This window comes from Panthera onca, chromosome C2 (genome assembly GCF_046562875.1).
Source record: "Panthera onca isolate mPanOnc1 chromosome C2, mPanOnc1 haplotype 2, whole genome shotgun sequence".
NCBI lineage: Eukaryota > Metazoa > Chordata > Mammalia > Carnivora > Felidae > Panthera > Panthera onca.
Window position 1 is genome coordinate 89,435,592 of NC_138347.1, and position 288,358 is coordinate 89,723,949.

A 288,358-nucleotide genomic window follows, 5' to 3' on the forward strand; every position below is an offset into this window, starting at 1 on the left:
TGTGTGTCCCTCGACCACCAGCACCAACAGCAAACAGTGTGCCTACTGTACGAGTGCAATGAGTGTTAAAGCTGGAGAAAGAAGAAAAGCAGTGAAGTAACTCCAAACCCCCACATTGGCAGGAGAGAAAGAAAGAAAAAGGAAAAGGAGAATAGATAAATCAGGCACTTGTCTCCAGTACAGAATTTTTAGATGTTGTCCTGTAAGGTGGGTTTTCTGACACCAGAAGATCTAATTGGGGCCAGAAAAGCAGTGAAGAATGCCAGATAATTTAAGTTCCCAAAAAGTGATGGGGAGCCCTGCCCTCACATCCAAGATCAAGTGATTCACAGGGGCGCCTGGAGGAATAAGTCACTGAAGCGTCTGAGTGGTGATCTTGGCTTAGGTCATGATCTCACAGTTCATGAGACTGAGCCCCATGTCAGCATAGAGACTGCTTAGGATTCTCTCCTTCCCTCTCTCTCTGCCCCTCCCCTGCTCATGCATGTGCTCTCTCACTCTTGCTCTCTCTCTCTCTCTCTCAAAATAAATAAATGAACTTAACAACAACAACAACAAAATCAAGTTATTCACAGAGAAATTCACAGACTGCCTAGACACACGTCCTGCCCAAGCCTCAAAGAGCACTGACAATCACTAACATTTGGGAAAACAATGACCAAAATCAACTTAAGGAAAGTTGTCTTTCAAACAAATAAGAAATCTTATAAGTTAAAATATCTCCTTAGCAATGTTCCAGATATCTAATGCTACATAACAAACTACCATCCTGTGGCTAAACACAAGCATTTTACTATATTTCACCATTTTGTGAGTCAGGAAATTGGGCAAGTGTCAGTGGGGTGACTTTTCTATTCCTTGTGTCATCAGCTGGGCTCACTTGATTACATGCAGCTGACAGATAAACTGGGCTAGAGTTTCCAACACAGATTTATTCACATGCCTGCTGCGGGTGGCCAGAGGAATGGACTTAGCTGGAATTGTCCAACAGAACACCTACAAGTTGCCTCTTAACATGGCAGCTTCAGAGTAGTAAAACTTCCTATAGGATGGCTGGCTTCCCCAGAGCAAAGATTCCAAGAAACCCCAGTGAAAGAGTCTTAGGACCTAGAATTTCCTTGGAAATCCAAACACTATCATGCTGCCCACATTCTAATGGTCAAGCATAACTAAGGCCACACCAGACTCAAAGGTGGAGAATGAGGGCCCACCTCTCATTGAGAGGAATAGCAAAGAATTTGTGACCATGTTCAATCTGTCACAGGCAGATAGTTTCCACTTATGGCCAGGATGAAATATATGCAAGGTCAATATACAAAATCCACTTGCATTTCTATTAGCAACAAATAAGGAAATGAAATGTAAATAACACCATTTAAGGTAGCATCAAGACACACAAAAATACTTAATGAAGTATATGCAAGACTTATATTTTGAAAACTATGAAACTGCTAAGAGAAATTAGAGAAATCCTAAATAAATGGCCAGATACACGATGTTCATGGCTGGCAAGACTAAATACCATTATGACGTAAATTCTTCCTAAAATCATTTACAGATATAATGTAGTCTCAGTCAAAATTTTAGCAGATTTTTTTGCATAAATTGATATACTGATTCTAAACTTACATGGAAATGCAAAAGACCAAGAATAATCACAGCTATTTTGAAAAATAAAATTGGAGGACATACACCACCTGATTTCAAGACTTACTATAAAGCAAAAGTATGATATTGGCATGAAGATAGATGTAAAGATCAACAAAACAAAATTGGAAGTCCAGAAATATACTTAAACCTATATGGTCAGTTCAATTTTTACAAAGGTGCCAAAGCAATTCAATAGGGAAAGAATAGTCTTTTCAACAAATTTGCTGAAGTAATATTTCCAACTGGGAAAAAAAAAAGAACCTTGAATGATTCCTTGCATCATACACAAAAAGCACCAACCATCAAAGAAAAAAATTATAAACACTTCATGGAAGTTAAAATTTTCTATTCTTCAAAAGACAGTGCTTTTCAAAAAACACTAAAAACTAAGAAAATAAAATAGTTAAGCCACAGATAGGGAAAAGCTATCTGCAACACGTATAAAGGTCTTATAACCAGAATCTTTAGAAATCAATAAGAAGACAAATGAGTCCATTTAAAAATGGACAAAAAGGTTTGAACAGGTATCCCAAGGAAGACATATGAATGTCCACAAAGCACACAGAAAGATACATGACATCATTACACATTTAGGAAATGCATGTTTAAACCATAATGAAATACATGCCTATAGGTAAAATTTAAAAGCCTGAAAATAATAAATGTTGACAAGGATGTAGAGCAAATGTAACACTCATACATTGCTGGTATGAATGAGAAATAGTAGAGCTACTTTGGAGTACCATTTGGCAGAATCTTATAAAGTTAAACATGTATTTACCATACAACCTAGCAATTTCACCCCTTGGTATTTACCTAAGAGACATAAAAGCATATATCCACAAAAAGACTTGCAAGTGAATGTTCATAGTAGCTTCATTCATAATAACCCCAAACAGGAAACAACCCAAGCGCCCATCAAATGATAAGGTGATAAAGAAATTGTGACACATTCATGTGATGGAATACTACTCAGAAATAAAAAGGAACTAACTACTACTATATGCAACAATACGGATGAATCACACAGACATTATGAATAGCAAAAAAAAAAAAAAAAAAGCTAGAGGGATGCCTGGGTGGCTCAGTTGGTTAATCGTCCCACTCTTTGATTTTGGTTCAGGTTGTGATCTCACAGTCATGAGATCAAGTCCCACATCAGGCAGTCCCTACTTAAGATTCTTCCTCTCCCTTTTCCTCTACCCCTCCCTTGTTCACTCACTCACACACACACACACTCTCTCTCTCTCTCTCTCTTAAAAAAAAAGCTAGATATAAAAGACTACATAGTATATGATTCTACTTATGTAAAGTTCTAGAACATGAAAAATGAACATGTATTGATAAATTTCAGATAAATGGTTGCCTGGTATGAGGAGAATGGGGGAGTATTGACTGCACCAAGGAACAAGGAAACTTGGAAGTGATGGAAATGTTCTATATCTCAATTGGAGTAGTATATATCCTATACACATGAATGTATGTTTGTCAAAACCCATCTGCTTAAAATACGACTGTTTTGTTGTATGTACGTCATACCTCTATAAAGTTGAGTTTTAAAAAACAAAAACCTTTATTTTCTAAATAAGAAAAGTGTATCTTGGGGCACCTGGGTGGCTCAGTCGGTTAAGCGTCCGACTTCAGCTCAGATCACGATCTCGCGGTCCGTGAGTTCGAGCCCCGCGTCGGGCTCTGGGCTGATGGCTCGGAGCCTGGAGCCTGCTTCCAATTCTGTGTTTCCCTCTCTCTCTGCCCCTTCTCCATTCATGCTCTGTCTCTGTCTCAAAAATAAATAAACGTTAAAAAATTTAAAAAAAAAAAAAGAAAAAAGAAAAGTGTATCTCTGAAATTAAAAGTTCAATAGGGGAGATAAATATGGAATATAGACTCAATCAAAGATCAAATCAGTGAAATAAAAGATCAAAATGCTTATTAGCCCAAAAGTTCATGGAAATCTCAAATATTATAGAGTAGCAGGATATTTTGGAAAACTAAAAGTTTCCAGCAGTCATCAACAGAAGTTCTATAAAGAGAAAATAGGAATAATTTTTTTTGAAGAAAAATACCATTTCCCAGGGCTGAAGAAAGTTAAGAGGCTTCACACTATAAGTACCACTGGCTGTGGAGAAATCAGGACAAAGGAAAAAAAAATATTTTTTAATTCCAACATAAATACTGGTGAAATTTTAGGATTCTCAGGAAAACAGGTAAATTCCAAAAGCTTTTAGACACAAAACAACCTACAAAGGAACACAGATTGATGGGAATCAGATTTCACACTGGCGACACTGACTGTTAGAAGACAACAGTATTCTGGGGGAAAAAAATGATTTGTAGTCTAAAATTTCGAACTAAGTCAAACCAGCATCCACTTAGGAGGATAGACTAAAGATATTTTCAGACACACAAGAACTCAGAAAAGTCACCCTCCTGAGGCTTTTGCTGAGTATCTCAGATCTTTCCACTTATTTCCATTTCCCCTTGATTTATTGCTACCTAGTCTCTCTGCCTCTGGTCCTGGCCCATCCCATACCTTTTTCACTTTGTAGCTGAGATGATGTTTTTAAAAGGCAAATTTCATCATTTACTCCCCTAATAAAACCCTTCACTTAATTTCTTCTCCACACTCATCTCCATCCCCTCTCCTTTTTCTCCAACTACTTTTGATCTCCTGGGAGCCCTTTCTTTTCCCCAGTTCTCTCTGAGCTATAGTCCCTGAGTCTCTAGAATGTACCATGTACCTTTGATTACCTTTGCTGGGGAATGCTCTTCCCCTGCCTCATTCCTCATCTTTCTTCAGGTCTTTCGTGGTCTTGAAATTAGAAAAGGGTTCATGTGCTCCATTTTCTCAGAAAAGTGTTCCATGCACCCTCACTCCCATCTCTGCCCCTCCAGCAGATTATATATAGTGATCCTAATAGCACCTGTACTTTTACTCATGATCATATTAATTATATAATATAGCTATAACTAAATATGTATTTGTATAATTATTTAATGTCTTTTTTTCTCCCAATAGACAGTAAGCTCTACTGACGTAGTCTCATTTTCCTATAGTTCTATGGGTGAGGATGCTGTCTGTCCCTAATACTCATTCTTCCTTCACTAGGAACAGACTAGATTTTTCAGCCTCCCTTGGCTATGTGCCTACCTTCTGCCTAATGGGATATGAGCCCAGCCTGTGGGTTGTACACTTAAAGGATACAGGTTTGATCTTCACTTCCCCATTTCTCCTTTCTGCTTGCTAGTAAACCATCATAAACCTGACTAAGGTCAAAATCTTGGGGACAGATAATCAACAAGGCAGGAACAAGTATCCCTGACTCTGAGGGTCACCTTGTACCAATCCTGGAATGATAGTCCTAGACTGTTACATGAATGAAAAAATAAAAATACTTGACTAGATTGCCAGACCCCAGTCTGAAAAGTACCACTCCTTTTCCCAAACAAAAAAACTCTAGAATTGCCTCTCGTTTCACTTATGATTTCTTATACACTTTCTCCTCTCACTCATGAGTACCATAAATATTTATTATATTCAATGATCTATTTATATAATCTTTCAATTTTTTATTATCCAGTTATCTAGATGCCCTCTATAAGACCCACTGCTTCCACATTATCAATCTTAAATTATAATGGGGAAAGAGGATGTAACAGCAAAATACCTTCTTATAAGTTAGATTTGGAGTCCTAAATGTGTCCTCACCTCAATGAGAGATAGGCTAGCCATGCCAAAACAAGAAAATTTGAAGTCAGTATAGAAAGGTCTTGGGGTGCCTGGGTGGCTCAGTTGGTTAAGCGGCCGACTTCAGCTCAGGTCATGATCGCGCGGTCCGTGAGTTCGAGACCTGCATTGGGCTCTGTGATGAGAGCTCAGAGCCTGGAGCCTGCTTTGTATTCTGTATCTCCCTCTGTCTCTGCTCCTCGCCTGCTTGTGCTCTATCCCTCTCTGTTCCTCCCCTGCTTGTGCTCTATCTCTCTCTGTCCCTCAAAAATAAATAAATGTTAAAAATTTTTTAAAAATGTCTTAGCTGTATCTTGAGTTTCAAAGGACATTGGCAAGGACACACTCACACATAGATGTGGCAGTTGTTTAAGTGTAGATATCCATGGAGGATTGTACTAGTTCCTTAAGTGATCTACCTACTTCCACAATGAACACTTCATATCTGTATGCCAAAATGATCTTTCTAACTGAAAATTTGATCATGTCACTTACCCTGCTCAAAATCCTTCACTGGATTTCCATTGCTCTTGGGATAAACACCAAGACCCTCAGTGTGGTTTGCCAGTCTCTGTAGGATCGTCTCTCTGCTTCTCTGATCTTCATGCCTCCTTCTCCCTTGCTCTCTGAGTGACAGCCACATTTGCCTTCTTCAGTTCCCTCCAAAGCATCAAATCCTTCCCCCTGAAAAGCAAAAAGTTATTCCTTTTGCTTGAAATGTTTTTCTCCCTTGTGCCTCCCTCCACTGATTTAACTCCTACTTAGCTTACTTAACTCAAATGCCACATTTTTAGGAAAGCAAGCCTTGCATAAGTCTTGAGTTACTCACATTCCCCCATACTTTTCATAGAACTTATAGAATTTGGATTATCTACTCATAAGCATATTTGATTCAGGTATTTCTCCTTTATTGGCCACAAGACTCATGAATGCAAAGGCCATGTCTATTTTGCATACCATTGTATCTCATGGCTTATGAGGGGATTTAATCAATATTGGTTGAATAAACTGAACAAATATGTGATTTGTAAGGTAAGGGTAAAGGCAGTCCTGCCTATCTTTTCCATCAGCCTACTATTAGGGCCTAGAATTCTCTCCATTGTTTTAATATAATCTAACATGCATTAAGGGTTTCTGAAATTTAACTATTAAGACTGAAATACATGCTTCTAAGTCTCTGTTTCCACCTGTAACTGCCAACTAGAAATAATGTGAAAGAGCAATGCCCTTGGAAATTTTAAGCAAACCCCTACTTGCATACATAATGCTCTCGGGTGCAAACTCAAATGTGGAAAGGGGAAGGAGAGGCTTACAAGAGGAGAAGGTACCATGGGGCGATGGTTATGAGCTCAGACTCTGAAGCTAGACTCTTTGGTTTTGAATTTCTGTCCCATGGCTTATGAGCTACTAGTCGTAGGCAGTTTTCTGTCCTCATTGTGCCTCAGTTTTCTCAGTTGTAGAATGGAGCTAAATATTATGTGCCTTGTAGGCTTATGAGGATTCACTGAACTAGTATTAATAAATTTCTTGGTACAGTGTCTGACAGAGGATAAGCATTATATAAGTGTTTGTAGGCAAAGCATATTACATGAGAGATTCTGCTCTCAGAGTAAAGGTAAAGACACAGTGCTAGTTACAACAATCAGGTGCAACTTCAGAGGATATAGGTCAGGTCTACCCACTTCTCACCATCCTCAACATGTTGCTTTGGGTGAAAGAGTTGAGTCATGTAGGCATTTTTTATTATACACAGATGTCTTCCAGGAACTATAAATGGAGAACTATTTTACCACAGCCAGTCTTCTTAGCAAGGTCCAAGTACAAGGCATAGGAGGATATACTTTAATAAACAGGGGTTGGAGAGAAGTAGTTAATTTAATGCAGCAAGTATTTACTGAGAATGGCAGAGACTAGCTAGTTGTTGCCCACCACCCATGTTCTTGTTGTCCTTGGCACAGTGCTGGCCTGCATGGCCCAGGCCCATTGCAGCTAGGAAGGGAATGAAGAGTTTTCTTCAGTGGATTGTGAGCAAAGCAATGAGTGGTACTTTAAAGCCATGATGGTTAAAAGTAGGTGTCCCACTCACCTTTCCCCAAATCTGAGAATCTTCTGGAAGACTCCAATATACTGCCTGGAGTAGAGCACCTCCTCCAATTCCAATGCAATGTTTCTCTTTGTTATGTGAGTTTAAGATAGAGCCTAGGAGTTATTTCAAGACAGCTTCATTACTGAGAAGCTTGATGAATGGCTTTATATTTAAAAACTATAGCTTACACTACAGATTCATATTAGACTATTATGGGAGCAAGAGATAAATTTTTATTGTTAAACCACTGAGACTGGGGGCCATTAGTCACGGCAGTTAGTGTACTCCAATACCCAAGGAATAGGCCAGGTACTCCAATCCATTTATGTAACTTAGTTTCAACTAAGGTTTCCATGACCATTATAATCCAGACATGCTATTCAAGTCTCAAGTGTTCCCCCAAGATTTCTGGGATATCTGTGAAGGTGTAGTCTTTTTTTTTTAAGTAGGCTTCATGCCCAGTGCAGAGCCCAACATGGTGCTTGAACTCAAGATCCTGAGTTCAAGACCTGAGATGAGATCAAGAGTTGGACGCTTAACCAACGGAGCCACCCAGGCAACCCTGAGAAGGTATATTCTTATGCTCACCTCTGGCACTGATCTCTTGGTTCTGCAGATTTAGAACTTATTCTGGCCATTTCTCAAGTGCTTTCTTTATTCTCAGTAGTGTCTAACATAAAATTCAACCTCTACTTAATGTCCACCTCCCTCCCCTTGCAAATTCCACTCTCATGATACTTTCATATCCAGCTGACTTTACTGAATATGGGAGAACAGTGAGGTAGTACAGGCATTTACCTTGTACTATCCACAGAGCTTCAAACAGAACAGCAGACATTCTGTTTGACATTCTCTTGAGCTCTACTCCACCCAATGAAACTACGAGAGATAATCCTCAAACTCACTAGAACCTTTTTATTTCTTAACACTGCCTTTGACTGCCCCAATTGTGAGAACATCAATTTTTTTTCCCCTGGAGTATGTACTTCAGCAGTTTTAATTTCATGAAATTCATTTCTAAAGTCTCTCAGGCCCATCTTTGCAATGCCAAATTCATTAAGAATTCAAATTCTCACTGCAAGAAGATTCTTTGTGTTTCAAGATCCTTTGCACAGAAACACCAAAAATACATAATCACTCCCACAGGAGGTTTATGGTCTCATGGAAAAGAAAAACACAAATAATTATAAATCAGAGTATATGATTACACTTCACAACCAGGCTACTTTGTTCATACCCCACAGGATTCTGGGAGGAAGGAGCAAAGCTACCATGGCTCCTCTCCACTCTGTTCACTAACATAGATCTCTGAGCTTTGGGGGAATTAAAAATCATTTCCCTTCACAAAAGGAGAAGGACCTTTGGCCTACAGCTTTTTAACTTCATGACAGTCTTCCCTCTCCCCATGGAAAAAGAATTAAATTGTAACTCTCCACTGTGACTCCTCAAATAGTAAATTGAGGCTATAAAGACAATTCCATTCAAGGTTTCTTTTTGTAATGTGAGCTTAAATTGGAGCCCTGGAGTTATCTTAATGATACTTTCTTTGCTGAACAGTATTGTGAATGGTTTTATATTTAATACTAGCTTTGTTATTGAAGTGATAGATAAATGACTCTCAGTAATAGTAACCTTCGGTGCTTCAGTTCTGGTATCGTACATTTTAAGTAAAGTGCAATGCAGAAAACAACTCAGCACCGTAATAGTTTGATTTCAGTGTATTGTTGATTCTGGGCCAAATGGTTTAGTGCATCACATGACATAAATTAGAGTCAGAGTGCAGAAGAGAATATTGAGCACTTATAATCACCCATTATAGGGCTGATAGTTGATAAAAAGCATTAATTCATTTTCATTGTAAGTAGCCCCTGAAAATGTTATCACATCATAGGAGTATGATATAGATACTATCATAGTAATGTGATCTCTGAATGAAAGGCTCATATTTTTATTAGAATCTCATGGCTAAACATGTCTTAATTGATAAATTGAAATAATAAGGCTTTTTCCACTTAAGATGATATATTTTTAGGTCTCAAATGCCTTGTTTTCTCTTTTATCCTTTAAAATTAATAGATAAAATCTTCATTTTACTGTAGTCATAAAGAAAAGTTAAATTCTATTAGTATTTACTTTTAAAATAGAACATAGACTCTAAGTTTTCTCTCTGATTCGCTGGCTTTATTTCTTTTAAGTGGAAGATGTAAAGATTTAATACAAAACTGAGGTGAGTTAGAAATATTTTATCAGCACTAATATTTAAGGATGAAAAATGAAAATACTACATATGCTTTCTCAGCCTTCTATATTAGCCTCATTGAATTGATATTCAAAAACAGCTGAAAACAGATCTTAGATGAACTGTGTGTACTAAATTATTATTGGTTGACAGTACCTTTGAATCAGTATATTATGTTTTACTCTCCCTGAAAGAGCTGAATTCCAATAAACTTTTTATGTTAGCATATTCCCCATAGAGTTAGAGAGCTGGACCTGCCAACAGTGTGGATATTTTTCTAGCATCTATAAGACTATCTGGAATAAAATCATAGATTTTCAGAACCACAAGTGACTTTGGACTCTTCAGTTATTACTTAAACAGCCCACTTGCCATTTGCCAGATGGCATCTGTTTGGACACCAAGAAAAATTTTAATCAGGCTTTGAAAAAGAATAAAATGGAATTTTTAAGCCAACATTTTGATAAATTAAACAATAGGTAAGTCAATTAGAAGCAGCAGAAGTGAGATTATTTTATTATCTTGGTTTAAATATGCTTTTTAAAAATGATTCAAGAACCCTTGTTTTTTAACTTACTGAATTGCCCAGTTTTTCTTGTTATTACGCACAAACTGCCTAGATGCCGAAGCAACTGCATTGGGACCCCAGGGAGATAAGGAGGGGAAAAAGGATGAAGTACCTCCAGCAGAGGAGAACACTTGAAAGGTAACCTGTTTTAGTGGATTCCAGTTTGCAATGCATCGGAAATACTCAGAGAGTTTCTGAAATGCAGATTCCCAAGTCTTGCTCTGAAGATCTAGATTCAAAAGTTCCAAATCAAGACCCAAAATATATATTAAATTTCTCAGGTAACTCATGATAACTTGACTTGTTGCACCTCATCTTAGTCCAGTTCCCCATTTTCGAGTATCTGAAAATGGTTTTTATACAGTAATTAAAGTTGTAATTAAACTCTCTCTATCCCACGGATAATAATTATTCTAACTAGCAACCAGAATTGAGATTGAAATCCATATACCATGGATTCTCACATCCATGTTCCTTTGATGTTATTGTGCTTAAAGAAGAGAGGAATGAAGGTATCATGGGCTAAACACCAAGCACAGATGTCCCAGCTACATGTTTGACCCTTGGATAGTCCTAATATCTGATCTGGAGGATTTGATTCAGCCACTAGGATTAATGAAAACAGTGGCAAATTGGAAACATATTAATTAACAAACAACAGGATATTTGTCACATAAATTATAGTACAAAGTTATGGTACGAGGGAAAATATGTATCTTTAACAAAGATAATGTAGATGCATACTTGGCACATAAAAATATATTTACAAAATATATGCATACACAGAAAAAATCTGAAGGGTATACCTAAAAATATTGACAGTGATTTTCTCTGAGTGGTTTTCTCAATCAGTGGTAGTAAAATCATGGAATTTTTTCTAGAATTTGCTAATCATAGTTCACATATTTTGACAACAATCACATATTGATTGTAATCAATGTACACACAAATACAAATCCAGAGGTTTTATGGCTTTAAAGGCAACATGTCATAGTTCAGTGATTCTGTTGAATCAAAGTTCAGTCCAACAAGAATAAAGATGATGAAGAGGTTGCAGATTTTTTCCACTTTTCTGTGGGCTATTTTGTGTATGTGTCCTGTAAAAGTGAAATAAAATTATGCATAATGTATATATTTAAATTAATCGTGTATTTGTTGAGAGTCTGTGTTTATGTGAAGACTGTTTCACAGTTCCTAACATATAAATGTTAACATCACAATAAATATTAGTTTCCCTTTCCCTTAGGGATTTGCTCGGTGGTTTAGAAGGGGCTATAATGTTACAAATGTATAGCAGTTTTTTATAGGAGGAAAGGAGAGAGATTCTGTAATTGACCTAATATTAGATCTACAGTTCTACCGAAGACCTTGCCTTCTACTGTGTTTATTAATAATTTAGCTATCATGGTGTACAAAGGAAGTGGAGTGTATTTACAGAGAAAATATTGAAACCTCCGTTGAAGATAAGGTTATACAGTCTAGCAATAAAAACGTGTGCATGTGTAATATATTACTATCTTTTCCGTGTTGATTGCAGCTCTAGTAAGTCGAAGGTGGCTATTTCTTCCATAAAACAGGGTGTGATGGAAAGAGCATTTGCTGATTTCATGATTCTTGTCTCTGCTACCGACTAGTTCTGTGATCTTGGGTAACAGATAAATGTTAAGTTCAGAGTTCAAAACAAATCTAACACCCTCCATAGGAAGTGCCACATTTAAATGTATGTGTTTCTACACAGTTGCAAGTATATGTTTACGTATGCAGTATGTATCCATAAGCTAAACACACAAAGTTCTTATAACACGTTCTTTGATGTTTGTTTTATTTCAGTAACATCTACACCTAACATGGGGCTCGAACTCATGACCCTGAGACCAAGAATCGCATGCTCTTCTGATTGAGCCAGCCAGGCGCCCCTCTTTTAACATATTCTTAAACTGAGAATTTCAGAGCCCATAAACTAGACTTAGCGCTCTTTTATAGGCCATCTAAAAATAGATCATTATCTTTGGTTAAGTCAGATGCCCTGGAACATTAAAAATTAAACATTAAGACTAGAGGGATGACAGCACAAGGTGCTTTTCATAATCCCTACTTCTTATTGCTTTAGGCCTTTTCCGCTAGTTTTCTGATGGTAAGTACACCATGCTGAGGCATGAGGCAAATTGCTAGGTTGGGGCTGTGATGTAGTGGTGTGGGTTCCATATTCTGAGGGTAGAGCTTTAGATACCCCAAGGCACCTGGGTGTATTCCAGGCCCACGGTCCCAGTGGTGATACTAACTAATATTTATTGAGTGCTTATTGTTTGTCGAATCCTGTGCTAAATATTTTATATGAATTAACACATTTACTCTTAATTTTCTTGATGAGAAAATGAGGCAGTAAAAAGTTAATTAAACTGCCTAAGTTTACTCAGCTAATGAGAGGCAGAGCCAGGATTCTACCTTAGGGCACCTGAGTCTAGAACCATACCCTTAACAGTTTCCTGCACAGCCTCTTCCGTGCACTTTTTTATTTTTTAATCTTTTTTAACATTTATTTATTATTGAGAGACAGACAGAGACAGAGCATGAGCAGGGGAGGGGCCGAGAGATGGAGAGACACAGAATCTGAAGCGGGCTCCAGTCTCTGAGCTGCCAGCACAGAGCCTGATGTGGGGCTCGAACTCACAAGGAGTGAGATCATGACCTGAGCCGGAAGTCAGACGCTTAACCGACTGAGCCACCCAGGCGCCCCACTTTTTTTTTTTTTAAGTAAGCTCTAGGCCCAGTGTGGGGCTTGACCTCATGACCCTGAGATCAAGAGTTGCACATGCTACTGACTAAGCCAGCCAAGCGCCCCCCCTGCACAGTTTCTTCTGATATTACTGCCAAGCTCCAAAGGCCAGCTCTTATATTCTCATTTTATTCACAAAATCTGCTTCTGGATATGTACTCAACAAATACACCTAAATAATGAATAAATGATATCAGTGTTTCTCAAATCAGTTGCAAGGTATTTTGCAAATGATTTGTTTCAAATGATAAAGTACCAAAGTTTCAAACTGTCAAAAAATAAAATAGAGCAGAATCAAGGTTGAATGGGGAAAAAAAATGTTGTCATTCTTTACTGATTTGCCTTTTGATGTCATAATAAACAAACCCAAATGTCTTGTGGCTTAACACGTAAGAGTTTGTATCTCACAACATGTCCAATGTCTAGTTGAGCAAGTCAGCAGGGCATCTGTCCTCCATACAGGGCCTCACAACACACACCGCACAGGCTGCTTCCACACGGCCCCACCAGCCCAATGCAGGACTCAGAAGAAAAGCTGCTAGGTCAAGCAGGGCTTTACACCTCAGCCTGAAGTGACATCTAAATGATATGCCACTTCCACTCAGAAGTTATTGGCCAGAAATAGTTACACAGCCCCAACTATCTACATGAGGTCTGATAAGTACAGTCTTCTGTGTACCCAGGAGAGAACTGGATACAGGTGAGCCCAATAATGTCTTCCATAGAGAGAAAGGAAGGGGTATTGAATAGGTGCTGGGATTGCTCATAACCTTAGAAAGGCCTGTTGAAATGGGTCACACTGACCAGTGTTGCCTTAGTGGTAAGAGAGAATAAGGAGTGGGGAGACATAACTAAAAAGGCACATAATTAAAAAGGGGAGAGGATGTAATCATGTCTTCTGAGTTGGAGAATTTGTACATAATTTGTCCTACATACATACAGAATGAAGAAAATTAACCTCACTGTATACAAACAAGACATTTTCGATGGGTTAAAGAGCTAAATGTAAAAAGAAATCTATACAAGTAGTTGCAAACATACAAAAACATAGAAATGTTTCCTTAGGCTAGAAAAGCCTATCTTAAGCAAAACAGGGTACAAAACCTATAGAGGAAAAAGACTGGTTTTTAATCACATGAAAATTAAAACTTCTCTTTGACGGAAGATACTGCCAAGTTGAAAGAAAATTGATATACAGGAAGAATATATTTTTTTCAACCTGTACAACAGAAAAAAGAATTAATGATCAAATTACACAAGAAATCCTAAACACAAAAAAGACCACTAACAACACCACCATTGGAGAGGAAATGCCAAGTGCCATTAAACTTATGAAAAGATACTTTACTTTAATAATAATCAAGAAAAACAAATTAAAACAGCAGTGAGATATGTTAAACTAATCAGATTGGCAAAAATCAACATGATTAGTAAGAGTCTAGAAACATTGTACAGAATTATACCTTTCTGTATAATGTTAGTGGAATGTAGATGGCAGTACCTTTCTGAAGGCTACCACTAGTAGTCATTGAAATGTACTGTCCCGGGTGCCTGGGTGGCTCAGTCGGTTAAGCATCCAACTCTTGGTTTTGGCTCAGGTCATGATCTCATGGTTTATGGGTTCCAGCCCGGTGTGGGGCTCTGGGCTGATAGCTCAGAGCCTGGAGCCTGTTTCAGATTCTGTGTCTCTCTCTCTGTTACTCTAACCCCCTTCTCTTTCTTTCTCTTTGTCTCAAAAATAAACATTAAAAATATTTTTTTTTTTAATGTACTGTCCTTTAACCCAGAGGTTCTACCTGTAGATTTTTATCCTTTACAACTTTGCATGTACACAATGCTGCACAGGCAAAATATTCATTCAAGCATTATATATAGTAAGAAAAAAAATGAAAACAACTTAAATGTTGAGCAATATGGGAACAGGAGATATATTATAGTGCATCTCTGTCATAGACTATCACACATAGCAGTGAAAAAGAGTGAGATAAAGGCAAATAGAAACACCAAGAAAAATAAAACAGAACTCCACAAGAAAAGGTCTGACGCTAATATTTTTAAATGTGGCATGATTTTGAGCAGTTGGTAGACTAGACTAGGGAGAATTCAACTGTAATATTCTGTCACCAGTGTTGTGACATTGGAATAGTAGAGAAGGAAATACATAACATTGTTTATCTCTGCAGTGAACAATATTTACAGTCATGATAATGTAAGCCCTGTTTGTTACTTTTCATCTCTCAGAATCACCCTTTGAAGCCTTAAACACTTCATTAAGGTTTTAAGAGATTTAAAAAGTTACCAACAAAAATTGTTACTAACCATAACACTATTACATTAAAAGTAACACTGGCATAACGTGGTTGGTGGAAGTGGCTAGAAGCAAGAGGATGGCAAGTGTCAGGCAGGTAATGTCCTCTCTCTCAGAGGAGAAACACTGTCAGAAGGACTTTTGCTTGGTCTGTATTTTCAAATTTTTGTAATGTGAATGTATCATATATTCTTCTGTACTTAATAATAAAATTAAAATTTTTAATTTCAGTTTTTAAGAAAAAGAAAACAAAATGTGGGAATAATTTCTTGAAAGCCCTCAAAGACCTATTTAAATATCTAGATATATCTGCGAGTGTATTTTTTATCTAATTATTTGGAAAATTCTTTCTATTTTCCACATTAGAGTACAATCATTGTTGAAATCCAAAGCTTTTTAAATGTCTCCTAATATATACATATAAAGAATCCAAAGTATCATCTTTAATTTTCCTATTTAGATCAATGTGTATTAAGTAACACACTTGAAATTCCTATCATATTAATAGCAAATGAAAAAACTGAACAGAATCACCCTAAGATGATTTTAAAAGCATTTAAGGGGCACCTGGGTGGCTTAGTCAGTTGAGCGTCCAACTTTGGCTTGGGTCATGATCTCCTGGTTTGTGAGTTTGAGCCCCAAATTGGGTTCTGTGCTGACAGCTCAGAGCCTGGAACCTGCTTCAGATTCAGTGTCTCCCTCTCTCTCTGTCCCATCCCCGCTCATGCTCTGTCTCTCTCTCTCTCTCAAAAATGAATAAACTTTAAAAAAAAATTTTTTTACTAAATAAATAAAAGCATTTAATTATCCAATATAATTATCTTTTAAGCCCCAATTATAATATATTATATATTATTATGTAACACATTATATAATAATATGTTACATTATATATTACAATGTATTATAATATATTATTATGTAATTATGTTTATTATTTAAAAAAAATTTTTTTACATTTATTTATTTTTGAGAAACAGAGTGAGACAAAGCGTGAGCGGGAGAGGGGCAGAGAGAGAAGGAGACACAGAATCTGAAGCAGGCTCTAGGCTCTGAGCAACCGGTCAGCACAGAGCCTGATGCGGGGCTCCAACCCACGAACTGTGAGATCATTTCCTGAGACCAGGTCGGATGCTCAACCAACTAAGCCACTTAGGTGCCTCTGTTTATTATTTTTATATTTATAAATATATTTATATTACAAAGTGGTAATTATCAAGACAGTATGGTATCGGCACAAAAACAGACAATTAGACCAATAGAATAGAATAGAGAACCCAGAATTGGACCTAAAAACATATGGCCAACTAATCTTTGACATAGCAGGAAAGAATATCCAAGTCTCTTTAGCAAATGGTGCTGGGAGAACTGGATCAGCGACGCGAAGAATGAAACTAGACCACTTTCTTACACCACACACAAAAATAAACTCAAAATGGATGAAAGACCTAAATGTGATATAGGAAACCATCAAAACCCTAGAGGAGAAAACAGGCAACAACCTCTGTGACCTCAGCCACAGCAATTTCTTGCTCCACACGCCTCCAAAGGCAAGGGAATTAACAGCGAAAATGAACTATTGGGACCTCATCAAGATAAAAACCTTCTGCACTGCAAAGGAAATAATCAACAAAACTAAAAGGCAACTGACGGAATGGGAAAAGATATTTGTAAATGACATATCAGAAAAAGGGTTAGTATCCAAAATCTATAAAGAACTTACCAAACTCAATACCCAAAAACAAATAATCCAGTGAAGAGATGGGCAGAAGACATGAATAGACACTTTTCCAAAGAAGAGATCCAGATGGCCAACAGACACATGAAAATATGCTCAACATTGCTCATCATCAGGGAAATACAAATCAAAACCACAATGAGATACCACCTCACACCGGTCAGAGTGGCTAAAATTAACAATTCAGGAAACAACAGGTGCTAGAGAGAATATGGAGAAAGGGGAACCCTCTTGCACTGTTGGTGGGAATGCAAACTGGTGCAGCTGCTCTGGAAAATGATGTGGAGGTTCCTCAAAAAATTAAAAATAGAATATGTATAAATTAAAAATTGAATAGTAGAGAGAAGACTGATGCTAGCTGGACAGAGGTGGGGAGGGGCAAGGAAAGGGAGAGAAAGCCAGACCTAAATATGGAATGGGTTAAATGGATATTTACTAGAGATCTATTATGGCCCTTAACCAGAAAGTTACATCATTAAAGCAGTCCTTTAGGAGAGTGATATCACTGATGTGATAGAAAAGACTTTGCGTTAGTGTGTTATGGGAGTGGAAAGCAAAGAGGAAACTAGAGACTTGAAGTAGGGAAAACTTTTAAAAGACAATTTCAGGAAATCACCAGTAGGTTTAGAGAAGTTGTGGATTAGGATAAAAGTGGCAAGAATGGAGACAACAGGGCACATGTGAGAGATATGGCCCTTGGGTCCAGAAAGAGAATCTAGTCCCCAAGAATATTCTAGTGTTCACAGCAGCAGCACACCACCTGACTCATCTGTGCCTCTAACCGCTGTTCCCTGGTGGTGCTGCTGGCTGACGGAAGAGTCTGCCCTCAGCAACCTCACAGCCTTTCCAACCAGTCCATCAGTACATCGCCCTTTTCTAAGAAGGATCCATGTTTGCTTTTGCAATTTTTATCTCCTTTCCCAATTTCTTTGGAGTAGTTAGACTAAATATGGAAATGAAATAAGATGAGCTGAGGAGTTGCATAATGTTTCTTCTCTCTCCCATTGTCTAAAAAAGACTCCAATCTCTCTTGTCTCAAATCCAACATTCTTACAACCAACTAACTGTATTTTCTATTCCAATGTCATTGGAACACTGCTTCTGTCAGGCTGACCTTACCATTCATTCATTCACATGCTCTTCGGTCAACAAATATTTACTGAGTAGCTACTCTGGGCTAGGCCCCACTAAAAATTTAAAAGTTAAAACAACAACAACAAAATCTCTGCATCATGGATCACATAGTCTAGTAGGGAGAAGTCAACAAGTAAAGTACTGCATATGTTAAAAGGTCAGTGCAAGGAAGACAATAGAGCAATGACCACCTTCATGGAATTTTTTTTTCCCCGCCTTTCTAAATCCAGCCTACTTTCCAACATTCAAAGCAAATTTTCTTTCTACTCTGTGCCTTCCATAACCCCTTCAGCCCACAACAATCTCATCTCACTCAATGTGTCGTATTGTCTGTCTCATGTCTTTGTGTACTATTCATGCATACAACATTTCCCACTTCTGAAAAGCGCTATATAGAATAGATGTGATTACATGTAAATGCAGGAGCTTGAGAATTTTTCTTTCAAATGTTCAGTGAGATCACATAATCTCTATAGCAGGGTGATAATGTTTTATGAGAGTTTGATTGATGTGTCTGAAGTAACAAAGTAAAACTTGAAAGAAAAATACATAATGACCTGTATTGGAAATTGAGGTTAGGCAATAAAAGGGAGGGATGGGGTCAAGGCTGGACTGGGATAGGTTTATTTATTTTTATTTATTTTATTTAAGTTACTATAAATTTATTTAATAAAATGTATTTTCCTTACTTTCATTTAATCAAAATTACAAAATATGTTTTAAGAACAAGTGCCCTCCTCAATGCCCATCACCCATTTTCCCTCTCCTCCCCCATCACCCCTCAGTTTGTTCTCTGTATTTAAGAGTCTGTTATGCTTTGCCTCCCTCTCTGTTTGAAATTTTTTTCCCTTCCTTTTCCCCATGGTCTTCTGTTAAGTTTCTCAAGTTCCACATATGAGTGAAAACATATGGTATCTGTTTTTCTCTGACTGACTTATTTCACTTAGCATATACCCTCCATTTCCATCCACGTTGTTGCAAATGGAAAGATTTCATTCTTTCTCGTTGCTGAGTAGTATTCCATTGTATATATACACCACATCTTCTGTACCCAATCATCAGTTGATGGACATTTGGACTCTTTCCATAATTTGGCTATTGTTGAAAGGGCTGATATAAACATTGGGGTACATGTGCCCATATGAATAGCATTCCTGTATGCTTTGGATAAATTCCTAGTAGTGCTTTCGCGGGGTTGTAGGGTAGTTCTATTTTTAATTTTTTGAGGAACTTCCACATCATTTTCCAGAGCAGCTGCACCAGTTTGCATTCCCACCAACAGTGCAAGAGGGTTCCCCTTTCTCCATATTCTCTCCAATATCTGTTGTTTCCTGAATTGTTAATTTTAGCCACTCTGACCTGTGTGAGGTGGTATCTCAATGGGGTTTTGATTTGTATTTCCTTGATGATGAGCAATGTTGAGCATCTTTTCATGTGTCTGTTGGCCATCTGGATGTCTTCTTTGGAAAAGTGTCTATTCATGTCTTCTGCCCATCTCTTCACTGGATTATTTGTTTTTGGGTGTTGAGTTTGGTAAGTTCTTTATAGATTTTGATACTAACCCTTTATCTGGTATGTCATTTACAAAATCTTTTCCCATTCCATCAGTTGCCTTTTAATTTTGTTGATTGTTTCCTGGGATAGGTTTAAAAGAGATGAAGAGGTCCTTGCAATGAACTCATGGAGACAGAGGAAACAGGGTAAAAGGAATTTATCTAGCACAGAACATTTTGAGAAGAACATTATGAGAGGCATATGTAAAAGAAAGAATATGAGGACATATGACTCTGTTAATATAACTCTGTTCATGACAATGTCCTAAGAAGCTGAATATTTATAAGCAGAGCAAGAATAATCAGAGATATCCTTTGGATCATCAAATTTGTTTGACAAGAAAAATCTACTGGTGTACGAGTATGTGTATGTTTTAATATAAATTCCTGACTCTATCTCCAGACCAACTAAATTAGACTTCTGGGGAAAACCCAAGGAATTCTGTTTAATATATATTATAAGTGATTCTTTTGATTTGCTAAGTTTGGAAAACACAGGTTGAAAAAGCCCATGACAGTGGGTATCAGATTTTGCTATCTACAATACTTTCTGGTTGTCATTAGCTTTGAGAGGAACCATACATAATAATGGTCTAGGTCCAGGAAAATGTTGGCAAAGCTGGTATGCCAAATCTTACTACTTCACACTGGAAAGTTGCAGTAAATGCTGATGGTTGGCTAACCAAGAGTCATCCCAAGCTCCCTTGCCATTTTCACTAAATACCCACCTTCCCAAATACTCTTGGTGCTAGACATGTCCATGTGACACATGCTGCCAATTAGATCTAAATTGAGGTTTCCTGGGGTTTCTAGGAATGCTTTTGTTTTCTTGGTCTGAAAGACAGACATGACTGGTACCACCCCATGCTTTCTTCCTGGCCTGAAATCAGATATGATGCCTCTCTAACCACAGCAGCCATTGTGGGATTGAAGAGAACTAGCACAAAGGACAAGTCAAGAGAGACAATGACCCTAATATTGTGGTTCTCGATTGCTTGTTGTGAAGAAGAAGGAGGAAGAGAAGGGGGAGAGAGGGGGGGAGTTGGAACTCATTTTCTCAGGAGCCGAGAAGAAAGAAGAAGAAGGGGAAGGAGGAGAATGAGAAGAATAAAAGAAGATTTCTATTTTTAAAAGCCATTTTTAAAGTTGGTTTTCGGTTACTTGCAACTGAAATCGTTCCTAACTGAATGAAAGGAAAAGTGCAGTAAGCCCAGGCCTGCCTCAAGAAAGGAACCCCCTCATCTTTAGAAAGATGCTTGAGGGAAAGAGTAGGCTCACTTTCTCATTCGGGCTGGATGAGCACAAGAGTACAAGGATTTTGAACCCTGGAATCTGAGGGACAATTCCAGAAAGGGAATAATAGAACAGAGAAAGTTGATACTTTATGCCTGTGGTATCTCAATAACAGGATATTTGCCCAGGATAAGGCAAAATTTGCCTTGACAGAATAGATATTGTAGCTTCACATTCCTTCAACAACATGCAAATCTGGCCCAAGCAGGGTATATTGCAAGAAAGGGGGCTTCAGCTCTCAAGCCATCTTTGGGAGGGTCTCACTGCTAAAAGCAAAGCATCTGATAAATTAGCAACATGTTTTTCTGAAAATTTCACCTCTACCAGGGTAAAGGAAGCAACCAGATGAATTGCTACTTTGTATTTAATTCTAACCAAAAAAGAGATAGAGAAAAACAAGTTGTAGACTGGATGTAGAGTCAGCGAAGAAAGTGCCCAGGTCACCCTAGGTTCTGTGATTTCAACTCTCCATAATTCTTATGCTCAAGGAATTTATACTCTGTGGATGGAGGAAAACGAGGCAAGGACTCAAATGCACAGCTACCATTTATTGAACATCTACTGTGAAGAACAATATGATTAATAATTTATATATAATATTTAAAATATTTACAAATGCTCTGCAAGGTAGATATTATCCTCAGTTAACAAATAGACTAAATGTTTATAGTGGTTAAGTAAATTATTCAAAGCCACACAACTCATGAGGAAACAAGCTCCAGTCCTACTCCTCTTGCATTTACTGGATCAGCTTGATTCCAGGATCTAGTAAGGAAAAAGGAGGCTTTGCTCTTTCTGCTTTCTCCCATGTATGTTCAAGAACACCAAGAGTTCCTCTGTATGGATTTGGCCCCTAAAACTAGCAACTTTTTTAATGTTTATTTATTTATTTTGAGAGCTAGAGAGAGTGTACACATGTGTGCATGCACAACCCGGGAGGGGCAGAGAAAGAGAGAGAGAGAGAGAGAGAGAGAGAGAGAGAGAGAATCTCAAGCAGTCTTCAAGCTATCAGCACACAGCCCAATACCAGGCTCATTCTCACAAACTGTGAGATCATGACCTGAGCTAAAATCAAGAGCCGGGCATTTAACAAATTGAGCCACATGGGTGCTCCTAAAACTAGCAACTTTAAAAAAATTTTTTAATGTTAATTTTTTTTTTTTGAGAGAGAGAGAAAGAGAGAGAGAAAGAGAGACATAGCATGAGCAGGGGAGGGGTAGAAAGGGAGGGAGACACAGAATCCAAAGCAGGCTCCAGGCTCTGAGCCATCAGCACAGACCCTAATGCAGGGCTTGAACTCACAAACCACGAGATCATGACCTGAGCCAAAGTTGGACACGTAACTGACTGAGCCACCCAGGTGCCCCTGTAACTAGCAACTTTTAACAACTGACTACAGAGGAGCAAAATTAGTTCCACCTTTGAAAAAGAAATATCTGCTAAACTTCTGGTAGAACCAATTCCTTGAATGAATGACCATTATCAGTCCTTCTATGTTTTAAAAATATTTCTCCTAAATTGTCAGGAGCATTAAAATAGAACTCCTTGGTGACAGAATATGTAAACAAGCTTTATCTTAACATTCTAAGAGAACTTAACATGTTAAAAAAAAATAGATCAACTCTTTAATGTTGAAAATAATTTAGTTGTGCAATGTGTTTAAAGCCTAAAATGTTCAGTAGATAAAATTATAACTTAAGTTTTACTTTAAACATTTAATGAATTATATCATAGATTAAATGGCTGACTAAATAATGCTGAAGACTTGACCAATTATATGCTGATCAGTTCGGGCATATATATTTTTTTTCCAGTTTCAGTGAAACTAGCTGAATACCCACTTTCTTCTCTTATAGCAGTTAATCCTTGATCAAATTATTTACACTCCACATTTATTTACCTATGTAAATTCAACTTACACGTTTTAGTTACAAATAATAAAGCCAGTGAAATCATTAGATGTAAGTAGTCTAAGAAACACGTCTTGAGGTTGACGGACTTTGGTTAAGGTACCAGCAACAAGAGGTAGTTTCAACCAAAGATCCTCACTAGATTCAAAGAGACATATAACTATCCACACCCTATTTCCTGTATATTCCTAAAAGGGGAAAATGTCCAATAAACCGAATGTGGAGATTACATTACAACATTTAACGTACACGACACCAGCTCTCCTGAAAATTGAGGGAAAAGTTGTCGATGCTTTTCTTTTTAGTGGCAAAAAAGGATTATGTTCAGAAATAAATAATCATAAGATCTGAGCCATTCACATTTCTCTATATGCACAGAAATTAGAGAAAAATCACAAGGCACTTGAATCAGTTATTTGCTTTGTACAGAGACACACATATATAGAATATTTCACAATCTTCTCACTGCCTGTCAGGCTGCTGTGTTTTTGGGTAGGGCCCAGCTCAAGTAGCAGGACTGGTGGTTAACACATAGCTTGCCCCTCTGGCCACACCCTGTACCCTAGCACAGTGCTAGGTCCCAGCAGAGGATGGTGTATGCAGTTTTAATTGGTCCACCCAGAGGGAGCACAAAGGACCTGCATATGCTGGCTGGGTCCCTCAGTGACCCTGCTCTCATGAATGAGAAGGACCAAAGAGGTAGCCCAGAAAGACTTTCCTATGGGGCATGAGAATGAAGGTATAAATGTGTCTTCAATGTGGCCCTTATGGGCTCTGGGTATTCTGGACAGCACAGATCTGAAACTGCAGAGTACAGGGCCACATCCTTGGCACTTTGGTAAAGGGAGTGGGATGGACCTATGCCTGCACATAAATGTGCACTTCTCAGACAGAGGGCATTCATATGATCCTGCTGGTTCTCCTTATTTGTCTGCTGAAAATCTGACCTCAAATAGACCCGTGGCCAATATTATTTTATGGCTCTGATGGAAAATATTCAACAATTTGCTCTCTTCCTACCGCCTTATAGTTTCTTTTTTCCCCTTGACCCTAATTACTCCTTGACCTAGAATCCCAGGGTGTTAGAAAGTGAAGAATCCTTTGAGATCAAACCCAGCAGCCTCTTGCTTTCTGCATGATAGAACTGAGGCCACTTTGTGCTTTCTGCCCCACTTAATTCTTCTGATATCTGCTCACATTCTGCATCATTCACAAGCTCCTGGAAAATATGAGCTAGAAAAATATGCTCACTGCAAATCTTGTCTGCCTAGTCCCAAGCCAAAACTAAGGAGCATAAGAAGAAAAGGAAGGAAAACAAGAAACCTGCATGCTTTGAAATTTAAAGAACTGTTCACTTTCATTATATTATTTGTACCCCATATAAAGTTTTTATTTCATTAATTAAAAACTTCTTTGAGAGTAGGGGCTGTGTCTCTTAAAGTATCTTCTAATATATATGGAGTCTAGCACAGTATCATGAATGCCCAAGAGTTCAATAAGTATTGCTTGTTCCTGATGACCTGGTCTATCCCCTTAACCAACTAGCAGTGTCCCACATAATCGTCCCAGACAGGTGAGAATCCATCCTGCTTTTAAAGACCTCCAGGGAGTGAGAATCTAAACCATCTTCCATAACTTATTTCAGTGTCTAATAAGGCTTAGAGTCCACTGGAAAATTCTTCCCAAGAAGGTGGCATTTGGGAATGTTGCATAGTAAATGCTGGATTCCCCCTGAAAGGCACTGGATCAGTCACTTGAAAAGGAACTTTCCTGGGGGATCAGGTTAGGGATCCTGGGTGGTTGTTGGAGGGGAAGGTAGTCATATGAGGAGAAAAAAGGGCAGAGATTAGGTTTCTTTCCTGTTCAGAGGAAGTGGCATTGTTCATACTTGTTATTAGAACTGCCCAGTGTTAAAGGGATTTGGAATGGGTAGAAGTGAGGAAGTTGGGGATGTAGGGAGAGCTCTAAGGATGATGGTGGAAGACAAGTCTGCCTTTGGCTACCTAGCTTTTTACATCTCTCCCTAGAGCTGTCTGTGAGGATAAAATTGCCATTACAATTCCATGGACATCAGTGTTAGGTCCTGTTCATAGAAAAGAAATCTTCATAGCTGTGCTACAAATGATCTGAATATTACCTCTGCAGTATGATTGTGTGTGCGTGCACACACGCACACACGGATATAAATGGAGGGGCTTGTGGAGGCAAAGGGCTGGAGATAGAGGTGAATGAAGAAAAGGTTAATAGGAACCTAGTACCCTCTCAGCCAAAATTGGACTCAGGCAAGTGGCCCAAGTCTGGGCTGAAAATGCAAGCTGACGCTCAAACAGAGGAACTGCAAATTTGGTAAAAACCTGGAAGGGGAAAAGGGAAGGCAGAATTAGAGGGAGAATAAAGACAGAAGGGAGGCAGTGCAGATCAGAGAAAGTAGGTCTGCTGAGATACCTGCCCTGGAAGGGATGAAATAGAGCTGTGCCTCCAGGAAAATGGGTTGGCAAGATGCAGTTGAGAAATAAGTTTCAGCCTAACGGTTGGGGTACATGTCAGGGCTTCCATCCACCCTGTGCCCATGTGCTGGACTGGTGGGAGGGCAGTAGGAGTGCTGTGATCCAAAGACCTAGGCAGGAGGAAGGCAGACTGGTGGCCTGGCTTCTCTGCCCGGGGCTTGGAATGAAATGCAACCGGATGAAGAGGAAATATTCAGATCGGGAAAAATCAAGACAAATTTCAAATCCTGTTTTGCTCTGATTGTTTGAAGGGGAGAACATGGCTTGTGCCTAGCTAGAAGCTTGCTTTGAGGTGGCTGAGACCAGGCGAGGTTGGGGCACACAAGGCCAGCAGAGGGAATTGGTACATCAATGGTGACCAAGTAATTAGTCACTTAGGAGAATCTAGGTCAATTTGGGTGACAAATGGTTTGGTTCACCATGTCTTAGCCAGCCTTTCTAAGGGTCCTCACAAACAGAGAAGGTAGTTGCTTGGAGAATGGTAGGAGGCGGTGGAATTAAAAACCTGAGCTAACACAAGAAGCCCTACGTGGTATTAAGAGCATAGAGAGGAAGTGTGGGTGGAAGGGAATGAGTCACAAACAGTGGCTTAGAAGCCTTCTAAGGACTGTCAACCCCTTGGAACAGAACAAAGTCTCCGTGCACTTGTTCCATTCCTTATTTCTTATTAGCCCCCACGAGTCATTTTCCATAGCTCTGTGGGAACCTGATGTTAGTTTGTTCAAATTGTAAATGATTTATTTTATGAATGCTGAATCACAGGACCCTGGTTAAAGAGAATCATCTCCACACATAAGAAAAGAATCCCTAATCTATTCCCTAAACCCCTAAACTCTTTTCCTCCTCACTTGTGTGTGTGTCTACGTGTGTGTGTGTGTGTGTGTGTGTTGATTGGGATGTCTGTTCCAGATTTCAGCCTTGTCCTTAAAGCACAAGTTTTGAAGAGCTTTCAGGTCAAAACACTGGAATTTAGATCCAAAGCTGGCAGAGCCCTAAATACCAGTCCTGCTTTTCTTGGCATTTTCCAATTTCTCTGGCACACATCCATGAAAAATAATGAAATACCACTTATTAAATTTTTTGGTTATAGTGGGCCTTTTATACACTTTTGCTTATGTGTTATTATGTACCTGTTTTACATCAAATCAAGCCAGGCAGCTCATTTAATGTGTTTACTAAATGTAAGCCTGATCTGTCTATGATAATACTAGGATTTCTACAACAGTCTATTATAAATTGGGGAGGTATTTATATATGTAAAGCTGAAACTATGCACCTTAGAAGACAATGTTTTACCACATTCTGATTTAGGCTTAAGAAATTGTGAGGGTGTGGCATGGATCTTGCTTATTACTAATATTCCAATCTTGCATTTTAATAAGATTAGAGAAAAAGGGATCCTGTGTCCATATTTAGGATGTATTTTAGAATCCTCTCTTTTAAGCACTTGTTAACATTCCCACTATGCTACACTTAATGGTGCAACTCGTGCCCCTATAGGCTGGTCAAGGTGAGAAATGCGGGGTGGGGTTGTCTGAAGAACATGCCCTAAACGCTCTGCCCACAGTTCAAAGGTCTTTAATATCTCTTTGTCATGCTATAAAAATGCCCCCCACAGTACCCCATGAATAAATTAACCCTTCAGAACAGCATACCACGTTTATCTAATAGCTTTGTGTTTCTGTTTACTTATCAGACTGAGTACTTCAGCACCATGCTTAGGCATTGGTTAATTTGTGTGTGTGCCAATTTTGTAAGTAGTAAACTTGTAGATAGCATCCCCAAACACTCCAAACAAAATGTTGACCTACTGTTCCAGATGTATGTAATGATAGCTCACCTTGAATGCTTACTCTGTGCCTTGTACACTACTAAATAAAACAAGCCTAATCTTTGGCATCAAGAAGCTCATGGTCTAGTGGATGAGACAGACTGTAAATCAAATAATCAGACAGATACATATACAATGGCCACCGTGTTAAGCACTGTAAAGGAGAAGTCTGTTGTAAACAGATCATCTGAATAACAGGGAGATTTGATCTTGTCCAGGGGTTAGGAAAATTTTCCCAGGAAAGTGATGCTTGAACTGAGATCTGAAGGAGGAGTAAAAGTACAGAGTTCATTAAGGAGAGGGAATGAGGTATGGGGAGAAGTGAGGGGTTGGGTCCCAAAACTTTGTGGTAGGAGGGAGCATACCACATGTGATAAACTGGAAGAAGCTCAATGTGGCTGAAACCCAGGGCCCAGGGCCAGAAGGGTGCATGTAAATGGAGCTTCACAGAAGTTTGGGCAGTCACGGTTTTTCTAGTTTTGCTTTTGTTTTTGTTTTTGTTTTTCGTTTTTTGTAAGTTTACTTATTTATTTTGAGAGAGACAGAGACACTGTGAGTGGGGAGGGGCAGAGAGAGAGGGAGACAGAGAATCCCAAGCAGGCGCCACACTGTCAGCACAGAGACCTCTATGCAGGGCTCAATCCCACGAACTGAACCATGAGATAATGACCTGAGCCAAAACCAAGAGTGGGATGTTTAACCAGCTGAGCCACCCAGGTGCCCCAGGCATTCAAGGTTTTTAAGCCAGTTTGTGGGAACATTTTGGAGGAAAGCAGAAAGGAAGCAGAGAGTTAGGAGGTTATGGCAGATGAAAGATACTGCTAGTTGGCCTAGGTTTCTCTATTTATGGATTTTAAATCAATTCATAGAATTTAAAGAGACCTCTAAGATAAAATTTATATCAAAGCGTCCAAGCATTAATTTCCCCAGACCACTCCAAGGAGATAATTGTTTATAAGTTTAAACCTCCGCAGAACAAGTTCTTGAAATTTGTTGTGGGGCAATTCTAACTGTTTCTTGGTTAATACGTAGTCTAGTTGGCCTGCCTTGGTCAATGCAGGAACCCTTATCAGGGAGATCTCAATGGGCTGCGCAGGCCAAAAAGTGTTTTAGAAGTTCCCTCCCCTTTCCCTACCTTCCTGCTTTAAAACCAAGGCTTTGTTGTTAATTTAGAATAGATTTAGGGGCACTTGGGTGGCTCAGTCGGTTAAGCGGTTAAGCGTCTGACTCTTGATTTCAGCTCAGGTCATGATCTCATGGTTAGTGAGTGTGAGCCCTTCATCTGGCTCTGTGCTGGCCGCCCAGAGCCTACTTGGGTTTCTCTTTCTCTCCCTCTCTCTGCCTCTCCTCTGCACATGCAGGCTCTCTCTCCTTATCTCTCTCTCAAAATAAATAAACTTATAAAAAAAATTTACAAAAAAGAGGGGCACCTGGGTGGCTCAGTCGGTTAAACATCCAACTTTGTCTCGGGTTGTGATCTCCTGGTTCGTGGGTTTGAGCCCCGTGTCAGGCTCTATGATGACAGCTCAGAGCCTGGAGCCTGCTTCGGATTCTGTGTCTCCCTCCATCCCTCCCTCTTTCTCTCAAAAATAAACATAAAAAAATTTTTTTTAAAGTTAAAAAAAATTTAAAAAGAATATAGTTTCAGTGGCTTGCAGTTCGAGTTCAAAATAAGGAGAGAAGGCTGTTTTGTGTCAGATAGTTTTGGACAGATGGGAGGACAATGAGCTATCATTCTAATAACAAAATATATAAAGCTGCTTGTTTTATAGGTGAGCTTCCTTATTGTATAGCTAGTCTCTAAGGGATACATTATAACTGAGAGTCATGTTTATTAAAGAGTACACTTTCTTGGGGCGCCTCACTGGCTCAGTTGGTAGAGCATGTGATTCTTGATCTTGGGGTTGTGAGTTCAAGCGTCACTCTGGGTGTAGAGATTGCTTTAAAAAAAGGTCCAGTTTCTTCCTGCTGAGGGCAGGCTTTTCCCAAAGACATTGAGATATTCCATTTTGGGGTACTGAGTGGGAAAGGTTGCTACTCCATTTTCCCTGAAATAGAGTAACACTGAGGTCCATTGCTTTGCAATATTGTCTTGGGCATAAGTTCCCAAATGGAATGTGGCATGAAACAGAATTCTTGCATAGTTGCTCATGTGTGCAGCTGTGCATGGCATAAAAATCCCCAGAGCAAACCTTCAGATTGCCAAAAAGAGTTAGTCCTGAACCTCCTCAGTGGAACATACTTCAGATTTCACAAAGCAACTCTAGAATCAGAACTGCATGCCTTTTCCTCACCATAGCATCTCTCCAACTCCTTGGGGCCCTGATTCAGGGTAAATGGCCAATGCTGGAGAGGAGCACAGGGTCAGATTCAGGTAAAATGGTGAGGTTTACAGACTATTTCTTTAAAAAATTTTTTTTTAAATGTGTATTTTTGAGAGAGAGAGAGCATGAGTGGGGAGGTGCAGAGAGAGAAGGGGAGAGAAGGATATGAAGCGGGCTCTTTGCTGACAGCCTGCTATGGGGCTCGAACTCAAGAACCGTGAGATCATGACCTGAGCTGAAGTTGGAGGCTTAACTGACTGAGCCACCCAGGAGCCCCACAGATGATTTCTTTAGAGCAGGAGTTGGCAAAACTATACCTCGCAGCCAAATTCAGCCACAGCCTGGAGGTACGAATGGTAAAGACATTTTTAAAGATATGGAGGAAAAAAATGACAATGACGACAAAGAAGAATATGGTCCACAAAGCCTATAAAAATTATCTAGCCCTTTACTGGAAAAGTTTGCCTACCCAGTTTCAGAGCTCTCCCATCTCCCTTTCTCTGCCCTCCTCTTTGATGCCTAGCCCGCAGCTCCAGATTTATTTACTCAGCAATGAGAGCTGATCCTCCTACCCAAAGGCAAACCTGTTGAACTGACCGCCTTTTCCCAGCTGGAGGAAGACTTGCTCCCCAACTTCTTCCTCTCCTTTTCCCCCTTCTCATTTCCCCTGGCTTCCACCATATGCTGTGGAAGGGAGGTGCCCCTCCTCAGGCTGCGGGCACAGGTTTCTCTGCTAGCTGGCCAAAAGTAGAGCACTCCCATGAAATCCTTCATAAACCAAAGTGGCATAAAGCAAAGAAACAATCACCATCAATTCATATGGAAAAAGTTTTGAACATTTCCAGACCCTCCCCCCAAAAACACCTTTCTTAGGTTCTTTAGGGCATGTTAGGTACGTGAAGGCACATCTTACTAACGGATTCACAAAATAAATCGAGATAGAGCCCAGGTGCTCACCAACACAGTGCGACATGGCAGCTTGATGCTGAAATGCTAAGTGTAATTCCCGGGGAAGGAGCTTGGTGGGGCCGCTCTTCCTGCTCAGGATATGAACCGCCTCCACAACAACTTGCTGCAAAACAAATGGTGAACGCTGTTTCTGCTTTTTGCCTTTGTTGTAAAAACGAAAATTCTCTTTGGATTTCTTTTGGATAACCAAACATTGTTTGGTTAGTGAAGACAGGTATGAATGTAGGTGTTTTGTAAAAGCAAAGAGATGTAACATGAACTTTTGAAAAGTGAAAGATACCTCTACCCCAGTTCTTAATGCATGGAGGCAAGCATTCTTGCCAGCCAGTAGCTTCTGGAGACCGAGGGTCCTGTGTATCCTCTGGAAAAACAGTGAAGAGGTCTGCTCCTTGGGACTCCCTTGAGTTATAAAACCTGTGGTCCTAAGAGAAGCTTCCTAGGAACTCTGAGCTCAGTTTGTGACCCATAATGCTCTCTGGCGGCCAGCCTTTCAGCGCTTTGCTCCCTTGCCAGTCTCAGATCTGTTTGCTATATAGTGGTGGTTAAGAGCATGAACTCATCCACCTACATGAAAATGAAACTGATACGTACCAGCTAGGAAACCTCAGGCAAGTCACTTAATCAGCCTGTGATTCAGTTTCCTCATCTGTGGACAGGAGATAATAATGGTTCCTCTCTCATGTGTCTGTGACTAGGATTAAGAGTTAATCTGTGTAAAATTGTTTTGAACAAGGCCTAAACACATGGTAAGTACTCAATAAAGTGCTAGCTCTTACTACTATTTGGTATTTTGAGGTTAAGCTGTGTCATGGGCTGGTCTGGGCTCAGGTCTCCACTTTCTCAGGCTGTTGCTCAAAGTGCTGTCTGCTCTCAAACTTAGTTGGGCCACGCCCCGGGAGGGTATGCAAGACTGTTAAACAGGTGACACGTGTTTAAGAGTCTTCCCATCTCCCTTATTTATATCTTTATTATATAAGATAATAACAACTAAAAATACCTTGCTTTTGTATGGAGGTTATGATCTGCTTTCACAAACCTATTTAAATTAGATGCATGCAACAGCCCTGTGAAATTGCTGGCACATGGTGGGCACCTCTAAATGTTGACTGAGTGAAGGAGGTGAGCTATGAGGCTGACAGTTAGCAGAATGATCTGGCATGGCTGATGGGTCAGTGGCCATGTAGAACTGGTTGATAAGTAACTTGAATATCCACTCTGGGGCAATGGTGTCAACGTGGTCCTTACTTTATCGGCGAAGATGGGAGTTTCTGAGCTGGTTGACGTCTTGTCTAATGTTACACAGTAATGTGAGTTAGAGCTGCATCTAGAACCAGGTTCCTTGGGCCTCCAAACTAGCCCTGCAGCTGTTATACCTGTCACTAAATATGTGTAAAATCAAATTTGTCTTATTTGATTCCAATAATAACCTGGTTACTGTGTTGCACAGCCTTCCTGGTTTGTTGCTCAAAGAGGATTGCAATATCAGAAGGTTGTATAAGGGAGGGGAGCTCCCAGGCCCCAAGGGAGAGGTCTCTGCAGGGCTTTTCCCCCAAAGGACAGGTGTGGGAAGGAAGTGAGCACAAGGTACTCAGCGACTTCCTCTGTCTTTTTGGAGGGGACTTGCCACAGGACACAGTTTCTCTCAACCCTTTACCCCCTGGGTGTGCAGTAGTTTCCCCTGCAGGGAAGGGCTGCAACTGTTCAGTTCTGTCTGTGGCTGGGTTGGGCAAGTTTAGGGGAAGAAAAACATTAGGAAGCCCATTTGGTTGTATATCTGAGCTTTGATCTCCAAGAAGTAAAAAATAAAACCTCAAGAAAGAAAATAAAAACATTATACCAAATATGAATACAATTTATCAGCGTTTAATAGAATGCTAGCTTTGCCAAATTTGAAAACATACATCTTTTAAAAAGAGATTCATTGGGCTTACAAGATTTTCATGCTGCAAGGTTTATCAGTCTTTTTTTTTTTTTTTTTTTTAATTTTTTTTTTTTCAACGTTTTTTTTATTTATTTTTGGGACAGAGAGAGACAGAGCATGAACGGGGGAGGGGCAGAGAGAGAGGCAGACACAGAATCGGAAACAGGCTCCAGGCTCCGAGCCATCAGCCCAGAGCCTGACGCGGGGCTCGAACTCACAGACCGCGAGATCGTGACCTGGCTGAAGTCGGACGCTTAACCGACTGCGCCACCCAGGCGCCCCGGTTTATCAGTCTTTAATATGCTAATGGACATTGCAAATCTCTAGAAGATGGATTTAACATGTGAGATATCCCAAACTTCCTTAATATTGGAACCTTTTACTCCCCAAAGAAAAGGAAATGTGCCCATAATGAATGGAACACAGTTTAAGAAATCTTGACATAAGGAAATGATAGCAGCTATTTTTTAAAAAGAAAAAAAAAAAAAAGGCTGTACCTGTCGCAAGGCATTTGGGGCATTCTGCTTGTAAAGCCACATCTGCTCACTTTCCAATGGCTGTAATAAGGTGGTATGTGTGGGGGGCGACTGGGGGCTTGGTGAGTTAAGCATCTGACTCTTGATTTCAGCTCTGGGCAAGATTTCACAGTTTGTGAGTTCAAGCCCCACATTTGGCTCCATGCTGCTGGTACAGAGCCTGCTTGGGATTCTCTCTCTCTCTCTCTCTCTCTGCCCCTCCCCTGCTTGTGCATGCACATTCTCTCTCTCTCTCTCTCTCTCTCTCTCTCTCTCAAGGTAAGTCAACTTGAAAAAAAAAAATCTCTATGAATAAATAAATAAATAAATAAATAAAATAAATAAAGGTGTGTGTGTGTGTGTGTGTGTGTGTGTGTGTGTGTGTGTGTGTGTTTGGAACTGCAGAGCAAGGCACAGACATGAATGTGAGCACAGCTAATTTCTATAAGAATTGTAGCCCTGCCAGAAAAGAAAATGAAAACAATTCAGAATAAAATGAAGTGGTAAATTGTTTGACTCCAACTGTGTGTGTCAGCAATTTAAGAGTAGGGTTACAGATTTCAATTGTTTAGAAGAAATGAGCATAGTCAGGATCTGTGGACATGAACTATGGCAAGACCACTCATTTGAGAGCAAGAACTTGGAGTTCGCACTTAAGGAGGGTTCAGCATGTCTCTCGTAAGTTGTGAATAAGCCACTCAGCCCAGTGGAAAGACATCCCAACTCCCCTGGGCCAGAATTATTTATTTAAAGCATAACAACTTTCTTTTAGCTCCAGGAAAGCTTCAAGAGATAAAGTAAACTCATAATACTATTATTTTTATTTTATGTTTGGAAATAATTTCTGAATATTTGTGTTTGGTATTTTCAATATTTGTTATGTTTAAGATAATTTGAGAATTTAGAATGGCCAGCACGTTATTCATGTGATACCAATGCAAAACATCTACATGGGATCTGTACTTGACTTAGATTTGTGATTTCAAGTGAAAAGATATGAGAATTTCATTAAATCAGTAAACATTTTCACAATGTTCAACAGAACTTAAGATGCATCATATCTTATAATTAGTTTATCATATTTATAAGTATTACTTACTTGTGATTCTTTTGTTTCTTGAGTAACTAAAGTATTTTAAAAAGAAAATTGAATACATTAAGTCTATAAATGCAGCTTAATAATTCAAGGGAATTTAATTAATCAAATTGTAAACATTTCCTTAAAAGGAAAGTTAGACATAAAACGTGCAATTCAAAGCTTAAAGGAAAAGTCGGTTTTCAAATTCAAAATAAATGAAATTGAATTCTTGTATGTTGTCTTCCTCACCCACAAAACCTGTCTTCAAGAACATTCCAGACCCAAGTTGCCCTGTGGTGTGGGGATGCTAGGGGTGGTGATGAGAGGTAGGGAGTGAGTGGGACAAAGATCTTTCCTGTGAAATCAGTAGATACATTAATGGTATCAAAGAGTGAATCCAATTGATTACAACCACATCTACATTCAATAAACATTTTTTGAGATTCTGATCTAGGAAATGGTGCGTCATATAAATATGGTAAGACATGGTTCCTATCCTCAAGTAGTTTCTCCTTCTCACTTTGCATTTCTCTGTTCTCCTCACCTATTGAAGGATTTTTCAGCAAACACTTGCACTTTCTGGCCTTGATCTGCCTCATTTCACTTAGTGGAACAATAGACGTTGCAATCAGTGTTGAATTCAAATCTTTGTTTTGCCAATTGCAGCATGATGCAAGCTCTTTGGTCTCATTTGATTTCCTCATGTATCAAACTGAGATAATATTATTTACTGTTTCAAGTTGTTGAGAAATTTGGAGACGACAAACATTACACTGCTTGGCAACAAGCTCAATAAATGATACCAATTAATATCATCTATGGTTTCCATCAACATCCTTGCATAGATAGAATGTCACCTTACATTCACCTAAAATATTTAGGTTTCTGAACCTATTAAGAGCAGAGAAGCATTGATAATAAGAGAAAATATTTGGGACAAGAGCCAATTGAAGGCAATAGAGAACTCTTCTTTACCAATAGTCACCCTCAAGCCAATGATATCTAGGTTTATGATTTAAAATATCATTACTTTACTGACAAGTCCCAAAATTATATTTCCAGCTTTGATACTGAATACCAGATTTGTATATCTAGCTGCCTAGTCAATATTTTCACTGAGGTGTCTGATAGCCACATCAAACTCCAAAACAAAACTCTTGATTTTTCCCATGAGCTTTCTCTTCTCCCAGCCTCTTCCATCTCAATAAATGGCAATTCCATTCTTCCACTTGATTGGTCTAAAATCTTGGAATCACTGTGGACTCTTTGTTTCTCTAACATGTCACAAAATATACCCAGATTCTCTTGTTTAAAATGTACACAGAGTTTAGCTTCTTTCACCTGTTCCTGCCACCATCACCCACATTACCATCCCCCCACTAGGACTTCTGGACTGGCCCCCAACTAGGTGTCCTCTTTCCACTGTTGCACTGTTGCAGTTGATCTTCTGCACAGTAGTCTTTTTAAAACATCTAATGTGATGGCAGGAACTAGAAATGCATTCTTAGATCACTAGGTAGAAGATGTGTGTTGAGACAGCAGAGGTATCTGGGTCCTTGATACTTCATCAGCTCTGGAATGCTTACATTTGAATGGATACTGAAGAGAATAAAACGATCATCTTGGTTAAGGCATTTTTATATTATCTTTGTTATAGAAGTCAAACTATAGCCTAATACAATGTTCTTTGAGCATCTGTCTGTCTTTCCAACCCCTACCTGACTCAAGATTGGCATGTAAATTCCATTAGAGTAGGGGCTGTGTTTAGCTCACTGTAAATAGCTTCTTGAACAGTGTCTGGCACACTAAACATTCAATAAGTGTTTGTTGAATGAATGAAAATAGCAAAACCATCAACATAATGCAGGGCCTTGTTTAGTGCTGCCCTGAGGAAGCTGGTCAGTATAAGTAAGTGATGGGTACAGCAATATGCTCTGTGTGTGGTTGGTTTTCTATTCTGACTGAATCACAAAGGCAGGATACAACCTGCTATTCCCATTATCTGAGAAGCATAAATACTTGTAAGATGGCTGTGTGTTGCTTTTGTAATTTAAATGAAAACTCCCAAGTAAAGTTCATTGTTGTAATGAAATCAGGTCACAGAGTCATGGAAAACTGTGACAAGGTTCACAGTGATGAGGAAAGGTCACAAGTCTCATGCTAAGCACAGATGGAGAGAAGAAGCTTGTATGCTGAGATCTTGAGATGTGTGGCTGAGATGTGCATCAGTTCGGATGGCAAAAGCTGATAGCTGGAAGAACCACAGACAAAGAATTGCACAAACTGAGTCAAAATGAAACAGAAACGTATCACAGGGTATCGGTAAGATGCTTGGGGGTAAATGCTGCAGACAGAAAGCCACTGAGTTCCCGGGTGAGTAAGAATATAAAGAGTTATAGTTACCAGGATAATATTTTTGGTATCAAATATCTTTTTTATGCTATTGTGTTTTGATCACTTTAATTACACAGATCAACTAACGCAAAAAATATATAAACATATATAGTAATGAGATACTGTAGACCTGGGATTAAACCACCTTAATTTAGAAATGTTCTATTTCCTGAGTGATGGAAGTTGCAAAGATTAGGCTATCTTGCCATACAACACCCCCTTGGGTGTGATATTACTGAAATAAAACAAGTCAAGATTTGTTTAGTCATTTTATAATATATATGTAACTTCTGGTAATAGTTACTGGTATGAGGTTTCTCTTTGTTGAATAATTAGCTAGAGAGTTCAAGGGAACTTTCTTAATAATTTGTCTCTTTGCTTTAAAATTTCTCAGTAACCATAATTTCTCCTTTCTAGAAACATACTAACATTTATATTCAAAGCACAAGGGACAGCTTTAAGATTAGGACAAAGCACTGAAAATTAGTAACAACAGTTACTTCTCTGTCTTGTGCCTAACTATTGCTTGAATTTTGGTGAGGCCTCTGGTCATGTGTACTAGCTATGTTGGAATGACTGGAGGGTGGGGTGACAATACATGTGACCTTTTTACGGTGGCTCACTTATCTGAACATTTCATGTTGAGGCCACACTATCATTTCAGATAGGTTCCAGGATGTATTTCAAAGGGATCAGAATATGGTCTCATAAAACTCCTTCCCTAGGGGAAATCAAGGCTTTTCCCATTTAGCACTTTTTTTTTTTTTTGTCCAAAGGTACTTTAAGTAAAGACTATGGCACAGGTCCCACCTTTGGTGAATTTTATCATGTTCAAATAAAGTAATTTATGCACAGAAATAAATACCTCGTAAACTACAAAAATGTAAAGAAACATACAGATTATTGTGATAATAACTTCATTAGAAAAGGAGGCAGCTTGGTGTAGGGTATAAGAATTTCAGGCTGGGGGCCCCTGGGTGGCTCCGTTGGTCTCTTGGTTTCAGCTCAGGTTGTGATCTTGGCTCTGAGCTGAAGGGTGTGGAGTCTGTTTGGGATTCTTTTTCATTCGGCCCTCTCTCCCCCTCCCCCGTACTTGCACTATGCGCTCTCTCGCTCTCTCTCGCTCTCTTGCACACACTCTCTCTCAAAATAAATAAACAAACAAACAAAAAAAGAATTTCAGGTTGGGGTGGGTAGGGAGGCCTGGCTGGCTCAGTGGGAAGAGCCCATGACTCTTGGCCTCTGGGTTGTGAGTTCAAACGCCATGTTGGGTGTAGAGATTACTTAAAAAAATAGATAAACTTTGGGGCGCCTAAGTGGCTCAGCTGGTTAAGCGTCAGACTTCCTGCTCAGGTAGCCATCAAATGATTTGTGAGTTCAACCCTGCATCTGCAGTCAGCACGGAACCTGCCTCAAATCCTGTCCCCCTCTCTCTTTCTGCCCCTCCCCCGCTCACTCTTTCTCTCAAAAATACACATTAAAAAAATTAAAAACACAGATAAACTTAAAAAAAAAAAGAATTTCAGGCTGGAAGTCATGGACCCTATTATTACATTAAGAAGAAGGGTGGGCCCTTCCCTGGAGAGGGAAGGATAGAGGTCATTTTGAGGGAGGATAAACCGGAGGCTCCAGGTATGGAGATGAGTATTAAAAATCAGCATAGTTGGGAGGTTTCATTCCCTGGAAGAGTGGTTTGATTTTATAATAACTGCTGCCTAGAGAAGATCCATGCATGGTGGCACGAAGTGAAACTTCAAAAACAAGCTAGGACTATACATTTGTTTCATTGGGTGGCTCAGATAAAGAACCCTAATTGTACTGGGTTTACTTACTGAAGAGAGGATTATGCTTAGTGAAATACATACGTCATTAATCAAAGCTTAAAAATATTAAAATAAAAAAGGAAGATACTATACTCTCATCATTTCTGAAATAGAGTCTTTGCCAAGGTGTCAGTACTGCAGAAAATAAACCTCAGCTTAGAATCTTCCTGAAATGCAAAGCGTGCTTTCTTTGTGCTGTTTCCCTGTACACTCAACACAGTGTTTTGAAAACCTTCAGTTATCTAAATTCCCATCAGGTGACATTGTTTAATCTAACATTCCCTCTTTCGTATACGAAAACAGCTCTAAGGACAAACCGCAGAGATGCTTTGAACTCTCTCTCTTCTGGTGGTTGGGAGGGAATTTCCAATCTCACTCTCTTTCCTTTGCCTTCCCAACCCCTCCCCCTCCCCGCACCCCCTACCACAAGTAGGTGAGGAAAGGCTTCTGGCTGCTTTCCTCCAACCCACCCCCGCACTCCCTACCACAAGTAAGGGCTCACCAGGGGAAAGAACCTTTGACCTTGGTCAAGAAAAGTACCTGTCTAATCAGTGAGCTTATTAGGCCACCAGGAGTCCACATGTGTAAAAGTTAGTTGGAATGAACTTTTTTTCTTTGGTGTGAAAATTTAGGTCTCTGGTATTGGGAGGGAAAAAAAAGACTGCTTTAGAATAATACACCTATTTCAAATATTGTCATGAAAGCATAAAAACAGAACCCTTCTTAAAAAGGCTGCAGAAAATATGATTTTACTTTCAAGACAGCAATAACTGAAAAAAACGAAAAGGTTTCTTTCAGGTCAAATCTTAAAAAGGTCCTAGGCTTATACAAACGTCTAAGACCCCAACCCCTGCTTTCAGAGGGCCTTAGAAAGATTAACACATTTGTTTTAAAAGCTGGTGCCCCTCTTTTCAAAAAACAATCCGTTGCACTCCTCTCCTCATATTGTCACATTATCACTCATCTAAGTTATACTTTATAAACTGCTTTGATGTGGTATACACATGCAAAAAGTATACAAAGTGGATAAACTTCTACTGTCAATGCTGCTGTAGAGGTATATATTTAGTAAACATTTAGTTACATTATTTTATTTTTGTGAAATGAGAACTGATCAACCAAACCTTTCAAACAGACCCACCAGACGATAAATACCACCATATGTTTGATTCACAGTACATTTGGGCATAAACACTTCAATTACAGCTTTGTGTTTAGTATCAAAAACCTTTTCTTGTGTGCGTGTGTTTTCTCTACAGATCCCGTGCTCTGGATTACATTTTGAAAATCGCTTATTACAGATAAAGCCCCTTTCCAGGTACGTTTCCGAGAAACATATGTATTTATGCACACAAAGGTGTGTGCAGATCTTTTCACAAACAAATGTCCATATGATGCCTGAGCCGCGCTCCCCTGCACATGCCCACCGCGTGGTGTGCCCAGCCGGCCACCCCGCGCAGCCGGGGTGCCCACAGGGACAAGCTGCCCCCGAACACGCGGAAGCCCCGCGGGGCCTCCCCAGGAAAGTTAACCGGCGTTTTCACACCAGCTGCGGCGCGAGCCTCCCCGCCCCCACCGGGCCTCGGGCTGCCGGGCCAACACCCAGGCCTCCCCGCACCCGGCAGCGTGCGGCGGTGGGGGCGGGGCGGCCAGTGCCCCGGCGGCGCCTCGCAGCGCCTGCGGGTCTTTATTTTTAAAAGACTGCGCCGCACTCGTACAGCCCCCAGCGCCGCCAGGGCGGGCGGGAGCGAGAGGAGCGAGGCCGGCGGAGGCCCCCCCGCCGCGCCGCCGCCGCCTCCTCCCCCGCCCCCCCCCAGTCCGCGGCGCCCCTCCCCCGCCGGCCCCTCCCCCGCGCGCCCGCCCGGCGCAGGCCGCTCGGGTTTGTTTTGCTGCGCGGCCGCCGCCGCCGCGGGCCTCGCGAGCTCATTTGTGCCTGGCTGGTCCCCATTCCTCTCTCCCCAGTGTTGAGTGTCTGAGCCGTTGGCTGCTCCGAACCGTTTGGCTCTTTCCCTTAGTAACAGCTTTTACCTTCTGCCTCAATTCCTCTCCCCGCTCGCGCCCTTCCCCCGCGCGCCGCCTCCCCCCGCCGCCGGCCGCGTGCGCCCCCGCCCCTCCCCCCGCGGCGGGAGCACCTCCGCTCGCCACCTGGGGACCCGCGCCGCGCTCCCCGCCCCCGCCCGCCCGGCGCCCATCCCCCGCGCCCTCCGCTCGCCGGGGTTATAATTGCCTCTCACCCCCCGGAGGGGTTATTTTGGGGGTGGTTGGAGGCGGCGGCGGCGGCGGCGAGGAGGGGAATTTCCTTGTGCCTCCATTCCCGGGAGGGGGGAGCGGCGTCGGAGGCCACCGTTTCCAGGTAAGCGCTGGGGGCCGGACCCCGGGGTGGGGGCGGCCGCGGGCCGGGGCGGGGGGCGCGGGCGGCGCGGGCGGAGGCGGCTGGGGGGCGCTGGGCCGCGGGGGGATGGGCACAAGTGGAACATGCATTTTTCAACTTGGCCCTTTGGCGAGCTGGGGTTTTGGTGGGGGAGGGGAAGTCAGGGAAGGCATTTAGGGTGCCCCATCCCCCCTTTTTCCTCTCAGGCTTCTTTGAAATGCTCACGTGCCTGCCCACCCCCTACCCTTTCCTGATCTCGGGGATCCTCACCCTTATTATGTTGTTGTCCCCGAAAATGTGCGCCTCGGCCTTCTCCCTCGCTTCCACCCTTCGTGCATTTACACCCCCTTTGTGTGTGTGTGTGTGTGTGTGTGTGTGTGTGTGTATGTGTGTGTATGTATGTGGGGGGAGGCTTTCAGGAAAGAATTTGCAGCAAATTGAATCAAGGAGCCATCATGAGGCCGACTCTTTTATAGCCTATTTTTAGCAGAGGAGAGGGATCTTTTCGGTGCACGTTATTCTGTTGGCAATGGAAATCTGCTCCCCTCCCCAGGCGCGTCCCCGGTGCAGGCGCGGCGACCCGGGTTGGCGTGCTAGGGGCTGCGGGCGGCTGTTGGGGCCGCGCGTCCCGGGCGGGGGCGCCGGAGGGGGAGGGGCGCGCGGCCGCGGGGCCGCACTCCCGGACGTGTTTATTTGTAACTTAGTGCCTTTTATCGTCTTAAGGAGGTATTTGCTAGAGCCTCTTTGAAGTTGGGTTCAGAAGTGTAGAATTGGCAAAGTTATTGCCAGCTTCCTGGTAAGTTTTGGGTGGCACAAAGTCACATTATTTTCTGACAGTGTAAAGGCCACGTTGTGAGGGTGGTTTCTCGGTAACTTCCTCTTTGCAACCGATGTCATTTTTTTTTTTTTAAACAAGCCGACTTTTATTCAAGTGAAATTATTAATCTTAAATGGCAGCTCGAGGGAAACCATGCATGTGTTAACATGTTCAGTATTTTTGGAAGTTCCTAATTTGCCGAAAGAGGCATCACTTTGCAGTGGCAACCGAGATTAAATTTAGGTTGTGAAAATGGTGTTTCATGTAAAATTTCGGTTGAAATGGCTCTTAAAGAATGCTCCTGTTACTAAGTTACCTCATAACATTCTCTAAAATAATTTGGTGATTACAAATGACAAGTGCTGAGACCTAGTTAAAAGCTATATTTTTCTCAGTGTCTGGAGTTTACTTAGAATCTTGGACTGTGCACCAAGGTGAAGAGTTTTAGTACCTATGTCATTTACGGTTGACTTAGGGAAGTTTACTGTTGGCTTCCTTGTTTTCCATACAAGAACCTTATGCTGATCTAAATAAGCTTGTTAGTAAAATGTGGTGGGTGAAATGATGGGTGATTTCTAGTCTGAATTGCCTGACCTCCCCTCCCCCCATGTAATTAAGTAATGGTTTTTCTCCTCCATTTTTCCCAAAGACTCCTTTATCAGATTGCATAGTATAAGGCCCCTGTGGTGTTTTCATCTACTTACTAAACCAAATTATAAAAAATATAGTAATTACACATTGAAGATACAGTGAGTGACTTTTTGGCTTTCTCAGTTTAGTTCATTTTCATTTTTGTTAAATAAGACCTGTGCTACATTGGTGTTTGTTAGTAATCCTTATTTCCTGAGACTGTATGTTCTCACCATTTTAAGAAGTTTGTAGTCTAGGGAAATAGGGCAGCTTTGTCTCCATGAAAACAGTGTGTTTGTTGGGGTGTATCATGGGAGTTCATGGCAAGCAAGCTTGAGAAATCATCATTGAGGGTTCTAGAAATAGTTAGCATTTACCTGTGAAGGAAGGGTGGCAGAAAGAAAATATGCCTACGAGTGGTTAGGCGTGAGATGTGTGTTTATACTTTTTGCTCTGAAATTGTGGTTTTTCTGCCTGTTTGGAATATGTTTTTTTCCCTGTGTTGCTATAATGCATTGTGTGATCTATGTAACCACAACCATTAAATCCACAAATAACTACTCTTTTTTGCTATTTGAATAGTTAGAATGAGATCTATAGGGCAAAATGGTACACTGTATGGAGGATGAAAACCATATGTAAGTGGGAAAAGTTTCCCTTACTGTTACAGAACTTAATGGACTTGTTAATGACTTAATTGTTGCAAAGCTCACCATCAGTTTATAAAATGCTTTTCTTGCATATACCAACTTTAGTTATTAATTTGGGAGATGTGGTATATGTGGAGTGGCCCCTTGTGGAGGTTGTATTTTTGCATTGGTTGTCTCAAAGAAGTGTTAGACATTTTAATAACTTTTTGCGTGTCCATGAATTTTTTTGTTACTTGTGTTTTCAACATCTAATTAAGGTTTATCATGATTATCATGATACGTGCCTACCAGGAAAATAAGTAACTACTTCCTGAGAGCCTTTCAAGCTAATAAGCAGAAAGGGCAAAAGCTTAATATAAATATAGGGGTTACTGATAAAAAGAGATGTGACTAATGAACCTTTGTAATGACAACTTGTTGAATAAATACATGTGTTCCTACATAGCAATGATGTTTAAGTACAACCTGGTCAGCTGAGTAGCTGACACAGGAGTTCTATGATTTACTCCAACTGTATTACTACAGAGAATTTCTGACTTAATGTATTTTGATGAAGTTAGTAGAAATAATTTGTTGGGTTTACTCAATTCCTGTGTCTTTTATATAAGAATTGAGAGGAAGGGTGCCTGGGTGGCTCAGTCAGCAACCGACTTCGACTCAGGTCATGATCTCACAGTTCATGGGTTCGAGCCCTGTGTCAGGCTCTGTTGCTGAATGCTTGCTCGGAGCCTGGAGCCTGCTTCGGATTCTGTGTGTCCTTCTCTTCTACACCTCCTACACTTGTGCTCTGTCTCACTCTGTCTCTCAAAAATAAATAAATGTAAAAAGAAAATTAGAAAAAAAAAGAATTGTAAAGAATGTGAGTGACAGTAAGTCAGGGGAGAGAGATGGCAGAAATATTGGCACCGTGGGACTGTATTTTTCTAGTATATGCGAATTTGACTTATTTCACAAATAACATTTGTGGTTTGTCACTGAAATACAAAAATCAGCTAACAGAGCCATTTATACATCCCCATAGTATAGAGGGGTTAGGACCCTGGGCTGTGTAGTAGACAGTTAGTAAGAGTATGGTCCAGTTTGGAGACCATCATGGTGGTATCGCCTGTTCTATCACCAACAGAAACTTGAATTAAAAAAAAAAAAGCTGATGCTGGAGAGGTTTACTCTCCACCACCTGCAGGATTAGACTCTGTAAGAGTACAATTAATTGCCCTGTTATGAAGAGCCAGAGGAAAGAGACTTTGCTTGGGTTATGATCTAGGAAAGGTGTGAGGTGCTTTCTCTGTCATGTATACCTCAGGCTAATCTTATGAAGTGGGTAGTACTGGATCTGTGGATGATGAAACAGAGGTGCAGGGTTAATTCCCTTGTCCTAGGCCACAGAATGATCAAATGATGCATTAGGGTTCTAATGTAGGTAGGTCTAAGTCCTAGTCTGTGCTCGTTCTGGATGAGTGTAGCTGTGCCAGATTTTTCCAGCTGTTTTGTCAGATGTCCTTGGAAAAAATTAGCGTTTATAATTCTGTAGTTGGGCATCTCTATTAACTGTGTCAAGTAATTGCATGGATAAATGAAATTCATGGGAGTCCTACCTACATCATTGTCTTTAACTCTCTAGAACCATTTAATAAGATGCAATCCTCTTGCCAACTGCTCTGTTTCCTACCTTTAAGATGGACAGCAGTGAAGTAGCCTTTCCAAGTACTGCCAGTAGAAAAAAGAAAATATGGTTCCATGCCTGAAATTAAGAAGGAAAAGCAAGTAAGAGTATGTTTAACTATCCTCATCCTCAGAGTATGTATTCCTCAAAACTTGTGTAAGAATGTCACGTTAAGTCTTTTTGTGTAGCATAGTGTTCCATTGGGGGTCTTTGAGGCAAACTGCCTGGGTTCAAACTCCAGCTCCATTCCTTACTGCTTATGCAACCTTAAGGGGAGTAACTCCCTCTTTGTTTCCTCTTCTGCATGATGTGGACTGTCAGCTTCTAGAGTTGAAAAGATTGAGAGAATTGTATGTGTAAGGTGCTGAGAATAATACTTGACATACAAGTATCATGGAAATGTAAGCTGTTAAACATGATGATGTTGGGTTTGGATTTGAAGTTTGCTTCTTTGTATTACATTTTATTTGTTCTTTATTTTAGTGGGGCCGTGTTATAGAAAATATTTAGTAGTTTTATTTCCTGAGTTTCCTGGGTAAAATATTTGAAATAAACTTAATGTATTTGCTCTTGAAGTTGTGATTGAAGACTTAACCTTGAAGAATTAGATTTGATTTTAAAACTAGGAACAATATCAAGCATTGTATAGTGACAGTGCTAGTGCTGGGTCTTTTGCCTTTTTTTTTTTTTTTTTGAGAATGAGGGTATGTGCCTGAGCACCCACCCAAGTTAGGGAGGGGTAGAGAGAGGGAGGGAGAGAATCCTAAGCAGTCTCCACAGCCATTGACAAGGGGACTAGGGGCTCCATCTCATGACCCTGGTATCATGACCTGAGCTGAAATCAAGAGCTGGATGTTTGGGGTATGGAGGCGCCCCCAGTGTTGGGTCTTTTGCCTGACTTTTATTGCTGTTCTTTTGTTACTTGGACTTGGACTTTTTAAATCTCCCACCATTTGGAACATTTTCTAACTCTTTAAATAAAGGAATTTTGTTTTTCAGGGCTGGATCTGGCAAGTACCTAGGATCTCCTTTTTAGATTGGAGTGATGACTTTAAGTGGATCATTGTTTTCTGTAGCCTTGACCTTTCACCTGTGTTCTTGTTCCATATTTTCAGCTGCTGTCAAGACAGTTCTACTTGGAAGTTCTGTTGCTCTGATACATCTCTAAGCATTGTCTTATTTTCACTTCCCATTTTTACTATTAATTCAGCAGTGATGTTAACTACTAATAGAATTTATGTGTCAGGACCACACAGCTGCTTTGACAGGGACTTGGACAATCTGAGTGGCTGATACCTTGATTTTAAGAGTGAGGAAGCCAAGGCTCAGTAGTAAGGGGCGCACAGAGGGGTTTAGGCCCCGTGTGTCTGATTCTAGGCCAGTGTTCTTAGCTAGCAGTCTACTGCTTCACAGTGAATGAACGGAAGACAGAATGAATGGTTTTAGGTCTGGATTATTGCATTAATTTTCTAGTAGGTTGCTCTGAGCAGGCTTTCTTCTCCATTCTGTCTTCTGTAACTGCTTGGCAGTGTAATTTATTTAAAATACTGATTTCATCGTGTCAGTTCCTTTGCTGTGGAGAACCCATAATGGCTTCCCTTTGCCAACTGGATAGGGTTCATAAGCTTCAGTCTGGCTTTTTAAGGCTCTATTTTACCTATTCAGCTATAGTTCCCTCTCTTCTCCCAAACTGTGATTCTGGCCTGCCTATCAGATACTGCAGTTTTGACATACACGTTACTCTTCTGCTTTTCACTCATGCTTGTCCTTCCCTTTGTCTTTTTTATAGTCTAGTTTCAGTCCACCTTCCCTGAAGCTGTTTCTGGCTATCTCGACTCAGGATATTTCTTCACTGAGATACCATCGTGTTTAATGACTATCACAACCTCCATAATTATTATTTCATGGGTTTGTTTATCCTAGCCCCAACTGCATGTTACATTTCTTGAAGGAAAGGGCCTTTTTTCTTCTGGTATTAGCAGAATTTTTGATTTTTGTACCATACTGTCTTCATATTACAATGGATTGTTTCTTTCTACAAGTGCCCATGGTAAAATAAGTGGTGATGGGTCCTATACTACTGTTGATGTGGCCGAAGCTTCTGTTGGACTTAGGCCTTCAAAGTTGAGGTGTGCTGTAGCAGCACTTAACTGTTAATTTGAAAAAAATCTTGATCCTGGAATTGTAGCCATGATTTTGGTGAGGAACCTAGTCTAGTTGGGAATCCTGTCACCCTAAGTTGGCTTTATTTGGTTGTATTTGTGGCAGTTATAATGAAACTTAGGATTTTGTACTTATTTTCTTAACCTCTCTGGCTTTTTTGCTCATTATTTTCTCTGTAGTGTGCCTAAATAAGATTGTGTTTTTAGCATCTTGACCACATTGGAATCTCATTTGAGTCATTACTGTGAGGGTATTAACATTCAGTGTAGAGTGTGTCTATTTTATGGTGTAGGTGGGTTCAGTCTACCAGAAGAAAGTTATCATAACCGTCTCTTCAGTAGGTTTTTATGGTAAGGCTGGGTGCCATATTAGTTCTTCACAACCTGGGTAATTTATTCTAAAGCAACTAATTTGGTATTATATCCTGTTGAATTTTTTAATATTTAAATAGGTTCTCAGCATGATTTTATTTGCATCAAACAAAATGAGCTGCTTGTCCCCCTGCTTTCTAAGAGCTTACACTTTTTTATTTTTTTAATTTCTTGAGAGAGAGAGACAGAGCACCAGTGGGGGAGGGGCAGAGAGAGAGGGAGGCACAGAACCCGAAGCAGGCTCCAGGCCCTGAGCTGTGTCAGCACAGAGCCCCACGCGGGGTTCAAACCACAAGATCATGACCTGAGCTGAAGTTGACACTTAACTGACTGATCCATCCACGCACCCCTCTTAGAGCTTATGTTAATTTAGAATTAATACAAACTGTATAGGTCGTGTTGAAAGATCAACAATTAAATTTCAGTAAATATACAAAGAGTATCCAGATTAAAGAATGTGAGATGAATACTTTGAATGAGGAAGAATAGGTAGTGAATGTTTAAACTGAGGAGTTTGCCATCTGTTTTCCTCTTAAGCAATTGTAAGTTTTTTTCAGGTGGTAGAACAGAGGAGAACATGGAAAGCAAGGGTCAGAGATGGTGCTTCCAGTCTCTTAATAGAATAATTCTTTTTCATATAAAATTGTACTCTGGACTCTCAAACATTTTTTTTTTTTTTAATGAGACATTTAAAATTTTAAATACCTTAAAAGTAGTGAATAATTTTTACTTTTTAGGAACTAGATACCAGTGTACTTCTTGATATCTAGTTTGTCCGAGTTCAAAGGTGGTAATTAGTTCTTTTCTTTCATTTTTTTTCATTGTGTCCTTTCCAGCACATTGTGTGATAGGACATTGTAATGACATAGATAATCAGTTAAGTGGATGTTTGCTGCTTTGTTGTTACTGTTATCCACTTAAATGGTGGCTAGTATTTTAATATGGATTCAGTATTAAGCAAATAAATTTTTATCATTTTTTGCAAAGCCATAGTTACAAGGGTAAATCATTTAGTTTTTAGAAATGCAACTGAAGAGGTTCAAATGAAGTGTTATGTAAAGCTAGTTCATCCTTTCAAGGAATACTTGTATAGTCAATTCCTGTGTTAAAATTTGGAGATTCTGTCATTTATGTAATTTTTTTGAGGGAGATCTACATGGAAAATATGCTTAATGGCTAAAAATCTATAACCTTACATAGAATAATAGAAAGCATTTGACATTAGCATAAGCAAACACCTCCAGAGAATTTATAGTAATGGTATAATTTTGCTAGTTACCTTCAACTGCTAGTAGAATACAGCTTATGGGTTAGTGAGAGGTGTTTTATGCTTTCCTCTTAATTTGAACAAGCTAATTGGGTAGAATGTATACTGATTTTGTTCCATTTCTATTTTTTGGCTATCAGATGTCATTAACTCTCAGTATAAGGCAATTGGGTCATCTGCTTTGGGTTTCTGAAATAAGGTAATGGAAATAGATAATGAATGAATTTCCTTAATGTCTTTTTTTCCCTGTGTAATTGTTCTTTTATGGAATAGAATTTATCATACATGTGTGAATTTTTAGATGCTATATGTAGCTTTAGTATAGTTCTTAGGCACCTTTTATACTTAAGTTTTCTCCCACTAAAGTAATGGGTTTTCTTTAAATCACCTTTCTCTGTTTTCTTTAGTAAACAGTGTATCTTTGTGAGATCCTAGACTGAGTTTAGGATTGCAGTCTGTTAACTGTGTCAGGGAAGTAGTTTTCCTATTCTGTGAGAACTAACAGGCCCTCATGGTTGGGGGATTACTTCTTTGACCTTGGCTTTCCTTTTATCCTGCTAGCAGAGGTCACCAGTTTTAACATCTGTTGAGAGTTGTTTTGTGTGAAGTGTTCCTTTACAGATTTGTTTAGAATTAATGTTTATAACTTTCTTGTTAGTATTTATAGGTTCTCAAAGATACATTTAAGTGAAAAAACAGGCAGAGGATGTTGTAGTCTGCTGCCATTTTAGCTTGCAAAAGGGGAGAAGGGCAGTGAGGAGGACACAGACATGATGGGAGAGTGTATGAGTTGTGTGTATGTATGTTTGTTTTACGTGTTTAGGATGACTACAGAAAGATACACAAGAGACTAGTAACAGTGATTTTAGGGGGTGAGGTTGGGATGGGGAGATCATGTGGTCAGATGTGGGAGAAACTTATTCTCATGTATAACCTTTTGAACTGTTTGAATCTTGCTATGTCGGTATTACCATTTTAAAAAAAGTATTGATTGTGAAAAATCAAGGCATCCGGTTAAGAATTCTTAATATTTCTATTTCTTTAATTTGGACAGTCAGAAGAAGAGAGAAAACTTAATTTTTCCTATGCTTCTCAGACAGTTCTTGAAGAGCTGGAATTGTGTATATTTCTGCAAACACTTAATTTGTCAGATTTGTTGGGAAAATTAGAGCCACTGAGTATGATTAAAAAGTGTTGGTCTGTTCCATGATTGGGTCAGCAGACCACTTGAACTATTTAGTAATAGTGACTTGGTGATTTTCAAGTCCTATCCAAGGTCGATAATTAGAAATTCAGTGCAAATATTAGAAGGAGATACTGGTTGTACAGATGTATGTAGGTGTTGTCTGATTTCAAAGGTGTTTTGCCAAGGGTTTGGAAATCAGGTGAAAATTGTATTTCTCATAGTTTAGTAGTTGATTTTTAATAATTGTGATAGTTTTTGGTATAATGGGATTTGTGGAACTGGGTTTTGATACTACACAATCCCTGACTTGGGAATTTACATGTATGTATAAGTTGGCGTCACTTGTAATTGTTCACTGAATGTTTAGTTTATTCTAAAGGGTGTTCTAGTTGTGCTCCTCATTTTCAACTTAAGCTGGAAAGTCTCAGAGAAAGGTAGCATCTGTTTTTGTGCCTTTAATTCTGCTTCACTGTGACTTGACAGTGTGACCTGCCTCCCTGGGAGCAGTGCTTCTCTCTTTAGTGATAAGAGAGCTAGGCAGGGTAGGTGTCTGATCTTAGGCAGTTAACTCTTACTGTAGTATGTTGCTGTGGCGAAGAGCTCGGTGTCTGGAGTCGGGCATGGCTGGTTTGTCACCCCTACTTATTAGTTGTATGACTCTGGAAAATTAGGTAATTCCAGTTTCCACTCTGAAAAATGGAAATAAGGAGTAATTAATACATGCGTCATAGAACACTTGTGAGGATTCAAGTGTGAATATGTGTAAAGCAGTTACCATAGGCCTGGCACATGGGAAGTAATGCTTGCTACTACTTGGTGGCTTTGTTAAGTGCAGCAGTAACAGCTGTAGGGAGAGGCAGAAAAGTGACACTCCCCCTTGTGAACCTGTCAGGGCTTCCTGTGGCAACAGCAGAGAACTGGATGGCCAGAATTCCCAGTTCTGTATTTTGTGACTGAGCTTTTGTTGCTCACTCTTCTTTTTCTTTTTTTAATCTGGAAGCTATTTTATTTATTTAATTTTATTTTTTATTTTTTAAATTTACATCCGAATTAGTTAGCATATAGTGTGACAATGATTTCAGGAGTAGATTCCTTAGTGCCCCTTACCCATTTAGCTCATCCCCCCCTCCCACAACCCCTCCAGCAACCCTCAGTTTGTTCTCCATATTTATGAGTCTCCTCTGTTTTGTCCCCCTCCCTGTTTTTATATTATTTTTGTTTCCCTTCCTTTATGTTCATCTGTTTTGTTTCTTAAAGTCATCATATGAGTGAAGTCCTATTATTTTTGTCTTTCTTTGACTCACTAATTTCACTTAGCATAATACCCTCCAGTTCCATCCATGTAGTTGCAAATGGCAAGATTTCATTTTTTTGATTGCCAAGTAATGCTCCATTTTGTGTGTGTGTGTGTGTGTGTGTGTGTGTGTGTGTGTGTATATATATACACACCACATCTTCTTTATCCATTCATCCATCTATGGACATTTGGGCTCTTTCCATAATTTGGCTATTGTGGATAGTGCTGCTATAAACATGGGGGTGCAGGTGTCCCTTCGAAACAGCACACCTGTATCCCGTGGATAAATGCCTAGTAGTGCAATTGCTGGGTTGTAGGGTAGTTCTAGTTTTAGTTTTTTGAGGAACCTCCATACTGTTTTCCAGAGTGACTGCACCAGCTTGCATTCCCATGTTGCTCACTCTAAAATGAGAACTTGGGGGCGCCTGGCTGGCTCAGTCAGAGGAGCATGCGAATCTTGATGTGAGGGTCTTGATGTTGGGTGTAGAGATTGCTTAAATAAAAATAAAACTTAAAAAAATAAAAAGAGAATGTGTACTGTGTGCCTTTGTTATGTCTCTAGTACATATATATATATTTTAAGTTTATTTATTTGGAGAGAGAGAGCACAGTGGGGAAAGGGTAGAGAGAGAGGGAGAGAGAATACCAAGAAGCAGGCTCTGTGCTGTCAGTGCAGAGCCCAATATGGCGCTTGAACTCACAGAATTGTGAGATCATGACCTGAGCTGAAACCAAGAGTTGGACGCTCAACTGATCGAGCCACCCAGGCATCCATCCGTATATGTTGTTTTACAGTAATTTTTAAATATTTTTGGTCACCTCTTGATACTTAGAGAAAAAAAAAGTTACTGCTTTTCCTAAAAAAAAAATAGTCTTTTTACTTTCTGGAATGGACTCTCCACTCCTTTTCTGTTCTCTGGCAAATGAAACACTCCTCTCTGGCTCCCCAGTGGATGTTGCTTGTATGGATCAGTTATTTCAAATATGCATGTTGCATGTTATGCAGACTTGGACTTTCACTGAGAAGTATATAAGACATAACAGGATATGTATATGTGCAAAAATACTGAAGTTTTGCTTGAATAGCTAGTATAGGCATTTTCTATAATCTTTCATTTAAAAACATGCTTCTATAAATTTATGAATTGAAAATGATTTTATTTACCAAATTTAAAAAATACTGGTTTAAAGTAATGTAGAATTATAATTCTCTAAGTTTTATGGATTTAGAATCAGTACTAAAAATTAGAATCAAATTGTCGTTGTGAATGATAGAGCATAGGTAAGTCACATTTATTGGTGCTGATTTCTTTAGGTAGTTTTCTGAGGCTCTATTAGGATTCTGAAGTTCTAATCCCCCAAAGTGTGCACTCAAAGTAAGATACGAAGAATAAAGACATTTGATTGCTAATAAATGTGAATATAAGATTTTTGGGAGGATTAATCTGCCAGCATCTCTGGATTAAGAATCCTGACTGCTTTTCATAAAGAATAGTAACAAAATAATAACCATTATAGTAAGATTTTTCTATTTCGTTAGAGAAGAAGTTTGTATAAGATTGTCTTATAGTGTTTAAAAACTGACATACCACAACATTTTGGCTGAATGAAGTTACACCATCGGATTGAAGGTTAAGCTTCTTTCTGTGACAGTCTTAAGTTGACGTCCTGGCCTGTGACCACTAATCCTCTGCTTCTAGCACAGATCTCCCTTTGAGTTACTTGTTGAGTCCTGTCTCACTAGGCAAAAGCCTTCTTTGGGAACAGTTGTGTTTCACCCATCTTTATCCTTAGCATCTGGTAGGTACAATGCTTGACACAGTATTTCAATGATATTTTAATAAATATTTGTATTTATAAATGTTTTAAAATTCATCAACAGATTTAAAAAGTTACCAAGGTGGTGCATTTAAAAGATAGTAATTTTACTTTTCTCTGAATGTTGTTGAAACAGGCAAGGTATTATGAAATGAAAAGAACAGAGAATTTACTTTAGAAGCTTTTGTGTTTTTTACCCTTTGTCTACTCATTTGTAGGAGAGTATTTTTTAAGTAGATAACAATCTTTTGTATCCGTGGACCCTCTGCTTCTTGAATGTGGGTATGTTTTCTAATTTGGTGCTTCTCTACTTGCTTTGTTGCCTGTTTTTGGGTCCTATACTCATGAATAGCTGACTGTCTTTATTTCATCTAGTCTCGTTTGCCCTTCTTGCATTTTATTCTAGATGACTCATGTATGTTCTGTAGTAGATAATATTGGTTGGTTCATTTGGTCTGACAAATCAACATAGAGGTGATTTCCTACAAGTGAGAACTGGTAGTAACAGGAAAAGTGACTTTTTTTTTTTTTTTTGATTGTAACAGCATACTAATGACCTTTGATAAGTATGATAAGTGCATACAGTATAATTTACACAAATGCATCTGTTGTTTTATAGCATACGTGGTGGAAACATTCTTATATGCTGTTTACTTTGGCACTATGAAAGATGCTCACTAAATGTCAGTTTTCTTCCCTATACCCTATCCTGTGGGTTTTTCTTCACACTCAGGGTGAAATCCAAAAGTCCTTCCTTAGCTTGTGAGGAACCCCCCACCACATAATCTGCTCTGTGACCACCTCACAAACCTTCTCCTGTTTCACATTGCCTGTCTTCCCCTCGTTCACTGTGCCTAGCCATACCAGCTCCATTCCCACTGAACAAGCTTGTTCCTGTCTCAGTGCCTTAATTGCTTTGCTCTCTGCCTCAGGCTTTGCCCTGAGATTGTCATATGGCTAATTTTTTTATGTCATTCAGATTTCACTTCCAGTGCCACCACCTGAGAGGTCACACTGAAATAGCTGCTCACTCCTTAGCCTTTTTCAGTTGCAGGACCCTCGTATTTTCCTCATAACATTTAGTCTCTCTGAAATAGCCTTGATCATTGTTTCTTTTTGTTTGTTTGTTTTATTCACCTCTGGAATTTACACTCCATGAGAACAGGGATGGGTTCTGTCTTGTCACTCCAGGACAAAACAGGACTGGTAGGTGTTCAGTAAATATTTGAGTGAATTGTTTGCTCAGAAATGCTTTTGTAACCAGCTGATAGCTTTAACTTGTTTCCTCCTTACAGTAGAATACTGGAAATAATTCATTAAAAATCAGCATTTAGGGAAGGGTCAAAAGAGGCTTATTTATTGCATTTACTGTTTGGAATCCCAGGGATGTATATGTGAGTGCTGTATGCTTTTCTTGGAGGAACTACTACAGATGGTATTTGAATCAATCTGGAAAAAACAGGTAAATGGATAATTGATGAGCAAATTTGAATATGTGCTTCTGTTACCATAAAATGTTAGATTTTAAGAACTTAACACTTTCGTTTTAAAATACATATTTCATTCAAGTTATGTGATGAGAACTAGATATTCCTATTTATGTTTTTTACAGGTTAAAGAGATTCTTTAATTTGCTTTTAATTCCATTTACCTGTGCTATTCTGTTGCGATTAATCTAGGCTAACTTCACCAAGTTGGTATATGAATTAGAACTCGTAGGTGTACAATAGACAGTTCAAGTTAGCTTAAGCCAAAGAGAGGGATTCCTTGGCAATAGAATCCCAAAATGGATTGAACTGTGGGAAGAGCATGGGGTCTGCAAGGCTTTAGGCACAGCAAGAACTAGAGCCATTTGAATATCACCAGAAATCTCTGTTGACAGAATGTGTGTGTGTGTGTGTGTGTGTGTGTGTGTGTGTGTGTGTTCTGGTAGGTTAGTTTCATTCTTTGAGAAGATTAACTTTCTTCACACAGTGGAAAATGTCAGTGCCAGAGTTTTTATCCATTGTTTTCCCCTGCTGTAGAGGAGGGACTACCTATTTATCTCATCAGGAAAGATCTTGAAGTAGTGATGAGCTTGGTTTGGGAAGGTGCCCATCATGGCCAGAGGCCATTTAGAAACAATGGCTGCCACTTTCCAGTAGAGCAGTGGGAATGACATTTGAGTAAACCAGGGAGCCGCTGGACAGACAGCCTCTCTTCCCCTCCCCCCCACACCAAAATGTGCATCCATTTATAGTTGGGAAGGTTGTGCATTTAATCCATGATGGACTGTGCCCATAAAATTCTCTTTCAACCAGAACTGGCATATATTTTGTTGTTCTCAATGTTTTAAATATGTATTGTTTTTTAAAATGAAAAGTTGGGATTCCTCATGTGGTAGTATTTATAATTTTATGTACGCTGTCTATAACTAATATGGGTGTTCAAATGAATTTATCTTCTCAAAACGAGTTACATACTAAAAAAAATTGATGTTATTTATTTTGGTTTTGTTTTTCACATTATTTCTGCTAATTTTACAGGTAACAGAAGCCCAAATTTGAGGGCAAGCATTAGAAAATTATCAACGGGTTAATTATATATTTTTAGGGGATATTTTAAACCTTGAAGAAGATAACTACCCTTGTTTGTCCTAACCAGATACTCAAATTTAGCATATAGCAAAATTAATGAGTTGTATATTCTGAAGTCATTTTGAGCAATACTTCATCAGTTCACTTAAAATAAAAATTGTTAGCCTTGTAGACAAAGCTTTTTTGTGACCTAATAGAAATTAATTTTCGTGGACTTCAGTTGCTTCATCTTGAGAACATTGAATTGGGTCTCTGAAGTCTCTTCTGCATCTAATATTCTTTGATCATATGATTGCACATATAATTTAAAAATTAAGCTAGGGGCCTGGGTGGCTCAGTCGGTTAAGCCTCCGACGTTGGCTCAGATCATGATTTCCTGGTTTGTGAGTTCCAGCCCTGCGTTAGGTTCTCTGCTGTCAGCGCAGAGCCTGCTTCTGATCCTCTGCCTCCTTCTCTCTGCCCCTCCCCTGCTCATGTGTCCATTCTCTCTCTGTCACTCAAAAACAAACATTCAAAAATAAAAATTAAGTTAGTGTTCAGTCAAATTAAATGGGAAATGTACAGTGCTGATTTTTTCAGGTTATTTATTACCTGAATTGGCTTTTTCTGATAACATTTACATTTCTCTGATGTCTTCTCAGTTTTGAACAGATTATTCTCAGAGAAAATATTTTTTAGATATCTGAAGAAGAAACGTCTGTTTTTATCCATTAATCAGAGTTCAGGTGCATTTGTTACATCCCATTTCACTGTAGTGAAAACTAAAAGGAATAGCAACAAACATGTTTACGGCAGTTTTTTTCTTTAATGCCCTTATTTTAATTGTATGATTTCTGAATGTTCCAGTCAGTAAATTTTTTAGCAATTTAGGTTTTATCTTTGTGTGCTGTACATTTTTGAAATTGTACTAAAGATACACGTCTCTGAAGTGCAATGAGAAAATGCTGTATTTTGAGTAATTTTTTTAACTACTGAAATACGTTTCAAGTGTCGCCCATATTAACTACTAATTGAGAAGCTGTGTATGTTAAAAAAAAATTTACAGCGAGGGGCATCTGGGTGGCCTAGTCGGTTAAATGTCTGGGCTTCAGCTCAGGTCATGATCTCGCGGTTTGTGAGTTCAAGCCCTGTGTTGGGCTCTGTGCTGACAGCTCAGAGCCTGGAGCCTACTTCTGATTCTGTCTCCCTATATGCTCCTCCCCTGTTCACGCTCTGTCTGTCTGTCTCCCTCTCTCTCTCTCTCTTTCTCTCTTTCTCAAAAATAAATAAACATTAAAAAATTTAAAAAAAAACCAGCAAAAAACAGATATGTGAGTGGTATGACAGGAGGGCATTAAAGATGCCAAACAAGTTGTTTTTTTTCTGGAAAAGTTTTGTTTATGTGTAGCATATGGTTTGTAACTCGTAGAGTGGTGAGAACAAACAGGAAAGGCAAGCAGGGGTCGTATCATTAAGTGACATGTTTGCTGTGTTAAGGGGTTTGGACATTTCTTCTGTGACAGGAAACTTGTGAAGGACTTTAAGGAGAACAGCAGAATTATGTTTTAGCCTCAGATAGGGGCGCCTGGGTGGCGCAGTCGGTTAAGCGTCCGACTTCAGCCAGGTCACGATCTCACGGTCCATGAGTTCGAGCCCCGCGTCAGGCTCTGGGCTGATGGCTCAGAGCCTGGAGCCTGTTTCTGATTCTGTGTCTCCCTCTCTCTCTGCCCCTCCCCCGTTCATGCTATGTCTCTCTCTGTCCCAAAAATAAATAAAAAAAAAAACAAAAAAAAAAAAAACAAAAAAAAAAAACGTTGTTTTAGCCTCAGATGATGTAGAGCATGAAGGGTGAGATGATGGTTTGAGAGGGAAAGGGGCTGAGCTCTGGTTGGGAGAAAGTTGAGCTGATAGTATGATGGGTGAGAATGACACCACATAATTCCGAGAGTATTGAAAACTGGACTGCATTTGTGAATTCTGAAAGGAAGCATTTGGAAATTCAGGAGAGAGTCAAAAGAGCTAAGCATCCAAATATTTTTCTCTCTGGCTTGCTCCTCCTCTTGTGGAGAACCGGGGTATGAAGAATGGGGGTCTGTGGAGATGGGGAATTAATTTGACAATCCAAATAGCTAATGGACAAAAGCTTGAGGGCAACACAAGGAGGGAGAAATTGCTGCATGGGAATGGGAAATCCCCTTGTCATGATATCTTAACCAAATGGTAATTAAATTAGATGCTTATTTGAGAATAGTCACAAGAAGAATGGATTGTTATAGTGTAACTAGTTCATTGGGTGTAATTTTTATGGAGTTTTAGGTTAATCACTTTATTTCATAATCACTTTATATATAAAAACTTTCCTAAGGATTTTATGTTAATATAAAAGTCATAAGAATCTTGGTTTGATAACTTTAGAAAGCTGATCTGAAGTACTGTTTAGTTACAATTACATAAATAGTTTTTCAAAAAATTAGCTATTTTAAAATAATTTTAGATTTATGGAAGAGTTGCAAAGATAGTACAAAATTGCTATGTGTACCCTTCACTCTTAAAATCTTACATAATAAGATTACATATGGTACATTTATTAGCAAATTTAAGAAATTAACATTGGTATAATATTAAACTAAACTACAAACTTTATTTGGATATTCCCAACTTTTCCCATTAATGTTTTTTCTGTTCAGTATCCAATCCAGGATCCCATATTGCATTTAGTTGTTTCATTAATCTCCTCCGATCTATGACAGTTCATCAATCTTTCTTGTTTTTCATGACCTTGAAGAATACTGGTTTGTATATTTTTAATGATGGACTGAAGTTATGGATACTTGGCAGAATAATGCCGCACAGGTGATGTAGGTCCCTGTCTTATAGCATCCAGGGGTACATACCAATATTTACATACAATAATACTGTCAATTATTACTGGTGGTGGTAATCTTCATCACTTACTTACGTCGTGTCTGGTAGATTCCTTTACGATGAAATTACTTTTTCTATTTTCCATATTCTTTTCATTAGAAGTGAGTCAATAATTTCAACCCTTATTCAAGGGAGGGACATTAAGTTCCATCTCCTAGATGGAAATGTATCCGAGAGTTTGTGGACATATGTTAAAGTTACCACAGTAATAAGAAATTTTGGGGAGGGATGTCTGGGTGGCTCAGTCAGTTAAGCATTTGACCCTTGATTTCAACTCCGGTCATGATCTCACCACTCAGCCCCCTAAGGATTCTCTCTGTTTCCCTCTCTCTACCCCTCTCCCTGGGTGTGTGTGTGTGTGTGTGTGTGTGTGTGTGTGTGTGTGTACGCATTTGCACGTGCTCTTATGCGCACTCTCTCAAATAAATAAACTTTTAAAAAAATCGTAAAAAAATACTTTGGGGAGATACTCTGAGGCTGTGTAGGTTTCACTCAGTAATTTTAGCATTCATTAGTGGGATCTTGTTTGCAGTAGTGATCACTGTGGTGGTGGTGGTCTAATGGGGATTTTCTAGTTCCTTCATGTCTTCTACATGTATTAATTGAACTTTTTTCCATGCAGATTTGTTCCTTTCCTTCATTTAATTTTTCAATTATTTATGTTAATTGTGGACTTGTGGATTTTTATTTTGTTCTTGCTCAGGGTGTTCCACCATTGGCCACTGGGAGCTCATTCAGTGGGCCACTGGGAGCTCTTGTGTCCTTCTGACATGACCCATCCTGTGTATTTGTAATCATGTTCTTTCTGATACACAGAATGCTCCAGACTCCTCTTGCATGTTCCCTCTCCTAGCCTTGGCATAAGCCACTTCTCCAAGAAGCCCTCGCTTCCTGTTATTAAAATCACAACAACATTTTTTTTCTAGTGTGGAAAGTAACGTCTTAAGAAATTTTTTTAAATGTTTATTTGTGAGAGAGAGTGAGAGAGAGAGCGTGAGTGGGAGAAGAGCAGAGAGACAGGGAAACACAGAATCCGAATAGGCTTCAGGCTCTGAGCTGTCACCACAGAGCCTGACGTGGTGCTTGAACTCACAAACTGTGAGATAATGACTTGAGCTGAAGTCAGATGCTTAACCGACTGGGTCACCCAGGTGCCCTGGTAGTAATGTCTTCGTATTTTACAAAGTATCCATATTGGCTTGTGGTTCTGCAACAAAAATTTCTTAAGGATTCTGAACCCCATGTATTCATTTAGCAAACTTTTAAAGGTGTGTATGTGTCAGCATTGTTAGACACATAAGAAGACCTTTTGATACCAAGGAGTCTCGATAGATATAAGAAAGATTTCTCCTCACTCCCAACATACTTTATTGAGTGCTTATTATATGCCAAGTACTGTGCACAGGTCAACAGGGAATAAGAACACAATCAAGATTACACAGGTTTTTTTAAGGAACATATGGGAGGGAGTACTTAACCCACTGTTGGGCCAGGTAGAGTATAGAGTGAGTCTTGAAAAGTGACTACATCTTAGCTAGATAGGGGGTTGAGTGGGGAGGTAGAGGAAAGGTAGGAGGAAGGGAAGCCGTTCCATGAAGAGAAATAGCAGTGAAAAGACTACTGGGGTTAATAATTTATGAATTAGATCTATAGGTAAACACCTGACTATGCGGGGTGGTGGTGGAGGGGATGGGAGGAAGTGGTGGCAGGATCAATATCATGAGAGTCTTTTGGGTAAGCTAAGGCTTTGGAGAGTTGAGGGACCTTTTGAAGGAATTTGAGTTGGAAGGTAATGTAATCAAGCCATCCTGACAGCACCTTGGAGGGTATGTTGACTTCCAAGAGGCTATTGCTACGACAGAGTTGAGAAGCGAAAGTCTTAATTAAGAACTGTGACCGTGGTTCTCAGACTTTATGTGGATCACCAGGAGAGCTTATTAACATGTTTTAACATTGCTCAACTCCACCCCCAGAGCTTCTGATTCATTAGATCTGAGTTGGAGCCTGAGAATTTGCATTCCTAGTAGATTCCTAGGTGATACTGATGCTGATATTGCTGGTTTGGTGACCACACTTGGCATTCACTGCGCTGTCAGAGAGAATGAAGGGAAGTGATAGGGGGAGGGATTTGAGGAGGTGATCACTGGATACTTACACCTCCTGATCTTTCTGTTCATCGCTCATTCGCAATCTTGATCTTAGTCTCTTACATCTTTTAGAGCTGCTGGCTTTTTTGAGTAGTGAGGAAAGGGCCGGGATTAGTTTTTGGAAACATACATGCAAATACAGGTTCTGTATTTTGCCAACTGAAAAATTGTATGCTCACTCCATTACTGGAAATGTGTGTCTTTCTCTGTTGACATCCAGTTACAACAGCTCCTGGTTTTACAGTGGTGCTGGCTAGCGTATGTGCAGCGCGTAGTTTCCAAGATGTGTTAATGTGGGAGAATTGTTCTGTTACAGTTGTTTATTCAGCCTATGTGCACGACTCTTTAGGTTTGGCTCTTTAATGATATTTCTTGGAGAAATGTAACTGAAAGGTGAATTTGATTTTTTTTAATAACTTAATTTTGAACACATCAAAATAGAGTTTTTTTTTTTATTTTATTTTTTTTAATTTTTTTATTTTATTTTTTTTTTTAATTTATTTTTGGGACAGAGAGAGACAGAGCATGAACGGGGGCGGGGCAGAGAGAGAGGGAGACACAGAATCGGAAACAGGCTCCAGGCTCCGAGCCATCAGCCCAGAGCCTGACGCGGGGCTCGAACTCACGGACCGCGAGGTCGTGACCTGGCTGAAGTCGGACGCTTAACCGACTGCGCCACCCAGGCGCCCCGAGTTTTTTTTTTTTTAAAGCATGAATAGTTAAGATTTAGAGATTTAGCTATTTTTTGGTTGTAGGGTGGATGTAATTATTTTTTCTTTAGACTGATGATTATACAAGGTATAACTAGATTTAAAGTCTTTAAGGAAATTACTATCCATAAGATTCAGTCCTTACTGATGTTTGAACATACTGAAGTGGTAAATCTCCATTTTTTTCTCTATCGACTAATGATCAGTATTATCCAAGAAAATAATAAAACGTAAATACCATCACTGCATTAACAACTGAAGTGAAGTTTTCATTTTTTTAAAGGACATATATAATGTGTATATATGTAAACATGCATTTGAGTTTCAGGGATTCAAGAATACCAAAATTAATAAGGGAAAGTAAATTGTCAGGGGACAGAATGATTAAAAGCTAATTGCTTAATTTAAGATGAGTAACTGGTTATGGGGATAGTTGGGTATGTTTTTAGAGGTTTATGTCTTAACACGTATATGTCTTTTTCAGGCTTGGACAAAGTGCTGAATATTTACTGTTCAGTTGTAATCACTTCAGACTATTGATACTTTTTAAAAGTTTTTTTTTTTTTTTTTAATTTTTTAATGTTTATTATTTTTGAGAGAGAGAGAGAGAGAGAGAGAGAGAGCGAGCTCAAGTGGAGGAGGGGCAGAGAGGGGGAGACAGAATCTGAAGCACGCTCCAGGCTCTGAGCTGTCTCGGGACTCGAACACATGAGCGGTGAGATTGTGACCTGAGCTGAAGCCAGACGCTTAACTGACTGAGCCACCCACGCTCCCCAGACTGTTGATACTTTTTAAGGATTAAAAATATAACAACAAAATAACTTGAATCTAGATTTAGGTACTTTTTTGGGAGAATCTATGATCATTATACATTTTGCACTTTTATACAAGTATGTCTTTGTGTGTATAACAAGTGATTGATACATGGGAAGTGAAGCTGATAACTGCTTCAAAGATGATTTGACTAGGTAATACATTCACATTGTTAAAAAAAAAAAAGTCAAAAGTATTTTTTCTCCTTTTGTTCCCCCAGTACCCCTAACTATTCAGTTACTTTCCTGGAGTCATTCGGTGTTACTAGTTTCCTCTGTGTCTTTCCAGAGAAATACTGTATACTATGTAGAAAGCCAGTAAGTATTTATTTCATACCCTCTTCTCAATATTGTTTTAAACACAAATGGTAGGATACCAGTCACTCTGTTCTATCTTCCTTTTTTTTTCTTTTTTTTACTAGTTACTGTGTATTTTAAGTCAACACATAAAGAGCCTTCCTCCCCCCCCCCCCCCCCACTCCCACCCCTGCTTGTTTTAAAATGGTGGCAAGGTATTTTATTGTATGGATATACCATATTTTTTTAAAATCTTTTTTTAATGTTTATTTAATTTTGAGGAAGAGAGACGAGTGTGAGTGGGGGAGGGGCAGAGAGAGAGGGAGAGACAGAATCTGAAGCAGGTTCCAGGCTCTGAGCTGTCAGCACAGAGCCCGACGTGGGGCTTGAACTTATGAACTCTGAGATCATGACCTGAGCCTAAGTTGGACGCTCAACTGACTGAGCCACCCAGGCGCTCCTGTATGGATATACCATAATTGAGCTGGTTCTCCTAGTTGATGGATATTCAGGTTCTTAAGACTGTTGCTGTTACAAACAGTGTTGCAGTGAGTCACCTTGGTACATTTATCATTGTGTATGCATGCAAGGATATCTGATGATAAATCACAAGAAGTGGAACTGCTGGATCAAAGGATGTGTATGTTTGCATGTAGGATAACTACTGCCAGACGGACTTCACAGAGGCTGCCCCAGTTTATACTCCTGCTCCCAGCTCAAGTCTTTTGCCCACACTCTTGCCAACATAGTGTTGCCAAATGTTTTGATCTTCCCTAATCTGATAGTAAAGATGATATTTTAGCATCTTTCTAAAATTATTTTTTAAGTAAACTCCGTGCCTGACTTGGGGCTTAGAACTTAACAACCCTGGGGTTAGCAGTTGCATGCTGAGCCAGCATGCTCAGCCAGCTCTGACTGGCTGAGCCAGCCAGGCGCCCCTGGTTTTCTATTTTGAGTGAGATTGAGCATCTTTTATATATTTGAGTCATTTCTTCTATTGAACTATTTTTTGGATTCTTCTACCATTTTTTATTGTGGCATAAGTTACATAAGGTAAAGTACATACATTTTAAATGTATAACTCTGTAAACTTTCTTTTAGGTGAAGTATAATTTACTCTCAATAGAAAGATTTTAAGCGTACCGTTTTGGTGAATTTTGACAGCTTTATATGACGATATAATTCATCCCAGTCAAAATTTAGAGCATTTCCATCACCCAGAAAGAAGTTCCTTCAGGCCCCCCCTCCATTCAATTTTCCTTTCTCCCCACTTCAGGTAATCACTTTTCTGATTTCTCTTACCATAAATTGGTCATGTCCATGAATTTTTGTTGGAGTATACATACACACATGTACCTACCATGAAGATCAAGATACAGAACATTACCTGCCATCTGGCAGACACCTTTGTACTCTTCTTCCAGTCTCTCTCCCACCAAAAGGAACCAATCTGCTGACCTGTATTCACCGTACAGAGTTTCATAAAGCTGTGAGCCATCATCTCTGTGGTGTCAAGCAGTAGCCTCCCCCCCACCCCCCAATTGCTATCTGTATGGATATAACACTGTTATTTTTTTGTGGTGTGTGTGTGGAAGGACAGACATTTGGGTTTTTCACCTTTGAGCTGTTTTGAATAAAACTGCAGTTGATATTCCTGTGTATGTGTTTTGGAAGATTTGAGTACCTGCGTCTTTTTTGGTATATTAGAAATGGAATCGATGGGCTATAGGGTATAGGTATATGTCAAACTTTAGTAGATACTGAAAAACAGTTCCCCAAAGTGATTGTATGACTCTGTACTTCCACTAGCAGTGTTTGAGACTTGCAGTTGTTCTGTATCTTTGCTATCACTTCGTATCTGTCAGTCCTTTTAGTTTTAGCCATTCTGGCAGGAGTGTAGTGGTATGTCATTGTGGTTATAATTTGAATTTTCTTGGTGACTAAATGAAGTTGAGTGCCTTGTCATGAGTTTACTGTTGATACATATTCTTTAACTGGGTGATGGATCTTAGCATGATCTGTAGGAGCTTTTTTTCAAATGTTTATTTTGAGAGAGAGAGAGAGAGAGCCCTCGTGCACATATGAGAGCAGGTAAGGACATTGCAGGGGATGGAGAGAGAGAATCTCAACCAGGCTCTGCACCAGCAGCGTGGAGCCTGATGCAGGGCTTGAACTCAGGAACCGTGAGACCACGTCCTTAGCTGAAACCAAGATGCTGACTGGGTCACCGAGGTGTCCCAGGAACTTTTTTGTTTTTAAATATATTTTGATAACACCTATTGTGATAAGAGTTTGCAGTTTTGTTTTTTTAAGGTTTTAAGTAATCCCTATACCCAACGCAGGGCTCAAATCTGTAACCCCAAGATTAGGAGTTGCCTGCTTTACTGACTGAGCCAGCCAGGTGCCCTCCGGATGTTTATTGATTTGCTATATGTCTTTTGATGTCCTGGCAAAAATTCAAATAAACCGACGTTATTATTTTTTATGTTTGTTTACTTTGAGAGAGAACGAGCAAGCATGTGCATGCATCTGCAGGGGAGGGGCAGAAAAAGAGAGCAAGGGAGAGAGAAAATCCCAGGCAGGTTCTGAGGTGTCAGTGCAGAGCCCGATGTGGTGCTCAGTCTCACGAACTGAGATCATAACTTGAGCTGAAATCAAGATGCAGACACTTAACTGATGGTGCCACCCAGGTGCCCCCACATAAGCATACTTGAAAGGAAAATTTTTGATCAAAATTTCTGTTGTTTCCAAATTGTTTTCGAGTTTTGTGGTGTACTTTGAAAGGTCTTGCTTGTTCATTCTGAGGTTACCATATTTCAGTGAATCTAATGTGCCACCAAATGTAAGATATTCTGTTACTTTGTGTACTCCCACAAAATAGGAAAAATATTGTGAAACTGACATGAGTTTTTTTTTTTTTTTTTTTTTTTACCAGTTAGAATCTTTATCTTAAACTTACAGCTTTAGTTTTTTCTAATATATACTATACTTCCAGATAAATGGGTAGGAAAATATAGATGAAATCAAGTATTTCCCCTAAGTTTCCACATTTCGAATAGGACTCCTGGGTCACTTTTTGACTTCTTAGTGTGTTTTTCTGTTGTCTTCTTTGCCTGAAGAATGTTAGTGGGGAACATTTTTTTTAAGTTTTTATTTAAATTCCAGTTCATTAATGTACAGTGTAATATTAGTTTTAGGTATGCAATATAGTGAGTGATTTAACACATCCAAGTGGCACCTGGCACCGGTGCTCATCACAGCAAGTGCCTTTCCTTAATCCCCATCACTTGTTTTATGCATCTCCCCACCCACCTCCTTTTGGTCACCATCAGTTTGTTCTCTGTAGTTAAGAGTCTGTTTCTTGGTTTGCCTTTCTCTCTCATTTTTCTTTATTTCTTTGCTCATTTGTTCTGTTTCTTAAATTCTGCATATGAGTGAAATCATATGGTATTTGTCTTTCTCTGATTCATTTCGCTTAGCATAGTACTCTAGCTCCATCCATGTCATTGCAAGATTTCATTCTTTTTTTATGGCGAATAAGCTGAATAATACTCCATGGTGTGTGTGTGTGTCTGTGTGTGTGTGTGTGTGTGTCTGTGTGTATGTGTGTGTGTATGTGTGTGTGTGTACACCTATACACCATATCTTTATGTATTTATCAATCACTGGACACTTGGGGCTATTTACAAATTTGGCTGTTGTAAATGATTCTGCTATAAACATTGGGTGCATGTATCCCTTTGGATTAGTATTTTTGTATTATTTGGGTAAATACCCTGTAGTGTGATTGCTGATCATAGGGTAGTTCTATTTTTAACTTTTTAAGGAACCTCCATACTGTTTTTCTTAGTGGCTGTACCAATTTGCATATGGTCGGGAACATTTCTTAAAAGAATCCAGAGAAGAACTAAAAGCCATTGGTGCTATGCTCTTAAACTGACTTTGCAATTAGGTTGACCAGCTTATTTTTTTTTCTTTATAGCTTAGAGTTTAAAAGAGTGACCTTATTGTTTCAAGGTTTTTCTAAGTTGCTGGATTTGGTATATAAGGTTTAAAAGAGTGGCTAACTATTGTTTCAGGGTTTTTCTCCCAAGTGGCTGACTGCCAGTCTACAAATATTGATGCTGGTTGCATACATACAAGCTCGGACAGATCCGCCATGATGCTAGCTGGCCAACACTAATGATAAGACAAATCCTGGTTTTACACTGTGTCTTCAATCTAATGAATACAGTATGAAATCAAAGAAATGCATTTTTTCTAGGTTGATCTGTTTGCATTCTTCCCCTAATTTAAATAAATCAGCATATTTTCCCTGTTAAATAACTGTAGTGTGTGTGTGTGTGTGTGTGTGTGTGTCTGTCTACATGTATGTGTAAAATTTAGTTCCCAGAGAGGGGAACATAGAGGCACCTGGGTGGCTCAGTTGGTTAAGCATTGGACTCTTGGTTTGGCTCAGGTTATGATCTCATGGTTCTTGAGTTCCAGCTCCACATTCAGGCTCTGGGCTGATGATGTGGAGCCTGCTTGGGATTTTCTCTCTCTCTTTCCCCGTCTCCCCCTCTTTCCTCCTCTCCCTCTCTCCCTTTTTCTCCCTCTCCCTCTTTCTCCCCCTCCCCCCCTTCCCTGCTTGTGCTCACTCTCTCTCAAAACAAACAAAAAAACAACTTAAAAAGAGGGGAAAATAAACTGCTGTATATGTTGCTTGAACTGTTGACTGCCTTTTGGATATTCATGGCCTTGGCCAGTGGAGCTTGGGGGAATCAATCTGGTGTTGTCATTTTACAATAATTATCTTTTATGAATGCATATAGATGCTTACTACTGAATTCAAAGTCTTTGACTTGTATTTTATTAATTGAAAATGGAATTAACCTAACATGTTCATAAGGTACATGTGAAGTAGATGCAGGAAATAATGTTTGCCCATTGGTAGTAGAAATCTCTCTCCAGCAAGGGTTTTGGGGAAAAGAAAACCTAAAGGGCACATAGACTAGCTAAGATAACCACATGAAAAAGAAAGGCAAGAACTGGTTTTGGGTTATCGAGATAATAGGAAGACAGAACAGAAAAGCAGTAAAGCATAACTTAGAATATAGCAAATGGAAAATTATGGTGTTAAATAAACATTTATCAAATTAAAAAAAAAATCCCTAGATGGGTTTGTGTATATGTATGTATATAAGATGTATGTAAGATTGTCGTTTAACCGTCTTTATTTGGTACTTAATTATACATTTATAATTTTATTAAGGATTCTAGAATGTTGCAGACTTTAGACTTGTTTGACCTAGGACTCTTGAGTTTTAAATAAAACGCAGTACTTGAGAGGTTGATGAAAAGGAGAATTTATTGGAAAGTGTCTCATGAAACTTGGTGCAGGGTTATAGCCTGGAATTAGAGACACAGTGGGAACTAGGGACTCAGTGGAGATTATGCCAGATGTTATTTCATTCTCCTTTTCTCTCTGCAGACCAGATAATCCTCACCTAGTCCACAAATCATTAAAACAAGTCTTCCAGCAACTCTTTAATTTATGTTATTTGTGTAAGCTCCTAGAGAAAAGCACTGTTTTTGTTCCTCCCCTCTTCATATTTTTTATCTTTCTCAGATTAAGTAATGTACTCAAGGATCACATGCAAATATGGCTCTCTAGCCAGCTCTTAATCACTACTTAGTATTATTAAGTTAACTTAGATCTAAACTGTGAGGTTAGATATGTGAACCCTTGGGGTAATATCAATGACCTTGACTACTGGTAAAGAGATACACATGCTAAATTTTACTGAAACAGAATATTGAGTCCTTATGAAGATGTATAACTAGTGTCTTTGAAACTCAGCAGCATAGCCAACTGAGTTTGGGGCAGCATAGTCTGTAAAAGCTTGAAAGGTCATCATCCGTCTGTGCCAAGCCCTCTACCCCAAGGTGGCTGCAGGAGTGTTAATTGGTTAGAGAGGACTTTTTTGGTATCACAGGAGCTGGTACTTTTTCTTATATTTACCACTGATTGTAATTCTGCGTTTACAGGGGTGACTTTTTTTCTCCTTTTCCCACTAGAATGTTAAGGACTAACGTACCTTTGTGCTCGGAGTGTTATAAATGTTTACTTTAAGAAAGTAGAGAATGGATGTAAGAATTCATGCTGTTAAAATGTGATGAGAATTTTATGTCTTCGTGTTTTCAAGAAGTTATTTTGATCAGACTTGTCATTTATATGTGTGTAAATTATATATATTGACTTTATATAGTTTTTCTTCTTAATAAATCATGCAATTCTCATAACAGCATTGAATGTGCTCTATTTTAAAATAGAGGGTCCTTATTTTCATAAATTGGTGCTCTAAATTGTACTGTGAGTGGTAAATTACTTACCATTTTAGAGGGAATCTTTTTAGCATTAGAGAATTGATATAATTTCAAGAAGCTTGTTCATTCAGTTTTGGAAGTGAGCTGTTTACTTTCCTCAGTAGCAGGAATCAGGCCTAGCATTTTAAACCCATGATGGAAACGGATTTCTCTTTTTTTTTTTCCCTTTGAGAAAATCCAACTGAGTGCTGCATAAGTAAAATCATCCTTGTCACTACAGGAATTAAAAAAGAATTTTTCCTGTTTTTACATTTTAGAACAGGGGATCTAAAGCTCTAATAGGATATCTCCACATTGAGGCTTTTTGAATGTTAATGATTTTAGAGACGATTTTGTGTTTTTATAGCTCTTACAGTTTTGGAGTTAGGAAGGTAAGTCCTTTCAGTGGTCTCAGTAGTTTAAGTGTGGCCCATAGGGTGGATGTTCTGTTCATGACTTACACTGAGTTATGTGTAGAAGAATAATATTTGGTATTAAGTTACATTATTTTGGGGGTTGACATAACCTGGAGGTTGTTAGTGGTTGTCTAATTTTCTTTAAACTAGTGGTGTTCCACCAAAGTGTTTGAAGTGCTGCAGATGATTTCCTAATCACACCTGCACACAGGTTAGTTGGCTTCTTAGCCCGTTAGTTACTGCTTCTGAACTGTCTCTTAAAAGCAACACCATAGCAACACACAGGATTCTGAGTCCTCAATCTATACCAGGTAATTTAGGAATTTATCACTGCCATAGTTGTGGCCTTGTTATAAATTCCCATATTTGAAATGTAATTTGCAACAGGTTTTTCTTGAGAAATAGCATATAAAAAGTGTTTAGTTCTCTAGTGGTAAACATTGTTTCTTCCCTAGTCATATAGAGTATTTTACTGAACGTGCCATGGTGGGAACTTCAGGTATATGAGAAAGAAAGGTTGGAGAATTGAGGTTATGGGCAAACCTGTTAAAGCCTTGCGGGGGGGAGGGAGGGTGGGAACGTAATGAAAGTAAATACCTTGTATGCCATATTATTTATGGCTTTTGGAATAAACTGTGTTGAGGTATACTTTATATACAGTAGCATATACTAATTTGAAATGGTTAATTCACTGAGTTCTGATAAATATACATACCTGTACAACCACCACAATTCAAGGCAAGGCACATGTTCGTTACAGAAAAATGTTTCCTTGTTCCCAGCTGCAGTCATTTCCACTCTTCACCCTCATCCCAGGCAACCACTGATCTGCTTTTCAATGCTCCATATTAGTTGTGCTTCTTTTAAAGTTTTGTATAAATGGAATTCCATTCCATTTTATAGTAGGCAGAATAAAAGCCCCTCAAGGGTATCCATACTCTAATCCCCAGAATCTGTGAATATTTTACTTTACATGGCCAAAAGGGATTTTGCAGATATGATTAAGGGCTTTGAGATGGGGGAGATTATCCAGGTGGGTCCAGTCTAATTATTTGAGTCCTTAAAAACCATGGTCTGAGAGAGGAATGCTGAAGAATGGTCAGAGGGATGGGTTAGCAAAAAAGTAAGGCTGCCTCTGTTAGCTAGAAGGATCAAAGTAAACCTCCAAAGAGGAATAGGGTCCTGCTCTTACACGTTTTGGTCCAGTGAGACCTGTGCCACACTTCTGCAGAATTTGGCATAATACATTTGTGTTGTTTTAAGCCACTCACTTTGTGGTAATTTGTTGCAGCAGCCATAAAAAGTAATATTCTATGCTGTTTGCTTTTGTGCCTTTTGTTTTTAAAGATTCATTATGCTTTTGCCTATGTTAGTAATTAGTTTTTTATCAGTATAGTCCCTTGTATGGATATATCATACTTTTTTTTTTTTTTTTTTTAATGTATGCAACTACTGATGGAGGTTTGGATTGTTTCCAATTTTGAGCTATTAGAAATGAAGCTGCTTGTGAATATTTCTGTTTGGGTCTTTGTATGGACATGATGTTTTCACTTCTTTTTACCTTGGAGTGGGATTGCTAGGTCAAGTGGTAAGTATACATTCAGTTTTATAAGAAACTGCCAAACTGTTTTCCAGGTACCAATTTACATTCCCACCAATAGTTTCTCCACCCTAGAATTCTTAGCCTTTTATTAGTTTAGTTTTGTTTTGTGTTAGAGCATGCAAGGGGTGGGGGAGAGTTTCAGTGGGGGGAAGAGAGAGAATTTTAAGCAGGTTCCACACCCACCTGAGCCACCCAGGTGCACCCATTTAGCCTTTTTAAATCTTAGCCATTGTAATGTGTGTGTAGTATATTCCTGTATTTTAATTTTCGTTTCGTTGATGATGACATTCATGTATCTTCTGTGAATCGTTTAAATATTTAGCTCATTTATTTGGGTTGTATGTCTTTATGTAATTGTGGGGCTTTCTTTGTATATTCTGGAGACAAGTACTTTGTCAGAACTGCAGAGAATGTTTTGTTGTTGTTGTTTTTTCCCCCAGCATATAGCTTGCTTTTTCATTCCTTTCATGCTTTATTTTTTGTAGAGTAGAAGTTTTAAATTTGATCAAGTCTAGATTACACATTTTCTTCTTTCATGATCTGTGCTTTTTGTGTCCTAAGGAAATTTATCCTGTGTTGTCTTTTAGAAGTTTTGGGATTTTAGCTTTTACTTCTAGGTCTGTGAACATTAAAACACTTTGATTTAATTTTTGTGTATGGCATGAGATAAGTTCATTTCTCTTTCCATGTGAATACCCAGTTGTTTCAGTACTACTTGTTGAAGAAGAATATCCTTTCACAATTAATGACCTTATTAGCACCTTTGTCAAAAATCAGGTTTTTGGTGGTTAAGGGGTAGATTTCTTATGGTCTTCTGTGTATGTGATCATGTTACTGTGAATAAAGATGATTTATTCTTCTTTTTGATCTGTATGCCTTTCTTTCTTTCTTTTTTTAACGTTTATTCACCTTTGAGAGACAGGGACAGAACACGAGCTGGGAAGGGGTAGAGAGAGAGGGAGACACAGAATCCAAAGCAGGCTTCAGGCTCTGAGCTGTCAGCTCAGAGCCCAACATAGGGCTCAAACTCATGAACCGTGAGTTCATGACCTGAGCCAAAGTCATACGCTCAACTGACTGAGCCACCCAGGTGCCCCTGCCTTTGTTTCTTTATTTCAATTGGGTAGGGCCTCCAGGACAGTGTTGCATAGGTGTTGGTGATAATAGGACATTCATGCCTTGTTCTCAGTTTTAAGGGCAAAGCATTCTTTCACCGTCAATTATGTTAGCTGCAGGTTTTTCATAGATACTCTTTATCACATTGACGATGTTTTTCTTCTATTCCTACCTTGCTTAGAATTTTTAATGGGAATGTGTATTGGATTTTGTCAGGTTTTTGCTGCATCTTCTGATATAATCATATGTTTTTCTCTGTTTTGTTAATATAATGGATAATATTGATTTAACATTTGAAATTTTCCTTGCTTGTATTCCAGAGTCATGATGTACTATCCTTTCTTATATATGGTTAATTTGGTTTTCTAATATTTTATTATGAGGGATTGATTTGTGGTTGTGTTTCTTTGGGGTTTTTTTTTGGCTAGTTTTTGGTTTTAGCATTGGGGTAATGCTAATTTAAGGATATGAGAAATGTTTGCCTTCTGTATTTTTTCAAAGTGTTTATATAGATTTTTTTTTTTTTTCTTTAAATGTTTGATACAATTCACCAGAAAAGTCATCTGGACCTGGAGTTTTCTTTATGGGAAGGTTTTTAATAACATATCAGATTTCTTTTATAGATACAAGACAGTGTAGATTTTCTCTCTTTTCTTGGGTCTTTTTGGTAATTTGTGTATTTCAAGATTTTTTTTCATTTTAATTTCAGAGCTGATTAGCGTAATATCCTTGCTCTTTCAATGAATATGGAATCTGGTTAAGTAACCTTTCTCATTGTTCATGATTAGCAGTATGTGTCTTAATCAGTGTAGGGAGATTGATTTATTCAAACACGTGTTTCACTGGTCTTCCTCTATAGTATGTCCATTTTCTTTTACATTGATTTCCACTTTATTTCCTTCCATCTACTGAATTTAATTTGTTCTTCCTGCTTCTTAAGATTAGATCTGTGATACCAAATGCCAGCTCTTTTGTAATACAAAGTATTTAGTGCTGTAAATTTCCCTTCAAAGTGGTGTTTTAGCTGCATCCCACATTTTCATTTAATTATGAGTTCTAATTTTGTGATTTTTTTAGAGCTCTTTGACAAATACGTTTTAGTTTTTAAAAAAAAATTTTAATGTTTATTTTTGAGAGAGAGAGAGAGAGAGAGAGAGAGCGAGCATGAGCAAGGAGAGGCAGAAAGAGAGGGAGACACAGAATCCAAAGGAGGCTCCAGGCTCTGAGCTGTCAGCAGAGTCTGATGCAGGGCTAGAACTCCCAAACTGAGATCATGAACTGAGCCAAAATTGGATTCTCAACCAGCTGAGTCACCCAGGTGCCCCTCTTTGTGATTTTTTTTCTCTTTGACCCGTTAGTTATTTTATGCATATGCTTTTGTTTTCCAAATATTTGGGAACTTTGTACATGTCTTTTCTTTATGGTTAGTGAAAATACTCTGTGATTTAAGTCTTCTAGATTTGTATCTCTTTTGTAGCACTGTATGTGTCTATTTTGGTCATGTTAACTGCATTTTGTTCTGTTTCTGTTGGGTGGTGTTTTTTATAAATATCAGTTCAAGTTGGCTAGGTGTTCAGATCTTCTGTATTCTTGTGATTTTTATGTTTGTTTTTATTATTTATGGAGTGAAGAGTGTTAATCTGCAACTCCAAATGTGATTTATCTGTTTCTCCTTTAAGTTCTCTCAGCTTTCATATATTTCCAAGTTGTGTTGCTAGGTGTACCCATTTAAGATTTATATGTCCTTCTGATGGATTAACCACTTTCTCATTATGAAACATTCCTTACTCCTTTTCATTAAAGTACTTGTTTGATATTACTGTAACCACCATAGCTTCCTTATACCTAATGTTTGCATGTTATGTTTTTTCCAATTTTTTTTACCTTTAATTTGTATATTTTTATAGTTACAGTGGATTTTTTTTAAAGCAGCATGTAATTGGTCTTTTTTTTTTAAAGTATGTTGACGATTTGTCTTTGAATTGGATTTAGATCATTTACATTTAATGTAACATTTAATGTGATAGAATTTAAGTATGCTACCTTGCTATTTGTCTCTTTTTTTTTTTTTTTTTTTACTTGTTGATTTAGTAGTTTTTAATGTTTCATTTTGTTTCCATACCTCTTTGTTTACTTAGTGGTTACTCTGCAGTTTATTTTTTGCATACTTTCAGTTTGTCTTCAAGTAAAATTATAGCACTCCACATACAATGTTACAATAATCTGCTTTTCTCCATTTTTTTCACTCATACTCTACGTTTTATTTTCAGGGGTGTTATAAATTTGAGGATATATTATTTTTGCATTGAACAGTTTACATTAAAGAAAATTTTTTTTTTTTTACATTCCATGTGCAAGCGTGCTTGTGGGGGAGGGGCAGAGGGAGAGAGAATCTTAAGCAGGCTTCACACCCAGCTTGGAGCCCAAGGGCTTGATCTCATGACTGTAAGATTATGACCTGAGGGGCGCCTGGGTGGCTCAGTCGGTTGAGCAGCCAACTTCAGCTCAGGTCATGATCTCGCGGTCCGTGAGTTCGAGCCCCGCGTCGCGCTCTGTGCTGACAGCTCAGAGCCTGGAACCTGTTTCAGATTCTGTGTCTCCCTCTCTCTGACCCTCCCCCGTTCATGCTCTGTCTCTCTCTGTCTCAAAAATAAATAAACATTAAAAAAAATTAAAAAAAAGAAAAAAAAAGAAAAAAGAAAAAAAGAAAAAAAAAAGAAAAAAAAAAAAAAAGATTATGACCTGAGCTGAAATCAAGAGTTGGACACTTCACCATCTGAGCCATCCAGGTGCCCCTGAATAGTTTACATTTTAGAGGAAACTTTAAAAAAGAAAAATTCTTTATGTTTGCATGCCTATTTATCAGTTCTGGCATTTGTCATTTTTTGGGGTAGATCAAAGTGTTAACCTGTGTTCTCTCTGTTTAGGAACTTTTTCAGCATTTCTGCTGTCAGATCTGTTGGTAAGGAATTCTGTCAACTTTAGTTGTATTTCATATTCATTTTTGAAGAATATTTTCACTGAAAATAGAGTTATGTGTTGTCATCTTTTTTACTAGAGCTCTTTAAAGACATCTTTCCATTATCTTCTTCCTTGCATACTTTCTGATGAGAAGTCTTCAGTTCTTCCTGTGTATTTAAAATTTTTTTTTCTTTCTGACTGCTTTTATGGTATTTCTTTTCAACACTGATTTTCAACAATTTGATAATAGTGTGTATAGCTTTCTGTGTGTAATAATAATTGTGTAGTTTTCTCTTTATTTTGCTTGGGTTTATTTGAGCTTTTTAGATCTGTGGATTTATACTTTAATTAGAATTTCAAAAATCTTTGAGATTTTTCTTTTCCACCTTACCTCTGCAACTCCACTTACATGTGTGTTTGACTGCTTGTTATTATCACACAGATTACTATAGCTTCACCCCCCCCATTGAAAAAATATGTAACTTCTTTTCAAAATCAATTTAAATCTTGCAAAATTGTGGCTTCTGATAGATGCTTGGTATCACTGTTTTCTCCTCAAATTTAAAATATTATGTGTTGTGTTTGAGAGTTCACTCTGGCATTCTAGTGTGCTTTAGTGGTCTAATTGGGAACGATGAGCCTGTATCTGTGTTCAGAAATTTTATTTTCCTTATTTTCTTTATTTTTTTAATTATTTTTTAATTTTTTATTTAAAAAACTTTTTTTTAACGTTTATTTATTTTTGAGACAGAGAGAGAGAGAGAGAGAGAGAGCATGAACGGGGGAGGGTCAGAGAGAGAGGGAGACACAGAATCTGAAACAGGCTCCAGGCTCTGAGCAGTCAGCACAGAGCCCAACGCGGGGCTTGAACTCATGGACTGCGAGATCATGACCTGAGCCGAAGTCGGACGCTTAACCAACTGAGCCACCCAGGCGCCCCATGTGTTCAGAAATTTTATAAAGGTGTTGAGGTCTACTACTCACGTGTGTGAAGGACCTCTTATATATAAATTTTATATTATTGAAGATGCGGTTCATTATGTACCAGTGTCCTTTCTATAAGGATTTATGACAGAAATGTCCTTAAGGTTTTAGGAACAGGAAATTGATATATACTCTTCTTGTGGCTGTGAACTTTTGAACCTTTTAGTACATGTAGATTCTTCTGCTAGAAAACTTGTTTTTTGTAGTAAAATAAATGATATAAAATTTACCAATTTAACACGTTTTAAGTATACAATTCATGGCATTCGGTAAAATCACTGTGTTGTGAATTATGACCTGTATCCATCTCCAGAACTGGTTCATCACCCTAAACTGAAACTATGTATCCATTAAAGAATAATTCCTATTCTCTTTACCCCCAGCCCTAGATAACCTTTATTATACTTTCTGTCCCTAAGAATTTGCCTATTCTAGGTACTTTACATAAATGGAATCCTAATATTTTTCTTTTTGTGTCTGGCTTATTTCACTTAGTATAACATCTTCATGGTTCATCTTAAATCTTGTAGCATGTATTAGAATTTCATTGCTCTAGTTTTTTAAAAAAAAATTTCCCCCAGCTTCATTGATATGTAATTGACTTAATATTGTATTAGTATAGGATGTGCAACATAATGGATCAGTATGTATATGTAATACATATATATACATAATATAGTAAAATTATTACTACAGTAAGTTAATGTCCATCACCTCACATAGTTACAAACATTTTTTTTTTCTTGTGGTGAGAACTTTTAAGGTCTACTTTAACAGTTTTCAAATCTACAATTCAGTATTGTCATTTATAGTCATCATGTTGTATGTTTCATCCCCAGAACTTATTTATCTTACAACTGGAAGCTTATTGATCATCAATGAAAAAAGTACTTCATTTCTTCTTATGATTGAATAATTCTCCATTGTATGTGTATATACCACATTTTGTGTATCCATTCATTTGCTGATAAACACGTGTTATTTTCACCATTTGGTTATTGGGAATAATGCTTCTCTCAAAATTGGTGTGCAAATATGTTTGAGTCCCTGTTTTCAAATTTTTTTTTTTTTTGTCTTCAGTTGTTTTGAGTATATACCCGGAATTGCTGGATCAAATGAGAATTCAATATATCTATATGTTTTCCACAGTTCGTATACTGTTTTGCATTTCAGTGCACAAAGGTTCCATTTGATCCACATCTTCACCAACACTTGGTATTTTCTGTTTTTTTTTTTTTTATAACTTAAAATTATTTTTGTTACAGTAAAATGTCAAATTCACCATGTGTACTTTTTAAGTATACCTTTTAGTCATGTTAAGTAAATTTACATGGTTGTGCAATCAGTCTACAGAACTCTTTTCATCTGCAGAATTGAAACTCTATATCCATTAAATAACAATTCCTTATTTCCCTCTCCCTCTAGTCCCTGGCAACCACTCTTATAGTTTGTTTCTATGAATTTTGAGTACTCTAGATACCTCATAAGTGGCATTACATAGTCTTTTTGTGACTGGCTTCTTTCATTTAGTATGATCTTATTCAACGTTCATCTTTGTTGTAGCACGTGTCAGAATTTTTTTTTTAAGGCTGAATAGCATTCTGCTGTATGTATACAGTATGTTTTGTTTATCCATTCGTCCTTTGGTGGACACTTGGGTTACTTCCACCTTTTGGCTACTGTGAATAATGCTGTCGTGAACCTGACTGTACGGTGCCTCTTAAAGTCCCTGCTTTCAGTTCTTTCTATTGCTGGAACAAATAGTTCTATTTTAAATTTTTTGTGGAACCCATATACTGTTTTCCATAGAGACTGCACCATTTTACATACTCACCAATACTGCACAAAGGTTTCAGTTTGTCCATCTCTTTGCCAACATGTTGTTGTTGTTATTATTTGATAATAGACATCCAGATGGATGTGAAGTGATAATGTGGTTTTGACGTATAATTGCCTAATGATTAGTGATGTTGAATCTTTCTATATGCATATTTTTCATTTATCATATTTGTAGAAATATCTTCAAGTCTTTTGTCCATTTAAAAACAAGATTATTTGTGTTTTGTTGTTATTGAGTTGTAGGAGTTCTTTATTACGGATGTCGATCTCTTATCAGATATGAGTTGCAAATATTTTCTCCCATTCCCTATGTTGCCTTTTCACTCTGTTGATGGTATAATTTGATGCACAGATTTTTTTTTTTTTTTTTTTTTTTTTTTTTGTTTAATAACAGCCACCCTAACAGGTGTGAGGTGGTATTTCACTGTGGTTTTGATTTACAGTTTTCTAATGATATATATCTTTTTTGGGAAAGCTTAAGATTTGAGCAAGTGTTTGTGCACCAGCTTCATTCCTGCTTCCGTTTACTTTTCTGTTTCCATTTGTATTATTCATTAGTTTAAAATTTTTATTTATTTAATATTCTGTTCTTACATCTAAATTATTTTTGAAACCATGCTGATATAATTATTGGTAAGATGAATTCTTGGTTGATGAAGAATTACACAATATTAGATCTTGATCTTGCCATTGATCAAATATGAGGCACTGGGCAGGTCAGTGTACTTTTCTCTGGGTCCATAAAAGGCAGTAATGATACAGGTCTTGATTGCAAACCAAGTCTTCAAGCAGTGTGGTTCTGCAGGGTAGCTTCAGCTGAATAGGAATGTGAGAGTGGGAATTGTAAACAGCAAGAGTTGAACAGACTTCTAGGAAAGATGTATGGAAAACAGAGGGAGATGGAAGCAATAGTAGTTCGATTGGGGACTAATCAAGAACAATAAATGGGATGTTCAGCTCTGAGCATAAATGATGACTATAAATGATGATTACAGAGATCTATATAGGAAATATAGAAATATATAGAACCAGGGTCAACATTGCCTGAGTGGGTGAGGGAAATTAAATATGGATAAGCTTTCTAAGTTTTCTGGAAAAATTTAGAGTAGAATGGGGCTCAAATTAATTAATCATTTGGCTCTGGAGAAACCGGAGAGAGGAGGGATCGTGGCCTAGAAGTGAGAAGTAAGGTGTATTCATCCAGAGTGAGTATAGCAACTTAAGTTTTGTAGACTGGAAAAGAAGGATGACAGCTGGGAGCATCTTTGGAAGAAATTTTGCAGCACAGGCTAACTGAAGTGAGTTAACCTATAAGTAAAAATAAACTTTTATCTGCTATAATTGTATTTTTATTCCTGCAATTTCCTCATACTGTTAGCTATTTGAATCAACTTGGAACAAATTGTATTTAGCAATATTTAGGAAAAAGAAGTACTGTATTTAATGGGAAAACTCCTTTTAGGTGGTGAAAAATTATTCTGAGATTTCACCATACCTGAAACTGGGAATATATACCACAGGTGTTCTGGAGTATAGTTGGTTTCATGCTCAGCCAATTTATTACTTTATGCAAACCATTAGTTAAGAGAATATAATGCAGTTTTTTAAATACTGTTTCTGAGACCCAAAGTTAAGCTATATTGAGACATATGTACTTAAAAAATATTTCATAAGTAGAGATAGTGTAGTCTGAAAATGCATGGTTTTAAGACTCCTTGCTTTGATTTTAAATAGCTGGGCAAGTGACCTAATTTTCTCTTCACCAGACTTGCATGAGCTATAAAGTAAAGGAGTTGAGCAGCATCTTTAATCAGTGCATCTGATTCTGTGATCCTATTTTGTTTGTGTTATTATTTTTATTAATGTTGTTATTCTTCTCCTTGTCATCATTGGCTTTTCTGAGCTACCTTAGGAACAAGTACATTATGTATAACCTTATTTCTAGGACAGAATGAGTTTTAAGTTCTGCACAACCAACTCACATTCCAAATCTTCAGTGGTGGACTTATATGGTGAGGTCAAATCTGGATTTTCACAAGTTCTTTCAATTTTGTGTCCTAATTTTTAAAATCAAGGTAAAATGTGACAGCTTTGAGTGTTTCTCCTTATTTATTAATACCTTTCTCTACTCCATTGTCAGCCTACTATAACTAGGATTATCTCAAAGAATCCTTACACAATTACTTTGTTGGTTGCTTTCCTCATGGCACTTGAACAAAGACTTTTATATGGCTTACACTTTTCCACACAGAACCAGTCGTTTTCGGGGTTCTGGATATCAGAGCTGGGAATACTACCAGTAAATGGGAAAATTTTTTCCTCAAACATTGTTAAGCTGTACGACAGGGAAAGACAGTGTCTGCTGAATCTGAGTACTTCTGAGGGTCAGATGATTTTTTTTTTTCATGCTAGGTAACTATAGTTGCTGAAAAAGGAAGAAAGAATCGGGGACTGGTCAGTTTTCAATTTTAGCAACTTAGTGACTTGAACTCTGGATTTTGGTATGCAGAAAAGGCACCCTGCTATGATCATTTCTTGACAGATGCATGTTCCAGTCCTTTATCTGTGTGTTTCCTCTTCCGTTGGCTCATTTTGCCAAGTTTTAAGGAATTGAGGACTTTTTAGCCTCTGCTTAAAATGTCCTCTCCTTTGACACTACACTTTTTTCTCCTTTTCTGAATTATCTCAACCTGCTCCCCCTAAAAAGAACGCTCAATTGTTTTTTAAAAAAATCTCCCTGTTGCAGGCTCCCCCTCCCCGCCCAACTTCTAAAGGAGATGAATAGTCGGGCACATTGGCTCTTGGTTACCTGCTTGTCCTGAAAATAGCCTTTGTGAACTAACTTTAGTCTCATGTTTTCCCTTGCAATGGAAGAGGTAGGTGAGAAAAAAATGGGATTTTCCTGTTTAACTTTAATTATGGGGTAAATTGTGCAGTGCTTCATGTCTCATGTTCTCAAAGTAGGTAATCAAAGATGATAGAAGTGCATATATACCTATTTTAAGATTTGTCTACATTGGTATTTCCTCAGTTATTTAGAATAATTTTATAGCAGAAGTTGGCATGCTGTTTCTGTAAAGGATCAGCTAGTAAATATTCTGGGTAACTACTCAAGTCCACTTCTTTGCATTGCCATAGATATATATAAATGAATGGACAGTAAAATTTTACTTATGATAGACACTGAAATTTGAAGTTCATATAATTTTTCCATTCTTCTCCTTCTCCACCATTTAAAAATGTAAAAACTATTCTTAGCTTGTGGATTGTAAAAAAAGGAGGTTTGATTTGGCTCTTGGGCCATGGTTTGATAAGTCATGTTTTAGAAGAATGATGTTTGTTTCAGTTCATATCCTGTACTATTTAAATAATTGTAAAATTAGTATAGTATGAAATTAGCAAAATAAGCTTTCAAATCTAAGAAATCTGTTACCAGTGTATTACCTACTCATCTTAAGCCTTAGTTTCCATATATATAAAATGGGAATAATATGAGTGTTATAAATTACAGTTCTTATAAACAATGGCCCACCCTGGCTGTTGTTAGCAGAGTAGGGAATTACTAAAGAATATTAGGTAGCTCCCAGAGTCATTGGGGAATGCCAGAGGTACAGACTTGAGTCCAAGCTTCTGGGAATTTTTCTAAACCCGTACAGCAGAACGAGGGTTGAGAGTCACTGATGGTGAGCAGTAAATGTTAGGTACTCAACTTGATGACAGATGCTATTACTGTTGGCTCTGATGCTTTTTCAGTGACAGGAATGTTGTATGTAACCAGATGGAAATGGTTGACTTGCTGCTGCCACCATCAAAAACCAAGTGCTCACGCTTTGGTCATGAGCAAAAATGGAAGTTCTGTGCATTGCTTACTTGTAAGTCAAAGTTTTTTGGAGATTAGATATTAGAGAGAGAATAATATACTATGTCTCTTTGGGAATTTTAAATTCTAAGTACTGCATTAGAAATTGAATTAGTAAATTAGAAATTACATGAGTTCAATAGATGGTAGACCATAAAATGTAGAAATATACACAAATTAAAAATCTGTTTAAACTTTTAGTATTGATGAATATGGTGGATGTCCACAACAGTAGGTACTTCAACTGTCCCCCATTAGCATGTACATATACCTCCATTTGTACTTAAACTTCAAAAAACTGTAATAAGCTCTTTGCTAAAAACTATAATTTATGAAAGGTTTGTCTTCTAAGTTGGTGTGTGAGTTGGTTATGTAGAGCCTAAAACCTATTTTCCCTTCAAAACAAGAAGGTTCTAGATAATGGACTTGTTTCCAGTGACTATTTTCCTGAGTGTTGTCAGCTTGCTACTACTAGGTGGCTATTTGTCTGTTGTGAAATAAAGTACTCGTTGGTGTGGAGGTAAGAGGCACTGAGTTACTGCTTGTGGTAGGTTGTATTATTCCAACACATTTTCTTCTCTTTTCTTTAGTGGGCTTCTCTCTGCAGAGTTCCTACCTGACAGAAGGAGTACATCTTCACATTGACACCAGGCTTAGCCTTGGGACTTGGCTTTGGTTAATGGAAGATGAGAAGGGAGATTTGCTGTGTTTAAGTAGAAGCTTTAGGAGCCATTTTGTGTGTTGATTTTTGTTTATTTTCCTCTGCCATAAGAAAAACACATGCCAGATAAAGGTTGTTTCTTTTGCCAGGATCCCAGGATGAAAAAGATACCTGTAGCCAAACCAAAGCCAACAGAACAAAATTGAGAAACACATTTTTGTTCTAGTAAAAACAGTACTTCTCAAAGTCTATTGAACCCAAGACCTTTAAATACTAAATTTTAATAATACTAGGCATCTTTTTAACTGTGCTGACATTGCATTATGGTTAAGTGATAGTGGGGAAAACTGGTGCCTTAGGAAAGATCAATAGTTGCTTCAAACCGTACCTTTTATCTCCACATTTTTATAGTAAACAGAGTTTTACCTAATGTCTTCAATGAAGCAGTAAAAGTTATTAATAAAAAAACTTTAATCCTGAGTATGCGCTTTTTTACAAGTCTGTGTGCTTAAACAGGAAATGAACCTGAAGCACTTGTGCATGCTGAAGTATGCTGGTTGTCACAGAGAAAAGCACTTGTGCAGTTGAGTTGGGAGCCGGGATAGCCTCTGATGGAGTATCATGTACCCCTGAGACATTGCTTCACTAAGGTTATTCTAACATGAGCATTTGACAGATGTTTTCTCAGGTGAACAAAATGAACCTTTTACTTTGAGGAGGAGAACTGGCAGTCTCTGTTGCCAGTAATAAAAACTGAAATTTCACGTGAAAATTAGAATTTTGGAAAATTCTCAGATAATGTGAGCTTTAGAGCCCCCAGGTGCTTAGACTTTTTCTGATGAGCTTGGTAGTGATAGTAGTGAATATAATTTTTAAAAAAATTTGGTAATGTATAATTAAGTGCCAACATTTGAGAGATCTGCCTAACTCAGTGGACCAATATTTTATGATTGATGAATGATGTTACAAAATTATGCATGGATAAATGATCCATTCATGTTGCCAAACCAGTGGATTTTAATGTTACAATATTGAAAAATTCATTGATAGGGTTGAAGATTCCACACTTCAGTGAATTTTCGGGGCCCTATCACTTGTTGAGTTTTGGTGTAGAATCAAATAATATTCATAACTTTGATTGTACACCACAGCTCATTTGAAAAAGTTGTGAAATACTCCTTTTTCAGCTGCATATCCATGTGAGAGTGAGGTTGGATTTTCTTCATACATTTCAGTCAAAATGACATTGCTGCTGATTGGATACAGAAGCATGTGTGATAACTGGTATGTTTTCTTAAGGTAGACCTTAAAGAGATTTGTAAAAGTTAATGCTTCTCTTAGAATTTTGTTACTTCTTTTGGAAAATGTCGTTGATTTTAAATTAATGTTAACACAAATTTTAAAAGTTATTCATTTTAATTTCTGACATAGTATATGTAGCTAAATTTTTTTGAGATCTTCCATTTTTAATAGTAGAAAGAAGTTACAAGTCCAAAACATTTATGAACTAATGTTGTAAATGATTAAGATTTGTAGGGATTGTTTGGTACATCATAACCTGGTACATTGGCAGTATGGTTAGGTCGGTCTTACTGAGAAATACAAGTTGGTACAATTTGTTGACATTCTGTTTTGTTACTATGGCTGTTTTGTTTTTTTTTTTTTTTTTAATTTTGAATTGGTTTCTGATCTTTATTTTTTCCTCCTGTTTAAAAAAAATTTTTTTTAATGTTTATTCATTTTTGAGAGGGACAGCACGAGTGGGGGAGGGGCAGAGAGAGAGGGAGACACAGAATTGAAAACAGGCTCCAGCCTCTGAGCCATCCGGATGCCCCTTAAATTTTTTTTTTTTAAGTGTTTGTTTAATTTTGAGAGAGGCAGAGCTTGAGCCCAATGTGGGGCTCAAACTCCTCCTGAGCTGTGAGATCATGACCTGAGCTGAAGTCAGACACTTAACCAACTGAGCCACCCTGGCGCCCCTACTATGGCTGTTTTTTTCCTGAGACCATTGAATAGGCATTGATGTTGCTGGGGAAAAGATTTGATTGACTTCCAAAAAATGGGTTGTACTATCTTACATAATTCCACATGATTATGGAAGTCTTCTCTACAACAAGGACTTGTGGGGAGACTTCACATGGGACAGAAATATTTTCACATTTGGTCAGTCCATCCATACAGCTCTTCATTAAATTATTCTGCCTACCTGTTTCTTGTGAGGACCTGACCTGGAAATCTAGGCATGTGAAAACTCCTCATTTAATAGTTGGTATGAATCTCACTGTTTCCCTTTCTTGACAATGCAGACAATGAGATGTGTTACCCAGTGGGTGGATATCTCTTTTTAACTTTCCATAAGAACTACTTCAGATGGTTGAAAGAATCCATTTCTGAGTGATAACCAGCATATAATGCAAAGTCATGTGTAATCCAGGCTTATATATTTTTTTCTCTCAATTAGCTAGTCCTAGAGAATCTCCTGTGTAGTGGATAGACCTTGTTTGAGGAAGAAATAGCAGTGAATGAGGAGTTAGTCATACAGAATATGAACCATCTGCTCATGCTTTGCAAGCATCCTGAATCTTGTTCGGAATGTACTACAACCACTTGATGATAGAGTATTTCTGTCACATCAGCTTTGACTTTGTGGATCAGATGATGATAATTATTGATGGGTAGCTCAGGTTTCATAGTTACCTGTGGCTCGATGTTAATTCTCTACCAGTATAAAAAGTACAGGAATTATTTTCAAAAGAGAATCTTGGTTTGATGAAGAAGGTATGTTTTTGCCCTAAAAACTCCTAAGAGGTTTCCGCTCTGATTCTCTTAGAGGGGTTTGCCAATAGCTTCTTATGACATTGGTCTGTTGACACTCTGAGCACCATTGCAATCAGAGTTTCATTATGGTCAAGTGGCAGAGTTACTTGTACTTGCATCCTGGATTGGCTAGAGAATTTTTCTCTTCCTTGGGGCCATACTTAAAACTGCTGCTTTTCAGATCACTCAGTAAACAGCGGTGCACATATATTGGTATATATTGTTTCCAATGAGGCCCACCAAGCTTTCTGCTTCTTTGTTGTGGAAGTATAGGGTTTCATTTTGGAGGGAATATTTTGCCTTGCCGCACTCCATTGGCTCCTGGAACTAAATTGTGGTGGCAGGACCCTGTTTTTCCTTGGGACTTTTTTTATTGATCTTTTGGTATATGTGTTTTGTTAGGACATCTAGAGTAATGCTATGTCTACCTCACAAGGTCTTATTGACTTGATTTTATCAGTGTAGTGGACCAGCGTGATGTGTAGTGGTGTGGTGAAATAATTAAGGTCATATGAAAGCTAGAAACTTGACTTAGCTTGAGGTAATATAGTGACTGTGTATTACTGTCCCACCCAAATGATAACAAATTACTTCTGGAGTTCTTCTGTTTGTAGAAGTAGAGAAACCATTTGCCAGAACTATAGCTGCAGCTATAACAGGAACTGCAGGTACTGCGCTAAAGAGATCAAATTTGGATTACCAGCTGTATTTCTAGTCATTACATTTAAAATACACTCATTCTCTATGAATATTTGTGTGTTCTGTGTTAGCCAAACGGTTGTATTAAATGATTATCTGCTAGGGATTGCAACCCTTGCATCTTTTAATTCTTTGATAATTTGCACACCACTCCCCTCCCACCCTACCCCCCCACCCCCGGGCAATATTTTGTTTGGAGGGAGTGCTCCAGGGGTCTATATCTGAACTTTCCTGATCCAGTATAACCCCATTACTCCATTTGTCATAGCATCATTGTAGGATTTTGTTCCTTGGTAGTCCACTGGAACTACGTTTTTCAGCTACATATTCAGCACCTGGGGAAATACCTATAGGTTGGGGGATTGATCCACTCTGTATAAATGGGCTTGGCCCAAAACTTAATATATTATTTGAATGCTATAATCCTTTTTCCTGACACATACGTCATGGTTGGTGTTATGTAAGAGGTCCTCAGGGATTAGTTTAAGAGTTAGATTTTTATAGTCCCAAAAATTTGGGTCAGGGTATTTCCCTCTCCCAAGTACATAGTTGCCCTGTTAAGTGGCTGTTGTTCTTCCATGGAAAATAACAGTACTTGTGATATAATCATAGGGTCTTGTTTGAAGGATTCTTTGCTTTACCTTCATTCTAGAGGCTCTAGGTCTAGGGACTTTGAGAGGCTGTGATTTTCTATGTGGTGGCTTATGTCTCCTCTGTCAACCTCTGTGTGTCATACCTAGAGTTGTTTATTTGTGTAGGTTTAGGGATCAGCAAACTTTTTCTTTTTTCAGCCCACGTATTAAATGTTTCAGGGTTTGTGTGCTATGGTCTTCAAAAAATCCATCCAACTCAGCCATCATAGTGTTAACGCATACATAGATAATATATAAATAAATGGGCATCTCTGTGTTTCCATAAAACTTTATTTTCAAAAACACTGTGGGTCATATTTAGACTGCAGGTTGTAATATCTGTACCTCTAGTATAGATCTTATAGGATTATGGTGGGATGTCCTAATATTACGATTTTAGGGATTTTCCACAATTCTTGCAGACAAACCAATTCGATAACCACTAGGTTCCTGTTTCTTTAACCTTGTTTGGTACTACTTGATGTTATAATTAAACAGCCAGCAAAATCTAGAGTGTGCATTTTGGTCATAACAGCTCTAGAGCAGGAGTTGGAAAACCATAGCCTACAGGCCAAATGTGGCCTGCACTTGTTTTTGTTGACCCACAAGCTAAAAATGTTTTTCACGTTTTTAATTGATTGAAAAAAATAAAGGATAGTGTTCTGTAAGTGAAAATTCTATGAAATTCAAATTTTCATATCATGTATAAGGATTTACTGGAACACAGCCACATTAGCTTGTTTACATACAGTTTATGGCTGCCCTCTCTTCACAGCAAGAGTTGGGTAGTTGTGACAGAGACATTGTGGCCTTAAAATAATGTCCTATCTGGCCCTTTAGAGAAAAAAAAAACACCCCAAAACAACAACAACAACAACAACAACAACAACAACAACAACAACAAAAACATTTGCTGATCCCTGCTCTAAGATTGGAGAAAAACTGTTTTGTGTCACGATCAATAACGGACTTGTTGTTTGTCAGTGCTTTGACTCAAGAATTTACATTGTGAATATGTTGCTCTCTATATTTGAATTCTCCAGTTAGAAGCTATGTCCTACTCTACTGTCCTTGTGTATCCACCTCATGTCTTCACAGCTTCACACTACTGTCTCCGCTTGGTCCCCAGAGCCTTGTTTTAAAGCACTTTATTACAGATGACCGCAGTTGGTAATTTAATTTTGCCATAGTCTGAGTATAAACTATCAGAGACCCATCTTATGTGATTGTTGCCTTACCCCAACTAGATTGGATAACATCCTCAGCTTCCCATTACCTTGAAGGTTCTCCCAGATTCTCATCACCTCAGTGATTTCAGAATTTAATGATATAAATAATATTAGCCAATGTTTTATTCAACTTTTACTGTAGGCATGCATTGAGCTAAGCACTTTTCACACAGAAGTGCTTACTTAGTATAGTGTCTGCCACATAAGTATTCAAAAAAGGTTAGCTGACATTTACTTATTTTTTCATTTAGATATAAATATCCCTCCTCCCCATACTTCATGTGTGATTAAAAAAAAAAAAAACCTCCTGGGCCATTAAAATTTTAAAAATCACGTTAAGTTTAAATTAGAGTGAATGACGTAAATTAACATTTTTTGCCTATAATATTTTTCCGTTTTAAAAATTTATAGGTAAATACAGTAGGTTCTCATTCACAGTAGTTATGTTTATAAGGTTGTTGTGAACACTGAATTAGCACATAATGAACCATTGCTTCTGGGGGAAATGCAGGGTTAGATTCCTGTGAACCTCTGGTCACATTTTCATCAAGTGATCAATAATAACCTTGTTTTCTGTGTTTCTGTTTAAAGACCACCCCTTATTTTATATATATTGTTGATTCATTAACATTTCATTAATGGCTGACAGCATCATAACTCCCTAAATGAATTAAGCCCATCTATCACACATGTTTTCCGTAAGGCGTGTCACAGGAACACTAGACAAAACTTCAGCACTATGCTTGGTGCTATTTTAAATAGTGAAATCACCAAAAATACAAAATACAAAAATTTGGCACTAAATGTACCATACAAAGGATATTTGTTTATAGAATGAAAGTTGAAACAAGAAGGCAGAATGCTGCATTATTGGCTGGGGGTATACAACAAGCACCTCAAGTTTTTCACTGTTCTGTACAGGACTGAGGATTACAAAGGCACTACAAGTATTGATGTTGGGATTACATATAAATTTTAGCAAGTAGGCAGATTTCACAAATATGGGATCCATGAATACTGAGGATTGACACTATCTCCTCAGATGCCACAGTTTTTGATTTTAATTTTTCTTTTATATTTTAATGTTTTCACTTATTTATTTTTAAGTTGTGTTAAAATACATATAAGCTTATAGTTGAGTTGTGTTAACTATATTTACATGGTTGTGCCACCAATCTCCAGAACTCTTTATACTCGTGAAACAACTCCCCATTTCTCTCTCCCTCCATTCCCTGGCAACTACCGTTGTACTTCCTGTTTTTATGAATTTAAGTACACTAGATAAGTGGCACTATAGTATTTGTCTGTGACTGGCTTCTTTCACTTAGTATTATATCCTCAAAGTTTGTCTATGTTATAGTGTGTGTCAAGACTTTGCTTTTTAAGGCTGAATAATAATCCATTGTACGTATAGACCCCATTTTGTTCATTCATCCTTTGATGGACGCTTGGGTTGCTTCTACCATTTGGCTCTTGTAAATATTGCTGCTCTAAACACAGGTGTGCAGATATCTCTTTGAGACATTGCTTTTTTTTAACAATGGTTTATCTTTTATATGTTACACATATATATTGCAAAAATGAATGAGCTAACAACAGGTGTTTATTACAAAGCAACAGGTAAAAGTTGTCAGTTTGACTTCGCCCCATTCACCAGTGACAGCTGTTATTTACAGTTTGGTGTGTATTCTTTCATATGTACACAATTCAAGCATATATATAAAATATGTGAAGACTACTGAATATGACTTATTAACATGTATAGTATAGTAGCAGTTGGGATCATATGAGTACTGTTCTATATATTGTTGATATTTCATGTAAATATGTATATATCTTAGTCTTAAATACTATCTACTATTCTAATTTCTGTCGCATACTTTTGAAAAATCAAAATCAGGTTTTAAATTTAAAAGTAATGCATACATATGGTAGAAAACTCTAAACAGTACAGAATGGTGTGAAGAAAACTAAGAATATCTGGTCTTCCTTTATTTTTTCTTATTCCCTCCCAATCTTACTTCCTGGAGGCAGGCACTGTTTGCTATAGTAACTTTAAATAATAAATTATACCAAAGATTCTTATTTCTTGATATATTAACCATGAGCCACATCTAATATGAAGGTTTTGAGGAAATTAGTGCATTTACTCTTCTTTACACTTCCTTTTTCCAACTTTCTGAATATTATTGCAGAGTACAGAGTAGAGCTTGCAACTACTTAGTTCTATACCTCCTTTTTTGCTGTATGATGTTTTAGAAACTGAAAAAGGAGTAATTTTTATGATAATTACTATGTAATATTTATGAGAAAGAAACCTAATACTGTGTTATTAAATTTCTGTTCAACGAGAATCTCCCACTGTCAGTGATGAGTATCCTTTTTTGTTTTTGTATTTGTTATTTGTAGGTCCGTCATACTTAGCTGCCACTGTTTTTTCTATCTCACATTGTGTTTCATCGGGTTCCTTTTTTCTTTTGTTCCTCTACCTTTTCAGTTTTGCCATACAAGTAAAATTTAAAGTTTTTATTTTGACTCTTGATGGAAAATCTGACTAGTGAGAGCAGTGCTTTTATGTCATGATATGTATATAGAAAATGATACTATTTGGTGGGTGGAGCTGCCTGCAGCAGAGGCCTCTGGTAACCCATTTATTTGTAGCATACGTGCTGGGGAAACCCTGGGTTATAATAGGAATCCAGTTTCTACATATTTTTCTCCTAGAACTTGGAGGACACTGGTCTGCTGTCTTCTGTCATCCAGTATTTCTGATAAGAAGATGAATATTTCTCGATTGTCTTTGACGGCTTTCTTTGTATTCTGGAATTTTACTAGCGTGAGTCTGTCTAGTCATGGGTCTTATTTCATTTGTTGTGTTGTTTTTGTTTTGTTGAGTCTTTTCACTTTGAAGATTGAATCTTTGTCTCTTGGAAAGCTTATGATGTGTTCCCCTCAACCCATCACCTGCTTTTGAGAATTAATTTTACTTCACCTCTGTTTTCCACTTTGGGATGTTTTGTGTAAACAGATCTTGGACCCCCTAGATCTTAATTCATTTTTAATTTTTTTCTTAGAGATTCACCTTTGTGTTTTGGGGGTTTGTTTTTCTTTTTTAAAGTTTATTTATTTTGAGAGAGAGCGAGAGCGTGCACGCCTGTGTGTGCAGTGTGGGGAGAGGGGGTGCGGTCGGAGTGAGAATCTGAAGCAGGCTCCATGCTCTCAGTGTGGAGCCTGACGTGGGGCTCCATCCACGAACAGTGAGATCATGACTTGAGACGAAGTCGGACGCTTAACCAACTGAGCCACCCAGGCACCCTTAAATAATTTGGTATTTAATCATGACCGTTTTCTCCTGGATTTTGGTTTTCTCTGTTAACAGTTCTGTTTATCTTGTTCTTCTTTCATGCTGTTAGGTTTCCCCATGTGGTTAGTGGATCTTGGTTAGTATTGGCAGTTGAAGTGTGTCTGCTCTAGTATGTAGTTCTTTACTAGGGCCTCTATCTTGAATGGTAGTTTTGGTGTGGTAGGTTCTGTGAAGTTGGATTAGGTGTGGGCCAGCAGACCAGGCCTCCTTCCAGGGAGGATGTATGTGTGGGTGAAGTGGCACCATTCTAACTTAGGTTAATTGTGGTGTCTTCAAACATTGCAGGTGGGGAGCGTTTTGGTATATTTCACTTGGCTAGTATTAAGAAACTGATCCCTTTCTCCCTGTTTTTCCCTGCTCAACCCTCCCCCTTTATTTCACTCTTTGTGTTAGAAGTCTGATGTGCCCCGCCAACTTCCTGCTCTGCTTTTCTGTCAAGCCTGGCTACTCTCACAGTAAGGCTAACCTAGGCAGAAATGCCTACTTCATAGAGATCAGCTCTTTGGCTTTATCTTAAAGGCAAAAGCTGCCACCACCATTGCTCTGATTACCAGTCAGAGGAGGAGGGGTCATCTATCCAGAGTAAGGTAATGCAGCACCCTTATGAAGCACCTTAGTTGTTTCCTCCTGCTTGTAGTTGTGATTAGTTTGATTGATATTTAGAACTTCTCTAGCATGTCCTTGAAAAGATTTTGGTGCCTTAATGTGATTTCCTCTATTAATCCAGTCTTTCCTACTTTCTATCTGCCCATGTTTCTTTAAAATTTATGATTGGTCAGTGACATCTTTTCTTGTTTTGCAACAGTGCTGTCAACTCATTTTAATATAAATCTTTTCCCTGCCATTTCAGGGGGGACCTTGGGAAGGAGGGGGGAGAGAGAGACAGAGACAGAGACTGAGAGAAATTTATTTTGTCTGCTACCTTAAGCTATAATTGACTAATTTGTGACTGATAAAAGGTATATAAGTTCTCAAACACCTTTTTCTTCTTTCGTGCCTGAGAAGAATTGTTAAATCATCTTCTTTTCCCCCTAGTAACAACATTTTAATCTTCAGTCTATGCCATATAATGCTGACTGCTGTTCCTGGGCATATGGCTCTTTGTGGAAGAGAGCATGCATAACCATAGTGATGCTGCCGGTCATCCCCTTCTGGGTGGATCTTGTATGTATATGGTTACATGTGTGAGTGAAGTCACCGTTTTTAAGAAACACTATATACTGGATAATAATTTATTCAGTCACTCATGAACATGGTCAGAAGACTGATAAAATTGTGTTGTTACCTCTAGTGAAGCATAGCAAAGCAGAGAAACATTTTTGAAAATGATTTAGTAAAAGCCTGGGGGAAGAGAGTGAAAGAGCAGCTAGCTCATCTTTGTGCTTTACGATCTTCTGTGGATGTGCAGGGTAGTTTTAGCACAAACTTTGCTGGAGGGGGGGAAATATGGCACTTTTGTCCCAAATACCTTTTCACTTAACCACCTTGTAGACCTTGTTTGTTTTGTTTTTGTAATGTCCTGAGGATATTAGGTGAAGGGTTTTACTGCCTAAATGTTTTTAAACTTTAGGCCTTTGAGGAAAAATTGAGAAGAGATGTCAGTGCATACAACTGTAATAAAGACAGGTGTTTATGTACGTGGCTTTCAGACTTTTTTGGTCTGTAGTCCACAGTAAGACATGCATTTACATTGCTGCCTTGTTACATGTGTGTACATGACACCGAAATTAGAGTTCCGTGGAATAGTATTTGCCTTTCATAGGATATACTTGTATTGTCTCTATTTCATTAGAAGAAAAGGTATGATCCACTAACTTTATAATCCACTAATAGGTTGTGACCTGCTGTTTAAAAACCCCTGATTTAAATCCTGATCTGTTAGAGTACTGAGAAAAGGGAAGGGTTTGGATTCAGGAGACCTAGGTGGTTCTAGCTAGCTTTATGGCCTTGGGTAATTTCCTTCTTTGCGTTTGTTTTTACAAGTGAAAAATGGGAATAATAATGTCTTGTTAACTTGATAATGAGGATTAAAAATAAATGCAAAGTGCCTAGCAGTGCTAGGGATAATGTAGATATTTAAAAATCAGAAGGTTTTTATTATCTTCATTAGTTTTACTGTATGCCACCTGTCATGTTGAGTAGGCACTGAGATGAGATTCAAACGTTCTTACTTTTAGGGAGGCAGGTACAGAGACGTGTAGACATAACTGCCTTACTGGTGAACAGGATGTAAGTTGAGTATATAAGAGGAATAGTAACCTAATAGAGGAAGTTAGAGTTGGGCAAGTACAGGGGTGCCTTTTTTTTGTTTTAAAGTTTCAGGGAACAGGGTCCCTCAAATTACCTCTAGCTAAATGGGGTTTTACTTTAAGGCTACATAAGGGAGGTAAGGAAAAACAGCAGTTATTTAAAGCTGCAGAAATAGATGTTTCAGAGAATTGCAGTACTGTTTTGACCATAACTAATTGTTTTCATTGTCTGACTTCATGGATAATTGGCACATCTTGTGGAATATAACAGAATTCTCATGTGTTTCCTTCAGTAGCAGCAATACTAGGTACAGAATTCTGTCATCATAACTCATTTCTGTCTCTCACTAGCTCACGTTCTACTCTTCTTTGCTTTATGATTTCTGTTGGTGTGTGATTTCTGCTGACCCCTGTCACACTCTTGGTTTTTTTGACTCCTGTTATTTTGGTTGCAAGCAACAGAAGTAGATTATAGATAGCTGAAGCTACACAGAGGAAAGATGTGGTGGTTCAAAGAAAAAAAATTATCAACAGATCTAGGACATAGAAGTGAGCTGACTTGACAGTGGTTAATAACCAGTTCAAATTATTTTCCTCTATGGTTTTTCTCTTTATATTCCGATATCTAGGATGGAGTCTGATTTCCGGAGCTTGAGTTACGTTTCTGTCCTTTGGCCAGGGGTGGAGAGGACACTCGCTTAAATTCCAGCCAGAAGTCTGCAGTAGAAGCTGTGTAGAGTGTTGCTCCAGAAGGGACACTGGGTACTGGCAGCCAACAGTGTGTCCAGTTGCAGTGTGACTGTATGTTGTGTTTGTAGAGGGGGGGTGTGTGTTTTACTCAAACTGCAGAAAGCCAATATGTCTGGTCCTTAATCATTACCCTGTGTAGAGTGTGTTAGTGGACACACATCTGGTTTAAAAAGTGAAAGAACTTAGGAACAGTATGTGACTAGGGCTTAGGGCACATATTTTGAAATTATGTGATATGAGAAGAGAGAGATAATAAAGATAATGTCATCCCAGGGATTTCTGATTCATTTATTTTAAGCTGTGAAATTATATGACCATATTTATCTTTTAGAAAGTTTACTCTAGAGGCATTAAAAAGGCTGAAGTTAGGGCGAATGGCTGTGTGAGCAGATAGAGGCAGCAAGGCCAGTAGGAAAGCTGTCGAATTAGTTGAAATCCAGATTTATAAGGCCCTTTCTGATCTGTTCCCATTTACTGCTGTGATTTAATTTTCTGCCATTTGTCCCTTGCTTACCACTCCCTGGCCATACTTCTCTTTTGATCCAGTCAAACTTGTTCTCTCCTCAGAGCCTGTATACTTGATTGGAATTCTCTAATCTCTGGTTGGCAACTTGCTTGGGTTCTCCTCATATATACCTCAGTTCATAATGTCCCTTCCTTCTTTCCTGGCTATGTTCTCTGATCCCATTGCCTATATATTTTTTCACTTTCAGATTATTCTGTTTTATATTCTCCATAGCAGTTACTTAAATTTTTTTTCCCACTAGTTCTGCTAACAGTGGTAGGGACCCTACGATTTGGTTGCTAAAGGAGACTCCTAGGATCCCCAAATACAGTGCTAGTCAGTCTGATTTATTGCTGAAAAAGGATGCCGTACAGCAAGTGCCTTGAAGTAAGGTTATGCATCACAACCAAAGGTTGCCTCCCAGCAGCGGACCTGAAGAGGTTGAATGTGAACTCCATTTGTCTTCCCTCTGTAGGGTCATACTGGACATGTTTCCTCTCTCTGACCATGATCACTGATGTGTGCAAGAAGCACCTTGCTGAGAGCCCACAGTGAAGTCTCGCCTCTTATATTCTGCAGGGCACATAGGCTTTTGATAGAGACCTCTGGGGGGTCTCACCACAACCAGGTGCAAACCATCAGTCACTGTTAATAATAAACAGTGCTGACAAGCTGGTACAAACAGCCCAGACTCATTGGACCCATGGTTTCAAAGCAACATTATTAATTAGCATGTTTGGGTTTTTTGTTTGTTTGTTGTTAAAGTTAATTTATTTTGAGAGAGACAGAGACAACATGAGGGGAGGGGGAGAGAGAGGGAGGGAGGGAGGGAGGGAGGGAGGGAGGGAGGGGAGACAGAGAATCCCAAGCAGGCTCCATGCTGCTAGTAGAGAGCCTGATGTGGGGCTCAAACTCAAAAAACCACGAGATCATGACCTGAGCTGAAACCAAGAATCGGACACTTAACTGACTTAGCTACCCAGGCGCCCCCGTTAATCAGCATGTTTTGTGCTTTGACTAGGTATCCATATGTGCCATGAAGGTGGTACTTTTATTTCAGTGCTTGACTCAGGCCATTTTCAGGCCTGCTGGAATTTCTGTCAGAGTGCTTTTTGCTTAATGTGTTTATCTTTGTCTTCCACTAGAATGTAAATGTCAGTAGAGCAGGAATCTTGTCTGTGTTGGAAGATATCAACGATTTTGTTAATGTATGTGAGATTTAACAGTGGATATTCAGAATGACCAAAAGTATCTTTCCTATTTAGAGGTGGGTTTTTTTTTCCCTCTCTCCCTCTTTCCTTCCTTCCTTCCTTCTTTCCTCCCTCCCTCCCTTCCTTCTTTCCTTCCTCCCTCCCTTCCTTCTTTCCTTCCTCCCTCCCTTCCTTCTTTCCTTCCTCTCTCCCTTCCTTCTTTCCTTCTTTCCTTCTTTCCTTCTTTCCTTCCTTCCCTCCCTCCCTCCCTCCCTTCCACTTTTAGGTTTGAAAGGACCAGGTACTTTATGCAGTGTTGAGGTCAGGAGGCAGTGAATGTTCCCCTTCTTGTTATTCCTTCATCTTTTCTTGATTCCCCTGTAAGGGTCTTTATAATTAGGCAAATGAGGTAGTTTCCCTTTTTTTTGTATGTTGCTATGTGTCTTTGAGGAGTTACACATACAAAAAATTCTCTCTGAACTTTCTCCTATAAAAAAAAACTAAGAGTATTTTTATAAGCAGGTGAGGCAATAATAGCTACCTTTTTTGGGTGTCTTTATTCACCAAACATTGTGCTAAGTTTTTTTTTTTTTTTTTTTTTTTTTTTAACATACACTATTTGTAATCCTTATGAGGACAATACAAGGTGGACACTAATATCCCTATTTTAAAGAAATACAATCTGAGGCTTAAAATAAAGTACTATGCTTAAGGCTGTTCTTGGTAATAACTTGGAAGAGGTAGATGTGGACCAAGGTCATTAGAGTTCCAAAACCAGAGTACTTCTCATTATACCATGTAGTAGAAGTAGAAGATGACAAGAACCTTACAGTGAATGCTAGTGACATAACTTTGCAACATATGGTAGCAATGAAGATGAGAAAAAGTCAAAGTTCTGCCCCTTACAGCTTGCTGATTCCATGTTAACCATAACTTCTGGTGCTTTGTCTTGTCTGTTTCTGTTTCCGTTTCTGTTTTTACTTACGTATTTAGAACTCTCTCATCTCTTTTATTGGATTCATGTGAAATAGATATCTTGAAATGGATGCCCCTGATGTGCCAAATAAGTTCTGCCTATTATATTCTCTGAAACGTAGTTTTCTGTTGATACTGAGTTACTGATCACACAGTAAGCCTCAGTAATTTAACTGCTTTTACAGAATATCCAAATCCCAAATATTTTGTCCTTTTAAAACATTTCTAGATTGTCCTTCTCTGAGAGATTGTAAGCATTTTTATAAATCTAGGATCTGATCACCTCTTTATGGGTCTCTAATTTTGCTTTCCTTTCAGGTGATTATTTTTTTAACTCATTATTTTGAACATTTGAACATCTTAGCATGGCTCAAGCTTAAAATGTTACAAAAGTATATACTTGAAAAATCTTCTCCTATCTGCCCCCTACTCTGTTGGTTCTTCTCCTTGCAGCATTCAGTGTTATCTTTTTTTCTTCTGTATCCTTCCAGAGATATTACTGTATGCAAACAAATAATGTTTTCTCTCAAATTCCCCCCCCCCCCCATATTATACATTAAACATACTGTTTTGCCTTTTCCTCCCCTTTGTACTTTTAACCTAACAGTATATCATGGTGATCATGCCCTTATCAGTACCTGAAGAGTTTATTATTCTCTTTTTTCGACTAGATAATATGTCACTATTATAGGCTCCTATTGATGGACAGTAGTTTGTTTCATTCCTTTTGGGAATGCTGCAAGAATATCTTTGTATGTAAGTTATTTTGCATGTATGCAAGTGTATTTTGAAAAATAAATTCTCCACAGTGGAATTTTAGGAACAAAGGATATAAGCATTTTTACATTTCATTGCCAGATTGTTTCCATGGAGGTTGTAGTAATGGACACTCCTACCAGTAGTGTTTGAGTAACACCATGAAGTGTTACGGCACTCTTTATTTATTTATTTATTTATTTAATTTATTTTTAGTACTTTTTATCTTTACCAAACTAGTAGATGAAAAATGCTATCTTGTGTTTTTAAAAATTAAAAAAAAAAATTTATTTATTTATTTTGAGAGAGAACATGCATAGGAGGGGCAGAGAAGAGAGAATCCCAAGCAGGGTTCATGCTGTCAGCGCAGAGCCTGACATGGGGCTCCATCTCACAAACTGTGAGATCCTGACCAGAGTCTAAATCAATTATCTTGTATTTTTTAAAGGTTTCATTGTAGTATAAGGTTTCATTGTAATAAAGGTTTCATTGTAATATAACAGATAAAAATACATAAAAAATCACAAAATATAGCTTGATGAGTTTCATAAATTGAACACACCTGTGTAACCACGCCCCCCCCAGTCATTGTACAGTCCCCAACTTCTGGAAAGATAACCATTATCCTTACTTAGATCATTGATTATTTATTTTTGTACTTCATATAAATCATAACAGTATATGTCCTTATTTATGGCTTCTTTGCTTAGCATCGTATCTAACAAGTTGTATTGGAAATTCTCAGTGAAATATTAAATTTGCACACTTCTAAGGAGAATCTTTTCATGTTTCAAGCCTTAAAATTTTTATTTTCTGTAAACTGTTTTTCTGTATCCATGGGTGGATGATCATTCTTATGGATCTCTTTATATAAAGGAAGTTAATCCTTTACATGGGATATGAGTTGTACCTGTTTTCTAAAGTTAGTCATGCCTTGGGGCGCCTGGGTGGCTCAGTCGGTTAAGTGTCCGACTTCGGCTCAGGTCATGATCTTGCGGTTCGTGGGTTTGAGCCCCGCTTCAGGCTCTGTGCTGACAGCTCAGAGCCTGGAGCCTGTTTCGGATTCTGTGTCTCCCTCCCTCTCTCTGACCCTCCCCCGTTCATGCTCTGTCTCTCTCTGTCTCAAAAATAAATAAACGTTAAAAAAAAAATTAAAAAAAAAAAAAGTCATGCCTTTTGATTTGGCATATAATGGTTCTTACATGAAGATTTTTTTAAATTAAGTAATTTTTTATGGCCATTAAATTTTTTTCTCCCCATTGTATTATTTTCCTCAATAGGTCTACTGTTTTCTGATCATCCAATAACCTTTGTTCAAGCACACTTTAATGTCAGTGAAGATGAAAGTATAATAAGTGAAAATCGATAATGCTGACCATGGTATTTGAATTAAATGTGAATGAGGTATAAGAAAAGGTGCCTGTAAGAAGATATTGCCACTGTCCAGGAGACTCTAGGTATATGCAGCGAAAGAAGTATAACAAACTTTATGGGCAAAATGAAGAAAGTGGTTGTGGTGAAAAGGATGATGTTCCACAGGAAGTGATGCTGGCAAAAAATTTCCCACTAAAGGAACTTTCTGAGATATTCCATGACCTTGAAAATGTAAGAGTTAAAATGTTAGAAGCTGTATGACAGTTCCCTGTGGTGTATGAAATCTAAAAGATGCTCTGTACTCTAAGTTATACCATGAGAGAAGACAAACGTCAAACTACTTGTAAGTTATTTACAAAGAAATAAAGTACTTTAATTCATAGTGGTTCTCATTTTAAAAATTATTAAAAAATATTATTGTATTTTTATTATAACATTTAATATGGTATATTAGAAAATATTAGTTTTACTGTATTTTTATTATAGAACAGTTTTTAATGTTTTGATAATTTTAAACGTCACAGAACAGGTCCCACTGAAGAAGGTCACTTCGCTTGGTTTCATCTTCTATTATCATTTCTATGACCACACTACCATACAAAATGGGGACTGCCTGTGTGTGTGTTTGAACTAACAACTGCCCCCCCCCCCCCCCCCCCAGCTCCTTAAATTGACCTAATAGTTTTAGAAAATGATCTCTTCGTCGTCTGTTCTTACCTGGGAGTCCATCATAGATTAGGTACAACTGAGAAAATGGTATGTTTTTCACGTACTTAAGGACTTGAATTCTTGGAGGTGCTCTGGATTTCGTTTCTTCCCCAAATTGCCAAGTGTGGATCTTAACAGTCTCATGAGCTTTATGAAGACGAGTATGCAAGGTCATCAAGGACAACAGTGGTTTTGTGTGTGTATTCAGAACCTGTTCTGTACTAGGCACTGTGTAAAGGATGTACAGATAGATAAGAGGTAACATATTGGAGTTGTGTATAAATATAGAAGAATTAAAGTTCATGATACTGAAACATTTTTAATACTTTTATAGTGTTGTTGAATTCTTTGCTGTGTTCTGTGATGTTGGTGATGCCACAAGAGTGATTGTTGTTTTCAAGGAAATTGGTGGGAACCAGATTGAGCATCTTTATATAGGTCAGAAGGCAACATGTCTAACTCATGCCATAAAACAGATATTTTAATGTTAATAATACATTGTCTTATTGGTGATACAGGTGAGGACTTAAGTTCAAAGGAGTAAGAAGTTATTTCCAGCTAGGGTATTCAGAGCAGGCTTCATGGATGCAGTACAGCTTTTCAAGGGCTTGAAAGATACCTTGTGGGCATGTTTATTTATTTGTTTATTTAAAATTATTAATGCTTAGTTTTGAAACAGAGTATGAGTAGGGGAGAGAGAGAGAGAGAGGGAGACACAGACCTGAAGCAGGCTCCAGGGTCTGAGCTGACAGCACAGAGCCTGATGCGGGCTTGAACTCCCAGACTGTGAGATCATGACCTGAGCCGAAGATGGACACTTAGCCAGCTGAGCCACTCAGGCGCCCCGGGCATGTTTATTTTTTTAAGTTATTTTTAAATTTTTATTTGTTCTTTTTTTTTGTTTCAATGTTTATTTTTGAGAGAGCACAAGAGGAGCGGGGGAGGGGCAGAGAGCGAGGGAGACAGGACTCAAAGTGGGCTCTGTGCTGATAGCAGAGAGCCTGATGTGGGGCTCGAACTCAGGAACCATGAGATCATGACCTGAGCTGAACGAAGTTGGAGGCTTAACCCACTATGCCACCCAGGTGCCCCACTCCTGGGCATGTTAACAGAAGCATGTACCAATTGGAGCAGACAATGCTGGGAAAGTCCTAAAGATAAAAACCCTTGTCTGATTTGTCTTAATTTTATTACATAACCCATTTTGGTTAATGATGTTTGACCGCTGATTGTTGGATTATTAATATTACTGATTTTTGTTCTCAAAAGAATGTTGCTGTATGATTCAGGATTGTATAGTATAGTAGGTCTCAAAGTGTGGTCTCTTTGTAACCTGTTAGCATTGCAAATCCTTGAATCCACCCCAGACCTAGCAGTTGGAATGGAAAGAACAGGGGTGGGACCCAGCAATCGGCTTTAACAAGTCCTACCTTGTTTTGAGAGGACTAGGCATTTATAATTCATTGTTACCCTTTGAAAAAATCTGTATCATTTTTATTTGATAGAGCATTTTTTTTTTTTTTTTTTTACATAATCTTTCCTAGAAGCTATTAATGATTAATCACCCATTTGGTAACTTTGATTAAAAGTCATTGCTTGGGCACCTGGGTGGCTTAGTCAGTTGAGCATCGGACTCTTGATTTCAACTCAGCTCATCATCCCAGGGTTGTGGGATTGAGACCCATGTCGGGCTCACAAGCATGCACATGTGTACTTTCTCTCACTCTCTCTCTCTCTTTTTTTAAAGTCATTGCTCTGCAACTTAAAATCTGGAAATTATTTAGGGGGCTGTTTTAATTGTGAGTAGTAATTATAAAGAAAATTGCTAGTACATCTCCTTGGCACATCAAGTATACTTGCTGTTTTATTGTCACCCAGAATTTAAAACTGAGGTATTGTGGCCATTGGGTATGTAGAAAGGAAACATGTTCTAATACTGTTTTTGACTTTTATGAAATCTTTTAATGATACCTGTCAGTTTTTATACTAATTTGTTTTGGAATTGTAATAATTCATTATTTCTAATTAAATTCTAATAATTGAGGGACTGTTAGGCTTTTCCAAAGGGGCTGGACTGCACTTTACATTCTGATCAGCAGTGTTTGAGGGTTCCAATTTGTCTGTATCCTCAACAACCATTATTACTGTCCTTTTGTTTTGATAGCCTTCCTTGTGGATGTGAAGTGGTATCTCATTGTGATTTTGATTTGCATTTCCCTGATGGCTAGTGATGTTGAAGGTATTTTCATGTGCTTATTGGCCATTTGTGTGTTGTCTTTGGAATATCTGTTCAGATATTTGGCCCATTTTAAAATTATATTGTTTGCCTCCTTATTATTGAGGTGTACTATTCATATATTCTAGACACAAGTCTCTTATGTTTTGCAAAAATTTCCTTCCATTTTGTGGGTTTTCTCTTCTTTGATGGTGTGTCCTTTGAAGGGAAAGAGTTTTAAATTTTGAGGATGGCAGTTTGTTTTTTCTTTTGTTGCTTGTACTTTAGGTATCCTAGCTAACCATTGCCTAATCCAGAGTTACTTAGGTCTTTGATCCATTTTAATTTTTTTTATATGGTATGAAGTACGGTTCCATTTTCATTCTTTTGCATGTGGATATCCTTTTGTCCCAGCACCCATTTCTTATAGTGACAGATTTTTGTGAATTTTTATCTATACTTCCTAGGTCTTTTTTTGTGCTTGAAGAGATTTTGAGTTTTACTGTCTACACCCACCCCATTGTCCAAGAAAGAATAAATTTACTAACTGTTGAAAAGACGCTGTGAATAAAGCACTGTGTACTGTTTTAGGAGTCCTAATTTTAGAAGGACATAAAGTGGAGCAGATTTTTGTTAATTGTTAGGTCACAAATTTTTAAAATGGGAAATAGAACACTTGGGAGTAAGAGACTGGAAGAAAGTCCTTCCAGTTGCTAACTAGTTTCATTTAAAGTAGAGTTAGACTTGTTTTGTATAGTTCAAGAAGCTCTGAGTAGGAATTACAGGTAAATACATTTGAATCCTAGAGAAGAAAGAACTTTGAAAACAATTAGAGCTGTCTAATAATTTACTAAAAAAGCACCTTTATGCAAAAGCACTCAACATTGGAGAAGCTCAAGCAGAGGTTGAATGATGGGTCATTTTGTCATTAAAATTACAAAATGAGGGGCTCCTGGATGGCTCAGTTGGTTGTGTCTGACTTCAGCTCAGGTCATGATCTCCTGGTTTGTGAGTTCCAGCCCCACATCGGGCTCTCAACTGTCAGTATGGAGCCTCTTCAGATCCTCTGTCCTTCTCTCTCTCTCTTTCTTTTTCAAAAATAAAACCATTAAAAAATTTTTTTCTTTAATGGTTTTATTTATTTTTTGAGAGAGAAAGTGAGTGGGAGAGGGGCAGAGAGAGAGGGAGACACAGAATCAGAAGGAGGCTCCAGGCTCTGAGCTGTCAGCACAGAGCCCAGTGAGGGGCTTGAACTCAGGAACTGCGAAATCATGACTTGAGCCAAGGTGGACGTCCAACTGACTGAGCCACCCAGGCGCCCCCAAAATAAAACATTTAAAAAAGCGTTTTAAAAAAATTACAGAATGGGTTTCTCCATGGAATGAAGTTTGTTGAAGGTTTTCTATTTCCTATTGTTTTCTTTCACAGTTGTGAAGGGTTTTCTCTTCAGGGTTCATCCTCTTCCACACTTTTGTCAAGTAGGAGAATGAGGGTGAGTGAAAATGGGCTATTGTCTTGAAGGCTTAAATAATAGAAGTAATCCAGTTTTTGATTAGCTAACATTGTCGTGCATTATCCTGAATATTAGCTCACCGCATGAGTAAAGGTGTGTTTTTGTATATGTATGTGCACTCCCCCCCCCCCACGTAAACACACACACACACACACACACACACACACACGCACACACGTCTCTAACCTTGTTGTAACACATAGTGAACAGTGGGGATGAGGCACTGTAGCAAGAGGGAAAATTGGGATGAAAACTAGTAAGTATTAGTCTAAGGTCAAATTTAGGCATGGTTGTGGATTGTTCAATGAAGAAAAGCTGGCATAAATGCAGGGAAATGTAAATTGTGATAGTATAAATTTTCCTTTCGGGAAATGACCCTTCCTGATTCAGGGAATTTTGCTCTTTATAAATGATCTCTTAGAAGAGTACATACTGTTAAAAGGAGAAAATGTGCTAGTGTAGATTTATCCTTTTGTGATAGGTGTATTTGAATCATATGTTTTAAGGTTTGAAAAAAACCCTGATCATTATATAAGCTGATTGAGACACATGAATTTGAATACCTGGCCTTAGGCAAAATAATTTAAGGACACTTAGTGATAAGATTCATACTATATGCTTAAATTAGAATTGGGAACATGAAAAAATCCGATGCCTTCATTTCTTTGAAGTGAGATTTTGGAATGAGCTTTATAGAAAAATTTCTGAGCTTAGCCTGTTCCATGTATTAAACATTTATCTTGTTTGCTCAATTTTAGGGGTGTTTGTCTATTTCTCTCTTTTTGTCTTTCCTTTCCTTTCCTTTCCTTTCCTTTCCTTTCCTTTCCTTTTCTTTTCTACACCCAACATGGGGTTTGAACTCACACCCTAAGATCAAGAGTCACATGATCTACTGACTGACCCAGCCAGGTACCCCATTATTTCTCACTTTGAGTATACCCTGGAATCCTGGTTGGGAATGGTTGGCTTCAAACAGAAGCTTTTTTTCCCCCCTTTTCTGTGATGTGGTATAGTTATGCCTTAACGAGCAATTGGTATAAATATATTAAAATAAACATGTCTTTCTGTAATTGTAGCTTTTTAAGGCTTGAATTTAAAATGTTTGTTAATGTGTGTATTCTTTTATGCTTAAGAATGTAAAAAGTGTTTTTAGTGTATATGAGTTTTCCTTCTAAGTTACTATACATTAAAAAAAGCATATTAAAGTATACTGTCAAGATTTTCTTTTCTTTTGCCTGTTTTTGAATGTACCACCTAAAGATTGCTAATGTTTAGGTTTCTTTCCATGATCCTATCAGAAGTTAGTAAAGCACTTCACTTCCTTTCTCAATTAATAGATACAAGACATGTATGAAGAAACAAAACAGATGAACATAGGGGAAGGGAAGGAAAAATAAAAGATAAAAAATGAGATGGAGGCAAGCCATAAGAGACTCTTAAATATAGAATACAAATTGGGGGTTGATGGAGGGGACGTGGGGAAGGAGATGGGCTCAATGGGTAATAGGCACTAAGGAGGGCACTTGCTGGGATGAGCACTGGGTGTTATATCTAAGTGATGAATCACTAAATTCTCCTGAAACCAGCCCTAACTACACTGTATGTTAACTAACTCAAATCTAAAAAAAAAAAAAAAAAAAAAAAAGACCTGTATATGCAGTACTGGATAGAATGTGGGGGAAAATATTGCACAAGATGGTATTTTCCTATGGCTGACTTTTGCTTATAATGTTTAATAGCCTTATTTAAATTTAGGGAGAGAGTCCTTGTATTAAAGAGTACCCCACATTCGACTAGTATAAGCTATAGAGTAATTTAAAAAATGCTACTGGAGTTGGAAGATGAAGAAAAACATTGTTTATGCTAATTATTTGGTATTTGAATGAGCCTGAAAAGACTCCTTTGTGACCACCAGTCCTTATACCACATATGTGATAATCTGTGCTTTGATGTGCAGCTATCCCCACTATTTAAAGAACCTGTTGCCCTGTGCCTTTGCCTTTTTTAGCTCTGTCAGCCAGAATCTGTCATTGATTCAAGAGCTCTGCTTTTCTTTAAACTTGACCATAATAGCTGTATGAAAGCTGTTCTAGCAAATTTGAATTTCCAAGAGTGTGCCTTCCCTGTTGGTGGACTTGCAGTGTTTTAGCTGCAGTATTTTAGGTCAGAGATTTTGCACAAGAGTTCAAATCAGTATTTATAGAGCCAAATTTGACATTAGTGCTTGCAGCAGATGTTATGACAATATTAAGGACTTTGGGTCAATTCTTGGCAATTTTCAGGTTATGTGCTAAACTTTCGATGCTATCCTCTCTGTTCTTTCATCTCACTTCTTCTGTTACCCCACACTGGAGTGACACTGCATTTCTAGATGCTTTGACACAGGCTTACAGTGTTCAGCACATCTATCTTGTATAGCAGTTCTGTGTCTTCAGATGTCTTATTTTAGAGGAGGAAGTATTTGAATTGTAACCTGTAGCACCAAAGAGAACAAATTTCACTTAGTAGACACGGTATTGTGGAATAAGTAAATTTGACAGTTGTGCCCAGAAGCAGAATTTTGGTGAATTTGTCAACACAAATGTATTGTGATTTAAGTATATCTTCTATTAATAGGAAAAAACTTAGTTTATTAATATTGCTTTAATTTTTAACGCACTTCACAATTTTGACTTCATATCAATTAATGAGAATTAAATGGAATGTTGGGATTACCTGCATTTCTTCTGTGGGATTGGGGTTGAGGTTGTTTTTATAATTCCTTCAAGCCCTATATTCTACGTTTCCAGTAATCTGTGACTCTTCAGCTTCCATGGATTTTACTTGTTTAGCTACAAAAAAAAAATCTTATGAAATCTAAAGTTAAATTAGATACGATGTCAGCTTTACCAAGCTTTACAGGCTTGCCTTCCTTATATCTCACAAGAAATAAGCTCAGTGAGGTTGTGGGAGTTTCATTTCTCTCAGTTCCAAATGCCAAAGAGAGACTTGAATTCAGAGCCAATGATAAGAGGTGTTGCATAATCTTGTTAGGCCACCAAATTTATGTTAATCACCAGATAAGACCCTTTCCCTCAGGGAGTTAAGAGTTTAAAGAGAAAGTTAAATGCATGTGGCCTGTACGAATTTAGTCTGGTTGAAAAACCTGCACATTGTTTGGAAGTAAAAGATAACGGTTGAAAGAAGGATGTGTAAAAGTCAAATTGGGACTTTTTCTGGAGGAGATAGGCTATGAAGTGAAGAAAGAGATTTCTAAGCGAAGTTTTATTTTTAAACTCTTTTTATGAAAAATTTCAAGATACATAAAAGAGAGTAATGTAATAAATTCTCACGTTCCTGTTGCTTAACTTCCAGTGTTAAGCAGGTCATGGTCAATCTTTTTTATCTGTATCAAGGGTCATTAGACTAAGGCCAGGTTTTGGTAAATAAAGTGTTTTGGAACATACCAAGTCCATTCATTATATTACTGTCTACAGGCTGTCTTTGTGCTACAGTGGCAGCATTGAGTAGATGGGATAGACTATAAGCCCCCCCCCCCCCCAAACCTACAATATTTACTTCCTGCCTCTTTGTAAAAGATGTTTGCCAGTCCCTGATCTATATGCCTACCCATTCCTTTCAATGATGTATTTTTTTTCCTTTTCTGTAAATTTGACCTCTCACATACCTTTCAAATAGATTTTTCAGTTTTGGTATTTTTCACATTTGCTTTATATTATTAATTATTTCTTGTCATTTTATTTATCTCATTATTTTAGTTGAGCCATTTAAGAATAAGTTGTACACATTATGGTCATTTACCTCTAAATACTTGGGTGTACCCTGAAGAACAAGGATATTCTCTTACATAACAGTGCAGTGGTCACATTTACGGATATTTAACATTGATACAGTATTGATACAATATAGTATTTAACATATTCCATATTAAAATTCTGCCAGTTATCCTATTGATCTTGTTAGCCATTGGTTTGCCCTAACTCAGGATCCAATGCAAGATCACACACTGAATAATCTTTAACCTGGCATATTCCTCAGCCTTTCTTTGTGTTTTATTACTTTGACATTGACAGTTTTAAAGAACGTTCTTGAGTTTGAGTTCATTTCCTCAGGAACAGATTCAGATTATACGAACTGTGGTTTTAAAGGAATGAAAAGCATGGAGTAACATAACAAGAAGAAGCTGTAGGTTATAATTTAATTCTAGGCCAAGTATCAAGAATGAGTCCTGAATTCTGGTTATTGGAAAATAATTGTTCGTTATCTCCACATAGTTTCCATTGTGTGTGTTAAGCAAAAAAAGTACGCAATGCTATATTTAAAGAGCATGGGCTTTGAAGGTGGTTGGCATAGTTTTAAATCTCAACTCTATTGTGAATTAATTGTAAAAAGGGAAGCAAATTAACATCTTAGGGCCCTTTGTAAAAAATATGGCTAATTTCTGCCTTTTCAAGATGTTTGGAGGAGTAAGTGAGATAATGCATGCAAAGTAGAAGGATGCCAGGCTGTGTGTTATTTATTACAATATAGTAAAATTTGAAAAGGAGGAAAATCACTATGAGAACTGTCAAAAAAGAAATTTGAGTGGAGAATGCACTTTACCTGTGATTTGAAGGATGGGTTGGCTTTGGATAAACTAGGTGTGAAGAATCCATTGGAAAGTTTCGTGTGTGAGGGGATATGTTCAGATTAGGAAGTAATGTTAGAGTGAGGAATTGGTAAAAACATAAACCTTGGCGTTTGAGTTTGAAGGTCTGCATTATAGTCCAGCCTTTGCCACTGGCTGTTGGGGTGCATTATTTCATAGGTCTGGACTGTGTTTTCCAGCACTATAAAATGACATATTACCAGCAATTTTCATAAAGGAGAATCATCCTTGATAGGTTGGAGTAGTGGGGGAAGGCTTTCAAGCAGGAAAGCGTTAAGATGAGTCTTGAAAAATAGGTAGGCTCTGGATAGAAGGAAAGGGAAAGCCATTAGACCAGCATGTTAAATTATAAAGAAGGCACTATTGGAAATAAGCCTGTTGTATCACAGGTTAAGGAGTGATGCATGTTGGAAAGTAATGAGAAATTAAGGTTATCAGTTCTGAGCCCTATAAGTAGGGTCTTTATGTATAGCATTTAGAGTTGGAGTAAAAAAATGACCCTCTTAAGTTATTTAAATAAAGGTTGGCGAGACGCATATTGGAGTAGAACTAAATTCACTTCATGCAATTTTGAGGGACGACAGTTTTTGTGTACTTTGTTTAGGGAGCCTGAGGAAGATACCTCAAACTCTCTTCTGCCAGAAATTTAATATGAAAAATACTAAGACTTAGTGGAAATAGAGGGCAACTATAGTGCTGTAATAAAATGACCTTTAAGAAAACGGGTGAGGTTGAAATATAGACCAGTGATTGAGTTATAGGCCTGAAGAGTCTTTGGAATGTTTCTGCATGTCAGTTGACTCTGGAGCTTCTGCAGACCCAGTCATCCAAGTATGGCAGTTGATCTTGGAGGAAAGTGGAAGTGTAAACTGAAACAATTTGCAACATTGGTAGTTAGTGCTGCTGCCTGGGCCAGGATCTAGGCCAACAGCATGTCACAGTGTAGCAGAATCTGGACCATTGTCTGTTCAGAGTAAATTTCAACAATCCTGTCATGTGGCAGTAAAGACAGACAGTATACAGATAACTGTTCTTTGTTCTCCCTGCCTCCGGGTTAATAACCTTCCTTCTGGTAGTCATCATATCTATTTGCCTATCTATAAATAGCATCAAGGGAAGTCCTAATTATATATGAGTCCAGCTACTCCTTGGAGAAATGAGCGAGTTGGGACCATATTTGACCACAAATTGTTGAAAGAGGTTCTGGGAACCAACTTAATTGGGTGGAGTAGGTATATTCTTGATCCATAGAACTGGTGTTGTTTCTTTCTTTGAAAACCTTTTGGTTCAGGTTTTTCTGAACTAATGCTTTCAGTAAGTCCTGTTTTCTGGAGTTGCTTTTTAGTGTTTGCAGTCAGTGAACCTGAATGGTTATAGTGCTAAAACCTGAGTCCCTCTTGGTTTTATACAAGCTAAGTTAAGAAATTGAGATAAGGCAGCCCCCATTTATTAGAATGTACTCATTTTGTTTATCTGTCCTCCCCCACTAGAAAATAAATTTCAAGGAGTTTCCTTACTGCTCTGTCCTTATTAGCATTGGAAATGATGTAAGTTTTCCTAAAGTTTTTACTCTTACTCCCTTTCTCCTTCCCCCATGTTTATGGGCTTTGTTTCAATCAGTGAAAGGAGTCAGTATGACAAGGTACATTTGAATTTTGTGTAGGATACTTAGTTGTGCCTTTGGGTGACCATACCATGGCCAGATTTTCAGCCTTAATTGGAAAGGACACTTAACACTCTTAACAGGATAAAGCCAGCAGTTTTAAAATTTGTTTTGTACTAGTGATTATTTTTTAATCTTACTTGATAAAATCCCATACTTAAAGAATTACTACCTAAAAGTTATATTAAATCTTATTAAATTACCAAAGAAACACTTGAGTGATGGGGGTGTGCAAAAGGTAGAGTTTGTTATCTGCGTAAAGGAAATTTCTTTCCTGGCCCTAGGTGACCTAGAAAATCAGAAATTTCAGTACTTTTTTCTTTTTTTTAATACCACAGAAGTAGTGAATACATATAATAAAATGAAAAAAAAAAATGAGGCTTCTTTACTAGGCCTATCCTCAGGAGACAGCAGTGTTTAAGAACTTGTATTTTGGTTCTTTTGTTATCATTACACGTTTGTTTATGTCTTTCTTTATCTGTTAGCTTGAGACACAATTTATTTTCTATCTTCAACTCCTAAATAAAGTGTCCTTGATAATGTCTTAGTGAAATAGGTGTTCTTAGAATAATGTCTGGGGAGAGAAGATTGTTTTAGGATGACATAAAACGTGAGAGTGCAATAAGAGGTTTATTGGGTAGGAGAAATATTGGGAACTGTCAGGAAAAACATTCCTGTGTTTTCCTTTACTCACACACATAATACTTCTGACACTTTTGATCACCAAACGTGTGGTAATTTTTTTCACATCAAGCAATTCTCTTCAACGCCAGCTGGGTGTCCTGTAATTCAACTCAGTTCTGACACTGTCTGCCTGGAGTTAGCATCAGATCCCACAGGGTAGGGGCTCAATCCCACAAGACTGCCTCCAGTTCAGATGCTAGTCGCACGTCCCAGGTTGTTTCTTCTGACTGACTGGCAGTGAGTTGGAGTCCTCTGACCCCCCCGTGGGTTTCATAATTTGCTAGAGTGGCACATAAAACTCAGGGCCCGCTTAACATTTACCAATTGATTATAGAACGACATGATGAATGAACAGACATTTAGGTAGAAGAGGTAGGTGTGGCAAGGTATGGGCCCATGCTTTAGCTTTTGACGTGTATACTACCCTCACAGTACCTCCGTGTGTTCAGCAATCTGGAAGCTCTCCGAATTTCGTACTTTTGAGATTTTTATGGAGGGTTCATCATGTAGGGTGAGATCAATCATGAGCTCAGTCACCATTGTTCCCCTTCCTGAAGGATCAGGGAGCGGGGCTGAAAGTTCCAAGCTCTGATGAATCATGGCTTGGTCTTTTTGGTGATCAACTCTCATACTGAAGTAGAGTCCTTATCACCCAGCAAATTCCAAGGCATTTAGGAGATCTGTGTGAGAAATCAGGGTCAAAGACCAAATATTAGCACAAAAGATATTTCTGGTGTTCTTGTCATTAGGAAATTACAAGTTTTAGGAGCTCTTTGCTAGGTACTAGGGTCAGAGACATATGCATATATACATGTATATTTTCCCCCCTATTTATTTCACAGCAACAAATGGATCAAGTTAGTATTCTAGATAGACTTTGAGAAAAAGTCTAGTATTTCTTTGTGTCCTCCTTGTATACTTAGTTTTAGTCTAGGAATACATCTCTGACTACAGTTGGACTTCAAGGAGATTTAGCCTCTGCCAAGTTGTTTTCCATTCAGAGAATTCCTTGGGGACTTGGAGTTTGAAGAAATTCTAGAAGTTTATTTTTGCATGTGTAGCATGGTTATAACTAAGCTGTTCTTTCCCCCTTTATGTGTAAAGTCCGTGGTCCTTGAATAGGCTCTGAATGAATGAATGACCATTCAAGAGCAGTTCAAAGTTTGAAAAGATTGAGTGGTTTTGGAAGAACAGGACTTCTATATTCAGTTTCTTAGAATGTAGCTTAATAGTAGTCCTTGCTTGAACATTCTACAGTTACGTCCCGAGGTTCTGGCTGAGAACATGGATAAAATAAGGGAGGGGGAAAAATTAAAAATTTATATACTGTGTAGTAAGAAATGTATAAAAGGCCATTGACCCTAGACTTCTGGTTTCTGACTGCTTAATTCTTTGCACAGTATGAAAAATAGCAAATTGATGGGTTCAGTGGTCTTGGTTGATAATTCACCTTAGGGTGATCCCATTCCGCTCTTCAGTACTTCTTCTCTGCCCTTTTGAATGAAATAGCTAGTTTTACTTTATATTTCTCCCAATCAATGACATGGAAATAAAGTGGAATTTATTAAAGCTCCAGGTGGGATTTGCTGACTTCTTTCAAATTAGAAAATTAGTCACTGTACTAGTGGAATTTGAAGTTAGACTGACTCATTGTTAACCTCTTTATTATTATACTAGAGAAGATGTGTATTAATAGAACTTATAGAGCATGTTGAATTGTCCGGGGTAGGAAACATCAGGGAGAACCAAGAGCTTACATTGCCTAAAAGGAATTTCCTGGAATGGGAAACTGCAAGTTATTTCCTATTAATGTTTTAAAATTATTTTGATATTCTATCTGGAAGGAAAATGATTTCCAGACTACACAGGTATTCAATAGTTTATATGACATTCAAAACCAAAATAAAAGTACTATTTTTAAATACTGTGTAATTATGTAGAAGGCTTAATGAAAGCCTTATTAAATTTACCCTTTATTTGCTATCACTGTAAGTATCCATTCCAGGAATTCAGTGCTGCTCTTTAGGCACTAGTTTTATAGCTTCTCAGCTATTTTTAGAAGCCAGAGTATAGGAATAATAATATCACACTAATATTTCTTTAAAACATGGACATTTCAGGGGTGCCTGGGTGGCTCAGTCGGTTAAATGTCTGACTTTGATCCAGTCGTGATCTCACACAGTTCATGGGTTCAAGCCCTGCATCAGGCTCTGTGCTGACAGCTCAGAGCCAGGAGCCTGCTTCGGATTCTGTGTCTCCCTCTCTTTCTGCCCCTCCCCGGCTCGTGCTGTTTCTTGCTCTGTCTCAAAAATAAACAAACATTAAAAAATTTAAAAAACATGGAGATTTGATTAATCCAGGACCCATTATAGATGATTGGTTGTGGTGTTAATTAAAACATGAGTATTGTTTTTTTTAGAGACCAAAATTGACTCACTCCTGCTTCCATGACGGGTAATCCTCTTTTTTCTTATTTTATATCCAATATTTAATCCAGAAATGATACATTATTTTCAGGATGCTAGTAGCAGTCTGTTTAAAAACAAAGTTGCATTTTTGTTTTATGTAATAAATTGTTCATTAACATTCATGAAAACACAAAGCATTCTGGACATTTAGATTGGGTATACTGAATGATAAGTTTATTTAATCAAGGCTGTGTTTCTATTAAAGGACAGCTCAGTGTGTCCCGTCACTAAATCTGGTAGAATAATGACTGCCAGTTATTAAGTGCTTTTTATATTTCAGGTAAGATTATATGCCTGATATGCATTCCCTTATTTAATTCTTAGAATAGTAGCCCTCTGGGTAGCTAGTGCTAAAATCCTCGTTTTACAGATGACGAAACAGGTTAAGAGAGATTAAATAAGCACCATTGCCTCTCATGCTCAGTAAGGGGTAGGAGTCACAGTACTGTTGCCTTTGGTTCTGTTCTGGTTCTATGTGTAATTTCTTCTACCTTAATTCTTAGAATTTTGTAAAGAATGGATGAAGCTTTGGAATGGAAAGGCAGTGTAAATATTTACTGAATAAGTGAATTGAATGAATTGAGTGAATACTAATATAATTAATTGTAAAGAACCAGACATTTGTTTGTGACTATTGTATTTTGTGATGTTTTCAAATGAAATGTCCTGGCACAGCGTTATTGAATAAATGTGGGAAGGAGTAGAAGATTTGGTGTGGTTAGAGGAGAACAAGGACATGAAATATTCAGGTTGTTAGAGGGGGAAAAAGCAAAAAGTAACTATGATAGGAGGTATGAGATAGGGATATAATTTCAAAGTAGCCACCAGTAAATCTAGAAGATCTGAAAATGCAGAAAAACTTCATTATAGTGAACACGTAAGGGACATATATCACTATTCTTTCAGATGTTATTTCCTCCAGTGTTAGAATACCAGTAGAGCAAATTTTTCCATCTTTCTGGTCTTTCTTCCCAGGACCTTGGGGTCAGAAACTAACGATGAAAGGCATCCCTGCCTATTGTAAGTTGATCTCTTGGAGTAGTCTTTCCAGTTTTTTGTCTGTATAACAATGAAGGAGAAGTAACAAACCTTAAACCTTTCTCAGTGAACTTAACTTTAGCTGTTGATACTTTTTTCTCTTCATTCAGTTCTCTTTTGCCTTCCTGGTTCCTCTCCTCCTAAAGTAATTAACGGGATCAGAATCAAACTGTGTACTCTAAAAAAAGCAAAACTTAAGCCTTTTAAGAGCAACTACTGTTTTTTAATTTGTGCATTTTATTTTTTTATTTAAGAAAAAAATTTTTTTTTAACGTTTTTATTTATTTTTGAGACAGAGAGAGACAGAGCATGAAGGGGGGAGGGGCAGAGAGAGAAGGAGACACAGAATCGGAAGCAGGCTCCAGGCCCTGAGCCATCAGCCCAGAGCCCGACGCGGGGCTCGAACTCACGGACCGTGAGATCGTGACCTGAGCCGAAGTCGGATGCTTAACCGACTGCGCCACCCAGGCGCCCCTGAATGTGCATTTTAAAAAGAGTAGTACAGCATTAAAATGTTGCAACAGGATGTGATAATTATAATAAAGTGTTTAGGTTTCTAGTGAAGGGGGATGGACATATAAAATAAATATCTGCAGTGGTGATAGAGCTTTCGTGGGGTATGGGTGATCTAAAATTTAGCTAGAGGACATAGCATATCCAAAGTCATGAAGGCATAAGGAACTAAAAATGTACTTGTGAAATAACACCCTAGAGATAGAAAGCAATGGTGTTTGATGATAGGTAGGTAGGTAGGTAGATAGGTAGGTAGGTAGGTAGGTATGGGAGATACGAGAGGAGAAAGAACCGTATTTCTAGCGTGGGTGACTGGATGTCGGAGCCATACAAAGAAGTAGAGAATATAGGAGGAGGAACAAGTTTGGGATGGGAGAGGAATTAAGTATATACATAGTAAGTTTGAAATGCTTTGGGGACCTCTCTGGGGAGAATGATGTTCAGTTGGCTTCAAGTAACTCAAAACACTATTTTAAACAAATCTACTGGCAGGAAATCGCTATTTTTTTATTCCGTTGTCCTCAGTGTAAGGAAGTCCATCAGGCGTATTGCCTTGGTTGAAAAATGGCTACTGCTTCAGGAGGCATCAGGTTTAAACATCTGCATCTGTTCTCCATTTTTAGGAAAATAAAAGATTCCCTAGCTGCCTCTCTTGCTGTGATGGCTGGGAGCCCCTTCACCCACCCCTATTTCTGCTTAGATCTTATTAACCAGGCTATTTCACATGGCTACCTCTAGCTGCAAGAAAGGCTGAGAAAGTATTATGTGGATATGTTGCTACTTTGAACAAAATTGGCATTACGTTAGCAGGGAGGCTGAAGGCAACTAATAGTTGTTACGTAAATAAACAGTGACCCAACAGAGAAATCCATTATTGCCTCTTTCACTTCAAAATTACAAAACCCACAAACAAACAATAACAACAAAAACAAAGAAAAACAAATCTGAATTTTCACATAATCAAGTGCTGTTCAATTATAAATTTTGGGGTGCATGCCTATTAAAAATAATTTTTTTGCTTTGGATTTTATCAAAGTTGATGGGGAAGCAGATTGAGCTACGAAGAATGGGTGGTAGGATTCAAGGAACCAGTAGACATTATAGATATATTTAGGAAAGAGAATTGATTAAATTTAGTGATTGATATGGCTGACAAAGGAGACAGGGAAGAGTCAAGGATAACTTTCAGGCTTTTGTTTTGGGTAATGAATACTAAGCCAAAAGCAACACAGTATTTGCTGCAGAAATGGCTATAGTGTTTTTGTGCCTTCCAGGACTTTTGATAAACTTCCAAAAGTAGGAGGATTATGCATTTTAAAATTCCATGCTCCCTAAGGAATTCTGATATATAAATAAATATAACCTAACTCTCATCAGTGAAATTCCTGATTTCCGTTATGTATCTGTTTTTAAACAATTAAACCTACATAGTGTTTCAAGAACTAGTTGGTTGTATGAAACACTCGAAGTTCAGAGCATTTGGAAGCTGGGTAATGATAGGTGACGAAAAGTAGTATTTATTGGTGGGTGGATGTAAGCTGTCTTCAGGTGGCTGCCTGTGATCCTTGCTGTGCTGATTGTGCCCTCCCTGTGGCAGTAAGAGAACATGGCTATAGATCTCTTTCTCCTAAGTGATACTTTCAACTTTCATTAAAAGATCTTTATCATGTTGTTGTAAAGGAAAATTATTGGAAACAAAAGCTTCGAAAAGAGATTCAAGAGACATAGAAGAGGAGAGTGGTTAAGAATTTAACCTGGCATCTGATGTCCGCTTACTTGGCCTTACTGTTGATCTTGGTCTAGGAACTGCTCTGAGCCTTAGTTAACCTGTTTTTGAAATAGATGCAATACTTACTATACAGCTTGTTATGATATTTAAATGATACTGAGTGTGCAAGCAGTGCAGAGTTTAATATTTCACTACTTCTTGTAAGAATATTTAACTTCTGGGCCTCAATTTCCTTTTGAACTACACTGCTCTTCGTTAGCATTGTTTAGCCTTCATATCATCAAAAGAGATTTTCTATGTTGTTTGTAAGATATCTTGTAGCGTGTTAGTTTGGTTTTCTGTCTGTATTGCCATATTCAAGCCAGTCGTTGCTTATAGGAGGTGAATTGCTCCTAGAAGCTTTAAGTTACAGGTCCAAGACCACTGACAACCTAGAGGCAGAGTAGAGATGAGGACCCACATGTGTTGTAAGACAAGGAGTCACCAAACCTTTTCTCTTTCTGTGGATAAATAACCTTGGTTCAGTTTTGGTTGTGTTTCATTTAAAAAATAAAAGTGGAACGTCCAGCAGTATTACCAGCCAACAAGGGGGCATGGCAGAGTGGTCCCTGACTTGTGAACTGCATCTGGACTGGGAGTACATATGTGGAGGGAAGGTGGGGTACATTCTTACAATGGAGCATATGCTTTGATGGGTTGGATCCGCAGGAAGCTAGGCCCATGAAAATCTTACCCTTTGTGGAGTTTGTGGTTTTTAACCCAAAGTAGCTTCCATGTCCTTTCGTGAATTCTTGCTCCCTTGTACCTGAGCAGTGAAGTGCCGGTGGTGGGACGGAGAGTTGTGAAGACTATAGCTCCTGGATTGCGTGTTCTGCTGACACGCCTGGCTTGAAGCTCTCGGATAGTCTTTTCCTGTCCTATATCCTTCCAAGTAAACTCAGTGGCCTTCCTTGTTTTTTTGTGAGTTAATCTAATCCAATCTGAGTCATCAGAATGCTCTTTATCTGATTGATTAGCCTTGACTTGAAATCAAGAGGCCAGTGAGCAGTCCTATGCAACAGATTTTCATCCTCTTTGTGGCAAAGATAGTTTCCTCATAGTATTCTTTAAACAATTTCTGGCTTATATTCCTTCTTAAGGAGAAGAGATTGAGATTTAGTTGCCATTCCCCTATCTGCACAGATCCTTACCAGCCCCTTGTCATTTAATACTCATTGGAACCCAGAATTCCGTTTTAGGTATGATAGTAGGCACAGTTATCGAGATAACTTAATTTTTTTCTAGGAATTTACAGTTGGAGGTATTGAAATAAATTCAGCTAACCTTTTTAATTCTAGCTTTGTGCATTTTCATAAACTAGTCTCACTATTTTTGTTCTCAAGAATATTGGACACAGTGAGGGGGGTAAATGACCAACAGGTTCTTTAAAAAAAAAAAAAAATTTTTTTTTAAGTTTATTTTAAAAAAAGTAAAGAGCATGAGCAGGGGAGGGGCAGAGAGAGAGGAAGTGAGCAAGAGAATCCCAAGCAGGCCCCACACTGCCAATGTGGAACCCGATGCGAGGCTCAAACGCATGAACTGTGAGATCATGACCTGAGCTGAAATCAGACGCTCAACCAACTGAGCCGCCCAAGATCCCCAAGACCAAGAGTTCTTAATAAGAATTTGAGGAAGCCTTGGTCTATATCCCACATTTGGGTTTTGTTACTTTTACCTTGTTCAGTATTTTAAAGTAGTGATGGCAGGTAAATACATGCAGTATCAGGTACAATGTAAACCTTTGCTGGATATTTAAAAATTGAGCCTGTGTCTAAACTGCAGTAGAACTTAAAGTGACTAGACATTCCATTTCACTGGCATATTTTTCTGTTTTATTTTCTGGGTTTTGTTTTGTTTTTGTATTTTGTGTCTTGAAAAAGTTAGAAGCTTTTTAATGTTAACTGTGCAAGAATGCTTGTGTGAAAAATAATTTGATTAAACAGACTCTGGGCAATTACAAAAGTTTTAAAAAATATAACGTATCTTCTTTCTCATTTGATAACATTTGTGATGGGCTCCATAATATTATAGTGCTAAATATTTATTTATAAAATTATTTTTAAAAATATTTTAAAAGTAATCTCTGTGCCCAGCATGAGGTTTGAAGTCAACCCCGAGATCAAGAGTTTTCCTGCTCTACTAAGTCAGCCAGCCAGGTGCCCCTATAATGCTAAAATATTTAGGTAAACCTATCATTTTATAATGCCTAATATCTACCCTAGAATTGTAGCTTTATAATACACAGCAAATGTAGGCAAGAACAGGTAGCTCAGAGGAAAAATTAGAGTAATTGAAACATAAATGAACTGTTTGGTAAATATACATGTTCCAGGTATGGCTTCCAACAAACATGAACATGATCCTATGGTCACAGCATTAAGGTAAAGCACGTCCTCATATATGATTGTCTGCATACAGAACATAGAATACGCAGGAGCTTCTTATCTTGCCTGCGCTCACTTGAAATACAGACTGGTTCTGACCATCCTACATACTACTGTTTCAACCTGGGGGCACCACCTCCTCCTCACAGAAAACTCCAGAACCCCTGACCTTCCTGGGAGTTTTTCTTTTTTCATAGCTTGTCATCTCCTACATAACACTTAATCCTAAATTATGTTGGAGTTTAAACTCTCCCAGGGCAAGGATCTTTATTTATTGATGTACTTTACATTGTCAGTAAAGGGCTAACTTTTAAAATTAACAGTGTTTAGGAGCGAGGTTAATAAAATTTTTCTTCCTCTTTGCTTTCTCCTCAGAGTTCTATTGTCTATAGCCAGATAACTCTTTTAACAGTCAGTACAGACAACAGCCCAACAATGACAATTCTACCATCTAACGTGGCTGAAAGATGAAACATTGGCATTAAATTCTGTTGCTTCCTAATCTCCTGAAGGAAAATCTGGCCTCTTAGTTTCTGTTTTCTCGAGTAACTGATGCATCACTAATGGAGAGAGTTCATTTATAGTATGTAGGTCCTTTGTTGTTGAGGGAATCTCTGGTTGCTTTGATATTAGAGAACTGGGAAAAGATCAGAAAATTGACATTTTGTTTTATTTATTTATTTTAATTTTTAGCATTTATTTATTTTCTTTGAGAGACAGAGACAGAGCATGAGCAGGGGAGGGGCAGAGAGAGAGCAAGACGTAGAATCCGAAGCAGGCTCCAGTCTCTGAGCTGTCAGCACAGAGCCTGACGTGGGGCTTGAACTCATGAACTCTGAGATCACGACCTGAGCCGAAGTTGGACGCTCAACTGACTGAGCCACCCAGGCACTCCTGACATTTTGTTTTAAATGCAATTCTGTCTATAGATAGTTTAATGAAGTTGATTTAAAAAATAATTGCAAATCTACAGTTTACTTGTTTTCCATATTTGTAAGTTGTATTATGACTTAGGGTTGTTAAAAAAATGTAAAAAACATCTTTTGCAATAACATTTTAGTTCACCTTATACAAGTGATTTTTGGTGTCCACTTGTTAAACCATGTCAAAGCTAAAATACAAGCTCATTTTCTCTTAATTTAAAATATGCATAACTCATTTCTTCTCACCCACTACTTAAAATTTTTTTAATGTTTATTTTTGAGAGCGAGAGAGACAGAGCATGAGCGGGGGAGGGGCACAGAGAGGGGGAGACACAGAATCCAAAGAAGGTTCCAGGCTCGCAGCTGTTAGCACAGAGCCTGACGCGGGCCTCAAACCCATGAACTATTAGATCATGACCTGAGCCAAAATTGGACTCTCAACCAATTGAGCCACCCAGGCGTCCCAACTTCTCACCATCTACTTGATGAACATTAGCTAGTTTTGGCAAAACTTAGGGCTAACATGTTTTCCTGCTTGCATTTGCTGTGGTGAAGAGAGTTCATTTCCAGGACCGGTCTGTTACTCTCTGCCTTCATTGTTCTTTATTTGCTTGTTTATTTTTAATACATCTAGTTGCTATTTTTATAATCTCATGGTTAAGTCATAAACAGGTTTGTTTTGTTTTTTGTTCTTTTGCTTAGAACCTGAAGTTTTTTTCTTTTAATACTATTCTTAACCCTGTTGTGGACTTTTATACTAAGCAGTTAACAATTAGCTGCAAGTATTTATTAGTATACTGTGTGAAAACATCTTTAGGAACTTAGTAGGATTGGTGCCCTTATTTTTATTATTTAAAACAATTTTTTTTTAATGTTTATTTTTGAGAGAGGGAGTACAAGCAGGGGAGGGGCAGAGAGAGAGGGAGGCACAGAATCAGAAGAAGGCTCCAGGCTCTGAGCTGTCAGCACAGAGCCTGACGCGGGGCTTGAACTCAGGAACTGCAAGATCATGACCTGAACTGAAGTTGGATGTTTAACCGACTGAGCCACCCAGGCACCCCTATTTTTATAGTTTACTTTGAGAGAGAGAAAGCATGTGCACACATGAGCGTGGGAGGGGCAGAGAGAAAGGGAGAGCCAGAATCCCAAGCAGGCTCCGTGCTGTCATGACAGTGCAGAGCCAGATGTGGTGGGGCTTGGTCTCACAATCTGTGAGATCATGACCTGAGCTGTAGTAAAGAATGGAGGCTTACTGACTGAGCCACCTTGGCACCCCAGTGTGCTCTTGTTTTTGAATCATTGCTTTTTATTTATTTTTTAAACAATAAACTGAACTCTGTTCATACTTGTTGGGCTATCAAATACACTCTGCAGAGTATAGCATTATACAGTAGCCTCATTTTACACATGAGGACATGCTTATGGTTATATGGATATGATATGAAGGGGTTAAACTTGTAAACAGTAGTTCTTTCCATTCTACATCTGTCTTCTAAGTGTCTGAAGATCACAGAGAAATACTGAAGTTTTAATCCTTTTTTAATCAAACTTCATTGTTCCATGTGGTGCCACATAAGACAGTGTTTGAATGCCTTAGAAAATTTCTTTCCCACTAAATGGCTATAGTTTTAGTGGAGAATGCTTGAATAATTTTTTTTAGGTTTATTTATTTATTTTGAGAGAGGGAGAAAGAGAACAAGTGGGGAAGGAACAGAGGGAAGGAGGAAGAATCCCAAGTAGGCTCCTCACTGTCATTTCAGAGCCTGATGCAAGGCTTGAATCACAAACCATGAGATCATGACCTGAGCTGAAATCAAGAGTTGGATGCTTAACTGAGTCACCAGGTGCCCCTTGAGTAATTTTTTTTTTTACTTTATCTGTTAGTTTGATTTTTTTAAATATGTCTTTTTAAAAAATGTTTATTTATTTTTGAGAGAGAGAGGGAGAGAGAGAATCCCAAGCACACTCCAGACTGTCAGCCCAGAGTCTCATGTGGGGCTCAAAGTCATAACCATGAGATCATGACTGAGTCGGTATCAAGAGTCAGACGCTTAACTGACTGAGCCACCCAGGTGCCCCTATATCTATCTTTTTAAAAAAAAAAAAATGTTTGTTTGTTTGTTTGACAGAGAGAGAGTGCAGGCAGGGGAGGGACGGCGGGGGGTGGGGCGGTGAACAGAGAATCAGAAGCATGCTCCATGCTGACAGGCCAACAGCAGTGATGCTGATGCAAGGCTAGAATTCACGAACTGCAAGATCATGATCTGAGCTGACTGAGCCACCCAGGCATCCCTTTATATCTTTAGGTTATTTGTCCTAATAGGTTTATGCTCCATCCTGGATCAGTAGAATTTTGGGTGGTCTTGGGAATTACTTCAGTACCAACATAGTGTATTGCCTGATGCCCGTGTGTGTCAGAGAGAGAGAGAGAGAGAGAGAGAGAGAGAGAATGAGAATGTGTATGTATGAATAGTTTCATCGGAAAAAGTAATACCCATTCCTTCATGTATTGTATTTGGCTGCTTTGCAATATAATAACAGAGTTGAGTAGTTGTGACAGAGACCGTGTGGCTTGCAAAACCCAAAATACTTAACTTTCTGGCCATAATTTGCCAACCTCTAGACCATTGCTTAGCAGTGCCTAAAAACTAAGATGAAGCAGTTGTAGTATTCATTTAGTCTCAGTCTGTACTTTATTATAACTTGAGTGGTAGTCAGGGAGCAGAAAGTGGTGTTTTGTATTGAAGTAAATAAATTGAATTAAGAAAGTGGATCTTCTTTTCATGACCCCTAGAGAGAAAAGAGAAAGAGAGAGGTAAGGGTGTGTGTGTGTGTGTGTGTGTGTGTGTGTGTGTGTGTCCCGTCCTCGTCCCCCATCCTCGTTTTTGTGTGTCCTGAGTGGGTCAGGCAGACAACATAGCTTGTATTTGCTTGTTTAAATGTTTCATTTTAAATATGGTGGAAACCAATTTAGCAAACCAACATCAGATGAGAATTTGACATTTTTTAGAATTATAAATATGTCATTTATTTTGCCAGAAGACAGGATAGCCCTTATTTTTTTTCAAAAAAATATTATTTTAATGTTTATTTATCTTTGAGAGACTGAGAGAGCATGAGCAGAGGAGGGACAAAAAGAGAGTGAGACACAGAATCTGAAGCAGGCTCCAAGCTCTGAGCTATCAGCACAGATCCTGACGTGGGGCTCAAACCCGTGAACAGTGAGATCATGACCAGAGCCGAAGTTGGATGCTCAATTGACTGAGCCACCCAGGTACCCCAGGATAGCCCTGATATCTTAAAGGACTGTATTTCTTTTTCTTTTTTTTTTTTTGATAGAAACATGGTAGTTAAATGAGCTTGTTTTAATTCACTGAAGGCAAAGCATTTGTTGGTACTGTCTAGATTATACCAATTTTAGAAATATGAATTCAGAGTAAGCAGTTTCTGAGTTTTTTCGTGTGAAAATCTGTAAGGAAATACTCTTAGTAAAGACACACAAGAATGACTTTTACATCCTTCAGCAGTAGATAGAAATAAAACATTTTAAAATTCTGAACCCAGTATCTATTTTAACATAAATGCATTTTTTCTCTTTGTGCTCAGAAGACTTCAGAATGACAATTTTCATTTAAGTAATTATCTGCTGGCATGTTCTTAATTTTTTAAAAAGTTAAGCGTATCCTTTTACAAAGTGAAAGTCGAAGATTTAGTTTTCAAGTGTGATGGAGAAACTCTGCTTCACTGAGAGGGTCAAGTGTGTCATTTTGTCACTCTGTGTTGTCACAGTAAGGTGTGTGCATTGTCACTGGTCACACAGGACAACTGCCATGTTCGGGCACACTCCACATCTGTTCTAATTTAAAAGTTTTACCAATGATTAATTATTTTGAGTAGTAATGCTGTTAAATGAACTTCTGAAAGACCTAGTGTAACTGGACTCTTGAGTCATGGTAGCACATAGCACAGCAGAATACGAATGGGCAGTTTGTGTCCTGCATAGAAGTGCACGGCCAAGGGGACAAGTGGATGCTGACATCCAGGCCACACTGTCAGCAAGCCATTTCTCTCGTGTGGGACGGTGTCCTTTCAGAGGGAAGGGCTCCTTTTTCTTACATACGTTATTTAAAAATGATTGCATGTGACTCCTATGCCAGGCACTGTTGAGCACTTTATAAATACCAAGTTATTCAACTCTTACAACAATTTATTTTCCATATGAGAAAACTGAGGCGCCAGGAGTTTAAGTAACTTGTCTTAGATGGGCTAGCATTCTAAATTCCCTAGCTCCGAGTCAAGTCTAATCTCTGTGGCTCCGCAGTACAGGCTTACCTCCCTGTACCATAGTATGGCCTTTTTATTTTTCTAATTTGTCCTGCTAGGGTGTCGTTTGCACAGAGGTGCCACAGAGGCTGCTGATGGCCCTGATAGCACATTTGAATGCCAAGTTGAAAGGAATTGGACAGGGGGCTCATACGACAACCGCCCCCACCATCATGTGGCAAGTAACTTTCTTGCTGAGTGATACATCCAGGTTTTGTTTAACTTGTGTGACTTTGTTTAACTTTTGTTTGACTTCAATTGACTTGTGTGACAGTTTTCCATTATATTGAGCAGAAAAAAATACCCTTCTATAATTTCTCCCTATTAAGTTTTGTCACATGTAGCTGAGTCTCAGGCTTTATGTGCCTTTTTATCTAAATGTGGGTATCAGCATTGCTCCTTTTGTGCTTTTTGTATGATAACGCCCTTGTTTTGTGTTCTTTTTCTGGGTTTCTTTCTAAGGTGTTCTCACTATTATCCTCCCTTTTCTAATTCACTTTTGGGGAGAAGGGTGGCATTTATCTTTTGTTCCTTACTGTTACTCTTGAAATCAAATTAATAAAACTTTTATTTGATAGTGTGATTCCCACTCTAATTCTGAGAACTACTCACTTTGCAGTGCTAATAGTTGAAAGAAGTGATCTCTCCATGCTCCCCCCAAGATAGATTATTTATTAAACTCTGACTAGTCCCCATCGTGCCCTTTCCTGCCACAAAGTCCAGTGGTTTTTAACCCCCCACTTAGAATCACTTGGGGGAGCTTTTCATGCAGCTGATGTGCATATCGTTACTCTAGACCAATTAAATCTGAATGAGGGACCCACTTTGTCTCACAATTAGGTTAGAATCTGGAAGGGCATTTCTGTAGGACACAGAAAGACCCAATATCCCTGGCATGACCATTTCATTTCTGCTGGGAATGTATTGTTCAGCAGAATGATTTTTGTGTTGTCTTAATTAGCTGTTCAAGTTCTTGGTATCTTGAATCAAATATTCAACCCTTGGGAAGAGTGAGAAACCTAATAAAATGTAGGAATTCTATCAGTTTTTTCTTCTAACTTGTTAAGTGCTGGGGTACCTACCTACCTACATGTGTGATCATAGGCAAAGTCTCGTTTTTCTTTTCATCCTGTTACTTATTAGACCCTGATGATTTTCCTGTTGCTTTTCATCCTCCCTCTACTTGTTTCTTTCTCCTTAAAAAATAAAAAGTTGAGCTGTTATCAGCTTTGTATGATCTGTCAGATTTGTCATATTTCTTTTTTTTTTTTCTTTTAAGTTTATTTATTTTGCAAAAGAGAGCGAGTGCACAAGTGGAGGAGGAACGGGGTGAGGGAGAGAGAATCCCAAGCAGGTTCCATATTCCATGATCATGACCTGAACTAAAATCAAGAGTTGGACGTTTAACTGACTGAGCCAGCCAGGCATCCTCACATTTGTCATATTTCTAAGATACCATGAATTATAAATTGCACCATTTATTTAGTAATAGTTTTTTAGAAAAGGAAATTATAGTTACTTTGTTGATATATTCACTTTTATTTTTCATGGAGCTGACAATAATGTGTATTTATCTATACATTTTGATATCACCTTTCGAGTATCATAACTCAAGTTTGAGTCTAAGCCTCTTCTCATGTTCAGCTTCTCTTAACATTTTGGAAGTTAGTGAACTGGAAACTTTTGATGGGCAGATTGTAGTGCCTAAAAAATAAATTTGACTTTCAGTAACACTTGAAACTGCCAACCAAACTTTAATTTTAAAAACACTGTGGTTTACTATAAAGAGAATTTCTGGTTTTTATTGTCTTTAATTGCATTGCTTATTCTCTAACGGGCAGATCTCAGGGTACTTGATAGTTCTTTGTTTTATTCTTCCACAGTAATTTTTTTTCATATAAATTTAATGTACAATTCAACCACATGTGTTGCTACCAATGAAATTAACTGAAGTGTAATAGTAGCATGATTAGATACCAGTGCATGTTTAAATTGTTATTGATGTGGGTTTGTGGTACTGAGTATATCTAATTTTTAGGAAATAGGGATCATAATACACAGCTTTTAAATCCTTTTTTTCTGAGCCACCTAAATAACAAAGAGAAGTGGAAAATTAGAGCCAGTGATGGCAGAGCTGTTTGATCTGACCATTCTGCCTTTCAGTCTCCTCTCAGGGTTGGTTTCTTTAGGATATTCCTCCTGTTACAGCTCCTTCCCCTTCCCCCTTCTTAATTGTCTGGCTGCCTCAAATATTACCCGTGTATGTGATAGGGTGGGAAATGAGATGGGGAGAGGAGAGGTCCAGACATCTAGATGCTTGGAGGCCTTGATTAATGCTTAGTATGTTACTAGAAATTGGCATGTGAAGGAAGACAACTAATTAAGTCTTTTGTGAAATGGATCAGTAGAATTGAGAAGATTCAGTTGAAACACTTTGCTTTACAAATGTATTGCTTTTTCTATGGTTCCAGTTGCAGGTAATCACCATTTATTTGTTGTTTTCAGTCATGTACTGAACAATTTAATTTGGACTTTATCTGTGACTTTTGTTAAGAAGTTCATTTAATAAAAATCTTTCTGGGGACTTTGGCTCAGGTCATGATCTTGTTTGTGAGTTTGAGCCCTGCATCAGGCTCTGCATTGTTAGTGGGATTTGGGATTCTCCCTGCCACCCCTCCCCCCAACTTGTGCTCTTTCCTTCACTCAAAAGGAATAAACTTAAAATCTTTCTAAGCAGATTGATTGTTATGTTTTTCTCTTAATTCTTGGGATGATTCTTCCAAATTCTGCAAAATTATAAATTCATTTGTAATTTCTATTTGTTAAGGATACCAGGTACAGTTTCTTGAATTTATTTCTGGCTACGAGGTAATAGATTCGATTCTGTTGCTACTTTAAATTATAAGCAAGTTTTTGTTTTGCTTGTACCTTTCCCTGGGGAGAGAACCCATAATCCATTAGCTTTTTAAGAAATCTGTAAATCAAGTAAATTTACTTGTAGAGACTGGAGGGCAGTAATTTTGAAGATCAGTCAAAATATACTGTTGTGCTGTTTTAAAAGATTTTTGTATCTTAAAAAAATTCTCCTAATTATATCTAGGTGGTAGATTTTAGGAGAGGTCTACTGAGTTACCAGTGTCCATTTTTTTTTCTTTTTTTGATGTTTATTTATTTTTGAGAGAGAGACAGAGCACAAGTGAGGGAGTGGCAGAGGGAGACACAGAATCCGAAGCAGGCTCCAGGCTCTGAGCTGTTAGCACAGAGCCCGAGGTGGGGCTCAAACCCAGGAACCCAGGAACCATGAGATCATAACCTGAACCAAAGTCAGACGCTCAACTGACTGAGCCACCCAGGCGCCCGTGATGTTTATTTCTTTTGAGAGAGAGAGAGAGAGAGAGAGAGAGCGAGCGAGCGTGAGTGGGGAAGAGGCAGACAGAGGAGAGAGAACGAGAACCCTAAGCAGGCTCCATGATCAGTACAGAGCCCGACATGCGGCTCTATTCCATGACCCTGAGATCATGACCTGAGCCAAAGTCAAGAGTCGGAGGCTAAACAAAGTGAGCCATCCAGGTGCCCTAGCAGTGTCTATTTTTGTGCTGAAAGCCTTTTCTAAAATTAATACTTCAGTTATTTCAGGTAAAATGTTATGAAATATAGATTGTAAGAGCAAAGCTTTTTATTTGGATACAAAACCAAACATTTGGCAAACATTTATTTCATCGTAAGAGGTAAAGCAAATGGGTTATAGTTTATGTAGTATACAAAGTAGTTGGTAGGTTTACACTAATTTTATAACGTGATTGATCACATGCTCTTGAGTCATCTTTAAATGGCAAAATAATCAGCATTTATTTGCCACTTCCTGGAAATGGTACTGAAATTACTGGTTATATATAGCCAGGATCTCCTAGACATCTTTAGAATAAAAATCCACAGTTAAGTTCTTTCTTACCAATATGATTTATTTGTGCTGTAATACAGTTTCTACAGTTTTATTTTCAAATATGTATCTACCTATTCCCACATTATATTATGGATAATATGATACATCATTATGGATCTTAAATACTGTGTGTGTTCTGTGCGCTATTCTTTGTTCTTTTGTGGGACAGTAAGGTGACAGATAATTCCCTGGTCTCAAGAAGTCTGGCAGGGGAGGCTTGATAGTAAGCAGTAACACGGTTGTAATAAAGGAGGCTCATTTTTGTGTCCTTGGGTAGTGGGATGAATAATCAAGAGGGGAAGCTGATTTGGGATGAACCTTGGAAGAAATGGACTCGGTTAGTGGCCAAAACCACATAGTAGAAGGAAGTTCCTGGTACAGGATGAGTAATGTCATGGCAGCCAAAGTGTGCAGAGAACAGAGACACTGGTGATGTGCTGGTGAGAGTAGAGGATGTTGGGCAAGTGTGGTTATATGTTTATTTTTGAGAATGAGTGAGCCGGGGGGGGTGGTGGTGGGAGAGAGAGGAAGAGAGAGGATCTCAAGCAGGCTCCACACTATCAGTACAGAGCCCAGCGTGGGGCTCAAACTCAGAAACTGTGAGATCATGACCAGAGCAGAAACCAAGAGTTGGACACTTAACGGACTGAGCCACCTAAGCATTCCGGGCAAGTGTGATTACTAAGGCAGGTGTAAAGGATACACATTTTGGGATTTCTGGACAACTTGAATTACTTTAGTACAAATAGTTTTAATATACATTCTGTCAGATTATCTTAAATATGCATTAGATTTTTGTAATTCTTTGGTAGAGTATATAATTATATCTTTTAAAATTCAGATAATTCATTTTATAAACTTAAGAATTATGTGATATATATGTTTTATATATGCCCTCCAAAATGGCCAGGACATGGCTAAATAAGTTGACTAGGAAAACAGCTAATGTAGGGACTTCCTAAATTTTTCAGATTGTATTATATGTGCAAATGGGCATACCTGTTGACATACCATTTTCCACAGATTTATTCACTCTTGAAATCCTAGAATCAAATATTTATTTCACTATTTAAATATTTATTAAATTACTATTAGGACTCTTTCCCTTAAGGAAATATAGTCTAAAAGGAAAAGCTAAATGAGTCGATGAAGAAAACAAAAGTAGAGAAAAACTAATTAGAGAAAACTGAGATTAGAGACATCTATGAGTGTGATGGAAGAAAGACTCAGTAATCACAGAAAAGGAAGAGAAGAGAAGCAGGCAGAGGAGGAACAAGAAAGACTAGCAACTGGAATGATCTAATTTAGTATTTTCCAAAGGTGGATAGATTTGTGTGAGTTTGTGCGTGGTATGTGTGTACACACCCTGGTAGTGAAAAACAAGTATCCATTGGGGTACAGGACTCTATTAGTCTATTTATGTTTGTTTTAAATTTTAAAAATTAAGTGTTACTAATATCTGATAGATGGGTTAAATTTGCACCCTCATTCCGGCCTTATGTCAGAAAGTTCTATCTAAAGTGGTACATAAAGGGATTGAGGAGTGGGGAGCTCCACAAGGCAGCTGTGGCAATCCCAGTCATTCAGTTCTTTTCTGGGAGTTGCCACGAGTCTGAGCTTACTATTCTAAGTTTACTTGTGTTTGATAACGTAGACTTATGGAGTAATTTCAACCGAACCCTGCAAAACAGACAAATAATTTAAAGATTCATGAAAAAGAAACTGACTGTGAGAAATGTGAATAAGAATAGTAAAGAAGCAAATGGTAGAGCTGATACTTAAACTACTAGAATGAGCTTTTTTACCTATTATGATTTAATTATTTTAGAAGATGGCTAAGCATATAAGAGATTATCAAAAAAGATATTTGACATGTAGGAATACATCTTTGTTCCTTCAGTTTTCTATGTTTTAAAATACATGTAATTTAGGGGCACCTGGGTGGCTCAGTCGTTTAAGCATCCTACTCTTGATCTTGGCTCAGGTCATGATCTCACTGTTGTGAGATCAAGCCCCGCATTGGGCTCTGTGCTTGAATAGCACAGAGACTGCTTGGGATTCTCTCCGTCCCTCTGTCTCTGCCCCTCCACTGCTCACTTGCCAAGTGTGCACACACACACACACACACACACACACGCTCCCTCCCTCCCTCTCTTTCTCTCTCAAAATAAATAAACATTAAAAACAAGTAAAATGTATGTAATTCAGTAACACATGTTAATTATTTATAAATAACTAGAATGGATGTATGCCCAAACTTTTCTCTGTTAAGGGTGCTTGGTCAGTTTTTGGATAACAAGTAGCCCTATATAGCTTATAGCTCAAAAACTCATGAAAACTCTGATAAAACAATTGATGTTCATAGCAAATGACCCTGAGGTAAACAGTTCTAGCTGTAATCTAGTTTTTGTTTTGACTCACTTATGATGTCTGTAGAACATTTGTCCAGTAGGTCTACAAAGGATCTACCAACTGGTTCACAAGTGTCTTGTGCCAAAAGACCTTGGTGCCTGCAGAGGCTGATATGATACTATATGTTGATGTAACTGTGTATAATTTCAGTAAGTGTGTGCCATGTTTAATAAATGTTATTTTAATTCCTAGATATTATAACTTAACTACCCGAAAGTTATTTAGTAGCCCTGAAGTTGTTTAGATTGGCCATGGAGTTGGCAGCACAAATGAGAGTTCTAGTTAATTAAAGATAAGATCAGAGAGGAGCCAACTTAAAGGGATTATATTCTTTCTACAGTTATTCAGTGTATTTGCTTAGTTATCTTTTTAGTGTTTACTGACTTAATTCACTGGTTTGGTGGAGGAGGTAAAGCTCCTGCATTCCTTTCTGTGGCATCAGCTTGCCCTGTTACATAAAATTGTACTCTAGCACGTGGTGGAATCTGCACTGGTCAGCGTTAGACCGGAGAGCCACCACTTTGACAGGGTGTCTGAAAAACAACTTGTATATTTTACACAGAAGGACACAGAAAATAATGTGCTATGACTTAGCAATTGAGATGATGGGGTAAACTCTGTAAAATGTAGACTCTGAAGAGATTAAACTTTAATAAGTTTTGATTGAAATTGTTTCAAAACCAATCATGCATTTGTTTTTATTATTAAACAGAATATATAGAAGATAAGTTCATACCAGTCCTTATGGCTCATGATCATAGATTATGAACATGCTATACTGGGCCCTATCGCAGTAATATTTGCACCAGTTAAGTTGAATGGGGTGAGTGTACACTTTGTGCAAATCCATCTTTTCCAGTCTCCCTTTTGTTCATTGTGTCAACCTTTTAGGAGTGTTGTAAAGATTCAGTGCCTGCCACTTACTACCCCAAAAGTTGCTGCTGTTGCTTATATAAGATAATAGTTGTTTAGGGGAGGAAGGATAATCATTGGTGGCAGGGACCTTACAGAGGTAAATAAAAATAATTTGATAACATGGAAACTTGTTGTGGGAAATCTCTTAAGCTGAATTTGTTTTAGGGCACACTGAATATTGTACTTTCCTTTTTCTCAGCAGCAGCAACTTGTGATTGGCGGTACCGGATATTCAATTGCACATCCCCACATCAATGCACTGCCAATGGTAAGAATTCCTCCCACTCCGAATGGTGGAGTGTTTTAATTGGTCTTTTTATTATTCTCTTACTTGGGAGTGTCTCTTAAGAATTTTTAAAGTTTGTCATAGGTTGACAAAATATATCTGTGTTCCCAGAGTAAAGAAATGTTTTAAAAAATATATGTAAGGTAAGGCACTTAAAGTAATTTTTGATTATTTAGTTAAAAAAGAAAAGGGCGAACCCTTACTTTGGAGAGTTCCATCATCTATAGATTGTATAACCACTTGGCTGTAGTTATCAGGATGAAAACTATTATTATATAGCGATCATCTTGTATTTTAACAGGTGGGCTATATTTTATGAATAGAATTTTCTTGTTAAATAGTCTTTTTGCATATTGCATTTATCTTAATATTTATAGTTAATGGGCAGTTAAATGTCTAAAATTCTACCTGTTTTTAGTGAGTGAATGATTTCCAAGAGAACCATCCTTAATATTTAAAAAGATCATTTAGAAACCTTTCTCTGTGGAATAAACATCTGTGAACTGTGTTATACAGCAGAAAAGCCAATCTGTAAGAGCTGAGATAGCTCTCTTTTCTGTATATGTCTTGGATAACTTTTGGCAAGAACTCTTCTGCAATTAAATGATAGAATTGGGCTAAATTTCTAAAGTTTATTCTAACTGTAGGCTGAGTGATCTCATTACTGTTAACTAAAATCAGAATGACTCTCCCTTACAAAAAGTAATTCTTTACCTAAGTGGTATTGGTATGTATTTTAGAGTTCAATAAATAGGACAATTAATTACTTAATAATCAATTTCAAAATGTTTTCTGTAGTACATTATTAAAACTTTTTTTTACTTAATCAAATTTTTTATTTTAAACATTAAATCAAACAGCTATAGAAACTGAAAAAGACTTCTAGAACTTGGTGGGAAATAGATGTATCAGTCTGAAATAAAAGCTACTAAAAATTAACTAGAATCAGAATAAGTGGGTGAGATGAGTTATCTGTGAACAAATTCCTAGGAAATGATTCATTTTAAAGACGGGCTGGTCAGTATGTTGATAAGAGGAAAATTTCTTCTCTCTTTCCCCCCTCTTATTTTCTTCAACATTCCCCATTAACTGCTGAGAGAGAATGTTTTGTGTGGCCTTACTTGACACAATGACATGGTTCTTCATTAGTTTATGAGACGCTTGCTGGGTTCTTTAGGGTGCTTGGGTGACTCATTAACCATTGTTAAAATCTGCTGTTTTCTTCTGAAGCATTATAGTTTCTCATGTAAGAAACAGCTCTCTGGTAAATCATCATCATTTGGATTACCTGCCCTTGGCTTTATGTTTGAAGTTCACATTTGAAACCTGTTGGTTTTCTTGATAGTCTTAACTATTTGTGGCATGTCCCCCTTAAGAATCCATTGTGCAGGCCTGTTGGGTATGTGAGGTACAGGTGCTGTGTAACTGGCTACTTCTTCTAAGTACCTATCTTCAAGTGAGTTTTTGAATGTGCCCCTCACAGACTGTATGTTGTTTTGTTTTTGGAACAGCTCTTAGACTGTATTTCAAATCAGGTTATTTCCAACACATTTACCAATTTTGTTGAGAATTCCTTAAATCATTTTTTTTTTTTTTTTTAATTTTTTTTTCAACGTTTATTTTATTTTTGGGACAGAGAGAGACAGAGCATGAACGGGGGAGGGACAGAGAGAGAGGGAGACACAGAATCGGAAACAGGCTCCAGGCTCCGAGCCATCAGCCCAGAGCCCGACGCGGGGCTCGAACTCACGGACCGTGAGATCGTGACCTGGCTGAAGTCGGACGCTTAACCGACTGCGCCACCCAGCGCCCCTCTTAAATCATTTTTGAGTCATGATCACAGAAATTTATGTTAGTTCTAAAAATGTGTTAGTGTTAGAGATGAAAAAGGCCAGGATTACAACAAACTTGCTTATAGTCTAGCTGAGGACACGACAGCCATTTGTACATACTTGCATGATGTGCTAATAAATTTATAGGTATTGGTTCACAGTGGTGGTTTTCTCATGAACCTGAGAAATGCCTGTGTTTTGAGTTAAACCTGTGCTATGTAGTATCTTACATTCTTTCCCTGAAAATGCCATAAAGGAATGCTTTGTGGGAACACTTACCTTACCTCTACCACCCCACCCCCACCCTCAACTTTGTTTTTGATATAAATAAGCATGAGGGATTCATAATATTCTTTTTTGCTTATTCTTCACTTGGCTAGGTACAATTTATTTTAACTCTAATTGTACCTTACATCATCATGCTTTACAGCTACTTTCCTAAATAAATGTGGATCCCATTGTATTAATATAATCTATTGGCCTACAAGTGTATATTATTATTTTAACTTTTTATTGTGCACATTTTCAGACATACACTGAAGAAGACAGAATAGCGTAATGAACTCAGCTGCAGTGGTCAGGAATTTTGTTTCATCTTTAACCACCTTGTTTCCATGTCCCCCCCGCCCCCCGTTATTTTGGAGCCAATACATGTATCATATGATTTCATTCATACATATTTTATTTAGTATGTAGCTACGTAAGATATGGACTATTAAAATTATATATATACATATATATATATATATACACACACACATACACAATACCATTAATCACACTTGAAAAAGTGGTAATTTTTTTATTTGAAAAGGGATTTAAATATACTTTTGAAAAATTATAGTGAAAACCAAAATTGGTCATCTTAAACATTTTTAAGTGTGTAGTTAGTACACTTAAGTGTAGTGTTAACTCTATTCACATTGTTGTACAACAGATCTCTAGAACTTTCTCGTCTTGCAAAACTCAAACAGATTGAAACTGATATCCGTTAAACAGAAAAATGCCCATTTCTCCCTCTTACCGGCAGCTGGCAACAAACATTTTCCTTTTCGGTTTTATGAGTTTGACTACTTTAGATACTTTATATTTAGTATAAGTGGAATCATACAGTATTTGTCTTCTGTGATTGGCTTACTTAGCATAATGTCCTTTGGTCTGATCAGTCTTGTAGCATGTAGCATGTGACAGGATTTCCTTCTTTTTAAAGGTTGATATTCCATTGTATGCATATATCATATTTTCTTTATTCATTCATTAGTGTATGCTTAGGTTGCTTCCATCTTTGGCTGTTGTGAATGATGCTGCAGTGAACATGGGTGTGCAAATAATCTCTTCAAGATCCTGCTTTCACTTCTGGGTACATACCCAGAAATGAGATTGCTGGATCATATGGAAACCTCCATAGTGTTTTCCAGAGTGGCTGCACCATTTTCTATTCCCACCAAAAGTGCACAAGTATTCTGATTTCTCTTTGTCTACATTCTCTACATTCTGTCCAACACTTGTTATTTTCTGTGGTGTTCTTTTATTTTTTTGATAGTGGACATTCTAATGCATGAGATGATGACAATAATTTCTTAATATCAGTAAGGAGCTGTTTAGTTTAAATGTTCCTCATTTGCTCATAAATAATGTTTCTACAGAGTCACTACAAAATCCATACATTACATTTGGATGGTATATACACCTTAACTCTTCCACCTTCTTTATTATATTTTTTCCCTTTTAACTTACTTGCCATGTAAATTTCCTCATTCTGTGTTGTTTATTATTATTATTATTATTATTAATTTTTAATGTTTATTTACTTTTGAGAGAGAGACAGAGACAGAGTGTGAGTGGGGAGGGGCAGAGAGCAAAGGAGACACAGAATCCAAAGCAGGCTCCAGGCTCTGAGCTGTCAGCAGAGAGCCCATTGTGGAACTCAAACTCACAGACTGTGAGATCATGACCTGAGCTGAAGTCAGATGCCTAACTGACTGAACCACCCAGGCGCCCCTATTTTTTAAATTGCATCCCTGTAGTAAAAAGCTTCTCTTTCCCTTGTACTTTTTTGTAAATCAGTAGTTATATCAAAGAGCTTAATCTAATTCAGGTTTTTCTTGCTTTATTTTGTGGTGTTAGGGTGACAGAATATTTCATAAGGAGGTGCTGAGTACTCCAAGAAGAAATAGCTGTTTAATTGTCTCTGTTTGTGAGATTAGGTTACTGTTGATCACTGCCTAGATCTCTTATTTCTATGCAAACATTCAAAACGTTGATATCCTAATTATATCAAGGCTTCATATATGATCTGTAATATCTCTGTAAAAGAAACTTCCCTCATCAGATGCTTGGTTACTCTGTGGCACAGTTTGCACAGGAAAGGCATACTAATTACTTGATTCTTTCCTTTATTTACCAACTTTCAAAGTATTTGAGTTGTTTCCTAGAATCTTGGAAAAGTAGACCAGTGAGGATTTTTTTCTTTTTTTTGAAGTGTCATTGAGCTTGTAGATTGAAATAGTTTATGTTTATTGCATTGTAGTTTTTATTTTGATGATGATGATGCTCATTGTCTTGGCCAGACAAGGCTTTTTAAGTTGGCTTTTACATAAACTTCTTTTTCTTTCATATATGTAAAATATTAGGTATTATTAAATATAAATGTAATATAACATTAAAATATAAAATATAGAATATATATGTGAAATATGTCAGATATAAATAAATATATAAAATACATATAGAAGTATTACATAGGATTTTTTGTCTTAATATATGTTTATATATCTAAACCAGTACCACCAACATGATTACTAAAAACTGCTTTTTTGGCCTTTGTCCTGCTGGGGTTTACAGTGTTAAGTATTCTGTTTTATAGTACTTGAAGTACATTCACCTGTATGATTTTTCTGCCATCTTGTTATATAGTCAGGTCCGTTTGTTTCATTTTATTTTTAGTGTTTAGCATTTAAGTGTTTTGATTTAGTTTTGTTTTATAATTATATATAAATCATTCATGTTAATTATAAATAAGGTACATTTTTATTTCTCCCCTTATAGGTAACCGGTTTTAACTATATTGCTATTTAAAAAATATATATACATAAGCAAACCCACGTGTATACGTAAACTAGAGATCATCTTAAAGCACTGTATAGAGCTAGCCTGCCTTCCTTTTAATAACTGTGTAGTAGTCCATTACATGGATGTACCTAACTTGTTTCAAGAATGGGAGTTTTATGTGTGACCATAAATATGCATATTATTTTTTTAGGCAATTTGCCAAATTCCCTTAGACATTTTGGCATCTTCTGTTTTTTTTTTTTTTTCCCCCACTTACAAACAGTATATAGTCAGAACTTATATATATATAGTCTGAAAGTTGAGAAATCGTATCTCACTATAGTTCTAATTTGCATCTTTTCATATTTTTTAGAACTATTTGTGTGTCTTTTTCTTTGAACTGTTGAAAAGATAGATTCTTATTTTCAAGAAAATCTGTCAACTTTTTTGATCCGTCCCTCAGACCTCCTATTTTCTCTTGTTCTGAGTCTGTAGTCATGTCACAACTTCTAAAAATTAATTTGGTTTAACAGTAATATTTTTCTGCTAAGAAAACAACTAAGCTGACTGGCTGTCCTATGTTTGATTTCAGGGGAATTGGACCCTTGATATAACCATTTTATTTGGAAAATGAACCCAGAAAGTTCCTGTGGGTGTGATGGAGTAGTGGGGAAGTAAGAAAAGATAGAGGCCAGTAAGGATGCCTTAAACAGTAGATTACTGTTGTGGGCAGTTGAGGCTCAAATCATGTAGGGACCTCTGGGAGACTGAATAGAACATGCCTCTGAGTTATTTCACTCAAGGGGCATTGAAGTGGGAGTAATTTGTCTACCAACTCCCTTTCCATATTGGTGGAGTTACGCTTTCAGGGTGGGCAGGTCCTCAGCAACTTCTCCCTGACCTAAACCTGTGGCCAGAGATGACCCGTAGGTGTTAGTGTAAAAAAGCTGCCTCGTTCCTAAGAAAAGTTGAGCGGTAAGTGGATGTGGGCTGGGCACTGCCAGCTCTGTTGCATCAGTGAATGTTCCAGTTTGCAGTTACATTCTCAGTGTAAATTAGTAAATCATTCTTCTCATTCATAAATTGCTCTAGTGTATTTTGTTAACATTTATTCTCTCAGAACTATATTATCCTAAGAGAACTGATAAAAGTAAGTTGTAGCTTGCTAGACTGAGGATAAGGCCCCAAAGAGTTGTGACCCTTCCTAGAGGTAGGATCATTGAGGTGGTGCATATTGAGAAACCAATGATCTGTTCCCTTTTACTATCTACTTTTTTTTTTTTTAAGTTTATTTATTTTGAGAGAGAGAGAACATTCCAGACAAGCTCCACACTGTCAGCACAAAGCCCAACTCAGGGTTGCAACTCACAAACTGAGATCGTGACCTGAGCCGAAACCAAGAGTCGGACGGACAGTTAACCACCTGAGCCAGCCAGGCGCCCCTACTACCTACTTTTTAATTATATCATCTGTGAATTAACTTGTTCTATTCATTGTAGAAAACTTCATTGTCATTATTTATCATCTTTTGTTGTCATGTGATTTTGAAGTGGTGTTATTAAATGTGAAGAATGAATGGCATTACTATATAGATGGCATTGTATATTCATATTCATTTGGTTGTGAATTTACGCCTCTGGAGAATTAATTTTCAAATCAGTAGTAAAATGCATGTTGGACTTCTATTAATCCCCTGTATCTTACCACTGGATGATTGTTCTTTGATGTGAGGCTTCTGTAACTAAAATGGAACCTGAAAGATTGTGTTATCTATCATTTGAAAGTCAAAGAAAGCTTGAATTTTTACATAGATTTAAGCCTTACCTTAAATGTAATAGTAGAACTTGTTATGGTGGGTTGCTGTTGTTATTTAAAAATTGATCTTCATGCTTCACATAATTTTGGCATCTGTTCCCTAGGTTTTAATATGGACACCATGCAACTAGAAACAAAATGTAGCTCTCTTCTTATCTCAAGGAACCCAGAATAGAATGAGAGCAAGAATTTAAAACTCACATAGAGGTAGAGAATGGGTGTTAAATGGAAAAATGTTAGGGGGCCCCTGGGTGGCTCAGTCGGTTAAATGTCCGACTTTGGCTCAGGTCATGATCTCATGGTCCATGGGTTCAAGCCCCACATCTGGCTCTGTGCTGACAGCTCAGAGCCTGGAGCCTGCTTCGGATTCTGTGTCTCCCTCTCTCTCTGCCCATCCCCCACTCATGCTCTGTCTCTCTGTCTCTCTGTCTCTCTCTGTCAAAAATAAATAGACATTAAAAAAAGCGACTTAAAAAATAAATAAAATGAAAAGTGTCCTTGGGGCACCTGGGTGGCTCAGTCGGTTGAACTTCCAACTCTTGATTTAGGCTCACGTCATGATCCCAGGGTCATGGGATCGAGCCGCATATCCCCCCTCTTTTGGGTGCTTGGGTGTTCTCTCTTGGTTAAAAAAGGCGGGGGTGGGGCGTCCTATCTTCACTTGTTTTCTGGCCTTATTTTTAAGTATTTCAAACTTTTCAAACGGTCTGTACTATGTTAAATTCAGTCTTACTAGTAGGTTCTAACACATTTCAGGGGTGGGCTACGTGATTTAGTATTAGCAGTACAGCCATAACATTTGAAACTACAGGCCGTTGCAAATTTCTTGAATGTATTGAAGCCATTAGGAGTCTCTATTTTTTTACCATTCTTCCTTTTATCAATCCATCCATCTTTCCAGTGGATAGTAATGCATTTTTTTTGTTATTTAAGTTTTAATTTTTTGCTCCGAAAGGAAATTAACATAGTAAAGTTTGGTATGTAAAAGACAGGAGTTTCTGATTTTAATATGTACTATTTATTCTCTTGTGCATGTTCTGCCAGTTACTGCCTTTTTAAGCCAGTTACTTTCAGTCATATCTTTTGATTGTTTTCCTCTGGTTCATTGGAACAGAGATCCTTCACAATGACTAGTTTCTCTCCTTCCTGTGATTGCCATTTTCTCCTATAAGCAGGATCGTTAAAAAAAAAGATGCTAATGCTCTTATTTCACTATATTATTTATTTCTAGTCGGATGTTTAATGGGATCATTTTATTATAATTTGACCCTTTTAAAAAATGACTTAGAACACAAGGGTTTGCGAATTTAGAGTAGATTACATAGAAATACTTCAAATGTGAAGTATTTGGAGACACCAAAAGACATTTGATTAATTTAAAAGTTCTTTGATGAATGATAAAGTAAATAAAAATCCGACCAGAAATGGAAGGATGAATGAATGTTCTGTGATAGAGTGTAAATATCTTATTTAAATAAGTCTCTGTAACTTTGTGAGGTTTTTAATATCTCTGTTTTATAGATGAGGAAACAATTATTCCTGTTTATAATCACCTAGATGATAAATTGTAGAGATAGCTCTGAACTAGGTCTTGTTTCCACAGTTCTGTCATTTCCTGAGAGTTGTCTGCACTACTGTTCCAATACAGAGATGGGAACCATGGTGAAATGGGACTGGGGTGGGACCATAGGTTCTCACAAAGATCACTTCTCCTTTATTTTCCATGAGAAACAGTTAAGGAATAAAATTGTTATACTGTCCTTCAAAACAAAAGAAATTATATCCATTTAAAAAATATAGAGGTTTCAGTGTTCATAAATTTATTCAAAAAATTAAGGTTTTTTGTTATTTTCATTCAAAGGAGAGATTTGATAAATTAGCTGAAATTTCAGAAACTAAGTCACAGTAAAGCATTTGATTTGAAAATTGTGAACTTTTGAAGTATATTTTGTGTTTCCTTCACTAATCTTTAAAATCATTTAATTGTTTTATAATGCTATTTAATATATTCCCTACATGATTGTAGTTCCCTACAACTGTGGATAGAATAAAATAAACAGTGGCTTTCATAAAAGTAAATAGTTTATTATTATTTTTAATGTTTATTATCTTTGGGAGAGAGAGAGAGAGACAGAGTATGAGCAGGGAAGGGGCAGAGAGAGAGGGAGGCACAGAGCCTGACGCGGGGCTCAATCTCATAGACCACGGGATCATGACATGCACCATAGTAGGATGCTTAACCGACTGAGCCACCCAGGTGACCCAAAATAAATACTTTAAGTTCACGTATTTGGAAATGATATGTAAGCCATTTATCTACCTGTTTTTTTTTTTCTTTTATAGTGGGTACTCCCCATAGTAGAGATGGAAATTTATTTCAAAAACAAACTTTCTCTGATCTATCTGCCACGTGGGGATGACGTTTTTACCATCACCAATAAGTTTGTGTGTGTGTGTGTGTGTGTGTGTGTGTGAGAGAGAGAGAGAGAGAGAGAGACAGACAGACAGACAGACAGAGAGACAGAGAGAGGTGACTCATTGAGACACCTTGGCCCTTGGCCCTTGTTTGCCATTGTGTCCTCCTCCCCTTTCCACCTCCACATCTGGACCCTCAGTCTATAGTTGTGGTAGCCACTAGTGATATGTGGTTGTTGAGCACTTGAAATATGACTAGTCATGGTTGAGATCTGCTATAAATATAAAATGTATTCTGGGTTTTAAAGATAAAGAAAAATCTTGATTTTAAAATACTGATTATAAGAAATGATCACATTTGGGTTATATATTGAGTTAAATATATTAGTAGAAAAATTGCCACCTGTTTCTCCTTAAAATTTTCATGTGGCTACCAGAAAATTTAGAATTACATAATGTGGTTTGCATTGTGGCTTGCCTTTTATATCTGTCAATAGTGTTGCCCTAGACCTTGCCAGTCACAGCTACCTGACCATAGTTTCTCCTTATTTGTCAGAAACAAGTAATGAGAGCAGTGAAGAACTTGGCTAATGCTAAGATCTGGGGAAACAGGAGTGACCCTCAAAGCATTCCTAAAATTAGTTCATGGTGTTGCCAGGTGAACTGGGGGAGACCTAGCCTGTCCCATAGGTGTCATCAAAAGTTCTTGGTGTTGTCACAAGAAAGAGTTCAAGGACAGACATGTGACACTGTGACACAAGTGAGGAAGTTTATTAAAGTGAAAATACAGTCTGGGGATGTGAGCTAGGGTGAGAGAAGCTGGAGCACCTGGGGTTTGTTGGGTCTCTATCTTTTATTGAGAGCTGTTAACTAGGGGGTGGAATATTCATTACCTGGGCATGGATGCAAGGTGTTAGGAGTTTTCTTCCTTATTTGGTCAGGGTTTCCTGTCGTCTCATCTGCTATTTTGAGCCTGTCCAGTTTGATGAGGTTTGATGTGGTTTGATGTAGAGTGCTGCCGCCAGGCCTCTGACTTTCCCCATAGCCAGCAATGACTTCCTTGTTGCTGGCCTCCAGGTATTCTGTTAGAACCTAACTAACTGCCTACTCTAACAATGGGTCTATGTTATAAAGGTAAGTAAGTTGTCATCACTCACTAAGTAGGTCCTAATTTCACAAATAGGAATTAGGGCCTAGAGAAGTGATGTCACTTTACGTATTTTGTCATGGTTACAGAACCGAGACTTGAATCAGATGTCCTCACTTGTAGTCCAGCGTTCTTAAAAATTGTATATCCTACAAATTCATAGAATCAGAATATTTTTCAAAGGTGAATCATGAGAGCTTTCAGAGGGGCTCAAGAGGAGACAGAATAAGGATTAAAGCATTTTAGTTAGAGATGTCTAGGTTTTGTGTTGATGTTTTTTTACCCTCCATTACTATTCAGTGCTAAAGATGCAAAATGTCAGGAAAATTTTCTTTTATTAAGATGAGATTTTTTTTTTCTTATCTATTTGTGTTATTTTCTTATTTGGAAGATCGGTTATTCAGTGCTTGCTTTCCTTTGTCTACACTTGTCAAATCATTTTTTCCCTAAATTTTTCCCAGTTGTGAAGTTTCCATTTGGTTCTTTTTACTTTGTACTTCTGAGAACTTCTGTGTTTCCTGTCATTATAAGTGTATGCTTTTACCCTGGGGAGGATGGATGAAAATAGCTGCCTTAACATTTTTGTTTGATAATTCTCATATCTGGGTAATCTCAAGATTGGCATCTTTTCTGGTCTTTTTCTTTGAGAATTGGTCAGATTTTCCTGATTCTGTGTATGTAAAATAAATTTGTGTTGTGTCTTGTCAGGAGAATGTTGACTTTTTTTTTTTTTTTTAATTAAAACAGGTGATGAGCATGGTTAGGTTCATGAGAACTGCACGTTCTCAGTGTTTGTGGCCTGGGCGTTGTCAGTCTCTAGCGCCAGTTCAGTTTTCAAAGCCTTTGCCCTGCTGCTTTTGGTCTCCTTCTTGCATGCACCACTCAGGGTTAGTGTGGTACCTGAAGAGTGGCTTCTATCAGAAGGTCTCAAAACCTTAGCTTCTTTGGGTGTGTTCTTCATACATGTGTTGGGATGCCTTTGGGACTTGTATTGGTTCATGTACAGAGTTACAGGATTCCCTCCTCCAGCTCTCAATCTGTGGCTCCCAGAGGCCTTTTCTTGGTTTAGTTTGGCTTTTCAGATAGAAAGAGACTGAATCAGTCAAGCTCCTGAGGAGAAAAAGAAAAGCCAAAAAGAGATTTATAAATTATAGCTTTTTTGAAGTGGAAAAATAGGGAGTTATAATTTTAAGAATGAAGTTGAGATCCTACTGAACAAATTCTCCCACAAATTGTGACTACAGTCTCTGGCCAACATATAAAAAAACATGAGGACACTATAGGGCAAACACAAACAAGTAGAAACTGGACTGGAGTGGTTTCTTAAAAAAAAGGGAATGGCCTTGGGTGAGTTTCTCATCTTGATGGTGTTTTGCTTCAGGCAGACTCCTCTTGGGTTGTTTGCAGTCTTACTGGCTTGAGGAATGAGATCAAATTCACAAATACCACAGCAGCTGTAGAGTGATGGCAGTCTAGCAGGAGGAAGAGGGAAGAAATTCCGGAAAAGAAAGAACCACAGTGGTGGAATACCAGATTCTATGTATAAACTCTGTCAAATATGTGGCTGACCCCTAAACTGGAAACAGTTCAGATGTCTGTCAACAAGAAAATAGATAAACTGCTGTGTATATATAACACGGTACTACTGAGTAATAGGAAGAGAGTATTGATACTTGCACCAACCTGGATTAATCTCTGAAACATCATGCTGAGTGAACGTAGCCTTACAGAAAACTAGGACATGATTATGATTCCATTTCTGTGATGTCCCCCAAACATGCAAACTTACATATTTCTGTATTGGGGTAGGGCAAACAAAACTAATGTTGGGAAAAAAAAGTGATTAGAGGGCTTAGAAATGGATGCATGGGTGTTGGAGACAAGGATTAAGTGGGAATGGGCATGTGGGAATTTTCTAGGGTGGTGGTAATACCCTATATCCTGTTAGGGATTTGCATTAGTTAAGTATATCATTGAATGGTAAGTCTAATATCTATCCATTTTATTTGTGTAAATTTTTTCTTTGAGAGAAACACTGTATTAAACACTATACTATAATTAATGACAGAGAAACTGAAGTATATATGGGGAAAGTGTACTGATCTGCAACTTATTTTGAAATGGTTCAGAAGATCAATTGAGAGGATGGTAAGACAAATAGAAGGAAATGTTAATTCTAAAGGCTTGGTGGTGGCTATGTGAATATTTTCTATACAGTCTTAAATTTTTTTTCTGTATGTTTGAAAATTTTCACAATAAAATGTTTTAAAACTACTAGTGGGTAGTATTTTTCTAAACCACTTTCCTGTTTAATAGGTTGTTAGTAGCTTTCATCAAAATTGATATTTTTTAAATTTGAAAATACTTTAAAATTTTATGAGTGACATTTTTCTGCCTTCTGAATTCTGAACTTTAAAGGATGCAGTAAGATACAGAAATATAAAGAATAAAAGTAAGGCAAAACATACCCCCACACAAATAATTTGATTACTTCAAAGTGATACAGCAAAGGCTTATTAAGATCATTTATAATACATAAATTCTGAGGGGATGGATACATAATTAGAGTATGCTCAGAGTCAAGTATGATGAATGGGATATGGAATCCCTGGGTTTGCTTATTTTGAATATGTTTTTGAAAATACTATTAGAGGCAATTATTAGATTCTCTTTCCATTTTTTAAATTGACCAGTTGTCATTTATGAAGTTTGACTTAGAACACATTCTTTTACGTGCATTGTATTTATTTATCAAGAGGAATGTTGCATGATTTTTATGCTAGAATTATTAGGCTAAATTAATTTGTTTTTTAAAAATCTGTATTTTAGGAATATAGTGATAGTATGTTAATGAGTTGGTAGGTTAAAAAGCATATGATCATTTTTGCAAAATTTTGTGGTTCTTTTGTAAAGTTTTGGGAGAGAAGTATAGTGCTAATAAAAATATAAATTTTTAATTATAATATATTTAATATATATTATTTCTATAATATATAAATATATAATATTAAATATATAAATATATATTTAATATTATATTATATTTATTATATTTATATATAATATAATATAATATACCCAGGGGGCTCCTGGGTAGCTCAGTCGGTTAAGCATCCGACTTTGGCTCAGGTCATGATCTCACAGTTCATAGGATTCTGTGTCTCCCTCTCTGTCTCTCTCCCCTCCCCTGCTTGTGCTCTGTCTCTCAAAAATAAAAAATGAAATAATGTAATATCCAATATTAAGTATAATGTTTATAAAATACTAATTCATTTCTTATCCTCCATTTATTTACTGTTAGGAAATCTATTCTGAAAGGCTTGATTTTCAAAATGTATATATCAGAATAAATTTTAAGCAGGTGAGGATGAGAGAAAAGTAAAACCTTAATATTAAAATATAAAATGTAATAATGAGATGTGAGATTTAAAAAAATTTTTTAATATTTTTACTTATATTTGAGAGCGAGACACACACAACAGAGTGCAAGTGGGGGAGGGGCAGAGAGAGGGGGAGACACAGAATCCGAAGCAGGCTCTAGACTCTGAGCTGTCAGCACAGAACCCAACAGGAGGCTCAAACCCATGAGCAGTGAGATCATGACCTGAGCTGAAGTCAGATGCTTAACCGACTGAGTCACCCAGGCACCCCAAGATGTGGGATTTTTAGCAATTAATTTGATCATCTTAGTTTCTTTTTTATTGGCATTTTTTTCTTACCCAGTCATAAAAGGAGACTTTCCAACAAAACTCAGCAGTTATTAGATATATTTTAGAAAATAAAAAGTTATATGAAATTGTGTTATATATGAAATTATGTTACAGAGTTTCCTATTTTCTTAGTGATCAAAATAGATTTGGACTTATTTTTGGTCTTTTGTCTTTTTCTCTCCAATTGTATTGCAATAATATAAAGAGAATTACCATTTCTAGATAGAACTTTTTCAAAGCTATAGCCATTTATATTCCATGAATTCTGTATTATTGATATGTAAATGAAGTATTTTGGTCTTTGAGCAAATTGTACCGTGTGCTGACTTCTCTAAGTAGGGGAAAGAATTAACAAATGTTTTTATGTTCTACGGAGAAATTTAGTGAGGAACAGTCCAGTGGGCTTCATGTGATATACCAACTAGTTATTTAAATTCCAAGTTCTCCTTTAGCTGCTGATCTTGGTGCCAACGCTTCTTGGAGGAGAATATCTTAGGACAGTGGTTCAGTCAGTCCTGAGTTTTTGCAGGAGACAATTTACATCTGTATAATACTGGCTAAAACCAATATGGCTTGTAGTATTTTATCATTAGTAATAATATTATTGTCAAGTTTAATGTTTTAAGTCTCTGGAAGAGTCTTGGGGGTCGGTAAGGTAGATGGAGAAAATTGCTGAAAACAGCTTATGCTCAAAATAGAACCCTAAAGTATGCTTTGCATATCCATCCTGATTTCTGTTGTTTGCCATTAAGTGTAAGGTTATTTTAATCAGCTCATTAGGATTGTAAATCAAAATACCTAAATTAAAACGGAAAGTAAATTCAATGTAAAGGAAAATTTTGTTTCACAGATTTTTATCTCAGACACATGAATATCACCACCATTTTAAGACTAGCCAAGAACAAATTTCATTATCATCAAGACTGCTTTATTTTTGCCTTTGTTTCTGCCAGCCAGAGAGAAATTTTATTAGTGATTCTGAATAACTTATTAGGCAATATATTGCCAAGGTGAAATGCTCAAAATGAATAATTAATGGAATTGGGTGTAATTTTATAGTCACTTTAAGTAATTTGCATAAAAACAAGCTTTAAAAAGCAAGTTTTTTTTTCACTGAATGTTTCATCCTGTCTTTACATCCTTTAAAAGACACAGATTACATTCTTTAAAAGAGATTACATCCTGTAAAAGAGTAGAGTTTTGATAGATTCTTGATTACAGTGGTATGTTTATTGGTTCTGTTGTCCCTGGAGTTTTAAGTCTGCCAGGTAAGAACATAAGCAAAAAATAAAGTAGAATGTCACCTGATCTATGAACTTAAAATTTAGTATTATGTTTGTTAGACCCAGGAGGATTTACTAGGACCAGGCAGTTAATGTTATGTAGGTGATTGCAGTTAGAAAACCCCTCATTTTTTGAGGCACCAGAGCCTTTCTATTATTTGTTACTGGTAGTAGCTTGATTTCCTTCAGTGTAGAAAACTTAAAGACACTCTTTAAATGTTTCTGTGTGTCACTGGGGAAAAAAATGGTTTATTTCATTTAGCTTTGTCAAAAGAAGCCATGTTCTATTTTGAGAGCTAGTCAGAAAAAAAATAAATATTATGCTTAGGGAAAATATACGCATTAATACAGAAGGATATCACAAGCAAAATTATTGTGTTTTATTACATGTTAAAATTCGGTGTTTATTTTACTTTAATCATTTTCCTTGTCATCTTTTTGTTCAGTTACTTAATTAGGGACACTTATGAGGCACTTTTATCACTTAGCGTAATCATTAGCCCAAATGTGTTTCTGCACTGTTTTTAGATTTACTTGGGCAATCTGACTGGCCAAAGGTGAATTGGTTTTTTTCAGGTCATAATTTGGTCACTCATTACTAATCTAGCTTAGATGATTATGCTCCTAAGGCAGGTATATTATAAAAACCTTTCTAGCAGTTATAAATTTATAATTGCTATTTGAAGTTTAAAATTCTATGAAAATTGTTTTTGTCTCTGTTCCCACCTGCTGTTTCCACTGTTAACAGTTTAATTCCACTGTTAACAAAAACTCTACATTTTATTGCTTCTTTCGGAGTTTGTCCACAGAATCCCTCAGTGTGAAAGCTAGAGGAGCCCTCTCAGATATCTAATTCAGAACCCTCATTTTACAGATGAGGAACTGAGGCCTTGGACTAGAACAGAGGTCCCCTCACTCAGTCCAGGACTCTTTCTATTACATCATGCTGCCTGATGTTTGTTTATGGAACTCGGCAACATCACATACAGGGTGAGCTTTTTTTTTTTTTTTTTTTTTCTTTTAAACACACAAAGTGATTTCCTGCTCTAATCAACTGCTATTCATCATTCCTGTCTAACCCATTCTCCTTTTTTACCCATACCTGTCTTAGTCCATAATGTAGCCCAGTTACTTTGTTTTGCTGCTACTACTTCTTGGCACTCAACGGTCATTTTTAAGAGTTAAACTCTTAGTAAGGTTTCTTATCAGTAACCACTGTAGCTTTACCAGGCACGATAGCAACAGTAAGTTAAAATTTATGACAGGGATGATTTTGTAGAGTTTTAAATTTAGATTTAAAAAATGAATTACAAGTATGTACAAGAGCATAGATACTACATCTAAGAGCAGATGTGATACGAGATATGAAAAGAATTTTTTATGAAATAATAAAATGCCAAAAAATATTAGCCAGTGGTGTTACATAATTATAACAGTGGTTTATCCTGTGAACTCACGGATTTAGATAAGCATATTTGCATTTTAGATTCTTGAGTTTTTTTTGTATTGATACTCAGATTGACCCATTTTTGGCTAGTGAGTGCTTGTTCAAGTTGATTTCTTGTGTCCTTTAGACAAGACTTTACTACTTTGGTAGCTTTCTTGTTTTCTGGTTTAAGATAACATGGCTTTCACGGGTACCTCAAGGACTTTCAAGTTCTCATAGTAAGTTTATGATTTACAGGTTTCTGTAGGTCCAAAGTGCTGTTTCTACTCCACTTTCCATATTATTTTGAATTTTTATGAACATTGGCCAACATTAATTTTGCTTTTGTGAAAGAGGAGGAAAAAACCAAAATCTTTCAGCTTAATGAAAATTAACCTGTTTCTCTTGTATATTTATTTTTTTTAATCTGTTGTCTTATGTCACTGGAATAACCATGATATCAACCTTTACAATTTTCGGGCAAACTAAAGCACTAATGCTCATCTATGAATGCTGGTTAAATTTGTTGGAATGGACAGGATACCACAACACAGTCACACGGATACTTTACAGCACTTAACATATATATTTTAAAGGTTTTGGCATTCTTTGACTAGTTATTTATCAGCCATTTTAAAGGACCCCTGTCCACCAGCCAGATAACTAATTGGATTTCAGGTGAACTACATCAGAGGTCTAGAAATGTCATGTGACAGTAGTTTTCCTGAAAACGTATCTGTGGGGAGAAGGGTTGTGGATTTTTTGTTTAATCAGTGTATAATTATATATAAATTGTGTGTGGATTATATTTCTTATGCTGGAGTGGGAGAGCTGTATTTTATGACATGAAGTATTTTTAAAAAATACATTTGAATAGCTACTATGTGTTAGGTGCTAGATATGAAGTATAGACTGTCTTTTAAATATTTATAATTTCTAGGGGTGCCTGTCTGTCTTAAGTCAGTTAAACATCTGACTCTTGATTTCAGCACAGGTCATGTTCACATAGTTCATGAGTTCAAGCCCCACATTGGGCTCTGTGCTAACAGTGTGGAACCTGCTTCTAATTCTCTCTCTCCCTTTCTTTCTCTCTCCCAACCCTGGTAGCACTCAATCCCTTTCTCTCTCAAAATGAACCAATAAACTTTAAAAAAATAAATATTTATAATTTGTGGTCGAGGAAACAAATATGTGTAACAAAACGTAATATAATGACAGCATTAGCACTTAAATTATAATTGGTTTTCCATACATTCTTACCTACCTGTGAGGTATGTAGGTTAATTTTATTTGTATTTTACAGAACAAGAAACAGGCTCAGGGGTTTGATTTAATGTCCGAATGTCAAAAGCAATAGCATTTGAAAGAAGGCATCAACATTCTGATTTCTAGTCTAGTAATCTTATACTACTGCCAGGTTTTCACAAGAGTCAAAACAAAACAAAAAACAACACAACTATGATGTTGGTATTTGAACAGGCTTTCATAAGGAGATGACATTTGTAGAATAGAAGAATTTCAGCACGTGTAGTTGGAACAAAGAACTAAAAATGCAAGGGTTTTAAATGATACACCTGAATATATGCACCTTATGGGTAAAGTACGTTCAAAAAAGATATTGTATGGCTGGGTAGGTACTTTGAAATCATCGAATGAGAAACTTAAATGGCTGGCTAATCAGTTTAGAGTAAGATGTGGAAGTTACTAGGTAGCAGTAAATATATATGATATAATCAGTTATGTTTGATGCCTTGGTATCAGAAGATAATAGGAAGAGACCTAGGAGACTCTGAGGCTGTTGTAATACAGATGACAAGTACTGTAAGAAGAAAGGCTTGGCTGAACATGGTGCTGTACAGGTAATAGAAGATAGAATCTCTAAGATTGCAGGTAAAAGCAGAGATAGGAAGTTATATCCAACATGATACTAAAGTTTGTTTATTTTAGAGAGAATGAGTTACAGAGGGGGACAGCGGGAGAAAGAAAATCTTAAGCAGGCTCCATGCTCAGTGTAAAGCCTGACATGTGGGTCGATCCCACGACCTTGGGATCATTACCTGAGCCAAAATCAAGAGTTGCATGCTCAACCAACCGAGCCACCCACACACCCCTCATACTAAGGTTTAAAGTGCAGTGAATGGTAGAATCAGTGATAGTTATGAGCAAGAGGAGAAACAAATCTTGGAGAAAAGGATATAAATTGCCTTGGGTGATACTGAATTAATGAGATTCTGAAAGGCATATAAATAGATTTGTGCATTAGTCAGCTGGAATTAGAATGCTTGAGTGGGAAAGATCTGGATATGTGGAGTGGCACATAATAGGAGAAGTTGGTAGCTTTCTAAGTCTTTAGAGTGGCTGAGATCCTTAGCTGGGAGAGTAGACTGAAGACCAGAAGGCTAAAAAGTCCACTGTACACATGTTAGGGCAGAAAGAAGAATCAGCGAGAGAGGGGAGAGGGCAGAGTCAGGAAGCCAACTATTGGAAGTTCAAAGACTGTTCTCATTTTATTCTTAAATGCTGAAAAATGGCCAGGAGTGGAGATCAAGGAGCATGAAAACCCATTGCATTTGGAGGTTATTCGTAGCAAAGTGTTTTAAGTTGAAAAGGTCAAAAGTAAACTTTAACAATAACAAAAATATTTTTCTTCTTTTATACATTATATTTAAACGTGTAAATGTTATTTACATTTTGTGCCAAAGAGTATACTCTTTCCTTTTGTTCTTCCATCAGTTAATTATTTTTCATGACTGTATAGTCCGTGAATATTATTAATGTACCAGTCTTATTTTGGTACCCCTTTTTAATGGACGTTTACTTTATTTGTTTTTCTTCTTTCGCCACAATGTTCCTAAAATAAATATCCTTAGGAACTTATGCTTTATTTCTCTAGGTTATGAGGCATCTGGGTGGCGGTTAAGTATCTGACTTCGGCTCAGGTTGTGATTGCGCAGTTTGTGGTTCAAGCCCCACATCAGGCTCTCTATTGTCCGCGTGGAGCCTGCTTCACAGCCTCTGTCTCCCTCTCTATCTGAGCGCCCCCCCCCACCCCCCAATAAATAAACATTAAAAAATCTCCTTATTTCTCTAGGTTGTAAGGTACATGTATTTGTTGAACTTAATGACTGACCATTTTAAAAACAACAACAAAAAAAGTCAAATTCTTACAGTTCCTGCTACTTTTACTTGTAATAGAGGTTGATGATTGTTTTCCAAAAGGCTTCTTCTCATTTCCACTTGCAGTATAGGTGAAAAACCTTTCCCGACATTACTGTCTGAAATAGGCAACTAGATCTTTTAAATATCTACCAATTTTAGCGAGTGTAATTTTACTCCTTGTTACTTTGATATGTGTTTCCTTGATAACTAGTAAATCTTTATGTACTCAGATATAGCTGTTTTTCTTGTATAGTTTTTGAGATTCCAGTTTTGGTTAAAAAGATTTTATTCTCTCTAGATTGGTTATGTAGCCTCATTGTTTTGTTAAGAGGTATGTATGTGTAAGTGCATGCATACACACATTTATTTAAAATATCTAAGTACGGGGACGCCTGGGTGCCTTGGTCGGTTGAGCGTCTGACTCTTGGTTTCGGCTCAGGTCATGATGTCACAGTTTGTGAGATGGAGCCCTGTCATCGGGCTTCATGCTGACAGCATGGAGCCTGCCTGGGATCCTCTCTTTGGTGCACGCGCGCGCGCTCTCTCTCTCTCTCTCTCTCTCTCTCTCTTTTTCTCTCTGCCCTCCCCAGCTTGCTCGTGCGCATGTATGCGTGCACTCTCAAAAGAAATTAAAAAAAAATTAAAATATATAAGTATTATATCTGCCTGGAGTTCATGTTTTATCTATTGTAAAACACGCGTGCCCACTTTTATTTCCTTTCAGAGGAATAGTCACTTGTGGCAACACAGATGTCTACACTCCATCCTTTTCCTTTGCTCAGACCTTTGTGTCTTTCAATAGAATACTATGTTTAGTTGTATAAATTCAGTAAAATTTAAAATAGTTTTATTTGGTCTTGGGATATTTATTTTTCTTACCTGTTTTTATAGGTGCTTATTATTGGAGCAGGGAAAAGCTACTGTATTAAAACTCCGTAAGCAAAGGCTAGTAGGGACGCCTGGGTGCCTGAGTTGGTTAAGCATCCAGTTCAGCACAGAGCCTGCTTGGTATTCTCTCTTCCTCCCTTCCTCTCTCACTCTCTTTCTCTCTCTCTCCTCCCCACCTCCCTTCCTCACCACCTCTTACATGCACACTCGTGCTTTCTCTCTCAAAATAAATTAATAAATGTTAAAAAAAAATGTCTAGTAATGTTGCTAATGATATGATAGGGTATCATAGAAGACCCAACAGATTCTATGATAAAATTTTTCTCTTTTGTATCTTTTTTTTTTTTTTTTTTTTGCTACTTCAGAAAGTGCAAGTAATAAAGGTTTTGAAGTAAAAAGTTGAGGAGGCACTCATAAGTTTTACTGAAGTCACCTAAGATGTGAGGGGTTTTTGGTGAGATGGGGTCTTTGAGGGAAGTTTAAAATTCTTTAAAATCCATGATGGAAAAATTGATAAGGAAATTCAAAACCTAATAAAACGATTGCCAAATGGCTCAGAGGGGCAAAATGATGTTAGATACCATTATGGTTTGGAGTTTAGATAAGTGATAGGGCTTGAGTGGGAATTGGCAAGACTACTTGAGCTTAATGTCAGGATTATAATAGCATTTGTTGTTGAAATGTCAGATCAGGATATTTGCATCAAAATGGAGAAAAAAATATATGTGATCCAGGAGGTATGATGATGGATTGAAGGATGCTGAGAAGTATGAGTAATTTGAGATGACCATGAAAATCTGTTCAGTTAGTAAGTGAGTAGATCACAGATTTAAGGAGTTTATAGTAAAAGAGAGGGTGTGTGTATTTGTGTTTGTGTGTGTGTTACAGTTATGGGATGTAAAGGTAGAGAAGTTTTTGAAGTATGTGCATGACGTACAAGTCATGGTTGGCATGACGCCTGGGATGTACCTCTGATTTGCTAAAACTTAAGACTTTTCAGGGTTGTCATGAAGTTTATGACATTACTTTGAAAGAGCTGCCACAGGTGAATTTGATACACCATATTAAGCAAGAACCACTGGTGGGCTGGAAATGAGTGTGGCGGGCCTTTTTCTTTCTTCATATTCAGTGTTTGGCCAAAAAGAAATGGAGATACAAGTTACTGAATTGGTGGAGGTAATGGAGATCAAACTGGGAATGGTTGAGAAGGAACAATGAATCTTAGTCATTGAAGAAGATCTTTCTGGTCTTCTAAAACACTGTTGACTAGAAGAAAGAAAGAGCTTTATTCACTGTTTTCAACAAATAATAATTGAGTGCCTTTTGTGAATCGGGCTGTATTCCAGGCACAACCATAATGAATAACAAGGATCAAGTATCCACGTTCATGTAGCTTGCATTTTTTTTTAATGAACATAAGTTGTCATTCCTAGAATATTTGTTGAGTCACCAGTGTTTGAAAAATCTTAACCTGTACCACATATTGTACGATCCAGTATTTCTTTAGACTAGTGTTCTATATAAACAAAAACATTAATTTTGAAATGAATGCTTTCATTTGTTGTTGCCTCTGACTACTTTTTGCTTGTTGGTAAGTATTTCCTTGAAACTTTCCTTTACCACCAATAAAAGCAGCAACAAAAAAAAGGTGAACCCATTTCTATCACATAATGGGAAAAAAGGAACATTCTTTTACTTCTGGCAGTCTTCAGTTTCAGCACAATATGCTTTCTATTTTTTTTTTTCATGTTTTTTAAAAAAATGTTTTTTGAAAGAGAGTGGTGGAGGGGCAGAGAAAATCCCAAGCAGGCTCCGCGTTGTCAGTGCAGAGCCCAATGCGGGGCCTGATCCCGAGAATTGTGAGATCATGACCTGAGCTGAAATTAAGAATCAAACACTTAACTGACTCAGCCACCCAGGCCCCCCACTACTAATTTCTTACTATTTTTGGAGTAAGTCAAACTGATTCTGAAGTTGATGTCTATGGATGTATTCAGTTTCCTCTTTTCTCTTTAAATGCCTTTTCTTCTCCAAGAAGGAGGTGAAGTTGAGAGCAAAGGAGAAGAAAAGCATTCTTTCACTCTCATTGTTTTGCCTTAGAGTTTTGTTTCTTTAAAACTACTTATTTGAGCACCTAGTATATATACATTTGCATTATATTGAAGGAAGGAAGCCATTTAGTACCTATACTTGAGAAACACTAAATTGATCAGCAGTTTGATGGTAAATATTTCTGATGAAAACCCTTGAATTATGTCTAGATGAACTACTAGAGAGTCATCTTCTTTGGAGTTACTTTCCAGAACAGAGTCAAACCCACATAATATTTTCAAATGAGGATCTTAATCTTTAAACAAAGTAAGGATTAGAAGACTACTAGGATACATGTTGAGTATGCAGTAACAGCCATTGTATTGTCTCTGTACTCACTGCCCTCGTTGTTAGTTTCCCCTGCCCTTTCCATTAATATAGGGAAAAGGTTAGGCTTCATGTATTACAGTGGTCCAGAAAAAATACAAGCCTTATGAGAAACTGGAAGAGGTAAAGAGAATTAATTTTTTCTTTTATCTCCCAAATGACCTTTCAGATGGTTAGTTTTAGTCAGAATCCAAATATGGTCTACATATTGCTTTTGGTTTGCTAAATTTAAGTCTCTTCCGCTTATTGGTAGAGGAAAGCGATTCATTTGTCTTGTTGAATTTCCTATATTCTGAATTTGGCTCTGTATCCTTGTGGTAGTGCTAACATATTTCACTGTTATCCTGTATTTCTTTAAAGTAGTAGCTAGAGACCTTATTAAATTCACTTTTAATTCTTTGATCATGATATCTTCTTTTTCCTTCCATTCGCATCACACCACGTGAGGCAAAAACCATCTGGTTGTCTCACTTTCAGTGATGCTGATATTGATTAGTTGGTTCAGTTGTTGTTAGCCTAATCCACCCAATTTGCACATCAGACTTTTCCCTCATGGGCTTAGCACTGTTCAGTATTGTTGTTTAGATTCATCATTTTCTTAGGGATAGAAAATGATTATTTTCCAATTATATCATTGTTTTTGCATTGATTCGGCTGGAATTCTGTGAAGGACTGTTCCTAGTCAAGTATTGGGATATTCTGAAATAGATCTGTCACAAGAAAGACAGAGTATGTGCCTGAATGTTTTAGTTATCAGTTTTTAGAGTAATTACTTGGTGGCACTCCAGTAAGGTCTCAAGGTGACCATTGATGTGGATTTTATATTTAACTTTTATAATCTATTTTTGAGGTGGTTTAATTCACTGGTTGTCTCCTTTTGCTATGATGCCAGTGGTCTTTGGTCTCCTTGTTTTCTTGCATGACAGGATGTCCCAGGCTTCCTGCTTTAGCCTTGAAATTGGCCATTCCTATAGGGGGTTCTGAGTCCTTGTAGTGGACAGTGTTTATTTAGGGACTGTAATCAAAGTATAGAGTGCTTTTTAGTTCGAGGTTGTCGTTAATGGCTTTTTTAGAACTAGCAAATGTATTTTAGTAAGAGTAAAACAAATTTTGAGTTCCTAGTTATATTTTAATTCATATGTAAGAGTATAGGTTTTTAAAGCTTGTATTGTGAATTTTACTGAAAAAATATCTGTGTATTATAAACATTAAAATAATTTTAGGGGCACCCGGGTGGCTCAGTTGGTTAATACACAAGCGTCCAACTTCGGCTTAGGTAATGATCTCATGGCTTGCAGGTTCAAGCCCCATGTCAGGCTCTGTGCTGACAGCTCAGAGCCTGGAGCCTGCTTCGGATTCTGTGTCTTCCTCTCTCTCTGCCCCTCCCCTGCTTGAGCTCTTGTCTCCTCTCTCTCTCTCTCTCTCTCTCTCTTTCTCTCTCTTTTAAAAATAATAAAAAAAATTAAAATTTTTAACAGTAAAAATTAAAAAAATTTAGTTGTATTCAGTTCTATCAAATATGAGTTTTGTAATAAAAGTAAAATGGTCAAACTTATTTGCCATCAAGAAAAATTGTGTTCTTGGATAATGTGATGCATTTACCTTCTCACTTTTTCTCCCTAGCATGTTGCTGTATATCCTCCAGGGGTAGCCAACTTGAGCACAATACTATATCATGAAGAGAAGACAAAACAGTTTTTACTGCTTCTCTATTTGTATATCTTTTTTCTTTATGAAAATTTTGGTTTGAAGACTACTGAGAACAGTTTAAAGTTTCTTTGTGATTCTTTTTTGTCTCTAGGGGTATATGCAGTCAAAATATTGCTCTAAAGTGTATTACTTATCTTTATGACAACAAATAATTTCACTAGTTTTAAAAAGTATTTATGTTCAGGATGCTTGTGTGACTTAGTCAGTTAAGCATCTGACCCTTGATTTCAGCTTGGGTCATGATCTCACGGTTTCTGTGTTTGAGCCCAGCATCAGGCTCCGAGCTGACAGTGTGGAGCCAGCTTCTGATTCTTTCCCCCTTCTTCCCCTCTCCTTCTGCCCCTTCACTGCTTGCATGCTGTCTCCTCTCAAGATAAATAAACTTAAAAACATTTTTTTCTGTATATCTTAAATGTAGATAATATTGGTTGGCCGTGCCTCTGTTCTTGGTCTTTTTTTTATTTTTATTTTTTTTAACGTTTATTCATTTTTGAGAGATGGAGACAGAGCATGAGTGGGGGAGGGGCAGAGAGCGAGGGAGACTCAGAATCTGAAGCAGGCTCCAGGTTCTGAGCTGTCAGCACAGAGCCAAAGAGGGGCTTGAACCCACAAACAATGAGATCATGACATGAGCCGAAGTCAGGATGCCCAACCGACTGAGCTACCCAGGTGCCCCTCTTCTTGGTCTTCTTATTTGGGGATCCAGGCTCTCAGAGCAGGCTGGTATGTAGGACATGCTCGTTTTTGTGGCAATAGAGCTTGCAGACACTTATAATACCTCTAAAATTGTGATTGATTGGATGTGCTATGTGTCACATCTACTCAGTTTCCATTGGCCAAAGCATGTCACATGGCCAAGGTCCAGATTTTTGGACTAGGGATGAATAACTCAATTGCGGGAAGAAAAGAGTGATTTGAATTCTTAACAGCAATACACTTGGCCACATAGTCACTTAAGTCGATCCCTGTATGTTGATGCCATCATAGTCCCCATAATTAGTATTGTTTTGAATTCTGTTTTTTTGTTTTTTTTTTTTAAATGTTTTAGTTTTGACAGAGAGAGAGAGAGCGAGCTAACAGGGGAGGGGCAGAGAGAGAGGGAGAGAGAGAATCCCAAGCAGGCTCCGCATGTCAGCACAGAGTCCAATATGGGGCTTGAACTCATGAACCCTGAGATCATGACCTGAGCTGAAATCGAGTTGGACGCTTAACTGACTGAGCCACCCAGGCACCCCTAAATTCTGTTTTAAAGGAATTGTCTAGAAATAAATGGATTATCTATCTGAAGGAGTATGCTAGGGAGATAATTGATAAGGTCCAGGGAGAAGAGGCTTTCGTTAACCCTAATCTACCTGCCATCTGTGCTTTTGGAGGGTTAAAATGATGGCATGTGTATTTATTAATCTTGGTCTTTCTCAGCTTAATGACTGTTACAGGTTGAATCGTGTCCTCCAAAATTCATAATGCTGAAGTCCAAACTTCTGGTAACTCAGAATATAAATTCATTTGGAAATAGGGTCTTTATAGAGGTAATTAAGTTAAAATGAGATCATTAGGGTAGGCTCTACTCCTGTATGTCTAAGAGCCTTAGTGGGAGACATGGTGAGGTGGCTAGAGTAACACATCCATAAGCCAAAGAAGCTAGGAGGAAGTCCTGGTACAGATCCTTTCTTAGCACCTTCAGGAGCATGGCCCTGCCAGCACCTTGATTTTGGACCTCTGACTTCCAGAACTATGAGGCAATAAATTTTTGTTGTAAATCACCTAGTTTGTGGTTCTTTATTAATGGCAGGCTCTTTTGTTGATGTCCTGAGACTCCATTTTAACATGGGGTGGGGTTCCTCTCCTCCCTTCCCCCACCAGCTAACAGTTTTCAGATACCAGTAGGGTATCTGAGAATTTGGTTTTGCTACTGTCTACCAGAGGTAGTAGTATCAGATTCCACAGGTTAAGGGTTCAGTCCTAGCAAGATTGCCCCCATCTTCTTCGGATGCCAGTTGCAAGCCTGGGTTGTTACCTGTGCTTCTGACCAGCTGACTGTAAATCTGCTGGCTTCCTCTTTGGGTTCAGTTAATTTGCTAGGGCAGCTTCTGAAACTCAACACATTTTACATACTAGATCACTGGTTTATTATGAAAGGTTATAACTCAGGAACAGCCAGAAGAAAGAGATGCATAAGGGCAACAAGTGGGGAAAGGCCAGATCTTCCTTGTCCTCTCCAGGTGGGCCAGCTTCCCCCCCCCCCCCCCCCCCCCAATCTCCACGTGTTCACCAACCTGGAAGCTCTCTGAACTCTATCCTTTTGGGTTTTTATGGAGGCTTCATTACACAGGCATGATTAAATTCTTGGTGATTGATTGAGGCTCCAGGCCCTCTCCTTTCCCCAGAATTGGGCAAGTATGGAACTGAAAAGTCCCAGCCCTCTAATCACAAGGTTAGTTCTTGGCTGGCAACCAGTCCCCATCCTTAGGTGTGCTCCCAAAGTCACCTCATCAACATAACAGAAGACACCTTTGTCACTCTCAACATGTGTGAAGTTTCAAGGGTTTGGGGAACTGTGAGTCAGGAACCTAGGACTAAGATCAAATATATATGAGAAATCTACATTTGGTCATTTGAATGACTATGTGTGTGTGTGTGTACATATATGTATATATACGTACATATATATGTATATGTATGTATATGTGTATATATGTATCTATTTTTCTCTTGTGAATTGCAATATCGGAAGCTAATCCAGTGACACAGTTTCACAGTACAGTCAGGTTTGTAAGCGTGTGGGAAGGAATATAAGGTAGAACTGTAGGTTGCTATATTGGAAGGAACTTTATTGCTAGACTGAAGAATTTTGGACTTTGCTAAAAGAGCATCTTGGAATAGAAGTTTGGCAGCCAGGGCAAGAAGAAACTAGCTCAAGGGTAGTTTATTTATTTATTTATTTATTTTAACCTTTACTGTTTAATAATGGAGTAGTCTAGCTGCTGAGGAGATACCAGAAGATAGATCCTCTCTTTAGAGTACCTTCAAATCTGATGTCCTTTTAGGCTCTGAAAAGGTGCAGCATACTTCAGTTGGTTCTAAGCTGGAATTCTGTATTAAACCATGTAACACTAAGTTTTATATTTGATTAGTGGGAGAGTCTTAAGAGTTAGGTATTATGGATTGAATTATGTTCCCCAAAAGATATGTTGAGATTGTAACCCCCTGGTATCTGTGACTGTGACCGTATTTGGAGATAAGATGGTTGTAGATGTGATTAAGTTAATATAAGGTCATTAGGTAGACCCTATTCCAGTGTGACTGGTGTCCTCATAAGAAGGAAATTTGGACACAGACACACACAGTGGAGAACGCCATGTGAAGCCACAGGCACAGAAGGAGGACTGCCATGTGGGGATGGAAGCAGAGACTGGTGTTATGTTGCTGCAAACCAGGGAACACCTAGAGGTACCAGAAGCTTCAGGAGACAAGGAAGGATTCTCCCCACTGAGGCTTTGGTGGGAGTGTGGCCCTGCCACTAGGTTGATTTCAGGCTTGTAGCCTCCAGAATGGAGACCATACTTTTCTGTTTTAACCCACCTGGTTTGTGGTACATTGTTATGGCAAGAAACCGATATGGAGGTCATAAGGATTTTGAAAAGTATTTAGTGATCTGAAGAGCTCTTTCTCTTAACACATTTTGCAGGTTATCAGAATGCTTTCTGTTGGATAAACAGGAGGTTCCCAAACTTTGCTGTGCATTGTATTTACCTGAAGAATCTTTAAAAAAAATGCTGACATCTGGCTCTGACCTCTGGAAATTCTGGTGTAATTAGTGTGGGATGTAAGTAACATGGACATCAGGATTTTTCAAAGCTCCCCGGGTGATTTAATGTGCAACACATTTTGAAGAACCACTGGGTGAACCTTCTAGCTTAAGTATTTTCCCACCCCTCCCTACACATACAGTTTTGTGTTCATTTAGCTTTTATCAGCCTGTGGGTAATATATTCCCCCTAGCTCTCTATCCCCTGCTAAGCTCATTTGTGCCTTGGCTTATTATGATTCTTAAAAAATTATTATATTTTGTTCTTCTCTGTTCTTGCCAACCTGGCTAGACATGTGATTATATTCAGATCATCCATATGGCCACTTTGTAGCAAAGTAAAGCTATTTGTGTTTATTTCAATACTGTAGTTTACATCAGACATCAAACACCTTGGAACTGATTTTTTAAAATTTTCGAAGGCACTTGATATTACTCAAATATGAGAAACTTGAGTTAAGGAGATATACTTGTGCCTTTGTTGTATATAAATTCCTTAGAAAGCAGAACACTAAGCAGTTGTTATTTATTAACATTTTGTTCTGTCAGTTTGTTAAGCTTTTCATCTACCTGGCTTTAAGTGATGAAATATTTGTTGGTGGTGAGGGTTGAGGAGTTAATGTAGAAAACCTAGCTTATAAATAAATACTGTTTGAGGAGAGCAAAGGGCTCAGTTGGTTTGGGAGTGTAGGGGTCAGAGGTGGGGTTCGGAGGAAGATGGAAAAAGTTGTCAAGGCAGAGAGTTTCATTCGTAGAATAGTGTTAAGTATTGTTGTGCTTAGTCCGGGGAAAAGAATGATAGGAGATTTTAGGGAAGCTGTATTTACACAGCAATTCTGCCTAGGCCTGGGTTTCCCTACCTGGCAAAAGGGTGACAATGGGACGTATACAAGAATGTCAAAAAGAAGAGAAGCCCTATTATCTTATGTTTTGGATTTATTTTAATGTATTCACAGCAACTATTGATACAGTTACAAGTAGCAAAGAGAGTGTGGACTATTTACTTGCCATTACAAGTCACAGATGGGCTTGTACTCCCTAGATTTCCTTTATTCTCTACATTCCCTCTGCTTTTTTCTTTTGTGTCCTCAGAGTGCAGGGGCAGGCACGGAAATTGTACCAGGTATCCTGGAAATCTGACCATAAAGAATTTTCAAATTTGTTGCTCAGCTAGCCATCTCTCTTTATTTCTTGTCTAGCTAATAGAGTCTATGATTGGATTGATTCTGTACTGACAAAGTTTTACATTATTTGTTTCCATGTATATGGTAGAGGAGGCTGCCATTACTTATAGTCTTGAATGTATTCTCTTTGGGATATAACGGTTACAAAATGAGACCACCTTCATGTTTGACCAACTTCATGTTTTAGTTGGTGGGAAAGGGATTGCAGCATTCTGGAACCTCACCACTGGACACAAGTGATGGGTCTGAACAGACATGCAGACCTGTGAGAATCCACCCTGAGAAGGAAATGTGTTGTGGTAGTACTGCTGCTACCACACCTTTCCTCAGCTGTTTAGAATTTGGTAGGAAATGGGATGCAATCTGCAGCTTGGCCGTGGAGCCTGTTTTTCATAATATCATGCTTTATGTTAATGGATTTCTATTTTATTACAGTGTTCAGGGCCTAGAACAATGCCAAACATGTATTAGCACTCAGTAAGTATTTGTTGAATGAATGATGGAGAGACTAAATTTAAATAAAATTACTGAATCAAGTGATTGTATCTGGACCAAAGTCCGTTTACAGAGGTGTAGTCTCAGAAAATGTGTAATTATTACTCTTACATGTTTTATTTAGTACATTTCCATATGTTTTATCCAAAGTAGTGCTTTTGCATGAGGGTTTTTATGACTTCTTAGGTAACTTTTTTGTTTATTAGGTGTAAATTTGCTGGGTACCTATGTGTATTTCAACATGAACATAACAGAAAACAAGATTTATATCCTGGTACAGTCTGAACATAGTCATGGCTTAAGAGGTCTTTTTCCCCAAATGATTGCCAAAAAGATTAGCACAAATATTGCCAAGAAGGAATCAGTTTTTATACTAGCAATATTTGCTGCACCAGAAATTAAAATTGTGAAGTTTTATGTTACCAATGCATTTTAATATAAACCCATCTATAACATGTGAACACAAATGGTATTTTATGAAAAATGTGTACTTTCCGAATTTCCAAAAATTTTTCATGAGAAGAAGGACGGTGATTTACTTCTTTGCAAATTTCTGTTCGTCTCTGGCTTACTACAATATAGCTGGGTTCTCAAACATCCTTCTGCATTCTCATGGTGAGGTATGTTCTCGGAGTTGAAATCTATGAAAAAACATCTGGCCTTACAAAGATGTGTAATTAGGGGCACCTGAGTGGCTCAGTTGAGTGTTGAGTGTCTGACTTCGACTCACATCATGATCTCATGGTCTGTGAGTTCAAGCCCCATGTTGGGCTCTGTGCTGACAGCTCAGAGCCTGGAGGAGCCTGCTTCAGATTCTGTCTCCCTCTCTCTCTGCTCCTCCCCCACTCATGCTCTGTCTCTCTCCCTCTCAAAAATAAACAAACATTAAAAAATTAAAAAATAAAACAGATGTATAATTATAACTTTTTCAAATCAAAATACAATTTTATTTTTCATATGAATTTGGATATTTTCTTTGATACTACTAAATCTCAAGTGGATAGTTTTTTGTTTTTGTTTTTGTTTTTAATGTTTGCTTGTTTATTTTGCGGGGAAGAACAACAGAGAGGGGAGAGACAACCCCAAGCAGGCTCCATGCTGTCAGCGCAGATCCCGATGCAGGGCTTCATCTCACAAACCATAAGAGCACGCATGACCTGAGTTGAAATCAAGAGTCAGATGCTTAGCCAGCTGAGCCACCCAGGCACCTCAAGTGCAAAGCTTCTTAACGATTAGTTGCAATGCAGGATCTGAAATGTTATCCGTGAACTTTTTGTATTGTTAGATAAAATCCTTTAGTCTCTCTTGAACTTAGAATACTTCATTTCTCCATGCATAATTATGTATTGGTCATTGGGAAAACATTTGTTCACTGAGTTATGTAGACCTTCCATATGTTCATTCTACAGTATGCAGAAAAAGAGTGATTCATCATCACTGATCTCATCAGAAAAGTTTTTGAAAATTGGGAACCGTTTAATAATCATGGTGGCTGATATTTTCCAAATCCTAATTTTCTCTTAAAAGCTTAAGTTTTATTCTTGTCAACAAATATTGCTATTTGTTTTCTTTAAAGTGACAGTTTCACTTTGTTTATTTGCAAAAAAATGTCTGCCAAATTCTCAATATGAAAAGCCATACTTTGTCAGTTGATCTTGGGAGTAAAAATGGTGTTCCATGAGGAAAACTTGCAATTCAACAATTGCACAGTGGTTTTCTTTGAGACCCCCACCTCCATCATTTTAGTGTGCGGTGGAAGTGCTTTATTAAGTACTTAATGTTTTATTATGTAGGATATCAAACAGATGTGTTTTTGAGGATTAACATTTTAATAAAATTAAGCATTTTTGCTACTTTCAAGGGAATTCTTCAGTGAAGAATTTTTGTGGGTTTTGTTTTTGTTTTTTGAGTGCATGATAATTAAGAATATAATGACTGCTAATATAGGAAGATGTAACCGCCTTGATTCGCGTTACAATATGAGCAGTTTCACTCACTATTACTCTGTAACATCAGTGTATGGAAGTCAGTTCCGTGAGAAAGTCAAGTAATGTCTTAGTACTACAAAATTTTTGACCTGAGGACCCCTTAAAAATGTCTTGGGAACCCCAGGGGTCTACAGGACTCACTTTGAGACTTAATTTGTATACTAAATAAAAAATCGATGAAACTTTGTCATGGGCAGGACAAAGATAACAAATCTGATTTTTAGATTTGAGCACTTTGAACAGCATTAGCATTGAAGTACATTTACAATGAAATGGAAAGAAATATATTTTACTAAGATGGTATTAAAAATAAATATTTTTAAGACTTTTTAATAAGATAGCACTGATAAGATTTTTTAATAAGATGGTATTTGCAGTTAGTCTGTAGCCTGACTGGGTTGAGTACTTAACAAAGGATGGACACTGCAGGGCCTCAGTGTCGTTGTTCCTCTGTGAGCATGTTTGTTTGGTTTTGGGGAACCAAACTGTCCTCTTACAGGACAGTACTGTCAACTGTTTTCTTTCACCCTGTGAAATTGACCTCTGACACTTTCATGGTGGATTTCCCCAGTTTTCAGTAAAACTTCAGAGCCTATCTCAGTTCATATCTATCATCAATTTCTACTCCATTTTCTTTTGCCTTTTGTCTTCCAAGGTTTACTCATAGCTGGCTCGTGGAGTGTGTGTGCGTGCGTGCGTGTGTGTGTGTGTGTGTGTGTGTGTGTGTGTGTGTGTGTCTGTGTGTATGCAGGTGTGTACCAGTCTGTTATCTGAGTATTAAATTTGGTTTAAGTTGTCTTCACTTGATTTGAACAAGCATTTATTACCAATTGGGATGAATGTTGATCTCATCTTATACCTTTTTTTTTTTTTACCCATACTTGGATGTTTGATCCATATTAATCATGTTATTTCTGCCATTAGAACAGTCTTCTGCCTGTTTTTACTTTTGCTCTTCCAAATGATTTACCAAATAAAGCCAGTCTCAGGACTTGTTCTGATTCACTTATGGCTCCGTAGTCTTAGTTTTGTCTTAGTTCCCTGCCTGCCCTCTTTAGGAACCAAAGAATACCTAATCCTTGTCTAATAAATTGTTTCACATATACTATTATAAGTAGTATTTATTTATAACTCTGAATTCATTATACCTAGTACCTCTTTTCTCTCTTTACCTATAATACCTCATTTTTAAGCAAAGTTTCCATCCATTCATGTGATTGTCTTTTTAAACTTTTAGCTATGGTTTAGTCTTTCATGTCCTCATTTCATGTCTGTTCCAAAGCTAGAATATAAGATAGTAAGTTGGTTTGACTTAATTGAGAAAATTTTGTTACCTTTCTTATACTGGTTCCCATTCAGGGCTTTTCTTGCTAGTTGGAAGGGGACTAGTGTCTTGATTTTCATTTTCATACTTAACTTTCATTTCCAGACTTTTCTTTTCCAGACTGACAATGGTTTGCCTTAAGTCGTCCTATGACTGATTACTTCTCAGTAATTGGAAAAGATGTACCAAAAATTTGGCCTATTGGGACACCTGGCTGGCTCGGTGGATAGAACATGAGACTTTTGATCTTGGGGTTGTGACTTTGAGACCCATGTTGGGTGTAGAGATTCCTTGAAAATAAAATCTTTAAGAAAATATTTTCCCTTAGTGTTTTAATTTCTTGTCCTCTTCACTCCTCTGTCAGTATACTTTGGCTGTCATTTATTTATTATTTATTGAGCCCATCCTGAAGTCATATAGTTTTATATTTTAAAGGGATGTTAGAAGACATCTATGTAAACTGCTGTTTTTTTTACGTATATGGCAAGTTAAAGTGCACATCTAGGGACTGTGAGGCAGCTCATCAGAGGTCTTTTGGGTATAAAAAGAAATGGGGCTGTAGTTAATGTCAATTTAACTTAAATCAGAGTTGACTCATTACCTAATTGATGCTATTTTACTGTTTTCTGTCTAGAGAGCTTTGCTGAGACTTAATATTGCTTAATTGGGATTCAAAATTAGTGTTCCCTATCGCTAAATCAATGGCAAATGTTCTGTTAAAAAAATGTTCTGTAAAAACCATTCTGTGTTTTGTAAAAACCACAAGGTATTATGGGTGGTACAAAAATAGGTGATAGGTTGTATTTGACACACAGGCCATAGTTTTCAGACCCCTGGTATAGATCACAGTTGAAATAAATGATTGACATTAGAAGTCTCAATTACTAATGAATAATGGGTTTGGTATACCATTTGCCTATGTCTTTATATAAATCAGTGTTATAAAGCAGTGTTGGCCTGATAAGCATTGGGCGTAATACTTAAATGTTTCTTAATGAGGTGGGGTTGTTTGTTTTCTCTTTCCCTAATTTCTGGAAGTGTCCATCTGACATCTGACTGTTTTTAAAAATCTATTAAAAATGATTTATGAAAAAACACTGCATGATCTGGTGACTCTTTGCTGTAAGATTCATACATAAATACCCTATGTACTTGTACTGACTCTAGTCGTTAAAAGTTTAAAAGTGAGACATCTAATGTTTCCTCATAAAGAAACAGAGGCCCAGAAGATCTAAAATTATAGAGGCTACCTGAGATCTTATTTCTTGGTCATGTTATCTTTAATTTATATCTGAGGGCTCTAGATTCTAATGAAAAAAAAAGAAGAAGGAAAAGAAAGGTAACTTAGAGGCATCTCCCTTCTAAGTTATTATCACCATACTTTAATTTCTTAAGATTCACAAACTTTGGAACGTCAGTGACCATTAAATCTGACAAAAAACAAACAAAGCAACAAGAATCAAAAGAAGAACATGTTCACGGCGCAAAAATCGCCTTTAACTATTAAAAAGAATGTAGCCTTTACACTCTTACAAAAATTACTGGAAGATGCTCATGTGCCAAAATTAGAAGGTAAAATGCCTTCACAAACTATCTTGTTTACCTGTTTAAAAAATTTAAGCTGCATTTTTTTTTCTCTTGAGGATGCTGTTGTCTTTTTACTGGTACTTTATATTCAAATTATCAAAGATAGCCCTCCCCCCAAAAAACAAAAAACAGTCTTACATAAAACAAATGAAATACAGAGTTTATATTTTAAAAGGTGATTTTTCTCCTTTTTGGTGGAAATGCAAATTGGTGCAGCTACTGTGGAAAAGTGTGGAGTTTCCTCAAATATCCAAAGATAGAAATACCATATGATCTGGTACTTCCAGTACTGGGTATTTGCTCAAGGAAAACAAAAATACTAATTTGAAAAGATAATATGCACCTCTGTGTTTATTGTAGCCTTATTTGCCAATAGCCATGATATGAAAGCAACCCAAGTGCCCATCGATAGGTGAATGAATGAAGATTTTATATATGTGTGTGTACACACACACACAGAGACACAATGGAATATTACTTGGCCATAAAAAAATGAGTTCTTGCTATTTGCAACAACATGGGTGGACCTAGAGGGTATAATGCTTAGTGAAATAGGTCCAAGAAAGACAAATACCATATGACTTCATTCATGTAGAATTTAAGAAACAAAACAAATGAGCAAATGAAAAAGACTTGTAAATACAGAGAGCAGCCTCTGGTGATTGCTAGAGGGGAGGTTGGTGGGGGAGATGGGTGAAATAGGTGAAGGGGGACGGATTAGGAGTACACTTCTCGTGATGAGTACTGAGTAATGTATAGAAATGTTGAATCCTATTATAGTATGCTTGAAACTAATATAATACTGTATATTAATTATACTTAAATTTATAAAAAGATATTCTCTTCTTTTTAATAGTGTGAATAAAAATTATCTCCTGAGATCGGGTCTTTAAAAATACAGTTTAAACTTAACATTTATCCTAATGTGAAGAGTGGTAGAATTTTTTTTCTTTGGAAACATACTTCTTTGCTTTTTTTGGACTTAATATTACAGGTAGCCTTAAAAAGATGTCCTTAAAACGTTTGATAATTAAGCTGTAGTTGTAGTTCAGGGCTAATACACAAAAAAGTAAATATGCTGTTGTTTGACATTAATGCTTTAATCAGCCAGATGATTTGATTTTGTTGTTAATGGGTTTTGTTTTTGTTTTAGTTTGGTTAGTATTAAAATAAGCTGAAGTATTTCGTCTAGAACTTGGTGTTTTTTCTGAAATTATCAGATTATTTCTAAATCCTAATGTTGCACTTTATTTTTTTTTTTTAACATCTTATTTTATTTTTTGAGAGAGAGAGCACACAAGTAGGGGAGGGGCAGAGAGAGAGGGAGACACAGAATCTGAAGCAGGCTCTAGGTTGCTGTCAGCACAGAGCCCGATGTGGGGCCCAAACCCATGACCTGAGCTGAAGTCGGACTCTCAACCTACTGAACCACCCAGGCACCCCCCTAATGTTGTGCTGTATAGTTCACAAAAGTAATTTGGAAAACATGATTACATTTAGTCTAAAAAAATTTTGTGACACCTTATAAGATTTAGCATGGCAAAAGTACATTCTCAAATGTGCTTTATACGTATTTTAAGCTATATTATCAACTACTTCAAAGTTAAATCTTAAGAGATACCTTCCTTCATTGTACCATATTTTATACACACAACAGTGTTATTGTCTAACATTGGTAGAATTTTAATTATTTTTAATGAGGCAGGAAATGAAGGGTAATGCATTTTTCAGTGCTGTTCCTGAGAGTGTTTCATGGTGGGGGAGAGGGAGCAGTTCAAGGAGAAGGGCATTGCGGGGCAGATGATTATAAAATGTTAATGTATCCTGTTAATCTCAATGTCTTTGAACAGGATGGGTTCCTAAAAATAGCGGCAAATTTTCAAAAAGGTAGGTCCTAGCCATTGTGAGTTTAACATCAGTGATTTTAAAGCCTCCCGATGAATGATCACAGTTTTTAAGAATTTGTAATAATGGGTGTATATCAGTTTTCTAGGGCTGCCATGACAAAATCCACAGACTGGATGGCTTAAACAACAGAAAATTATTTTCTCCATAGTTCTGGATGATGGAATTCCAAGATCAAGGTGTGTCGGCAGGATTACTTATTAAAGGCCTCCTTGGCTTGCAGCCAGCCACCTTCTTTCTCACTGTGACCTCACATAGTCTGTCTTTGTGCATGCATTCCTAGTATCTTTCTCCTCATATAAAGACACCAGTTATATTGGATCAGGGTTTACCCTAATGGTCTTGTTTTAACTTTATCACCTCTTTAAATAAAGACTCTGTCTCCAAATAAAGTAACATTCTGAGATACTGCTGGGGTTGGGTCTTCAACATAAGAATTCTACAGGGACATTTCAGCTCATAAGATGGTCGTAACCACCATCACTTTGCTAATGAGTAAATTGATTTAATTTTTCTCCTCTGGTTCATTTGCCTCCCCACGTACACTTTGTGTTTTTTTTTTTCTTTTTTATTGTTAGTTATGATGATGTATTTTTGCAGTGTGTTTTGGTGTTAGCAAGACAATTCGACAAGAGTTTCCTGCAATAACTCAGTAATATGGCAGCAGTGGTTTACTTTGCTGAAATAAACTATGGTCTACTTTGCTTCACAGCAGATTGAGAACTTACACCCAACAAATTAGTTTTGATAAATGATTCTGTGTGAGTTTAGAGACTGTTATTTAGCAGGATATTGTAATCATCTGTTTGTGACTGCTGCAGTGGCTGGCTGACCAGGTTAGGACTGCCATTCCCAGCATAGTCCATGTAAGCTGAGCGCTGATAGCCTGCACTGTACATGGAGCCTTGGCAATGTATGTCATGGTTTGGAATTAGCAACTTCTTAGGACCTTCCAGTACTAAGAATTTTGATTCTTCATAGTCATTAAATTATTTTATGTTATAAATTCCATACTCTTTTTCCTGTGTGTGTTTTATGTCCTGAGGAAAGTAGTTTAGTATTTTAATAACATGTTAGTATTTTAATAATATATAGAAATATAGTTCTTATATGTCTCTGCTCTGACATTAAAATGAGGAAGTTAAATACTGAAGAAGAAATTAAATAATGTGTAGAATGCCTAACCCCGTACATAGCATGCAGGAGCTTCTCAATAAATGCAAATATTCTTCTGCTTCATTTTCCTTAACATTCAAATGAATGAGAAGCAGTGTGCACACACATGGGAGCAGAGATAACTTGGTACATTCCAAACATTTTAAAAAGAAAATTAGTTCTTCTAATACTTACAGAAACCTGTAAGCCACTTGCATTTTACGTCCTTTGCTTACCTATACCCTCAGCCTTGAGGTTTGTGCTTCCATAATTTTCTGTATCTTTTCTTATCCAAGTTGCAATTAGTTGTTTTCTTCACAACACCTTGTAAAGTCACAAGGTCTGGCCTTGGTCTCCTTTGTTTAGCCACATCTCCAGTACCTGTCTGGAATGATGGTACATTAGAAGTGTTTAACCGAAGTTTTGACTGAGTGAATAAAATATATTGGTCAGAAAATAGTGCTTTAATGCATTTTTCCCCTCTTAGGTTTTGTTAATTAATTTCATGACCATTGTAGTGTTTACTTTTCATTTGTCACTACCCCACCCCCACAATTGTAGCTCATCTGCATTTGTTTGGATTGGTTTATCACCCCAAAGTAATACAACTAGAGATTGGCTTTCCTGTATGAGGGGAACAGAATGAGAGATACCACTTTCCATAAGACGTGAGCTGTAATATTATAACTACGCTAGAGCATTTCTGCTGGAATGTCCTGTTTTACCTCTAGTTCAACATACATAAAGTGTGACTCCCCAGAGAACTGTGCTTTCTAGGCACCCCATATATATGAGTAATTTTTTATACTTTCTGGTCTAGAAACTGAAAAAATGTGACTCCCCCCCGCTTTTTATTTCTCCAGGTATGGTCAATCACGAATTTTATAGTCATTTTCTTGTTTTAAAACATAATTCCCCCGATTTGTCTGCCTTTTTTGGGTTGCAACTGACAAATCTAATTGGCTTAGGTAATAAAATTAATTTTTGATTTCTTTAACTGAATTACAGTGGTAAATTAGCTTCAGATAGTACTTAATCCAGTTGCTTAATAGATAACCTGATGTCATTAATAACAGTTTCTCTTGTCTCTTTGCTGTGCTTTTCTGTTTCTCTCTCATCTCTGCTCTAACCTCAGTGATTATGTACATAGTGTCCTTGCTATCTGCCCACTCCTTTCTGAAAGGAGGAGGTTGTCTTTCCTTGAAACCAGCAAAAGTCTTCTAGCATTCATTCACCAGGAGTGATTGAGTTGGATCAGAGGGGAGGGAGGTAATGTGTATCTGTGGGGGTGGGACGTCAGCCCTTCCTGAAGATAAAATATGCTGATTGACTAAGTGCCTTCCTTTCAACCAGGAAGTCCATCCCATTTAAACCACAGGGCTGAGAATGGAGTAGTTGTCCAAATCTGGAAGGCAGGAATAGTGGTGTGTTTTGTCAGACACTGGCAATAGAAGCTGTAAGAGGCAAGCCACCCTTTTCTTCATCTTGCTAATTATAGTCACTCCATGTCTCAGCTGCTGAGTTCCAGAGAAGCCTAAGTTATCCTTCTTGTTAAGTGGACTCCCAGCACCATACCATCCCTGGCATAACAATCACCTTGAGACCCTGTGGGTCATTGATACTTATTTGGAAAGGTAACCCCAAGTGTCCAAGGTGGTGTTGACAGTTACTTGCCAGTAATAAAACAGTTCTTATTTAAAAAAAAAATGTTTAACCTTTATTTATTTTTGAGAGAGAGCAAAAGACAGTGCAAGTGGGGGAAGGAACAGAGAGAGAGGGATACATAGAACCGGAAGCAGGCTTCAAGCTCTAAGCTGTTAGCACAGAGCCCAACGCGGGGCTCGAACTCACAAACCACGAATAATAGCTGTGGCAGATATTTGTAGATATATTTAAAGATAAATTTTCTGTTTTGTCACAATCTTGATAATGTTGAGTATTATTTTTAAATCTTTGCTAGTGTTATGGCCAAATGTTTTTATGTTTATTATTGGTGAAATTGAACGTTTTCCTGTTTCATCTAGAGGGGTCTTGTTATGGAATAAGTGAATCATGAGGTTAAAAGGTACAACAAGAGGAGTGTAGCCGGTAGTATTCTAATAGCATTGTGTGGTGACAGATGGTAGCCACACTTGTGATGAGCACAGTATAATGTACACCATGTTGTACTTCTGAAACTTAATATAACATTGTGTGTTGACCAGGCCTTAGTTAAAAAAAAAAAAAAAAATTGGAATAACCATTTATTTATTTCATTTGGTCCAGTCATTTACTTGTAGAGACTTTTCCTGATCCTGAGAAATATTCATTAATATTTGGCACACCTGCCAAAAAGAAATGAAAGAAAACTGCTTTAAGCATAAATATCCTGATGGCAGTTTTAGAATAATGAAAGATTAGGATCATCCAAATGGTCGAGCAGCACAAAAATTTTCTGTTATGAGATAATATGCCACCACTATACATTTTGTAAGATAAAGTAATTTCAATTAAACATTTGATTCTGTGTCATGCAAAGGGTTTCCAGATCTCTTAACAGTGTGTGGTCGGCAGGACATTTAAGAAAATCTTCCTGGTTTCTTTATTTCTACCCATGACTTTCACTTTTTTTTCATTCTTTTAAATTTAAAATAATGTGATTTAGGTTCATAATTAGGCACTGGCTTGCTCCAGGAATGAAATCAGAAGAGAGTATCCATCTTTCTCTGAGGGGGATCTAGATGATTAAATGTGTGGGGCAGTTATTGTTCAGTGTGTGTATGCTGAACTCAGTTTTGTGATGCTGAAAATGCTGTACATTTTCAGTTGAGTGAATCATAGCTGAATTGTCTCAACAGTCCTGTTTTTATAATATTTATTAAATTATTCTCTATAAAGTCTTAAAATACTTCATACTGAACATTTAAAATACTAAATATACTTTTAATATAAATGCTTTGGCTAAATATTAGTTAAGATTGATTTTTATGGGCTGTCTGGGTGGCTCAGTCGGTTAAGTGTCTGACTCTTGATTTTGGCTCACTCAGATCATGATCTCACAGTCATGAGATTGAGTCCCACTTTGGGGTTGACAGCACGGAGCCTGCTTGGAATTCTCTGTCTGCCCTCTCCCCCCCCGCCCCCCCCCCCCGCCAGCATATTCATTCTCCCTCCCTCCGCCCCCCCTCAAAATAAATACTTTCTTTAAAAAGTCTAACTTTAGGGGTGCTTGTATGGCTCAGTCAGTTAAGTGTCCAACTTTGGCTCAGGTCATGATCTCATAGTTCTTGAGTCTGAGCCCCGCATCAGGCCTGGAGCCTGCTTCGGATTCTGTGCCTCCCTCTCTGTCTGCCCCTTCCCTGCTCACTCTGTGTCTCTTTCTGTCTCTCAAAAATGAATAAACGTTTGAAAAAAGTTTATTAAAAAAAGACTTTTATATTTACTTTTGACTATTGTAATATAGCTATGGATCTGATTAAATAACTGATTGCCTATGACTGATGCGAGTTTCAAATAACAGATTTTATGAGTTTATAGGCTGTTCCTGAGAGTTAGGATGGAGAAGTACACTGGCATTTATTCATTCATTCATTAGAACTCAGTCATTTACTATTTAAGGATAAATAAGTATGATGAAGTAGAATATACAAAAAATTGCTTTGTGACTTCAGGAAGGGTTAGTTTATTTTGAGTATCTTATTTATTTAATAGTCCATCAGCTCCTTATTTTACACATAATAATCTGTAGCAGGCCTGACACTTGGATGGTGTAGGATAAAGATTGGATGAGTTTCTCACTGCTGTTTTGTGACCTTATTTAATTTTGTTGTCCAATATCCTGTTTCTTTTCAGGTGTCTTTTTGAGGTTACAATTTAAAAGGATCAGTTTCATAATGAACCATATTCTAGAATTGAGTATCTTTGAAAGTGGACAGACTCAAGTCTGTAGACTCTATGTAGTTTTATTACAACTGTGATGGAAACCTCTAAAGCAGGATTGCATTAAATTTACAATTTTTTTTTTAAATGATACGTTTGTTTGTATGTTTCTCTTCATTGAAAAACTGAGTTCTGTAAGGCGTGAGCCAACTTTTACTTCATTCCTACTCTCAGCACAGCGCTTTGTCTGCTTTAGGAATACACTTGGCATAAGGGTGACAATAAGGTTCTTTCTGAGGATGTAAAAGAGCTAGCTGAAGTAGGATGACAGCTGGAATAATACTTTTTAAAATTTGAATAATTCATCCTTTTCCCTTAAAAAAATGTTACCCTTGATTCCAGAAATTGACATAGCACTATGATCAGTGGAATACACCAGTTCATAGTAATTTGAACAGATAAGAACTTTTTTGCTCTGCGTGTTTGGTGTTCTTTGTGATGACTTTTTAAAGTGTATCAGCAATATGTACTTAGTATTAGAACTTTTATATGCAATAATTTATATCAGTTTGGTTCGTATTTTTCTTTGCCCTGGAATATACTAGGTGATGCTGAAACACCACTGATCACTGGTTTAAATTGTGATATTGATGGCCTTAGCTTATCGGGCCCAAGCATTAATTGAAAACCTTTGCATCTTAGGTCTTTGAGTGCCAGTGTTTATTATTTGAGTGTCAAACTGAATGATAAAGGGAAAAGAATAGTTATTCTGTTTTCTTTGTTTCACTTGGATTCTACCTAGCACATCTCATTTTGGGAAATTATCCTGTTAATGAAATAGTTATGAATTATTCCCCTTACAAACAGATATCCACGACTGGTCAAATTACGATTCAATTTCACATAATTTTATAATGGTATGGGATTGGTTGTTTTGTCTTTTACAATCATTTGGTTCAACATGCTTTAAAAATTGGCTATTTAATATCCACTGTGTGTACCAGACGCATTGCAACACATTACTTTGGGTCAAGATTATTTTAGCAAGATACCCTCCAGAGCATAAATCACCTAATGTACCATAGTAACATCTAGACAAGATGTCTTGAGCCGAAATAATCAAAGGAGTATTTATCTTTATCATTTGAAACATTCAGGCTGTTAATTGTACTCTGAGTTAATTTTGGGGGAGAATATCTTTTTCTCTATATGAAGATAATTGCTACTCTTCTTCCATAGTTTCTCATCTCAGTAAGTGGAAGTATTGCTGATCCAGATTTCCTAAAAGAAACCTTTGATTCTTCGTTTTTCCTCTTTCTGTGTCCTGTTGGTCACATTTTGGAACCCCTGTACTTCTCTCTGGCTTCAGTGCCACAGCCCAGGTTTCATTTGTCCACTAGATTACTGCAGCATCCTCCTATTACAGTCCCTTCCAGTCTCTTCCTCATCTCAGAGCCAGGATGATCTTTTTGTAGTGTAAGTCTCTTCATTCCGCTACCCTGCTTAAAACCTTTCAGTGTATTTTCTCTAAGTGATGCTGTCAGGGTCCTTCAGAACATGGTTTTTGTTTGTGTTTCAAGGCTTACTTCAGTGTTTTGTTTTTCTTTGTTCATCCAGCCTTTCCACGACTGTTACTGCTCACTAGATTCCTTACGTTCCCTGCCTTCCTCCCTAAAACATTTGTGTTTTCACTCTCCCCATCCATCCTCGCAGGTCTAAACACCAGTGATGCTTTCTTCAAGATGTATTCCCATACTGCTGAATTTGGTTAGGGTTTCCTCTGTGTGTGTCACTGGAAAATTGTTATTACTTCCTTGTTTGTCTTTGTTCTTTTCTGCGACAGAAGCTTGATATGCTTAGTCACCACTTTTTCCACAACTTAGGGCAGTAATGGTTCCTGTCACATGGCAGCCTGCTCAGGTGTTTGTTAATTTGTGACTTTTAAATATACTGTGACCGCTGCATCATAAAGAGACCCATGATGTGGCAGGACAATCAACATAGGCACATGATGTTAGATACACCTTTATACTGAAGAAATGTCAGTATATCCTTTTTAAATAAAGACCAAGAAAGTACACAGTCTAGGTCAAATCTGGCCCACTAGCCTTTTATGTGAACCACAAGCTAAGAAAGGGGTTTTTTTTTTTTAAGTGCTTAAAAAGAAGTTAAAAGGAAAATATTTTATGTTACAACTTTGTCATATGAAATTCATATTTCACTGTCCATAAATAAAAGTTTAATTGGAACATGGCCAGACTCATTTGTCTACATCTTGTTAGTTGCTGCTTTTGTACTATAACAGAGATGAGTGGTTTTAACAGAAACCGTATGGGTGGCAAAGCCTAATATATTTACTGTCTGACTCTGCAAAAAATGTTGACTTCTTTTAAAATAATTTCCATGACATGAGAACATATAAATATAATTAGGGCATAATTAAGTTAGTTGTCTGTTTCCTTTTTTCCCTCCCTCTGATTTCAGGGCTTAAGTATGTCCATTTAGAGAATATCATTTGAGTTCTGGAAACTATATTCCCACCTCTCTGCTTTATATATACCTAGATCTTTTTGAAACTTGAACATTGCAGATTAGATATTGAGAAAATGGGGACTTCAAATTCTACCAGATTATGTAGACAAAACCAGCATAGATGTCTTGTCCCACATCCAACTTTCTAAAATCATTCTTTTCCTAAATAGTATTGAGTCCTAAAATGTTCTGTTTTTTTACAGTTAAGGATAAAGAGGAAATAACTTTTTATGCTATTGGATACAGTCAAATAAAATAGGATGCTACAGCCCTTTTATAAATTTTGAATCCTTTTTTGCAAATATGTTATCCTGCAGAAAAATAGACCCAGCCATGTTTTGGTTGTGTAATCTATTACTAACTATTGGAAAAACTTTGTTAGGGTTTATTATTAGGCAATATAGAACCTTCATTTTACATCATTTAATAAAATCAAATGGTTTTTACAACATTGTTTACATTTTGTTTAAAAATATTTTATTGAGAAAATACTTAATTAACTTTGTTTTATTTTTAGGGTTATATCCTGTGTTGTGACCTCATGGTTTAAGTGGGAATAAAGATGAGTATAAGCAGTGATGAGGTCAACTTCTTGGTATATAGATACTTGCAAGAGTCAGGTGAGTACTTTCATAAAGTAAATAGGCCTCAAATTATTTTAATATTCTCAAAATAACCTTTTATGCATTTGAAATTTGTATCAGTCCAAACTGTTGAACTTTGTATGTTTCCTTAATGTCTGGACTGCCATTTTAAAGCTATGTGTTACTGCATGGTTTAACTCTCTGACTCTTTCAAATATGTTGGAATCATGTCAGGCAAATATTTGTTAACAAATGGTTTGGCTTTCAGTGTTCAAAGACCATTTTTATAAGTTGTTACGAAGTGAGATTGCACACGGTTAGTAGGAACATATAAACTCTCAGGTACCATCAGTTTGATAATGTATATTTACAGTCCTCCGCTAAATGTTACTGATCCTAATTGCAGTAACTAAATTAACAGTAATTTTTCAGAATGCTTTCATAATCATTATCCCAATTGATTTAGATTATCCTTGACCTGAATTCTACTAACGTGTTTATTGGCAGGTGATTAATAAATATAAATCATTGGAAGCCTTTTATAATAAATATTAAATAAATCAGTGATCATTTTAAAACAGATTAAGAGGCATTATTATAAAACAGAAGGAAGACTACAAAGGAAAATGTGGGATGAATTAAGCAAAAATTGTAAAAGTAGAAGAGAAAAAAATCTTGAGGGTGGATAGGGCACAGGACGTGGGAAAGATTGATGTCAGTGGTGAGTTCAGATTGTTAGTATGAGATGGAACTATTTGGTAGTTGAAAATACACTGGAGAGGTTGAATTTTAGAAATCATAAAGTTGGAATGTTGTAATTGTAAGGTGAGGCACAGTGTATAAAAAAGTAACTATGGTAGTGGCGTGTGAGGGAGGACAGGAAGGCATAGAGTAGGAATTAAGCCCTCAGTTTTGGTTTTGAAACTACAGTTAATTCTTCTTACAGGGCTTAGTAATTGTCCTGTTTCATACGAGGAATGCAAACATGGCTTTAGATCTTAGACCCCACTGCTTGCTGAGCTGTTCTCAGCTGCACTCTAGTTCTGAGCTTTGTTCTCCGGTGGAGGTTTTCTATTCGCAGGCACGGTCACTGCTTCTCTCTGGCCTGAAACAGCTGAGAAAATGATGTCTAATGAGGGCCAGAAAGGGAAAAAGAGAGAAGAGACTAAAAGTCACCAACTAAGGCAGAATAATTTGTTGTGAAGCTTTGAAATGGAAAGATCTTGTTTTGTTTTTTCAACTGGCAAGCTGGTATTGAAGGCAGATCCAAAGACAATATCCACTGAATATTTTGAGGACGATTAAAATGATTAACGAAGTGGAAAAAGTAGTGACCCGACCTGGTGATTATTACATATATAACACATATGCCTTGATACAACGCACGTGCCTTGATACTATTATTTAGTACCTTTGTCCAAAATTTGGAAGAATTGTTAGGTCAAAACAAACTCCTGCTTTTTCTGTCTTTGAATCTGACCACATTTAAGCCAGAGCTTTTGAGGCTTTGGACACTAAAGGAGAAAACATTGTGAAGGATCAGTGGATGAGGAATGTATGCAGTGGTTCATTAAGTGTTTTGTAAAGGCAATTGCTCCGGTTGAATCTTATGGAACTGCTGTTTTGGGAGATGAGCTCAGTCGCATCCTGTGATGAGATGAAATAGGTCAAGGTGGAGTTAGACATGTTAATGAACACTCAGATTTTATTTGCAAACAGAAGCCCACAAAGTGATAATACTCTGAATTAATTTCTGAAAGAGTATCCAACGGTTAAATATTATCAAAAGTCTTCTTAAAGTTACCTGTGTTCTCAGAGAAAACCCTTTGAAATTTCATGTTTTAAGGTGTTTTATGTTGCAGTAAAAATAAAGCAGGAATTACATTTTAAAAAACAACCTCATGTGGTAGACTGCTGTTTATCATATTAAGTCCTTCATAATTGTTTACTGTGTTCTTAGTTGTGCTTTGTGTATTTAGAAAGGTTTATACTTAACAGTGTACTGGTAATGAAGTGTGATGTTAAGCCACATCTCTCGACATGTAAACACCAGTCCCTTTATTAAATTTGTAACTTCCTATTTACATTATGATTTATAGGAGAAAATCAGATTCAACTAATGACATTTTGACTTATGGCAGTTTTTCTAGGAATGCAACTTGCCATAAATTTAAGAACCGCCTATACCAGAGTTCTAAAGTTTGATCCTCTGACCACCTGCATCAGGATCACTTAGAGAACGGCGAGTGGGGCCCAGGAATCTGCATTTTACAAATGCCCCAGGTGATTCTTAGGCATAATAAAGTTTGAAAGCCACTGGTCCATATTAGGTGTAGGACAATTAGAACTTGACAAGAAAGTTGACAACAGGTATGTAGCATGTTCACAATATCTTGAAAGAAAAATTATATTTAGTAATTATTCAAGATAAAATAGAAAGCATGAAATGTACACATTGAGATTTGGAGTGTGAGAATATCTCCTAAACAGGGAGCTGCCACTAAAAGTGGTGTATTTCTATTTATAGGCAAGATTTTGCAGGAATGAGGAGGCATGTTTATATCATGAGGATACCATGAGACATTCATTTGAAGTTACTTCCGGAAGTAGGAAATGGGAAAGAGTTTAAGAAATTTATAGTTCTGTCAGCTCAGATCAGGTTTCAGATGGAGCTCAGAATCTAACTCGTCTTAGCACTTGAGACTTATTCCAAAGCTGTTTCTTGGTTCTGATCTCTAATTAGACATAGAAATGGCCATTTTTGCAATTGATTCAATTTTGGAATCCAGTAACTCCTTTTCTGGGTGGTTTTAGGTGTATTTCCATGTACTTATCACTGTTAACTTATAAGAGATAATTACTGAGGGTCAGTCATTAAATATCTAAGAAATATGCAAGTTACTTTAAGGCCATAAGAATTTCTCTTCAATGATTTAAAGCAATACAGAAGGAACTAGAATCTTAATATTGCTACTTTCCCTATAAAAGAGTACTGTATTGGATTAGGAGATAGGAAGAAAAGAAATAATCATGACAAAGAAAGTGTCTGTGAAAAGACCTTCAAAGGACTGGTTTGTAAAGACTACCCACTAAGGAAAGTAAAATTCTTTTCTTGCTTGTCTCATTACTTGGAAGCTCTCAGTCAGAAAGTCCAAAAAACACCTTATGAAAGTTTGTGCTGTTTTGATAGGTATATAATTTAGAATAATGTTTTTCAATAAGAACTTCTAATATTTGCTTTCTATAAACAGTGTTTAATGTTGACTGGACTGTGGTATCCATCCCCAGAGAGGATAAAACCCCTTAAATTGTTTTCATCTTAAATACTTTTACTATGTGATGATCATCCTATTATGACTATTATCAGCTCTAGAAGATATTATCTATTAAAAGCCCTTCTCCTCTTCTCAAATTATGTAACTTTTGATTTTTTTCCCCTTCATCTGTAAACACTTGTTGAAAAGGGATTATATTGTGATATTCAGCTGCATATGTTTTATAGGCTTTTGTTTGAAATAAATCATCCTCCTCTACTCATTAAAACTAATTAAGAGGAAAGTATATTTATTGTAGGATATTTGTATTAAGTATTGGAACTTTTTTTTTTTTTTTTAATTCTGTCTCCAGGAAGTTCACCCTAAGCAAATTACTTTGGTATCCATTTTGTACTTTTGTGAACTAGACTTAGGCTTTCATATTCAATAAAAATTTCCTAGGGAATAAAATTTTTTCTCTTTTGAGATGAAAATTGAGTGTATTTGACAGTGTAGTACCGTAAGTAATGATTGACTTGATTATGCAGTATGCCCCATTTAATTAGCCTTCGCCCAAGGGCATTAATAATTTGATTGCCCTAATAACTCACATCTAGCAACCATATGCAGAATAAGCACAAAGAGGTACATGCTAAGTGTGTGGAACAGAACTTGATGCGTTGTTAACTTTAGAAGATTTAAGGTGGTTTGGACCTTTTAAATTTCCCTCTCCCCCTTTTTTCCCTTTTCCTCTTGTACATCACCTTTGACTCTCGTGTAGTTATTTGCGTGTTTATTTTTTTCCTAGAGAAATTGTACCTGGCAGTCACTTGTGACCGTTGTGCTACTGTTTTTCTTGTTGCTCTGTATAAGATGTAATTTTATTTTGCGTAAATTGTGTATTTGGTTTGGGGGAGAATTCTTGATTCTAGATAAAGCTGTCATCTATTTCAGGTTTAAGAGCTCAATGACATTTCTGTTCGTGGTGTACTTGATATTTTGGACACTGTGAAACAGTTGCATTTTGTGATTGAAGACTAACTGGAAAATGCAAAAGCAATATGTCCTTACCACTGAGCTATTTTTTAGATTGTGATTCTGAATGTTACAATTTTTTTTAAATCCTCATGTTTTTAGAACTGAGGTTCATCTTGCCATATAGTCTCCATTTATGAGAAGGTGATGATATATGTAAGCTCAGAGTATTTGATTCATGAAACATCATCTTGTCTTTCCCAGCCCCCTGCTCCACTGTTCACTAACTTTTTCAAGTCTCTCTAGATAGAGAGGCTTTGTACCATACCACTTTTTCTGAGATGATGCTTCCGTGAGATGTTCTAGTATTTGTTTATAAGATCATACACACTTAATTTAGACATCTAAACATAGTAGGCACAAGCTAACCAGAATGTTTATGTATAACATTAAGGTTCTGATCTATAATACCAAAGAGCCTGTTTGTTGGTTCTTTTCATTTTAATGATTTTGTGTTAACCCCTACGATGGCTAAGAAAATGTCAGCAAATGACAGTGTAGTTTCTTTTGATTCAGATAAAAGTAAATGAGCTATACAAACATTCCTTCCTCCATATCCTCCTTCTGGTGCCACTTTATAAACAGACTTTAACAACAAGGCTGAATGGAGTCAGGTTAAACTGGCTATCAGTGCCACTAGCTGTGAAGGCCTGGAGTGAGCAGAGCTCAGGATTGGGTATGTCCACTTTTACTCTTCTCATTTTTATGAGTAAATGGCCGGCTGCAGAAGTGCAAGTTAGGTATATATAATTTTGCTTTGTAATCAAATCAAATATGCAGTAACATTGATTTGTCACATAGAATTATTGTACACATGACTAATTAACAACAAAAAAAATAAAAACAGCAGGTTGTCAAAAATAGTGGTAAATTGTATACTTTGAAATCACTTTTTCTCTTTTATAAGCTGAATGACTATTTTTTGCTGATAGAAGAAATTCCTATTTACACATCAGTACTGACATACTTGTTAAAAGATAAATGTCCTTTAATAGTTGCCAGAGAACTATTCAATTTTAATAGTAATCTTGTGGGGTTTTTTTCTTGGGTTTTTTTTTTTTGTTTGTTTGTTTTTTTTTTTTAGGATAGCCTAGCATAGTGGAAGGTATAGGGAAACATAAATTGCTGATGGCATTGTAGATTTGTACAATTTGGGGGCAAAACAGTTGAGCGATTGTGAAAACTTCCTATAAAATGTTCATGTTCCCCTCAACTTTTGGGGGGAATTCATTCTAAGGAGAAAAAAGTATATACATGGCAAAATCCTATACATGTAGATATTTGAGGAGAGATTCCTAAGTAGTAAGCATTTGGAAAGTCCAAATACCCATCGATGGGATGAATAATTTACTACCTGAGTACATTTATTGTCTGAATAGTATGATAATATTAAAATTATTTCAGAAAATACAATTTATATGGGATGTTCATGTTTATATATATATATATATATATATATAGACAAAATTAGGGCACAGAATTGTGTAGCTTGATGTGTTATATTGTGATGGGAGGAAAACAGTGTATAAAGGAAAAAAGGAAATATAAAATATTAACAGTTGCATTTGAGTTTGCTATTGTAATTTTTTTTTCTTCTCCACGTTGTCCTTTATTTTAAGTGCTGTATCTCAGTCTTCAACATGCAAGATCCTCTATAGCATTTTCCCCCCTAATTCTTTACACCTTTGTAAAATCTTTAAGCATTTAAGTATGGAACTTTTGAATAAACAGAAGTCTGGGTCTGTAGGGGACAGTTGGAAGTGAATTTGGGGGCAAGGAAGTGTATGGTGATGGGAACAAGGATATAAGTTTCTAGGTTTTTCTTACCTGAAGTTTAAATACGATCTTGGATAAATTAGATTTTCGTTCTGGACTGTGTTATGATAACAGTTAAGCTTTGTTTGTTGGTTTAGACAGTCCATACCATAGCCATAATGTCCAAGGCCCATTTTCACATTCCTATTTGCAAAGTACAGTTGGCATGCTCTGGAGGACTAACATGTCTTTGAGATTACGATCCCTGTCATCCCAAGGGAAAGCACTCCTTGTAACAAGCACTGTATAGCAAACAGTTGTTTTGTGATCTTGTTTCTTATGTGGGAACCATGTGTAGTCTCATAAGTGACCATGCCTCCCTCACTCTGGCCACTGCTTGTCTTCATTCCTGAGTTACTGTATACTGAACCTTGTAGAGTACTTGATTACAGAGGTATTATTTATATCAGATTTGTTCTCACTCCTGAAAAGAAGGGATGCTATTTTAAGCAGTCAAGCCAGACTTCCAGCATCTCACAGATTTAGGTAGACCCTCTTTGCCTTCTATTCTGTAAATCAAAAGTTGCCCGTGGAAAAGTATTTCCTGCGTATATATTTACAGATAAACGGAAATCTTTTTTGGCATAACCCAGTTCAAGTTTTAGTTTTACTTAAGTCCTATGCTTTTTTTCTTGGATTCATAGATATTCTGATGTGCCAAAATACATTATAGTAGAATTGCATTCTGATTTAACAAATGTCTATTGAGCATTAGTTAAATTAGGTAACATTCTAGATTTCTAGGTTCTAGTTCTAGGTTCTAATAGTCGTTCCTAGGAGACTAGACCCTAGTAAATGAAAAGATTTACTAGGCATAAACTCTTCAAGCTGCCCAGTCTAGTAGTTGCACACATGCATACAGTCCTGCACACACACAGGATAACCATTCAGTGTGGTAAATACCATACATACACAAATTTTAGGATTAGCATAGAAGAGAATGATCCACCCTCTGGGGTAGTGAAAGGAAGGACTTTACCTCCATTCAGATAGGAGAAAAGGACTTTGGAACATACAAGGTACAAAAGTATGAGATAGCATTAATGTATTCACAGCGTTACCTGTAACTGGCAAATACTTGAATTTAATGTGCAATGGGCAAAAGGGTGGGGGTGTGGAATTGGGAAGATGAGTTGGGAGAGATAGATAGGGTCAGATTACAAAGGTAACTGTGTGTCATACTTAGTTTGGTCCTTATTAGGAAGGTCAAAGGGATCATTGAAAATGCCCACATAAGGAGTGATATGATTGGTTTTGTTTCACAGGTAATACTCTAGTTGTAGTGTGACAGATGGGCTGAGCTGGAGAACAAGGAAAGGAACTTAGGGCAGTAACTGTAGGCAAAAGATGATGGGGACTAAACTCCAGGTTCTAGCAGAAAAGGAAAGCTGATGACAGAGACCAGAGAGGTAGGATTGATAGAATTTTGTGAATGGTGGAACATCAGGAGCCCAGGTAAAACTTAGGATGACTTTGAAGTGTAATAAAGTAAGGTCAAATTTCTAAGGAAAAACAAGTTTTAAGGAGAGGAATAAGAAAAGTAGTTGTGTGGGGCACCTGAGTGTCCCGATGCATTGGGCTTTGTGGTGACAGCTCAGAGCCTGGAGCCTGCTTCGGATTCTGTGTCTCCCACTCTCTCTGCCCCTCCTCTGCTCATTCTCTCTCTCTCTCTCTCTCTCTCAAAAATAAACACTAAGAAATTTTTTTTAATAAGTAGTCTTGAACATAATTTTAAGGTGCCATATAATGCTATGACTAGAAATAATAAAAATTACGGTTCAATTCCACATTTATTGAAGCAGAGGATTTTTAATTATGGACCATTTTTAGGGTAGACATTAATGAGAAGTGTCAAAACAGTGCTAATAACCCCTTCAGAGTTATTTTCTTACTATTTGAGAACATTGTGAGCACAATGTGTGATAACTAGAGATGGATGTAAGGACCTTTGATAGTTTCTCTCCTGGTCTGACAGAACAAATTCAGGATATATGCAATATTTCAGCCGAAAATTGACATTGTTCCACCTGCAACTCTTCAAGCTTGGACATAAGCTTGAACTCTAATTTAAACGGGGTGTAAATATGATGATTTTGATGGTTTAAATTGTACTCGTGAATTAGAGACTACAAATGTCATGGACTTTGCTAAAATTTTGTGAGGCTTATGAAAATCACAACACTTTAAAAATGTTGTGAATGAGATGTCTTAATGTTTCATGCAGTACTAACACCACTTTCTAGCACCCTGAGTTGAAACCGAACAATGATGTAATCCTTTATTTTCCATTAGTAAACAGGAGCTCACTCTGTCTTCACTTTATCTTTGACTACATTCTAACTTAATTGTTCCATAGGAGCAGCAGAATGTAGTAGTTACCTCCATCGTCTCTGAATGGATTTAAATCCTTATCCTCTTAAAGAACATGTGATCTATCTATCTATCTATCTATCTATGCGTGTGTGTGTGTACATACACACACATACACACACAATGAAATATACTCAGACATAAAAAATGAAATCTTGCCATTTGCAACAATATGGGTGGAGCTAGACAGTATTGTGCTAAGCTAACTCAGAGAAAGACAAATACCTAATATGATCTCAGTTGTGTGTGGAATTTAAGAAATAAAACAAATGGGGAAAAAGGAGAAGCAAACCAAGAAACAGACTCTTAACTATAGAGAACACACTGATGGTTATCAGGGGAGGTGGATGGGTAAAGTAGATGATGAGGATTAAGGAGTGCACTTGTGATGAGCACCAGGTGTTGTACTGAAGTGTGGAATCACTGTATTGTACACCTGAAACTAATATTACACTGTATGGTAACTAACTGGAATTTAAATAAAAACTTAAAAATAAATCCTTATCCTCTTATGGCTGTTTTCCTATCTGCTGACTCAGATTATAAAATAATAAAACTATATATGTGTGCATGGTGTAGACCCTCCATACATGGTATTGTCCATCTTGAAGTCTTGTTAAATCTTTAAGCCACTGGGCTGTTTAGCTCCCCCTGTTTACGACTTACTGCAGAATTTAAGGAGGAGTGTGTATAATTAAAAACAGGACTCTCCAACCTCACTGCCTTATCTTTTACCCTCTCTTTCCATCCTTCCCGGCCTTTATTCTTAGCCTTCTACCCTGGAAGCCTGGAATCTACTTATATTCAGGTAGTTCTGAGTTTCCTAATAGGGACAATGCAGAATGATGCTCGCTTTCATTGATATGTTTCTTAGTTTCATTGCTGTGTTTCTTAGCCATCTCTGTGAGCTCAAATTAAGCTAAAAATGTGGTTAATAATGATCTTGCCTGTGGGTAAAATCATGAGTTAAAGTCTCAAGTGATCTTTTTTCACTTCTCACTGTGGGTTGCAGGAATGGAATGGCTAGGTGTTTCAAAGAGGGAAGGAAGGAGCCAGGAGGACAACTTTAGGTATACCTTGTCTACTGACCAATTAAAATATTTCCTAGCCACATGCTTTTTGTGAGTCCAGAGTATTTTATTATACACTGTTCATAAGTGCCACAAGAAGCCTAAAAGTGGAAGCACAAAATGCAAAAAGACAAAGAATAGGCACTAAAAAAAACTAGGGTAGGCTAGGCAACAGTTAATTACATAGGTTAAATCAGTTTAAGACACAAGTAAGCCCATATGCATTTAGTTTACTTAGTATGAAAGTTTCTTAACATTTCATATAATGTAATTGAATTGTTTAAAATACTTTAATGACATTTGATGATGAGGTCTGAAGGATGTTTTAGTAAAGAGAATAACCTCACTTGGGTCTGTGATTTTACTAGAATTTTATGTTTGAGTTTGGACTTGACTTTCATAAAAAGCAAGACCAACATATAGAGATTTTTATTATGTGTTTTGGGTTTAAGTATTTCAAATTAAACTTAGAATTTCTGGTGGAAACTGGATTTTTACTTGCCAACTTTCATTTCCTAAAGCTTTCATTTAGATGGGTTATTACTAAGTGGCAAAGAATTAGTTAAGTGTTTTGGCACTTAACTCATGCATACAGTGAGATTTAAGCATAAAAATTATCTTCATTTTTTATATTAATTTTAATTGGCTTTTTATTTCCTAAGTTTGAAAAACTGCAAAATATTGGATTTATATGGTGTTTGACAATTTGTATGTAGAAATTTAAATATACTACAGAAATATTAAATGTCACCTTAATTTATCTTGACCTAATTATCTCGAGTGAAGCAATAGACTCCCATGATTTCCAAAGACTTTTTCCCCTGACTTTAAAGTTTGATGCTATTTTTTTGAGGAAAATTATGTGCCATGGCTCAATTTTATATGCACTATAAGTTTTAAATAGTATTTTATGTAATTAAGGCAAAAAGGTATTTTATGTAATTAAGGCAAAAAAGGGAAATACATAAAAGTTCATATGTTTGGATTTTGGTACTTCTTTTGTGTAAAAACATATTTAATCTTAGCTAACAGTTTGGGATTTCAAATGGATGGATTATGATTTTGAAAGATTACAGAGGTCATTCACTTGTGTCCTATAGCATGTTGCTACTGAGAGAATAAATTCTTATACCTTTCCTTTTGCTTTTAGGATTTTCTCATTCAGCATTTACCTTTGGTATAGAAAGCCATATCAGTCAGTCTAACATAAATGGTGCCCTCGTCCCACCTGCTGCATTGATTTCTATCATCCAGAAAGGTCTACAGTATGTAGAGGCAGAAGTTAGTATTAATGAGGTAAGGAAATATTATTTCAAATACTAACTCTTAAATATGTCCTTAAGTCTGATATCTTGTTTGTTCATTCATTATCTGACTTTAGCTTTACTAGGTTGACACAATTGAAGGGTGTTGTTCTTTATGTCACAGTCAGGTTGAACAGGCAAGGCATGTTGGCTCCCAACTGTAAGAACCATCATCTCTGGCTTATTTCCCTGTCTATGGTTTCATAAGTAAATAGTAAGAAATAATTTTCTTCAAAGCAGCTACATTTTGCTGTGGAATGCTGACACCATAATTGATGGTCTGAAGAATTACAAAACCTCAGGTTATTTGCTTATACCTGATTTTGGAAGGCAGTTTATAATTAAAGCCATGTCTTGATACTATTGCCTAAGGCCCATATATAGGTGGTTTAATTTAGGTGTCAGCCAATTATGACCCATGAGCCAAATCCTGCCTGCTTGCCTGTTTTTGTAAATTTGATTGGAACACAGCCACACTCATTCACTTAAATATTATCTTAGCTACTTTTGTGCTACAGTGGCATAATTGAATCATTGTGACAGAGACCTTATGCTCTGCAAAGCCTAAGATATTTACTGTTTGGCCTTTCACAGAAAAAGTTTTGAAATCCTGGTCTATCTAGCTGAAAATTTTCATACATGGTCAGGATTTATAATATGTGGAGCTCTTCATCGTATTTTCATGTTTGCAGAGATTAACATGCTCCCCGTTCCCTTTCACAAGTATTTTTAAAACAAGCATCCATGGTTTCTATATCAATATTCATTAGTATAATTATGTGGTATACTAATATTGATTTCATTATTTTTGTTTCCTAATCTGTATAACTGAAAAATCCACTAATACTAAATTAAGTGTGTCCTCATTATCTTTTAGTAGTTTCCCTCCCAAAGTGTCCTGTATTGTGGAGGGTAATAAACAATTTCCACCAGTGGCCAGGGATAAAGTCTCATTTTATCTGAAAAATAAATGTTTTGTAGATTGTAATATAGTACTCTACAATGTATCTTCATTGGAATTAATATTTTTAAGTTACTTAAATTAAAATAAATTCTCCTACTCCTCAGATACTCCATTATAAGTGACAGCTCAGAAAGAGGTGCTGTGTTTTGTAACTCCTAGCACCCCATCACACCACTGTAGATTGTCGGTTAGTGCATGTTCACCAGCTTACGTGAGTCAGGCCTTACATACACATATTCCCAGCTAATTTGCCCAGTTTCTATTTCTGACTTGTTCTGTGTCTCTTCTTGTGCCCGCTGGAGAACTTTTTTTTTTTTTTAATTTTTTTTAATGTTTATTTTTGAAAGAGAAAGGGAGCGAGAGCTGGGGCAGGGCAGAGATAGAGAGGGAGACAGGATCAGAAGCGGGCTCTGTGCTGAGAGCAGAGAGGCACATAAGGGCTTCAAACTTACGAACCGTGAGATAATGACCAGAGCTGAAGTGGGACACTTAACTGACCGAGCCAGGTGCCCCTGCTGGAGAACTTTTTATTAATTGTGAGCTACCTAATATCAGTGAGAGGAGCTTTAGAAAATTATAGCAACTCCATAAAATTACAGAGCACCAGTCTCAGAGTTAAATGATGGTATTTCTCAAATGTTAGTGTTCATAAGACGACCCTAGAGAGCTTGGTAAAACCACGGCTTCCTGAGCCCTTTAGAGATTTTGATTCTGTACATTCGAATCTACATTTACAACAAGCTGCCTGGTGTGATGGTAGTGTCATTGTTCCTTGGATCACACTTCGAATAGCACCAGTTAAGAGATCTCGGTTGCCATTGACTAGCTGTGTAACTTCAACAAGTCTTTTAAACCTTATTGTGCTTCCATTTCAACATTAGTAAAATGAGATACGGCCAAATATCTGAAGTCTATTTCTTGTCTAATATTTGAATCAAATCACAGGAAGCTTTCGAGTCCAACAAAACTATTTTAAAAGTTTTTAGTTTTAAGGATCCATTCTCCTGTGGCACCAAGTCTCTTACCATTGTATGAACTATTTCATATTGGTCATTACTTTTCGCTAACGGAATTTTGGAATCTAATTAATAAACATTTTATCATCTGGGCCTACTTTTTATTCTTTCATTATCTCCGCTTTATCTGACAGCATTTAACAGTATGAACTAGAGGAGGAGGAAGATTTAAACACCTATTTGCAGTTGCTTCACCCTAAATGTGTTGTCTTTCATATTTCTTTTCTCACAATTTTCCAAATCCAGGATGGTACCTTGTTTGATGGTCGACCAATAGAGTCTCTGTCACTGATAGATGCCGTAATGCCTGATGTAGTACAAACAAGACAACAAGCTTACAGAGATAAGCTTGCACAGCAACAAGCGGCAGCCACCGCAGCTGCCACAGCTGCCACAAACCAACAGGGATCTGCAAAAAATGGCGAAAACACAGCGAATGGGGAGGAGAATGGAGCACACACTATAGCAAGTGAGCTGAAATCAGAATTTAAAAAGTTCCCTTTCAGAAGAAGTATCTGGCTTTTATGTGGATGTCTCATCTTCTAAACTGAAGTAACATCATCTGTTTCGTTTATGCCAACTGTTTCCCTAACTTATATCACAATTCAGATTTCTGTTCCTAAAGCTCCAGAAAGATAGATTTACTTACATGGATTTTTTTTTTTTTTTTTTTTTTTTTTTAAATATTTAGAAACCATTTTCTACTGTTAGGTAAATTTTCTCGGCTTTTGATTTCTAAAGAAAATTTGTAATGCAGTCTTTAACACACACAGTAAAACTCTGACGTGGAGATAGAAAGGCACCTCTCATGTTATATGAATGATATCAGCAACCCCTACTGGCAGAAACTCAGAATAGTGTTGGCGTGGATTATATTTAGCTCAGATCATTTTGTCATTTTAGCCATGTTTGGCTCTAACCTTGTTGCAGCCTTTCTCCCTGCCTCTCCCCCACCCCAAACACACACTCATCTTTATCTTTTAAAAATAGTATGGTCATACTTAACTAAAGATATACTTAACTTGTCCTCATGTGACAAGTGCTATATAAGCATTTTCACCATTACCTGACAGTTAAAAAACAATTTAAAAGTTACATATTATAAAGGAGGTATTTGCTGGTTAAGAATTATTTTTCCTCCTCAGGATGTTGTAATATTACCTAACTGGTATTTTCCACTTATTTCTGCTGACATAGATAATCATACTGATATGATGGAAGTGGATGGGGATGTTGAAATCCCCCCTAATAAAGCAGTTGTGTTACGGGGCCATGAATCTGAAGTTTTCATCTGTGCCTGGAACCCTGTTAGTGATCTCTTGGCATCAGGGTATGTTTCTCAAAGTGAAACTAAATGTATTTTTAAAAATATTGTACTGAACTATTACACACTTTATAAAAGCATTACTTACGTTTCCAGGTTTTTGTTGCTTCTTTGTGGTCCTTTTGCCTTTGTAAATCGTTATTTCTTCGTAAAGAATCTTAGAAGTTTAAATCTTTGAAGTAATCTTAGAAATTTTAATTAAGCTTACTGCTTAAGAAGGTGGCCTAGGGCCCCCAAAATGGAGACTAAGAATACTCCTGGAGATGGAAATCTCTAAGACTCTAGTTTTTATTTGTCTTATTAATAATAGCATATAAATATGTTGCTTTGGTTCTGGGATACTTGAGAATGTCATGAGATCGTAAATAATCTGTTGCATACTTTATAGGTCTGGAGACTCAACAGCAAGAATATGGAATCTTAGTGAAAATAGCACTAGTGGCTCCACGCAGTTAGTACTTAGACATTGTATACGAGAAGGGGGGCAAGATGTCCCAAGCAACAAGGATGTGACATCCCTAGATTGGAATGTGAGTATCACTGTTAACCACGATGAATGTAGTTACTAATGTACTTAACCTCTCTGAACCTCAGACTAATGGCAGCTTGTGTCCATTTGTCCACATGTTTTTGAATTTCACTAATAAGAACAACAAACTAGGACTCCCCATTCTGAAGTGTGGTGTTAAAAAAAACAAAGACTGGCCCTCCAGCAGTCAGACCGAGGTTCAGCTTGCAGCTCTTCAGTTTGTCTTGCAGCAGAACCTTTGTAAAACTGGTGGTGGCCCGCTCTGCATCATCTTCCTCACGTGGAAGGTACAAGTGGGATAATGGTACCTGTATAAACGAGTCAATAGATGAAAGTCAACAATAGGCACGTACTAAATCCTTAACTACGAAGTCCTTTGCTGGGGGATGAGAGAAATTTACATTAAAAAAGCATGTTCTTGTTTTTCTCATTTGCTATATCAACTGATGAAAACTTGATTGCCTGCCTTTTAGGGGCCATTAGTCTAGGTCACTTCCAGGCTTCATTCAACTGTAGTGGTCTTACACTTCTCTGATTCTGTTTGTCATTCCACATCTTTCAGAGATAACTTGACTGTTCTGACTTAACCAGAAAGTTTGAGCTCCTAGTTGATAAAGCTTCACCCTTTCATTTTCACATACGTGATTAGCAGCTTCATTTGTTTCATGCCCATGATTAATTTGTGAAAAGTTAGCATTTTTACAGTTCTGTATCTTTTCCATGTTGCCTTTTTCTTTCTGCATCCATTTTTTACCTACCCTCCCTATTCTAAGAAACATCTTGGACTATTTCAGTATTACCAAGCATTTAATGGGGTTCGTGGCCCTTTCCTCAGCAAATGAACACCCTTTCCTCCTCTGGCCTCTGTTTGACAGCTTTTTGTGCAGCTTTCCAAAGTATCTTCCAAATCTCATTCCAATGAATGAGGTCTGTCTTTAAAAATGATTGCTCCAGCTAAAGTTTTCAGTTTCTTTGAAATTCTCCCAAAACTCATAGCTACCTTTCTTTAGTGTTGTCTTCCAAAATTTCCAGCAATATATTTACCCTTTCCCTCCTATGAAGTTAACAATTACAAAAATGAAAAGAGGTTTAGCATGTCACAGTATTGTTTGGTTGTAGGGTCAGGACTAAGAATTATCTTCTCAAATGGGACCTTATTTTTATATCTTAGGTCAGAGGCCTTATCGCCTTGATAATGTTATTTGGTTCAGAGGCCATATGTTAATGAAATTTACAGGTTATACTAAGGATGGTTAACAAATGGTTTGTTGAGCTTGGTGATTCTGAACTGCAAGTTACTGTTTTTAAAAGTGTGGACTTTTCAAACATGCATTATTCACTATGAACTTGAATCTTCCACTAAAAGGGGAAAATGTTATCCTTTAAAGTATACTTTTCCTACTGTAGTGGTCCATGAGCTAAGACATTTGGGCACCAGTAGTTTAAAAGAAACTTCCCATTGTGTGGAGTCTGGAAATAAGCTTTTGCTGTTGGTTTCAACATGCTCCTTCTTCCTCAGATAGAACCATAGAGCCAATTCCTGGCAGGACTGAGTCTACAACCTCTAGAACCAGCATCTGTTTGTTTCTCACTTACCTGTACGTAACGTATGGTTTGAGAGGTCTGAAAAAAGGTGATTCTTGCTTTCAATTCCCTTTCCAAACACCATCAAGAAAGCACTTGAGTAAGGCAGGATTTCATTCTGTGTCTTCAGTAGTGTTTACTAATCCCAGTAATAGTCTGTTTCATGCACTCTGTAACTTGCACTTCCGTAGATCTGTCCTTCTGTTGTACCATTCATCAAGGTCAGACACAGCGAGGGAATATAAGATTAGAGAAATTGGTATGGATTTCTCCTTGTGGTAAAGTAGTTCCAGGCAATTGTACTCACTTCATTAACTATAAAGTCAGCCTATGCTCTTTTCTGGCTTTTTTTTTCTTGTATTTATTTATTTATTTTTTTAATAGGATCTCATATTGGGAAAGAATTAACAAAGGAAAGAAACATTCAGTGATATTTAAGTATCTGGTCATCTGAAACAGCAGTGTTGTTTGGCTCACACACAATACAAGCTTCATTTAGACAGTAAAAGGTTTAGAGGGAGGGCCATATAAAAACTTCTACTTATAACAAAATGTTTTAGCCAATTTTGCTTTTTACTGTTAAATCATTATTATATGATTTTGATGTCCTTCCCAGTCTACCACCCTACTCCCATCTTTCATCATGTGCACCTATGAGAATACTGGAGACCCTAGCACGCATAAAGGTAGTGATGGTCCTGCCTCAGAGTGCTTCCTGTCATTCTTAAGATTTGGATATAAGGCTCACACACTGACTGAATGCTGATTAAATAAATACTAGCTTCACAGCAATAAAGGGTGTTTTGTAGGTCTTTGGTAACATTCCCAAATAGGCAGTTTGGGAATTGGCAAACAGAAATTTTGAGGCAGAGAATGTCAAGGATCTGCTATTCCTAAGGTTTAAGTATGAAATAGTCTAATAATTAAATGCAGTTTTTGGATTATATAATTGAAGGAAATGTGTTTCTCTGACAGAGTGAAGGTACACTTCTAGCAACTGGTTCATACGATGGATTTGCCAGAATATGGACTAAAGATGGTAAATGAAGCATTTGTCTTTTCATATATTGTTGTTGATCTAAGTTTAAAGCTTGAAGTAATTTTAATGGGTTTTTTTGTTTGTTTGTTTTTTAAATATTAGGTAACCTTGCTAGCACCTTGGGGCAGCATAAAGGCCCTATATTTGCATTGAAGTGGAATAAGAAAGGAAATTTCATCCTAAGTGCTGGAGTAGACAAGGTAAAAGAACATTAAACTAAGTTTTATAAAGGTTAATGTGTTACAGAGTATAACCTAAAGTATTTTCTTCTGCTAATCATATAAACAACAAAACATTCATATATGGGAAATTCAGGTATGAATTTATGATGATAATAGAAATGCTCTTAGATTTTCTATCCACTTATTCCTGAATTTACTCATAAAAATGCCATTTGTTTTATTTTTTTATCTTTGTGACCATGCCTCGGTTTTGGTGGAATTTGTGGGAATAATGAATGTCATACCTCCCATACTCTGCTTCCCTTCTCTTGTTTCTAGTTTATCTCAGCTATGAAAATAGCTCCGGAGTGATTCCATGAGAAATCTTAGAGCCAGTCTGTTAGCTGAACTGCGGGTGTTTAATTGAAAATGTAAGAAATGCAGGATCTTTCCAGCTTTTTTCACCTAGCTAGGCTGGAAAATATGGATAGGTTGAAAATACAGCCTTCTTGCTTTCATTTTCCTAGGTCAGCCCCTTTACCATACCTCCCAAGGTGAATAGAGGTTTAAGATTATTTTAATCCAGGGGCACTTGGGTGGCTCAGTAGGTTAAGCATCTGACTTCATTCAGCTCAGGTCTGAACTCACTGTGAGTTCAACCCCCACGTTGGGCTCTTATGCTGACAGTTCAGAGTCTGGAGCCCACTTTGGATTCTGTGTCTCCCTGGCTCTCTGACCCTCCCCCACTCGTGCTCGCTCGCTGTCTCTCTCTCTCTCTCTCTCTCTCTCTCTCTCTCTCTCTGTCTCTCTGTCTCAAAAAAAAATAAAAGATTATTTTAATCCAGGAAAGTATATGATCATAGTTAACTGAATGAGTTGTCAGAAGTAGAGAGAAAAAAAAAAAAAAAGGAAGGAAAGTAAAGGAGGCCAGGAATAGGAGGGAAAAGTTCCATTAATAACCATTGCCACTGTATGATGCTTTACATCCCCAGAGTTACACTAGTAATGGGAGGGTGTTTAAAGGAGTTCTGAATATATATCCACTCAGATTTATTTGTCATACTTGCATATACTATACAAGACGTTGTCTTCAATCTTGTCAAAATTCAAGCTGCCGTAATGTATAAATGTGAGCTTTAAAAATCTTAGTATTGAGAATTGGCTGATGACTTTATTAACCAAGAATTTGCCTCCTAATAGCTAAAAAGGTAGAAAAATTTTTTACACTAAATACGCTATTGCAATTGAGTTTCTAAAGCATTGTAATATAATGTCTGGTATTTTGTAGACAGATAATAATTATTTGAAGTAAGTTGACTGATGAAAAATCACCAGGGGAAACTGAAACTACTTAATAGTCATTTTCCCCCCACCAAAAAATGAAATATACTCTCGTACTATTGGGGATAAAGTAAATGTTAAAAATTAAATTCACTTTGACATTTCCCATTGTTTTAACATAGTTAGGCATCTTATGTATGCATCTGTCATAAACACCTTTTAACATTACTCTTAATATATTTTCCTTTTCTTTTCTATCTTAGACTACAATTATTTGGGATGCACATACTGGTGAGGCCAAGCAGCAGTTTCCTTTTCATTCAGGTAAATCTTCACAATTTCCATGAGAACTGGAGCTTTCTTCTGTTTTTCTAATTAAACTTATAAAGGGATATAATTTACTTAAAATCTTGAAATATCAAATATCAATCTTGTTACTAGTCCTTTGAAGAGTTGATGTTCCATGACTTTCAGATTGTTAATTGTCAGGGGATCATCAAACGTCTTCTGTGAAATGTACCGTTAAAAAAGCATTTGCAGCCTAGTGCAATTAGATCGGTATTATTTAATGGTGAAAACATAGATTTTTTAATCAGGCGGTCTAAGTTTGAATGGCAGTTCCACCCCCACTTAACAAGCTTTAAGACTGAGGAAGTCATTTAAACTTTCTGAGCCTCATTTTCTCTATAAATGAAGGATTATAATTATACTTATTTGTTATGAGGATAAAACTAAATAATGTTTAGGAAAATAATGTATAAACTCATACAAATTAAGGTGTTGTCATTTCTCATTTTGGACTCGTTTCTAAATCGGTCCTCCTGTGTACATGAAATTAAAAAAAAATAGGTTTTCCAAGCATTGTTGGAACTTTGGTACTTTGGATGGATTTCTCTTCTAAAAAATAATTTGACACTTAAATACAGTAACTCTGAGCTGACCTCTCCCACCCCCCACCCCCACCCCACCAACATTCTGTGCTCCTACCTCCTTGATACATAGCCATGCACCAGGTATACAACTTGATGAGTGGACACGGCTGGATTTTAGTACCAGCTCTCCCTGGCTTTGTGCTTTTCTCAGGGAGTTTCCTGATGATAATTACTAATATTAAACAAGATGCCTAATAACTACAGTTGACCCTTGTTAACAACACAGGTTTGAACTGTGCAGGTCCACTTATATACGTGTTTTTTTTTTTTTTTGTTTGTTTTTTTTTCCAGTAAATACAGTTGCAATACTGTAAATTTATTTTCTTTTTTATTATTATTTTCTTAGCATTTTCTTCTCTCTAGCTTTTTATTCTAAGAATACAGTATAAAATTCATACAACATACAAAATATGTGCTAATTGACTGTTTATATTAATTGATAAGGCCTTTGGTCAACAATTAGGCTATTAGTAGTTAAGTTTTGGAAAAGTCAAAAGTTACATGAGGATTTTCAACCGCATGTGGAGGGGGTAGGTCAGGCCCCTAACCCTTGTGTGGTTCAAGGGTCAGCTGTATTAGAACAGTAGTGTTACTATTTTACTTGATTTAACTGCTGCTTTGATGATTTTGTTGTGATTGGGAAGAGTTTTGTTTTGAAAGGTAACTGAAGGTAACTGGTTATTTTCAAATCTTTGGTGACATCCTTTTCACACATAGCCAGTAGCACAGCATCACCTTTAAAATTAAAACAGCTTCTGACATTTTGGCTTTTTGTCTTTTCTATTTAGTGTGACTAAACAAGCCAAATAAGGTACAAAAATGACTGTTCTGTAGTACCTAGGTAACATAATTTTGCAAGCATCATTTTAAACAATTCAGCTTGATTAAAGCTTACCACATTTACACATCAGTTTTTGTTTACCTGTTTTACTTCCTTTTCACCTTTGTTTCTAATCTTCACCCAGATAGATTTCTCTTAGGCCTCTGGCTCTTCCACTTAAAAGTTTCTCCTGCCTCCTAAGAGTGATGAAAAGTTGAAATAAGTTAAGTGTTTGGTACTGTTACTAGCTACTATGTAACCTAAACCACCTTTGTGTTAGAGATGGTGCCCTTAGTAGTATACATGATTCCCTTCAGTCCTGGCTACAAGCTGATGAGGTAGGTGGCATTGAAGTCATTTTACAAGTTAAATAGGCTTTTTACCCATGATATTCTTTCTTGCCATGCATTTTTGTCTTTTTAAACAGCTTTATTGAAGTATAATTGTCATAAAATGAGCTATACACAGTTAAATTGTGCAATTTGGTATGTTTTGACATATGCATATACCATTGAAACCATCACCACACTTCAGATAATGAATACACCTGTTAGTTTCAGAAGTTTCCTCCTGCACCTTTGTGATCTCTCCCCTCTATGCCCAGACAAAGCCACTCATGGCCTTTCTTCACCACATGTTCGTTTACATTATGTAAACGGAATCACACCGTATGTATTCTCTTTTCATCTGGCTTCTTTCCCTCTGTATAATTGTTTTGCATTCCCTTCAGTTGATGATTGATATTCCATTGTATGGATACACCACAGTTTATCCATTTACCTGTTGAAGCAAATTTGGGTTGTTTCCAATTTTTTGGGCTACATAAATAAAACTGGTATCAATATTCATGTGCAGGTCTTATGTGGACTCATGCTTTCATTTGTTCCATGTAAATATCTAAGAATAGAAAAGCTAGATCATACAGGAAGTTATATGTTTAACTTGTTAATAAACAGCTGAACTGGTTTTCCAAAGTTTACATTTTCCAAACTGGTTTACATTTGCACCAGAGGTGGATATTCTAGTCCCTCCATGTCCTTGCAGTACTTGATAAGTGGTCAGTGTCATTAATTGGAGCCACTCTAATCAGTGGGTATTGGTATTCCACTGTGGCTTAGTTTGCATTTTCTAACGACTAATGATGTTGAGCATCTTGTCATGTACTGTTTACCATCTGTAGATCTTATTTGGTGAAGTGTCTGTTCAAATCTTTGGACCTTTAATTTATTGTTTTCTTATTACTGAGTGTTGTGAGTTCTTTATTCTGGGAACAAGTTTATCAGGTATTTACAAATGCTGTCTTGGAGTCTGTGGCTTCATTTTGCATTGTTTTACCAGTGTGCCTCTGTGCCAACTCTACTTCAAACAAAACCAAACCAAACAAAATGTCCCTCGAAGATCAGGAGTTATTAATGTTGATGAATTTCATAAATTATTTATTCTTTTATGTATCATGCTTTCAGTGTCTATCTAATTTGCTTTTTGTTTGCTTGATGTGGAAGTTAAGGTCACTGATTTGAGACCTTCCTGCTTTTCTGATATGGATATTTAGTGCTATAAATTTACTTCTAACTACTAATTAGTGACATCTCTGTCTGCATAGCTCTCTCTTCCAGTAATGTCCTATGAATTCCAGCTATCTTGGTCTCCCCAGATTCTCAGCTTTATCTTCAGCTCAGGAATTGCATTGATCTCTGCCTAGAGAGATTCCTCTTTCCTTTGCCAAGACTTGGACACCCCCCCCCCCTCCCCGACCCCATCCCGAATTTATGAGCTTGGGCAATTTTTTAAGAGCACATTGGTGGTTGGTTTCCATTTTGTCAGGAACCACTGTCTTTCATTGCTTGAAGTCTGGTGTCTTAAATTGTTATTTCACATTTTTGTTCTGGTCGTTGGGCAGGAGGTAAATTTTGTCACTATTACTCCATCTTGACCAGAAATAGAAGTCTACGATGCTTTTTAAGTTACCATATTTTAATTGCTGTGCTAAATTTTCTCAATATACACTTTTGCATAAAACATAAATCATGATTACAGATGAGTTACAATGAGTGACCATTTCATACCCATTAATATGGCTATAAAAAGTAATAATGTTCATGAGGGGGTGGAGAAATTAAGGCCCTGATACTTTACTAGTAGGTTTGTAAAATGGTCACTGTGGCAAGCAGTACAACAGTTCCTCAAAAAACTAAACATACAATTACCATGTTATGATCCAGCAATTCTGCACCTAGGTATATCTCCAAAAGAATTGAAAGCAGGGACTTGAACAGATTCTTGTATGTCAGTGTTCATAGCAGTATAGCAATAGTAGCCAATAGGTTGAAACAACCCAATGTCCAACAGATGAATGGGTAAACAAAATATGCATACAATGGGTTATTATTCAGCCATAAAAAGGAAAGAAATTCTGAAACATGCTGCATTAGTGAATCTCACACATGTGCTCAGTGAAATAAAGCAGACACATAGGGTCAAATCATATGATTGTGCTTATAGTAAATATCTAGAATAGAAAAATGCAGAGACAAAAAGTAAAAGATTAGAAGTTCTCAGTGGTGGGAGGGAGAAATAGGGAATTATTGCTTGATGGCTACAGAGTTTCTGTTTGGGATGATGAAAAAGTTTTGGAAATAGTGGTGATGGTTGCACAACCTTGTGAATGTAATACTACTGATTGTACACTTAATAAATGACAAATTTTATGTTAAATATGACCACAATATATCAAAATTAATAATAAAATATACCAAAACTCATTGAATTGTACACTTTAAATGGATAAATTTTATGGTATGTGATTTATATATTAATAACTGTTTCTAAAAAATGCAAATGAATAATAAAAGCCTTTCTCTCCTTACTGCATAGGTTTGGGTCATTCATTACATTTTTAAATTACAAAGGATTGAGGGAGTAACAAAAATATATCAAATTGCAGAAGACGAAAATTAGAATCTTAGCTCCAAGATTTTAAAGGGTTGTGTAACCCTAGTCAAATTAATTAACTTTTCTTTATCCCTTTTATCATACATAAAATGAGACCAGTATTAGCAAACACACCTCTCACATATCACTTACAGAAAAATGCATTTTATTAGAGTTGCATTTTTTTTTTTTTTTTTTAATTTCTTTATTAGTTTCTATACCCAACATGGGGCTCAAACTCATGACCCCAAGATCAAGAATTGTATGCTCCTCCGACTAAGCCAGCCAGGAGCCCAGTAGAGATGCATTTCTATCCTAAAGAATTGGCATTACCTAGACTCATTTTAGGAATAAATACAAAGTAAGGAACTATGTGTTCTTAGATTACACCCAATTTTGTAACTATTGTATTCTGTGAGCTAGGCATATCACAAAGCATAAATACTACAACTCACGTCGCAGCATTCCCCAGCTTCCCCCAATTACCTTCACCTGGCCATACAGTTTCTTTTTGTTTTGTTCTGAACCTAATGGTATACTTATTTGAATGCCACTTCTTATTTTGTCAGCCTCCTATCTCCTGTTTTGCAGATGGCTTTGCATAGAAATAACATCCTGGTGCATCATGACAGATACTTGGCATTCTTTATAGAATTTTATTATACTTTTAATTGTTTTCTAAGTTTATTAGACTTTTCAGGCCCTTTTTCCCCTATCACTCAACTTTAGGACAAATTCTTTATCAAAGAAGCAGTTTGTTAAAATTATTTTTCAAATGATATCTTCTGTAATAATATTTAGTGTCAAAATGAAAGTGTAGTAGGTACTGAGTCAAATTCCTGACGTGAAAACAGAGTCTAAACCAGATACCAAGAAGGGGAATTTAATACAAGGAAATAGTTAAAAGGTGTTGGAAGAGTGAAAAACAGGAATGTTTAGTAACTCAGAGTGTAACAACTGCAGAAAACCTAAGACTATAGAGAAGGCAGGATCTCACTGCCCAGTGGGAATTAGAACTGTTAAAAAAACAAAAGAAAACAAAACAAAACAACGATCTGGCAAGACTAGGCACCTTGGAGTGAGTAATCGTTGCCACTGCCAGAGACCCAGCCTTGAAAGAGAGAGAACAAAATTGTCTGTCTTCTCGGTCTTGACCGTGATCTCTTGACTGTGTCCTCCACCGTATGAACCCATCTGGAAACCAGTAGGCACAGGAGTCTGGGATATGTAATTTGGAAGAGTCCCCCTCTGCGTGTAGAGTATAGCAGGACAGAGTGTGTTAGGAATGGCCCTGAGAGTAAGCAGACAACGACCAGGACAGTCATCCACATGCTCTAAGATGATGTGATGCATACAGACTAGCAGCAGAGCTCATACGTAGTGCTGATCAAAGTTGGATATACTTTAGATCATAGTACTGATCAAAGTATTTTTTGTTGCTGGCTGATTTAAGTTGGATTCTCCTGGAAGCAGACCTTGAGCAAGGGATTTGAGTGAAGTGCTTTATTAAGGAAAACACTCTCAGGAGAAACAAGTGAGGAATTATAGAGAATAGAATGGGAAAGCAGGAGGGAACCACGGAAGAAGGGAGCATTTTCTGGAAAAGAGGGCCTGGCCTTAGCCTAATCCAGGCCAGGCTTTGAATTGTTTGTTACACCTTGGAGTTTTCCATCTTGAACCATATACTAGATTTTTGAATCTCCCTCTTTCTCCCCCAAACTCAACTATATACCACCAGCCATCTTGTGGGGTAGGAGGATGGAGACAGCAGCAGAACAAGGTGGTTCTCTGAAGAAATTTGCCACTGGGAACCCATAGCACCTAAACATGCAGAAGCTAAAAATTCAACACATAGTTCGGGTAAAGAGGGTATGCAAGGGAGGGGAATAGCAGACACCTCTATAGTCATGTTCCCTTATGATGGTAACAGAATATAGCTCTGCACTTCACTCCGCTCACCAGTGCTAAAATTATGTGTGACTTTGTTATTTTTCATTAATTTGGGGGGAATGTTCATAATTTGAAAATTTTGTACAAAAGGTGAATTTATGTTCGTATTTTTATATGCCCACTATATTTTTCATAAGGTTGCTTTGGGAGAGGATTAAATATGATAATTCCAAATAGTCTCAAATTCCATACCCCCTTCCATAGCAAGTTTCTATTAAACTGTTCTATTTCTTTCTTGCCTGTATTATTTTCCTTTACTGACTCAATCCAAGTAATATCCTGATTCTTGGTTTTTCATTGTAGAAATATACCCAAACCTAATGGTTCTACATTGTCTGGTCATATTATTACCATTAGCTTCCTTTATATTCTGGATTTTAGTTTTTCAGTCCATTTCACTATTGCCTGTTGTCCTTTTTTTTTTTTTTTTTTTTTAAATGTCTTGTTGTAGTTGCTCAAAATTCTCCATTTTGAGTCATAAATGCTTTAATTCTTCTTTTTGCTGTTCTTTTCCATAGTTGTAAGCTCTTACACATGATGTATTCCTTGGCCTATCAGTCTAACAGTGCTCAAAACACCTATTTATAATATGCTCAGTATAAAAATAGCCATTTACTATTATGCGTAGATACATACAATGAGGAAGTGGCTTTCGCCCCCCCCCCCCCCATAGGTACCAGTTTTGACCTACTTTATTAAATTCTTTATGTCTCCAGTAATGGGCATACACAGCTTAACTTCAACTTTCCTATTTTTCTCCTTGTCTCTGAGTGCTTGCTCTAAATGGTAAACTTGTTCTGTGAAGGGCAAGAAAGGAACTTTTTTAGGCTTTATAAACTGTTGAATTTCTGTTGCAGCCAGTTGAGTCTGCCCTTGTAGTGCAAAACAGCCATGGGTCATAAGTAACCAAATGAACTTAGCTAGATTTTAATAAAATTTTATTATAAGGACACTAAAATCTGAGTTTTCTACGATTTTTATATTCATAGGTCTTCTTTTGATCATGTGTCACCTTTTAATCTCTACACCCAGCCAAATGAAATGTAAAAACTACTCTTGGTTAATGGCCATAGTGTGTCCCTACTGCTGTAAATCCATTGTTTTTTGTATGCTCCTATTGTTTAACCCCGTTACTTGCTATCATTACCTTAATCTGCATTACTAATTGTAGAGAACCTTTGCACCTTGGAGCAGGGAGAAATGAAAAGAATGAATCTCCAATCACACAGAGCTAAAATAAGTATTAATAGCTGGCCAGCTTTGGGGCATCTGAGGTTTTAAATTCAATGATAACCATTTTAAGCAGTATTTGACAAGAATCACTTAGAATAAAATGTTTTTGCAATCGTGTGCAATATTCCACTAATCAGTTGAGCGGATAATGGAAATTATTCAGTATAACATTTGTCTAACTTGTAATTTACAAAGTACTTTTCACACACATCATCTCACTTGATTCTCACAGTTTCCTTGTGTACTAAACTTAAAAGGCTTTATCCCCTTTTTTCAGATGAGGAAAATAGCATGAAAGCTTAATAAGTGACTTGCTTAGGGTGCAACGGTTAGAGATTGGCAGAACCAAGCCTCCTTGTCCAGTGAAGTCTCCAGAGAATTTTAGAAATAAAAGGAAGTAATGACATCACTTTTAATTTTTTACCAATGAGATCCCAAGAATCCAGGGCTAGTAGTTTATAGAGCAAGCTCTCAGGAATCCTAATCTGGTTACCAGGTCAGTGTACTTGCTGTTAGGTTGGGTCTCACATCAAGACAACTAAACTGAAATTTATTAATATTTATGATACTTAGATACCATAATTTTTAAAAATATTATCTTGAAAACTATAGAATAAAATGTTTAAGCTCCTATTAGCATGCTTAATGTCCAACCATGTTTAAGAGTAAAGCTCCTAGATTTCACTGCTTGTGGAATGAATGCAAACCTAGCCCTTTTTCCTTTTCAGCACCAGCACTGGATGTTGATTGGCAGAGCAACAACACCTTTGCTTCTTGTAGTACAGATATGTGCATTCATGTCTGTAAATTAGGACAAGACAGACCTATTAAAACATTCCAGGGACACACGGTGAGTAACCATTTTTTCCCCCTTTAAAGTGGTTATGATGAATAAGTAATATTACAGAGTGGTTTTGAAATATGTTTAATATCCAAAGAGCAACCCAGTCCATAAAATGAAAATGTGAATATTTACTGTTATTTTTAGAATGAAGTAAATGCTATCAAATGGGACCCAACTGGCAATCTTCTGGCCTCCTGTTCTGATGACATGACTTTGAAGGTAATTCAGATAGTGGGGAGAAATGCACTGGGGGTGCCATGCAGCGTGGCTGCTCTGGGCATGGTAAGGTTGTTGAAGATGTCTCTCTTACAGTTCATTGAATGCTTAAACCTGGGTCAGGACTTACTCTTCTTTTTAATAGTTAATCACTGTTTTTTATTTTATTTTGTGTGAAATACTTTAAGTGTTTAAATATGGCAAATAAATTCTATTTAAAATAATGTGTGGGGGCTCATGGGTGGCTCAGTGGATTAAGCCTCCGACTCTTGATTTCAGCTCGGTAAGTGAGCCTAGTTGACATGGCCAACATCTGCAGCTTGACATGAATTTATGTTTTTCTTGTCAATGTGACTAAAAGCAAAACTATCACCTTGCAGCTATGCACAGTCACATTTAGAGAAAAAAAGCATTTTGAGATAAAGAACAACCTAATACTAATCTCCAATATTAATGAAACTTTGAGCCCTTTCCTACAAAATACTAACTCTTGTGAAAATAAATTTATCTTTAACTTTGTAATGTCAATGGCTACAGGCGTGATGACCCTTACAGATGGGATAATCATGAAGGAAAACTGCTTTTCCTCCTGTGAACAGACTAAATGTAACCTTGGTAACCTGGTGGGTTTTTTTCGTTAAGTACCTGCTGTGTTTTTAGTTACACAATTTTTCTCAAGCCTGGGCTCCCTTGCAAACATTGCTAGTAAAAAGGCTTTTCTTAATGCTCTCGTCTCTGTGAACAGAGTATGGCGCATAAGTGGAAATGAAAGAAGGCCAGTGGCTGGAGAGCCTACTGAGTTGCAGTTAGGAGTTTGAACTAGAAAGTGTTGGAGAGGTTTTTGTCCTAACAATAATAAAAGGTCAGAATTTTAAAGCAGAAACGAAATGGATCAATATTGTGTAGTAGAGCCAAATTCTGAGACAAGGCACATGAGTTAGAATATCATGCAAAGCCTGAACAGTGATTTGAGCCGTGCAGATGGAGGTGGCAGGTGGGTCTTACGCTCAGAGAACTTCAACCTTGATATAAAAATTCGGGAATTTTTTGCAGATGGGTGGTCATTCAAATCCAAGACTTGGATGAAGCTGTGTAGTTAGTATAGAGTAAGAAAACAGGGAAACCTTAAAAACAAAAAGTCTTAAACTCCAATAATTACCCTCTCAAGAAGAATGAGCTTCTAGAAGGAAAAAAAAAGAAGGAATGACCCAAATGGAAAGAGAGTGTTTAAAGAAGAATGTTGCAAGGGAGTGTGATGGATGGGAGTGGTTAACAGTAGCAATGCCATTGAAAGGTCAAATAGAATTAAGTTTTAAAACATTTGTGGGGTTTATTTACATGGAGCTGTAAATATCTAGAATATAAAAACGTTTATGATTTTGCTTTGTTATCTCTTACTAGTTACATGGCAGACATGTGAAGTGCACCTAATTTTTGTATGTTGTTGTCGTTGTTGTTGTTGTTGGCAGTTGGGTTTGGTGTTGGTGTTTGGCAAGATGTTACCCCCCACCCAAGCCTTTATTGAATGATTTTGCCAGAAATGCTCTCAGTGTAGGTTTCTCTTAATTTTTGCTCAGTGCTAATATAACTTTTAAATCTATATACGTGTATGTTTTCAACTTAAGAAAGCCTCATTCTCACGATTTTAAATTTATTGCTTTGTTAACCTTTCATGGTTTGTTCTGTAGGAGTCATTTTCTAAACTTATGTTTTATTATGGTAAGAAAACTTAACATGAGATATTTTTTTTAACAGATTTTTGAGCATACGGTACAGTATTGTGCAGTGGATCTGTAGAGCTGAAATTTTATGCTTGTTAGTTAGCCATCCTTTTCCCCTCAGCCTTTAGCATGGTTCCCCTCAGAACCATTCTTTTCTTTGCTTCTGTTGAGTTTGACTTTTTTAGATACCTCGTATAAATGGAATCATGCAGTATTTGTCCTTACAGTTCATCCATATTGTTGTGTATTGCAGGATTTCCTTTTTTTTTTTTTTAAGGCTGAATGACAAATACTCCCTTGTATGTATATACCACTTTTTATTTAACCATTCATCTATTGATGGACACTTAGGTTGTTTCCTTAGCTTGGCTTTTTAATATTGCAATGAACAGCAAGTACAGATGTATTTTTGAGATCCTGATATCAGTTCTTTTGGATAAATACCCAGAGGTAGGATCACTGGATTGTATGGTAGTTCTATTTTTATTTTTTTAAAGAATCATCATACTTTTTTTCATAGTGGCTGTAACATTTTGCATTCCCACCAACAGTGTAACAGGGGATCTCATTTCTCCACATCTGTGATAATTTATTACCTTTTTTATTTTATGATAGCCATCCTAACAGGTGTGAAATGATGTCTCATTGTTTTGATTTGCATTTCCCTTATGGCTAGTGACATTAAACATCTTTTCTTATACCTTTTGGCCATTTGTATATCTTCTTGGAAGAAATGTCTACTCCAGTCATTTGCCCACTTTTAAATTGGATTGTTACAGTTTTTGCTGTTGAGTTATAGAAATTCCTTATATATTTTAAAAATTACCCTTTATCAGCTATTTTTTCTACAGTTTTTGCTGTTGAGTTATAGAAATTCCTTATATATTTTAAAAATTACCCTTTATCAGATATTTTTTCTCCCATTCTGTCAGTTTCCTTTTTACTTTATTGTTTCCGTTATTGCACAGAAGCTTTTTAATTTTGTATTTCCATTTGGCTTTTTGTTTTTGTTGCCTGTGCTTTGGTGTCATACATGAACCGTATTATTTGCAAGTTCTCTTTGCCCTTCTCTGTTACAAAGCATTTTCTGATTCTAAATTCTACGAGGAATTTATAATGTAGATCATTTATTTAAGGAACAGTGTTAAAACTAATGCCGTAAACATTTAGGATAATTGCCCAAGGGACTTACTCAGTGTTGAAGTTTGTACTATCTGAAGTTCTCAGAGTTAATCTCTAGAACTACAGTTAATTCATTCTTGAAGCCTCACAGTAGTGAACATTTGGAAAGGACTTTAAGCTAATTTGTTATTTTTAAAAGAGTGATAAATACTACATTTTAATTTCTTTGCAAATATTCCCTTGAGCTCTAATCGTTGTTCTGGTTACACTATTTATAGTTTGGATTGGCAAAGTAGTATTATTGTAAATGTACCCTTTGTATGGGAAAATATAATCATATATTTTTTTCTTTTTTACTTAGATATGGAGTATGAAACAAGACAATTGTGTCCATGATTTGCAAGCACATAATAAAGAAATTTATACTATCAAATGGAGTCCAACAGGGCCAGGGACAAATAATCCAAATGCCAACCTTATGTTAGCAAGGTAATATTTCTGTTTTACTCCTCCTTTTATGAGTCTGCCACAAAAAAAGCTTCTAATACATATGACAAAGTTAGGAAAGAGTTCATGAAATGGGATCGTATCCTGCAGGAATAATTTTTTGATGGAAACCTTTAAACCCAGAGTTTTATTCTTATTTCAGACCATAATGGATTTTAATATCTGGAGTTATCAAATATTTATTGATGATAATTAAGTATTAATTAAAACCCAAGTAATTGAGGTATAGTGCAATAACATTTCTTCAGCATAAAAAAAAGATAAAGTTAAAAATATTGTCAATACATTGTTCAGAACCATGGATGAATCAATGTAATTATTTAAAGAGGAAGAGGAAGGGAAAAAAAAGGAAAAAAAATTAGTAAAAAAAAAAAAAAAAGTGCTTGTGCAGCTCAGTCGGTTAGCTCAGGTCTTAATCTCAGGATTGTGGGTTGAAGCCCCACATTGAACTCCATGGTGGGCATGGAGCCTACGTAAAAAAAGAGAGAGAGAGAGGAAAGGAAAGGAATATGGTGAATTTAGCTCATTTTGTTTTTCAGTTTAGAGACTTGGAGATGCCCGTAAGCTGCCTTTTCTCCTATTGTAGCTTTGCTTCCGCAACACTTTCTTCCTAATAGCCAATCTGGTCTCATAAAGAATTTGTGTCTAGCTGCTAGGAATGACTGTGGATTTGTGTCTAGCTACTAGGAATGATTCTAGATTGTGGGTGGGACTTGGGTATATTTCATTATTTTTAAAATTGTTTTGTTTCCTCCTTTGTCAGTGCATCCTTCGATTCTACTGTTAGATTATGGGACGTAGACCGAGGAATTTGCATCCATACATTGACAAAACACCAAGAGCCTGTGTACAGTGTGGCTTTCAGTCCTGATGGCAGGTACCTGGCAAGCGGTTCTTTTGATAAATGTGTGCACATCTGGAACACACAGGTATGTCTCAGTGATTGAAATCATCACATTGTTTCATAGGTACTAATAAGCATTTGCCTATATACTCTTCTCTCCTTTGGTTGTCATTCCTTTTGTGACATTAGTTCAATTCTTAGTTTCTAGATGAGTACCTTTTTTGAATTTACAAAGACTAAAATCAGTTGAAGTTATATTTTCCTGATATAGACCAGAATTTAGAAATAAATTTAGATTGTATTATTTTTTCCTCAACAGGTTGCAGACATAAAATGTGAGAGTTTAAGATACGTGTTTATATAAGTGATATAATTTCTTTATTTTCATAATGTTTTAAAATGTTTCATTTTTGAGAGAGCATGTGCACCTGTGGGTGGGCAGAGAGAGGGACACCGAGGATCCAGGGCAGGCTCCACTCTGACAGCAGAGAGCCAGACGCGGGGCTGGAACTCACCAACTGTGAGATCATGACCTGAGCTGAAGTCTTGACATTTAACTGACTAAACCACCCAGGCACCCTAATTTCTTTATTTTCTAAAAGAGTTGTCTTTGAAGGAGCTATATATGAGCAGTTAATAAAATGTATTAAAGGATAAGATTGTATGGCTCAACACAATGACTTATCAGAAATAAATTTAAAACTATAGTATCTTTGGGTACCTGGATAACTTGAGTTGAACATCAGACTCTTGATTTTAGCTCAGTTCATGATCCTAGGATCGTGGGATCAAGCCCTACATTGGGTTTGCACTGGGGGGGGGTTGTGCTGGGTGTGGAGCCTGGTTGAGATTTTCTCTCTCTCCCTCTCCCCCACTTTTGTGTGCGCGCGCGCTCTCGCTCTCTCTCTCTCTCTCTCTCTCTCTTTCTCTCTTTTAAAAACAACAACAACAGAAAACTAGGCTACCTTTGTAGGGACAGTACTTTATAGAGATCCTTTCCTAAAAATGGAGAAAACAGCCAGTTGCTCTAATTTTTTCATTTTCTCACCTTTTTAGTGTTTATGCTCCATGTACTGTTTTATTTATTTATTTATTTATTTATTTATTTATTTATTTAATATATGAAATTTATTGTCAAATTGGTTTCCATACAACACCCAGTGCTCATCCCAAAAGGTGCCCGCCTCAATACCCATCACCCACCCTTCCCTTCCCTCCCTCCCACCCCCCATCAACCCTCAGTTTGTTCTCAGTTTTTAACAGTCTCTTATGCTTTGGCTCTCTCCCACTCTAACCTCTTTTTTTATTTTTTCCTTCCCCTCCCCCATGGGTTTCTGTTAAGTTTCTCAGGATCCACATAAGAGTGAAACCATATGGTATCTGTCTTTCTCTGTATGGCTTATTTCACTTAGCATCACACTCTCCAGTTCCATCCACGTTGCTACAAAAGGCCATATTTCATTCTTTCTCATTGCCACGTAGTATTCCATTGTGTATATAAACCACAATTTCTTTATCCATTCATCAGTTGATGGACATTTAGGCTCTTTCCATAATTTGGCTATTGTTGAGAGTGCTGCTGTAAACATTGGGGTACAGGTGCCCCTATGCATCAGCACTCCTGTATCCCTTGGGTAAATTCCTACCAGTGCTATTGCTGGGTCATAGGGTAGGTCTATTTTTAACTTTCTGAGGAACCTCCACACTGCTTTCCAGAGCGGCTGCACCAATTTGCATTCCCACCAACAGTGCAAGAGGGTTCCCGTTTCTCCACATCCTCTCCAGCATCTATAGTCTCCTGATTTGTTCATTTTGGCCACTCTGACTGGCGTGAGGTGATATCTGAGTGTGGTTTTGATTTGTATTTCCCTGATAAGGAGCGACGTTGAACATCTTTTCATGTGCCTGTTGGCCATCCGGATGTCTTCTTTAGAGAAGTGTACTGTTTTTTTTAATAGCAGTCACTTGACTCTCTCCCCCACCCTCCCACCTTCTTCCCTGCCAATCAGCGATCACCTCTTAAATGGTCATAGCACACCGTAGTAAGTTATTGTGGGCTGTGCTCTTTGTGTAGCTGATCATCATAGTTGGTCAAACTATTTTTGCATAAATCATCAATTTCAAGTATCATTTTTAATTAAGTTATACATTCACATGGTTCCCTCAAAACACTAAAAAGGTATACATTGCAAAGTCTTGCTCCCATTTTCTTCTTGATCCCGTATAAGTAACTTCCTGAGTTTGTTTGGGAATAAAAGTGTGGATTCCTTCATTTTTATGCTCTATTTTTTCATTTGGATTTTTAACTGCCTTGGAATTGATTTTTATATGTATGATGTGAGGTAGAGATCTAGTTTTAATATCTAATGGATAACCAGTTGTCTCAATACTGTTTAACCCTTTGCTATCTCATAATGCCATTTCTTTTCATATACCAAGTTCTCATTGTGGTTTGTTTATAGATTCTCCACTGATAGACATTTGTATTCGTATATACCTGCATCATTAGCATACTTTTAATAAGTAACTTTATAAATTTCCTCTCATTAAGTCTTTTTTCCCATCATTAAGGTCTTATAATTTGTTTATGAAGATCATCTTTTTTCTTAATTTATTCTGAAGTGCCTTGTGGATATTATTATTAACCATGAATGGCATCTTTTTAAAAATATGTTCCTTTTACTTACTGGTTGTTGCTTGTGTTTGGAACATTAGGACTTTTGACACATTGAGACTGAATTCATCCACTTCTCTGCACTCTCTTGTTAGTTCTGATTGTTTCCCCTTGGTTTTTGCAGCATGTTAGTATTTTTGTTGTGATTGAATAGCATAGACTTTCTAAAAGTAATCCATAGGTAATTTGCCTGTTGTATACATTTTCGGTCCCTTATTTACTCTATTATGAGAAAATCAGTTTAAATGAAATTTGGGTATGGAAGTATATGATTCTAATGGAAGATACTGATAGGCTCTTAGGGGGTTTGAGCAGCTGTCCATACTATTTTAGATGTATCACAACTGCATATCAAAAAATGTCAGTTTACTTTTTTCTTTTTAGTTTGAAAATAGTAAAATGCATCTAGTAAGTTTTTAGTGCAGGAGAAAGTCATCCTCTTGTCATAAATAAATCAAGGTTTTTTCTTTCCTCATTTGGATTATCATCCATATGATCTGTTACCTAAGCATTTCACAGATAAATTATTGAAGTCTGGTTTGAACATATATACAGATTTGAGTAGTGCTAATGATCCATTGGTCTTTGTGAATATTAAAGCTCTAGCTTGTTGGCTGTGCTGTTTTGGTTCAGTTATAGCTTACTCTGAGCTTAGAGATTGGGAAGTGCTTTTGAAAGAAAGCTGTTTTTTTTTTAAACCCCAAATTTACTGTCCTATAGGTTTTACTTTCTCTTCATCAAAAGATTTTAGATTTTGTTGGTGCCACTCCTTTCTCCTAATTAACCATGGAAGTAAGCTCAAGACTTACTATGCTTACACTTGTTCATTAATCTTTCAAATTTTGAGAAACTTTAAGTAGGGGTAAAGAGAACAGTTGAACCTTCCAAATATGATCAGCTGTAGCAGTGCACCTGTGGTTACTTTAATATTAGCAGACGGACTTTGAAGAGGAAAACAAAGGAAAACAGTCTCAATGATTAAGTTAGGGTTGGCTGCCTGAGAAGGTATTTTCAAGGCCTTGCTGCCATGTTGTTTTTATTTAGATCTGCTGCCTTTAGTTTGACCTTTTTTGGTTATCATAAAACTGAGAGATGCTTTTCTGCTTTGTCAGGGCAGAACATCAGAACCATAGTTTTCATTGTTTTCCAATTTCTCACAGCAGAACCTCTGTCTTTGCCTTGGTTAATGACTGGTTTCCTAGGAGAATAGATTTTTTTTACTGAGTTTTAAGTATTCAGTGGGGCAGCTGCATGATTTTGGTTTCTTTCTTTCTTTTTTTTTTTTCTCCTTAAATTTCTAACCTCTTTCAGGAGTAATGGACGTGTATTCCTTCAGCTTCTTTTATATCTCCCCTGGCTTAGGGGCTACTCAGTAAATATGGAGTAACAGACTTATACTGGAATTGTCTTTACCGGCTTATTTTACTTTCTCTTTAGGATGTTTTGTCAAAGAAATTCTGACTTAATTTTGTCTCTCTACATGTTGGCCAAGCTCATGCATCCTTCAACAACAATAATTTGTTGTTGAAGCCGTATATTGAGTGTTTACTTCTAGCTATTAACTGTGTCAAAGAGGCCAAACATACCTTAGTTAAGAATGGTTATCAATACTGGAGAAACTGAGTGTGTGTGTGTGTGTGTGTGTGTGTGTGTGTGTGTGTGAGAGAGAGAGAGAGAGAGAGAGAGACGGACAGACAGATAGACAGATAGACATGTTGAGAGCAGGCAAGTGTTATCTTTTTATAGAAAGATCCTCATATCACATTGCTAGTGTTTCAAAACTTGTATTTATTTTGGAGTCAAAGCTAAATTCTATTTCCGATTGCTAGAAATAAAGCCATGTAATAGTAATATTTGTACCTCAATATTTGGATTTATAATAATATATGCTCTCATTTTTAAGAATCTGTTTTTCATTTTTTTAGACAGGTGCTCTAGTTCACAGCTATAGGGGAACAGGTGGAATTTTTGAAGTTTGCTGGAATGCAGCAGGAGACAAAGTTGGAGCCAGTGCATCAGATGGTTCAGTAAGTATAATGAAGTGTTTGCACGGGAATGGGTGTGTAAGCATAGTAAATAAATGTGGCTTATTGTGGTTGTGACTACAAAAGTCTTCTTTTCATAATGAATCTTGTGATAATGGTTTTGGTCCTTTTTACTGAAGGCTGTATATTTTTCATGTTTATTTCATTCAAATAATGTAAACAGAATTTAGGCTATGTTTGCCGAAAGAGTATCTTCATAATCAAGAAATGGACAGTTATTTTTAATGTAAACCTTCGTTAGCAAAATTGAGCATAGAAGAATACCACTCTGAGAGAGATTTGAATTTTTAATGCCTATTTCTACCTTGTCTTCCTTGCAGAAGAGTGTTGGTGGCCCAGGGAAGGGGGAGTAGAGGCAGTTGAGTCCTGCATTGAGGAATGTGTGATACTGAGAGACTTTCAGGATGAGGTTGGCCAACTCTTTATAGAAATATTAGTTGTGGCTTCGAAAGCTCTGAAAGCAAAAGGAAGATACAGACGATATTAGCCATTAGCTGCTTTCTGAAGCTATAGCTTGATATAACCTAAGGTATCTTTCATTCATGTCCAAGAGATAGGAAATGGTCTGTTTTGAGCGTATTTTTTCTACTTTTTAATTAATAGTAGATCTTCAAAATTTAAGCCACGTTCTTTCTTGGTAGTAGTAGCCCATGGTTGTTGCCTCCATCTACTTAGACGATTTATCTGATTTCTGTTGGTTAAGTGCCCAGTGCCATGATTACTGTTGCTTTACCAGTTTCGTGAACTAGGAAGTAAAACTAGATTTCAAACTGTACTATTGAAACATTAAACTAAAACTGTACAATGAAATTCTTAACACACTGGTTGATTATTTTAATTTCTTACAGGTTTGTGTATTAGACCTTCGGAAATAGCGCTACTAGTTGGAAGCCATGGACCGACTATGAATGTGTACATAGCCAAAATGACTGTCCCTGACCCATGTACTGCTATAGTCCCACTTGAACCATGGCCAGTCCACTACAGCCAAATCTAAAAGAAATATATACATACAGTGTATATAAACAAAATTGCACCCTGAAGATGACAGAATTTTGTCACAGCTTGTGAATTCTGTTCACCAAGTGCTGGAATCTAATCTGCTGTGCCCCTAAAATAGCATTTAGAAGTTTTGGATATGAAAAACAGAAGAGAAAGAAATATGCGTTATAAAAGCAGCCCATATGTGTACCAGTTTTTGGATACTAATGACAGCCTTGTTTCTCCCCTTTGAATCAGAAGACACCATGGATTATATTCTTTTTTCCCTTCAGTAGTTGAGCAGTTTGTATGTACAGAGAAAATGGACTTACAAAAACTTGCAGCAGTAGTTTGTTCTTGCTTTTAAACTTTGTTTTCGGTTTAGTTTATGGATGCATGAAGTAAGGGAGTGAATCAGTTTCTTGTTTATATTTTTTTCACCTTTTAAACAAAAAATTCTTAAAAATATTTTAATGCATTCTTTTGAAGAGATAGATGTTTGGTACATTTTATGGCTCCCAGAGCATATATTCAATTGGTGCATGTTGTGGAAGGGGGAATTGGAAAGTGAATGAAAATATATGACTTTTGGTCATGTCAATCTGTAAGACACATCAGTAAAAGGATATTATGCTCTGTTGTTTTTTTTTTTGTTTGTTTGTTTTGTTTTGTTTTTGTTTTTTTGGTGATGTGGCTTAAATGCAATAGTTTCTTTTTTGGGACATATTTCTGCCAATTAAAGACTAGAAGGGCACAATTTTTTTTAATACCATAGAGAAGATGCATAAAAAAAATCTTCTGATGTTTTGTAGCCATAACTAAATTATGGTTAAAATGTGCACTATTGTGAAAAGGAGCAAAGTAGGTTTGGGGTTTTTTTTTTGTTGTTTGTTTATTTGTTTGTTTTGCTTTGTTTTTTAAGAGATTAAAATGTTTCTGGATAAGGATTAGCTTCTCAAAGTGTCCATCATTCTGTGTAGAAGCTGAAAAATGTAATGTAACCAAACTCCAGTATTAAAAATCTCTCATGTTGTTTTTCTTTATACAAAGCAAGATAACGGCATATAACACTGCCATTACATGGCAAAATGTTTGCTACCTTAGTTTAAAAACAATCTTTAAAACAAAAGACTTGCTTCAAGGTGTTTTTAAATAGCAGTGATTGAGAATTTAAAAAAGAAAAAAAAGTATAATTGCACTAACCTCCCTGCTGCTCCGATTCTGCATTCGTGGTACTTGTGACTACATTTTTTTCAAATACGGATAGATTTAAGCTGCTATTTTTTTTTTGTTGTTGTTTTTCAGTAATCACTACTATATCATGTCTTCTACTCTGTTTATAATATCAAGTATTTTCTTAAAGATATAGGTATCAGAGCAAACCTCTTCTTACGCTCATGCAACTAAAAGCTAAAATACACAGAATTTGCAAATGAGAGCATTTGTTTATATGTGTGATCAACAGGGTTTGTCATGATTAATGTAAGTATCCACAAGTGTCAGTTTTGAAGAGAATAGTTGTCAAATTTGTATCTCAAAAGATTATAATTAAGGAGTTGCTTATTATTAAGCTTAGCAAATTTATAACACTATTTCTGTCACTAATTATTTTGAGGCCTTTACTACTAAAATTTTAATCTATGTTTTAAGTAGAAACTGATTTAACCCAAGTAATGCAGCTTTGATTTTTAGCATTTGTTGTTTTGCTATTTTTACAAAACAGCATTGATTGAAGCAAGTCTTGGTTTTACTAAGGTAGGATAGCATTTGCTATTGGTAAAGAGAATAAATACACTTAATTTCACAATACATTGTTATATGTACCCCAATTATTGTTAGTGGGGACTATGATACTGTAATAATATTTTTTAAAATTTACATCCAGAGAGGCAGTCATTCATGATGGTTTTGTGCCAGCTGTTTTTAGGGTTTTGGATCACATTATAGATATTTAGAACTATAACCCTGTGACTTATGTAGGAAACCTAATATGCTGAGTATCTGGCACTTGAAATCCTGCTTTTATTGCTAGAGGTCCACATCTGTGGTTAACCTCTGTTGTTGTTTTAAAAAAATAAATAAAAATTTAAAAATCTGTGCAATAATTTTTAAATGTGCTCCCAGGAATAGACACAAATGTTTTGAGTAGGTTTAAGCTGCATTTTCCTTTAGCGATGCATCTGTCAATTGCACTGAATTTAAATCTGAAAGTCAGAGGTGATTATTGATAGTACTTTTGTATTTTGATATGGACAATTTATTCATTTGCATACAGTTATTGACTTTTTTCCCCCAGCTGATTAAAAGTGATAGTCAAGAAGTTCTGCAATATAGCTGCCAAAATAGACAGCTACATTTTTATGGTATTGTCATCTTTTCTTTTTTCTTTTTTTTTTTTTTCTTAATCTTTAGGTATTTTACTTAAGCATAATAGCCACAATAGGACATATTAAAAGATTATAAATACAGAGCTTTATTATCCTGAAGTCTTGGGTCTTTTAAGTATAAACTTTATCTGAAAGGTATCCATTTTGTAGGCTTGGGTTCTTTATGAGCATACAGTTGTTTATTTTTGCTGCTGTTCTCAACATCATCATTGCCTGCTGATGTGCCACCATGCTGCTCCAATAGACAAAAGTAAGATTGCCTTGAATTTGAGCAGTAACTTGATTGTAGGAGACCAAGTTTCACAGCCTGCAAAATTCTGTATTTGAGGTTCTTGGCTCATTTTTCCTTCCTTTTTTTTCTGAGAACTTACTCCTGAAGATCAACTGATTCCAATAGATTTTCTATCGGTATTCATTATATATCATTGTTGTATAAGCTACTGTAAGAAACATATAAGGAAAAATAGAAAGGAAAACTTGAATGAATAGAATACTCATTGATTGAAGTAGAATAAAGAAAGAGCAGCTGTCACTCTTAAACTTCATAAAGGAATATCATTTTTCTTCTCCATGTAGGAAATCTGATACGTGCTTATATTTGTTCCAATCCCCATTTCTGTCATTGATCAGGTACCATCATTGACTTTAAATGACTTTTAGAAGTGGTAACTTTTCATTTCCTAATAGATATTAGAGTATATTGAATTCTGTTTTAACGAATAATTCTCTAGGTAAGTATGTTTTAGGATTAAACACCTTTTACAGATACTGAAAGTGCCTCCTTTTGTGGTGTAAAAAAACAAATTATGGTGCAAAAAGTAATTATTAGATTGAATTACATGAAGGTTTTTTGCTTTTTGACATAAAAATGTCAAGAGAAAGGCCAAAGATTTGTACTTTTTCACTTATAAAGCACTCCTTTTTTCCTTAAACTTCTTTCTGTCAAATTAGATTTAATGAGAGAGTACTATTTTTAAGGAGCTATCTGTTTATGTAGAATGATTTTGTTAAGAGTAATGTAAACTATTAACGCATAGAGGCCTGAAGAGGGGTATGCATTTTTGCTATTTAAAGGAATCACGAATGACTGTCCTTATGTGAGCAAAAATGTTCAATTTTACTAAGTAAGCAGAAAAACAAATCTCAAATGCAGTGCTGTTTACTCTTTTCAAAACCGTTTTCATTTTCTTGAGCACATTGTACATTTCTATAGAACCTGCATTTATTCTCACATGCTAAGGGTGGTACTTGCATTTGGTGAATTACTGTTGATTGTTTCCACAGAAATTCTATTTCAGTGGACCAACATTGTGGCATGGCAGCAAATGCCAACATTTTGGGGAATAGCAGCAAATCTACAAGAGACCCTGGTTGGTTTTTTTTTGTTTGTTTGTTTTTGTTTGTTTTTCCTTCTGAATCAGCAGGGATGGAAGGAGGGTAGGGAAGTTATGAATTACTCCTTCCGGTAGTAGCTCTGAAGTGTCACATTCAATATCAATTTTTTTTTAACATGATTCTAGTTAAATGTAGAAGAGAGAGAAAAAGAGGAAGTGTTCACTTTTTTTAATACACTGATTTAGAAATTTGATGTCTTATATCAGTAGTTCTGAAGTATTAATAGCATTCTTTGTTTCTGCCTTTACGTTGACAATGTTGAAGCAGGGTGAATAACTAGGGCATATTTTTTTTTTTTTTCTAGTAAGCTGTTTCACAATGTTTTCTTTGGCGTTTCTGGATAAGTTCAAGAAAACATTCTGCATGTTGTATCTAGTCTGATGTACTTATCCATCTCATTAAAAACAAACACAGACTGCATTCTGTAGCTCTGTAATCCCTAAATACAGAAGTAATTCTCTTCTTTCCTGACTTTGACATTGTAGCTATAATGTTCTAATTTTGATTTTTACAAATCCTTTGGGTCTAATTCTGTGAGCCTACCTATAGCACTGGATTAAAATGTCTGCATCATTTCTTTAGTTATCCAGTTAACTTTAAAACTGTTGTAAAAGTGTAAACCAGCCCATGACAGTTTTTTGTACATGTTAAAGAACTTTATTGTTCAGTTTTCATGATTATTGTGTAAGGAAGACTGATATAGATGTTCTATGCTGTCCTGGACCATGTTAATTACACTTCTGATGTATTTTGGTTCCACATCACAATGATTTGTCCCCAATGATCCTTTTATCCTTTCTAGGCACATTTTTTTTTGTTGTTGTTGTTGTTGCAGTTTCCCTTTGCATTGTATTGCTTTGACAACTGTAATTTGAATCAGATCTGAAAGAGGTCCAGAATAAAATATATTTTGATATTATGTTGGCTGTGTACATATATAAAACCTTTGATACCTATGTAGTTTGTATAGACTGTTTACTAGTCAAGTAAAGAGAGGGATGCTATTTCTTGTTTACAATTTCTTGTTTACATTTTAATTGCATTTACTCCTCCAATGTTCTATTGTAGAATAAACTTTTTTTGCTTTGAGTTAGCCTTCCTAACATATAACATGTCTATTCTTCCCAAGCTGTTGTTATCAGTTGTAACAACTGCCATCAGAACCCAAACCACTGTTTTTCACAACTGTATTGTTTTCTAAGCTATATGTTTTAAGCCCATAGATAAAATTACAAATTTTACTATTTTATTACCTCTCACAGGAGATGAAATTTTTTAAATGAAGGGATTATTTACTATTTTTATTAAAGAATAATAGAGCATTTAATCAGCTAAGAAATAAACAATTGCTTTGAATTATTTTCAAAAATAATACTGTATTGAAAGGACATCGTTTCACATAAACTAAAAGAAACCTCAGATTCATTTGCTTAGTGTGCAGTTGAGCACAAAACCGTGTGTATATGTTGCTGAAGATTTTAGGGCCGGGTTCTCAACTTCCATAATGGCATTTTTGTCTCATATAAACCTAACTTAAATAATTTTCTTCCTTAGCTAGTTGCTTAAGTTGCTAACGAACCTTACAATCTTTGAGGAATGGTACCAGGCACCTTCCAGTTTCAATTAGTCCTAGCTCTTGAGTACTTAGAGACTTTTTAAAAGAATCATTGAGCACATTTTTTGTTTTCCTTTGTTTTTTAAAAACTTACATTCCTCAGGTCTTCTACTTTTCCGTTTCATTTCCTTAAGCAGAAACTAACACAGGCATAGACTTGTCATGTTTTATTAAATGATAAGCTTTTGCCGTTGCTAGAACTTTCTGACAGTCTTTCATTTTCAAAGGGTTAACTTTTATTGCATGGCATAGATTAATAATAGTCTGCATTTTACACTTTGAAAAAGTGTTGGACTACTAAGGATTATAATCCATCTAAGCTTAAGGTAAAACAAATCAGTCTGAGTAGTCATGGCAGGGGTTATTTTTAATTTCATAGGTCTTCTAGTCTACAATAGACCAAATTTCTAACCTGTTATACATAGCAGATGAAAGCTTACTGTTTCCCCAATACATTCATTTGCAAAATGCAGTGGAGGAAAAGACACTACGGACAGTAGTTTTATGGTGCTTTTCTCTGCTGTACCAAAGCTCTCTGTCAACAATGAAATGTTAACCCTATGCTCCTTTTTCTGCATGTTCCTTCTTAAATGTCATATCTCAATGCTTATTTGTCCTAACTTGTAATATTTTTGTATTAAATTTTTTAGGAGTTCCTTGTAATTTCTTTATAATTTAAAATATATTAAACACAAAGTGTTTAGTAAAGTACAGAAGACAATTATTAATGTTTCTTGGTTGTGGGGTTTGTATGATCAATTATGCTAACAATTCACGTTTTAAGAACTAGGATCAGTGGGATGGAATCTACACGGAAAAAAATAATACAATTCTATTTTTTTTTAAGTATGTTATATTAATCCACTGTCAGAATGGCTGCTTTAAGAGATTCTGCACTGCTGGGGCACCAGCGTGGCTCAGTTGGTTGGGTGGCTGATTTTGGCTCAGGTTATGATCTCGCGGTCCGTGAGTTCGAGCCCCGTGTCAGGCTCTGTGCTGACAGCTCAGAGCCTGGAGCCTGCTTTGGATTCTGTGTTACCCAGCCCCCCCCCCCCACCCCCCGCCCCTCTCCCACTCGTGCTCTGTCTTGCTCTCAAAAATAAATGTTAAAAAAATTTTTTTTTAAATGCTGCACTGCCAGAAATATCAGAGGCATATGTTGGAGGGCCACTGGGCAGGACTCCTATAGATGCACTGAATGGATACCTCAAGTAGTCAAACTCTTGGCATTAAAAATCCAGTCACACTGAACTCAGTCTAAGATACCAGACATTTGAAAACATCAGCTTTCAGAATCTCATACATTCAAATTAAGGGATTCTGAGAAATCTACACATTGTCAGGTCCTCTTCCACATAAGCATTTATTGGCTTAATTTATACACTGTACTTCACCAGGTTAATTATGATTTTCCAACTTGGGTACCTGAGGAGCAGTATACTCGGTAGAGGATAAGGAATAGCTAAGACTCCTGGCCGAAATGGCCCATTTGACGTGGATATCATAATAGAGGCCTGAGGTCATCAAATAATTCAAATTAAGTTTAATATGACATAAAAATGTAGCTATGTAGTATGTTTAAAATGTTTCCATTTAAGTGGTTGAAACAGTATATGGAAATAAACTTAAGTATGACGTTGTACAAGTGTGGTGTTGAAGTAAATGACGTCTTGTGATGAATCCGGTCTAAACTAGAGGTAAGTAAACTTTACTTTTTAACAATGTTGGTTAACCTAGAGTCCATTAAGACCCTTTTTAAAATAAAATACTTGGCCCTACACTGAACATGATAGCACTAGGGCTGTGTACATTTTTTTGTGCTTGTTTGTGTGCCATAGATGATGGCGGGGGGGGGGGGGTGGGAGGGAAAGAAGGGGTTTGTGTAACTGGCATACTGTATATTTATTATAAAACACATGCTTGTAAATTCCCATTTCCAGACTCCCAACCGGTTTCCTCAGTTCCACTGTTAATATCTTGCGAATATTTTTAATACATATCCAAAAATAAAAAAGGAAAACATAAATGCAATTGTAGATTTTCTTGATTTCAGAAACTAGCTTTTTCATTAAAATAGTCACAGACTTCTGTCTCACCAATGTAGGTACTTCCCTATGCTGTAGATGTGGAGTATGCGATAAAGGTTTGTAAGAGGATGAATTCTGCCTCATGGCCTGGTTGAATCCCAACTCCACTATGTAACCATTTGACCTAAGGAGCGATTTTCTTCATTTCCCCATCTATAAAATGTGATAGTACCTACCTCATAGATTGGTTATGAAGATTAAAATTGTTACCATACCTAAGCCCTTAGAGAATAGTGCCCAGTTGTATAAACTACACTAGATGCTGCCATTATTTTGATTTTTAATGGTTGCATTATACCCCATAATTTCTCCCCCTATCATGTATACATGTGATGTTTGGCATCAGGTACTACTCGTATTGCAAGACATGGCTCATTTATTAAGTTAAAATGTATTAGAAATGTTTGCTCATCTTGTGGAACACTCGCAAAACAAGTTACTCGCAATCCAAGGTTTTACTGTATTTTTTTCAGTGTTTCCTATTAGAAACAATGGTGCAATAAATATTTGCATATCTGTGAGGCAAATTCAGCAGTTGATACTGATGGACGCCACTGGTTAACAGACATGAAGAATCTATAAAACTCGCCATCCACCAATTTTCTGCCTTAACTAAATCTTATTTCAAAAGGAGTCACTTAGGAATTTGTAAAAGGAAGATTTCTTGGGAAATGTCATTTGTATATTTACTCAATGTGCATACAGAAACGAGAATAATTTAGACCAATAAATGACAATCGTGGCAGGAGCTGGCAGAAAACTAATTTTTAAGACTATCTTACTAGTCATTAAATAGTGAATTATGACTAAGATTTTGTTAAACATGGAATATTTCTGCCATAGAGTTAACTGTATAAATTCAATTATGAATTTCATGGAACTACCAGCGTATTTAACGATATGTACCAATATTGCTGGGTGCTAAATTCCTAGTCCACATGCTAGAATAGCAGGTATTCACTTTTTTTTCTAGGATTTTTTTAAATGCAATTTTTATACATTTTACCTTCTTGAGCCTTGGTTCCTCTCTTATTTTCTTCAGGATATATGTTTGTTAAATATCTAGAGTATGTCCCAGGAAGTGTGTTTACCACTAGATATACAATAGTGAGCAAGAAAAAAAATAGAATCTGCTCCTGTGAAGTGTTAGGGAATTAGGTTGAAGAAGCACCTGAAATTGTTTTTCAAAGTCGAAAACTGCTAAATACCGGCAGTTTCAGAGGGTTCAACATAACGGAAGGCAGTGTGTTTTTAATGGCAGGGAGTACCTAACAGTTTGGACTGTTGACCCCTTAGACTAGGAGAGCTTGCTGGGCTATGTTTGTCCCAGGACACCCAATATGGCCTTCCCCGTGATCGACTTGGCCCCTGTAACTACTTGTTTTTTGTCATTTCAAACAATCTGGATTAACACCTCCACTTACTACTTTAAAACATTGTCCATTCTTACTATGAAAAGCAGAGAAATTAAGCACTTTAGTCCTCCTTATCTTGAGAGGTTTGTTATAATTTTCACTTGTTAAGATGTTAGGCATATTTTTGCTGTCCTTCCATCACCAACCAGGAACCTCCTAAGGGTTGGAAACTTGTGCCAATCACTATGTGTCTCTCTCCTCAAACCTCGCCCCTTCTTGGTTTCCAAAGGCAGTTATCACACATAAAGAAATAGTATTTGAATCAAAGTACATCTTCCTCAATAGCTACACGATAGCTCCTACCATTCAATTAGCTCTCACGAGAAGCTAGTTTGGAGTTTGCGGTTTAGGGCTTTGCTACTCACTGTGTAGTCAATCAACCTCACCTGGAAACTTAAGTCAGTTCAACGTTCCACCCTGGATTCTCATGAATCAGCAGCTGCAACTTAACAGGATCCCCTAGGTAAATTATATGCATATAAAAGTTTGCGAAGAATTACTTTATCTTGAATTCCTTGACATTAGCAATGTATCCTGAGACCCCATAACACAGTTGTTGGTCATGGTAGGGGTAGAGGAAAGGAGGAAGGGTTCCCCAAAAGGTACTCTGACACAGCTTACTGATTAAGACAGAGTAGTAGAATGCTAGGATACTAAGGGGTTCTCCTAGTAATCCTACCCATCTTAAAAATGTCAAAGTCAGTATCTTAGGCTCTGACAAAATTAAGTGGGTGAGCGTGACAAGGTTACCCACTCTCTACCTGTATCCTTAGGTTGAAGCTAGAATAACAATTACCTGCCTTAGGTTGGAAGAATTGAAGGAGATGGTGCACATATTTTATAGCACCATGCCCAGCACATAATTAGGCATGAGAAAAAGCATAACCAGGATTGCTTCCCGGGGGTGATGCTGCAGGAGGGTGCTAGGATGCAGAAGTTCCCATCCCCTTGTGTTGCCATTTATGTCATCTACACTGTCTTCTATAACCACAGCTGTTCATGCTCAGTTTTCTATTGAGGTCCATACTCAAATTTGAGATCATGGTTCTTCATTCCTGAGTTCTTTATTTGGATCTGTCCTTTCATTGGATGGATTTTTATCTTCAAATATGGCTAGTGAGTTTTCTCTCTCTCGAATCCTTGCATATGTGAGGCTCTTGTGCTGTCTTATGCCCACAAAATGAATACCTGATCTATTTTATCACATTTTCTCCTATCTCCGTTGATCAGAGTTAATGTGTAAGTCAAGAACTCCCAGCTTGAGAACAAGTGGTATTCCACCCAAGACGTACTAAATCAGGTCACATGCAGAGTGGGTGTCCGCTGTCTGCATTTTACGCCAGCTCTCCGGAAACTGCTAATTTCCACTAAAACTAGAGAACCGCTGTTGTGGTGCTCCACCATCTCCTAGCAACCGCTGCTGCAGTGCTGAAGGCCAAGGCCAACATGGTTTTTTGCCTTTTTATAGGTCATGTTTTCATACCCGGATTTCTAAGGATTTCTTTGTCCTTGAAACTCAGTGACTGCTCACAATATGCCTCGGTGTTAGTCACTTCTGAATCTGTCCTAGAATGTGGCAAGCCATAGTAAATGCAGTAGCCACACATTCACATTTTCCTTTACTTAAAAAAACAACAACTTAACTATACTTTTGAATATGTCTCCTATTCATATTTTGTGGAGCCTTGCTGCAGGCCCAGCTGAACTATGGAAACATGACTTTCCAGTGGCACCAATCTATGCCATTGTGTGATTTTTCTCCACTAGTTCTCAGTAGGCCCAGGGAAGATGGATGTCTTAGGTGGTGATCACACTAACAGCATCAAGGAGCATTTAACAGTCTACATTTTGCTACAGGATCAGCACTCACAAGTACTTACAGAACATGGGGCCCTCGAATCAGGAAACACCTGGGACAGGTGTGGATAACACTGGTAAGGAAGTTCAGGTTTCTGGTATCTGAGAAGGTTTCTGTGCGTCTGGAAGGAACCATTGTGGCCTCCCTTGAAGGCAAGGGTAGCTGGATTAAGTGTGCCTGGCATGTAGGCTTCCGGGGAGAGCTTAGAAGCTCTGCTACAATGAGGGGGCCTGCCAAACAGGTGATAAAGTTATGGTTGCTCGGAGTTGTCAGAATTTGTGGCAATGCCTAGGGGGAGGCAGGCTGTGGAATAGAGGCTAAGTGGCAGGACACTGGGGTGTTCTGATTAGCAGTTGTGAATTTAAGGGGCTGAGGAAGATTTGTCTCCTGCATTCAATCACATTCTTGTCATCCTCAAACAAATGCAAATCCCTCCTGTAGGGTTTCTTCTCCCCTTGATGCATGTAATTGCCTCTTCCTGGATGCTTTCTCCCCTTTCTCATTTGTCCAATTCTTGTTAGATTCCACCAAGCCAAGTGCTTCTGGGAAGACAAGCCTCCCACCTGCTCATCACTCACTTCCTTCCTTTTGCCTTTGCCCCCACTCTGAAGGGGTTAGGTGCCCCTTCAGCTTTCTCAGTGTCCTCTACATAGCTCTGGCTTTAGAATTGCTTCCTATGCTGCTTCTTAGATTGAGTTCCTGAAAGACACTGCTCTGTGGATACCCAGAGCCCAGAACGGTGCCTGGAAAACAGTAGCTGTTGGATTAATTTACTCCTGGTAAGTAAATCATAAAAATGAAAAGGTGACATGCTAGAATGAAAAAAGCACCACACTTTTCTTACAGATATTAGTGAGCTTCAACAGGTTACTTTACATCTGAACGTCATTTTGTTACCTTTAAGAAACATGTATATAAGATATCCCGCTTTCAAGATTGTTCTAAGGATTAGCAGTCATATAAATCATAGCACAGTGACTGGCATAGGTTGGGCTTTCATACGTGGCATGATTATTGTTACTATCTTTCCTGTTAGAAACATGCCAGAAAAAACATTTGTCAGACAGGATAATTTGTTGAAAATAATTGGTTGTAATTAGATTTACAAAGCACTGCTATTAGGGACATGAATGTGGAAGTAGTTTATTGAACAAACTGTTATTTACAGTTGTATTTTGTTATGATGGAATTCTTAAAATATGTCATTGTTTTTTGCATGAAACCTGGTTGGATGATAACGGTGATGCGTGTGTCTGTAATCAGTTCCCTTATGTTACTTTATCAGCATTCTTTTATGTCTTGTCCTTAGTCTCTACTACATTTTTCTTTTTTTGCATTGCCAAGAATTGGAAAATGCACTTTTAAAAGCAAGTCTGTGCCAAGTATCCATTTTGCGATCTATTATTTATAGAAAAACATCAGAAATGCATCAATATTAAGAACCAAGTTTCTAAAGACGTAGCATTTCACATTGCACTTTCTTTTGGCTTCTATTTCAATTATCTCACTTAGACTTCAATTTTGAAACATTAATCAAGGTCAAAATAGCACTTCTCTTGTGTGTGTTTGGTCACATTTGTCTTTCAGACATAGACCTTTCGTTCTATGTAATTTCTTTCCCCTTATGCTAGTAATACATGTTCATTTTAGAAAATTTTAAAGTAAAAAATGCTGGGGTGTGTGTAAATAAAGAGAAAATCACAGGTGTAAGTTTTATCTAGCTTTGAGCAGGATTCCTGAGTATTGCTAAATGTAGGCCTTCAAGCCGTTTTGGTGAGGAAGCAGGTATCCTGGTAACCTACACAGGGCATGCAGCGTGAGTAAGAAAGAAAATTGTTGCATCAAGTCGCTGGGATTTTGGAGTTGTCAGTGTAGCATACTCACTTTCTACCCCTACCTGTGACTCACCTGGGCATTCTCTCTTACAGCAGGTTCTGTCAATTACATGATATTCTAGACACTTTTTGATGCATTTATAAGCAAAAACCAAGGCGTTTTGCTTTAATGCCAAGAGAATTATGCTGTACTTGTTTTTATGTGACTTGATTTTATTATTTTTTTAAATATTTTGAAACATCTTTTCATCTCATTCTTTTTTTTAAATGTTTTTATTTATTTTTGAAGGAGAGAGAGAGAGAGAGAGAGAGAGAGACAGAGCATGAGCGGGGAGGGTCAGGGAGAGAGGGAGACACAGAATCCGAAGCAGGCTCCAGGCTCTGAGATGTCAGCACAGAGCCTGACGCGCAGCTCAAACCCATGAACCATGAGATCATGACCTAAGCCGAAGTCAGACGCTTAACCGACTGAGCCACCTAGGTGCCCCTCATCTCATTCTTTTTAAAAACAGCTTTATTGAGCTCTACTTGACATAAAGTACATACTTAAATTATACAAGCCCATGTGTTTTGACCTATGTACATACCTGTGAAACAATTACACTTACAAAATGAACCTACCTATCACCTTTCAAAGTTTCTCTTGCCCTTTAGAAATCTCTTGGTCCTGGGGTGTCTGGGTGGCTGAGTCGGTTAAGCATCTGACCTGATATCAGCTCAGGTCACAATCTCATGGTTCATGGGATTGAGCCTCAAGTCGGGCTCTGTGCTGGCACCACAGAGCCTGCTTACTATTCTTAGACAATCACTGATTTGTTTTCTGTCACTGATAATTGGTTTGCATTTTCTAGGATTTGATAAAAATGGAATCATTATTCATTTTAGGGGTAGGGATAGTCTAGCTTTCACTCAGCATAATTATTTTTCATTTATGGTTCATTATTTTTTATTGCTAAGCAGTATTCTATTGTATGGATATACCTTAAATCACTTAACCAATAACCTCTTGAACGTTTGGGTTGTTTACACTTTTTGACTATTACTAATAATGTTGCTATGAAGGTTCATGTATAGGACTTATTCATGGGGGCTCCTGGGTGGCTCAGTTAGTTAAGCATCTGACTCTTGATTTTGGCTCAGGTCATGATCTCACAGTTGTGAGATCCAGCCCTGTGTCAGGCTCCGTCCACACTGGGTGTGGAGCCTGCTTAAGATTTTCTCTCTCCCTCTCTCTGCCTCTCCCCTGTTCCCTTGTTCTCTCCCTCCCACCCACACCCCCCCCCCCCTCAAAAAACAAACCAAACCAAACAAAAACATTTATTTCCCTTGGGTAATACCTAGGAATGCAATGGATGGGAAATTCTTATTTTCCTAAGAGACTGTCAAACTATTTAAATTGGGTGTGTTGTTGGGGAGCCTGGGTGGCTCAGTCAGTTAAGCGGCCGGCTTCGGTTCAGGTCATGATCTCGCGGTCCATGAGTTCGAGCCCCGCGTCGGGCTCTGTGCTGACAGCTCAGAGCCTGGATCCTGTTTCAGATTCTGTGTCTCCCTCTCTCTGACCCTCCCCCGTTCATGCTCTGTCTCTCTCTGTCTCAAAAATAAACGTTAAAAAAAAATTAAAAAAAATAAGTTGGGTGTATTGTTTACTGTTTTAACATCTCAACCAGCAGTGTTTGAGAGTTCTAGTTCCTCTACACATCCTCACCCACTTGGTATGATCAGTCTTAAAAGAAAAAAATTGTCTTTTGAATAATTTAAAATTTACAGAAGAGTTACAAAGATAGTATACTAAGTCCCAGAGTTACAAAGATAGTACAAGTCCTCTATATCTTTTAGCCAGCTTTCCCTGGCTATTTGATACGCTAAGTGAAATAAGTCAAAGACAGATACCATATGTTTTCACTCATATGTGTACCTTGAGAAACTTAACAGAAGAACATGGGGGAGGGGAAGGGGAAAAAAAGTTACAAACAGGCAAACCATAAGAGACTCTTAAATACAGAGAACAAACTGAGGGTTGATGGGGGGGGGGTGGGTGTTGGGGAGAGGGGAAAGTGGGTGATGGGCATTAAGGAAGGCACTTGGGATGAGCACTGGGTATTGTATGGAAGCCAACTTGACAATTATATAAAAAACTAAGAAATTCATATTGTCATGAAACTTTGAACAAAAACTAGAATTTATTCAGATTTCAGCAACTTCTCTACCAATGTCCTTTTTCTGTTCCAGGATCCAGCCCGGCACACCACGTTGCACTGAGTCACAGTGGTCTCCTCCAATCGGTAGCACTGTTTCAGTCTGCCTGTTTTTCCCATCCCTGCCACATTTTAAGAAGTCTCGGCAAATACTTCATAGAATGCCTCTCAAGCTGGGTCTTTTGTATATTTTCTCATGATCAGAGTGGCATTATGGATTTGGGGAGAGCAGACAACAAAGTTCAAATCTCCTTGTACTCACATCATTACAAGGGGTAGCCCATATCAACATGTTTTATTATTGGTGATGTGAATTATGATCATTTGTTAAAGATAGTGTTTACAAGTTTTCTCTGCTGTAAGGTTAATACTTTTCTTTTTCATATTTTATTCATTAGAAATGAATTACTAATTACAGCACACGTTCAAGGGAGAGAGAGAAATTAAACTCCACCTCTTGGAGGAAAAAGTATCAAATAGTCTGAGGACATATGCTGAAACCACTACAGTGATTAATATATATTTGGGAGGATATTTTAAGGTTATGCAAATATCCTGTTTCTCCAAATGTTGCCCCCTGAATTTTCACATTCATCAGTGAATCTTGCCTGTGTCAGTTATTACAGTAGTATTTTAACAGGGATTTTCTATTTCCCTTGTCCCTTTTATGTTTATTATTTGGAATTCTGCAAGGAAGATTTGTCCCTTCTCTCATACCTTGTTTGTTTGTTTAATAACTTCTCATATCAGTGCAAAATTTGGTAATCCCTAAGACCACCCTCTCTTCTGACATCAACTGCAAACTTGGGGTGGTCCTCAAGACAAACTTCAGGCTCAATATTTCACTAGAAGGACTCCCAGAATTCAGCAAAGCCATTTCGCTCAGTTTTATTATAGCAAATTAAAATCAGCTGAGGGAAAGAAGTGCATAGGACAGGGTCCAGGAGACACCAGGTGCAGAATTTCCAGTTACACTTTCCCAATGGAGTCATGCTGACAGCATCTTCTTCCCCCAGTGTTAACAACCAGAGAAGCGTGCCCAAACCTTGGTGTCCAGTTTTCTTGGGGCTGGCCACGTATACTGTCTGGCCCAAAGTCCCTACGCCCAAAATCACGTTGTTAGTATAGATTATCTGGTACAGGCCAAGGCCTCCAGATAAATGAAGACATTCTCATTATTCAGGATACCCAAGGGTGAGAAGTTACTTCCTAGGAATTGGAGGCAAAAGCCAAAGCTCTCTACAGGCAAGGTTAATCCTTACTGAGAAATTAGTATCAAATTGTAGGTATTTATTTTGTTCTTTAGATTCGAACCCAATGCTATCATTTTTTTGCTCACATATTCCTTATTTAGCCATTGAGAGGTCTTTCAGGTTGGCTTCTGTGCCCTTTCAACATGCCTCATTGTTTCTTTAAAAAAATGCACTTTGGGGGCACCTGGGTGGCTCAGTCGGTTAAGCGGCCGACTTCGGCTCAGGTCACGATCTCGCACTCTGTGAGTTCGAGCCCCGCGTCAGGCTCTGTGCTGACAGCTCAGAGCCTGGAGCCTGTTTCAGATTCTGTGTCTCCCTCTCTCTCTGACCCTCCCCCGTTCATGCTCTGTCTCTCCCTGTCTCAAAAATAAATAAACGTTAAAAAAAAAATTAAAAAAAAAAAAAAATGCACTTTGCTATTTTTTGACATTGAAAGATACTCCAAGCATATCTAGAATTTTCCCTTCCCCAGCTATAGAAAAAGCCATTTCTTCAAAGAGCTCTGTTTCCTTTTACTGGAGAATGGCATTTAGAAAACAAGATCTGGGAGTTAAGTGTGTTCCTTACTACCAGGCTCCTTTACTGAGTAGAGCTTGTATACAAATACACACATGTGTATTATCTCATGTATACTAAACATTTTTATTTCATTATCTTTATATATATTAAAATAAACATGGGTTCACACTGATATCTCTGACTCTATTCCAGTACCGCTTGGGTTCAGTTTAGCCTTTTCCCCTTGCTTACATGTCACTTCTCTCTTGTAACCTGGCTCTCATTATCTTAATTTGTTTACTTATTTGCCCCACCTTAGTATACATGGAAAATAGTTTCATAATTAATTGTGCCCCTGTGCAAAACAAAACTTATGAACTATAATACAGTGTTTTCTTGTACATTTGTTTAAAATAAATTTTTAAATTTATTTTAGAGGGAAAGCAGGGGACAGGGGCAGAGGAGGAGAGAGAGAGAATCTTAACAAAAGCAGGGCTTGATCACATGACCCAGGAATCATGACCTGAGCTGAAATAAAAGATGGTCAACCAACTGAGCCACCCAGGCGCTTTTGGTGCAGTTTTTTTTTTTTTCTTCCTCCCCTCGCCTCCCCTTCCCTCCTCCCCCCATTTTTTTGGTCTTATATCACATAATCATGCCCATCATTTTCCACCTTCACAAAGGATTCCCTAATCACTCTTAGCTAGAATTCATCTTCCACTAAGCCTTCTTTTTTTTTAAATTTTATTTTGAGAGAGCACATGAGAGGGGGAGGGACACACACACACACACTCAAAGAGAGAGAGAGCGAGGGAGGGAGACAGAGAATCCCAAGCAGGCTCCTCGCTATCAGTGTAGCGCCCCACATAGGACTGGATCTCGCACCCTGGGATCATGACCTGAGCCGAAATGAAGTCAGAGGCTTAACTGACTGGGCCACCCAGGCCCCTATATAGTTCCTTACAATATCTAGTGAAAGCAGGGGTTCCCAAAGTTGCTTAGAGCTTCCAGTCCAAGAGGGTGACATAGGAAGACTCTGAACTCACCTCCACGGGCACACCAAATTTATACCTATTGTATTTATACCTGTTTATACCAAATGTACATCTGTTTATAGAGCAATTCCTCCTGAGGGAGAGCTTAGGGCTGACTGAACAGCTTCTGCACAACAAAAGATGGAGAAAAGAGCAAGGGAGAAGCCCCCGGGGCAAGGTGGTCCCAGTAATGATGGGAACCCCATTTTCCATGTTGCGAACGCCGTGGGGACCTGCAAGACCGAGGGACGGGGAGCAGATTCTGTGGCCCTGGGGCTCAGAAGAAAAGCTGCGGTTTAAAGGCAACTAGGGTAGAAATGAATCAGCACTAGAACCCAGCCAAGCTGTGGCCGGAGGAGTTGGGACTCTGTCAGGGTTGGAGGGCTGCAGCCGTCTGGCTTTACTCTGGGTTTACGCGGGGTTACCTGGGTTTACGTTGGGTTTACGCTGGGTTTACGCTGGGTTTGCGCTCCCTCGGTCTTGATCTTGAGCGCACCCGCGAGCACCTTCCAAGCCCTCCACCTCGCCCGGGCTTCAGAAGCCCCAGCCGTCCTGACCCCCAACCCCCACTCCTGCCTTGGGACATAGGACAAACTTGCGGTATAAAAGAGCAGCTGGCACAGTAAACATCCAGCCCTAGAACACTCCACCAAAGTGAGGGAGAGCGGCTAGAACCCTCTTCCGGTTGGAGGAGCCAGTGAGCACCACGGTTTCTGTTCCAAAGTTACTTGGGTAAGTTCCTTTTACTTCCCACTCCTTCAGTGACGTCGTGCTGTTACAGGAGGGTGGGACAGACGCTGGTCCTTGTCTCATGGAGTCCAAGAATGAATCTCGCAGACAACGGAGTGAGGAAAGCGATAGAGTTTATTGAAACAAAGTATAAAACCCTCAAGAGTGAGAGGGTTCCCGACTGGGTAGCCGCTGAGGAATTTTGTCCCTGACTTTTAATTGGGACCTTATCAGAAAACTTGAGACTCCATGCATGGCACCTAGCCCAGGTGGCTCTGGAATACCTTCATCCTTTTTTTTTTTTACCCCCCAAACCCACCGCTTCTTCAGCCTCCCACTTGCAGCTGCAGTCTGCCTCACCGAAGGTCCCCTATGTCTCCCTGCCTGATGTGAACCCTTTCCCTATTCAGTGTCACACATTTGTAATATAGTTGGATTTATTTGCCAGCCTGGATTTCATCTTGACATACTAGTTGAATTATTTTTAATTTCCACGCAGTAAAATTCACTCTTTGTAGTATAAAAATGTATGAATTTGACAAATGCAGTCATGTATATACTAAACCACCAAAATACCACAGAGAAACCGTTGCATTACCCTCAAAATTCCCAGGTACAACCACTTTGTAGTCAACTCCTCTCCCTCCTTCAACACTCAAACACTCACTGATGTATTTTCCATTCCTGTAGTTTTGCCTTTTCCAGGTTGTCATCTAAAGAAAATAACAGATGTAGCCTTTTAAGTCTGCCTTCTTTCAATTTCTTAAACGCATTTATGATTTGTCCTTTTTGTTAGGTGAATCAGTAGTTCATTCCTTTTTATTGCCAATTACTATTCCATTGTGTAGATGTTCCCTAGCTTTTTTATCCATTTGCCTGTTGAAGGACATTTTGATTGTTCTCAGTTTTTGGCGATTATGAATAAAGCTGCTGTAAACCCTTCTGTACAGGTTTTTATGTGAGCAGGTTTCAATTCATTTGGGTAACTGTATAGTAGTGGGAAGAAAAATTGTTTAACAAAGTGGTTGTACCATTTTTTTTGTTTTGTTTTGTTACCACAGCACAATTGATTGAGAGTTTTTGCTCTATATCCAGGTCAGCATCTGTTATTGGTGGTCTTTTTAAACACCATCCTAATAATTGTGTTGTAGTATCTCAGTGGCTTTAATTTGCATTCCCCTAATGACTAATAAAGTTCAGTCTTTTCATGTACTTATTTGCCGCCATATGTCTTCCATGGCAGTGTGTGTTCAAAACTTTTGCTCATTTTTCAATTAAGATGTTTGTTTCCTTTTTATTGAGTTTTGGTAGTTTTTTATATTATGAATATGAGTCTTTTATTAGATACTTTTTACATTTTAACAGTGTTTTTCTAAGGCAGAAGTTTTAAATTTTGAATTATTTTTAAAGCAATCATCACTTGGTGTTATATCAAAGAGTGTCATATAGTTGGAATCATATAGTATGTAGCATCTTCAGATTGACTTCTTTCTCTTAGTAATATGTATTTAAGTTTCCTCCACATCTTTTCATACCTTGATCGCTCATTTCTTTTTAGTGCCGAAGAAAATTCAGTTGTGTCTCTACCACTGCTTATCCATTCTTCTACTGAAAGCCCTCTTGGTTGCTTTCAGGTTTGGGGAATTATTAATAGGCTGCTGTAAACATCCAGGTACAGGTTTTTGCAGGGATATACATTTTCAACTCCTTTAGGTAAATACCAAAGAGCACAATTAATGGATCGTATGGCAAGAATATATTTAGTTTTATGAGAAACTAAATTGGAAGGCAGTTAGGAAGTGACTTCCAAAGTGGCTGTACCATGTGAGCATGAGAAGAATGTGACTCTGCTGTTGGATGAAGTTGTCTATAGCTGTCAGTTACATCCAGTTGATTGATGGTGTTGTTGAGTTCAGCTATGACCTTACTGATTTTCTGCCTGCTAAATCTGTTCATGTCTGATAGCAAAAGTCTCCCACTATGATAATGGGTTCATCTGCTTCTCCTATTTCTATTAGTTTTTGCCTCATGTAGTTTGATGCTCTATTGTTAGGCACATACTCATTAAAGATTGTTATGGCTTCTTGGAGAACTGACCCCTTTATCACCATGTAATGCCTTTCATTATCCCTGATAATATTCCTTGCTTTGAAGTCTGCTTTGTCTGAAATAAATGTAGTTGCTCTTGCTTTCTTTTCATTAGGATTAGCATGGTATATTTCTCTCCATCCATTCTTTGCACCTATGTATGTCTTTATATTTAAAGTGGGTTTCTTGTAGACAACATATAGCTAGTTCTTATCTTTTGATCCACTCTGACAATCTCTGTCTCTTCCCCCCTCCCCCATAATACCTTTATCGAAGTATTATTGACAAAGAAAAATTGTACATTTTTGGGGTGTACATGATGTTTTGATATACATGCACATTGTGAAATGGTTACCACGTTTAAGCTAATTAATATATCCATTACCTCACATAGTTACCTATTTCTGAGTGTGTGATGAGAACTACTCTTTTAGCACATTTCAGGTATAGAATACAGTATGATTAACTATAGTCACCATGCTGTACATTGGGTCTCCAGAACTTATTCATCTTAAAACTGGAAGTTTGCTCCCTTGACCAGCATATCCCCCTCCCCCCCACTCCCCAGCCCTTGGTAAACACCATTTCATTCTTTGTTACTATGAGTTAGACTTTTTTTAAAATATATATTCTACATATAAGTGAGATTATACAGTATCTGTCTTTCTGTGACTAGCTTAGCTTACTTCATTTAGCATAATATTCTCCAGTTTCATCCAAATTTCCCATCACAAATGACAGGATTTCCTTCTGTTTCTAAGGCTAAATAATATTCCATTGTGTGTGTGTGTGTGTGTGTGTGTGTGTGTGTGTGTGTGTGATCACATTTTCTGTATTCATTCATCTGTTGACAAACATTTAAGTTCTTTGTATATCTTCACTACTATGATGACACTGTAATGAACATGGGAGCGCAAATAACTTTTTCAGATAGTGATTTTATTTACCTTGGATATATGCCCCAAAGTGGAATTGCTAGATCATATGATACTTTTATTTTTAATCTTTTGAGAGCCTTCATACTGTTTTCCAGAATGGCTGTACTAATTTATATTCTCACCAACAGTGTACAGGGTTCTTTTATTTCTATATCCTTGACAAAGCTTATGTTTTGACTTTCTGGTAATAGCTATGTATCCTAACCAGTGCAAAGTGATATCTCATTGAGGTTTTGATTTTCACTTCCCTGATTAGTGAGGTTGAACATCATTTCTTATACCCATTGACCATTGTATGTTTTCCTTGGAGAAATGTCTATTTAAATCCTTTACCCATTTTTAAATTGGTTTGCTTGTCTTTTTGCTGTCAAGTTAAAAGAATTTCTTATATATTTTTGCAATTAATACCTCATATGATTTGCACATATTTTCTCTCATTCCGTAGGTTGCCTTTTCATCTTGTTTATTGGTTCATTTGCTGTGCGGAATTTTTTTAGTCTGAATAGCCCCACATATTTATTTTTCATTTGCTTCTTATGTAAATTCTCTGTCTTTTAAAGTCTTATTAATGTGATCTCTTTACCCCATATGGGACTCAAAATAATGACCTCAAGATCAAGAGTCACATGCTCTGCTGACTGAGCCAGCCAAGTGCCCCCAAATCTCTTTTAATTGTTTCATTTAGATCATGAAGTGTCAAAGTGATTATTCATATAGTTGGATTACTATCTTCCATATTCATTATTGTTTTTTACTTGTTGGCTTTGGTTTTTTTTGTTCCTATTTTCGTCTTCCATTTTTTTTCCTGCCTTTTGTGGTTTTAACTGACCATTTGATATGGTTTAATTTTCTTTTCTTTCTTAGCATATTAGTTATACTTCTTTCTTTTATTTTTTTCTTTTTTACCTATTTCAGTGGTTGCCCTAGAGTTTGCAATATACATTTACAATGAATTCATGCTGCCATATATATATATATATATATATACATACATATACTTATATATATATGTAATAAATACCATACTGCTTCACAGGTAGTGTGAATACCTTATAATAACAAAGTAATCCTGATTCCTCGCTCCCATCCTTTGTATCATTGCTGTCATTCATTTCACTTATATATAATCATATGTATATACATAGTCATATATACATATCAAATACACACACAATCACACACACAGAGGATATATTAAAGTGTGTAAAATTGAGTATGTTGTTGCTGTTATTATTTTTAACAAACTCTTATCTGTTAGATCAATTAAAAATAAGAAAAATGTAAGTTTTTATTTTACCTCACTTATTTCTTCTCTGATGTTCTTCCTTTATGTAGATATGAGTATCTGACCTACATCATTTTCCTTCTGTCTAAATAACTTCTTTTAACATTTCTTGCAGGGCAGGTGTACTGGCAACAAAGTCTCTCAATTTTTGTTAGGCCAAGTCTTTAACTTTACATTTCAAGGATTATTTCACAGGGTACAGAATTCTAGGCTGGTGGTTTTTTCTTTCTTAACAGTTTAAATATTTAGGTCTACTCTCTTTTTGCTTGCATGGTTTTCTGAGAAGTTGGATGTATTTTTTGTCTTTGTTTATCTATAGATAAGGTGTTTTTCCTTCTGACATTTTCCTAGGGTTTTTCTTTATCTTTTTAATTCTGCTGTTTGAAAATGATGTGCCTTGGTGTATTTGTTTTGTTTTGTTGTTGAGTTTGTTTGTTTATTTTGGCATTTATCCTTCTTGGTATTCTCTGAGCTTCCTGGAGAAGCTGATGTTTTCTGACATTAATTCAGAGGGAATCTTGTCATTATTGTTTCAAATATTTCTTCTGTTTCTTTCTTGCTTCTCCTTCTGATATTTCTATTACATATATTATACTTTTTATAGTTGTCCTTGTATATACTATTTTGATTTTATTCAGTCTTTGTTTTCTTTGCTTTTTAGTTTTGGTGGTTTCTACTGGGATTTTTTTTTTTTTTTTTGAGAGAGAGAGAGAGCATGAGTAGGGGAGAGGGAGAGGGAGAGAGAGAGAGAATTAATCTCAAGCAGGTTCCATGCTCAGTGCAGAGCCTGATGCAGGGCTCAGTCCCATGATCCTAGGATCACGATCTGAGCTCAGATCAGATCTTGATCTGAAATCGAGTCCGACTCAATCAGTGACTGAGCCACCCAAATGCCCTGACTCCTGAGATATTCTTGAGCTCAGAGATTCTTTCCTCAGCCATGTCCAGTGTACCAATAAACCTATCAAAGACATGCTTCATTTCTGTTAGTGTTTTCAGTCTCCACCATTTCTTTTTGTTCTTTTTTAGAATTTCCATCATATCTACTTATATTGTCCATATATTCTTGCATCTTACATACTTTATGCATTAGAGCCTTTAGCATATTAATAGTAGTTGTTTTAAATTCTCAGTTTGATAGTTCTTTTTTTTAGTGTTTATTTATTTTGAGAGAGATGGAGAGAAAGAGAGAGAGGGAGGGCATGAGTGGGGGAGGGGCAGAGAGAGAGGGAAACCAAGAGAGAATCCCAAGCAGACTCCGTGCTGCCAGTGCAGAGCTGACACGGGGCTCCATCATATGAACCATGAGATCATGACCTGAGCCAAAACTGTGAGTCGGACGCTTAACCAACTGAGCCACCCAGGCACCACCTCAGTCTGATAGTTCTAATAGCTAGGTCATGTCTGATTTGATGCTTACATTATCTTCAAATTATGTTTTTTTCCTTTTAGTATGTCCTATAACTTTTCTTTGATAGCCAGACATGATGCACTGGGTGAAAGGAACTGCTCTAAATAGGCCTTTAGTAATGCAGTGGTAAGTGTGGGGGGAGGAAAAGCATCCTGTAGTCTTAGGATTAAGTTTGTTTTTCTTTTTGTTTTTTTAATGTTTATTTATTTTTGAGAGAAAGAGAGAGAGAGAGTTGGGGGAGGGGCACAGAGAGAGAGAGGCAGGCAGAGGATCTGAAGCAGGCTCTGTGCTGACAGCAGAGAACCTGATGTGGAGCTCGAACCCATGAGCACAAGAACACGACCTGAGCCGAAGTCAGATCTTAACCAACTGAGCCACCAGGAGCCCCAGAATTAGGTCTGCCTTTTAATGAGCCTGTGCCTTAGAACTGTGAACTTGTAAGTGTTTTTCATTTTTTTTCCCCTCCCCCTTTTAGGTAGGGCAGGATGGCTACAGCTGACTGGAGTTGGGTATTTCCCTTTCCTCGGGTCAGTTGGGTTCTGATAATACCCCAGCAGATTAGTCTCTGGTTAACTAGTTTCTTTGACAACAGGCCTTGTTGAAAAGAACAGAGTGCTCTGATGTATTCAAAATGGTTCTTTTTTTCTCCTCCCTCTTCCAGAAGCACCAGGAAATTATTGTCTTGATTTTTCACTGTGAACCTAGTTGAGCTCTTGTAGGTAAAACTCATAAAATGTGGGGGCCTCCCTATGACTGGGTCTCCCTGGAGTTTTTAGTTGTCAGGCTCTCTGAGCCTCCAGCAGTTGATCAGTTAGAGTGTGGGTTTTCCTGGCCTGGTGCTGGATCCCACAGCTGTTTACGCTTTTGAGTTTCTGCTTCTATAAATCATGACTCTGTACTCACACTGGTTCTTGATCTTGGACGTAGACATGGTCTCACCCTCTCTTATAGATCTAAGAAGAGTTGTTGATTGATTTAGTTTTAAAATTTCAGTCTGTTCAGCCTTTTACTCATGAGGGCAAAGCAGTACCTTTCAAGTTCCTTACATGTGGGACTGGAAACCAGAAGTTTTAAGTTAAATGTACTTTGGATCTACTTGAGTAATCCTGGGTAATCTCTATTTTAAGGTCAGCTGATAAACAGCTTTAATTCTGTCTACAACCTGAATTCCTCTTTGCCACGTAGCATATCATATTCACAGATTCTGAGGTTTCAGATGTAGATGGATGTCTTGGTGTCGTTATTCTGCTATCACACCCTGCTATCTCTCTCTCTCTCCCCTCCCCCTTTCGTTCTCTCACTTTAAGTCTGTTTTAAAGAAGATAAAATGTTGGGGAATACAGGGTTAGAGATCCCTCCTCCTCCTACTGTTAAGGAGCTGTAGTTATTGCTGAATAATATTTCGAAAGACTGAGCTATGCCCATCCTTCCTTTCATCCAGCAGGTAGCTAGCTTTGTGTTCATTATCTCAGAGAAGGCATATGGCAGAGTAGGAAACATGAATATTCTCCAAGTCTTTCTGAGTTTTGTTACTCAGAAGCTCAAGTCCTCAGGAAAACTTATGGTTTTTCGTCATAATAAGACTAACAAAGAAACATGAAAGGAGAGTGATTTTCTCTAAATTACAGTTAGTGGCAGGAAACTAGGGGCTGGGGGGCACTGGAGGAGAGAGAGAGAAAGCGAGGGAGGGAGGGAGAGGGAGGAGAGAGTGAAAGAGAGAGAAAGAGAAGAATGGAAGGTTTGGGTTCCAAGAGCAGAGAAGACCATTTTCTGCTTCTAGACTGTACTGTCATGAAGTCCACAAAATTTGGAGAGAATAGCTCCACGTTGTGTCTAGGCAGATGGGACCTGTGCAGCCAAGCAAAAGATTTCCATGTTCCAAGAAGAACATAGAGGTAGCAGAGAATCTCCAATTCTAAAGGGGCCATAAACTTGAGAAAAATGTGCTCATCTCTTGCACTGATAAAGGATTATCTGAAAAACACATCCCTCCCATGTTTTGGCGTAGCAGAAGGCCCCAAGACTATAGTACTACCCAGAGAAGGTGGGTGGTGGGAAGTTTATGAAGTACTAGGGTATTTTTTCTCTAACCTTGTGGAATAGGAAAGACCGGAGGCTGGCTCAGAGTCAGAAATTAAGTTTTATTTAAAAAACAAAAACAAGAACAAATTCTGTTTCTTTAACACTTTGTTGAATGGCATTCATGCCTGGTGCTTTGTAGTTAATTTACTTGAAAGTCATTCATGCTGCGTTTGTAAATAAACTGCATGTTCAACTATGTTGAGAGAGAGTAAGAATAAGATTTATTTTTTATGTACATCTCTCTTAACAATCCTGTGACAGATGAAACCTACTTAAAAATCTTGAACTGAAAAAAGTCCAAATGTGAATTATACTTTGTTAATCAGTTGGTTCTGACACATTCTGGTAAACAGTTATAGTCAGATTCAGTGAGGTTGTAATCTCAACCTGCTTAAAAAATTTTCCCCTCTAAAGTCTACTATTGTAAGTTGATAACATTTTTACAGATTTCTTGCTTTCCTTTAAAAGAAATTCTCCAAAATTGCTTCTTGACAAGTAATGACAGCAGTTAAGACAAACAGCCTGAAATGATGTTGCTTCATTTTCAGTACTGTGTTCCAAAATGAAATTAGCGTTCTTTAGAATGAAGATTATTTCTTGAATTCTCAAATTTAACTGAAAGGAAATAGAAAACCTCTCACTCAATCTGAGCAGAGCAATTTGAGACTTGCATCATCATCCCTCAGTGCTAGGGAAGTAAGTCGCCGAAGAAGGCCCCCCTGGAGGAAAGTCCTTCTAAATGATACGTGTGATACCTGTTCATTACAAATATCAAACTGACTGCTGTAAGAGGGGCCGTGTAGAAACCACAAGGTCCTCCCTAGAAGGGACCATTCTTTTTCAGTTTAGATTACCAGAACGTGCCATGTAAGTGTTTTGAATGAATGACTGCCCAGGTTAACTGCCTGATGGACTGAATTGGACTGATTTATTTTGTATCACCTGTATAGGAGAGTACCTGGCACATGGTTGGTACTCAGAAGACTTTTTAGGTTTAATGAAGGAAAAAAGTAAATAAATGAACTAAATATGGCAACTTATGATTAGTCAGTAAGGCCTGGTGTTTTGCTATCTTCACAGGGTATAAAGATCGCTCTATGATCAGTACAGCTGTTCATACCTGCACCAGCGGTGGCCGTGGGCTTGGCCAACTCTCCACCAGTTTACTGTGCTGTGGTCGTTGAGTGGCGTAGAGAGGAAGGAACATCTGGGTTTGAGTGAGTAGAGTTTTATGCATTTCACCTAACCTCACAGAAACTGCCCTCTCGTTTGTGACGTGAGATCCACAATGCAAATTTAACAGGGTTTCTCTGGGGATTAGCCAAAATCATACAAGGTTATGACATGCTCTGTAGATGTTAAATATTGTTACTTATTGGGGAAAGACAAAGGTTCTGAGATTATGGCATGCTTATCTTTTTAGAAAAAAAGGTATGAAAGTCTCTACTGGTTGTGTTCTTAAAACTGATGTTTAATTAATTTGGATCCGTTGATTTATTTACTAGGTTATTCTTTCAGGGGTTACTGTTATGCAAATTCAGTAGAATTACATGTTCTTATAACCAAACTATCAGGCTCCCTTTATTTCTCTTAGGTATCACTTACTGAAAGTCATTTAGCTAGCTTCTTGAAAAGTTTAATAATTGGAAAAAAATGAATCATGGTTATCATCAAGATAGGTTAACCTAATTGCTTAGGGGACTTCAAGCTAGTCTCCATTAGTAGCTTCTCTGTGTGTTTACTAAGACAATGAGAACAGTAAATTACAAAATAATGACAATACATTAAGGATGACATTAAAAATACATTTTGCATAAATATTTGAGATTGCAAACCTAAATGAAACATCATGATTGTGAGTTTAAAGAGCTAAGAAGAGTCAGTGTTAAAAAATTGGAAGTGTTGCTGGGAAGGTTAAGATGACAGGTTATGTTCTAATGATCTTGGCACAAAGATTTTAGAATTAGGAGAGAATAAAGAGATAACCTTAAATCTAACTGCTGGTTTTTGTTTGTTTGTTTGTTTTGTTTTGTTTTTTTAGTAGATGGAAAGACTGAGACCAAGAGAGGTTAAGTGAAGGCTATCCATAGTTTAACAAGTGAAAGTAAATAAATATTTAACAGTGTTAATAAATATTGAGTCAGTGGTACAGGAAAAATATGAACTCCAGAGAGTAGGGACTAGAACCTATGGTACATATACTCTTGTTTTGTTACTTCATAAGTTGAATGAGTGAAAAAAGAAATAGATACTAATACTTGTTCCTGGTTAAGATTTTTTCCAATTACTGATTCACTGAAAGCAAGGTAATATTGTTGGAATCTGGCCATGAAAGTAAGAGCTTGAATAACCTTAGGCAAATCTTGTGGTCTTTAAAATTCTGGGTTTTTAAAAAAATTGGATGGTAGAAATAAATCATGTGTATTAACTACCTGTGACCACAAGGTATATACAAAATCATTTAGAAAAGAATAACTTAAATCCAAAATGTAATTTTTCCATTAATATCACTCTACTTAATATTATTTTTAATGTTTATTTTTGAGAGAGAGAGAGCGTGAGTTGGGGAGGGGCAGAGAGGGAGACAGAGGATCTCAAGTGGTCCCTGTGCTGACAGCAGAGAACCTGATGTGGGGCTCGAACCCACAATCCATGAGATCCTGACCTGAGCCAAAGTCAGATGCTCAACTGACCGAGCCACCCAGGTGCCCCGATAACACTCCAGTTATAAGGGTGCTCAAGTATTGGGCCATGCGACCATGGCCTTAAAGGGATACATGTTGCGAGGCATCTTGATGTTTGGCCTTGTGATGAGTTAATGTGGTGGTGGTGGTAGTGCTGGTCATGGCTGTCGGAGGCCCTTCTGCCCATAGCAGGCAGATCCCGATTACTGGGACACCTCTAGCATTTGCTCTCCCTGGGCTCCCCTCAGAAAACCTATACGGTGATCACTAATTTATAGTGACATTTCAGTGGCAACAAAGATGGAGAAGATCAGTCTCGCCTGAATGATTATAAGGAGGATTTGCTTTAAAACATACTGCCTTTGATACCTTGGTAGCAATAAACTCAAAATATTTTACTGTGTCCTTTTGCCTTTTACTAGAGTGGGTCTCAAGAGGAGGAGCTCTTGTCCTTTCCTGGAGCGGAGGACACTCCTGGGGAAAATGTAGGGTGTGGTCACGATGGCTGTGTGACCCTGTGTTTAGGTAGTACTACACCTCATAGGATGCCAGAAGGTCTCCTACAGGGAGGAATGGCCCCTCCCACAGTGTGCTGCACATCTTTCTCTGCAGAAGAGTGTCGTCATGGCCCTGAATCAAAGGCCCACGACTTGTCAGAGTTTCTGCTCTAGGGAGACAGTGTGCTTCAGTACACAGAGTATTTCTGTAATTACCACTGGTTTTGAAATGTAGATTGATGTCTTCCTAGCTGGGCAACCTTCAGCAAGATACTAAATGTCTTTAATGCTCTGCTTTCTCCTGTTTATAAAGTTGGGCTAATACTGCTGATTTTTCAGGGCTGTTGTAAGGGTTAAATGGCACGATGTGTATCTGAAGTGCTTAATGCACATAGGAGTGGCTCGATAAACGGTGGTTTGCTTCCTTCCATGAGGAGAGACGTGCAGTTAATTCCACACAGAAATCTTCTCTACAAAAAGATGGGGAAGTGAATCAACTGATTCTGTAAAACTGCAGAAGTTCATACTGGGCCTCCTTGGTTCTTCCATGTCCGACTGGCTGAAATGCCAATGGCTGTTTTTAGGACAGTAAGGCAGGATCAAGGCCCCCTCATAAATTGAGGTGGTTTACCTGGGTGTGTTTGACAGCAACCTGAAAGGGTCCCTCGCCCACACTTGCAGGCAGTGCCACAGCATATGTGGAGTTCTTGGGCCTCCCTTTTCTGGGGGTGCTGGTGTCAACCCAGTTGTAGGGAGGTTAGAGACCACAGCAAGTAAAGGAAGGTGCCCACAGCCAGGGATGGGCTGGGGGGCAGGGGAGAGATGGGAGGGGAAGTGTGCACAGGCCAGTGAGGTCAGGAACCAGGCTGTCTTTTACTCACATGCCCTAACCCAGGTGATGGTGAGGCCCATGTTCTGAAAAACTCCTGAAATCTGGACTAGTAGATGTCTATTGCAGAAGTAGAGTCTTTCACTGGGCTCAGAAAAATACCCACGCTTCTTCAAATGGCTTTTAGTTGCCCCATGGGGATCTGGCCAGAGTGTGCATCTTCCATATAGACTGTGCTTCATCCCCAGTGAAGGAATTTCTGTCCTTTGATCTGAAGGTTTGTTCTTGGTCCTTTGGACTGTTTTATCCCCCTATGATGCCATCTCTGCTCCCACTTCTGCCTTCACTGCTGTGTCAGGACACATCTTGACAACATTTTCTCAGGAGAGCCACACTCCTCTCTGGGTGTTCTTTCCATGTGCTCTTATTATATTGATTAATTAATCTAATAATTGTTTAGCTTTCATTATGTGGTGACTATGTTTACTAGTCCCCCAACTAAGTACAAAAAGACTTTATTTCCTATTATATAATTTTATATTTGAGTTCCAGTTCCACTGTGCTAGAGGAACAATTTAACCTCAGAACTTTCCCGACCTTTTCTCCAGAACCCATCCCCACCCCAGGGTTAAGCCACAGTTCCAGGATCTAAATCATGAGGAGGGGTGGGTGAGGTGGAGGTGGAGGGCCATGTGGTCCTTGGCACTCAGTGCTCACAGGTTGTCTTCTAGAAGCTGACTGTCCCTTCCTGTATAATCCCTTCAGGACCAGCATCTCCCTGCTGCTCACACACTCTCCAGGGATACAGTAATCTTGCAAGTTAGAATTGGTCTTCTTGGCCTCAACATTCCACGCCTCTGACTCCCTCCCAGCATGGCTAGGGAATGGGGCAAGAATCTCTGCTTCCATCACCAAAGAACTTCCTCTCTATCTCTTTTCCCCTTAAGCCCAGGAGTCTCCCATCATTCTGGAGGGGAGGTCCTAATCCTCTTCCTTCAATATTTCTCCAACACTGTTTACACTTGGACTTTCTAATCCACCTTTTACTTCCTTAGCAAATTCTCTAAATTTTCGAAGAGGCTCAAGCCTTTTGGAAAACAAACAGTCTTCCTCTGAGGCAATGAGCACACAGATGACTATCTTATTTGAAGGATGAATGAAAAAAAATACAGTGGGGAGGGAAGTCCTATAATATCCCAAACGTGACCCAACCACAGCTGTCTGCCACTCACTGCTAAACGAATGTAGGGACATAAGCGTAAGTAAATATGAAATTAAAACACACCCTGTGTTTATCCAAATGATGTACCTAATCGCACAATATTAAAATTACTTTTACTCCGGCATTTATTTTTGGGCTGCATGTGTCCCTCGTGACATTCTCCAGGATCCTTTAAATGTCCTGACACCAAGGGGTCCTGGGTGGCTCAGTTAGTTTGACTCTTGATTTCAGCTCAGGTCATGATCTCATGGTTGTGAGATGGAGCCCCATATCAAGCTCTTTGCTGGGTGTGGAGCCTGTTTAAAGATTCTCTCCCTCTCCTTTTTCCCCTCTCCCTAGTTTGTTCTCTCTTTCTCTCTCTCTCTCTCTAAAAAAAGAAAGAAAGAAAGAAAGAAAGAAAGAAAGAAAGAAAGAAAGAAAGAAAGAAGGAAGGAAAGTTCTGACACTAAATTTAACTATCTGGACAAAGCTTATATATCCAAATTGGAGTATGAAAAATAACGGAGTGGAGGGAGCCAACCAAAACTGTTCCTCCTTCTTGTCACCTAAAGGATATGCATAAGTTGATTTACCTTTTACCTTTTCTCTGAAAGATTCTCCCTGTTATAAATGAACGTATGGAATAATTTCAACTTGTATTAGAGGAAAAGGGTTATTTTCATGTTTTTGTTTTTGTTTTTGTTTTTGTTTTTGTTTTTGCTATTATTACTTTACTGTTTTCCAGAAAGGAGGAAATCAACAGCAACGAATACTGATGTGCATTTAAAAGTAGATCTCGTTTCTTCTTAAATCACACATTTTATTGTTTTTAACTATCGAGTTCAGTCTTGCAGCATATAAAGTTCTTTGGTGTTTTTTAACGAAAATATAATAATCTCTTAATGGCCTTCATCTGTCTGTTCGTTCATGCAGTCTTGCTCTGGCAGCTGTCTGAGGCAGAGCACTTCCTCGCGAGGCACTTGTGTCATGTTTCTGTGCATATTAATGAAACTCTACAACTTTCCTATTCTAACTTAAACACTTCGCTGCCACTTCAGCTGATTATGGCCTTGGATAATTGCCACAGTGAATCCCATATTTAGTGGAAACAAAATATATTGATGACAAACATGTTGCCCATCAAAAGCCAGAAAGATGGATCTGAATTCAGATTGTGCAGTAAAAACAAGTATGTAAACTCATTAGATAGACAAGATGTAAATTTACAGAGCATGGGGAGAATGATGAGGACAGCTTCAAATCTGAGGGAAGAGGCAATGTCAGGCTTCATTATTGAAAAAGCTTGGCTAGAAAATAGATTTTTCAGAGCATGCTTGTGTAGAGGTGATATTAAATCACCTAATTCCCTGGGAGGTGGCAGAACGAGTGCCCGGTGACTGGTGGAGTAGCTAATGGGCCAGAACCACTGCAGTCATGCAGTGTTTGTGTTCCAGTCCTGCCTAATCAGAAGATTGAACCAATAATGTAAGGCAAAGGGTATTCTGAGGGGTAGGTGGCTGTCTAGTCTGTTCAGACTGCTAGAACACTATCAGTTCTGGAGGCTGGGAAGTCCAGGATCAAGGCGCCCGCAGATCCAGTGTCTGGTAAGGGTTCATAGGCAGCTCTCTTCTTGCTCTGACCTCCCTTTGTGGAAGCAGTGAGGGAGCTCTCTGTGTTCTCTTCTGTAGGGGTACTAATCCCATGCACGAGGTCTCTACCTTCATGATGTAATTACCTCCCAAAGGCCCTAATTCCAAATACTATCATATTGGGGATTAGATTTCAACATACGAATTATGGAGGGATGCAAATATTCAGTTTATAGCACCAGGCTTACAGTTAAAAAAAATAATTCAGTTTTCATATATTGTGCACCTAACCTCAGATAGATGCACACATGGGTGTCTTAGCTCAAAGCAAGCCTCCAGGACTACAATGAGAGAGAGTGAGAGAGAGAGAGAGAGAGAGAGAGCGCACACGAGAGAAACAGAGAGAACTGGCTGACTCCTAAATGTCTTTGAAATCCTATCTGAAAAGTGATTTATGTGGTAGGCTAAATAATGACTCCCCGAAAGATACCCCGTCCTAACTCTTGAAACCTGTGGATGTTACCTTACATGACAAAAACAGAACTTTGCAAATGTGATGAAGGTAAGGCTATTGAGATGGGGAGATTATCTTGGATTATCAGGGTGAGTGAAAAATGCCATCACATGCATCCTTATAAGACAGAGACAGAAGGAGCTTTGACACAGACAGCAGAGGGGAAGGCACTGGGCTGTGGAAGGGGATAATGGTGTGATGTGGCCAAAGCCAAGGATTGTGGCAGCAACTGGAAGCTGGAAGAAGCAAGGGAGGGGCTGTCTCCTAGAACCTCTAGATGGAGTATAGCTTTGCTAACACCTTGATTTCAGCTCAGTGAGACTGATTTCAGACTTCCAGATTCCAGACTGTGAGAGAATAAATTTTAGTTGTTACAAGCCACGCAGTCTGTAGTAATTTATTACAGTACCAATAGGAAATGAACCCAACTCTCTGACATCTTACTTGGGGTTGGGTGACTTCTACATGTTTGGCAGCACCAAGTACCTGGAGCATCAGGACCCTACTGGCCCCGCTGAGTAACGTCTTCTTTCAGGGTCTTTGGCCTGCTAAATGGAAGTTCTGTCAGTATGGGGAACCTACTAGTCTTACTCAATTTTGTAGCCCTAGAACCTAGCACCTGGTAGGTACTTACTAAACAATTGAGAAATATAAATTTATTGGCATCATGTTACCTCCAGTATTTAAAAGTTGTCGTTTCAGTTTTCTGGAAGGTGTATGTGTGTCTCGTACTGATTGTAAAGGGCCAAATTCCAGAGTCCCCCAAACAAGTGGAAGCTTAAAAAGAAAAGAAAAAAAGACCCTTTTGTTGGCAATTAGCCTATGTTTATGGAAGAACTGACATTTGGAAAATAATTTTATATTTAAAATTCTGAAGATACTGATAGGGTTCAGGACATACACTCCAAAATATGGCACCCTGGCATTTAAATATTTTAAGCTGAAGGAATTTGAGAAATGTCAGGTGCTGCAAGGCCTCTCTGATCTCTTTTTCCTTCAGGTGGGAGACCTTCCTGGGAGATGTGCCCTCCCTAAACCCACAGGGAAGGAGTATTCTTATCTCCAACATAGGGATGCTCAGAGGAATCCAAACAAGCAGGCTTTGCTGTTTCCCCCAGTTTATCATCTTTGGCTCATACCCTTTTGTCCTATCACACTTTCCTAGGACTTTCCACTCTTCATCAGACCTGGCATAGACGTACTCCGGTTTCACTGCTTACAAGACTTCCTTGTCACATGAAACTTAATATTAAACACATGTATGCTTTTCTCTTGTTAATGGATCTTTGCTTAGAGAGCTCAGTGAGAATCTAGAAGGGTAGAAGGAAAAAGAACATTTTTTTTCTCCCCTTCAGGTAAAGTTTGAGTAGTAGAACTACACATCCTAGTATTATTGAAGTCTCTTATGTTTGGTTTTCTAACTGGTCTCCCTGTCTTATTTTACCTTCCATGTGCCATCACCACAGAGGTAAAGTTTAAACTTGATAGAGGTGCAGTCACTCCAATTTTAGTTTCCTAACCTCATCTCCCACCACTCACTTACACATAAATGTCTCTGTGTGAACCTAAAAGAGTGTCTATCCCAAGGGCCCAGAATGTGGGGTGTTTTTGTTTTTGTTTTTGTTTTTATTTTGCTGCTCCTGATCTTTTTCACAAGTTACTTTCTCTACCTTCAGGGCTATTTTCTCTCATCTCTACCTACCCACACACCCTTTATCCTTCAAGGACCTGATCAAATGCCACTTCTTTGAAGCTTCCCGACTCCACTGTTGAATAATTTATCAGAAATCGGATAACGTTTAGCTTTATCATGTATTTTGATTTCACTAAATGGTGAGAGTCTTTTTGTGTTTGGATTCTATGTCTTCTCATCTAGAATAGAAATGAAGGTAGAAAGTTTGTTCTATTATGTTGCTAGAGATAGATATTCAACAAATATTGTATGATAAATTAGTAATGCCTGGCAACTACTTGCATAATCTAAGATTATTTACTGAAGCCTCAGTAGCTAAATAAAGCATGTTCTATAGTAGTGTAGTTAGACTAAAAAGGTGAGTAGTTGATCTCCTAGGCTGCAGCCTCCACATTCTGATTCCATGAAATTTCCTTTAAAGGTTTTTTGTCTCCCTGAGTCCGACATTGAGCTCCCTTAATAAAATGCTTTTGTAACAAAATGATCATGTATAAGATAAAATAGCTCAGACTTTGGGAAATGTGCCTGTGTCTGGCTGTGTTTTCATATTAGTCTTATTGGTGCCCTAGGGTTCAGACTGCACTGTGCAGGGAGTGGATGTTATCACTATCAGGCATCATGGGCAGAGGTAAATCCTCAGACAGTGAGAGGTGGGCACTGCTGAGGGAAGGACTTCCGTACTTCTTGGGACTAGGAGTGTGTTAACCTGAAGAAGCCTCAAATGGTTTTAGGACTGGGCTATTGTTGGTAGGGTTATACAGCTTTCCTACAGGGCTTAGTCAGCTTTCCTAACCCCACCCTCTGGTACTGATAGCCAGATTATGTCCCTGGCATTTCCTCTTTCTCTCCAATACTCATACAAGCACTCATTTAGTGGCCACATGATGAAATTTGAACCAGTAGGACAGAAGTAGAATTGATATGTGTAACTTCTAAGTACTTTCTCACTAAAAAAAAAAAAAAAAAAAAAAAAGCTGCTGTCCTTGGTCTTTGTTTCTCCCCTCTCCATAGGCTGCTATATTGATGTAGCGTTGACCCAGCTTCCATCAACGAAAAGCAATGCCCTAGGGTAATGCAGAGTGACAGATGGAAAAGACTTAAGCTCCTGAATGAACTCCTGTAGTTACTCTGCCATATTGACTTACTAGGCTGTTTTTTCATGCCTTTGTTTTTGCCATGTCATTTTTTATTATAGCTACTACAGAAATTGGTATTTAACATTACAAAAAGCCTTAAATATGTGGCATTGCCTTACGTGTTAGGCAGTGGATAATGAAAAATAGAAATTGCAGATATTGGAAAGCTGATAAACTTTGTAATGTCAAGGCAACATTTGGTAAAATTGTCTTCTGCAGTCAAGTGAAGACAAACCCCATGTCTATGTAATCATCAGCCCTAGAGAAAGCAGTTGGAAAGAGCGAGAATTTTTGTGTGTTGGTTGCTCTTTGCTGCTTTTCACAGGATATTGTAAGAAAGAAATGATACCAGGCAGGCACTGGCCAGTTTGTAGGAAAAACTGAAGTGTAATAGAATCCCAAGTACTTTGAGTCCCACAAAGGCAGAAGATAAGTGTTACTAAGAGTGTTCTTCATAGCCCTTGATACTCAACCAAACAAAGGGAGTTAGACCTAGCAACAAAGATTATATTAAGTCTGTTGTGTCAGGAGGCCTCAAGGGAATTGCCATTTAAATGGGGGAGAGGGTGGTAGCTAAACGGAAGCCAGGAAATAAGCACACCGAAGAAATAATGCCCAGGAAAGAGTTCTGAGTGGTTACTGACACATTAAATCAGACCAGAACCAAATAGACCAGAAACCTATCATGTATTTGGGTAAATTTTATTGCCCAAAAGACCACAGGCCTGTGATACTTCAATCCTGATGGGGCTCCTAAAATTGTACTGCTAGGAAGCAGTCTAAAAAGTACTGGGTACCCTCAAAGGAGTGCTCAAGAGAGAAATGTTTTTAAACTCAAATGTGATCATGGGGGACAGTAGACAAGGAAGAGCCACCCAGAGGAAAGACAGCGGGCTCAAGAGACGATGGACAAGGGAATTCCTCCCAGAAACCAGAACCAAGGTCTAACTATAGAAAATACTGCACGGCCAAGGCAAAGCCCTTTAATAATTACTGCTCAGCAAGACTCAATCATTGCTAAGGACCAGTGGCTGCTGTGTATTTTAATTCTTCTCTTTCTGAGAATAAATTTCTATTGTGCACATCTTGTCTTATCCACCATTGTTTATTGAGGATGTTTTGGGTTCAGGGTTGGGTCAGACAGGGGATAGGGAAGAGAATGAACTGTAACTTGTCTATTAGAAGGGGCATCCAGATCTGACAGAGGAGACTGCACATTGTGCAGCTATGATGCATTTAAGTTGGGTGCAGTAGCTGGATGGGACCTGGACCTCTTTTAGGGGAGGGGTGCACCTGTTCTGTGTGAAGGAAGAAAAGGGTCTCCATGGATATTTGGGTGATCAGAAAGGTGGGCTTTGGGAAACTGCCCCTTATCTCCCAGCTTTTTTTCCAGCTAGGTGTGGACATCAGACTAATCTCTGGCTAATAGAAAGTGAGCTGAAGTAGTGTGTACAACTTTGAGATACTTTGCAACTTAAAGACAAGCATGCTTCCCTGGATTTCGGCCTTTTCACTCTTCCCATAGGCTGCAGTGTGGATGTTGGAGCAAATCTAGCTGTAGCAGTGTGGATGAGGACAATCTCTTTGGGGATGGGGGAGCAACAATTAGAAAGAACCTGTGTGCCCAACCTGTGTAAGTCTCTCCAGCTTACTGGACTTACTACTCTTGAGAGAGAGACTTCTATCTTAATTAAGAGATTCTTTGTTATAGCAACTTAATCTTTATCCCTGCTAATATATACTTCCTCTTGCACATCTCAGTAGTTTGCAAGCATAATGGAAACGATCAAGGTGAGATCCCCTTTATTCTTCCAAACCTTCCAAAATGTATCAAACATTAGCGAGAAGATATTACTTAAAATCTTGCATATGCTGGCTGTCTCTGGTTAAAATCCTCTCACAAATGTCTTCCCCATGGGCTCTGCACACTTATAGAATGTGATGTCCATAAACCTGGTCACTAGTAGAGAAATCAGTAAGTTACAGTCTAAAAATAATTCCTTATAACTCTGCACCCACCATACTGTCCTTCTTTGCACCAGAACTGATGGTGGAAATCATAGGGAAGTAGATGGGCTTCCTGCTGGGGAATTACCAAAACACATCCTAGTTTCACTTCTCCTTTAACTTAGAGGGCCACTAGGACTCATTCTTACCTTTGCTCTTAAGTATGAGAATATGACATTAATTTGTTCGTAGGATGAGACTTTTGAGTTTGTGGTGATGGTGACCTGGAAGGAATGCTAGACTTATCTCAGATCACCTGTTTGTAGGTGACTATAACTTAATAATCTTCACCCTGAGTATGAAAGAAAATCATTAAATATCTAAAAGTGTCTCATTATATTTCTAGTTGTATGTATGTATGTATGTATGTATGTATGTATGTATGTATGTATTTAAATTCAAGTTAGTTAACATTGTAGTATTGGTTTCAGGAGTAGAACCCAGTGATTTATCACTTACATATAACACTCAGTGCTTATCCCAACAAGTGCCCTCCTTCATGCCCATCACCCATTTAGCTCATCCCCCCACACCAACCTCCCCTCTACCAACCCCCAGTTTATTCTCTGTATTTAAGAGTCTCTTATGGTTTGACTCCCTCTCTGTTTTTATTTTTCCTTCCCTTCTCCTATGTTCATCTGTTGTGTTTCTTAAATTCCAAGTATGAGTGAAATCCTATAATATTTGTGTTTATTTCCCTGACTTATTTCACTTATTAAAATACACTCTAGTTCCGTCCACATTCTTGCAAATTGCAAGATTTCATTATTTTTCATTGCTGAGTAGTATTCCATTTCATATAGATACCACATCTTCTTTATCCATTTGTCAGTCAATGGATATTTGGGCTCTTTCCATAATTTGGCTACTGTTGATAGCGCTGCTGTAAACATTGGGATGCATGCACCACTTTGAATCAGCATTTTTGTATCCTTTGGACAAATACCTAGTAGTGCAATTGCTAATTTTTAAATCACCTCATGGGATCTTAGAGAGTTTGAAGAAGGTTCCAGCCATCAGATTCCAAAAGCATGACTTGGAATTTAGTGTATTTCTGTCACCTTGGATTTTCCTCTGAGTGGATTTTTAAGATGGGGCTGTCTATTTTCAAATTAAGTCAGACTCCCCATCTCTCCCATGCAGAGTTTAGTTTAGTATTTTACTGATGGTCTCCCAACGTTGAATCCTTGCCCATCCTTGCTTATGTTTTCATCACTCCTATTTTTGGTAACCAAAGGTCCCAACTCCTCATACATTCAAGGGAACATCCCCCTCTGACTTTTCTTTTTTCCTTTCCAAATAAATGTATAACCCATATGATCATTTGGTATTTTGCTCCTGTCTTTGGGTGACATAATTTAATTTTTTATGCTCACATGCAAATAAGCATTATCCAATAATAAAAAGTGATAGATGTACTTGAATCAAAAGCTTTGATAATTATACAATCTTTAAATTAATTAATGAGCCAAAGGCAGCTAAACATTAGCATTTAGAAAGATCTCTACAGCATTAGCTACTAATGAGTTCATTTAGATCCATGGTACAGCCTGTTTTGGAAGGCACAGACCATATTTAATCATATTCAATCAGATCTAATATTGAAATTATGAACACAAGGCATTGTTGAGTGTGAAATTACCATAGAATTTTAATTGTTAAACACATTTCTTGTTGGTTCTCCTAGATGAATGATAATTTGATGAGGAAGTAGGTAACCTGTATACAGTAGACTGTTTAATAAATAATAAGGAATTCTAAAGTATTCTGATTAGAGTTGATCATTCACATACAAATTTTAAAATTTATTTGCCTCATGCTTTGGAGTTTCTTCTGCCATCAGGCAAGAAGGCTGCACTTTGACCTTTTCCACTGCCCCAATAGGGGGGAATCTTTTCCCTTCTTCCATTCTGGGTTCTTTGCTTGGTCTGATAATTAAATTGATATATATGACAGTTTAACAGGGAAAAATGAATTTAATTTCATACATATGGGAGCCCATAAAGAAATGAGACTCAAAGAAGTGACTGAAGCAGGCAGCTTTTATACCTTTTAGACAAGGAAACAATACATTTGTGAATAATTGACAAGACAAAGGTTTGAACTTAGGGTAGCAAATTATTGAAGCAGTGACAAGGTTTGTTTATGCAGCCTTCTCAGCCTTGAATTCCTATCTGCTGCTAAGATGCCTTTTGCACCCTGGTAGAGGGCTATGTGCCTTTCACATGGGAGATTTATTTCCTGCTTTCACGGGGACAGAGGAGGTCAAAATTGCCCTTCTTGCATCTGCTGTTTTTTAAGTAACTTTAATTCAAAATAAGCAATATACTACTGTGGCATATTTTGAGGGTGGCATATCCTGCTCCCCTTTACCCCCTGGTCTGTAAGTGTTTTTGTTTTTGTTTTTGAGAGGATATAGAAAATTTTAGAAATGTGTTGTTTCAACAATTCTGTTATTAATGCTTTTTAATTGAAATATAGGGGCACTGGGTGGCTCAGTCAGCTGAGTGTCCAACTTCAGCACAGGTCATGATCCCAGGGTCATGGGATTGAGCCCTGTATTGGGCTCCACACTGAGCATGGAGTCTGCTTAAGATTCTTCCTCTCTCTCCCTCCCTGTGTCCTTCTCCTCCACAGGTTCTCGTTCTCTCTCTCTCTCTCAAAAAAAAAAAAAAAAGAAAGAAAGAAAAGAAAAAAGAAATCTAATAATAATACAGAAATACTCCTTGCCTCCATATGGCTTACTTTCAGTGACTACACACACGCTTATCCTGGCTTCTGACATTGAAGATTTTTGCCTATTTTGATAATTTACAGAAATGGAATCATACTGTATTTTTGGGGAGGGGGGTTCTGGTTTCTTCTACTTAACATTATGTTTACAAGTTTTATTCATATTGTTTCATGTCATAGATCATTTCTTATGCTGTATAATATCCCACTGGATGAATAGCCCACAATTTATTTATCCATTTTACTATTGGAGGATGTTCAGTTAGTCTCCAGTTTCTGGCTATTATGAATTGTGCTGCTCTGAACATTCTAGTACATGTTATGTTTTTTGCTTTTGTATTTAATTTTGGCAAAATATACATACCAGAAAATCTACCATCTCAACCATTTTTAAGTGTGCAGCTCAGTAGTGTTAAGTACATTACATTGTTGTACGACCGGTCGCCAGAACTCTTTTCATGTTACAAAACTGAAATTCTATACCAACTGAAATTTTTTTTTAATGTCTATTTATTTTTGAGAGAGATAGAGTGCAAGCAGGGGAGGCGCAGAGAGAGAGAGGGAGAGGCAGACCCAGAATCTGAAGTAGGCTGTAGGCTCTGAGCTGTCAGCACAGAGCCTGACGTGGGGCTCAAACTCACGAACCATGAGATCATGACCTGAGCTGAAGTCCACCCAGGTGCCCCAAAATTCTCTACCAATTAAACAGCAACTCTCCATTCTTCTCTTCCCCTAGTCTCTGGAACCACCATTCTCCTATCTGTTTTTATGAGTTAGACTACTTTACATACCTCATATAAGTGAAATCACACATTAGTTACCTTTTTGTAACTTTATTATTTCATTTACCATCATGTCTTCAAGGCTCATCCATCTTGTAGCATGTATCAGAATTTCCTTCCTTTTAAAGACTGAATATTTCATAGTCTGTATAGGCAACATTGCAGTACATGTTTTTGATGGGCATTTGTACACATTTCTCATGGAATTATATGTAGTTAGGCTATAGACTATGCAAAGGTTCGGCTTTAGTAGATTTTGCCAAACACTTTTTCATAGTGGTTGTATTAATATATACTCCACCAGACTTGTGTGAACGAGCTACATTATAATATAGTAAAATTATTGTTTCTTCTAGCTATCCACACTACAACAGCCAGATGCCATTGTAGGAAAGGATACATAGGATTGTATTGAGTAGATTCTCATTTTTATTATTTATTTATTTGTTTTGATGCCATACATCTCTTTATTTTTGTAATTTATTGTTATTTTTATAAATTTTTAATGGCAGTTATTTCTTTAACCTATTACATACTGTCCATTTTTTTGTTCTTACATATTTTTGATTTTATTTTTAAATTAATTGATTACTTTTTAAATTTACACCCAAGTTAGTTAGCATATAGTGCAACAATGATTTCAGGAGTAGATCCTTAATGCCCCTAACCCATTTAGCCCATCCCCCTCTCTCACAACTCCTCTAGCCACCCTCTGTTTGTTCTCTGTATTTAAGAGTCTTTTGTGTTTTGTCCCCCTCCCTATTTTTATATTATTTTTGCTTCCCTTCCCTTATATTCATCTGTTTTGTATTTTAAATTCCTCATATGAGTGAAGTCATATGATATTTGTCTTTCTCTGACCAAATTTGCTTAGCATAATACCCTCTAGTTCCATCCACGTACTTGCAAATGGCAAGATTTCATTCTTTTTGATTGCTGAGTAATACCCCATTGTATATATATACCACATCTTCTTTATCCATTCATCTGTTGATGGACATTTGGGCTCTTTCCATAATTTGACTATTGTCAATAGCAATGCTATAAACATTGGGGTGCATGTGCCCCTTTGAAACAGCACATCTGTATCCCTTGGATAAATACCTAATGGTACAATTGCTGGGTCATAGAATAGTTTTATTTTTAATTTTTTGAGGAATCTCCATACTGTTTTCCAGAGTAGCTGCACCAGTTTACATTCCCCACCAGCAGTGCAAAAGAGATCTTTTTCTGCATCCTCGCCAACATTTGTTGTTGCCTGAGTTGTTAATGTTAGCCATTCTGATAGGTATGAGGTAGTATGTCATTGTGATTTTGATTAGTATTTCCCTGATAATGAGTTATGTTGAGCATTTTTTCATGTGTCTGTCAGCCATCTTTGGAGAAGTCTTCTTCTGACTTTGGAGAAGTCAGTCTTCTTTGGAGAAGTGTCTATTCATGTCTTTTGCCCATTTCTTCACTGGATTATTTGTTTTGGGTGTTGAGTTTGGTAAGTTCTTTATAGATTTTGGGTACTAACCCTTCATCTGATATGTCAGTTGCAAATGTCTTCTTCTCCAATTCCATCAGTTGCCTTTTAGTTTTGCTGATTATTTCCTTCACTGTGCAGAAGGTTTTTATTTTGATGAGGTCCCAATAGTTCATTTTTGCTTATGTTTTCCCTTGTTTCCAGAGACGTGTTGAGTAAAAAGTTGCTGTGGCTGAGGTCAAAGAGGTTTTTGCCTGCTTTCTTCTTTAGGATTTTGATGGCTTCCTGTCTTACATTTACGTCTTTCATCCATTTTGAGTTTATTTCTGTGTATGGTGTAAGAAAGTGGTCCAGGTTCATTTTTCTGCATGTCACTATCCAGTTTTCCCAGAACCATTTGCTGAGGAGACTGTCTTTGGGGCACCTGGGTGGCTCAGTCGGTTAAGCATCTGACTTCATCTCAGGTCATGATCTCGCGGTTTGTGAGTTCAAGCCCTGCGTCAGGTTCTGTGCTGACAATTCAGAGCCTGAAGCCTACTTCGGATTCTGGTCTCCCTCTCTCTCTGCCCCTCCTCCGCTCATGCTCTGTCTCTGTCTCTCAAAAATAAATAAACGTTAAAAATTAAAAAAAAATAATAAAAAAAAGAGACTGTCTTTATTCCATTGGATGTTCTTTCCTGCTTTGTCAAAGATTAGCTGGCCATACGTTTGTGGGTCCATTTCTGGGTTCTCTTTTCTATTCCATTGATCTGAGTGTGTGTTTTTGTGCCAGTACCATACTGTCTTGATGATTACAGCTTTGTAATACATCTTGAAGTCCAAGATTGTGATGGCTCCAGCTTCGGTTATCTTTTTCAAGATTGCTTTGGTTATTCAGGGTCTTTTCTGGTTCCATACAAATTTTAGGACTGTTTGTTCTAGCTCTGTGAAGAATGCTGGTGTTATTTTGATAGGGATTACTAGATTTTAATTTTGAATGCTCATGCTCTAGGTTGAGGTAACAACAGCTTCTGCGATTGATGCAGTTCATTTCTCACTCACTAAATAGTTTGTTCTGGATGTTTCCCAGTAAGGCAGTCTCCTCTCCTCTGAGAAGTGATTCAGGGATTCAGACTTATTTTATTTTGTGGCTTCACAGTATTCAGCATGTGACTTCCAATGTCACCCTGATCTTTGACAGCCAGAGGAGAGAGCATGGAGGAGGCACACAGTCTTTTTAACCATCTCATCCAGGACCTGACACATGTCCTTTCTGTTCATATCCCCTTAGTAGGAGTAAGTACATGGCCATGTCTAGATTCAGGGGGTGGGGGTGGGTGTTTCCTGGTTGGGCAGCTGCTTCCTTTAGCAACCCTGCACTCTGGAAAAGGAGCACAGATACTTGTTGGACAGCCAACTGTGTTTGCCACACATGCCTTTGCATTTTTGTGTACCACCCCCTCAGAAACTATATTCTGCTCAGGATCCCTGGCTTGAAGCAGTGATGACAGAGATCAATTGAAGGATCTTAGAAAACTTGCTGGAAGCAGTTTGTCATGGACAAACACAATATGTTGTTAAGACACAGCTTATAGGAGAAATATTTTTAAAAATGCTTATATACAGTTAACGTCTGTGTGGTAACATCTTTTATAATTCCCTCACTTGTTTGAGGTCTTTCTCATAACTTTAAACCATAAGTAAATAAGGAAAGTGAGAGTGATTTGCAGGGAAATTGAGAAGTAAGGCTGCAGAAGGGTATGTTTTAGGACATCTGTCCTGTATGATCTCCTCCAGTGTCATTGGAGATCCCTGACAAGTACCAGACATTTAGTATTTGGAATCCTTACCTGAATCAAAGCCTTGGATTTGAACCTCCTGGAAAAAAGCTTCAGGTCATTCAGATTTCAGCCAGGTCCAACATCTACATATTAAGCGTAAGACAAGCATGCAAATCACAGAAATCCAAGGTAACAAATAGGAGAAAGGTGAGGGGCCCAGCATTAGTTATCTCTTCTGTGATCATAATAATTTTATTTTATAAGATTAAAGGGAATTACTTTATTACTCAAACCATTAGCATGAGTAAGGAAACTAGCAAAATCTCTTTTCAAGGTAACAAGGAGAGCTGCCTGGCTAAGACCTATTTGGAGTGTCTGTTAATCTTCCATGTGTCTGACCCATAACTGGACTGGCCTGTATACATTACTGTTTGGAGGACCTTCCTTTTTATCTGCTTCCTAAAATGCATTTGTATTTCTCAGTTACGTTGTGAGACTGTTTTTAGTTGAATGAATTTTGAAGTTTTAAAAATGATTAAGTTGCCATGTGGCATTTTAAGTTGTCCGCATAAGGAGTGGTGTTATATAGGAGGAGGATGGAGAAGTCTCCAAAAATGGGTAACAGCTACATGTATTAAATGCGAACAACGTGCATTTACGTTATACTGCACACTTTGTCTGCACTAGTCCCTTTAATTCTCATGTGGAAGAGGAAACTGAGGTTCAGGGAGGTGACCCGCTCATGGTCACTCAGCTAGTAAGAGGAAGAGCCACAATATGAACGCTCTCACTCCTAATTACAGGCTTTACAGCCAAGAGCAAAGAGGTCCTCCTAAAGGGAGATACTGGAGAGATAGCTGTGGGTAGATAATGGAGCATGGGTCCTTCTCATAGACTTGCCTTTAATAAAAGTGGCATTCCCCTTGATAGTGAGGGCTCACTACCATTTGCATTCATCACCAGAACATTTCCCAGTGGTACTTAGAACTACAGTGAAACCTTGCATTGTGAGTAACTTGTTCTGCAAGATGAGCAAACATCTCTAATAAATTTTAACTTAATAAATGAACGATGTCTTACAATACAAATAGTATGTGACGCCTAATGTCACATGATCACAACTGAACCAATGGTTCTTCTTTCTCTCACTCTTTCGCTGTGGGATTGTGGGTGATCATCAATGCAATGTCACATTTCAGGGAAATCCTCAAAAGGAGGCAAAAGCAAGCATCATTGGATAGGCTTCTTGTTAAAGTTGCACAAAAAGAAAAAGATTGTGTTAAGCCAATAGATAGCAGTGATTCCATTAGTGATAGTGAATGAAGGTTGTCCTGCACAATAACCCTCCTCTCTCTTGTCTCCCTCACAACAGCCACAAAAGTTTTCAAAGATAAATGCAGGTTAATTTGTTTTTCTTTATATTTTGTATTGTCTGTATTATTTTGTATTATATTGCAGTATTGTAATCATTTTTATATGAATATTCTTGGGTTGTGGAACGAATCATGTGAGTTTCCATTATTTCTTTTTTTTATGTTTATTTATTTTTGAGAGAGAGAGAGAGAGAGGTACAGAGAGAGAGGGAGACACAGAATCCAAAGCAGGCTCCAGGCTCTGAGCTGTTGGCACAGAGCCGGATGTGGGGACCAACCCACGAACTGCGAGATCATGACCTGAGTTGAAGTCAGATGCTCAACCTACTGAACCACCCAGGGTCCCCTCCATTATTTCTTATGGGGAAATTTACTTTGATATACAAGTGCTTTGGATTACAAGCATGTTTCTGGAATGAATTATGCTTGCAAACCAACACTGTATTTGTAAAATAAACAGAAGCTGAAAAGCAATCACAGTTTTCTGATGTTGTAATGTCCAAATAGTCGTTTCATTTGTAACTGATTTCTACATGTGATAGTGTGTAAGAGAGCAGTGGGCCATCATCTTCCCTAGCCTTCACAATTAAAGTGTTAATAGCCAAGGAAGGGTATATGCTCCATGTTTTCTTTCACCACTCCACTGGAAGAATAAATGCTTGTTTTCTGGAACTTTAGCATAAACCAAGGGGCACTGGCTTTGCTGACTGTCTTGAGTAATGGTTAGGAGTGACGTTTGGGAGCTACGCCGGTGTGATTTGTTCTGAAAGTGTGCAGACCATCTGAGTTTCACAGCCATAAGAAATACTGGGTTGTTATAACAAATACCACTAAAAGATACATGTGCTCTAGGGAACGAGTGGATTTTTAAATAGGTGGCTTTATGCCTGTATACCTTATGTCAGGTTGCCTCAAAATAATAATTTATTTACCAATAAGAGAGTAGTAAATTAATTCTGTAGTAAAGGAGTATTCAATTTGTTTTTACTAAAATTTTTTAATGTTTACTTATGTTGAGAGAGAGAGCAGGCAGGGGAGAGGGAGAAAGAGGGAGACGGAGAATCCCAAGCAGGTTGCACATCGTCAGTGCAGAGCCCGATATGGGGCTTGAACTCATGAACCATGAGCTCATGGCCTGAGCTGAAACCGAGTCAAACACTTAACTGACTGAGCCATCCAGGCACCCCAAGGGGAGTTCAATTTATAACCTAGTCAGAAGGAAACTGTGAAAATATCAGCTGTTACTATATCAAAAGTTTACGATTTTTTTGTTTTTTGTTTTTTGCCTTATTTTGATTTGCAAAGTATTGGCTACTATTTGACTTCTGCCAAATCAGATTTAGGGAACATTTACATTTTCTGGTTCCTTCTCATATATTTTCAGTCTTAACCCTCAATACTCTATTTGGTGAATTCCATAACAAATTTAAATTGGTTGGAATTACTTTACCAGAGATCTTAGAGTAGGTTGAATTAAAAACTCAATTCCTCAGTTGTCCTAACCATATATCAAGTGTTCACATGTGACTAGGGGATACCATGTGAGATAGTTCCGATGCAGAATACAGAATACATCCATTATCTCAGAAAGTCCACTGGACAGCCTTGTCTTCTTCATCTGCTTGCCAAAAGGGAAAGAAAGTGTGGAGGAGGCGGATTCTCTTCTAAAAAGCCTTGGCCTGGACATGGAACACATCACTTCTGCTCACATTTCATTGGTGGAAGTAAGTCTTTTGAACTTCTGTGCAGTGGGGACTGGTGTCTTAGTTCATTTGGGTTGCTCTAACAGAATACCATGGGCTGTGTGGCATAAACAAAAAACAGTTATTTCTCACTGTTCTGAAGCTTGAGAAGTCCAGCAGCGAGGGGCCAGCATGTTTTGTGTCTGGTGAGGACTCACTTGCAGATTTGTAAATGACTGTCTTCTCACTGTGTCCTCACTTGATGCAAGGGGTAAGGGAGCTCTCTGATGCTCTTTTTTTTTTTTTTAAGTTTGTTTATTTATTTTGAGACACACAGAGACAGTCCAAGTGGGGGAGGGGCAGAGAGGGAGGGAGGGAGGGAGGGAGGGAGAGAGAGAGAGAGAGAGAGAGAGAGAGAGAGAGAGAATCCCAAGCAGGCTCTCTGCTGCCAGAGCAGAGCCTGACATGGGACCCGAACCCACAAAACCATGAGATCATGACCTGAGCCAAAACCAAGAGTTGATGCTTAACTGACCGAACCATCTAGGTGCCCCTCTGATGCTCTTTTATAAGGGCACTAATCCCATTTATGAGGGCGCCATCCCTAGGACCTCATCAACCCCCAAAGGTCCCATCCACCGCAACCATCATGATAGGGATTAGATTCTAATATGTAATTTTGGAAGCGGGTACAAATATTCAGTCTATAGTGCCTAGGTAGGTAGATTTTTATACTATGGGCAACAGAGACTGGATTCTAGCAGGCAGATAGCTATTTCCACCACACTAGACAAATTGAATAATGCAAATACGGCCTAGAGGGAAAGCCTTTGGAAGTAGGCTTGGATCCAAATCCTGCGTCTGCCATTTCCAAACTGTTTGGCAGTGGGGAAGTCAGATTCTCTTACTCAGCTTTCTCATTTTTAAAAGGCAGTAATGGTAATATCTAATTTCTAGGATTGTTGTCAGCATTAAATATTAAAATGTGTATAATGCTTTAAAGTTCAAATAATAAACAAATAAAATATTGTGCGGTAGATTGCACTATTGACCCCGATTCTTCATTCCTCCCTGTAGCCTTGCCTTTTGCCATGTGACTTTGTAGTATAGTTTCCTGCCTCCTGAATCTGAGTTGACCTTGTGACTTGTTTTGGCCAATAGGATGAGGCAAAAGTGTCACTGTGCCAGTTCTGAGCCTCCGGTTTAAGAAACCTGTGGGTTTCTGCCATCACAATGAGAAAAACCTGCCTGGGGCAGCTGGTGCCAGGAAGAGGTTGATGGACATATGGAAGAGTGTTACCAGCTGGCTCCTCTTACACTAGCCAACCCTCAGCAGATGCATGTTCTAAATAAATGCTTATTATTATATGGCAGTGAAGTACTGTTGTTGCTTGTTGTACATAATTATTAGAGTGATAGTAAATAATGACAATTAGTTTCTTTGTCTTTATTCACTTGAACAACTTTTAACATTGAAATCAATATAAGTCATCCAAAATAGTAAAAGTCATTAAAGAAAAACCTGACTGGCTTAAATAAATCTGTATTTATTAATATTGGCTGGCACTTTTTTTATGGTGACTCAGGGAGGGCTTAAAAAGAGGTAGTAAACAACAATGACAAATGAGATGAGATAAAACAATGAAGAAATAAATAATTATGTGATGAATGCTTTTAGGTAAAGGGCCAGATAGTAAATATTTTGACTTTGTAACTTCTCAGCTCTGCCTTTGTGGTGTGAAAGAAGCCCTGGACAATATGCAAACAAATGAGTATAATTCTGTTCCAATAAAGCTTTATTTTTACAAACAGAAAACAGGCCAGATTTTGCCCACAAGCCATAATTTCTGGACTCTTGCTCTTAGGCATACTAATTATTGGCATGGAGATAAATACGTTTAGACTCACGCCTCATTCCACTTACTGTAAAAATGTATGAAATTACAAAAAGAATACAAAATTATAAGGTATGAAAAAGGCTTAGTATCCTGGTTGTAAAGGGCAACAAAGTTAGAGCTATTGTTGGGTTGAACGAAGTTATCTAATTTAAGTCTTTAATGCTTAGCACACAGGGTGTGCTCTAGGACTGTGAATTATTAATGTGAGAGCAATATAAAAATGTTATAAACAAAGCTTATAGGTTTAGTTATATAAATACAAAACTCCTCACATTTATGCTCCATAAAAATCAATTAAACTAAGGTAGAAAATCATATAAAAGAGCATATAAGCTCTGTAAATATATCTTACTATTTCTGCTTCACCAGCCCAGGGTACTAATAAGGCCATTATCTCAGTATCAGTTTTTTTCTTTCATCCTTTTTCTTTTTTCTTTTCTTTTCTTTTCTTTTTTTGTTTTTAGTTTATTTGTTTATTTTGAGAGAGAGAGTGTGTGTGCATGAGCAGGGGAGGGGAAGAGAGAGGGAGAGAGAGAATCCCAAGCAGGCTTTGCACTGTCAGTGCAGAACCATATGTGGGGCTCAAACTCACGAACCGTGAGATAGTAACCTGAGTCGAAATAAAGACTCGTATGCTTAACCGACCGAGCCACCCAGGTGTCCCTCTTTAATCCTCTGCGTCCTTTCATCCATGGGTTTATTTAGTCCAAGATATGTCTTCAGTATATTGGCTTCTTGGAAAGAAAACTGAAAAAATCTAACCAGTCTTCAGTAAGACTGATGTTGCTGCTACAGGGGGTCATGTAAGGCACTGGGGATTCTGCTGTTTGCTCTTTAACATATGAATCTGATGTGTCCAGCTACTGCAGTATCAATGGCACCGGAGCTTGGACAAGCTCCATTTGTACTGGCTACCACCCATACTGCCACAGGGCTGCCGCCAACACTGCTGTGGGGAGGAGAAACACTGGGGAGTTTCTGGGAATACTGCCAGTACTAGTCTGCCTCCTGAGGTCATATTCTTTCCTTATCTCCTTATGATTCGCAAAGTCTGTTTGAAGTATGCCCCACTCCTGCTCTTCCTCTTACCATCTTCCTGGTCCTATAGTTTGCTACTCAAGGCTTCTACCAGACATTTGAACAGCCTGACATATGTGGTTTCCCTAGGGTCTGGGCTGTTCAGAGTTATCCATGGTCACTGTGATGGTTAATTTTGTGTGTCAACTTGGATGGGCTAAAAGGTCCCCAGATAGCAGGTACAACATTATTTCTAGGCGTATCTGTGAGCATGTTCTGGAAGAGATTAGCATTTAATTCAGTAGGTTGAGTAAAGAAGATTGCCCTCACCAATGTTGGCAGGCATCATTCAATCTGTTGAGGGCCTAGACAGAATAAAAGGTGGACGAATGGCAGATTCTCTTTTATTTTGAGTTGGGACATCAATCTTCATTGGAGCTCCTGGTTCTTGAACCTTCAGACTCTGGGACTTACCCTGTACCCCTCCCCTGGACCAGAAGTTGCACCATTGACACCCCTGGCTTCTCAGGCCTACTGACTTGGACTGAAATACACCATCACTTTCCTGGTTCTCCAGAGTGCAGACCACAGATAGTAGGGATCGTGGGTTTCTTGGTCTCTGTAACTGCCTGAGCCAATTCCTATATCTTCTTACATGTATCTATATATATCCTAATGGTTCTGTTTCTCTGGAGAACTCTAATATAATCACATTACTACATAAATACTATGAATAAAGTATTAATATTAATAAAATGTAAAATGAATGGAAATCTATACAAGTAATATTTAAAAGCCACTGAACAAATGATTAAATACAAATTCTAAATCTTTCTTGTCCCCTGTGGGAGAGAATGTGGTGTCTAGCCCTAACTCTTTAGCTCTCTCTATGCAGACCTCAATGTTGAGTTTAGGAGAAAGAAGTGAGTTAGTATTCTTACCAAGAGAGGAACTTTGCAAACAGTAGATGCCACAGGCTTGTAGCCAGAGATTGGTTAGCAGTTAAAAACCTTTGACTGAAATGTTCATTTTTAAAAAGAAATTTAACTGGCATTATTTCTAATAAAATCCCAGAGAAATAAGCTTTGATAGATGATATTTATCAAATGGACCGTAAACAGACTGGGGAATATGACTTTGAAAAGCTGTACAAGGTGATAGTTGTACTCAGTGGTTTTAAGAAATAATCATTCTCCCCCCTTTATGTCACTAGTAATAAATTTTCTTTGTATGAAAGAAGAAAATACAAATAAGTGAGAGGTTAAGAGTCTGGACTCTGAAATCAGACAAACTGAGTTAAATCCCAGCCCTGCCACTTACCAGTGTGACCTTGGGTAAGTATTTTAACCTCTCTAAACCTCAAGTTCCTCATTTGAAAAGAAGGAAAATAGTAGTAGTTCTCTCAGGGGGATTCTGTGAATATTAAATGAGATCATGCTTGTAAAGTGCTTAGCATGCATAGTGAACATTCAATTAATGTCTGTTATCATTTTTATTATTCATGATCCCACCACTTAGAGATCGCTGCTGTTAACATTTTGATGTATAGGGGGTCCTAATTATCTGAATATTTATTACCTGAGTTACAGCGCTACAGAGTTGTTAGAGTATAGCAGCTTAAAAATATTCACTAATTAACTGACCAATTATAAAATATCAGCTCTTAGACATCCCTTCCTGCTTAATCCTTACATCCAGCCACCCAGTGTGTCAACACCCCATGTTCCAATGCAAAAATAAGGCAAAATGAAATGTGAAACTGAATCTTATAAAAGATGTGGGATTTCCTATAAGTAAGACTGGGGGCTTTGAGAAATGAGGGTCTGGAGGAGCTAGACCAGTTAACCACGAAAGAAAGGAAAGTCTGCTGAGGTGATGTCAGAGAGTCCCTTTAAAAGAGAAGGATTTGACTGTCAAAGGACTGTCAAAGGAGAGACTCTTAGGAGAATTGATGAAGCCCTTAAATATTTCTCAAATGAGACTCTTTACCCTTGCTTTGTAGACAGGAGCTAATTTTGCTACCTGCTTTCTCTAGACAGACTGTATCCTGTAGTCTAAGCCCATGACCCTCAAAGTGTGACTATCAGAGTGGGTTCTCTGACATAACAAATCCTGTAAATACTAATTTAGAAGAAATCCAGGTCTGCAGTGACACTTGTCTTCCCCTCTCCTGATCCCAGACAGGAGCTTTATATAACAAAGAGGATTGTTGACTCTGCAGAAACATAATCTGTCTTTTTTTTTTTTTTTTTTTAAGGATGAGATCTCTTTGCCTTTTTTCTTTTCTTTCTTTCTTTCTTTCTTTCTTTCTTCTTTCTTTCTTTCTAAGATTTTACTTTTGAGTAATCTCTACACCCAATGTGGGGCTCAAACTCACGACCCCACGATCAAAAGTCATGTGCTCTACCAACTGAGCCAGCCAGGTGCGCTTCTTTGTCTTTTCTAAATTTTTTCAGTCTTTAGAGAGTTTTTGATAGCAGGACTCTGTTTTTGGGAGTAGATCCCATTGAGAAGCTGGTAACAGTTAATTAGGCTCCTCACAGCAAAATGAACATTTGTATCCAGCATAAAAATTTTCATACAATTCGAAGAGAGGCCCAGTGAAATCCATTTACAGATTACAGGCTAAGAAACCACATTTTATTATATTTCAATATCTGAAAGTATTTATGCATTCCTAAACTTAAACTTGAGTGAGCTTTAATTCAATGAGCACGTAATGAACATTTGCCCATTGCCTACACTTGAAGGGGGATAAAGGAGAAACATTGGACATAGCTCCTGAGTTTTAGCTAGACCAAGGGAACACCCAGAGGGTGCAGACAGGATACAGTGCAGTAGGAAGACATTGTCAGTTTATGTAGGCAGAGAGTTACCCAAAAATGTCATCTGTGGGAGGTCTAGGAACTGACCTATAATGTGGGGAGGGGAGGGCTGCAGTCCAGCAAAGTCTCTATGCACTTGCAGATCAGGATATGAAGTGTGCACATAAGAAACACAGATGAGAGAAAAAGGAAGGCGCTTGAGTCCAGGATTTCTTACATGTTCTCCTTCAGGGCTGGACTGCTCTCAGGTTCGTGAAGAACAGGCCTTGTCAGGCAGCCTGCTCCTCTGTTGGCTCAGTTAAGGCAGGGGAACAGTGACCGTACCCTTTTAAAAGCACCTGAAAATGTTCTTAACTCTGTAAGGAAAATAACAACTGAGAATGAGTGAGTCTACATCATGAAAAAAACCAAGCTGTTTACTTAAATAGCACACCCAAACCCATATACATTTAGAACTAATTTATAGGTCTAGTTTCTGGCTAGTGTTGGGGTTCCTCACGAATTCCTCCTCACTAGCAGATCACAGAAGCCATCAACCAGGTGGCATGACTTATTTCTGCCCAGCTTCTGGGAGGTGCAGTTCTCCTTACTATAAATTCACCATGCAAAACACTTGCTATAAAATAAATTCTCTCCCGCCCTTCTGTGACTGGTGGGGTCTCATATAAGCCATCGTAGCTTTTAGCAGGAAAATGATTGACTGTTACCTAGAAGATTCCTTCCCTGAGGCTTTATGTCTCCTACCTCTCACTATCTACTAATTACTTTTTCCTCCTCCTTCCCATGGTAGCAGCAAGAGTTAAAAGGATTCAGCTTGCTGCCTTGCCAAAATTTTGCTCTTTAGCTATTGAATCTTCAGTACAAATGGGCTCCACCTGCAGATTAACACAGACACACCTGGCTTGGCAGAAATGAGGAAGACAGAGAGGAACTGGGAGACAAGAGCAACAACATACAATTAGAAGCTAACATAAGATAGTGCATGATGAGATGCTCAATTATGAGATAATTTTATATGAGTGGAATCACGTAGGAAGGCTTTATGATGAAGGAGATGTCAGTGTTGTTTGAAGTCTAGATGATAATCACCTAAATTGGAAGGACAGGCTGGATGTGGGAAGGAGAAGGGAGTGTGGAAGTATCATAGGTTTCCAGGAAGACAATAGGGTGCAGAGCAAAGAGCATGGGGCTTACAATCCATCATTGCACAAGTATTTCCCGGGAGTCTTTGTGCAGACACTGTTCTAGGTCTAGGTAGAGAGCAGTGAACCGAAGTACTTCCCCTCAGAGTGCATACAGGCTGGGGTGAGAGGATATGCTTTTGAACCTGGCTCTACAAATTATTATCTTGTTCATGTGGAGAAAACTATTCAACCTCTTTGGACCCGTGCTTCTTTAGCTATGCAACTGAGTTACATTAATTCCTTCACAGTTGAGTTAGGAATAGAATAAGCAGACAATGCACCTGAACCATGTAATAAGCTCTAAAATTCTATGGCAATTTTAGTCACCATTCCAACGGGTGAATGATAGGGTATATGATTTTTATCTTTTTTGGGGGAGGCATCCTGGCTTCTTAAATATAAATTCTATTTTGAAGTTTATTTATTTTGAGAGACAGAATGAGGAAGGGAGAGGCAGAGAGAAAGGGAGAGAGAGGGAGTCCCAAGCAGGCTCTGTGGTGTCAGTACAGAGCCAGATGCAGGGCTTGAACCCATGACCCATGAGATTATGACCTGAGAGCTGAAATCAAGAGTCAGTCGCTTAATCGACTGAGCTAGCCAGGCGCCCCTTAAATATAAACTCTTGAAAAAAGAGAAAGCTATCACCTAGCTGGTGAAGGCTCCAGTAAGATGCCAGCACCGAGTTCACCTTCCTCCCCTCTATTTGAAGGCTGTGTCCAGGACTACAGCTTTAGCTCTGGGGAGGAGCAGTGTGCAAAGTGAAAGGAAATGAACAGCTCAACATAGGCTGACTGCAGATGATGAACGAAACCCTGCAGAGGAGATCGCTGTTTGTACCTGGTTGTATGGGAGGTACACTGATTGGGGAAAGGTGTCCCTAGACTGTGGATTTAAGGATCCGGTGTGCTTTGAGTTCATGGATGAGGTTGAAAACAACGTATTTTTAGAAAGTTCATTAATAGAACTATGTTTCCTGAAGCCCACAGTGGTTAGGATCAACCGCAAATACTGTATTTCTTTCTAAGAGCTTAGGCTTGAAAGCTATGGATTTCTTTTCTTTATGTTTTCAAAAATTTCTATATGGTTTATTGGTTGTAGTGACCTAAATACCTTCATCAAGCCGCAATTAAGTCCTTGGGACTGAGCCATGTGCCTCTATGGGAGGTAATTACAAAAGCTGGATTAATTTGCCATTGAATTATTTATGTAAGCATAAATACTGCAGAGGCAATTAAACCTCAGGTATTTCTTAAGGTGCGGATAAATCAATTTACATTGTGTTCCTCCAGTTCATTTCAGAGAAAATGTTTGACAGGAAATAGAAATCTTTGTCAAAAGGCAAAAATACCTTAAGAATCCATCCCTCCATTAATTTTCTTTGCTCTCTAAACATACCCTGTGAAGTAATTTTATGTGTTATTGTAATTCTTTCCAACTGCCAGAGATAATAAGTCAAAAGACATTGAGAGTTCTCTCTTGTCAATACCAGGAAGTCAATCTTCTGTCTATTCTGGTATAATTTAGTGCAGTGAGAATCAACTGATTTCACAGATATTAACTTTATCGAATATACAAACGGAAGTGTTATAGGGAAAATAATTTCTCAGTGAACAGCAGAGATAACTTAGCAATCAGGATATGCAATCTCTTTTTGGTCTCAAAACTTAACTCAAAGCCTGGAGCGTGCCTGGAATCTACTCCCCTTCTCCCCAAAAAGCAGTGATTTATAGAAATGAAACCTGCAGGATACATATTATGCAAACGCTCTGGGGAAGTGAATCATAGCACATCCAAACTAAAATTGATGGAGCTGCAGTGAAAATAAAGTTATTAAATTTGTGGTGAAGGGGAAAATGCAAAAGGTAACACTTTAACGATATCTCGTATATAAAACCAATCAGCTATTTCTGAAGAAGTTGCTACTTGCAGCCACTGTGTCCTCTGCCCTTCTTAGCCCGTCATATACTTCCAGCCTCTGTCTTAACTTTTGGGCTTCTCTCATCATGCCAGTCAAGATTTCAGATTTATTTTACCGAAAAAAAATTTTTTTAATGTTTATTTATTTTTGAGAGACCTAGAGGGGAGGAGCAGAGAGAGAGGGAGACAGAGAATCTGAAGCAGTCTCCAGGCTCTGAGCTATCAGACAGAGCCTGAGGCGGGGCTTGAACTCACGGACCACGAGATCATGACCTGAGCTGAAGTTGGATGCTTAACTGACTGAGCCTCAGTGCCTTGAGATTTTTAAATTTTTATCACGGTTCTAGATTCCAAGCTGCATCTTATATTCTTTTCTTATGTATCAGGCCACCAAAGCCAACTCACAGCTCTCATTCAAAACCATGCTGATTTAATCCAATTCAGGTACTATTTTCCAGAGCAGCTGAACATTTCACAAATCTCATTCATCTTCATCTAGATCTTTCCGATGGTGGACACATTGAGGTATCCTAAGTAGAGAAGTTGAAGGATTCAAGACCTTACCTGACACAAACAAATTCACATGTTCTAGCACATTAAAGTAGAAGCTGTGGGAAGGTAGGGGCTTCTCTTAGTACTGATTCAACAATGAAGATACTTTAGTGCTTTGTGTATTGTCTGCGAACAACAAATGATGCATGAAGTTCCATAGTATTGGTTTGCATTGTGTGGGGGGTATAAGAGGGACAGTAAAATGTGGAGGGGACAAGCTTGAAGAATTTATTTTAATCCAGAATTCTGTGGGAAGCCGAACACAATGTCTTTCCCCAGTCTGGTTCATCCTTTACAAAGTAGAGAGTGGCTTTGCTGAAGTGCAAATCTCATTGGCATTCCTTGGCTTAAGACACATTTTTGGCTTCCCACTGCTCTTGATGTAAGGCACGACATCCTTAATATGGGCTGACAAGGCCCTGCATGGTCCGTCCCTGTCTCCCTTTCCAGATTCATCTAGTTCTGTGTGCTGCTGCCATGCACCTACTTCCTTGAAAACACTGTGCTTTGTCCTGTGCCGAGCACTGCACCTCTGTGTGGATGCTTCCTGCTGCCCAAATCCACTGATTCCTACCCATTCTTCAGATCTCAGCACAAAAGTTCAGGAAGACTTCTGGGTTCTTTGCGATATGGGAGGACAGTTCTCTGTAGATTTCTTTCATTCCTCACTGGTCCAAGCTTTTTGAGCATGTTTGAACAGTAAACAGCCTTGGAAGGTAGAGATAGTGTTTCCCCTGAGAGATCTAGAAACATACCTCCCTGGAGACATCCTGGGTAGTCAAGCCTTCTTCTTCCCCTCCTTGGAGACGTTTGCTTCCCTTCCAGAGCAGTATTGATGTTTCCCTTCTTCTCTGGAGGAGATTGATTTACATTAATTTCTCTCCAGAGGGTTAAATTGGCAGGTGGACAGTCTTACCAAGAGTCAGTCTCCTAAAATTCGAGGTTCCTTTTTTGTGCTGCATCTTATTGCAGGAGCGGGTAATATCCATTCCTGATCCAGCTGCTCTGTGGAGATTGGGCAGTGAGGGGCCATGCACAGTACTGTTGTGGCTGCTGTTTTGGTATGAGTAACACTATCTGCATCTCGGACCCAAGAGTCTTGTGTCTTCTGTCATTATAGGTTTATGAACTGCTAGGTTATCTTGTTATAAATTTGTGATCCTTCATAGTTTCTGGTAACCTACAACTGGTCAGATCGCCCTTATCACAGTACCATGAACTACTCATTTATAGCATGTATCATAACAGATTTTACATGTATTCATTATTTAATTAATTAAAGTTTCTCTCTCCCAGTGGAAGAACAGCATGTTGTATATATTTTTTTCTTGTTGTACATCTTGCACCTAAAACTGCCCAGCTTTCCTTAGGCACTTAAATATTGGTTGAATATGAAGAGAGAGGTTAATTTTAATTTAGAGGATGAGGAAAGTCTTCATAGAGAAGGAGACATTTGATGTGGGTGAGAATAGAGGACGTGCATGTCTGGCAGGGGGAACAGAGCAGTGAGTACTGGGGATGGAGCAGTGTGGGTCTGTATGAGCAATGGCTTGTGGCTTGGGTGTGGAGCAGTGTATGTGTGGTAATAATAAAAAGAGTCATTTTCTTGGCAAATGTTACTTTATTTCTGAATATAATGAAATGCAAGAAAATTCTGAAGGCCAGTGGAAATGAGAGGCTGAAGTGTTTGTGGAGACTTAATGTCAGCAAGGCTAAATAGAATCAAGAAGGGAAGGACTTAAATATGCTTAGGAATTAGTTTTCTTTCTTTCTTTCTTTCTTTCTTTCTTTCTTTCTTTCTTTCTTTCTTTCTTTCTTTCTTTCGCAGTGCTAGTGAGGAAGTAGATTTATATCTCAAAAAAAAAAAAGTTTTCCCCTTTGGGGTTGATGGAAGGAGGAAGATGATAGCTGAAGTACACTTCGTGTTTTGAGTTTCTAAGCTGAATTTAGTATCTGTTAATTCCAAGGTATTTCAGGAGCAGGAAAAGCAAGAAAAAATATTGAGGCCCCCAAACAAAACAGAATCATCAACTGTGAAAGACAACACTAACTCTCGTTTGTAAATGAGAAGGTGGAGACTGCGGTGGTTTTGCATTGTGGGCTTTCCCATGGACAGAGCCTGTTGTGTCATGTCCTGGGGAGGGATTCTGGTATGCTCCCCAGGACATGGAGACACAGCTACGCAGGAACTCCTCCAGATCAAAACCCAGGGCAGGCGCTGAGCTGAATTTTAACATTTCTGCCTGAATTAAGAATGTGTTTCTGCTTTCTTTGTTTGTTCCTTTATTTAATTCAAAAATGGAATTGGGAATTAATAAGTTACCTCTCAGGGATTCTTTAAGGGAAGAGTATAAGAATATGCAATCATGTTTGCAAAACCAACAAAATCTTTTCTCAGAGATTGACTTCAGTGATAATATGTACAAAAATTATCTCTGATGGGACTGTCATGAATAAACCTCTATCCCTTTTAGTATTTTAGGGCCCTCATTAATTCTTGAGATCTTCGGAATTCGATTATAATCTCTAGGGTTTTTCGATTCATATAATGCTGCTTGTCTTTTTGGTGAATGGCGAGAGGTAGCTATGCCTCTTGAAAGTAATCGGGTTGACTTTTTCTGGCTTTTCACTTTCTTTCCTCAGATTCTGTTACTATGGGTGTGCCTGGTTTGAATCTAACAGCATTTTCCCCCTTTCTATTCTGTTGTCATCAATCTTCTTTAGAAGGAGAGTCTAGATGAAACAAGCTGGTTAGAGCTGTGTGTAAAGTAAATGTAGACCAACTATGAGTGATGGTCTTGGGAGATGTATCAGTTAGGACCAGGTTGGGCCGCACATAATAGAAAAATCCATAACAACATTGGCTTAAACAAGATAGATGTTTGTTTCTCACATAACATAAAGCTGGAAGTAGATAATTCAGAGCTTGCATGGGGTTATGGCAGATTTGATCTTTCAAAGATGGCTATAACAATATCTTCTGCTCTTCTTAAATTGTGATCTTGCCATTCCCCGTCCTCCTCCCCCAGAGGTAAATACGAGATCCTTCTCCTTGAACCTGGGCAAAACTTGTGATTGCTTCAATCAATAGAGAGTCAAAGTGACCCTATATATTTTCTGAGGCTAGGTCACAAATGGCTCTCTAACATTTGCTTGTTTCTGCTGCCATACTGTTGGAAGCCCAGGCCACATTGGGAAGCCACGTGTAGGTGTTCTAGCTTATAGCTGCAATCCGGATCACAGCCAAAACTGAGCATGAACCTTCACACATGAGTGAGGAAGTCCACAGATGAATCCATGAGAAACCTCAGCAAGAACTGCCTAGTTAAGCTTAGTTAACCCTTAGAACCATGAGAGACAATTATAGTAAATAATTGCTGTTGTTTTATGCCACTAAATTATCATTCATCTGTTACTCAGAAATATGATTGGAATAGAGACTCAACAAAGTTTTTGGTGACCCAGGCTCCTTTAAGCTCTCTGCTCTATGATCTCTAGCACATAACTCTCATCCTCATTTTTTTAACGTTTATTTATTTTTTAAAAAAAAATTAAATGTTTTTTATTTATTTTTGAAGGAGAGACAGACAGAGCATGAGCAGGGGAGGAGCAGAGAGAGAGGGAGACATAGAATTTGAAGCAGGCTCCAGGCTCTAAGCTGTCAGCACAGAGCCCGATGTGGGGCTCAAACTCACGAACTGTGAGATCATGACCTGAGCCAAACTCGGACGCTTAACCGACTGAGCCACCCAGGTGCCTCAATGTTTATTCATTTTTTGAGAGACAGAGTGTGATCAGGTGAGGGGCAGAGAGAGAGAGGACACAGAATCCGAAGCAGGCTCCAGGCTTTGAACTGACAGCCCAGAGCCCGATGTGGGGCTCAAACCCACGAACCATGAGATCATGACCTGAGCTGATGTCGGACGCTTAACCAACTGAGCCACCCAGGCGCCCCTCTCATCCTCATGTTTTAAGATGTTGCCAGAGCTCCAGTCACCCCATCTGTTTTCCAGGCAGCAGGATGGAGGTATGGAAGAAGAAGAGTGTACTTCCGCCCTTTTAGGGAAATTCCTGCAAGTCCTATACAGTATTTCTAGGTTTTAGTGGCTGGAATTTTGTTACATGGTCACTCTCAGCAGCAGGGAAAGCTGAAAAAAATGAATCTTTTATTTTGGGTTGTAATGTACAAGCCCTAAAAATTGGGTTGTTTGGGGAGGAAGAACAGAATGGCTGTTGGATTCAACAACTGGTAGTTTTAAGGGCTTTCTCATGAGCCAAGTGCAGGAACTGTAATGCATAGAAGCTGGCACTCTTTTACTGTGTTCTCAGTGACTTTGGCTGATGGTTAGATAACCTATGTGTTTAAGTTTCACTGTAACTGGAACTTTAGTATGCTTATTTTGGTATTTTCTGCATTGGTATGGTAGCTGATAAGCAATACTTGATAAGTATCCTCTAAACTTCCTATTAAAATGTCACAAATAACCACAAAAAAGGTGGCAGCAAAGCTATAAACTGAGGAGGAAGCAAAAATACTTGAATCCAGCTGGACTATTATTCCTGCACATGGTTGGGATTCTATTTTGAAAAGCATTCTATAGCTTCATGTACTCCATCCACCATCTGAACCAGAATATTATGGAGAAAGGAGAACATTTTGATGAAGGTCAGTGATCATCCCTGACTCTGGACTCTGAGTCCTTCCCAGTGAACGAATCAGGTAGCTGTTTTCATTTACATAGGAATCATCTGCTGAACAAGAAATATCTGTGACATGTCCCCCAAATCTCCCACACTTCCCCCAAGACTCCTCCTTTCTTATATCCATTAAGGGGTCCATATGCAGACTACAACTTCCAGAATTCTGAAATATACCTTGTAGGAGATCGTCGAGGATAGGTCATGAATAACTGCATCCTGGGGTATCTCATTGCTTTAGGAAAGGCCCTTATGTAAAGGCAGAGCTGGGAAAAGGAAGAGAGGCCAGAGCACCACCAGTTGGAGTGGGGTGGGCGTGGATCATTATGAACAAGTCTACACTGAAGGACTCAACATTTCTAGATGATTCCCCTAGATGAATGCCCATAGGTTCCATGGCTGGGCAGGAGGCTGGGCACACTATTCTCCCTTCCAGGTCTAAAACGTATCTAGTCCCAAATGCTCAGGGAGGTGATGAGGGAGTCTCTCATCCTCAAGCACTCTGTGTACAGAGAAAGAGCTGATTTCATTCAGAGAGCAGTAAACAAAGCTCCCCTTAACTCAATCAGATAGAGGAAACTCAGAAAATCTTTACCAAACCGATAGCAAGTATTTATGTTTTTAAAGGGCAAAGACAAAACAAAGCCTCTGGGAGTAGCGTAAGGCCATTAAAGATTCTGTCCAATCTGTTGCTGTCCCACAAGTACACCTACAGGCTGTGGGATGAGAACTGATGAGAACCCACAGTCACTGAAAGATTTTCAATCATCAAATATTCAATTATGTTCTCTATGTCCTATTTACTAGAGCGGAGAGGCAGACATTAAAAAAAATGGTTTGCCATAATAGGAATTGGTTTCAGTTTCACAGACTCTGTACTCTCCTAGTTGCATTTGTTTGCTAGTGTAATTTAGCTGTCCACTAGCAAGAAGCACAGACAATACCAGGTACAAGTAGAAAACATTGAACATTTGCTTTTGGGCAACCTGGAGACAGAGTAACATAAAAAGAAAAAAAAAAAAACACTCCACAATTTCCACTCATTGTCTTATAATCTTCTACCTTACTGTCTGTTATTCTCTCTGTCCATTTGTTGTTACTGTATACTACCTTTTAACATGGGTCAGTGGAGAATAACTGTTATAGAATTTGCTGCATTAGTATTCACTTTATATATGCCATTCAGACATTTTATTATGGATTGAATGTTTGTGTTCTCCCCAAATTCATATGTGGATGCCCTAATCCCCAAAGGCGATATTTGGAGGCCTTTGGGATGCAATTAGGGTTAGAATAGGTCATGATGGTAGTACCTCATGATGGGATTAGTGGACTTATAAGAAGAGGAAGAGAGACAGATCCCTCTCTCTATCTTTGCCATGTGAGGACACAGTAAGAAGGCAGCCACTTGTCAGCCAGGAAGAGAGCTCTCACCAGAAATTGAATTGGCTAGGACCCAGATCTTGAATTTTCTACTCTCCAGATCTGTGGGAAAATACATTTCTGTTGTTTGCCACCCAGTTTATGGTATTTTGTTATGGTTGTCCAACCTAATATAGATTTCTATTTAAAATGGTGATAAGGAGGATGATGATAATGATAGACAACATTTAGATTTGCACCATTTGTTGGACATTGTCTTAGATGGTTTAAGGGCTTTTAATTCCACAGCAACATTATGAGTTAGGTGTTATTAATAGGTCCCAACTGACAGATAAAGAGAGTTTAAAGTCACTGAACCAAGGCCCTATAGTTAGGAAGTAGTAGACCTGGGGCTTGAACCCAAGATTGTCCTTTTCCAATACTGGATATGGTACTTCAGTTCTGAAAATTGTCAGTTGATAATTGTAGCTACTGTGCATATTATGGTTTGTTTTGTAAAGTGTGTATCTATTTGCATCTGCTTCTCACAGCATCCCCAGGAGTAGGTATTCTTGATTTTGGCCTCAAACATAGGTATCCTTGGGTCACATCTAGTGCTCTTTCCATGATGCCTGATTTGCCACTCCACATTGTAGCAGTGACTGTCAGTGCCCACACTGTCCTTTCATGTCTTATCGTGCCATTATAGGTTAACTGCATTCAATTCCCAGAACATATCTCAGTTGCTGAGTACCTTTCCTGGCTGCTGCAGCCAGTCTGCCACATGCCCAGCAGGTCTGAATTCCCAGGTATTAACACCTGTTTTCCCCTCAACCGATGACTGATGAGAGTTGCTATATAATTGCCCTCCCTCCCTCACCCTGGTGGCATAATACTAATGTGTGTCCTTCACAGGCTCTGGATTTTTCTCCCTTAATTGGGGTTGAGCTCCAACTGCTCGTAAGGGTAACTTGCTTGTGGACATGTCCCTTATTGCGTACCTTCTGTCCCTGTCTCCATTCCCATAGTGCTGTTTTCCCCCTCCTGTCAAATAAAGTACTTGCACTTGAGTTCCTTGTCTCAAATCTGGCTTCTGGAGGAGCCAACCTCGGAGAACTCTGCATTGGTGTGTGACAGTCATTATATGCTTTATCTGGCGCTTAAGGTCTTCATTATTTTATCCCGTCTCCCCAACCACATTGTAAACGGTGTGTGAACATACAGTTGTTCCTTCATGACACCTAGACCCTCGTGTGTTTGGGATTCAAGAAGGTTGTTAAGGACACTGAGCAGCCCATTGCATGGCTGCTGTGTGGGGCCTCCCGGGGCAGGGCTGGGCTCGTGATGCAAACTCACTGTGGGCTGCTGTGGTGACTCATATAGTCCTAACTCATTCTGTCTCTCAGTAACATTTTATCTTGAGATGCTTAATAATCTTTTTGAGTCTAGGTTTGTCACCCATTAAAAACAGTGGCTGTCTTGAAAACAGCAGTGGCCTCACCCTGATTTTGAATTTTTCCTGGGGCTGAGTACTCCCAGGGAATTTCCCATAAACTTGTGTTTGGAAGTACATATGCTGTTTTTGACTTATTGGTTATTCCACACATGCTATGTGCTTACCTTTTATATCTGTGTCACAGCTGTTATAGTTGTTTATTACACTAAACAAAGTTCATCTGAACTTCAGTTGCAAGTTTGTGTTAGGATTACATTCAGATCAAAGTTCATCTTTGCGCTACTTACTAGGAAAAAAGAGGGTTTGTTAAGTTTGGTGTAGGTAAAAGTTTGTCTGGGAAATATTTATTTCCCTAAAAGAAGCTTTTCTTTTATTGTTTAAACTACTATTTCGCATATATTTATAAGGCAAACAGAAGCAGAGACTTGGCTTTTTTACGCTAATAACAAGCCATTGTTTATTCACTGCTGCAGAACTTTTATTGAGTGATAATGGTGTTTGAATGAACACATGCTGCACTGGCTAGGGTGCATGAAACATCTCTGGACTCATTTAGGTGTCACACTAGACTGCCCTGCTGGAATTTGGACTGTGGAGTGCCATTTAATCTATGTGTGTTCGCAGGGAGAGGAGAGAATTGGTTAAGCATGAAGCTTCCCATCACATTCATGGGTGGTATGATGGACACTTTTTGAGTGGCGGCCCAGCTCCCAGTAATTCAACATGTTCTGATCCATGGGCATGGACTCCCAGCTGCCATCTGCCATGTCTGATCCAATATGACCTTGCTTTCTTGGCAATAGCTTATTTTTCTCAGTGGTATCCTCTGAATGTAAATTGGGTCATTTATATTCTCTCTCTTGGAAATTTTAGAATTTTAAACCAAAAACAATGGACCTGAGGTTCATTATGATTGAGTGATGTCAATGCCAGCCTTCCAAAGGAGTAGTTCTCAAGCCTGGCTATACACTGAGATCAGCTGGAGAGTTGTTAAGTATACTTATTCATGGGCCTCAGCTCCAGAGATTCTAATGTAATTTGTTTGAGTAGAGCCTTTGCATTGCTTTTATTTCAAATCTACCCATGTTGGGGAGGAAAACTTCTTATTCTACCCTTGATTCTTTGGCTGGTCTAATAACCAAATTAACATAAGACAAATTAGCAAGAGGAAAACAAATTTAATTCACCACAAAGACAATGAGACTCAAGGACAAACTGGGCAAATGAGGCTTATATGCCATCCTGAGCTAAAGAGTGGGATCTGGTGCTTCAGCGGGGAGGTGGGCGATTCACAAGACCATAAGAAGAACAGATGTTTGGTAATTAGATGTTTGTCCTGCCGTACAGATAGGCCATTCAGTTAAAAAAAAATTATCGTTGGTAATAACTCTTTCTGGTCAGGTCCCCTATCTAAATTCTTCAGCTAGTTTAAGGGAGAGGTAAAGATTTTTCTGGAATCTGCTGGGTCTTGATTGTCTTCAGCTCAAAATAGTCCACATACCAAAGTAACACATTTTGGGAAACTTGTTCTGAACCCCTTCACCCATGTGATTCTATTATGTACTCAAGGTCAAAAATCAATGCGCTATTGGAAATTGCCGAAGAAGTCCCTGGAGAGGCATAAAATCCTTCCTGTGTCCTTCTAATAGATATTCTGTCTCTCTCTCTCTCTCTCTCCCTTCCCCTCCCTCCCTTCTTCCTTGTAGATGTCTCTGAATATAGCCAGTGTTCACATTTATTCCTTACTACTAGAAGTATCATAATTATTATAGATTGAAGGGGAGCAGAATATACCACCCCAGAATATGTCTCTTTGGCATAAGGATTATTTTTGTCCGATTGTTTTTTAAGAAACAGCAGACGCAGTAGAAGTTACCCTTTTGTAAGAGACGTTTACATGTATAAGGGGAGTCTCCATTTCTAAGGGTGTCTTTCTCTGTACCAGGAAGGTTGACCAAGTGTCTAGAAACTCTTATTGGTGGAGAAGGCTCTGAGGAATCTGCATAACAACTGTATCCTTGTTTACTGTGCTCTCCTGGTAACCGCCCCAAAATGGCTCCCTAACCCCCAACATCTTTTGTCTTTATGCGGAGATGTTATTTAAGGTGATGGCCTGGGCCATTTCAGAGATAACTCAGTTTTCCCAGGTATTTCTCCTGTATATAGGAAGCATATTTGTTATTATTCTTGTTATTTTACTTGTTTGGTTTTCTTCTTTTAATCTGTCTTTTTTATTACCAAGGTATCTCAGTCAAGAACCTAGAAGGGTAGAGGACAAATTATTTTTCCTTCCCCACTAGATGATATCAGTGTCAAGATTACCATCTTTGGAATTTTTTGGTTCATAAAAGTATATCAGTTAGCCATATAACTCCCCATTTTGCCATTATGGATCTGGGCTTTTAAAAATCACTATTCTGTGTTTTCCAGTATTTTCCTAAAGGGTCCTTCATATTCCCCTTAAGATACGAATATTTGGTTTTTTTAGGGTTTCAGGCACTAATTCTATTTCCTTATTTTAGCTTCCTATTTTTATGTCTGCATAATTCTTGTCACACTGCCCAGATTGTAACTTTTGGGAGCAAATAATAAAGATAGAATGTTTTGAATTTACATTGGGTGAACTGGAGTTTATATCTTTTCTCTTCACTCTCAGTAGCCCCAATGTGTGTGTATGTGTTACTGCATGTGTGTGAGCACATGTGTGCATGGGTATTTTAGTATATATGCAGTTGCACTCCTCACACTTTAATATATTATAAAATATTTACCTTTCTTCTTTTTCTGGCTGTCCTTCATTTTCCTTATTTGCTCCACATGATTCCAAAGAGATGAGAAACTTAATATGAGCATTTGTGTTGCTTACTGTCAGTCTGAAAAACAATTGCCAATAGACTCTATTGGTTTGTATCATCAAACATACATATAGTCTCTCTCTCCCTCTCTCTCTCTCTCTCTCTCTCTCTCTCTCTCTCTCTCACACACACACACACACACACACACAATCAAATTTTAGTGTAACCAAATTGCCGAATATGTCTTTGGCATGGCTGCCTTGTCAGTGACCAGATGAGACTTCTGATACAGGACTCAGTATGTATATGCTCCCCAGCTGTACGGACCAGCTGGCAGATGGCACCATGCTGGCACAGGGGTACTGTTAGCCCCACCAGCATGCCATTCCACCCAGAAATAGAACCAGAGGGTTGATTTCTCCCTCTGCACTGTCAGCAGAAATGTCCTTTCAGAATCACTTAGGATAGTTTTGTGAGTATGAAGGAGATCCATTTATTAGCATAACTTATCTAGTAGCCTTATAGCCTTATTTAAGATTGGGAGAACCCAGCGATTTTTAATTGAAAATACTGGTTATGAACTGCTATGAGATTTAATAATGTTATTTCTGCCTTAAAATTCCATTACCCAGGATTGAGCCAAAGTGCTTTTGTGAGTCACTTGGATTCATCTCCTGGCCAGCTGCACATTTGATTTTGAATTACTGTGCTGCCTTGGGTCCAAGAAAATGCCCACTGTTCTGACATCCTTTCTAGTTTCTGTTTTAAAGTGAGGAATGATAAACTGGGCTGGGGACCAAGAGATAATCAAAAGATAAATACAATCAAGAGATAAATATTTGGATTACATTTCTACCACAAGAGGTTGCTTGACATCTGATTTAACTATGTTGCGATTTGATGGTAATTCACTGAAAAATTGCTATACCATTCATCACTAAGCCACCCAAAGATATCCAGCCTTTAGGAGTTATCATTCCTTTAATACAAACAAACCAAATATACTCACAGCCCATCTCACCTGTACTTGGGAATCCTTGTATCTCTATGAGGTGGGGGCAGGGAGGTTAAACTTCCCAGAAGGTCTTCCTTTGGTTTCCTGCTTATGCTAAACTCCTACTTGCTGCCCTACATCTGATTTCCTGGCCAGTATCTCCCTTTCTGTTTTTTCATCAATTCCATATATAGGACAATTTTTTTTTTCGTTTTTTTTTATTTTATTTTTGGGACAGAGAGAGACAGAGCATGAACGGGGGAGGGGCAGAGAGAGAGGGAGACACAGAATCAGAAACAGGCTCCAGGCTCCGAGCCATCAGCCCAGAGCCTGACGCGGGGCTCGAACTCACGGACCGCGAGATCGTGACCTGGCTGAAGTCGGACGTTTAACCGACTGCGCCACCCAGGCGCCCCTAGGACAATTTTGCCTTTGATTTTCTACCAGTTTTCTCTTACCCAAGACAGTAAAATCTAAGACAGTCTATCTTGTAGACTTCTACTGAAAATTCGGAGGTAAGGAGTATGTGGGGGGCATGTGTGTATTATGGGCTCAATTGTTTCTCCCTCCACATTCATATATTGAAGTCCTAACCTCTGTTACCTTAGAAAGTGACTGTATTGTAGGGTTTTTTCTTTTTTTTATTTTTTGTAATTTATTTTTTATTTTTTAAAATTTACATCCAAATTAGTATATAGCGAAGCAATGATTTCAGGAGTAGATTCCTTAATACCCCTTACCCATTTAGCCCATCCCCCCTCCCACAACCCCTCCAGCAACCCTCAGTTTGTTCTACATATTTATGAGTCTCTTTTGTCCCCCTCCCTGTTTTTATATTACTTTTGTTTCCCTTTCCCTATGTTCATCTGTTTTGTGTCTTAAAGTCCTCATATGAGTGAAGTCATATGATTTTTGTCTTTCTCTGACTGACTAATTTCACTTAGAATAATACCCTCCAGTTCCATCCACGTAGTTGCAAATGGCAAGATTTCATTCTTTTTGATTGCCAAGTCATACTCCATTGTATATATATACCACATCTTCTTTATCCATTCATCCATCGATGGACATTTGGGCTCTTTCCATACTTTGGCTATTGTTGATAGTGCTGCTATAAACACGGGGGTGCGTGTGTCCCTTCGAAACAGCACACCTGTATCCCTTGGATAAATGTCTAGTAGTGCAATTGCTGGGTTGTAGGGTAGTTCTAGTTTTAGTTTTTGGAGGAACCTCCATACTGTTTTCCAGAGTGGCTGATCAGCTTGCATTGCCACCAACAACACAAAAAGAGATCCTCTTTCTCCGCATCCTCGCCAACATCTGTTGTTGCTTGAGTTGTTAATGTTAGCTATTCTGACAGGTGTAAGGTGGTATCTCATTGTGTTTTTGATTTGTATTTCCCTGATGATGAGTGATGTTGAACATTTTTTCATGTGTCAGTTGGCCATCTGGATGTCTTCCTTGGAGAAGTGTCTATTCATGTCTTTTGCTCATTTCTTCACTGGATTATTTGTTTTTTGGGTGTTGAGTTGGATGAGTTCTTTGTAGATTTTGGATACTAACCCTTTATCTGATATGTCATTTGCAAATATCTTCTCCCATTCTGTTGGTTGCCTTTTAGTTTTGCTGATTGTTTCCTTCGCTGTGCAGAAGGTTTTAATTTTGATGAGGTCCCAGTAGTTCATTTTTGCTTTTGTTTCCCTTGCCTCCGGAGTCGTGTTGAGTAAGAAATTGCTGAGGGCAAGATCAAAGAGGTTTTTGCCTGCTTTCTCCTCGAGGATTTTGATGGCTTCCTGTCTTACATTGAGGTCTTTCATCCATTTAGAGTTTATTTTTGTGTATGGTGTAAGAAAATGGTCCAGATTCATTCTTCTGCATGTCGCTGTCCAGTTTTCCCAGCACCACTTGCTGAGGAGACTGTCTTTGTTGCATTGGATATTTTTTCCTGCTTTGTCAAATATTAGTTGGCCATACGTTTGTGGGTCCATTTCTGGGTTCTCTATTCTGTTCCATTGATCTGAGTGTCTGTTCTTGTGCCAGTACCATACGGTCTTGATGGTTACAGCTTTGTGGTATAGCTTAAAGTCTGGGATTGTGATGCCTCCTGCTTTGGTTTTCTTTTTCAAGATTGCTTTGGCTATTCGGGGTCTTTTCTGGTTCTGTAAAAATTTTAGGATTATTTGTTCTAGCTCTGTGAAGAATGCTGGTGTTACTTTGATAGGGATTGCATTGAATATGTAGATTGCTTTGGGTAGTATCGACATTTTAACAATATTTGTTCTTCCTATCCAGGAGCATGGACTCTTTTTCCATTTCTTTGTGTCTTCAGTTTCTTTAATAAGCTTTCTATAGTTTTCATTGTATAAATTTTTCACCTCTTTGCTTAGATTTATTCCTAGGTATTTTATGGTTTTTTGTGCAACTGTAAATGGGATCGATTCCTTGATTTTCTGTTGCTTCATTGTTGGTGTATAGGAATGCAACCGATTTCTGTGCATTGATTTTATATCCTGCAGCTTTGCTGAATTCATGAATCAGTTCTAGCAGTTTTTTGGTGGAATCTTTTGGGTTTTCCATATAGAGTATCATGTCATCTGCGAAGAGTGAACGTTTGACCTCTGAAGGGAGGGTTTTTAAAGAGGTAATTAAGTTTACATGAGATCATTGGTGTGAGCCCTAATCTAGTATGATTGATATCCTTTTTTTTAAAGTTTATTTATTTATTTTGAGAGAGAGAGCAAGTGTGTGTGTGTGAGTAGGGGAGGAGAAGGGGAAGAGAGAGAATTGTAAGCAGCCTCCACACTCAGTGTGAGTTGACACTGGATTCTAAGACTGTGAGATCATGACCTGAGCCTAAATCAAGAATCAGATGCTTAACCAACTGAGCCACCCACGTGCCCCTGAAGAGTAGCCATCTTTAAAGATGTCTTGGCTTCCATCACCACTGAAAATTTCTCGTGGCCATCCTTTCCTCTTATGATATTGTCTTTTTATTTTCATGTTGTCAGTACCTTTCTTTCTCTTTAGACCTCTTTATCTCTTCCTGATTCTACCTCTAAGGAGGAGAAACTCTCAAATTTGTCCAAGAGAATGGAATTCTCAGGGAAGTTCAAGGCTGGGTGGGTACTTGGGGTCCAGAGAGACCTGGCAGCTCTGCCACTTCACACGGTGGGTGTTGGGTTGATTGCTGAGGCTCTCCATTCCTCAGTGTCCGTATCTGTAAATTGGAGATGGTGATGGCACTTACCTTACCAGAGTTCTTTTGATGGTTAAATGTAAAGCACTTAGTGGAGTACTGAGCTCAACAAATACAAGCTATTATTATCACCATTCCATCAAGTGGTACATTAGTAGGTGGAGAAAAAAGATGATAAATTGATGCAGGTGCCCAACCAGACTGTGTATAAATACTAAACAAGGTCACATTTCCTTTGATATACAAATGGGCCAGGCAGATCCTTCTCTTTGAGTTAGTACACCTCTTCCTTTATGAACTCTGCTGTCTTTACTCCTCAATGCTCCTGTTCAGGCACTGTCAGATTCTCTGAGGGCCTGATAGCACTAAAATGGACTCATACAAAGGAGCCACTGAGCAGGTATCTTGCTTGCCTATAGTATAGAGCTCAAGTTGTCCTCCTGGCTCACAGAAGATCCAGCCTAATTCATAGAGTAGGAGAACAAAAAGGAGTTTGGGGCAGGAACCTTAGTTAATAATAATGTCTGCGTGTGTATTTGTGCGTATTTCTTGGGGACACAGAGATCTAACCCTTGTCACCTTTACTACAACCAATAGAATTGTTGCTGTTAATTGAGGCACAAGTAGAAACAGCATATGCTCTTAAAACTGCTGGCATGAGCTCATTGCAAGATCGGCGAGCCTGCAACGTTGGCACCCCCATGCATGCCTTTGTAACCCAAAAGTGGTTAGAGAGACTGTCTGTAAGAGGCCAGCAGCCAGAGTACCCCCAAAGATGTATAATCCTAGAGAACTGACACTTTAGGCACCCAGTGCAAGAAGATTCCCAAATGACACGAGTGTGTGGCCATTAGGGATACAAGTTGTGCAACAGAGTCAATACATTCTGGCATCAAAACTTGATTTCATCCCCTTTGAAAGCTTTCCCTTTTGTGTGTTGTTAATGAAAGACATTGAGGAGAAAGTACTGTTCAAACCTTGACTTTTTGTCTAATATGAACCCTTACAATTTCTCACACAGAGCTTTTAGGGGGTAGTTATTAATTACACACATTATAGATTATGCAATCAATATGCCTGAATTCCTCTAAATTATCCCATAATTTGATCACAGAGTACCTCAGTTAACAAGGCAGAAATAACTTTTAAATGATGCCTAATTACCACCCTAACCACCAGATGTCAGTTTTTAAATGCAGGTCACAGATCAAAAGGCATTTTTTACAATTGTAGGGGAGGGAACGGTGGCTGGTGAAAGAAGTTCAGCAGTCACGGTACATGACTTCCTGGGGAGTGTGTTTGGGAATTCAGGCAGTGGTGGGAAATTCATTTCCATTTCAACAGTGCTGACTGGATGATGGAGTTTTGTGTGTGTGTTCATGTTATAGAAATGTTACAGGGTGATCCTGACCAGCGTATGCCTGGACCCCAGAAACCATCAGAAGGGCCCCAGATAGATGCTGTGTTGAACCGAATATCCTGTAGTGGTGATGTTTTGTAGGTGACAGAGGTGGATGTGTGGTATATGTGAAGGGTGGGAGGTCAGCGAGGAGTCTCTCTTGATCTCTCCAAGCAGCACATCACATACAGTAGGGAGCAACCCAGGGGCTGCATAACTTTGAATAGAGCCCCTCAATCCAATTTCCAGATAAAAGCCTGCCTCTGTGTTACTACTTCTCAAACGTGCCTGGATATTTACATTTCAGTGGCTAACAAGCAATGCCATTGATTTCATTGTCAAAATTCTATTTAATCAATAGATAATATAAAATTTGAAACTCTGTATCTTTCTCCAACTGAAGATGCCCCTCTCTCTATGAGATCAGTAAAGCTATTTTCATTTGTATGAAAGAAAATGTAGCCTTGCCATAAATGTTTTTGCTTTTCTAAATTGGCCCTCATGTAGAAATTGAGGTACAGCCTGATTTCTTGACTCCTGCCTTTCAGGCTCATGCGGATGCTAAGAGCCACTGCATTTCAAAGAGGCAGGGTAGTGTGGTAAAGGCATTGTGCTCTTTGAACTTACAGGGTATTGTGTTCTAGTCAGAGATTTACTGCCTTTTTTTTTTTTTTTTAAACTTTGAGCAGGGTAAGCTGAAGGTTAAATGTGGTTTATGACACCTCTTTCCTGGAGTTATTGTGAGGATGATATGAAATACTGTAACTTAAGTGCTGGCCCTTGGTAGGTCACGGTAATCTGCAGTTATCACCCCATCAAGCATCATCATCAACGTCGTCCATCATTATAACCGTCTTATCTACTCATAGTTTCATAAACATATGAAACCAATTCCTGACCTGCAGTGTTTGCATATCCGCTCCCCCCACCCCCCACCCCCTGCCCCATTTTGTTCGGTCTTCTAAGTCAGACCTGTTCTCCTAGGTGGGGCTTGAATCTAATATTCCCCTCACCTCACTATTCCTGCTTAGGATACTCCTCCTTTGTTCCATTCTGTGGTTGCTTTGCTACTGTTTGTTGCTGTGTCTTCTAATATTTTCTTATATCTGCCTTTTCTCCCCACTGAAGGTTCTGGAAAGCAAGAACTTACTTCACCTTTGTGTCAGTCTTGTCAGTTCTGTACCAAGTAGAGTCCATACCAAGAGGTCAATACTTACTTGAATTATGAATAAAAACATGCACATTGTTAAGTATATTCACTTGGTCATATCAGTGGATATAGATTAAAACACACAGAATGACATAGCTGGGGAGAAACCTTTGAACTTATCTAGTTCATCTTTTATTTAATAGGTAGGGAAACTAAGATCCAGAGAAGCAATAGGCACTTGTACTCAGAGTTTTAACTTAACTGTGTT

At 37.9% G+C, this 288,358-nt stretch overlaps 2 protein-coding genes and 1 non-coding gene across 9 annotated transcripts; 2 read left to right on the forward strand and 1 right to left on the reverse strand.

Moving 5' to 3' along the window:
* Window positions 1–36,454: 36,454 nt before the first annotated feature.
* LOC132683388 (uncharacterized) lies at window positions 36,455–98,730 on the forward strand. Its single transcript, XM_081790149.1, has 4 exons — window positions 36,455–36,500; window positions 39,646–39,662; window positions 39,894–40,697; window positions 98,257–98,730. The coding sequence occupies exons 1-4, from the start codon at window positions 36,455–36,457 to the stop codon at window positions 98,281–98,283; spliced, it is 894 nt and encodes a 297-aa protein (XP_081646275.1). The 3' UTR covers window positions 98,284–98,730.
* Window positions 40,803–218,295, forward strand: TBL1XR1 (TBL1X/Y related 1). Of its 7 annotated transcripts, XM_060639243.3 has the most exons (18): window positions 120,618–120,719; window positions 130,266–130,376; window positions 130,668–130,736; window positions 175,962–176,064; window positions 186,723–186,868; window positions 189,103–189,325; window positions 190,054–190,186; window positions 190,569–190,710; window positions 190,829–190,996; window positions 193,269–193,332; window positions 193,435–193,532; window positions 195,038–195,098; window positions 203,369–203,490; window positions 203,629–203,703; window positions 206,905–207,032; window positions 207,814–207,979; window positions 212,494–212,595; window positions 213,462–218,295. In XM_060639243.3, exons 4-18 carry the CDS (start codon window positions 176,007–176,009, stop codon window positions 213,486–213,488), a joined length of 1,713 nt encoding a protein of 570 aa, XP_060495226.1. In that variant the 5' UTR covers window positions 120,618–120,719; window positions 130,266–130,376; window positions 130,668–130,736; window positions 175,962–176,006; the 3' UTR covers window positions 213,489–218,295. The 7 variants fall into 7 exon arrangements, with proteins under 7 accessions (XP_060495227.1, XP_060495226.1, XP_060495228.1 ...); XM_060639244.3 differs by lacking the exons at window positions 120,618–120,719; window positions 130,266–130,376 and adding an exon at window positions 40,803–41,511; XM_060639245.3 differs by lacking the exon at window positions 120,618–120,719 and having other exon boundaries at window positions 130,671–130,736.
* Window positions 218,296–266,914: 48,619 nt separating this feature from the next.
* On the reverse strand, window positions 266,915–266,987 carry TRNAK-UUU (transfer RNA lysine (anticodon UUU)). Its single transcript has one exon. It is a non-coding gene; the product is annotated as a tRNA-Lys (tRNA).
* Window positions 266,988–288,358: the final 21,371 nt, after the last annotated feature.

What these genes read in the sequence shown, in the direction of transcription:
- LOC132683388 (XM_081790149.1), top strand. Translation starts at nt 36,455, where the DNA reads ATGCTTGGGGGTAAATGCTGCAGACAGAAAGCCACTGAGTTCCCGG. An exon ending in TCGGAGGCCACCGTTTCCAG is followed by an intron (nt 40,698 to 98,256) that starts GTAAGCGCTGGG and finishes TTTCCTCAATAG; the next exon opens with GTCTACTGTTTTCTGATCAT.
- TBL1XR1 (XM_060639244.3), top strand. Translation starts at nt 176,007, where the DNA reads ATGAGTATAAGCAGTGATGAGGTCAACTTCTTGGTATATAGATACTTG. An exon ending in CTGATGACATGACTTTGAAG is followed by an intron (nt 203,704 to 206,904) that starts GTAATTCAGATA and finishes TTTTTTACTTAG; the next exon opens with ATATGGAGTATGAAACAAGA. An exon ending in GCCAACCTTATGTTAGCAAG is followed by an intron (nt 207,033 to 207,813) that starts GTAATATTTCTG and finishes CTCCTTTGTCAG; the next exon opens with TGCATCCTTCGATTCTACTG.